General features: G+C 44.4%; 7 protein-coding genes and 2 long non-coding RNA genes across 19 annotated transcripts; 3 read left to right on the top strand and 6 right to left on the bottom strand.

Moving 5' to 3' along the window:
- Nucleotides 1-5148: 5148 nt before the first annotated feature.
- Nucleotides 5149-37107, top strand: PRICKLE3 (prickle planar cell polarity protein 3). Of its 2 annotated transcripts, XM_072991368.2 has the most exons (9): nucleotides 5149-5307; nucleotides 11802-11887; nucleotides 14033-14216; nucleotides 17552-17665; nucleotides 28721-28858; nucleotides 31873-32076; nucleotides 33007-33193; nucleotides 34852-35364; nucleotides 35476-37107. In XM_072991368.2, exons 1-9 carry the CDS (start codon nucleotides 5266-5268, stop codon nucleotides 36123-36125), a joined length of 2118 nt encoding a protein of 705 aa, XP_072847469.2. In that variant the 5' UTR covers nucleotides 5149-5265; the 3' UTR covers nucleotides 36126-37107. The 2 variants fall into 2 exon arrangements, with proteins under 2 accessions (XP_072847469.2, XP_072847470.2); XM_072991369.2 differs by lacking the exon at nucleotides 11802-11887 and having other exon boundaries at nucleotides 5201-5307.
- LOC144587102 (uncharacterized) lies at nucleotides 16702-20614 on the bottom strand. The gene is made up of 2 exons (XR_013542276.1): nucleotides 19338-20614; nucleotides 16702-18424 (listed from the first exon to the last, which is right to left on the bottom strand). It is a non-coding gene; the product is annotated as an uncharacterized LOC144587102 (long non-coding RNA).
- A 9465-nt stretch (nucleotides 37108-46572) lies between the features above and the next one.
- Nucleotides 46573-74730, bottom strand: PLP2 (proteolipid protein 2). Its single transcript, XM_020814306.3, has 5 exons — nucleotides 74467-74730; nucleotides 53892-54047; nucleotides 52617-52712; nucleotides 49481-49571; nucleotides 46573-48366 (listed from the first exon to the last, which is right to left on the bottom strand). The coding sequence occupies exons 1-5, from the start codon at nucleotides 74554-74556 to the stop codon at nucleotides 48347-48349; spliced, it is 453 nt and encodes a 150-aa protein (XP_020669965.2). The 5' UTR covers nucleotides 74557-74730; the 3' UTR covers nucleotides 46573-48346.
- A 24268-nt stretch (nucleotides 74731-98998) lies between these two features.
- On the bottom strand, nucleotides 98999-132562 carry LOC110090614 (uncharacterized). Of its 4 annotated transcripts, none has more exons than XM_020814308.3 (10): nucleotides 132367-132562; nucleotides 125493-125671; nucleotides 125287-125363; nucleotides 121762-122310; nucleotides 116344-116676; nucleotides 112887-113036; nucleotides 112436-112518; nucleotides 108147-108290; nucleotides 105245-105383; nucleotides 98999-102191 (listed from the first exon to the last, which is right to left on the bottom strand). In XM_020814308.3, the coding sequence occupies exons 2-10, from the start codon at nucleotides 125555-125557 to the stop codon at nucleotides 101683-101685; spliced, it is 2049 nt and encodes a 682-aa protein (XP_020669967.3). In that variant the 5' UTR covers nucleotides 125558-125671; nucleotides 132367-132562; the 3' UTR covers nucleotides 98999-101682. The 4 variants fall into 4 exon arrangements, with proteins under 4 accessions (XP_020669967.3, XP_020669966.3, XP_078242635.1 ...); XM_020814311.3 differs by lacking the exon at nucleotides 132367-132562 and adding an exon at nucleotides 104409-104523 and having other exon boundaries at nucleotides 102059-102191; nucleotides 125493-128305; XM_020814307.3 differs by lacking the exon at nucleotides 132367-132562 and having other exon boundaries at nucleotides 125493-128298.
- On the top strand, nucleotides 128522-134820 carry LOC144587101 (uncharacterized). Its single transcript, XR_013542275.1, has 2 exons — nucleotides 128522-131804; nucleotides 134607-134820. It is a non-coding gene; the product is annotated as an uncharacterized LOC144587101 (long non-coding RNA).
- A 14039-nt stretch (nucleotides 134821-148859) lies between these two features.
- Nucleotides 148860-168367, bottom strand: LOC110090606 (myoD family inhibitor domain-containing protein). Of its 3 annotated transcripts, none has more exons than XM_072991364.2 (5): nucleotides 168228-168367; nucleotides 164839-164938; nucleotides 160534-160659; nucleotides 159117-159380; nucleotides 149976-150562 (listed from the first exon to the last, which is right to left on the bottom strand). In XM_072991364.2, the coding sequence occupies exons 2-5, from the start codon at nucleotides 164936-164938 to the stop codon at nucleotides 150294-150296; spliced, it is 759 nt and encodes a 252-aa protein (XP_072847465.2). In that variant the 5' UTR covers nucleotides 168228-168367; the 3' UTR covers nucleotides 149976-150293. The 3 variants fall into 3 exon arrangements, with proteins under 3 accessions (XP_072847467.2, XP_072847465.2, XP_072847466.2); XM_072991365.2 differs by lacking the exon at nucleotides 149976-150562 and adding an exon at nucleotides 151317-151730; XM_072991366.2 differs by lacking the exon at nucleotides 160534-160659 and having other exon boundaries at nucleotides 148860-150562.
- Nucleotides 168368-178888: 10521 nt separating this feature from the next.
- PCSK1N (proprotein convertase subtilisin/kexin type 1 inhibitor) lies at nucleotides 178889-186796 on the top strand. Its single transcript, XM_020814322.3, has 3 exons — nucleotides 178889-179126; nucleotides 184058-184653; nucleotides 185937-186796. The coding sequence occupies exons 1-3, from the start codon at nucleotides 178890-178892 to the stop codon at nucleotides 186193-186195; spliced, it is 1092 nt and encodes a 363-aa protein (XP_020669981.3). The 5' UTR covers nucleotide 178889; the 3' UTR covers nucleotides 186196-186796.
- Nucleotides 186797-187234: 438 nt separating this feature from the next.
- On the bottom strand, nucleotides 187235-193281 carry LOC110090612 (LHFPL tetraspan subfamily member 5 protein). Its single transcript, XM_020814305.3, has 3 exons — nucleotides 192423-193281; nucleotides 189993-190235; nucleotides 187235-187375 (listed from the first exon to the last, which is right to left on the bottom strand). Exons 1-3 carry the CDS (start codon nucleotides 192853-192855, stop codon nucleotides 187347-187349), a joined length of 705 nt encoding a protein of 234 aa, XP_020669964.2. The 5' UTR covers nucleotides 192856-193281; the 3' UTR covers nucleotides 187235-187346.
- Nucleotides 193282-194895: 1614 nt separating this feature from the next.
- Nucleotides 194896-243985, bottom strand: HDAC6 (histone deacetylase 6). 5 transcript variants are annotated; one of them, XM_020814314.3, is made up of 29 exons: nucleotides 243825-243985; nucleotides 241285-241397; nucleotides 241000-241104; nucleotides 239747-239835; nucleotides 237104-237188; nucleotides 234966-235006; nucleotides 234749-234845; nucleotides 232263-232360; nucleotides 230682-230786; nucleotides 229092-229160; nucleotides 227848-227974; nucleotides 226468-226533; nucleotides 223282-223341; nucleotides 222121-222210; nucleotides 221884-221990; nucleotides 221721-221788; nucleotides 221144-221318; nucleotides 219114-219242; nucleotides 218788-218956; nucleotides 217685-217818; nucleotides 217394-217462; nucleotides 216644-216836; nucleotides 215588-215737; nucleotides 214859-215033; nucleotides 206656-207008; nucleotides 200289-200399; nucleotides 200000-200146; nucleotides 198901-199029; nucleotides 194896-196688 (listed from the first exon to the last, which is right to left on the bottom strand). In XM_020814314.3, exons 2-29 carry the CDS (start codon nucleotides 241357-241359, stop codon nucleotides 196620-196622), a joined length of 3285 nt encoding a protein of 1094 aa, XP_020669973.3. In that variant the 5' UTR covers nucleotides 241360-241397; nucleotides 243825-243985; the 3' UTR covers nucleotides 194896-196619. The 5 variants fall into 5 exon arrangements, with proteins under 5 accessions (XP_020669973.3, XP_020669972.3, XP_020669976.3 ...); XM_020814313.3 differs by having other exon boundaries at nucleotides 243622-243944; XM_020814317.3 differs by having other exon boundaries at nucleotides 243808-243944.
- Between the last annotated feature and the right edge of the window lie 2682 nt (nucleotides 243986-246667).

Here is a 246667-nt window from a genome sequence, read left to right as displayed (position 1 = left end):
GGATCGTTGTAATATGCTCTGTGTGAGGTTGCCTCTGGAAAGTGTTCGGAAACTTCAGTGGGTCCAAAACACAGCAGCCAGATTGCTGACAGGGTCACAGTGATCACATAACTCCCCTGTTATAGCAGCTCCACCGGATAGCCAGTCCATTTCCGGGCATAATTCAAAGTGATGGTTCTAACCTATAAAGCTCTAAACGGGTTGGGTCCAAGATATCTCAAGGAGTTACATCTCCCTTTATGAGCCTGCTCAGGTGTTAATATCCATTCTCTTTCCCTGCTCCTAGACTTTAGGGGTCCCTCCTACAAGAAGCCAGGCTGGCCCCATCTTTGCTGTCCCTCCGCAAGACAGAAACCTTTCTCTTCAGGCAAACTTTCCTTTAGCAACTGGCTGCCTGATTGGGTTTTTTAAAATTATTTTTAATGGATTGTTGCACCTTATTGCTTTGATTTTGTGTGTCTCTGCGTGTATCGTTTTTGTTTACCAGTTTTTGGTGTGCTATTTGTTTGATTCTTTTTAGTATTTGCAGACTCACCGTTTTTAGCTTTAAATGTGGTCTTTTAATGATGCAAGCTGCCTTGGGTCCTTTTTAAGGAGAAAGGCAGGACAAAATATTGTAAATAAAACCTACTAACTAATTCAGCAGGGCGATTATCTGGCAATAGATATACAGTATAATGATAAGAATTATGAAGGTAACGAGGAGGACCTGCAAAGTAAGGATGAAAAGTGAAGGGTTCTGCTCCACATTCCAAATAGCCAGGCATGACTTATTCAAGGTTACTCAGTTCCAGCACTCATCTCTTCATGTGTGCTCCTTATTTTGTTTGGGGAGTGATGTTTCCTTTCCCATCTTTTCCTCCTCTGACATTATGTTGTTTTTCTACACACCTTGGAATTTTCTGGAGGTGCCAATACCCCCATTTGGAGTGTGGTGGTGGCTCATTTGGGTTTAGAAATATGTGTGAGCAAACCCCTCTCTTCTGAAATAAAATATTAAATGTGTATCAGGTTTGGGAACATGTGGTGCCACAGAATGTTGCTGGGCTCCAATATCCATCACACCCAACCAGCCTGACCTATGACCAAACATCACGGAAGCTGTAGTGCACATTAGAATTTATGTTATGCTTGAGGTTTCATTTACCTGGCTGTTTTGATGTAAACCTCCCAGAACAGAGCTGTGCACTAATGAGACAGTATATAGGTATCACAAACAAACAAACTTCTGGAGGCTACATGCTTCCCCCCAAACATGGTTTACATCACCCAATCTGAACAATTGAAATGAATATGTGAATTTGCAATATTTTTTGCCATAATGGAAACTGCCGATACTGTCCTGTGGCTGCCCTATTGCTGGGAAAGACTGTGGTCTCTCTTCAAATGGCTTCACTGGTTACAGTCTTAGCAACATGTCATGCTGTGTCTGTTTTACCATCATGTTACAAACTGCACAGTGTGGACTTTAAATGGACTAGTTGCTTTATAGGTTGTTGTTGTTTAGTCTTGTCCGACTCTTCATGACCCCATGAACCAGAGCACGCCAGGCCCTCCTATCTTCCACTGCCTCCTGTAGTTCTGTCAATTTCATGTTGGTTGCTTCGCAGACACTGTCCAGCCATCTCATCCTCTGCCGTCCCCTTCTCCTCTTGCCTTCACACTTTCCCAACATCAAGGTCTTTTCCAAGGAGTCTTCTCTTCTCATCAGATGGCCAAAGTACTGGAGCCTCAGCTTCAGGATCTGTCCTTTCAGTGAGCACTCAGGGTTGATTTCCTTTAGAATTGATAGGTTTGTTCTCCTTGCAGTCCAGGGGACTCTCAAGAGCCTCCTTCAGCACCACAATTCAAAGGCATCAATTCTTCGGCGGTCAGTTTTCTTTATGGTCCAGTTCTCACTTCCGTACATCGCTACTGGAAAAACCATAGCTTTGACTATTCAGACTTTTGTTGGCAAGGTGATGGCTCTGCTTTTTAAGATGCTGTCGAGGTTTGTCTTTGCTTTCCTCCCAAGAAGCAGGCGTCTTTTAATTTTGTGGCTGCTGTCCTCGTCTGCAATGATCATGGAGCCCAAGAAGGTAAAATCTGTCACTGCCTCCATATCTTCCCCTTTTTGAAGTTTTTTTTGTTGTTGTTGAACTTCAGACCATTTTTGCACTCTCCTCTTTCACCCTCATTAGGAGGTTCTTTAATTCCTCCTCACTTTCTGCCATCATACTGGTATCATCCGCATATCTGAGGCTGTTGATATTTCTTCCGGCAATCTTAATTCCGGTTTGGGATTCCTCCAGTCCGGCCTTCCGCATGATGTATTCTGCATATAAGTTAAATAAGCCGGGGGGGGGGGGGAACGCCAATATACAACCTTGTCGTACTCCTTTCCCAGTTTTGAACCAATCAGTTGTTCCATATCCAGTTCTAACTGTTGCTTCCTGTCCTACGTATAGGTTTCTCAGGAGATAGATAAGGTGGTCAAGCACTCCCATTTCTTTAAGGACTTGCTGTAGTTTGCTGTGGTCCACACAGTCAAAGGCTTTTGTATAGTCAGTGAAGCAGAAGTATGGTAGATGTTTTTCTGGAACTCTCTGGCTTTCTCCATAATCCAGCTCATGTTAGCAATTTGGTCTCTAGTTCCTCTGCCCCTACAAAATCCAGCTTGTACTTCTGGGAGTTCTCGGTCCACATACTGCTGAAGCTTCCCTTGCAGGATTTTGAGCATAACCTTGCTAGTGTGTGAAATGAGTGAAATTGTATGTTAGTTGAGCATTCTTTGGCACTGCCCTTCTTTTGGATTGGAATGTAGACTGATCTTTTCCAGTCCTCTGGCCACTGCTGAGTTTTCCAAACTTGTTGGCATATTGAATGTAGCACCTTAACAGCATCGTCTTTTAAGATTTTAAATTGTTCAACTGGAATGTCATCACCTCCACTGGCCTTGTTGTTAGCCAGGCTTTTTAAGGCCCACTTGACTTCACTTTCCAGGATGTCTGGCTCAAGGTCAGCAACCACACTATCTGGGTTGTCCGGGATATCCAAATCTTTCTGATATAATTCCTCTGTGTATTCTTGCCACCTCTTCTTGATGTCTTCTGCTTCTGTTAGGTCCCTACCATTATTGTCCTTTATCATATCCATCTTTTCGCAAAAGGTTCCTTTAATAGCTCCAATTTTCTGAACTGATCTCTGGTTTTTCCTTTTCTATTATTTTCCTCTATTTCTTTGCATTGTTCATTTAAGAAGGCCCTCTTGTCTCTCCTTGCTATTATTTGGAAGTCTGCATTCAATTTTCTGTAACTTTCCTTATCTCCCTTGCATTTTGTTTCCCTTCTCTTCTCTGCTATTTGTAAAGCCTCTTTGGACAGCCACGTTGCTTTCTTGCATTTGCTTTTCTTTGGGATAGTTTTTGTTGTTGCTTCCTGTACAATGTTACAAGCCTCCATCCAAAGTTCTTCAGTCACTCTGTCCACCAAATCTAGTTCCTTAAATCTGTTCTTCACTTCCACTGTTTATTCATAAGGGATTTGGTTTAGAATAGATTATACCTGACTAGTCCAGTGGTTTTTCCTACTCTCTTCAGTTTAAACTTAAATTTTGCTATGAGAAGCTGATGATCAGAGCTGCAGTCTGCTCCAGGTCTTGTTTTTGCTGACTGTATAGAGCTTCTCCATCTTTGGCTGCAGAGAATGTAATCAATCTGATTTCTATATTGCCCATCTGGTGATTTCCATGTACTGTATAGAGTTGCCTCTTGCGTTGTTGGAAAAGAGTGTTTGTGATGACCAGCTTGTTCTCTTGACAAAACTCTTTGCCCTGCTTCGTTCTGAACTCCAAGGCCAAACTTTCCTGGTGTTCCTTTTATCTCTTGACTCCCTACTTCAGCATTCCAATGCCCTAGAATGAGAAGAACATCTTTCTTTGGTGTCAGTTCTAGAAGGTGTTGTTAGTTTATAAGTACTTATGGGCAAAAACGTGCACTTGTATATTCTAGAACACAGAGAGGAGTAGGAGTAAGCTTGTGCTTCTTGGTTTGGAGAACTGGGCAGTTACACCCAACTCAGGAAAGCCTAAGCTGTAACCATAAAAACAGCAACCAGTCTCCCGACTTATATCTAAGAGAGACATCTAAGAGAGTCATGCCTGGCCATTTCCACCTCGCCAAGAACTTTTTGGACTTCACACCCAAGAGCAAATTTGCAAAATCCATCATGCCATGAACATTTTGATGTTTAGGTTCTTCACAGTGGTACAAACCGGATGAAGTGGTGTTTTAATCTCGGAAAGCTTATGAACTCTATGATAAGTTTTTAGTGGTCTCTAAAGCTATCGCCTATTTTTGCATTTGTATTTTATTTTGTTTGGACCACAAAGCTAAGCATTACAGTACTTCGATGGTAGTACAGTAGCAGATTAAAAGACGACGATGATGAGAGGGAGAACAATTGTCCGAGGAGAGAGCGAAGGAAGTGGTATGTGTTGCGTGTGTGTATGTCTGCGTGTGATTGACTCGGACAGAGATGGGAGCGAAAGGAAAACCGGGCTAGCCTGCAAACCACTTTGATCGGAAGTGACAGCGGGCTTGGAAAAGATACATACGAAAAGGGAGCTTAATAGAGTGATGGATAAGAAGCGACACCCGGGCGGAACGTGGCACGGACCGGAGGGAGTGAGGAGAAAGCGGCTGGCGATCTCTTCTGGAAAGGGCAAAGCGACTTGCACACAAACACACACCCGCCCAACAGCTACCCGAAGGTCCAAGCCCGTGTTATGGGGATGATAGGAGCTTTGAGCTCTTTTCTTCCCGAGGGACACCATCTCACACACACACGCACGCGGGCAGCAGAAAGATCCGCCTTCTGGGGCGCCCCCTCTTTCGAGATCCCTCCCCAAACCTGCGTTGGGGCAGTGAACGGGAGAAGGCGGTGGGGGGGGGATGCCCAACCATGGCACGCACAACTGCAGGGGGCTGGCAACGCAGGAGGGAAGAGGAGGAGGACGGCGGAGGGGAGGGACCGGAGGAAGGAAGGAAGGAAGCGTGCGCGCCAAGAATGGGCGGGACTGGGTGGCTGGTTGGCGGCCGCAAGAGAGCCAAGGAGGGAGACCGGGATCCGGAGGCAGCTCCTCCCAGCGCTGGGATGGGAGGAGAAGCGCCGCGATAGCCCCTGCCGCGGCGGGGCGTAAGGGGGCGGGCCGGAGAGGGAGACCTGGAGCTGGTTGAGCCGCCTGGGCGCTGGAGCGGGCGGCGGCGGCGGCGGGGGGATCGGGGCCATGTTCCACCGCGGGTCACGGCGCCGGAGATCGACCCGAGCCGTGAGTCTCTGGGGCAAGGTGGTGGTGGGGCGAGAGTCGGTTTTGCAGGAAGCCTCTTCTTTGGAGACTAGACGGGGCCCTCTCGGCTTTGGCACAAGACGGGGAAGGGCCGGGAAGGGAGGGATTCGAACCCAGCACTGCGTTCTAGGGCAGCGCGATCGGGGCGGGACAGCCCATTACCCCCGTCCTTTCTCGTCTAAGAGGGCATGGTTTTTGAGGGAATCTGTACTGGGCTTGTTCCTCAGGGACGCCGGACCATAAAGAAGACTTTCCAAGAGGGACTGTGGGGTCCCTTTCCCCCTACCCCAAATAAAGAGGGTTTATGGGGCTCGGAGTGTCAGAAGCTGCTTAAGGAGGCAGAGGGGGCAGGGTGCTACGGCCTAAGGGGTTGGCGGCATGATGCACATGGAGAAAGGTGTGTTTTTATGGGCTCAGGAAGAGATGGCTGGCAGCCGAAGGTGCCGTAGGGACTAAGGGAGATAAGAGGGTTCGCTGGGCCCTGGGTTACATAGGGGATCAGAGGCTTGTCACGACTTGGTGGCCGGGAGGGAGGGGAGAGCCTCCAGCCTTGCTGTTATCTCTCTGGGGGTCAAGGGAAGGCGCCAAGCGAGGTCCGGGGACCTGAGATATAATTTAAGACGGACTACCTATAGGGCAGTAGGAACCCTTATGGGGCGCTGTGTTGAAAAACTAGCCTAAAAGAACTGTTGCTGCAGAACATGCCCTGGGGTGTTGTGCTGGATGGGCCATTAAGCTGTGGAAGGTGGCTAGTGAGAGTTCTGAGCAGAGAAGCCTTGGCTTTACTGGGCGATTGTAAGATCTGGAGGGATTGGTCTGAGCTGTTGATGTCCTCAGTTGGGCCCTGAATTGGGAATTATGGAACAGAGTCCCATAAAGCCAGGATGGATGTGAAGGAGAAAATGGAAACTGATGGCTAGGTGTTTGCAAGTGTTGGAGTACCATTCATGTCATCCTAATCAGGCCATCCATTGAGCAAAATGGCTGTGGATGGTAGGAAGGTGGACTTGCTCTCCTCAGCAAGGCCTTTCTGATGCTTTTGGAAAGTGTGCATTATGAGGGCTGGATTAGCTACACATTAACTGTGTTAATTTAACAGGTTTGAAAGAAGTCTCTGGACCATAATGATTCTCACAAAGGGAGGGGGAAGGTAATGCAAGAATTAAGTCAGGTCACTTTTAGTCAGTTTTCTAGAATGCAGATTATGTCCCTTCTGCATGAGTGAGATGAGAATCAGTGCAATGTCAGAGACAGAGTTTTGGACTAGGACTCAGGAGATCTGGGTTCAAATTCTCTCTCAGCCATGAAAACTCACAGGAGGAGAGCAGTGGTAAACCATTCCTTGAATATCTCATATGTCTTGAAAACCTTATTGGGGTTGCCATGAATCAGAAGCAAGTCAATGGCAAAAAAACTATGGCAAAACCAACAACTCCAAGCCTAGCTGTAAGGCAGTGTCTTCTGGATAAATTTTATTGCAGCTCTTGTTGCCTGCAAATAAGTGGGTGACAGGAACTGCACTCCACCAGCACATCTGTTGGAGCAGACTGGCCAAAGGTGCCATATTCCTATGTATGAAGAATTAGACTGTAATCCACAAAAGCCTCTCACTAATACAACTGTGAATCTGAAAGATGCTACAAAGGGCTTTGTCTGTTACACGCATCCGCATCTTTGTGTGCCACAGTGACTAACAATCAAGTGTGGATACTATCCGTGTGCTGAGTTCAAACAACATGATGCCCTTTTCTGTAGGCCTAGGAGGCAACTAAGTTATGAAAGTGTTTGCTCTAATAAACTTAAACTTGCTATGTATTACTGTCCTCTGAAGATGCCGGCCACAGAGACTGGCGAAACATTAGGAAGAACAACCTTCAGAACACGGCCAAAGAGCCCGAAAAACCCACAACAACCATTGCCTCAATTGTTTTATATCTGTTATATATTTATGTTCTTGATACTGTATATTGACATTAGGAACTCTCGAGTCTTTATGAGAAAGAATCTTGAAGACTCTAAGCAGAGCAGTGTGATGTACGCAGGTGCTAATAACTTTGCAAGCAGTAGAAGCTTACTAGGGAATTCAAGGCTTTGATGCCCTGGGGTCTGCTTCAGGGCTTGTGAAAGATTCTTTGGGTTCCCGATCTATAAAGTATAAATAATAAAACACCTGTGGCACCTTAAAGATTAATAATCATTCATGTGTTAAAAGTTCGAGGTCACTCATTTATAAGTTTTCCATACGCTGGGTGGCTTGATGGCATGTATCAACAACAAAACCTGTTGAAGACAGCTATGAATTATGTGGTCTTCGTACATTTGGCAAAATAGCTGGGGGTCAACACTCCCGATGGCAATGGAGGGACCTTACCCTGGGAAAATGACCTTCATGATCTTGGTATCTCCCCTGCTAGGTAAATGTGGGCTTTTATGGATTTCCTCATATACATGGAACATAAGAGATAGGCCACAAGTCAATAGACACAAGAGTAAAAGATTGTGGGATGGGGATGTGTAGGATGGGGAAAAAAGATAATGAACTTTCAAAGTGACACAGGCTTAGTAACTCCAGTAATAATCAAAGTGCTGATTACATAGAAGCTGTATTATCAGCAATCAAGTAGTTTTCAGAAAGTGTCCTGTGTTTAGAGGTATGTCAAGGAAAAGCACTTTTGGGGCATAGGTATACACAAGGATATGAACTGAACCAGAATACAGTGGTGCCTCGCTTAACGATTGCCTCGCTTAATGAGGAAATCACTGTACGATTAGGTTTTTGCGATCGCTTTTGCAATTGCAAAACGATGGTTTAAATGTGTTTTTTTCGTTTAACGATGATGGGTTCCCTGCTTCGGGAACCGATTTTTGCTTTACGATGATCAGCAAACAGCTGATCGTCGGGTTTCAAAGTGGCCACCGGCTGAAGAAAATGGCCCCCCGCTGTTTTCTAGGACGGATTCCTCGCTTTACAGGCACCGAAAATGGCCACCGTATGGAGGATCTTTGCTGGACGAGCAGGTATTCAGCCCATTGGAATGCATTGAATGGGTTTCAATGTGTTTCAATGGGTTTTTTATTTCGTTTGATAATTTCGCTGGAACGAATTAACATCGTCAAGCGAGGTACCACTGTACTAGTACTGTATATATACATGCTAGGAATTCTTGGTTCCTATTTAGTCTTTTTGATGTACATTGAAATACAGTCCACTTTTGCTAGTTGCTGCTGGACTTGAAGTAGGGAGAGAGAGAAGAGGGTTTCTCCCTAATTCCTGTTTCACTGAAGATATTTAGCACTCCCATGCACCTGACACTTAAAGCAGTGGTTGATGTTGGGTTTTGCAGGGACAGAAACAGTATGTGCTGTACCATATCATTTAGTATATGCTTAGTCAAATGCCACGGATGCTGATGGCACTAAATGAGTAAGAAGCAACATAATTATTTACTCAGGCCCTTACTTGGAGGAAAGTAGGATACAACTATTGACCTAAGGGATGCGCGTAGGGTGGGGTGGGGATGGAGAGACCTCAGAGGGAGGAGGCTAATATGGTATAAATGTACACATATTATTATGAGTACTGCGTCTTCCTTTTCATTGGGACCAAGGACTGAGGAGTTAATCCAATGGCTTAATAGAAGAGGAGGAGTTTGGAGGAACAGGGAGAGAGGTGGCAACAGGTGTTCTGGCAGTTCCCTGCCTAAGGGGCCCACAAGAGAGAGTGGGCAGTGGCATTTCAAAGAGCAACAGGTAACAGTTTGGCAGCACCGTGGTTGACGTGGAGGGAGCGAAGAGTACAGGCAAGAGTGTACCTGGGCATCAGAATAAGGTGGGACTGTCCTGTGGAGAGCATTAATGCTAAGGATGAGAAGCTTGTGACGATGCAATGTAAGGAACGAGAGAGAGTGGATAGACAGACAAACACTGTGGGGCCAAGCTTTCATGCCTGTCACTTGGGGTAAATGAGGATGTAGTTGTTAAGTCTCTGACTGTCCCAGTGGGCCTGATTTTCCCGTTGCAGGGCAATCCAAGTTAGGTCCGAACATTTTGTGTTTCTGTGAAGACTTGTGCTTGGCTGTCTATCCTGTCTCATCTCCTACATATTTTGTTTCTTCTTAAAGATGTGCAGCTTGGTGGTAGATTTTCATAGCTGGTGGGAATCTAAACTTCTGAAACAAAATAGGACAAGGATTAAGGAGGCAATGTGTGTGTGCAGAAAGTAAGCAAGAAATCACTAAGACTCTTTCTCCACAGGCCCTGATTCACGCTGGAGATGCAGTAATTGGGAATTTTATATACCCAAATCCTGTAGTAATGGATCAGCAGTAGTATTTTTCTTTCTGTTAACAGCAGGATTATTGAAGGCATTTCTAGGTCATGCTGGGCCATTGGGAAAGGGGGAGGATTGGCAGAAGGGATTCTAGATTAAGGAGGAGCTAGTGTGTGGGAGAAAGTGTAAGGGGCACATGTGGTGGGTCCCACGTATGAAATGGTGTTAAAGCGAGAGCATTACATCAGCTCCAGTGGATGTGATTTTTTTCAAAGCTGCATCTAATGAAATAGATGCTCCCACCCCACCTTACCCCAAATTCCTTCTCAGCTGCAGGTCGGAGGAAAGATACTTTTATCTAGCCACAGCAGCAGTTGGTGGATGTGAGGAAAAGGGAATCACAGTGCTTTGGACAGTGATTCTGTGCATTCTATCTAATGCCACATAATAAGTTTTGGATTCTGTTTTGTCTCTTTCAGTTAGGACATCCTGGAAAGTATAGCTAGTGGTAGTTGCTTCTCTCTGTGTGTATCACCTCTGATCATGTATGTCAGAGCACCTTTCCCTGAACAGTTTTTTTTTTAAAAAAAAATCATCCAGTGATAGTCTGAGGTTAGGTTGACTGTCTTTCTCTTCTGATGACAAATAACTTTTTAAAAGTTAATATAAGGACAGTGTCTTTGAGCATGTGCAGATTGTTTCCTTCTTTGAAGGACACAGTTTAAAAAAAAACAAAGAACAGGAATCTAGTAAAGCAAACTTTCAAGTACTGTACCCTTTTTTTTGTTTGCTTAATGTATTTGTTTTCTGGCAGTGAACCTGAAGGGCTAAATTCTCTCCTGGTCTTTGTTTGTTGATTTATTTTACTTGTTTTACACAGTCTTTACATTCCTGAACATAGCTTGGAATTTTTAAAATAAGCATAAACAAAATATAAAATTATGTTAATGCTGGCATTTTGATCTTTGATGAGGGAATAATTAATCTGTTAACTATGTCTGCACCTTCCATCTTGATTCATTAAATTTTATCTCTGTCATTTTGTTCGCCAGGTTTTTTAAGGGGGGGGGAATGACTCCTCCTTTTGCCCTGTTCTAGGAACTGCTTCAGTGATTTTTGCCTTTCGAGAAGTGGGAGCGGCTCCTGGCACCATCCGCTCCTCTTTCCTAGAATACTATCCCTTCTTCCTTTTTCTTAGCTGTTTGTAGGCAGGATGAAATCTCTGTAGAAGAGACAAAATGGATGAAAGGCTACAAAGAGGGAGAGATAGGGAAAGCTCCTGGTCTATGCGAAGTCACAACCGTCAGAGCACTTCTACTTTTCTTTCCTGTGCCCCTCCAAAATCTCGAACCAGACATTTTTTCCTGCCCACTTTTCTTAGCTACCAGTGGTGGCAGGAAGCCAACGTCTGGCTTACGTGTGCTGTGCTGAACTCAGCTGAGGCAGGTTGTGGCTTGCGGGTGGCTTCCAGCACCCGAATGAAGTTGTGGTTCTCCCACAATTCCTTCTCAGTACCAAACTAAAATTAATTTTCCTTAAATGTCTCTAAGCCTGTGGAAATCAGATTTTGCCCACAAATGGCTATAGACCTCTCGTTGTCATTATTGACCAGGGAAGCCACTGGGAGAGAATCTATATTGCTGCTGTACAAGCACCTGCCCATGTTGGAACAGGTACGTGTCGCTATGGCAACAGACCAGGGTCCTTGTAAAAATGTCTCCAAACTTAAGGGAGGTGCTGTCTCGGGTTTAGGAGCAGGCTTCAGGTCTGTTTTCCAAGAAGAGCCCCCTTTTGGATTTGTAAGCATTTATATTGCACTGTAACAGCCCTGTTTAAAGGTATTGGCAGTTGATGGCCAACAGGAACTGGTGAGCGATACTGTTCAATGGCTGTTGGGACTGGTCATACAGGATTCTTGACCAACAGGTGCAGGTGATGCTGTTGGCAATATTTTTGTGGACTGAGGTGCTGACAGTAGTTGCACGTTGATGGTAAGTGGGTTGGCAAAGTACTGAGGATAGTGTCTCGATTGAGCTGGCAAAGCCGGCGATACAGATCTGGAGAATGGGCGGGTGCCGGTGTAGTTCAGGAGCGTGCTGTGTAGGATGGGAGCAGGCTTGCCATATTGGTAATGTGGGGGAATTGTGAATGCCGGTGCTGCTGAAGTCTTTGGTGGCTGATTTCTTGCCTCTCTCTCCCTCACCAGCTACCTGAGGTGGAGGACCCTGACCGGGGCCAGCCGTGTCAGGCGTGTGGGGAGCAGTGTCCAGGCTTCCTAGTGCATGGATGGAGGTAGGAGAATGTGTTGACCTCTCCCTCACACCACCAAGTTTCCCTTCATCCTCTGTGTAATTATTCTTGCCACTACTCCCAATCCGTTTGGGCCCATATGACTTGCTGTATCCTGTATTTCTTTCTCCCTCTTTTCTCTCCCTCCCGTCCTCATCCCCTTTCTCTTTCTTTTTCTCTCTGAGGCTGTGGCCTGTTGAAGGTAGTGGGACTTGCCTCTGAGTCACCATGCATAGCATGGCATGGCCCGGCTCTCCCCACCCTCCTTCCCTTCCATTCATTCTGACTTCTTCCTCTTGTTGATTTTAATGCCTTGCGCTCCTTTTTTTCTTTTGATGATTCATGTCAGTTTTAGACATATTGTACTTAGTACCCTCTCCAATGCCCCTCCAGCACTCTGAAAAAGAAATCTATGTACAGTATATAAAATGTTAGCTCTAACCCTCTGCGTCTTTTCTCCTGTCATTTTAGATTCTCTTTGTATGCTTGTGTAGATTTTATTTGCTTCTTGCTTCTCTTTTCAAATTCTTCCCCCCTTTTTTTCTTGCTTTAAACGCATCCCTCCCAGATTCATCCCTTCCTCTCTTTCACATTCAGCCATGTTTCTAAATAGGCACTGCAGTAGAAAAGCAGTAGGGTGAAAGAGAATCTTTCCTTCCTGTCTCTTTCCATCATTTATTGCCTTCTCATCATCATCAGCCCCCACTCTGTGTGCCTCTGCATTTCCATGCGTGCGCACATACATTATGCCACTGCCTTATTAACCTTGCCTTTCTTTCTCTGTCTGCAACCCATAGATATGTAATGTATACAGGAAGGGGAGCTTGGGAGTCTCCCCCCCCCCTTCATCTTTAATGAGCCAGTGACTGCATCATGTTTGGGCAGCACAGGGCCTTGGGCTCTTCATCCTACACCTTCAGTCCCGATTGCTCAGTCTTGTGGGGTTGGAATGACTCTCGTGATGGACAAGTCAAGAGGGGTTGGGAAGAAGACATGGCCTGTTTCAAAATGCCTTTGCTTTCTCATGTTCAAGAAAAGTTGTAGTCCTGTCCTGGTCTCCAGCTGAGTAACCTTTGCATTGACTTATAGATATAGTGGAGACACCAAAAAAAAAAAAAAAAAAAAAAGCTGAGAGTTAGGACAGAGGATGATAAAGGATTAGAATTAATTAGCAGTGTTTCTTTTTAGCTGCCTCCTAGTTGCCATGTCTGAATACATTTAGGTAGCTTATTATGTCCACTTTCCCCTCTGCATTGCTTGTGTGCAGGTTAATTATCTTTTTCGGTGGTATGAACATCTACATCTAGGAGTGAATGTATTTATGTGCATGGTGGTGCATGTTAGGTATTTCTCATGTGCTACTAAATACCCATTGTTAATATCTTTTAGGACATGATAAATTGATTAGAAGTGTGGCACAACAGCGCTTGCTGTTGTGTTATAGCAGGAATGAGGACTGTACAACCCTCCAGAAATTTTTGGACTTCAGTTCCTGTCGTCCTCAATGTTGGCTGGTGCGGATTTGGCTGGAATTATTTGCAACTTTTGTATGCTGCCTTTAAGAGGTTTTGGCTGGGAGAGACCTTTCTTGGTTGGAATAACTGTCAGTCAGTCCAGCAGAAACCAATTGTTCTCTCTCTGTCTCAGATTTTGAAGAGAGTCATGTCTCTGTTTCAGTCTCTTTTTCAGTCAGGAGTCAGTGTCCAGTTAGAGCTACGTAATTAGTCAGTCATGTAGCTAGTTATGAAGCTATGAATTAGTTAAGCTCTATTTGGGTAACCAATTATTATTTTTCTACAATATGTGCTTTTTAAATTGATTCAGAACTGTGAGTAAATGGAAACCTTTTATTCTTACTCTTACCAGTATCTCTGAGTGAGTTATTGAGACAGTAAGTGCCAGTTAAGGAGGACTAAACAGTGTAACCTGCCATGGGGAGACTTGAAGCTAATTCTACTCTGTGGTCCTTTAACTTTCCATTGCATAGCTAGCAGGTTTTAACCCCAAAATTTCCCACTCTGCCAAGAGGTTTTGATCAAACAGGACTGCTTCTTGATCATTTGGAAATAATAGAGCTGTCCAAGGTGACTTGTTCATCAGTAGTTGTTTTAGGGATGACTCGCTGTAAGCATTTCCTTTCCTCTTCAGGAAGATCTGCCAACACTGCAAGTGTCCACGGGAGGAGCATGCGGTGCGCATGGTGCCTGTTGACTTGGAAAGGATGATGTGCCGCCTCATCTCTGACTTCCAGCGCCATTCCATCTCAGATGATGATTCGGGCTGTGCCTCGGAGGAGTATGCTTGGGTGCCCCCAGGACTCAAACCTGAGCAGGTGATGATGCCTATGGTGCCAGTGGCAAGGGCGAGTTGGGTTCTTCTGGTTCAATCTTGCAGAGGAAGGATTTTCCTAGTAAGAGAAGGAAGGGTTAAATTCTGCTTCCTCATCTGTTGCAATCCTTAGTATTATCATTAGCTCTCCCAACAGGTGCTTTTTTTGTATTTTTGAAGTTTTGTGCTAGTTTAAGTGCCATGGCTCCTCCACCCTCACCCCTTGGCAAATCTGGGAGTGTAGTTTGGAACATTTCTTGATCTTTATTAACCCCTACCAAACTACTGTTTCCATATTTCTTAGGGTCAGCAGATGACTGTTAAACCTGTTTATTTTTTCGAAATACAGGTTCACAGACTGAGGTTCAGAATCACAATTACACAGCATGTAGTTTTATCATTTGGAGGAAGTAACAGAGGAAAGAAAGCAAGTAGTTGATGGATTTCAGAATAGGGCAGGGAGCTGACAATAGAAATAGTATGTGGCTTGGGGCCCAGTAAGTCAAAAGGATGCCATTCCTATGAACCCCTCTGGGTCTTCCTGGCCCAGAAACACTGCTACACCCTCAGTCACAATGTGATCATCTAAGATTACAATAATAGCTTTTATGCTATTGTGCCACAAGCTGTTTTCTTTGTTTCTTAACATTGATTGTAAGCAGAGACAGGTGTCTGACTGTAATAAATAACTGAGATGCACACCCTGAACCTTCATGTCTGGAGCTCCATGTTTTCCCCAGGGACCTTCCAGCTCATGTTATTTTAAACCTTCACACAAAGAAGGAAGGAACTGCACAACAGAGGCAGCTCAACCCAATAGGTATTGCAGGGGCTGCTTTGGATGGCCGAACTCCAGGGCTATTCAGGGAGATCTTCTGGGGTAGGGGTCACAATGAGAGGCCCTCCAGATGTTGATGAACTCTGAGCAGCCCTTGTCATTGGCTGTGCTATCTAGGGCTGTTGGGAGATACTGTTCGGGGCTGGACCAAGGTCACCCAATAAACATTATAAGCCAAGTTGCAAACTGAACCTCAGTTCCTCTGCTTCTGCTTTGACCCTATAACTGGGGGAGAAGAGTAAGTTCCAGGGGTCTGGGGAGCACCTTAACCGATAGGCTCCACTCCCCCTCAAACCTGAAACCAGGAGTGCTTAATACAGTAGTTCACTTAGGATTCCACCCTCACCTCACCAGCCCCTTGACAAAGAAGATACGGAGGATACACCTTGTTTTAAAGGACAGCTGTGCTCCTTGAGGGCTTCCACCTCTTAATTGCCACCTTGAAAGCGAAACTGAGCAACAGAGTTACTGACTTGGGAGATTTTTAGCTGCCTGGGTGACTAGATACAGTGTTTGTCTTGATGCTTTAGCTCACACCTTAAGCCTGTTGATAGCAGTGGCCTTGTGGCATCTTCTACAGAAGGAACCCTTCATGTATGTAAGAGGATTCTCTTGGAAGAAGGTGCAGATATCCCTTGCCTGTACGAAGTTCTACCTCAGCTTTGCAATTGCTGAGTCATCCAGTCTTAGGGGTCAGAGAGAGACTCTCAAGGGGCTTCTGTAGCAAATAGTGTTGGCCCAGACAAGAAGGCATCTGCCCAGGAGCTGGACTTCTAGTTGACACTTACTCCAACACTGGCAGCAATCAGCTAGATTGCTTTCTGTATGATCCCTAGATGAGGAAAGTCATTTTTGGCATGGACTGTGTGTGTTAAGGGGGGCGTTGTACCTTGTAGAGAGTAAGAACTTTCAGTGGAGAGATCTTATTTGAAACTGCTGTATAAATGCTCCCCAAAAAGGTCAGATTTTCCTGTTGACGCAAACGTTTTCTCAGTTTCAAAATCTTGATTCTCTCCACATCCATTCCACTCATTAGAAGTGAATGGCAACAATTCCCACAGATATAACCCTTGAAACAGACAATGGTAATGGGCTGGATGCAGACAATTTACACGGTGGGACAGATTAGCCGTGATTTCAAATCCCATGGATTGTGATGAGAACTAAGTTATTGAGGTACCTCCCCCTTTTTATTTATTGAATCAACATCAAAGTTACTTTTTTCTACTACAACTCCCAGTTTGGGAGATTCTGGGTAACATATTCCAAAAAAGGACCTGAGTGCCGATTGAGTGCTTTACGTTCTGGAATTGAATTTTTTGAATTGTACAGAATTTCAGGCAGAAATGCTCAAAAGTACTGTTGTTTTTGAAATGCTATCTAATTATGTTGCTGATTGTAACTTTGATAGTTGGATATTCTCCAGAATAAAGAGACAGGAAGGCTTAAAATAGAGGACTCTGTTAATTTATTTATAAACCAGTTGGGATTCTCTCTCTCTCTGTATGTATTATGTAACCTGAGCACTTCAGCAAGGCCAGACTGCTTGTAATCTGATTAGCACAACTCTTGCTTTAAACTGATTACAGAGAAACAGTTCTTTAGCACTTTCAGTTGCTTTCTGTAGGACTTTTCATTGTACAAAGTGTTTACACTTCTTATCTTAAGGATTATCAGGAGAAGTCTGAGAGGGAGGGTAATTGGACCAAGAGAGCATGCATTTTTCTGAGGCTACACCAAGAGCCCCTAGTTGGGAGGAGTGATAGGGAGGCAGTTTCTATGCTGAAGAGCTCACATTGTTTTCCTTGGGGGGTCTGACAGCACCACTCTCCTCCCTCTTTGGACAGAGAGATTGGGGGTAGACTTAGAACTCTCCTTCTTCCTGCCTATTGTTATGCGCAGAAGATAAGACTTGAAATGGAGATTCTCTGAACACAGCAGGCAGCCTGTGTGATATATAGGGGACAAAGTGACAGGCTAGGACATAGGAGACTTGGGTTCAAATCCCTGCTTAACTGTGGAAACTGACTTGGGGATGTAATTGTAAAACCACTCCTTAAATATCTCACATACCTTGAAATCCTGGAAGAAGAGTGTTGGAAAGATCTAAAGTTTCTGGCAGGTTGAACTGTAGCTGGTCTGATCAAGGTCTTGTCTTTCTTGCTTGAGGCTTTCTTGTGTGCATGGCAGGGCTCTTCTAGAAAATTTGTAGGGAATGGATGGAAAAGCCTCTTGCCGGGCCACTGGTATAGCTTGGAAGAGTTCTTTTTTTTTTTTTTTTTTTTAAATGTCAGCTCCCAGAATCCTGCACTTCTGGTATGACCCCTGGCCATGTTTCCTCAGGGGTTCTGGAATCTGTTTTTAAAAAAAGAAAGAGAGAGAGAGAGAGGCATTTTTGTAGCTCTGACTGCTGAGCTTCTTGTCTAACCTCTGCAAGATTTGGTGTGCTGCACCTCCTCTTTTTTTCCTCCCCATTTATCAAAGTCTCTCCTGGCCCACAGGTGTATCAGTTCTTCAGCTGCCTCCCAGAGGACAAAGTCCCCTATGTCAACAGCCCTGGGGAAAGGTACCGCATCCGCCAGCTGCTGCACCAACTCCCCCCACATGACAGCGAGGTGAGGGGGAATTGTACTGTTATTGCATGGAGTGGGAAATGAGGATGGTGGGTCTGCAAGAGTCTCTCTGAAACCAACTGCTTGAAGAAGTTCTCTCTGTGGCTTGGGTTGCCAAATGCAAAAGAGGGCAGGGCTCTGCCTGCTTGACAATCACGCAGAAATGGGAATTTACGCAGTTCTCATATGTAGCGATCAGGCTGTTTAAATCGCCTCCTCCAGGCATCAATGAAAAGTGAAAGAACAGTGTCTTCTTTTGTGCTTGGCCACCCTAAACAGAGAGGGGTGTTTCTGTGCAGATTCTCTTGTGGAAATCACTGCATAGAATATGGTAATTTTGTAGCTCCTCTGCCGTGCCACAGAAAATTCTGGACCAAACTCCATCTACATTCTATAATTTGGACTTTACAGAATGCGGTAACCCCCAAAGAGGGTTGCAAAGCAGCAAAATTCTGCTTTTCGTTTATTCCAAACTTGGAACTTTGTTATTTTTGCTCCTTACAGCATAGTGTGGGGAAATGGGTTCATACAAGAGTGAGTTCATAGGTATGATACTGTGAAGGAGTGTAGTTGCATATATCATAACAAGTAGGCTTTTCACATGGCTAGCTGGATAGCTCAGTGAGTTAATTTTCTGGCTAGAAAGCCAAAGGTTGGGAGTTTAATTCCCAACTGTACTCCCTGTGAATGAAGCCAGCCTGTGTGGCCTTGGGTAACCTGGACAGTTCCAGGGTGCCATCAGAAGAAAGGAATGGTAAGTCACTACAGTGGTGCCTCGCATAACGATCGCTCCGTTTAGCGATGAAATTGCATTATGATGGACTAAAGTCCATCGCAAGAGCGATCGCTTTGCGATGGCCCCTAAGGGGACAACTCCCTTTGCGATGATCGCGGGGGAGCGCTCCCCCACGATCATGGCAAAGGCCCCGCTGGCCAGCTGTTCCAAAAAAATGGGCTTTGCGCTGCTCACGGGGAAGCACTTCCCCGGGAGCAGCCCAAAGGCTTGCTTTTTAGAACAGCTGACCGTCGGGCGTTTGGGCTGCTAGCAGAGAAGCGCTTCTCCGGGAGCAGCCCAAACGCCTGCCCCTCAGCTGTTCCAAAAGGTGTGGGTTTGGGCTGCTCTGGGAGAAGGGCTTCTGCCGGTGCAGCCCAAACCCCTGCCTTTTGGAACAGCTGAGGGGCGGTGGATTGAAGCCCAGACGCCCGCCCCTCAGCTGTTCCAGGGAGTCCCAGCATGGCTGGGATAGGCGGTTGGGGCGGCTCCCGGCGGCGGCGGGGGCAGGGGGATCTGGATGGCTTCCAGGCAAAGCATTGGAATCCATCCGGACCCCCCCCTCCCTTCCCCCGCTGCTGCTTGGAGCTGCCCTGCGCCCGGTTTCCCAACCATGCTCAGACTCCTGGAGTCGGGGAATCAGCTGTTTGGCGGTTCCAAAATGGCCGCTGGACACCTGAAATGGCCCTGCGCAGCATTTTCGCGCCCTGCCCTCGCTTACCGAGGGCGCGAAAATGGCTGCCACTATGGGGAAACATCGCAGAACGGTGAGTTTTGTGCCCATTAGGAACGCATTAAACGAAGTTTAATGTGTTCCAATGGGTTTCCCCGTTCCGTATAGCGATGTTTCCCCATAACGAAGGTTAATCCAGAACGGATTAACCTCGCTATGCGGGGCACCACTTACTGAGTATTCTTTACCCTGGAAAATCCTGAAAAGAGTCACCATAAGAGAATTGACTCAACAGCACACAACAACACAGATTTTCACAAGCTCCATTTTATATGGTGGCTGCAGTCAAAGACCTGTCCTTTGGCTTGTTACCTTTGGAAATTCGATGCACAAGCACTAATGGTGAGACATTTTTGAAAGAGGCACCACCATTGTGGAATTTATTTTCTAGGGGGATTAGACAGACTACTACTCTTCTTCTGTTGTTTTTTTAAAATGGGTTGGAAAGCTTTTCTTGAGACAGGTACAGTATTTGATGTGTGTGCTTCTGTGTTTCTTTCTGTTGTACTGCTGCTTTATTGTTTGTAGCTTCAAAACAATTTTAGTAGTCTGTACTGTACTGCTAGTCCCAAATAGAGTATACCTGTTCACTTTGTGGGATTTACAAAAGTATTGACTCGTCATTCAGCAGTTGTTTCAGTGAAGGCTGCTTGTAGTTGGGACTAACAATGTGTTACTGATAACTGGGTTTTGTTTTGTTTGTTTGTTTACATTGTTCTGAGTATATTTATATTTTAAAGAAGGTTAGGCAGGAGAGAACCCACTTGATCAAAGCTAGGCACAAGAGAATCAAGAACCTGTTTCTACCTATTTAAGATTTGGCCAGTTTTGCTCAGTATTTTGTAGAGCGAGCAGATGCAAAAGAGGACAGGGTTCTTCCACCTGTCATAGTGTAGTTTTGGTACCAAGGACATCTATTAAAGGTGCAGGAATTCCGTCCTCTTTTGTGTCTGGCCACTCTAGTATTTTATGATCACAGAAAGCAGCAATGCGTATGGATGTTTTAAATGACTGCCTCACCATTTCAGCACAGTGTCTTGCCTCCTGGCTTGGGTGGGTGATTGACTGAGAGAGCAGTAGCCCGGACGCAGTCTCTGCACTGGCATCCCATGATTGTCAGGACACATTTCTGTTCATTAGTCTTGGTTCATAAAGCCCTTGAGGGCTTGGAGCCTACATAGCTCGGAAACTGCCTGTGCTTCACTTGCTCGTGGCAGCCGGTCTGATCTCCTGAGAGCACCTCCTGATGTGTCACTGTCACCATCCAGGCACTTGGTATAAACGGCAGAGGCACCTACAAAGCTGTCCATGGTGCTAACTACAGAAAAACCTCCCCAGGGCCTGGTCTGAAGCCAAGCCTGAATGTCATTTATAAGAACTTTGTATGCAGTTTTCCCGACTGCCCTGGATTCCTCATCAAAAAAGAACAACCCTATGTATTCCTATGCGGTCTTTCCTTATTAAGGCTGTTCTGCAGGGGTTTGCTGAAGGTAGGTCAGGAGCTCTTGATAGGTCTCTGGGTTAACTGCAGTCTGTCAGGTGAAGGTGTGGGACTTTTCAGCCATCCAGAGACAGAAACAACTTAATGTCTCTTCCCCTCTCCTAAATCAAATTATTGAAACAAAGAAAAAAAATATCAGGTAACTAAGAATGAATTTTCCTGTGCAAAGACTTTGAAACCCAGTATTACTCTGGTCCTCCCAGCAGGTCGCTGGGCTCATAATTCAGTGAATGCCGCTTGGTCAAATTTGTTCCTTTGTATCTGTTTATTTGCCGAATGAGGAAAGCTGTGATATACAGTCAGCTTAAGTTGATGTAAATGGCTGTCCTTTCCCTACTTCATTTTCACAAGAACCCTGTGAAATAGGCTGAGAGAGAGTGGATTGGGCCCCCAAATCTAAGAGCTCTACTTTTTAAAGAAAAACAAACCAAAAAACTAGTAGATCCTAACAGCCTGCACATCTGTTGTTCTGTACATCTGTGAGGCCGAAGTAGAGAAGGGCGGAGTACCATCTCCTCCTAAGAAAATGACAGACATTACAACTGCGGAACTAAAAGAACTGATGGACAAAATGGGGAATGATGGTTTAAATGTCAAGATGTTAGAAAGTCTGGGGAAAAAAGCAACCGGAAGCAGGGCTGTTTTGGCAAAAGGAGAAGAACGTAAAAGGAGAGGAGAGGGGGGTGAAGCACCAGGAGGAGTAGAAGAAGAATGTTGGCTGTCAGAGGAAACAGTGGAAGAAGAGGACTGGGTACAAATCGTGAAGGAAGATCCATATTCCAGAGAGTGGGTGACCCTCAAGGTGCCAAAAGAGCTAGCACAGAGGGAGTGGAGAGAGAAGCTGGCAAGAGAACCTCCATATTGGATGGAAACAGGAAAGAGAGAGAGGGATTTGTTTATGAAACCAATACCCTGGAGAACAGGAGAAAATTATAGAAAATAGAAAATTCTCCTGGGAAGATCCAGCTTCCACGCAGTCTGCAAAGACCTGGGCTGACAGGTTTGGGAACCTGAGGTGGGATGGATTTCTCACAAGTAGATGTTGATGTGATTTTCACGCTGTTAGTTGGAAACCTGTTGTTGCCTGTCAGTTGCTTGGTTAAAAATGAAGAGACGGGTTCTGAGAGCGTTAAACAGGAACCATGGAACCCGAAAAGGGAAACTTTGAGTTTATATTTTATTGAAGAAAAGAAAGAACAAATGCATGGTGCAACTAATAAACCTTTTGGCATTAAAATGGAGTCTGTGCCTGATGATGTTAAAAGAAGGAAGGCTTCTGAGGAGGGAGGGGGGCTGGTTGGAACCACATAACTGCATTCTGGGCAGATGGGAGTCAGTAGGCATAATGTCTGTGTGGGTGCGGTCCACACCCCAGTGAATGCAGCGGTGTTGATTGCCGACTCCTTGAACTAGCCCCTGCCCCTGCCCTTTCACCACAGTTCCCTAGCCCCACTTTGGCAGCAGAATATGTCATTAACAGCAGGGCTCTGTAGGATGTACAAGACTTTCTGCCCAGAGTAAATCTGTATTATTTATTTATGTTCTACATTTATGTCCTGATTTTTCTCCAAAGAGCTCAAGGCAAGCAGGGCTCTCCTCTTCCCTAGTTTTATCTCCAAAACGACTCTGGGTGAGAGCCGGTGTGATTGGCTTTTGGTCATCTGGTGAGTTTCATGGCTGAGTGAGGATTTGCACCCAGGTCTCCCCAAGTCCATGACTAGCACTCTGTCCTCTGTACCTCGCCTGCTCTGTAGATCGGATAGCAGGGATGTTGGCAAGTCTTTGGGTCTGAGTCTTTGGTTCTTTTGGCCTGGTTGTTACCCCTTTCACTTCTTTTTTTCTTACTCCACTTTCTTGCTCGGCAGGCGTGACCTTCTAGGCGGCTCCTCCTTTCAACTCCTACTTGCAAAGTTCCTGCTGAGATTCTTGGAAGGAGAGAGAGAGAGAGAGAGAGAGAGAGAGAGAGAGAGAGAGAGACAGCTTCTCTCCCAGTGTCGATCCAACCACTTCCGTTCTCAGGCCTTTTGGGCCAGTCTGACCATATGTCCCTGTTTTTAGCTCCGGAGTATATTCCTCTGAGAAAACAGTCAGGGCCAGTAGTCAAGACAGTGAAAAGCTGGCCGGAGGGAGCAATGGAGCAGTTAAAGGACTGTTTTGAACAAACAAATTGGGAAATTTTTGACCATCCTAATCTGGAAGAACATACAGCTGCAGTGTTAGGGTATATGGCACACTGTATTGACACGGTCACAGTGGATAAACGTATCCGGGTTTATCCCAATCAAAAACCTTGGATGACCGGGAAGGTTAGACGCCTGTTGTATGCTAGAAATAAGGCTTTTAAGTCTGGGGATGATCTAGACTACAGTGCAGCAAGAACGAATTTGAGGAGAGGCATTAAGCAAGCTAAGGCCGAATACAAGAGGAGAATTGAAGACTGCTTTCTCAGCAATAACATGAGGCAAGTTTGGCAGGGGGTTCAACAACTAACAAACTACAAAGCAAAAAAGGTTTCCTCAGGCGGAGGTGTGGAGGTGGCTGAGGAGTTGAACAACTTTTTTGCTCGATTCGAGATCGATCAAACTGAAACTGTTCGTTTGCCATCATTTACTCAGCAGAGTCCCCCCTTCATTGTGAATGAGCAGGATGTGAGACAGACTATGAAAGTGGTTAACTCCAGAAAAGCAGCTGGACCCGACTTAATTCCTGGTCGGGTGGTAAAAGACTGTGCTGATCAGCTAGCCGGGATATGGACTGTAATTTTTAATAGATCCCTGACACTATGCGCAGTTCCCGTCTGTCTCAAGGCTTCCATCATCGTTCCACTGCCTAAAAAGTTGCCTACAAACAGTCCGAATGACTACAGGCCGGTGGCACTAACTTCAATCTTAATGAAGTGCTTTGAGCAGTTAGTTCGGAAATATATTATCTCCTGCCTTCCTCATCCCTTTGATGGGCTTCAGTTTGCTTATAAAGAAAATAGATCAACCGAGGATGCGATCAATACTGTGCTTTATATGGCTTTATCCCACTTGGAAACACAAGGGAATTATGTAAGAATGCTGTTCGCGGACTTTAGCTCTGCTTTTAACACCATTATACCCCACAGATTAATAGACAAACTTAAAGATCTTGATTTTCCAGATTCTATCTGTCTGTGGATTTTGGATTTTTTAACAAATCGTCCACAAAGGGTTAAACTGAATGACCACATCTCTACTGACAAGATACTCAGCACTGGCACTCCACAAGGCTGTGTCCTTAGTCCACTACTGTTCTCCATTTATTCATCGGATTGCACCAATAACCATCCCAGTAATAGGATTATCAAATTTGCAGACGATACTACACTAGTAGGACTTATCTCTGGGGATGATGAGTCTGCGTATCGGGACGAGGTATTACAGCTATCCCGCTGGTGCAAAAAAAACAATCTTTTATTTAACATCCAAAAAACCAAGGAATTCATAGTGGACTATAGGAAAAAAAGAGCAGACATTCAGCCACTGTATATAGATGGAGTTTGTGTGGAACAGGTGGTTGAATGTAAGTTTCTTGGGACTATCATAACAAATGACCTGACTTGGAGTGCAAACACCGCTGCGTTAATCAGGAAGGCACAACAACGGTTGTATTTTCTAAGGATTCTTAGAAAGCAACAATTGATTGAGAGTTTGTTAATCACCTTCTATCGGAGTTCGATTGAGAGCATATTATCCTACTGTCTCTGTGTATGGTTCACGAGCTGCACAGTGGCAGAGAAAAAGGCAATTCAAAGGGTGATTAAGACGGCCCAAAACATCATTGGCTGTTCACTCCCCTCTTTGGAAGAATTGTATAAGAACAGATGTAAGAGGAAGATATCTAACATACTGAAAGACTCCTCTCATCCGGGATATCAGCTCTTTAAACTATTACCATCAGGAAGGAGATTCAGGGTATTGAAAGCAAGGACAAGCAGATTCAGGAACAGTTTTTACCCAAGTGCAGTATTGAGTTTAAATGTGGGGCCATAGGTTTTTGGTGGATTTTAATTGCTGAGAGAAAACGGGGTATCTATATTTGGATGGTGAAAGTTGTGTATATTTTAACTTTTTTTTGTAGTGTTGTCCAGTTTTACCTTGGGGAAGAGCACCTCATTTCGTTGCACCCACTTGTGAGCGCAATGACAAATAAATTTCTTATGTCTTATGTCTTATGTCTTTTGTGTCTCTGGATGTTCTGTCCAGATTTTGAATTCTAAGGGGGTGAAAGACATTTTTGTCATCAGTGCCAGAAATGAATGTCCTGATGCTGGTTTATCTGGTGTAATCCCTCCCCCCTGGCGTTTTGTTAAGTTGAGGGTCTTTGCCTTTTCACCTGCTCAAGCTGCTGTCCTCTTGTCTTCAGTCCCCCGGGAGTGCATTCTGCTTGGTGTGCATATTGTGCAATCCTGTCATCCTTGTTTGCATCTGGGATAATTGAGGTTAATCTGTGTGTACATATGGCAGTGCTGATAATCACCATGGAAAGATGTCCATCATTCTTGCCACTTGCTATGCTGGCTATGTGAAATGCACAAAGGACTTTATTTATTCTGTGTTTGTCCGTTAATTTCCCCCCCTCCTCCTCAGCAGAATAGGGTGCATTCTGTAGTGCATAATTTTTTTTGTTTTTCCTGCTTTGGATTACTAACTTTGCTTTTGTTGCCTTAGAGGGCTGACTGACAAGGTTTATGTCATGCAGTAAATCTGCCTCATTCGCAGAATTGTGCAGGAGAGTCTAAATAATGGACTCTTCCATGTGTAATCCTCCTGTTTTTTTCTTGCTGCTTGTTCAGTCTTTTTTACTTAACAGGAAAATAAGTCTATTCTGGAGAAGAATGGAGTAGCTGCCCGATGCCTTCTAAGCGATGTTTCTTGGAACCATCTGCTTCAAATAAATCATAGATGGAGGAAGGAGGAAGGCTGAGCACTGAAACCTTGCCCCCTCAATTTGGCTTTTTCCTTAAGCATTGCTTAATAAGGGCTTGAAGCTTGCTTTTTCAAAAACAGAAATCATTAAGTCCTCAGAATATATCCTTGTACAGCATGGCAGAATGGAGGCCGTCTTAGCAGTGCATGTGTGTGTGGGGGGAACGAGGAACAGAAAGCTCACTTCCGTTCAGGATCAAATGAGATGAAGGTTTTTGTGTTAAGGGCTTTTGCCCATCCTTCTCAGTTTGTTGGCATATCTTACTCTCAGGGGGTTGGATTAATCATTAGGCTAAGTGCTCTTTAGAGATGAGGCTCAATCTGGTGCATTTTCCCAATTACTCCCTGGTATCACAAGTGTAGATAAATGGCTTCTCCTTCTGGGCTTCCTGAAAATTTGCTCTCTCAGGACAGGAAAATTGATATTATGTCAAGGCTACATAACATGCTAATAGCAAACTACCACCACTATCTCACACATACACTTTTGAGCAAAGGCTGATGAGTAACAGGAAGGCAAACTGATGTATACTCAGGATGCAGAAATGGCATTTATTAATGTAGCTCTTCCTTCCTTCCTTCCTTCCTTCCTTCCTTCCTTCCTTCCTTCCTTCCTTCCTTCCTTCCTTCCTTCCTTCCTTCCTTCCTTCCTTCCTTCCTTCCTTCCTTCCTTCCTTCCTCTCTCTATCCTTTGCTGCTTTGAGAGGGACAGATTGTTCCTGCAATAATAACATTATCTCCAGGCTTCAGAAATTGTACTTTGGGCTTCATGAAATTACGCTGAAGGCTGCATGGTTGCCCATTGTGTCGTAGGCTGCTGAATGACCTAGTGAATGGTTGGTGTTTTCTGTTTGTTACTGCTGATGCTTTTGTTGTTTTGGTCTTGTTAAGAGGTTGATTTAGACGTGTCTAGCTTCATCTCATGTCCTAAAAGCACTGAGATTTCTGTCATGTCCATAAAAATACAGTACAAATAATCCTGATTTACTGTTTATTGTTTTCTACAAGATGTCATGTTGTTCTGTCTCTTGGTGGTGAAATCCCTTGGTACCGTGCATTAGGAGTAGAAAACAAGTGCAGTTTCAGACGGGAAGTGCTAACAAGAACTGCATTTGTGATTCTACCTTTTCACTATGGTCTGCCTTCGCAAGTGGAGGGCTGGTCCCCCCATGTGAAAAAGAGAAACTACATCTGTGGAGGAGGGGCTTGTCAATGTCAGGAGTAATATGAGCAGGAATTGGGCAGTAAGGACTGGGGTTAGGGGTCATGATGCATTTGGTTACTACAGTTTGGTTCATGGAGATGATGCATATGGAACCCCAGAAATTGCCCTCAAGTCAAGCCGTGTATCTGTAAATGCCTTCTGGGCCCTGTCTCAGAAGCAAATGTCATCCGACTGGAAGATGCATAAAAATGGAGGGGGTCTGGAAGAGTGAGAGTGAGAGAAAGAGCATGTGTACGTACACAAGAGGAGATTGAAAAAAGATTAGGGCTCTTGACCTCCAAAAGAGGACTGGAAAAGAAGGATCAGATAAAGATCCTGATTAGTGTGGAGAAACCAGCTGTGGGACTGTAATTTATCCTTTCTTGTAATAAGAGAGCAGGAGACAGCTTGCTGAAATTAACAGGCCTGCTAGGAGGAATGTGGGAGTTTCCCCATGCAGGGCTCAATGAGATGGCGGAGCCCACTGCCAGGGGACAGTTTCTAGCCAGGAGTGTCAGACTGTCTCTTCCAGGAGAGCAGGGACTGCACATGCCACCAGTTTTCTCCTAAAGTGATCACATGACATAAACTTTTTAAAAAAAGACAATATATTAAGGCAGCACTGAATAATAGCCAGCAGTGGATTTGGCTGCTTGCCAAATCTGAGAGGAAGTTTTTAATTTTAATTTTATTTTTTTATACATGATATAGTGCATCAGCACTGCCCTAATACAGTATAATTTTTTTTTAAAATAGCAAGACTCAGTGAACTGACTACCTAATGCACATACCTAACAGGTAATTCACATACCTCATGCTGTTTTAAAAGTAATGCAGTGCATATTTGCTGCTCTAATACACACTTTTAAAAGAAGCCGAGGAGGTGTTTAATTTGCTAGTATCCTGAGGTGGCTGTCTTCTTAAGCCACTTTAGAATATGGGAAATTTAAAGAAGAAGAAGAAGCTGGCCCAAATAGGCTCGCTTGAGGTGCATATGCCATTTGGATGTGAAGATCAGACCAAATGGCACACTGTACTTTGACTCAACCTCTGACAATCCTATTTAGTCCATTCCAGCTGCTCCAAGGAACCCATGTAGACAAACCCTATATCAGTTTGTGTCCACTTTATGGATGCAAATCTTTGTCTGTAAAATAGCGGAGGAGAGCTTCTAGCCCCAGCTCCCCTCCCTGCCAGCAAGGAGACTTCTCTACGTGCAGCTGTCCTTCCCAGTTGGAAAGGCGAGAAACATGCCTGGGAATCCCTTTCACATCTCCATCCATTGACATTTCAGGGATCCCTTAATGCCCTCCAAAAGCTGCTGGTGTCCATTTCTTGTGATGTTTTGTATTTCGGTGTGGGAGCCACAGTGCCTTTAGTTGATTCTAAAACATGGAAAAGTTGTTCTTTGTTTCTGCAATCTGTGCTGCGCTTCTAAAAAAAGTTATTTTGTGTGTTTTTGTTCTGCTGAACATGTGGAGAAACCAGTAGGAGTGACACCCCTGGACCAATGGAAGTCTTAGGGCAAAATTAGATGATAGTATTAAATGTGTTTATGTATTTAATATGTTTTTTTTAAATAGCACCAACAGGAGGGAGGGTGCAAGGCCATCAGGCTTCACTCTTTAGTTTTTTCTCAGATCTAGTTGTCTCAGTTATGGGGCCACAATGAGAGTTATCTGGCCAAGTCTGGTTTCAGTTTAATTACACTGGATGTGTATTGGAACTTCTTTGTCTTTTCTGTTTGGGGACATACGCTGAATGCCCCTGGAACAGAAACAGTCCCCCCTGCCCCAGAGACATCTGTGCAAGAAATCATGACATAACTGCTTTTGGTATTTCCTGGTTGATCCTTTTCTTTTCTCTCCTCCACTGACCTGGAAATTATTTGTCCAGGCTCAATACTGCAGCTCCTTGGAAGAAGAAGAGGCAAAAGAGCTGAAGTTATTTTCTCAGCAGAGAAAGCGAGAGAACCTGGGTCGCGGGACAGTCCGTCTCTTCCCTGTCACCATAACCGGAGCAATTTGTGAACAGGTATCTGGGCTTCATTCTGTTTTTGTCTGAAGAAAAAGAAGCAACAGCACAGCTAAAGGAGAGCTGGTTTTAGCATGATTAGGGAACTGGAGAACTAAAAGAATGTAAAGAACATAGGACCAGCTTGATGCTTAGAATCCACTTTTTCCCCCTGAATGTCTGAAAAATAGAGGGAGGGAGGGAGAAGCAGCAGATGGGAGAAAGATGCTTACTTAACCTGGCTCCTGAAGGCCACACTCCTTTTCCTGCATTTCCCTGGGCATCCTTCCCCAGCTGAGATTCCTAGTCATGCAGTACCAGAGGTCAAAGGGAGAGGAAGGAGAAGAAGTGGCCATTTCTCCTCTCTACCTCATAGCCACCTTCTTTTCTGCCACTTTTTAGATGTCAGGTGGCACAATTCATTCCCAAACACTGGTCTTCTACCTTGCTGTGGTAGATTTCTGCAGTTCAGTCCACAATTTAAAGAGCAGAGAAGCCACTGCTTTCCTTTTAAACTTGGCCTTGAATATGAGATCTCACAATGAATTGATGTCATTAATGTCTCGGCATTTATCTTCCCTAATTGGTTTTCACCTTTGGGCTCCCTTCATGTGACACGGCAGCTGCTGAAAGTCTGGGTGCTCAGGATCTTTCTCTTGGTTCTGACACAGGAGATCTGTAGGCGGTTCTCTGGGTTCATGTAGTTACTTCCCCTCCCAGCAGCTTTGGTGTCACGGACAGATCTAGATAAGGCCAGGGACAGTTGAGGGGTGACCTCCCTAAGTTCCTCTTTGGAAGGAGAGGTTGTTTCACTGGTTCTTGAAACAGAGTTGTGATCTGTTGGCAAGGATAAGGATTATCAGGATGTTTCATGAACAGATTCTTGGTTTACTAATTTGGAGTATTCAGAGGGCGCTGGTCAGGAACGCCTGTCTCCACCTAGCTCTGCTGTGCATGACGTGGCTCCAGTCCACATCAAAGACTGCATGTGGTGAGAATCTGGATGACTGGAACAGTGAGCATTTCTGAGAGCTCCTGCAATCATCACCAACTGGCCATTAGTGCTTTTACTGCCCACCTTTCTGCAACATTACCTGGCTTCTTCTTGGACTCTTTGCGTTGCAGGGAGGATTCAAGAAGTCAAAGACATTCTCTTTGCTGATCTACATTGGAGAAATTAGGTATCACTGAAAATAGTGTGAGGTGGTTCTCTGGGTATGACTGACAGTGTAAAGAGGAGTTGCCAGAATTACGGAATGCTATTGCTACTTGGGGGTTCTGTATATTTTTGAGTCTCTTCATGGAGTCCCTACTTGGCCTTGATCTGCATCATTTACAGTGGTGCCTCGCATAACGAGCGCACCATTTAACAACGAATCTGCATAGCGATCTATTTTTTGGGATCGCTAATGCGATCGCATTGCGATGTTTTAATAGCCTAAACATTGCATTGCGATGATCGGTAAGTGTTTCGCTTACTAATCTTCGCATTGCGATGTTGGTGGAACAGCTGATCAGCGGTTCCAAAATGGCCGCCGGGTGCCCAAAATGGCCGCCGCAACCATTTTCGCACAATTTCCTCGCTTACCGAGGCGGCGAAAATGGCGGCGCTATGGAGGATCTTTGCATAACGGTGAGTTTTCGCCCCATAGGAACGCATTAAACAAAGTTTAATGCGTTTCTTTGGGGTTCCCCCCCCCCCGCATTGCGATGTTTCCGGATAGCGACGATTAATCCGGAACGGATTAATCGTCGCTATGCAGAGCACCACTGTATTTGAAGATGTGGGTGTTGACAGAAGGGTGAGTCAGGAACCCTCTGTCTCTGGGAGATCACAAACTGGTGAGGGGATAGAGAGGAACTTCAGTTATTAAAGATGAAGAGCTGGAGGATGCATAGGAGTTACACTTTTGGAAAAGACCAGGCTGTACAGAATTCAGTCTATATGTATCTGCTACCTCCAGAATTCTAATCATAATTCAGTTAGGGTTTAGATTAGTTGTGCCTCTGCTAAATTGAGTTGTTCTGCTCAGCTGTTATAAAAACAAATATAAGGGAGCAAAAGTGACATCTAGTGTTCAAAATGAGCACCTAGTTCTCTTGGCTTTCATCTGTAAATCCAGATAATTCTCTCTCACACATACACCTACATACCTTTACTCATCTGCTCTTCACTTCTTCATTATTTAAAATGAGATAAAATTCAAAATAAGTTGCACTGGGAACTATACAGAGAAACAAAGAGCAGCCACAGGCAAGGCCATTTCATAGCACATTTGCCCTTCTAACTTGTCTGAGAAAACCAAAAAATATCTGTGGGCAGCCTGATTGGTTACAGGTTATGTTTCCTTAGGGAAGGCAGTCTACAGTTAAATTGTTTGTGACTTGTGAGGAGACCCACGTCTTGAGCATTGCAAGGCCCCTTCCCCCCAAAAAATACTCCTTGTCAGCAGCCCTTCACTCCTCCACGCCCCTCAAAGAATATTTGAGCCAGATGGCCATCAGGAGAGGTGGAAGGACCCAACAGCAGCTTGTGTGACTGACTGCCAGTGAGTACATGTGGGGGAAGAATGGACATGCCCTGACTCAGCCCCCCTCCCCCGTCGTCCTGATCATGCTCTGCTGACCCCACAAGCACATTACAGCACAAGGTAACATTAGTGCCAAGCAGAGAGTAAACATTTTGCAGTAATTTTTAAAAGTTTTAGATATGGCAAGCAGATGCTTATCAACATAGGAATTTGAAGCATAGGGCAGAATCCTGTAGGTATTTCTGTAAGATCTGAGTAGCTTACTGTAACAAATTGATGACTCAGGACACACATCTGGTCATGTGCATGATTGTACAACCATGATGTGCCCCAGGGCCTAATCAGTTAGCCTTGGCAACTTGCACACATGTTTCTAACAATGCTGGTTTGACTTAAGGAACGGCTGCAGCTGTCACTGAGGTTAGCTGTCCACTGTGCCTTGGATCCTTTGCAAAAATGCTACATCTGTTCTGAGTGTTATTTGACTTGTCCTTCTGTTGGCAGTGCGGGAAGCAGATCTGTGGCGGAGACATTGCGGTCTTTGCCAGCCGAGCAGGGCATGGGGCTTGCTGGCATCCACAGTGCTTTGTTTGCACCACCTGCCGGGAGCTCCTTGTGGACCTCATCTACTTCTACCAGGAGGGAAAGATCTACTGTGGGCGGCACCACGCTGAGCGCCTCAAGCCGCGCTGTGAGGCCTGTGATGAGGTGAGGGGCTTGAATTGCCACCCATGGCAGGGTTTGGAACTGGAGGGGAAACCTTCTTTAAAGAAAATTTGTTTCATACTGCAAGATCTCTATAAACGAAAAGTCCTGCAGTTGGGATCCTTTGTGTCTTTTTTATCTATCTATCTATCTATCTATCTATCTATCTATCTATCTATCTATCTATCTATCTATCTATCTATCTATCTATCTATCTATCTATCTATCTATCTATCTATCTATCTATCTATCTATTTTTTCATTTCATTTCATTTCATTTCATTTCTCCCCTCCCCCCCCCCCAAAAATCTGGTCAACTGCGTCAGAAGGCCATTTTTTTTATATTGACAGCGACTCAAAAGATTTTGCAACACAGATTCAAGAAGCAAATGATGTTATGTTGGAAATAAATAATTTAGGAGGGCAGGTTGTAACTGGTTCTCAATATAAGAAAAATATAGCTATGAACTGTTTCACCACCTGATGGATGTCATTAGTGGTGATGATGATGATGATTGAAGCTGCAGAGGGCAAACGAAGAGGAGCATGTGTCCCTCTTTGAGTTATCCTTTGATATTATCTTCCCCTTGCCATTACAGGCCGATTTCCAAATTCTTTAAGTTGTATTGACCACAGCATTTTTATTTGTTTACTTATCTGCCTTGCCGAAGTTGCTAGTGGGGTGACGCCCAATGTAGGCTACATCACAAGGGAGATGAAGAGAGGGGAGAGCTGGGGAGAGCAAGAGCTGAACATGATCTGCTGGGGGCACAAGTCACCTGCCACTCGTGTGCAGGAGATAATAATAAGTAGCGTACGTGGCATGAGCTGCGAATAGGAGAAGAGGTGGATCTCTTTTGCAGAACTAAAGTTGTGGGCAGCCATTTTCTGTGGACTTCATGTTCTCCTTTCCCCACTGTTTCCCCTGCCCAGATTATCTTTGCAGATGAGTGCACAGAAGCTGAGGGCCGCCACTGGCACATGCGCCATTTCTGCTGCTTTGAGTGTGAAGAGGCTCTTGGTGGACAACGGTACATCATGCGCCAGAGCCGCCCCTACTGTTGCCGCTGCTATGAGAGCCTCTATGCAGAGTACTGTGATGCTTGCGGAGAACATATTGGTATGGAGAGCCAGTGCCTGCAGGGCGGGGGGGGGGGAGGAAGGGTGTTATTATTGGAGATTCGTGGGAATGGCAAACAAGGAGAGGTTCCTAGAGTCTTCTCAGATCAAGGTTTTCTCTAGTCGTAGGGAAGCTAAGAAAATGTGGACCTGATCCATGCCTGGAGTAGGGTGGAGGAGGCCTTTGGCCTACAGCTCTTATTGGTTCCACTCCGTATGACCAGGAGTCAGGGCTTACAGGAATTTTGGCCCAAAACACATCCCTGGCCCAGATGGAAAACCATTGGCTGCCCCACAGGAGCCATTTAGAAGAAACATCTACACATTCTGTCAGACATCCAGGGATAACAGTCTTGCATGGGTGGACCTCACAGTGCAGAGGGGGCGGACCAGGAGTTTCAGTGGAGGTGTGTGTGTGGTTTGTACATGCATGTGTCCTTGTTTCTTGCAGCTTTAATTCTGATTGCTGCCCTCCCAGAGGTGTTGTTAAAAATTAAGCTTAGAAAAGTTAACTACAACCATATGTTTAACAGAATATGCACTTTTGCCCCCTTTCTAAATTAAGTGTGGGATAGGTCTTTCCTCGTCTGAATATCTTCTGCCAAGTTTGGCTGCTCATCGGATGTGGCCGTCACAGACCTCCTTGTCTGCTGGTGTTGACACTTTGAGAGGCCTGGAAAGCATAGAAACCGGGCCTTCTCAGCAGTGGCGCCCTCTACTGGAAGAGTTACATCAGGCACCCTGCCTTTGCACTTTTAAAAAGCTGCTGAAAACAGCTTTTTAGGAAAGCTTTTGGGGAGATCCTCCCCCATCATTTGAGACCACAGGAAGAGGAAGGAGAGGCACATGATATGTCTAGTAACCTTTATGTTGCTGCCTGTCTTGTTTCGTTATTTGTAAGGATCATTTCAGTCTTTCTATAGTTAATTTTACAATGTTTTAAGGTCTTTTTTTTTAAAAAAAAATTCTGCCAAAACAGGATATTTGCCAGGCTTATACCTATCTGTGTTCTTCCCTGGGACACAACAAAGAGAACAACTGCAGCTTGTCTCATGTGGTTCAGAGCTCCCCCATTTCATTCCCACTGCCCAGGTCAAGAATTAGAAAGCAGAGATGAAATCCCTCCCAGCCCTGGCCAAAGCGAGAGGGGATATCTCAAAATCTCTTTTCAAATGATAGTTCAGGGTAGACTGCATGCATCCACCCCCTAAGGGGCAAAATCCAGGCTCCACATCCCTCCAAAAAACCTTTTTAAAACTTTTTTTTTTTTGGAAAAAAAATGAAGATGTAAAATTGCTCTTGGAGTATGAAGGGGTCAAGGCAAGGCTGTTCTCTGTAATGTGATTGTAGTGTTAGGGCTCAGAGTCTGAAAATGGTATGCTTTTGATTGATGTTACTTTTTAATAATTTAGAAAGTAAAATTCTGTTCCTGGTGAGCCATCACAGTCAGTTTGCACATATTTTGAGATGAAGCGGGGTGGGAGAAGGCGCCTGGGCCAGAAATGGCTTGTTTGCCTGGGGATTCTTTTGAACCCTGCAGCTGTGTCAAGTGTAGTGAATTTCCTGCACCCACAATAGAACTTGGATGACCTTCCACCATTGTGTTTTTTTTTTTGAAAGGAAGCACTCCGACAGTCTGGCTTTGTCCCTTCATTGCAGGTATCGACCAGGGCCAGATGACCTATGAGGGCCAGCACTGGCACGCCACCGATGCCTGTTTCAGCTGTTCCCGCTGCCATCAGCCTCTCCTCGGGAAGCCTTTCCTGCCCAAGCAGGGCCAGATCTTCTGCTCCCGGGCCTGCAGCCTGGGCGAAGACCCCAATGGCTCAGACTCCTGCGACTCCGCTTTCCAGAGCGCCCGTTCCCAGGATTCTCGACGGGCCAGCTGGCAGCAGCGCCGCATTCAGGCCCAGCGCTCCATGTCCTCTCAGGTTGCCCGTTCCGTTTCCTTTGGAGGGCAGCCGACGCTGTCTAACTCAGCTCCCAAAATCCGAAGGAGCTGGAGCGGATTGTCTGGTGCTGGGGAGGAGATGCCCACCGAAGCGGAGGAGCTTTCTGATCCAGATAGTAACGGTTCTGCCTGTAGCCATAGCTGTGAGGAACCTGTGAAATGTACTTCCAGGGGAACGTCCACTTGCCCACCTCCGGTCAATGACGGCGAACCAGGAACAGGTTTGGAAGAACCAATTAGAGCATCACTGTCACAAATATATGGGGTCAGTGGGGGGAGTCTTTTAAGTTTAGGGTGTGGGCCTCACTTTCTCTGTTTTGTTTGTTCCCCAGGTGCTGACACTCGGCCATGTTTCCAGCGTGCCTCTCCCTTGCGCCACTCCATGCCCGAGTTGGGTATCCCCACCTCTAAGCCCTCTGACTGGAGCAGCAGTTCTGCTTCCAAGCTTCAAGCACCTCCCCGTCTGCGACTCAGTGAGGGAGCGGAGCTGGGGACAGGGAGCTTTGCACGGGAAGGCGTCCCTCGAGTAAGCTTTCGGGACCCTTTAGTCTCAGGAGAGCCCAGCAACCCTCGTCCTGAGCAGGCATCCACCGATCCCAAGCTACTTCAGAACAGAGATGCCGGCAGGGGACACCCTCGCTCCACCTCAGACAACTCTCTCAACTTGGGGAACCCGGGCTGGAGGCCAAGGAAGGGCGTCAGGGAGGGGAGGAGAGGCCATCTCTCCTATTCAGCTTCTGAAGGTGCTTTTCCTTCCTGGCATCGACGTTACCCCCCTAGGGGATGGGACTTCAGCTCTTCCGATTCCTCAGATTCCTCCTCCGAGGAAGAAGGCTACTTTCTGGGGGAGCCTATACCCTTGCCACCCCACCTCCGAGGTGGAACCAACCCTGTAGAGACTGCACCATCCACTGACTCGACACTTAACAAGCAACGCCGAAGACTACGGGTTGTCCGGGACAAGAATTGTGTTGTAGCTTAACATTATCTTCTTCTCTCATGGACTTCTGGGCAGGATGATCAAGCTTGAAGTCAGGGTTTCTGGGTTTTCAGAACCTCATGTATTGAACATTTCCTGGTGTTTGTGTGTGTGTGTGTGGCGGGGAGGGGATGCCTCTGAAATTTGGCCTGGCAGCACTGCCTGTTGTGTCCTTCCACCATGACCTCTTTAACTTGTGGCCCTTAACCAGGGAATCTTCTCCACTGGATCTTCCTCATGAAGTGACCTCTTCATCACAACCATTGAAATCTTTTTAACTTTCCTCAGGGACACTTGAGCACTGGCTTTTCCATGGTGACCTTTGACGTTTTAGATGTGTGACCCTTCTGTGATGAATCTTGAACTCCAGTCTGTGGTGGTCTTGCAACTTTTGCCTGTTTTCTTTTCCACTGTGGCCTTTTGACCTCTCAACTGTGACCTCTTGAATGCTGATTTAACCTTTTCATCTTGAACCTTTTGAAAGAATGGTCTTCTAAACCTGTGCCCTGTGAGCTCCAAATTGTGCAACTTCACCTCTGAATTCTTGAACTCTGTTTTTGACCTTTCCACTGTGACCTCTACATTTTTGTCACCTTTCCTGTGGGTGAACTTTTTGACCCTTGATCGTTCAAGTTGCCATTATTAATGTAAGTGTGTAAAAGTTGTGTGGTGTCAGCTTTTGGGTGCATTTTCTCTATAATGAAGGTGTTTAATTATGTGTGTGCTGGGGTGGGTGGGGTTGAAAACTCCATTCCTTAGCTGCTATAGCGGTCTTACTCTGCTGAATATGGGCACAAGGTGTCGTTTATGGGGCAGAGCCCACAACAAATCGTCCTAATCTAACCGGAACTGCTGTTCTCCTTTCCTCCGTCCAGTTCCCCTTGCACTTTGTGTGTATCTTTCAAGTTCACAATTTTTAACGTTTTGTTTTTCTAATTAAGGGTTTTATTTAAGTGAAATTTAAATAAAAATCTATGAAAATGTTTTTTGTGCTGCACAAGATCATTACAGGGTGCTGGGATTTAATAAGCAAATCAAAGAAGTGGACTTGGAACATATGGAAAAAGCAGAGAAAAAGTGGCGTTGTGTTTCAGGACTTTATGGCAAGCAGTTCTTCAGGAGATGGTCTGCCACAGAATGCTGAGCTGTAGGAATAGTTTTCATCTTACAATAATGGCCCAGTAAAAAGAGTCATAGTGGCTTGTTGACAGCCATCTAGGAAAGTGGCTCCCAACCTTGGATCCCCAGATGTTCTTGGAATACATCTCCCAGAAATCCTGGCCAACACAGGTAGTGGTGAAGGCTTCTGGAAGTTTTAGTCCAAGAACATCTGGGGACCCAAGGTTGGAACCACTGATCTAGGACCAAGTAGTAAATATATAAAATATTGCAGTGTACTTGAGGACAAAACTCTTTACTAGCTTCATAACCAAACCATTAGAATGGGGTACATACCAATTTCTCATCTCCCTACGCCTCCAAAACCTACAGTGAGCAATACAGTTTATCACGTTTGGATGTGATCCTCCTACTAAAGGAACTTTATTCACCAGTGTACACTCTTGCAGGGGAAAGCAGGTGGATGGAGTTGAAAACATTTAAATAAATTGAAGCTCCAGTTCACAACACATTGCCTTTTTAGTTTGCTAGTTATATCAGGTCAGAACTGATATAGGGACCCTAATAGGCTTTCAAGGTAAGGGAGATATTTAAGGAGTGGCTTTACCAGTTTTGCTCCTCCAGTGAGTTTCCATGGCCAAATGGGGAGTCAAACCCTGGCGTCTAGAATCCCAGTCCATCGTTCTATCTACTTTACCACACTGAGGCTACTTTCTTAGGACACCTACAGAAAAGGAGAACAGCCTTAACTGCCCTGTGGCACTAACAGCACCTTGAAACGTCTTTCTGATTGCTCAGTTGTTCCATATAATGACTGGATAAAAACTAGAACCTCGGTAGGGATTTAGTGCATGGAGGAGCATTTGCTTTTATGAGCAATCAGCCAAAACCCATTTACGTGTGCAAGGGAAAGGAAAAAACAGGGCCATCTCCTGAGCTCATTCAAGCACACGGATGAAGCTCATTCCCATCAAGCTCTGTGGTACCTCTGGCTTCTTTTCTGAAAAGAATGTCTCCTCGTGATTAGTATCTGTTTTTACATAAATGAAAGATATAGACCAGCAATACACTTCTCCTTGGCATAGTTCAAGCCACAGATAAGACTTGAGTCATTGTCGTTTAGTCGTGTCCAACTCTTCATGACCCCATGGACCAGAGCACGCCAGGCCCTCCTGTCTTCCACTGCCTCCCAGAGTTGTGTCAAATTCATGTTGCTCGCTTCAATGACACTGTCCAACCACCTCATCCTCTGTCGTTCCCTTCTCTTGCCTTCACACTTTCCCAACATCAGGGTTTTTTCCAAGGACTCTTTTCTTCTTATGAGATGGCCAAAGTACTGGAGCCTCAGCTTCAGGATCTGTCCTTCCAGTGAGCACTCAGGGTTAATTTCCTTTAGAATTGATAGGTTTGTTCTCCTTGCAGTCCAGGGGACTCTAGCACCACAATTCAAAGGCATCAATTCTTCGGCGGTCAGCTTTCTTTATGGTCCAGCTCTCACTTCCATACATCACAACAGGAAAAACCATAGCTTTGACTATGTGGACTTTGTTGGCAAGGTGATGTCTCTGCTTTTTAAGATGCTGTCAAGGTTTGTTATCGCTTTCCTCCCAAGAAGCAGGCGTCTTTTAATTTCGTGGCTGCTGTCTCCATCTGCAGTGATCACGGAGCCCAAGAAAATAAAATCTGTCACTGCCTCCATGTCTTCCCCTTCTATTTCCCAGGAGGCGATGGGACCAGTGGTCATGATCTTAGTTTTTTTGATGTTGAGTTTCAGACTGCTTTTTGCACTCTCCTCTTTCACCCTCATTTCGAGGTTCTTTAATTCCTCCTCACTTTCTGCCATTAGACTGGTATCATCTGCATATCTGAGGCTGTTGATATTTCTCCCGGCAATCTTAATTCCGGTTTGGGATTCCTCCAGGCCTGCCTTCCGCATGATGTATTCTGCATATAAGTTAAATAAGCTGGGGGACAATATACAGCCTTGTCGTACTCCTTTCCCAGTTTTGAACCAATCCGTTGTTCCATATCCAGTTCTAACTGTTGTTTCCTGTCCCACATATAGGTTTCTCAGGAGATAGATAAGGTGGTCAGGCACTCCCATTTCTTTAAGGACTTGCCATAGTTTGCTGTGGTCCACACAGTCAAAGGCTTTTCCATAGTCAATGAAGCAGAAGTAAATATTTTTCTGGAACTCTCTGGCTTTCTCCATAATCCAGCGCATGTTAGTAATTTGGTCTCTAGTTCCTCTGCCCCTTCAGAATCCAGCTTGTACTTCTGGAAGTTCTTGGTCCACATACTGCTGAAGCCTACCTTGTAGGATTTTGAGTATAACCTTGCTAGCGTGTGAAATGAGTGCAATTGTACGGTACTTGGAGCATTCTTTGGCACTGCCCTTCTTTGAGATTGGGATGTAGACTGATCTTTTCCAGTCCTCTGGCCACTGTTGAGTTTTCCAAACTTGCTGGTGTATTGAATGTAGCACCTTAACAGCATCATCTTTTAAGATTTATATAGTTCAACTGGAATGCCATCACCTCCACTGGCCTTGTTGTTAGCCAGGCTTTCTAAGGCCCACTTGACTTCACTCTCCAGGATGTCTGGCTCAAGGTCAGCAACTACATTGTCCGGGTTGTCCGGGATATCCAAATCTTTCTGATATAATTCCTCTGTGTATTCTTGCCACCTCTTCTTGATGTCTTCTGCTTCTGTTAGGTCCCTTCCATTTTTGTCCTTTATCATGTCCATCTTTGCACAAAATGTTCCTCTAATATCTCCAATTTTCCTGAACAGATCTCTGGTTTTTCCTTTTCTGTTATTTTCCTCTATTTCTTTGCATTGTTCATTTAAGAAGGCCCTCTTCTCTCTCCTTGCTATTCTTTGGAAGTCTGCATTCAATTTTCTGTAACTTTCCTTATCTCCCCTGCATTTTGTTTCCCTTCTCCTCTCTGCTATTTCTAAGGCCTCGTTGGACAGCCACTTTGCTTTCTTGCATTTCCTTTTCTTTGGGATGGTTTTTGTTGCTGCCTCTGTACAATGTTTTGAGCCTCTATCCAAAGTTCTTCAGGCACTCTGTCCACCAAATCTAGTTCCTTAAATCTGTTCTTCACTTGAGTAGCTGGGCCAAAACGGACAGCCAACCATGAATGTAGAGCAGTAAAGCCACAGTAGGCTTAGCCCTTTCTGAATAAACAGAGCCTAAAAATGGAAGCTGCCATTGCAGATAATGAACAATACAATTTTGGCTTATAAAAATGCTTTGGGGAACAGACGTGCAAGGGGTACGAATGTGGTCCCTTCTAATGTGTTTTCAGACAGGCTTTTTTTTAAACACAGGGAATCCAGGTATCATGTCTGATTTAAAAATTATTGCTTGGCTATCTCTACTGAAGAGGAACATGCAGCCTTTCACATGGTGTTCAACTGCATATCCCACCAGTCCTAGGTAGTGTAGCTAGTGGTATGGGATTATGAGAACTGTAGTTCAACAGCATGTGAAAGGCCACATGCCTCCCAGAACTAGACTGGGAGAAAAACGGAGGAAGGAAGAATTAACATGAAACAAAATGAAGTGATGCTGTCTACTGCAGGGAGGAAGTGGATATCTGATTTCACATAAAAAGAGGTTACTTACCTGTAACCATAGTTCTTTGAGTGGTCCTATGTGAATTCACACATATGGGTATTGTCTGCGCCTGTGCTAACTCTCTCGGAAGATTCTAGAGCTAAAAGTAACAATTTTATGGTGTGATCCTCCACGAGGTATATGCTCCTCCCACCCATCATCTTTCCCAGTTCCTAAATTTTATCCGCCGGGTATGAAGGAAAGAATTAATTAATTACATAATTAACCCGTGACGGATAGAGGGGAAGGATGGGCGGGTTGTGTGAATTCACAGAGGACCACTCAAAGAACTATGGTTACAGGTAAGTAACCTCTTTTTCTTTTTCGTGGCTTCTGTGAATGCACACATATGGGTGACTAGCAAGCTGCACTTACCAGTTGGTGGGTCGTCACGGTAAGAAGGATGACAGGACAGCTCTGCCAAATGCAGCATCTTGGCGTGCTCTGACGTCCAGACGGTAGTGTTTGACAAACGTGGACGGTGTGGACCACGTAGCAGCACGACAGATGTCAGGAACCTCGGTGCCACGCTGAAAGGCGGTAGAGGTGGACAGCGCCCTGGTGGAGTGAGCTGTCAAATGTTCTGGAGGGGTTTTCCCCGACAAGCTATAAGCAAGGGAGATAGTCTGTACAATCCAACATGCTATGGATTGAGAGGAGGCTGGGGCCACTTTGTTTGGGCCGTGAAAGCAAAGAAAAAGTTTACTGGATTTTCTGAAAGTTTTTGTCAGTTCGACATAGAAGGTCAGGGCACATCTGACACTGAGGTTATGGAGCATATGTTCGAGGGATGAGGAAGGAGATTTGAAGAAGCATGGTAGAATGATGGGTTGGTTGAGGTGGAAGTCGGAGACCACCTTCGGGAGGAAAGAAACATCAAAGTAAAGAATCACTTTATTGGGATAAACTGGATAAAGGGAGGATCAGCTTGACGAGCGGCAACTTCACTAGCTCGTTTGGCTGACGTGATTGCAACAAGGAAGGCCGATTTAAGGGTTAAGAATTTGAGGTCGATGGACACCATTGGCTCGAATGGAGGTCGCATCAAGGCATTAAGAACCAGCTGCAGTGACCACTGAGGGGTGATACGCTCTTGGGGAGGGCAAATGTTGTTGAGCCCTTTGAGGAACTTCTTGACAGTTGGGTGAGAAACAACTTTGAGGAGGGAGATTCGTCCGGTTAATGAGCCATAATGGCCGAAAGGTAGACTTTTAGTGTGGACTGGGAAAGGCCACAGGTAAGCTAGTAGGGTCTTCAAAGAGACAGGTATAGCAGGTAAGTCATTGTCATGAGTATATTTTAGAAAGGACTTCCATTTATTCTCATATAGGAGGGTAGTGGAAGGTTTTCGGGCTCGAAGGAGAACATTCATGATGTCGGGAGTATCTTCCAAGCTGCAAGACTGAGAGAGGTGATGTCTGGGTGAAGAACGAGGCCGTGGTCGAGCGAGAGGAGATCTGGGTGGAGAGGGAGGTGGAGCATGTCCGACGACATCGAGACCAGGTGAGTGAACCATGGCTGGTGGGGCCAGTACAGGGCTATCAGGATCGCATTGGCCCTGTCCTGTCGGAGACAGATAATTACCCTCTGGATGAGAGGCAGAGGGGGAAATACGTAGAGGAGATCTTGGGACCAGTCCATCAGGAATGCGTCTCCCAGAGAGGAGCTGTCCCGTCCCGTTCTGGAGCAGAATCGGGGACATTTCTTGTTAGCATCGGATGCAAAAAGGTCTATTGAAGGCGTGCCCCATCGTCGGCACAGCCGCTGAAACATGACATCGTTCAGAGTCCATTCGTGCGTTCTCGTCGGTAGCCGACTGAGCCGGTCTGCCAAGGTGTTGTCGTCGGTGGAAATGTGGACGGCAATAGGGAAAACATGGTGGGAATAGCAACACTCTCAGAGGTCAACAGCTAGGTAGAGCAAGGAAGGGGAGTGGGTGCCCCCTTGCTTGTTGACATAGAAGAGTGCAGTGGTGTTGTCTGTTGCCAACTGCACTACCTGTCCTTGGATTAGGGGAAGAAAGGCATGGAACACTTTGATGATTGCCAACAGTTCTAGATGGTTTATGTGAAGGGGCGGTTCTTTTTTTGACCAGAGTCCATGGACTGTGTGTTGAAGGCAATCCCACGGGGCTGGCGTCGGTTGTGACCTGTATGGAAGGTCTCAGAGGGGAGAAGGGTCTGCCGATGAGGAGGTTGTCTGGGCAAGTCCACCAGTCGAGCTGGGAGGTTAGCTCCGGTGTCACCGGCAGTAGAGCAGATGGAGGATCTGTGATTGGATTGAATAGAAAAAGGAACCATGCCTGCAGGGCACTTTTCCTCTTGCACGGATGGAGTCTACCTCCATGCCTATGAACTTTGCCGTCTGTTTTGGGATCAAGTGCGACTTTTCGAGGTTGATCTTGAGACCGAGGCTTTGAAGTGTATGGAGGGTTGTGTCTCCTGCTTTTATGGCATTGAGGTACTATGTCGCCACTATCAACCAGTCATCGATGTAGGGATAAATGTTTATTGCCTGCAGCCGGAGGAAGGCAGCTACTGGTGCCATGCACTTGGTGAAACTCCAGGGGTTGAGGGAGTCCGAGTTAGGTACCGGAAGAATGGCGTGTTTTTGGAGAAGTTTGGTAACCTCATCCTGCAGAGCAGAGGAATAGGGGGTGTACCGAATAAACCCCAAGGGAGGTAGATTGGAAAATTCTATGAGGTAGCCAGACACTATGATGGACAGAACCCATTTATCTGATGTAATGGCTTGCCAACAATGGAAAAATGGGGCCAGTCTGGTACAGTTCAGTGGGCGAAGAGAAATGTCAGAAAAAAGAGGCAGAGGTAGTTGTCAACATTGCTTACCCTTTCGCTGTTCTTTACAAAAGGATTGACGTTGACAGGGTAGGCTTTGAGGCCGGTACGATGCCATCAGAGGTTGAGCGGCAGGTAGGGACCTGTCGGTTTGATGGGGGCGATACTGTCTTTAAGGCTGGAACCTTTGGTTCTGGTATTGCTTGGGGTGAAACTGGCCCGAGCGGTAGAAGGGTCGTTGATAGGAGGTAGATGGCTGAGCAGAATAAGAGCGCGCAGTCTTGTGCTTCTTATGGAAATCCTCCATGGTATCGTCGGTTGTAGAATTGAACAGGTCGGCACCATCAAAGGGCAAGTCCTCGATTCTTGACTTGGTGTCATCAGAGATCGTGGAGGATTTGAGCCAGGCATGGCGTCGAATAGAGATAGAGGTAACTAGAGTTCTAGAAGCAGCCTCAGCAGAGTGTCGCGCTGCAATCCTCTGGTACTTGGCCAAAGAAATGGCTTGTGAATGCATGTTGATGAGATCAGATCTCATGGGTTCAGGGACTGAGTCAATCAGAGGAAGCACTTGGTTCCAAAGATGACGCTGAAAGGCGCCCATAGTTGCCTGGTAGCTAATGCTTCTGAGCAAAAAGGCTTGTAGGGAGTAAACTCGTTTTGCCATTGTGTCAACTTTCCTGCCATCTTTATTGGCAAGGGTAGGTTTGGACCTGGCCTGGGTCCGAGCCTGACTGGACTCGACAATAATAGAGTTAAGCACTGGATACTTATTGAGGAATTCGGCATCGATGCCGTGGGTCCTATAGAGGCCATCGGTGTGGTGAGAGATCTGCATAGTGGAAGGAGGTTTTCCCCAAGTGTCCTTAATGAGTTGAAGGATAGACTTGTTAAAGGGAAGACTCAAAGGAACGGGACGCTCCTGGTTGATGTCGTCGAACACTGGCTCGGCATCAGCAGACAAGGGTTGTTCGGTGTCAAGATTCAGGGCTTGTGCCATTTGGAAAATAAGAGTCGAGTATGAGGAGAAGTCATCCGAAGAGGAAGATGCATGGCTGCCCCTCGTATCTGGGATTGGAGGGGGAAGCTCGGACTCATGGGAGGATTCAGAGTGTTGTGCCTCCGAAGATGCAGGGGAGTCTGGAGATGAAGGGTAGTCCAATGGACCGAAGCCCTCTGTCAAGGGAGCTTGGTGTCGTTAGGTCGGCAGGACCTCAAAAGGACCTTGAGATGTCATCCGGTCCGGCATCGAGGTGCAGGAATCAGGGGTAAAGCCGTGGGGGCCTTGTCTCACATTTGAAGTAGCGGAGTTGGCTTAGATGGGGCAGGAGGGCATATGGATGGAGCCAAGACTGCCGGGGCCAAAGTGGACGCGCGGAGACGGTTCGAGTCCATGAAGGGGATGGCATGAGGGAGTTCCGGCGTCATTCGGGGCCGTTTAGCCTGGTCAGGCTGGTACCTTTCGTATAGGGTTTGCCAGATGAAGGGGTCAAAATGGTATGGTACCATTGGAAAGGGACAGAAATCACCTTGCGATGCCACGGACCTCGGTGGGGAGAGGTGCTTTCCTTTTTCCATTCTCTTCCGTGGAGGAGAAGGGGGAACCTCCAGATCGGATGCTGAGCTTTCCGCTGCCCGCCATGAGTCAGAGTTTGAATGGGCTGAGGCTGGGCTGGACTGTGGCGCAGCTGCAATGAGGTCAATGCTCGAGTTTTGGGGCGGCATCGCGGGGGGGCTCAATATCATGGGCTTCATCTCCATCCGAGGCCAAGTCAGGAGCTTCTCTGGATGATTCCTCGAGAACAGGGGAGGGCAGAGAAGGCTGGGGGGGGCTCCATGCGGGGAAGCCTGTCCTTTCGAAGCCTCTTAGGGGCAGGTTTGGGTTTCTTCTTCGAGCTTGGGTCGTGCGCTCGAGACTTTTGAGAGGAGGGCAACTTGTGCTTACCAGACGATTTTGTTTTCTCAGTGTCCTTAGCTGGTAGCACAGAGGTAGAGTCAGAAGTAGACTGGCCCGCTGGAAGTCTATCGGCTGAGAGGACAGGAGATCTAGCTGCCTCTGAAGATGTAGTAGGAGGATTCATGTCTGTTTGCCAAAGGTAAGGCCGAAGTCTTTGGAGCCTCTGCATAAGTGCCGGCTTGGTTAGGCTCTTTACAAGCAGGGCATGAATGGGTTGGATGTTCCTCACCCAAGCAAAAAAGGCACTGGCTATGGCCGTCAGAAAGTGTGATTTTATTCGCACAAGTAGCACAACACTTGAAAGGAGACGGCGATGCCATAAGCAAAAGACTGGGGGAGGGGAAGGGAAGGGGGAGAGGGAAGGGAATAAGAACCACGGGAAGCCAATTAGGCAAACAAAAAGACGCGGAGGATCACTAAGTAGGTACTTAAGGTAAAGAAAAGCAAACAAAAGCTCAAAAGAGCCTAGAAAAATAGCCAAAAGGCAAGTAGCGAAGCGCTCTATCTTTCCTGAGAACCGTTCAGCTTGGCGGAAAAAAGGAACTGGGGAAGATGGTGGGTGGGAGGAGCATATACCTCGTGGAGGATCACACCATAAAATTGTTACTTTTAGCTCTAGAATCTTCCGAGAGAGTCAGCACAGGCGGACAATACCCATATGTGTGAATTCACAGAGGACCACTCAAAGAACTATGGTTACAGGTAAGTAACCTCTTTTTATGTGAAATCAGGCGCAGACAATACCCATATGTGTGCATTCACAGAGACCATGAAAAAGAACTGTCTCTTTCCATGAAGGCTTAGGCCCATGATTCAAAAAAGAAATTTCCTTGTGAGAAAAAATTGTTTCTCAAACATAGAAATATATGAAATGACTACACAAAACGCAGCCATCCAACTGCTGAAAACGTTTGCAGAGCCAGTCAAAGATTCAGTACCAATTCTGCCAAGTTTTATTTGAATTGTAATCCATTTATTTTTGTTTCCTTCAATGAGCAAAAACTATATATATTCAAGCTGCCTGAGGAACAACGAGAAGAAGTAGAAAGCGCAAGAAAGAATGGGACAGGATGGCAGTTTAGGAACACATACGTACTTCCTTTTTCCCTGTACCTCCTCCCAGTGAGTGGAAGATGCCTTTTAAACTTAATGTGCTGTAATAATTCCCCTGAAAGAAAAAAAGTCCCTTTCTCTGTGTCTCCTTCTATATCCACACCTATATATCACAGAGCCCATGCCCTCTATATACAACATGAAAATAATCCAAATATCTGCACCAAGGCAACCCAGATTCTCTGCTAGGAAAAAGTGAGTTGTTACCTTTATTTATATGGATTTGCATATATTAGCTGGTATCTTATTGCTTAGTCCTAGCCACAGTACACCTGTTGACTCAATGGGATTTACGTTGAGTACTAATCTACCATTAAAATGATTGATTCAATGGATCTACTATTAGGTGGGACTAGCAACAGAATATGGGCTATTGCTTCTAATCTAATCCAAACTGTTTACTTTTTTCATACAATTTATTCTGCAAGTGGGGGGAAGGGGGAGGAGTGAACTGTCCAGAGCCCTGTGAACCTATCTCAGAAAGTAGTTTTAGAAGAGGTAGCCGTGTTAGTCTGCACTAGCATGTCAGGCCAAAACAAAAATAAGAAAAACAAAAATGTTGTGGCGCCTTAAAGACTAGCAGCTGTAGTTTAATGTGAGCTTTTGTGGATCACGTCCACTTTTGTTTTTGCTTGATATAACCCATAAAGCTTCCCCCATCGTCTGCACAATTTTGGGCAGGTCTTGTGTGCCAATTTACAAGCATTTCTATATACCCATCTTTCTGTTTGGGCAGAATTGTGGCACACACAACCTTGCCCATAATGTTTGCCTATTGGGCAGCTGCCACCCCATGAAAAAGGGGGGTAGGTAGAGCAGATTTGCCATAAAAATATTTCCTAATGAGAAAAGGAAGATTATTATCGAATACAGTAGAAAGGACTGCAAAATATAACTTTTTGATTTTTGTTTTAAAGAAAAATTGCCAGTCACCTCTCATCATTAGTAACAATCAACTTAGCTTGATTATAAAAAAATTAAAACTTTCCTAATAAGGTTTGTAGGTAAATCTCTTCTCAGGTGTTATATTAAAAAAGGTTTCTTTTAAAAAAATCCTATTTATCGGATTCCTTCAAAACTGTGCCTCCTACCTAAAGACTTCAGCACGAGACAGGATTACAGATAAACTCCAGCCTCTGGTCCCCCATCTCCCCATTTTTTAAAAAAGGAGAAATTGGTACAAAAAGGGACAACACTCGATTTACAGAGCCTTCCTCACTTCTCCTCCCAGGTCTCCATTTCAAAAATGAGACAGGAAGATGGAGTCACTCCTCACCTCAACCGATCTGAAGCCTCCTACACACATAACCTCCACCCCATTCTTTGGAGTGGCCAGTATTTCCTCCTTCCTTAAAGGACATGAAGCTTCTTTCCCTTTCCACTGTTAGGACGGAGTCAGAAATGGGGACAGAGATTGTGGCAACAAGAAGAAAGGAATTATCTGGACTGTGGTCCATACAGAGACAGGTGAGGAAGAGAGAAAGAGACCACAAGGGTGCCATTTTGGCAGACAAGGGTTATCTTCCTTCGGGTGGCAGTTCCAGCAGAAGGTAACAGGAGATGGGTTCAATGTGTTGCTTTGTTGTAAAGGAAGAGGAGACAGGCAGTGTCTTCACACCCCGTCTGTAGATCCTGTAAAGGAGCAGACATGCCATAAGTGGGAGTGAGTGGGATTATTCTTGCAAGCTTCCCCCCCCCCAAAGAGAAGATGCCACCCCTTCCCACATCAGTGCTTTCCAAATGGTCCAATTGCAAAATTCCCAACACGCCCAGTCAACATAGCTATTGGAAAGTAGCAATAATGGGGAAGACAGAGACTGGGTTGCTTCACTGACCCCTTGTGAGTGAGCTTGGTAGCTATAGACATGGAAGTCTGGGGAAAGATAAGGAGTTACACCTTCACCAGGGCTTCAGAGAAATGAGTCCCTCATCTCCCCAGGCTTTGTGTTTCTATTCATGCCCCCTATTTTGTCAGTTCCCTTTAATGACTTGGCCACTTCTGCTTCTCAGGCATAGAGAAGTTCCTTTCTCAGTTACAGAGAAGTTTCCACTAAGGACACCTGCCTGGCATCTCTAGCAGTTACTGTTTTATCCTTTTCCCACTCAAACTATCTTCAGGCATGATCAGAAGGGGAAATAGTTCACATTCTGGACTGCCATTCAACAAAACAGTTCACCCAAATGCTTCTTACAGTCACAGCCCATTTGATTGCTTTCTGTTGACTCAGGTTAGAGAGCATCTCCTTTATCCATTTGATTAACCTCCCAAAATTGCCCCCACAAAAAGGTTTGGGGGGCAGGGAAAAGGTTAGCAAAATTACTGACTTCCCCTAATTTTATTCTTTTAAATCACAAAATAGCACTTTTCAGGAATATTACTGAAAACATTAAAAAGGAAAGAAAGTCATGGGGGAAAATGAGAGAAAGGCTGATGTTGCAACAATTTAAAGACTACTCAAGGAATAAATCAGAAGGTATTGTGAATCTCCTAGTTCCAGTCAATGGAGGGGCCATTTCTTGGCTTTTTGAATTGTGGGTATAGAAGCACAATATCCCACATTCATAAAGCAGAGGTTTCTTGAAGAATTGAATCTGTAGACAAATGAAATTATACTATCTCCAAGCAAGGTTTCTGACATCCATCTGACTCATTGCTCAATGAAAAGAGGGAAACACTCCTCAGGAGTCACCTGGAAGAGATCATAGATCACATCTGCCTGTTCCTTCAGCAAGAGGACTGACTCACCCGTAGGAGCTGCTGTATGTGTTTTCCTGAGCTTTGGAAAGATGGTGTAGGCATCATAGCCAAAGAGGATCGCTGCCAGAAGTCCAATCACCTGTTGAAGGGAAATGCAACTCTACTTGAGCTACGCTTTATTTTATACAGTACATTTCTTAACTAGAAATTCTATCATTTTTCCAAGGAAATGCAAACATAATAAAAGCCATATGAAGAATGAAAAACCCTGAAGAAATCAGTTTCAACAAAATATAATTTCGAAAAATCAACCTGTATCAAGAACAGGTGAGTTTTTTAAAATAAAAAAAAAAATCCTTAAAAGTAGACATAGATTGGGTCAGCTTTCCATTTCTTGGGAAGAAATCCCAAGGCACAGGAGCCACCACTGAGAAGGTCCCAGCTCTGCTACCCATTAATCCTGTTTCTACCCTGTTTCCCCGAAAATAAGACCTAACCTGAAAATAAGCCCTAGTGTGATTTTTCAGGATGCTCGTAATATAAGCCCTACCCCCAAAATAAGCCCCAGTTAATTGAAAGCCTGCCTTCCACCATTCTGCAGCAACCAGAAGAAGATGACATGAATGTATTTGAATAAATGTAGTGTTGTACATGAAAAAATAAAATAAAACATCCCCTGAAAATAAGCCCTAATTTGTTTTTTGGAGTAAAAATTAATATAAGACCCTCTCAGGGAAACATGGTATAAATGTACTTATATGGCTATGGTTATATTCCAATATGGCTATGGGAACTGAATTCTGGGGTTATCTACTGGGCACAGTTCAGAAGAAAAAAAGGTGGTGGTGAGAGAAACAGAAGACAAAAGTGTACAGCAGCCCTAGGAAAATTAACACAGTCTGGTCCAGACACAGTGGCTGAAATTTGTTGCTTAGCATAGAAAATTGCATTAAACTAGGGTAGGCAGATTCAGTCAGTGGGGATTTGGAGCCTCAACTCCGCAATAAGGTATGTTGATCCAAACAGACCTACTCTAGTGTGACTTACTAACACTAAGTGATAGGATTTCAACCAGTGACTTGTGTTTGGGCTGTTTAATAGGATTCCTGCAGGATTTTGTAGCCAGGCTTAGCTTTCATTATGTATCCTTCCAATAACTTGCTGGTCTTCATGGAACATGCAGCAATGGGAGCCTATCAATGGCTTCCAAAACATGGAGTAGGGACAGATAGAAATAAGAGTCAGAAATTACTGTCATATAGGAATTCAGTTTTTCCCCCCTCTCCTTAAAATACGTAGGAGCAAAATGGTTCTACTTTTCCAAGCACTTAAATTGATAGGTGGAGGGCTATGGTTAATAAAAAGTCTGAAAAGTGATCGGCATTTCAATTCTCCATTTGTTTCTCATGACTGAGAGAAACTGTGGAACAGGGGTCGTCCACCCCCCAGTCCGTGACCCGGCACCAGTCCGTGGCCTAGGTAGGACCGGTCCACGGACACAGATCTCCTGCCCCCCACAAGAGTGCCACGCCTCCTACGAGCAAGCGAGCCCCTGCTCACCCGCGAGGGTGGGGGGTGCCCACACACACACATGGACCCTGCCCCCCAACTGGTCTGCGGTTGGGAAAAGGTTGGGGACCACTGCTGTGGAAGGAAGCATGGAGGAACCACCAAGACACTGAAAAATGCCTTTGCACACCAGAAAAAAGCATAAAGGACTTGAGATACGTAATGCAGAGGCAAGAGTGGAGCAAAAAAGAGGGCGTCTCTTGAGAGCAAGAGGACTTGGAAAATGAGGAATTTGCAAGATGTGCGGGGGAGGGAAGTGTTCTCCTCAAGAGAAAAGGGTCTGGACTTTTAATCAGAGGAGATTGGCTCCTGCCAATTCTTTCTTGTAAAATCACTTCTTTCTTAAAATGTTTTTTTATTTCATCAGGTGTGTGTGTGTGTGTGTGTGTGTATGTGTGAGAAAGTGTGCACTCCCGTTCTACCATAGAAGATGAGCTAAAGTCTGTTTCCTACCCTGTTGTCTTGCCTGAGCAATTACTGCATGGAGAGGGTGTGGGTGAAGGCTACGATTTTAGCAAGCTGATTTTTTAAAACTGAACTAAGTCTAAATATTTTCGACAATACCGAAATATGTGGGAAACTAGACTTCCTGTTTGTTACATTGAGGACTATGAATAACCTTTTTCTTTCTTCCAAAAGCTGCACATTGCAAAATCTTGCACTATATAAAATATCAGAATTCATCAGTAATTATAGAAAGCTACCGTTGGTTTATTGCATCTATATACCTGCAGTTCTAAGATTATTTTTATTATCAAACCAACTTTATTGGTGGCTGAAGTGCAATCTTCCAGCTAAATCCAGTTTTCATTGCAAATAGTATCTTGGGAGGCAGTGAGCACTTCAGCACTGGAGGCATAGAAAGTTAGACAGCCACCTGTCAGATATATTATATTTTTAATTCCTGCACTGAGAAAAGGGTTGAACTTGATAGCCTTATAGGTCCCTTCCAATTCCAATATTCTATACGATTCTGGAATAAATTGAAATCAGCAGGAAATCAATGAATTGATGAAACCAGCTGCAATCTTAAACACCAATTTAATATTAACATTAACTTAAAACCTTGCCCCATCCAACTTAAATGTCAGTGAATTAAACCAGTCCACTAACTGTTAACTCTACATCTCTGGTACCGATTGCAGCAGGGTGTGAGGTGAGGTGCTGCCTAACTCTGCGCTTCCTCCGCTCCACACATGCATTTTTGCCCTTTTGTGTTAACTCCAAGGATAGTTCCCCTACCCCCACTCCCAAGTCATTCCTTGAGAGAAGTTCCTGCTAACACAGTCTTAATATATGGCTTTCCAAAGCTTTGGACTTAACAACAGCTCTTACCATACCCTGCAAGGCTAATAATGGTCAGGACACCTCAGAGTAGATGTTCAATCATCTGATGGACCAAAGGTTGAGAGGGCCTGTGTGCATTCCACCCAATGCTTTTCTAAGAAAACGCCTTCTGTACGGAATCCAGCTTTGATCTCTATAAAGTGCTCCCTGCTCGGAAATACTGAGCCTGCCTCTCCTTGATGACATCAGCATTCCTGGAATGTGCTGACATTCCTTGCCAAATCAACATTCCAACTTTCCTTCCCCCACTCTTCATAAAGGCATTTACCCCTGCAGCGATGCCAGCTCCATCGTGGTGCCCAATGAGGACGATCAGGGAAGTGATGAGAAAGGCGACAGCTCCGATAAGAGCCCTGATGAAATCCTAGAACGGGCCAGAGAAGGGAAGAAAGAGTTAATATCACACTACATCCAAATTTAAGCAGCCACCTGGTTCAATCCATGTTCAGGCTGGTCTAATCACAGCCTAATGCTCCACATATCTGCTCAGAAGCAAGACCATTGAGTTCAATGAGACTGATTGCCAGGCAGGCAGATATAGGATGGTAGCCTTAAAAGCAGAACTGGGCTGGTTTCTTCCATACTGATTAGCATTTTTCCATGGCTAGATAGATAAAGCGGACAGGTATACAAAAGTGATCAGAACTTAGAAGGGCATACTGGCTGGGGGATTCTGGGTGTTGTGGCCCAAAAAGTAACTCTTTCAAACTTTTAACATACATAACTTTATTTTCTTTTACCTTCCTGGAGGCAAACTCACCTTATTCTCTTAAGTGCAATGTTAGGCAGGTAGTTTTGGAATTTGTTGCATCCTCTAAAGAGCAACCATTACCCAGAAATAGATCAGAGTCCATATTTGGCCATGTGTCCAATCTTCGCCTCAGTCCCATCATTTCCATTCTAAAGTATTACATGAAGCAGAGGCAGGAAAGACCTCTGCCTTGGACCTCATTCAGAAGAGACAGTGGTGTGGTGGTCATGATGGTTAATGCATGGTACTCAGGCTTGGAAGATCAAGCTTATAAATCTCTGGGTAACTTTATGTCAGATCACTGGTGTTGGGGGTGGAGAGAGAACAAAGAGGTGAGGGGTGTTATTCAGACACCATGCTGGCTGCAGTATGTCAGTTCAGCCTTCCATCCTTCAGATGTTGAGTACCCAGCTTGATAGGGTGGTGGGGGTGGTTAATATCTACCCTGCATAATTAAATTGTAAACTGCCCAGAGACTGTTTTAAGCACTGTGGAGTGTACTTTACTTTGATTTCTGATTCTGAAAAGCATACATATTTATAGTAACATTTGAAGAGAAGAGCTTCTGTTTGCAGCTATCTTAAGCAAGTGTAAGAAGAACAGTCAAGTGGAATGGTTTTCAACAAATTACGAAACATAGCTCCTTTTTAAAAAAATCATTTTACTTACACACACACACACACTGTAACATATAAATGAATTCAGTGGAAAAAATATTTTCTTTCCCAGCACAGAGCCTCAGCTCTCTTTTCAACAGGCTGCATGAATCACCTACTCAGCCTCAATACTTACAGTCCATCCCCAGTGGATGAAACTCAGCTGGTTGTCCAGTTCACATGTGTAGATGATGAATATGACAATACAGTAAACCAACATGCAGACAGCCAGAGAGGTGTAGCCAAACGTAACTGAGGCTCCATAGCAGATTAGGATGATGATACATGCGATCTGGGAGGGGATAAAATAACATACAAACAGGTTCCATAAAGATAATTAAACTGAGTTTTAGTACACAATCCTCAATAATAATGATGACCAGGACGATGACTCTAAGAAAAAATTCCTAGTTTTAGAAACTAGTGCTGTCAGAAGATACAAGGTTAAAACAGCACTAGAGAAAGAATATATAAATCAGTAGCAAGGTAAATCCATAAATGAGGGGTTTTTGCCAAGACATCTTCATTGATCATTTGCATCAGCCTTAGACCTTACAGAAAAGCAAATGAACAGAGCAGTGGAAGATGATCTTCAGAGTATGGTCAGGAAGTACTTCTCTACACAGGAAGAGTACAGATAAGCTTACCGTATATGGTGAAGGCAAACCTTTAAACAACCAAACTTCTAAGAAGATTTTAAAGCCCATTCCAGGACTTTGAATCAAGCTCACAAATACACCAGGAATAATTGTAACACATCTGGCACCCTACTAGTATCTGGGCAGCCACATTCTGCTAGGGTTTGAATTTCAAAACTGTTTTCAAAGCCAGCCCCACATAATGGGCATTACAGTAATGCAGTCTAGATTATCATAATCATCATTTTAGAAATGCAGAGCTGAACAGGACCCTATGGATCACTGAGTCCAGTCCCTGTCAAGGAAGTGCAGTGGGGAATCGAACCCTCAACCCGCTTATGCACGCATAACCAAGAATAGACATGGTGGTGCTGGCCAGAACAGTCCTAGCTACCTGCATTTCTACAGACAGTATTGCACCCAGGAAAAAAAAACCCAGGCAGTGAGGATGGTTCTTCAAGGAAGAGACGGCCTGGTTCTCAAACTTTCTTCTTGGTTAGATGGTTTCCTCAACCTACAGGCCCTCCACCCTAAATAGACTTTTGGCTCCCCTCTCGACTCATTGCCAAACCCTTGTTCAAGACTTCCATAGCTTCCTGTGGATTTTCAGATGGAAAGGGCAGAAGTAGATTCGAGATGCCATCTTCACAGGGAAGGAATTCCAGCCCTACGTTTCAAAGAACTTCTCACAGTGGCTTCATGTAGATGCGAACCTGGGGACAAAGCCTACAGGCATCCTTAGGCTAGGGCTAGGGCACTCTTGGTCTGCCATATATTCCCCAGTTCCCATTTGATTAGCCAGTCTGGTTCATGGTGAGGTATGAACAGATCAGGATTTCACCAAAAGCTGGAGGTTTATAAGCCAAAGGTCTTGAGGCGGGCGGGCAGGGGATGGGGAAGGCCTCCAGCCTAGTCTTCTGAGATCCACAATCTAAGGAGGACCAGAGTCGCCAAAGCACCATGCCTCCTAGGCCCAATCCAAACAGGTGACCGAGAAGGATACCTTGGCAAAGAATAATGAAAGCAGCTGAGAGGTACAGGAGAACCAATAGGTTTGTGCTCTCAGTAATCCAGTCCACAGCGTAAGTCACCAACCAGGATGACCAAAACCATCCTCCACCTTGAAGCTAAGCTGAAAGACAGGTTGGAACGGATCCAAAACATCAGCATCTTCTAAAAACCACCTGGGAGTTGACACGACACACACACAAACGCACGAATGCACACCCTCTTTGGAACCTTGGTCAGAAAAAGTAGGTTTCAGACTGAACAAGATTACCCCAGGCCATCAGAACTAAACATCTTTGTTCCTTTTTAAAGTCAGTGGTCTAATCACATCCTTCCTACACCTGAAGAGAGGGAACTATGGCCTCTCTCACAGGGAAGTCTTCAACACCTCCAAGACTAAGCTCTGCAGAATCATTGTGGCAAATGCTAATATCTGTGAGGTTACAATTATTTATGAGGCTTCACATTTCCAAGCAGCTTATCTACATCTTCAGTCTGCACAGTCTGAAAAGCATCCAAAACAAACAGGATCATTGTGCCAGCCACACCCATCTCTGATACAGTTAAAAACCGTGACTTCCAACTCAGTGAACACTTCTGCAGCATTTTAGTCAATCTTAATAAAATCTGTTGCCCAACTATGTTGCCTAATCCAGTACACCAGTAATCCAGTACAGTCCAGGATTGTGATATTGAAGCTGTTTTTTTGAAAACTGTTTCTGGTGGGCGCCTTATAGGCATGCATGCATTCTTAAAAAGAAAGTGGTCCGGTAATTCACTAGGATCTCCCACTCTTGAATTAGAACCAGGAAGCACCTCCTAGTGAGCAACTTGTTAGCTTATCTCTTAATCCTGACAGGCCAAAGGCACAGAGGATGCAACAGAGGAAGTCACGATGCTCCGTGACAACTGTATGCTTCTATCTTTGCCAAGCATCCGGTTCATAAAGCCACCTTCTCAATCCACCCCCCCCCCACAAAAAAAATATGGTGTTTTCTCAGAGAGCTAAAGGCAGACTTTCACAGTGTGGGTTATCCACAGATAACTTTTCTGTCCTCACCAAATTTCTCTCACACACACACATACACAACTCTGCTTTTCTCTCCATAAATGGATAAAAATAACCTCACCACTCAGTGGATTTGGAGCTATGCAACCAGCAAACCTCTCCAGTCTCCTCATGACAGTCCCTTCTCCACATGTAACTGCTGGAGTGGCACCACGACCCGTATGTACAATTCCTCAAATGATTTTTTTTTTTTACTATAATGCATGTTAAGATTTAAAGGGTGATTTGCCTGGAAAATTAACACAGAAGCCAATACGTAATGTGAAATACTTCAAGGTCGTGGTGGGGAACAGCTCCCGGCACCTCACTTCCCTGGCACTCTCAAATATGTTTTTTTTTTTTTTTTAAAAATGTGTGAGGAATTTTGAAAAAAAAATTGGCTCAGAATTCCTTTTGAGTTCTTTAAAGAGGATTTTTTGCTTATGTTTTGAGGGACTCCCAAAGCCTCCATCCCCACACATCCCAAAATAAATTTTAAAAGGTCTTCTGGTCATGGGATGTTTCAGTGAAGTGTACTTTTTCAGCTAAACCCTCCGCTACTTTTGTAGGAAGAATATTTTTGGATAGAGGTAGCAGGGCAGGGCCTGGTGCAGGGATTACTAGTTTAGAGATTGCCCACCCCTTCTCCAAGTGCTGTCTAGGAGCCTGTCCAGATAATATGTTGTCTTTAGTCCTTCTGGGATTGCTCTGGGTCCTTCTGGTCATTTTTGTTACGGGTTTGTGTATCTTTTTTTTCTACATGGGGGAATATTTGTTGTTGGTTGTGCTGGGATGTACTGGGTCGTCCTGGTACCACCGATCCAGGAATTGTTTCCTGATGTCTCTGTCCCAACGCTAACCACTCTTCCTTCCTGCCTACCTTCCCTGTCTTCACTCCGCTCATCTTCGCTATCCTCTTTCTCCTCTTCTTTTATCCAGCCATTATAGCAAATTCCAGCAGGACAAACTACATCTGGTAGTCCTTGACCAATTTTTAAAGAACTGGCACAAACGGTGTGGTATTTTCCAGTGTAGTCACATCATAAATCCTACTGTAGAGGAAGCCTGGATCAGCCATCTAATGTTCCAAAATTCCATTTACAATCAGAGCTTCTAGACAAAATTAAACATCGAGGCCATGCCAACATATGTTGTCAACTGAGAAAGAGCTGCAAATGTCAGGCCCTATTCATGTCCTAAGTGCTAAACAGCAGACCAAGTTATTTTGGCACATCAGTCAGAAAATCCCAAAGCCCTTTTCCTCATCTGTGCAAATAAAAAATGCAGTAATGCTAAATTAAATAACTAATAATGTACTGCCTTTAAAAACAAACAGACCAATATCTCTAATCTGCTGCCTGAAGCAGCTGCCTCACTTTATTTCATGGTTGGACTGATCATGAAAAGCATGTTTTAAACTATGTTTAGGTTTGAAAAGAGAAGGATGAGAAGGGATATACCTTAGCTATCTATGTGAATGGCTGTTACATGAAAAACAGAGCATGGTTGTTTTCTGCAGCTTCAGAGCATTGTCCCCAAAGCAATGGACATAAATGGCAACAAGCATTTTTTTTGATTGAACATTAAGAACCTTCCCAACATTAAGAGCTGTTCAACAATGGAATCGGGTACTTCAGATGGTTTTGAGGTCTCCTTCATTGAAGGATTTTAAACAAAGCCTGGATGACCATCTGTCATGGGATGCTTTTGCTGTAGATTTCCTGCTTCTTCAGGGAATTGGACTTGATGGTGCTTAGGATCCCTTTCTAGCTCTGCAGTTCTAAGATTATTGTGAAGATGCAGAAATGACAGTCTTATGACACCTTAAAGTCTAACAAGTTTTACTCAGCACATTACTTTGTGGCTTGTACCCCATTTCTTCAGATAAGCAAAAAAAGTGCATTTGAAAAAGTGGGCTACATAGTTCAGAAAAGCTTATGCCAAACAAAACTTGTCAGTCCTTAAGAGCCACAAGACTATTGCTTTTATGTTTTCAAGCGGCAATCTCAGAATTGGCCAATATAAGAGAGAATGAGGGAGAATTTCCCTGTAGTTGTCTATTGTGTTGGTCCAAGGACACCAGCACCTGAGTTGCCCACGTGTGAAGGAGATCAGGAGGCTAGTGTACCGTCCTCAACATCAAGCACACCCAAAGAGGAAAAAAGTGTTGATCAGGAGGGGATAGAGTGTATGCCTAAATTGATAACAGAGGAGAAAAAGAACATAAGAGATCTATCTGGTAGAAGAGAGGAAAGGAAAGAAAGGGGAGGCGTTAAGGTTGTCAACATGAGAGGAGGATATAAAAGAGGAAGAAGAAAGGGGTTTTGGAACCATATTGAGGAGAGAAGAAAGAGAGGAAAGAGAACCAGTAAAAATTAGATCAAGGGGAACTAAAGTATAAGTGAGTACGGGATTTGCTGAAGAACTTCCCGAACCTAAAAGTGGGAGGAGGTCTGTTACCTGATCCAGAAATCGTGAAAGAGGGAGAAACAGTGTATGAAACCTTAGAATGGACAGTAATAGTATTTCCACACGGGCAAGGTCAAGGGAAGAAAGTGACACATCCTGGACCAATCTAAAACACTCCGCCGAAGGGAGGAGATTGGCAGGTCACCCATGCTGTGGAACAGTATGTGCGATGTGGAGTGCACCCCTGAGAAAAATCACTGACCGTGAACAATTCGGCCCTGCACCGCAGTGAGTGGAGCACCAGAAGAAGTGAAATCTTTATGGACTAGCTCTGGCCAGCTGCCTGATTTATCTTGTTTCAACCCTGTTGGTCTATTGTTAGAAACACCATGAGTTAATAAAGTTGAAGAAGAAAATATTGTAAAACAGTCTCAGCCTCTTTTTCCCGCCAAGTTGGAGGAACTGTCAGAACTTTCAAAAGAACCCAATCACAACAAGGTTGGGAACCATCGGCCTAGAGGAAAAGCTTCTCCCACGACACACCCTAGCCAATGGAGAGACAGGGCAGCTGCAGCAACATTACAGCTGCAGCAACTGGTAACCACATCTGGCAGCTAAATATACGAGGAGTGGCCCTGGAGACAAAAGCCCCATCTGTTCCTTACTGTTGCTGGATCTAGGCTAGGCCCTTCGGGGCGGGGCCATCACTGGGGCAACCACTAAACAAACAAGGTGCCTGGCAGTCAAGTATGCCAGGATTCAGAAGGAAGAGTTAAAGCAACAGACCAACCGTTCAGAGGCAGAAAGACTCCAGAGGAAGGAGAAACAGGAGAAAAGCATTGGAAAAGTGTGGGGGGGGGGGAAGAGGAAGATACGGCAAAATAGGTCCTAGAGAGTTAAAAGCAAACAACTTAAATGAGACGGCAAAATCAAAATGAGCAGCGGAGGAAAATTGCTGGGATAAAGCCACCAGAGCTGGAACCATTCATTTTGGCACCTGAGCAAGTGGCACAGTTCCCACTCCCCACTACTGCCATGAGGAAAGGCTGGGAACGCCCCCTCCATGAAAAAAGAAGAGAATACAGTACGATCCCACCCCCAGATAAAGTTTATGCTTTTCCAAAAACAGTTTGAGAGGCATTGTTTTTTTTATTTTCCAAACCCTTGCCTCACTTCCAGATTTTGGAGCTCCTCTCAGTCTTGCTGCCCTGAGGAAAAGCCCGAGTTGCTCCGCCCGAGTTACAGCACAGCCCATGTGAAGCTAAGATATTTTGGCTGGCTGAGGGTTTAAAGAGAGCAAAAGGCACCCTTTCTACTTATAGAAACAAGCTAGAGCACTAGCCGAGTCATACGTCAGCATTGTTGATGTGACAATGGCCTGTAACGGTTCTCCTACTAGTGGACGCAGAACAGCAGCACCCACAGCGCTGACTCTTCCGAAGACCTTAGAAATGTTCCTTTTTGGGATATCCATCCAGGAATTCCCTACCCACCCACCCCAGCCAGCACAGCCAAGGGAGGATTGCCGGGGACTGGAGTCCCCAAAAGGAAAACGTTTCAAACTCTGCCTCCTCGCTGCTGCTCACCATCATCTGCCACCTGAGGCGATTCGCTCCTTCTGCATAAAGAACAGGAAGGTGCTGACACTGGCTAAGAGCAGGTCTCACTCAGCAAAGCAGGTTCATTACAACAAGCATGCCCGTTATGACTATGAAGTGTAACTTGCATATCCCCTCAGACGCAATGCTGATATCTGAGCCAAACCCAGGGATATGAATCAGAGGAGCCTGATTTGAGTCAGGAAACATGAGTTAAGTCATGAATTCACTAGCTAGCTTTAGGTAAGCTACTCTTATCCTTTGTTTGCAACAGAAGGGTAACAACATGTATAGTCTTACCTTACAGGACTGCTGTTAAAAAAAGAGTTTCTGAGTTCATGTATGTCCGTTGCTTTGAACCAGAGGCAGGAAAAGCTATTTCCTTGATTTGTTGGCCAAAGGGCATGCAGTGAGTTGGTTGCCCCAGGGCTTCGGGAAGTTCCAGTCCAACAAAGTAACTTTTCCTGTCTTTGGTTTGAATGCTAAATTATTATTATTATTATTATTTATTTACTGGCCAGGTATGTAAACCATACCCGGAATTTAATATGGCTACCGGCCACACTTAAAAACAATACACACACACACACACACCATAAACAGAAAAATTCACAAGACAATTAAGAACAAATTCTACAAAAGCCAATTGCCTCAACTCCCAGTTGCGTCAGATGGTTACAAATTCAGCAGTTTGATGGCACAGGGAAAAAAGCTATTTTTGTGCCTCGATGTTTTAGTATACAGCGTCTTGTATCGCCGACCAGAGGGGAGAAGATTAAACAAGTTGTGACCAGGATGCCGTGGATCTGCCGCGATCTTTTCCGCTCTCTTTTTAACCCGTGCAGTGTACAACTCTTCCAATGATGGCAAATCAGCTCTGATTATTTTTCCAGCAGTTCTGACAGTCCTCTGAAGCCTGTTCTTGTCCAGTTTGGTTGCGGAACCGAACCAAACAGTTATGGAAGAGCAGAGGACAGATTCAATAATGCCTCTGTAAAATTGGACAAGCAGCTCCTGAGGCAGATTGAATTTCCGAAGTTGTCGTAGTAAATACAGACGCTGGTGAGCTTTTTTAATGATGCCATCGATGTTAATTGACCATTTCAGGTCCCGAGAGAGTACAGTGCCCAGGAACCTGAACGACTCTACTACAGAGACCGTGCTGCCTAAGACGGAAAGTGGGAGTATACAAGGGGGGTGTTTTCGAAAGTCCACTACCATCTCTATCTTTACTTAAAAGCCACACTGTAAATAACTAGTGCCAAAAGAAAAAGAAAAAAGAAAAAAAGGAGGAATGCCGTTTGTCCCCCAACTGTTGGAAAGAAATAGAGTTCCCCCAAAAATGTCTCAATAAGCTGTTACAAAACGATGTGGCGGGTCCAAGATTCCTATCCCTGATCTGGTATTTTTGCTGTGTCTGGAGGACAAGGATTGCCAAATGACCCGGACATGCAGAAGCGCCAGCCAGTCCATTTCACAGCAGAATTTAGCCTGTGAAATTTTTCACGGCACAGAGATGAGTATTAGTGTAACCCCTATGAAACACTGGTTCAGCCCAAAGGGGCAGGACTACAGAAGAGCAGAGCTGTAAATAAAAATGTGAATCCAGAAAAAACTGAAGAGCTGAAGAAACTGGAGCTGCTGTGGCCACTTAGACTGCTAGGGCCCTTGCCAACTTCATCTAGGGTTTTGAAGCCTCTGCATGTGGAGCTGATTCTTCTATGTTATGAATACCCAAGCCCAGCGGAAGAAGGAATCTTGGATTTCTGCCTGCATTTGAAATTCAAAAGGACACTTGAGCTTTGCAATTCTGGAAGCAACTTCTGTATTGCTACTGCCACCCCAGACATGGGAGCACACATTGTAGCATTTGGTGTTTGTTATAATTGGTCATGTTGTCTGTTATACACCTATGACTAAGAAGAGACTCATTTTTGTGAAATTGTGTTTGCAAGGTTGATCAATAGGTATCTAAGTAAACAAACAGTCCCACAGAACTTTAAAGTGTTCCATTAGCACTTGTTTTGCATCAAGATGCCCTCCAATATGCAGAACCATGGGCTAGTTAAAACCTGACAGCCTTTTATTAAGGCCTGGAGCTAGCTGATACACTAAAAATCAGCAACCAGTTATCATTGGTTGTTGTCTGTTTTTTATTTTAAAGAAGTATTTTAAGTGCTATGATAAAAAACGCTAACAAACTGAACACCTGGTCTGGATACCCTGCCCCTGCAGGTGTCACGAAATCATTATATATGATCTTGCAATTGTGAGATCATTCACCTGATATCTGGCACTGCATCCGACCCTCACTTTGATGTTGGACCTGGGGAAGTTATGTATTCTCCCACCTCTTGGTCCATTTGAATACTACAGAGCGAGCAGATGGGGTAGTTGCCCCTGACTCATCTCTAGATCGAAAGGACCGCGGGGGGGGGGGGGCTGGCCAATGAGAAAACCAAGGCTGGCTGTTATCTCAGTGTGACAGTTCCTGGGAGGCAATAGGCCTTTGATTTTGATTTTATTTTTTAATCCTGTTTAAACTGGAGAGCACTTGCTTGGTTCACATCCCCTCCTAGACCTTAAACTCACGGGATGACCTTGGACCAGTCATACTGTTGGCAGACCTACCTCAAAGGATTTTTCTGTAAATACAGTGAGGAGGAAGAGGGTCTTACACACACACACGTCTTGAGCCCACTTAAGGGGAAATGGGATATTTGAAACTAGGTAAAATTCCCAAAACTGGTATGTGATCCTCATGGTATGGTGGTGGATGAGATCCCATCACTAGTCCTGAAGTAATATCCATTTGTCGTCATTTTCTGTATGTGCACTAGGGGAAGAAGCACTACCTTGTCTTTTGCCTCAGGCAGCAAATTGCTTTGGCATCTATGCAACTATGATCCTGCTGCACTTCAAGCAATGCACAGGAGCATCAGGGCAAACAGCTATAGCTAACTCAAGACAGCCAGCCAAGCCACAATTATTCCCAAGCACACTGATATTGTTTACTGGAAGAGGCAGGATCTGAATCAGAACAATGAGAGAAATGATATCTGGACCTCACAGAATGTCCCTGTCTCCTTGATTTGTCTATTTTGGACACTGCCTCTGCCAACTTATCAATCTGTAGAGGTAGACTGATAAACTGATTATGTGGCTTGGCTCGCTTGAATTATCCACAGCTATTTGCTACTAAGTCTGAAAGGAAGGAAGAGTGAGTTCAAACAACCATTTGACTTTTAGTTTGTTAAGGAAAAGAGTGTCCTTTTAAATAAAGAATTTGTATCAAGCAATTACAGTACAGTACAAGTACTTTTGAACCTAAAGAGACACAATGACCCTTCTTAAGCAACCCAGTAGACTAGAAGCTCAGTGCTTGGATGAGACAGGAGTTAAACAGTGCCTGAGTCTAGCCAATAAATAATTACAGCTGATGAGCATTTTCCATGTTATCTCCCCTTAGAAACTAGCAGTGGAAACTACACCTTTTTAATTTTGTTAAACCTTTTAGTACAGCCAGTTCTGTCTCTCTATCCTGCCATTTTTAGACAGCTTGAAATTTTTACTTGTACATTTTACCCAAATGAAAAAGAGTGAACATTGTAGCTAAAATCCTCTGGCTTAAAATAGTAAATTGCATTAGAATAAGCCTATTGAATCAGTTCCTCTGTAAGTTCTGTTGATTTAATTGGGCCTATTCTAACTGTAAGTTACTACAATTAAGAAGGTCACACTAAGAGTTGGACCATTTGAATCAATGGAAGTGAAAGAGAAATTGACTCACCAGATCCCCAATGATTCAGTGGGCCTACTCTAGTGCAATTTATTATACTAAGCAACAGGATTTTGGCCTAGAAAGTAAAAACTGTAGTCTTCTATGGTTCCATCCCACCCCTGCATAGGCCTAGCTTTAGGTGGAACACATCTACTCCTGGATGTGTTTCCCAGGGAAAAATCTGAGCAGCACACCAATGGCAATATGCAGAACCCTGTCTCTTGGAAAGATGAGTCTGAAGAGCCTTTGTGGTTTCAATAGATAGTCTGAGGTTTAATGTTGCTGCCGACTGTTTGCTTTGTTATTTATTCAGTGGCTTTTGTACACATTAGGACCCCCATATCAGCTGGGGATTGGTTCCAAGCTCTCTGTTGATATTGAAAACTGTGGATAATAGTGAACACTATATATCTATTGCCGTGGTTCTCAAACCTGGATCGCCAGATATTCTTGGACTGCAAATCCCAGAAATCCTGGTCAGCACAGCAAGTGGTGAAAGCTTCTGGGAATTTCAGTCCAAGAACATCTGGAGATCCCAGTTTGAGAACCATTGATCTATAGAAGGCTTGTCCAACCTGTGGCCCGTGGGCCACATGCGGCCCAGGTCGGCTCGTAATGCGGCCCAGTGCAATTTTTTATTTTTAAAGAAATTCCAAAGTTTCAAGTTACACTGCTGGCACTTGCGGCCGGAATGTGGCCGGAGCATGTCACAATGGTAGGGGGGGGAGAGAGGGAAGGAAGGAGCGGAAGGGGAGGGGAGAGGGGGGCTGCGTGACTGCATTGCGCCATCCCCGTCAATAGGTGGACCACCTCCCGGCCCCACAAAGCCACCGGAGTCGAAGCTGGCAGCCTCGGCTGTCTGAGATCGCAGCTGCCGGCAAGCGCGCTTGGAGCGGGGCTGCGGAGGACAGCTAGGGCTGCCCCCCCATGCGGCCCAAACCAAATTTTCATCTTCTAATGTGGCCCAGGGAAGGTGAAAGGTTGGACACCCCTGATCTATAGCATGGTAAAAGGGAAAAGAACAGAATTTTTTTTCATGAATTACCAGAACTGGCCATGAGAGGGCACCAGAGACCTTCTTATGTATTCTTCACTAATACAGTATTCATAGCATGGTATCTGGCTCCCTCTATCAGCCAGTTCTGGTAATATATGTGAAAATAGTTTTTTTCTGCATTTTTTTTTCTTTTAATATTTTTTAATATTTTCAGACCGTGGATAAATGAAACTGCAGATACTGATCCCATGGATATGGGTGTCCTACTATATATAAAAGTTTGCTTTATCTGGTTTTTAAAATGTAGAAATATACTGTGCGTGTTTGTTCGTGTACACGTCTTTACTAAATGAATTAAGAGAAAAGACTATATATACGGTTATTTTTGATGGAAGACTGTGATAAAGGAAAGAGATTTAGGCCACAGATCATCCCCCACTCAAAACATTGGCATATTAATGCATCTTTTTACCTTCTACGTAAGTAAACATAAGCTGTAAGCTTCCTTGTAAATTCCTAAAGGAAGAAGCGTGAAGTTTTCTAGGACTAACTCCATTAAACCCAATGACCAGAATGTTATCAGTTGGTTAAACCAGTATAAGTGCAGTGGTGTAAATCATATTGGCCAACTGCCACTAGTTAACACGTCACCACTTGTATACCTCATCACAGACCAATGGTGTGAGTTAGTGCACAATGAGGAATACAACCATGAACTCACTAACCAGCAGCAATTCGCCACTGCACTACCACCTGCCTAACTAGCCAACAGGATTCTGGCCAGTGAGATTTCCATTTCCTTGCCTAAAATATGAATCAAGTGGACTAGGAAGAATTATATTGTATTACTGTGGGTTGGACTATGCCATAGATTTACTGTTAAAGCCAGAGTTTAATTTCAGCTACTCCACACCATTCATATTGTGGGGAGTGGTGTGGCAAGTAGAATTACACTATGATGTTTATTTGGGTTAGAAATCAAGGTATGAAAAGTTAAACAAATCAATATACTGTCCATACTGTGTCCAAGGGGATTAATCTGTGGCCTGGACTAGTTTGTGTTTGGTGGTAATTTTTTTTGTTTGAACTGCAGCTTTTTTTTCCTCTTTGGGGATTAAGAAATTTGCAAATCTCAATAGAATTTAAAAGCCATACTGACAAAAGGTGACAGAAGCTGCATTCCAATACATCTCAGAACTTTAATCTACATTTTAGGACTTTGTTTCAATAGGGATAAAAATGCATGCTCTTCAACTATTGCCTTATGTGACCCAGTCTGGCGTCTGCAATTCCATGCCAATATTTTCTTTAAAACTGATCTCTGGCTTTGCTAATTGAAAGGCTACAATGACTTTATTTTTTTGATGCCTCTTTTCGAAGTGAACAGTGAGTTCCCAAAAGTGCAAACTGAATGAAGATTGGTTTGTGGCCTCTCAAAGAAAGAGCAGCCCTTCCTTTTTCTTCTTTTTTTTCCTACTCCAAGACGTTTTGGCACAATCCCAGATCCTTTGCAGTGGGCACAGAACTAATTTAATTTGCCCACAAAAAACTTCCTGAATCATCATCCCACGGTGGCAGGCACAATACTTTTTGTATGTCCCCATCTCCCAAACATGTCCTTTCCTTCTTCCTTCAATTGCCTTCCCCATGATTCCCATTTAACATCAACGCAAGAGGAACATTTTTGAAAGCCAGCTCATCGTGTTGCTACTGCTGTTTCTAGAGGCAGTATCTGTAGCACTCTGTTGCAATCAGAAACAATCTTGTTAGTAGAGAGGTTGCTGCAATTGTTATTTTTCTTTTTTTTTTTCAGGCTGGGTTTTTCAATGCTGTCCCTTCCTGTGGTTTTTCTGCCCTCATGTATGACTCAACGTAGAGTTGGGAGGGTGTGTACACAATTAATGCATGAGAGAAATGAAAGCTATATTCAAACCTACGTTGAGACGTTAGGCCTTGCCTCTTAAGTCATACAGGACGTGCAGAGGGGAGTCTTCCCTCAGAAGCAACTGAGCACAGAGAAAGACACTTGTACTGTATTAGGAGCTATTTCTCCCACAATGCAACCCTCAAGGAAAAGACTCAAGCAGTATCTCAGAACCCATATTTGTATACTCACAGCCCATACAATGAAACAAGGGATGTGTTCAGATGACACCATCGGTGAAATTGGGTGTGTGTGTTAAATATATGAACCTATAGTCACTATAGTGACTATACTATAGCACAGTAGCTTGGTTCAGCTGATTTTGCCACCCTTTCACCACACATTCCTGTGGGTGAGGTAGAATTTTAATCTGAGGTAAAAACAGTGCTGCTTGAGATATTTTGCTGCCTGAGGCAAATTGTGTCTGCCTGCCTATCCACTCCTCCCTGTCTACTCCCCAAATAACATCAGGGTATGTAATATTCAAAACCAAATGGCACGCCACCCATCCCAAAACCTGGCTGGTAGTAAAATGACAAAGGCAACAAAGTAAATACCTAACCCTTTTCATGATAATGTAAAACCTGTTGCTTGAAAGGCAGCAGCCCCCTCACTCGGCCTCATGACAGGCCTGGCCCTGGACAGCAACTGCAGGTATTGATTGAGCAGCTGTGATTAATTGTTCCAGGTTAATCTTTCTAGAGTCTTTTTTTAAAAAATCCTTTGACATGCGAGTGTGAGAAATATCTTACAGTGGTACTTAGTTACAGAGAGCACCACTGCTTTGTTCATCCTGCAAATAATTAAACTGGACAGTTTCCTGTTTCCACTGCAGCAAGAGAAAAGTGCTACAGTGTTTGTGCCCTTCGTTTGTGGGCGAAAATGTAGAGAGACACAGTAGATGAGGCAGCATGGCACCGGCCTCCTTGGCCTAACAGAGTGTGCCACAGTACAAACAAGGGAGGAAGTTGCCTTCTTTCTTCCTAGGTCTAGTTGGAACCTGCAACCCTCACTATTATTTTGTTTTGTAAAGCAATCCCCGTGCTGATAGCATACTCCACCCTGCAGCCTTAAAGAAACATGCTTTGCTTTAAGATTAGGTCACAGGTCTCATGGCGCTGGAAGTAACAATCTTCTCCCTGGTTTCTGTAAGAGAGAACCCATGTTGTGGACTACAACTTGGGAGGAAAAAAGTTTAAGGTCTGCACTAAGCCAAAAAGCTGTACCAGACACTATCTCTCAGCCTGATCTGGCTCACAGGTTACTGCAAAGACAACGTTGTATGGGGCAGGGAGACCTGCTCAGGCCAACACAAGCCCCTTGCAGTAGAAGGCAGAACAGAAACCTCATAATTGCTCTGAACTTAGAAAAGAGCCTTAAAAGGTACATCCACCCTCACCCTCACTTAAGTTATGAAGCCGTGAAATCTGCAGAGACAGAATCATTGGACTGGCAATCAGGTTCCTCGGTTTACCTTGCCAATTTTCTACGTTCAAAGAGACGTCTGTTAATTATTAAAGAAGGTGGTAGACATTTATGGAGAGAGGTGGAAGAAGACAGAAGGAGGGGCAGGGAGGGACAGCTCACCTAACTCTTCAGGTGCAGAGGGCAAAGCAACAGCTGTCCCCTTGTAAATATCCTGCCCCACTCCTTTACCACAAGGCCAACAGTTTTTTTGTTGTTTGTTTTAACTCCATCTCCAATTGCCTTTTGCAAGGAGAAGGCTGAAACAAACACACTGTCATAAACATATAGGAATATCACATGAGATCTACAACACAATGTAGGGTGGAGTCTGCCATGCAGGGTTCTAGCTAGCTGTGCCCAAGAGGTCCATTCTATGCTGTCCGAAAAGAGGAGCGTGGAGAAGCTATGAGATCTTTGCAGGAGAAAGAATACTTGCTTTGGCCTGGGAAGAGATCTGATGGGCAACACATATATTTATTATTGGGGTTTTTTTTGCAATTAAGTGAATTCCTTTAAAAATTTTAAAAATCCTGAAATACTCGATGTGTCTCAAAGTTGCAATATTAACAAGGAAGTACATTGTAGAGTTGCTGTAAAGTATTCTCTCTCAGCACCAGCCTCCAAAACTTCCAAACTCCAGAAGAGGCAAGAGCATGAATTATGTTGGACAAGGGTAGTCCTCTGGTGAGAAAGTTAGCCTTCCCTTACCAGCTCCCACCAGCCCCAGTACTACCTCTGGTCAGGAATGCTGGGAGGTACAGTCCAACTCAAGCAAGGCTGTTGACAACTCAACCCTGCAATGTTAAATTAGAAACAGCAGATAACACAGAGTTTCATTCCCCTGTGCCATTTTACCCACAGTAACATAGGGTGGACACATTACCCAACCCCAGATACATTAAAATACATCTGGACCCCCATATCCGCGGGATCAGTATCCACTGATGTACTTATCCATGGTCTGAAAATATTAAAAATACCAAAAGAAAAATCATAGAAACATTTATAAAGATGAAGTCACCAAAACTGGCCATTAGAGGGAGCCAGAGGCCATGTTATGTATAGCAAGCACCATTAAAATACAGTAGCATTTGTTGTAATCTGGGTTTTTCAGCATCCACAGGCGAGGGAGGTGCTTGGAACTGATTCCCTGTAGATACAGGGGTCCTATTCAATTTCTACATCAATTTCTACAGTATGCTTTCACCCTAGGAAATCTTTTAAACAGCCTCTCAACACGAACCAAGAAGTGAGCTATTCAGACAGACAATTTGCATCTTTATCACTGTTCAAAGACAAGAGTGGGTGATGCCTTCACTAGAGCAATATCTGGCCACGGAGTCAGAGGGAGTTCCCTTCCCCACTGTGCACTCCAGGAGAAGAGCCAGTCTGTGTAGAGGCTTGAGCAAGCTGTATCATGGGTGTTCCTGGAAGAAGGGAATGGGAAACCACTTCCGGGCACACTCTGCCTAGAACATCCTGAGAAAGGTCACCCTAAGTTGGAATCAACTAGTCAGTACTGTATGTAATTATTGTTAATTATTAAACTATATCACAAGCAGAAACTAGCTTTCGACTCCTATTGAAGTCTTCATCAGGCTGGGCACCAACGAAAAAGTCAAAAGCTAGTTTCTGCTTGTGATACTGTACTTTAATGGTATAATAAAGGTTTCACCCATCCTTGTCCTGGGTGCAACACCATAGGTTTAAGTCCTTCTGAGCTCTGTATCTGTCCTTTATGCACTTCTCCTTTTCTAGACACTCTGCTCTATTCTTCCCAACCCCTTGGTTATCACTTTTATTTCCCTTCACGTTTCATGGCATTGAGTTACTATGGGGCTCTTCCAGTCCTCTGTCCCCATTCTTATGCAAGGGTCTCCCCATCTGCTAGAACTTCCATCTCATGTCTGGGTGATGTGGTTTTGGTCACGTGGCCTCACAAACTTCCCACAAAAGGAGAGAGATCAGGCATGTGCCCAGCCTTGAAATTTGCCCCTTCCCTTCCAGCAGCTTCGGAAAAGGTAACCACACCCTATATCCCTGCTACGGCTTCCCATAAATTGACATTATTCAGAGACACACCTTCCCTGCACAGGGAGGTTCCATTAAATTATTACACAGTTATAAAGCCTTGCCTTTGGATTATAGTTTGTAGGGCTGGTACAAGACATTTTGCTTCCTGAGGCAATGCAACAAATGCTTCCCACCATCACCACCACTACCACTGCCTCAGCCATCAAAGTCTATACTACTTAAGGGCAGCCAAATTGTTCTGACAAATAAGATAGAAGAGCCCATAAACACCTCTCCTCCATACTGATAGTAAACATGCAATAACAGTAACAACCAAATAAACAACCCAGCTTCCAGCCCTTTGATGATGCTCAATATCTGCTCCTGGAGACAAGACAGCCTGCCCCGTCTCTGGTGAGGTTGGTTTGTTCTCCCATGAGTTTATCTCAGCATTTCCCAACCTGAGGGTTTTGACCTCCAAGGTGTTTTCTGGGGGAGTCACGGGTCACCTTATATGTTTTGTGGAACTAATGAGAATTAACAAAATCCAGGAAGTAGTTTTAGAAGAGCTAGCCGTGTTAGTTTGTGCCAATATATCAGGCGAAAACCAAATAAACCTAAAAAATAAAGAAGACAAAAGTGTTGTGGCATCTTAAACACTAACTGCTATATCTTAATATGAGCTTTCATGGATAAGTCCACTTCTTTAGATATGAGTGGGACCTCCAGGAACACTCTCAAGATTGCTACACATTCTAGGATTGAACACTGGCATTGTCCACCTTATGCTAGCAGGACTATCTCATGTAGCGTTAGTTGGAGACACATCTCATTGTTGCTCAGTGTGATTTATTATTCTGAGATGAATGTGTGCATGATTTATTTTATTATTTATTACTTTGATTTGATTTATATACTGCTCCATTAGTGCCTAAACACTATTCTGGGCGGTTTAAAAGAAATTAAAACAAGCAGCACAATAAACAATACAAAATACAATACAAAATAAATAACAAAAACATCTAAAACCAAATAATCAATTATACAACCAGTCTTCAGAATGAAGCAAGACTGGAGGCAAGGTATTCCATTCGGGTGGAGGTGAAAGGCCTCCTTGCAAAGTAGTGTTTTTAACTGCCTCCTAAAAGAGTACAGGGAGAGGGCCAGGTGTAGCTCCTCTGAAAGTTGATTTCATAATGTTGGTGTCACCACCGAGAAGACCCTACCTCTAGTTGATGACTTTCGGGCCTCTCTCGGGATTGCAGCCAGAGGGATGAAAGTAAGAGGTTTCTCCTTCCCTCCCTGCAAGGCAGAACCTGACAACTTCTTTTTAAAAAGCATGACCCGAGGAGCATCCTCCTGCCTCTGCTTAGACCTGGACAGCAGCTTTAGCATGTCATTCTAGTCATTTCTGTTCAAAACAATGTTATAGTAGACGTTGTCTAGAGGGGCGGGGTAGAAATTGAATAAATAAATAAATAAAATAAATAAATAAATATAAGCTCTGCGTCAAAGATTTCTGGGCATCCATGCCAGCATGAAAAGCAGGCGTGCAACAAGTAAAGCCTTTCTTCACCTCTAGAAATACAGTACAGTGGGACGGAGGAAGCTTCACTGGGTAAGGCTGTGGCTGATCTCACCCACTGTGACCGACACACACAAACAAGAAAACCCTGGTTGGCAACCTGAGCTGAACCAGAACTGTCCAAGTGAACTGACTATATCATAGCTCACGTTGGCCTATGTGAGTTTGCAACCTGTCTGTTTTAAGGAGAAAGGCGGGGTATTTAAAATAAATAAATAAACAAATAAATATGCCGTGTGCCTATCGACCTCCTTCAGCAGTGGATTGTTTGGTAATTCTGCCGTCAAACCAAACCCACAGACACTCAGTTCCAATCAACCAGTCTGGCACCACCGCATACACACGCCCAGAGTCATATTGGCTGCCCATGTGGGCTGAGCCAGCCCAGCAGCAGCCCTGTGAGTCACTGCCAGGGATGTGTGAACCCATCCGGTAGTCAAGGAATGGCACACGCTCAGCCGCACCCAAAAACACCCTCCCCTTAGCAAAAAAAAAAAAAAAAGTGGATCAGGCGGGCAGGCAGGCAGATCTTCAGAACCGGTAGAAAAGCTTGCTTCATGAAAAAGAGAGGGCCAAAGGGCATGGCATACACAGCACCCTTTCCTTACCTCTTCGGTCTTGATCCTGCTTTCCTGAAACTGTTCTAAGAAACCCAGGGGAGAAATCCCGATTCTTGGCCTGCCCTGAGATCGGCCGCACCCCAGATGTAGTTCGGAGGCGGGTCTTTCCCCCAAGCAACAGCCATTTCTAATCGCTCTACTGCCTATGAGACGTGGAACTCCGGCTGGGTTTACTTGGGGAGGGGGGGAGAATGAAAATAAAGATCTCTCTAAAATAATGAACCAGAAAGAGAAAGTAAAATACACCAAACAATTCAGAGAGGCCAGGAAGGAGAAGTATATATATATATTTTTTTAAAAAAAGGTTAAAGAAAGCGAGGCGAGGAAACAGAGTAGCTGTCGCACCGGTAACGAGGCGTGGGGAACCAGCCGTTTCGACTCTGTCGCCTCGCCATCGGAAGTTCAAGATCCTCCCGCTGCTGCTTCTCCTTCCCATTCCTCCGTCCAGGATAGCAGCCTGCAAAGCGCGGCCGGCCGGCCAACCGGCCCCACTCGGAGCGGAGCGCCTTTCTTCCCCGGCGCGCCGGGCGTTTCCCCAGGACTCTCGTCCCGAGGCGCCACCGAGCGGGCCCAGGACGCCTGGGTCCCATGCCAGCTTCGGGGTGGAGTTGGGGGCTTTGGAAAGATTCGGAGAGGGACGGCCGGCCCGCCGGCCCCGGACTCCGCTCTCCTCTCCTTTCCAGTCCCAGAACTGTGTCAGAAGCCTTCAAGTCAGGACATCCTTTTTTTTTTTTTAACTGGAAAAACAGAGGGCCCGCCTTCTCTCCGTCCCCGGGTGTTGCAGTTTCGAGAGGCTTTCTGTGCAAAATCATTTCCACAGAGACAAACCGCGTTAAGCCTGTTGCTATTTAAAAAAAACACGCACACACATGTACACACAAACCACCCTCGCTGGCATTTTTTGAACTTCCACGTGTCCCACTTTTCGGGGCTTTCCCAGTTTCCCACACTCTAAGGGAGGGCTGAACTCCCCCCCCCCCGGAATTCCGTTTCGAGGGAACTTATTGTTGGGTTTCAGTCTCAGATCAGGCAGGGGCACAGCGAGCCAGTGGGGTGGAGTGGCGGCCGGTTCGAATCCCCGCTCAGGCAGGGAAACAACTCCCGGGCTGGTGGTGGTGCCAAGGCTAAAGCACGCTTTAAACATCCCGATCACATCGAATATATATGTATATACAGTATATATATATAATTTCAAAAAGCTGTCCCCATATATATATATATATGGGCATATATATCGGCGTGTGTGTGTGTGTGTGTGTGTGTGTGTGTGTGTGTGTGTGTGTGTGTGTGTGTGTGTGTGTGTGTGTGACTATATATATATATATATATATATATATATATATATATATATATATATATATATATATATATATATATATATATATATATATATATATATATATATATATATATATATATATATATATATATATATATATATATATATATATATATATATATATATATATATATATATATATAGGAGCAGCTTTCTAAAATTTTGCCAAGAAATAAAAGTGTTTCCCCTCCCAAGGGCAGTTACCCATCTGCCCCTCTCCTTCTGGGGGGTAACGGGGCGTCCACCCCGCTCCCGGGCTCCTTCCGCGCCTATTGCCCTCTTACTATTTCTGCGGCGAGAATCAGTCCTTTCTGGGTGCGGACGAAGGAGGAAAACTTCCCCATGCAGCCTTTGGAACTGCCGGACGAGTCCATGGCACCGGGAGACCCCCTTCGGGACGGGAGGGGAGAGACGACTTTTTTAAAAAGCCCCTCACGAGTACAGCTCTTTCTTCCTCCTGCTTGCTGTCAAGCGAGCGCGCTTTGGCCCCGGCGAGGCAAGTGGGAGCCGCCAGGGCGTGGTGCCGAGGGAGAGCGTGGTTGGCGCGCGGAGCCGAGCTGGGAGGCTGGCGGCGCGGCCCCTTTAAGGGCAGCCCCGAGGAGACGGGCAGGGCAGGCCCTCGCCAGACACCTAAAAAAGGCATCGAGGCAGGAAGGAGCGGGGAAGGGAAGCTGTTTTAAAGAGGCAGTGCGCTCTGGCGGAATGAAACTGACAAGAGGGCATTGCCACCCGCTCTTCAAGGCGACGACGCCTCTCCGCGCGCTTAACTTAAGAACTCAGCCCCATTGTCCGTGGTGGGACTCCCTTCCGAGTTAAGAGCCGAATAACCTGTCGGGGTGGCCAAAGGCTCTGGGTTGGTGCCCTCACCGCCGTTTCCACCTGTATACATTTAAAGAAACACCCAAGTTTAGGCTGGGCGTGAAGAGCGATGGGTCTTCCATCTACCCAAGGGGAGGGCAATGCCTTCAACACGGCAGAGCAAACTTCAGCCGCCTTGGTTAGAGACGCCCACATGGAGCCGCAATCACAACCGGGCATAGCCCTTTAACCCCAAGACTTATTTTCACTTTAGTCTTCTGATAAGTATGAAAGAAGTGTATTGGAGCAGCTATTTATTTATTTATTTATTTATTTATTTACTTATTTATTTATTTATTTAGCCGCACCATTACCAGTGGCTTCTGAACGGCGTACAACAAATATTAAAACTTAAAAATATTTAAAACATTTAAAAGACAATATAAAATATCCTATATTAAAACAATTCTTAAAACATTAATATTAGTAAGTCCCTTTTAACCCTTGGATGGGATCTGTACCTTTCATAGCTGTAGCAAGTAGTACTTGTGTCTGGGGTGAGCAATGCAGGGATGTAGAAGTTTGCTCCCACTCATTGGTGCTTGTTCTATTGCTGTGACATAGAACAGAGGCGTTTTACGGGAGGGGGGGGGGAAGCAGGAAGTTGGCAACCCTGCATGGATTCCATTTGTCCACTTTTTGATCACACTGCCACAGGTTCTATGCCCTAAGCCTTGGCATGACAGGCAGGACAGATCCAGGCTTCCTTTTTCCATGTCTCCACCTCTGTGCTAAGAAAAGTGTCATTTCTTTTTTTATTTGAACATTTATATACTGTATTGACTACACATTCAAGGGTGCTGACAGATGTCTGATCCTGCTGTAAAGCTACAATTCTATACACATTTGGGTTGTGTGTGTGTTTTAACTGCCATACAGGTTGCTGTGAATTTACTGTGGGAGGAGACTGTTATGTCCATGTGCTGCTTGCCAGTGGTACTTGCGTGGGCAAGGTGAGAACGCAGCACCCAATAGAAGAGAAGCTTTTCGTTTGTTCTAACACAGCTGTTCTCACCTTCTTAATTCTCCCTGCCCAATTGACTGTGAAAGATACAGAGTCTTTGTGCATTTCAAAAAGTCATTTTAACTGCAGCTCTATTTACATAGATCAGAATGAAGCCCCAGTGAACTCAGTAGGATTTACTTCTGAGTAAACATTAACAGCATTGCACATTTTAGTGGACATAAATGACCATACTATTTGTAAACAGATAAAGAGTTAAATATACTTATCACAGATATACCCAGATACAAGCCATTGAAAAGTGGCCAGCCCTGTTGGGTTCGTTTTAGCCAAATCTTATATACCTGGGAGGGAGAAAAGTGTTCTCTATTTCCCTCTTTCTCTTCAATAACATACAAAATTCCTTTTCAGTAATGGTCTGTTTTTTTTAGCTGAGAGGGTCTGTGGTTCTAAAGCCAGTCCTAGTCTTGACCAGGTGCTAGGATTTTGGGTGTTTCTGTGTGGGTGGGTGTGGTGTCAGCATTACCCTGGCCAGGAAGGCACGTAGCTTTTCAGTGTTTAGCCTTGTGGAATTTTTTGAAACTCCCCGGAGACGCTACTCGACTGGAGTGTTTCAGAGTAAAATGGATTCTATCATGCTCCAGCAAGCTCTTTCCTGAACTTAACTCACCTCAGGACAAAAAGGAGTGGCATGGAAGAGTGGCTATAAAAAAAAAGGGATCCTGGCCAGCTTCTGTGACATCTGTCTAGAGTGGTGCTGAGGAACCTTGAGGTACGGTTTTCAGATTTGGGCCTCTGGATGCTTTAAATCTACAGAAGACCCAGCCAGCATGCTCAATAGTAACAGCTTGTGGTGTCTTGTCACCCAAAATAACTGGTCATCCTGCAGCTTTCGGCTCCTGCCTTACATAATCTAGCATGCTGTTCCCCACATAGGCCCACCAGATAGATGCCTATGGGAAGCCCCAAAGCAGGTGCACTGCAGTTCAAAGTGCAGCAAAAGCCCACGTCACCCTACCACCAGGTGACAAATAAGACAAGAGAACTTGTCCTGTCCATGGAATGGAGAGAAACTGGGCAAAGGTGATTTATTGTTATTATTATTGGTAGGAACAGTTGCAGTAGATGAGGATGGCAAGAAAAGGTAGAGATGCATCCTGTGAAAAGATGGATGAGATAGGAGTTCAAATCCTTGCCTCTCTATGGGTGTTCTTGGGCCACTAAATGTTTCCCAGCTGAAACTACTTTATAGGTTTCTTATGTGTACAAGGTGAGAGGAGGGCCTAGTTGCAGTGCACAAATGCTAAGCCAGTCAAACACACACACACACACACACACACTTTTTTCCTCAACATGAGGCAGTCTTATCAAACTCTGTGGGTTGCGCCAACTGAAGAAAGAAGTACTTTTGATGAAATGCAATTCATGATGGAAAGAGAAAGTACAGGATTCTCTCTCCCCCCCCAAGATTATTGAAATCCCCCTAAAATGAACCAGGCTTCTACCACCATGTCAGATGTCTGTATATAAAGTTCTTGTCAGTACAATCAACATAAGGTGCCTATCAGTGTTTCCCACAGGTCTGAGTGGCAGAGAAATTGAAATCTAATCAAATGAGTATGGAAATGTTTGCATTTCACAAGTGGCTGATTCAGCTTCCTAGCCTCTGACAGGAAACTGAAAGCAGGGGTTGGCAATGGGTAGCCAGAGTGGCCAGAGAAATCTCTGTGACCACATTTTTACAAGAGACTAATTAATAAGGGGTTTTTAAAGTTATGATTTCTTTTTTGGTCTCTTTTTTCCCCTGAATCTTTTTTAGTTTTAAAAACATTTTTTAAAAGCACGAGAGTAAATGCACACACTCTGTGCATTTAAAACTTGGAAGTAAACCATGTTGCATTCCACAAACACTATCACTCAGGTAGGTGTATTTGAGTGCACTCTGAGGCCATCTAAAATACTGTAAAACCTTGCCGCCAATTGCAGAGCTCCTCCCTTTCCCCAGATTATAGCCAGACATGATCACAATGATGCACAGACTGAAGTGTGCATGAGGCCATTGGTTCTCATACTGGATTGTGGCCAAAGTGCTCAGCAGTACTTTCAAAAGTCAGCCAGAGGATCTTTGTGGAGTCGAGATATTTTGTGAAATATTGTCCCTCTCTGTGGGTTGTGCCGATGTGTGAGTACATGCATGCTTGTGCAAAGTGTGTACTTGTTAGTATGTGCTGTCAAGATGGAGTCAACTTTTATAGTGACCCTAACAGGGCTTTGAAGGCAAATGAGATTTTTAATGAGTGGCTTTACTAGTTCCATGCCTCTAGTCAGTTTCCATGACTGAGGAGGAATTTGAACCCAGGCCTCCAGAGTCCAAGTCTGTCTCTCTATTCATTTCACCACACTGGGCATCCCAAATCTTGTGGACCTCCATATATATGGATTCCTTCACTAGAAACCACCAAGCAATAAAGGGGAAACGTCACAAGTGACACTTCCCTATCATAGGCATAAATCTTCCCACCAACCAAAATCTGCACAAGTAACAAAACACAGTACTGTACTAAATGCACAGGTACAGTGGTTCTGTGTACAACGATGCCAGTCCTTCTGGAGAAGTGTTGGGCAAGTCGTCCTTGCCCTTTTGTGAGCTCTCCTTCATAAGATTTGAAGGAATTAAAGACTCATCCTTATATACACAGGAACCCTTAAGAAAACAGATTTAGCCACCTTTTAGTAGAATAAGGATGCGCTTCACACCATGTGATCCTAACTTTGGTCTGGACAGAATAAAAGTCTTCCTTCCCAATAGAGGGCAGCCATAGCAAACGCTTCTCTCTTGATCATGTCAAAATACTGTAAGCACAATTGATATCTCACTCACTGCCTTATAGCTGCTTTATATGTCACAGCTGAATGACATCCAGTCATTAATACACAAACATCTGAAATGTCTGCACATACCAATTCCACATCATATACGCAGAGAATAAACTGGTGGCTTGTCCTAATGCCTTGCTGCATAATTTAGAGCAGCTATTCTCAAACTTTTCTTGGCTGTGGCCCTTTTAGAACCACTTCTCAAGTCAAACAAAGAAAGCCTCCCACTCTGTGCAAACAAGAATACAAAATGAACAGATAAATCTGTGGCCCCCTTCAAATCTGCCAGGGCCCCCCCCAGGGGCCATATGGCCCCCATTGAGAATGGCTGATTTAGAGTGTACAAATAGTCACTTGCAATTAGTTACCTTCTCCACTAATGACAGTATAACTCTATTACGTTTGTAACACCAAGAAGGATATCTTCACTTCTGTTGTCATATAATTGTGTTTTTAGCTATCCTTACGGTTTTAGATGATGTATAGAAATCAAGGAAGTGAAAATATGGAATTTGGATATTGGGGACTTTGATGCTTTGTTACTGAGTGCTTGGGAAGTTGACCAGAGAGGCAGAGGTCAGCATGTAAAAAGATAATTCACACCTTCAAACTGACCTCATGTTATTGGAAACTTCAAAGAAAAGATTTCTGTGCTCATTTCAAAGGGCAGATAGAAGGGTGGACCCTTCCCTGCTTATCTTTTACCACTGTGCCTATTAAAACAGCCCCAAAAGGATTCTACCACTTTTATCTGTCACCCTTAACTTGACAGAAGCCAGTTCAATTCCTTTCCAGACAATCATGCAGATTTGTTGATGGGAATGAGAGCAGGTTAGGAAACTACCCTTTATTTTGACTGGACATGAAAGAAGTTAAGAGATTTTTGGTAACAGATGGCTAACGGCTCAATTACTTGTAGAAAAGAAAATTAGGAAAACTGGTTTGTTAGACTAGCTTATCTCTGAGGAGACAGAACTTTGCACCCCCTGAACTATGCCATCTCTCCACCAAGGATTATTAGCTAGAATAGCCTAGCTTTTATTATTTTCTAGCATGCTTTCTTCTTGGATGCTGTACGGAAGTCTGTCTCCACATTTGCTCCTTCATTTTTGAATAACTCTTTTTATAACTGATGGAGAATCCTTCCTTCCTTCCTTCCTTCCTTCCTTCCTTCCTTCCTTCCTTCCTTCCTTCCTTCCTTCCTTCCTTCCTTCCTTCCTTCCTTCCTTCCTTCCTTCCTAATAAACTTACATTTCTTTCAAGCAGTTGTCTGGATTTTGGCTTAGAGGCTTGGAATTCTAAAACCAGTCCTTGCCTTGAGCATCTAAGGGGATTCTTCAGGGTTTGGGTACGGGAGTGGTGGGCACCCTTCCTTTCCCAAGGAAGGCACCTCTCAGGGCTTAGCCTTGGGGATTCCTTTTTGCATTAGCAATATTCAGCTCTGATAGTCTTCCCCACACTTAACTCTTCCTTAGTCCTCCCACTCCAAGGTAAGCAAGGGTAGTGTGGCTAAGTGGCTATAGAGAGGGAATCCTGATCAAAAAACTGTGACATTGTGGCGGCCAGGTTTACTTTATACAGGTACTTGTAAGCATTTATACTAGCTACTTGTAAGCATTTGGAGCAACAGGCTATCATCTTATATGTTTTTTGGTGTTTTCCTGAAAAGTGTGTGTGCAAAACCCATATTTGTGGAGAATTGGTTACATGGATCTACCATGGATGCCTGAAACTGCAGATACAAGGGGACCCCTATATACACAACATACAAGGGGACAGGACAAAGGCCACAAGGGGATCCCTTGTATGCTGCATATGAGGTTGTGACAAACCATGAAGAAGTGAAACCACAGATACCGATCTTGCTGCTATAGGGTCTTACTGTACAAGTACTGTAGATATTTTATCACTTATGAATAAAGAGAAAAAGTGTTCCTCTTGAAAAACTCTAGTGATACAAGTAACATTACTTTGGGAGAGTTTGGCAGTATAACTGTAATTAATAAGTTTTAGAAGTCACTTTCCAAGCTCTGCTGAAAACATGTTGATATTCACATATTTGTGATTACTTCAGCACTTACGGTTTTCTTACACACTTAATCAATGAGCAACTTTTGCTACACAATGGCCAAAATCCTTTTGTTTAGCATAGTCAATTGCACTAAAGTGCTGTAAGTCCTTTGCATCAATCAAGAATTACTGAGACAACTTCTCTGTCAGTTTACTGGATTAAAATGATCCTAACTGAGACCATAGTAACTTGTAGTTACAGTAGGCCCATCTGAATCAACAGAACTTATGGAAGAGCTGACTCATCAAATCTCTGTTAATTCAGTTGGCCTATTCTAGTGCAATTTGCTGCCCTAAGCAACAGGATTTTGGGGAATGCCTAACGTTCTGTCATTGGGTGAATTTCCATCTCTTCTTCAGCTAGTTGCCCAATGCCTTGATGTATCTCTGCTGGAGTTCTCTAGGGCAGTGGTTCCCAACCTTGGGCCTCCAGATGTTCTTGGACTTCAACTTCCAGAAATCCTGGCCAGCAGAGGTGGTGGCGAAGGCTTCTGGGAGTTGTAGTCCAAGAACATCTGGAGGCCCAGGGTTGGGGACCAGTGCTCTAGGGTGTATGCTCAGGTGGCCAGAGGGACTCTGGGGATGTTCAAGTGACCAATTAGAACTGGGCATACCATATTATACCCACCACACTGGCATCCATCTTAGAGCACATCTATGGTGCTGTCATTTTTTTCCAGTTAATTAACCTGGGATAAGTGACACTTGTTCTCTCCAGCGCAATTGTCGTGCTAGCTGGCAGGCGTGAGTCCACCTCAGACAGCAGATATTGGATGTCCTGAAAGAGAAACAGACTGTTATTTAACAATATTGCTTCCAAATTTAGGGTGAGGTGGTTATAAGATTTTCTGCCCCATACAGCAAAAGAACCTGACTGACTCTGGACACTCAGTCCTGTGACATTCGTGAGGGCAGGGGTGCCACTTGCTGTTGAGCCTCAGGCAGCAGAATACCATGGGCCATCCCCGGGGATGATGGAAACTATCCACCAAACCCATCATGGGAAGGCTGCCAGCTTAAACAAGACAGGTTCAGAGTGACATTTTCAGCATGCTGCTTGGCAGGTGAGAGAGGCCTCATGGCTGTGAGAACACAATCAAGCATTACTGATAGCTGCAGTATTCCCTCATGGTTTTACACCTCTGACACATATCTGACCTCAGGCAGCTCATGACTTTCTCTTTCAGCAGGGGAGGGGGGTGATAAAGCACCGAAGAGATAAACAATCTGCCTTTAAGGCTTGGTGGTGTCAAGAAAACTTTGAAGCATTTTGTTTATAAACACAATGCTCTGCAATGAGATTTGAGATCGCCTGAGAGAGACCTCTTGGTTACAAAACAAAATTCTCTCCCTTAACTGCTGACAAGAACACACAAATGATGCTAACCTGGTTGCCAGAAGGGGCAGTTCAGGGGCCTTAGTCCTCCGGCCAGCCCTGGACCTGATCTCATGTCGTCCTTGGCCTAATTTCAAAAGCAGTAATCATTACCATGAATAAATACACTTTAAAAAATATATTTTACACTGCAATATAAAGGTGACAGTATTAAAATAATTCTTACACACTGCAACTAAGTAAAAATACAAATAGGCAGGCATGAAACACATAGATATTGGGTGTAGCACAGTCCCTCTCCTTGTTTCTGTGTCCCCCCTTCCAAAGGAAGGTATACTGCCTCCTATACAGTAGTTGCTCAGCCACAACTCTAAGACTGATACATCCTCCATGACCTTTCTGGGATAGAGTGACTAACTAACTAACTAACTAGCTAACTAACTAGCTAGCTAACTAACTAACTAACTAACTAACTAACTAACTAACTAACTAACTAACTAACTAACTAACTAACTAACTAACTAACTATCTATCTATCTATCTATCTATCTATCTATCTATCTATCTATCTATCTATCTATCTATCTATCTATCTATCTATCTATCTATCTATCTATCTATAATCATACAACACAGTATATATCTAATTATTTGCATGTTTAAATGTGTTTACTATGAAAGACCAAAATGTTGTATTTGCCTAGCCTAGGGCATGGTGAGAACGATGACAGCCACATGCCCCGTGCTGTGAGCAGGAAGTGGTCCAGACAGTTCTGTGGGGTGGATCCAAAGGGCCCGGCCATCTGTGGATCCCATCTCCCCTGGGAGACAAATACAAACACCTCATCTCTACATGAGACCCACCTCTGCAAGAAAAGAATTATGTGGTAATATAGCTCTGCCCTCAGACAGAGAAGGACCAGCGTAGCATTCACACAGCAAAGGCACATGGTGGCTTATGCCCCTCCATCATACAGTGTCAAATTTATACCCAGGCTAAATAAATTACAGTTTAAGGCCTCCAGTAATTACAGGCCTGTAAATGACACACACATGCATGCTTTACTAACTTTCAGGTTTTTACCAGTATCACTGTGGTGTTGTGGATGGAGTGTCAGACAAGGACTTAGGAGATCTGGGTTCAAATGCCATAGCCATGGAAACCGATTAAATCATACCACATACCTTGAAAATCACTTTGTTGGCACTTAATAGCCACAACAACAGAGCCTGTTACGCATGACAGAGTTCAGCATCTCTTCATCTCGCCTTGCCCACATGTGCCACTTAGGCAGCCACCTCAGTGGCCCTAATGCTGGCCCTGGCCCTGTTTTTACTGTGTTTCTTGTGCCCTACCTCTGTAAAGGGACAGACCAATAAAAGGACAAAAATTAACTAAGAGCAGAATTACCTATAATGCATACTTATTTTTTTTAAAAAAGACTGAACACAACATTAATGTCCCAGACTTGTCTCTTGTGAAAGCATGCCTCCCGTAGATGACTCAGGCTAGGAGCTTGTCCAATCCCATCGACCCTACCTTTTTGTTCTCACACCAGGTTAATAAAGAGGATTCCCTGTTCTTTTGCTTCTTGGCAAATGGGCCTGTTTTTTAGGCCTGGAGTGCAGATGGGTCCCAACATGCCTTTCTGATAGAGTGCTGGCTTAGGGCAGGGCCTTGGGGAGCATCATGTTGTTCCTTGCATGTACCGTCTTGTTTGTGGCAGAGGAAAAGGAAAACAGCACAACACAGGCAAAAGAATAGCACAGGGATAAAACAGCAAAGGGTGCCCTCTCACACTTGCAGAATCCAGATAGTAAGCCAGCCAGATAACTTTTGTACTTAGGACGAAGGAAGAATTGAATATGTGTTTCCTAGTCTTCAGAATAAAGAAATAAAAGAAAAGAAGAACACATTGACCTATCTCTCACACACACATATCATCAAAAATTAGCCATTGGAGGCAGTGCTACATTCTTCCCAATAGGAGGGGCAGTTCTGAGGGAAGTGCTATGTTTGTGCCTTGATTCTGAAGGGATCAACTCACACATTGAAACTGGCCAGGTAAAAATGCAAGTGGAGTAAAGCTGGTCAGAGCTGTGTAACATATATACAGTATTTTAAAGCCTGGTTGGTTTCCATTTTGACTAGAACCCAGCTGCCAGAAACTACCGTATTTTTCGCTCCATAAGACACACCTTTCCATAAGACGCACCAATTTTTTAGGAGAAGAAAACAGGAAAATATAATCTGTTTTCTTCGCTCCATAAGACGCACAGAATTTCCAACCCCCTGTTTTGTGGGAAAAAAGTTCGTCTTATGGTGCGAAAAATACATCTTCACACAGAGCAGGACACAAGGTTTTAGGGGTATTCCTTCTGTCGTTGCAGCAATATAGCATTCAATTTCAGATGAACATGCACTAATCATTTGTAGTATTCTGGCAATTTAGTGAAACTTCAATTGGGAATACCTAGCTGAGTTACCCATGGAGGGCTAATGTCAGCATTACAGTACATTTACAGACCCAATTTCACCAAAGGCAGTCTCCAGACCTGCCACGCTACAAGTGCCATTCTCCTCAGAATTGCACAACCATTGGTCATGGAAATTGGTGGAAGGCAGTGAGTTGCAGGAGGCTATTTGTGGGGCTCCAGTTAACAGGGATGGGGACTAGAGTTGCGGGACTTGATGTCAAGTCAGACTTAGTTGCACTGGTGACTCAATTCAGATTCAATTCAGGTATTCCCCCCCCCCCCATGGACAGACTCAACTCGGAGACTCAGTACAGAACCCACCACCCTTCCCTTTTTTCTGGGGAAAAAACTTATGGGAAAAAACAGGGACTCAGGATTGGTGCCAAAAACTCAGACTTGGGACTTGGGACTCAGCTGCAAAGACTTGCCAACCTTCCAGCTGGCGAAACTATCTTAGTAGGTTAGCACCCAACAGCTTAAGGTGATTCTTACTGCCAGTATGTTCTGCATTTTGTCTCCCTCTGACGTCCCTGTTTAACAGTGTGTACATACCTATTTCTGTCAACTGAGTATAGCATCTGATGAAGAAGACTGGGTCCATGAGAGATCATGCCTTAAATTTATTATTCTACAAATAATGGCCTGATATTTCTGGAAATGGAAAGCTTCATCCTGGAAGGTTTTCTGTGCTTTTCTTCTAAAGGTCCACTTGAAAGTCTACCCAGTGGATCGAGCTGTATTTATGCCTCTGTGTTCATAGCTTGGCTTGGCTTTTTACAAGGGGCAAATGGAACAGAGTTGGTAGGAGGAAACAACAGAGGGCAATGAAGTGGATTTTTGTTTGCTTTTCTTAATCGGCTGGCCACCAGACCCTTAAGAGAAAAGCAAACTAAAACATCCCTTGCCACCTCTGGACGTCCCCATGCTGCCACTGCTCCACTTGTAAAAAGCCAAGCCAAACAAGGTGCACATGTGCACCTAGATGCACAAACACAGAGAGAGCAAAATCACTCTTGACTGCTCTTCCAACTTAAAGGCTCCCAACCATGGAGTCAAGCCCTGAATCCATTAACTGTCAGGTTAGAAAGTAAGTAACTGTTTAATTATAATCCCTTACTAAGAGTAGGGTCACACTATTGAAAACAATTGGGAACTGGATCCTGTTTTTCGAAATGAGTTTACAGTCATGTAATAATCAAGTGGTTTCGGGGTTTGGGTGTGTGTCCTCTTGGGACAACTTTTAATCTATTTTTAAGCTGTGCTGTATTTCAGTTGAGTGGGATACACTAACTTTTAGACCATTTAAACAACTGTTTACAATCTACTGTTCATGGGCAAACTGCTCTAGAGGATGGTGACTTTTAAAATCGTTGCACTTGAGGCTTTCTCCTATGCCTGTCCATCCTCACGTTGGCATGTATGCTTGACTTATGGGGTTTGTCCATTATAATGGATGCCAGGATCATGAGGTTCAAGCTGCAGGGAAATCTTGCAGCCTGGTCCGTTATATTTCTTTTCTACCTGTAATACTGAACGACACTATCCTAGTTTAAAAGAAATTAAAAAAATTAAAAATAATATTGGAGACAGCAGCACATGTGGCTGTGTGAGGGAAAGCAGGTAGGCAGGCAGGCACTGCAAACATGTTGCATTTGAGACTTCATCCAGTGGCTGCTCCCCTCACACTGGCTGTCTCTCATAACCATGAATATTTAATATTTACATTTCATTTCTTTCAAACTGGGATACTGCTAGTTCAGACACACACACAGAGAGAGTATATGTGTGTCTCTGTATGTATGAGATCAGACTGCAATGTCCTTGCTGACCATAACTCATGATCCTGGCATCCATTCCTTAATAAACCCCACAGACACAATTTACTGCAACACAGGCAACCAGACACGCCAAAATGATTCAAAATAAACTGCATATCCAATCAATTTAAAATAAAGGACCCTGTCAAGGCCATTTAGAATACTTCACATCTTGAACAAATAAACATGCTTCCCAGCCAAAAATATTCATGCTCAGCTTGTACATCATGTAAAAATCAATTTCCAGCTTGCTCAACTCAGGAGTATTTTGACATGTAACTGCACCTTAAGAATACTTTGCCAAGATGAACTGGTATGATTAGAGCCCTTCCACATTTCCAATAGCAAAGCCACACTGACTGCTGCTAATGAATAAGGCGCTGCTTGAATTATGAAGCAGGCATCGGATTGTACACATAGGATCCTCCTGATGTGTCTCCTAGTAGAAGTTACAGATAAGAGCAGGATGTATCATTATAAAAGTTTGTTTCAAGGTAGGCCAGCAACAATTCAGAGGCCTAAACCCAATTGTTAGCTCAAACTAGAGTAGATACATAGAATCATTAGGAATCTGGTAAAGCAATACTGTACTTATGCAAATTCTATTGGTTCAGTGAGTCTGCTGCAGCCAGGATTAACAATTAGATTTAAAACAGATTATACGAGGAAGCTATTATTGTATTAGTAACTAGCTTTCCTTCAAGAAGCTTAAATTTGTGTATGGTGATCCATTGTGAACTTTCCTCACATCAGCCCAGTGAAGTACATTAGACCACTGGTTTTTAACCTTGGGTTACTCAGGAGTTTTGGACTGCAACTCCCAGAAGCCTTCACCACCAACTGTGCTGGTTGGGATTTCTGGGAGTTGCAGTTCAAAAACATCCGAGTAACAAAGGTTAAGAACCACTGCATTAGACTACCCTCTTTCCCTGAAAATAAAACCTAACCTGAAAATAAGGCCTAGAATGATTTTTCAGGATGCTCATAATATAAGCCCTACCCCAAAAATAAGCCCCAGTTAAGTGAACCTTCATTGTGCAGCAACCAGAAGATGACATGACTGTATTTGAAAAAATGTAGATTGTTGTACATTAAAAAAAAATCAAAACATCCCCTGAAAATAAGCCCTAATATGTTTTTGGAGCAAAAATTAATATACAGTATATCACAGAAGTGAGTATACCCCCTTACATTTCACAAATATTTTAGTATATCTTTTCATGTGATAATACTGAAGGAATGACACTTGGCTACAAAGTAAAGCAGTGAGTACTGTATACAGCTTGTATAACAGTGTGAATGTGCTGTCCCCTGAAAATAACGCAACACAGCCATTAATGTCTAACTCGCTGGCAAAAAAAGTGAGTACACCCCTAAGTGTCAATGTCCAAATTGGGCCCAAGTAGCTGTTTCCCCTCCCTGGTGTCATGAGACCCATTAGTGTCACAAGTCTCAGGTGTGAAGGGCGAGCAGGTGTTACCGCTCTCTCTCTCTCAGACTGGTCACTGGAAGTTCCACATGGCACCTCATGGTATTGAACTATCTGAGGATCTGAAAAAATGAATTGTCGCTCTACATGAAGATGGCCTAGGCTATAAGAAGATTGCCAAAACCCTGAAACTGAGCTGCAGCACTGTGGCCAAGACCATTCAGTGGTTTAGCAGGACAGGTTCCACTCAGAACAGGCTTCACCATGGTCAAACTAAGGAGCTGAGTGCCCGTGCTCAGCATCATATCCAGAGGTTGACTTTGGGAAACAGACATATGAGTGTTGCCAACATTGCTGCAGAGGTTGAAAGGGGGGGCGAGGTTTCAGCCTGTCAGTGCTCAGATCATGCACTACAGACTGCATCAAATTGGACTCCAGGGCTGTTGTCCCAGAAGGAAGCCTAAAGATGATGCAGAAGAAAGCCCGCATACAGTTTGCTGCAGACAAGCAGACTAAGAACATGGATTTCTGGAACCATGTCCTGTGGTCCAGTGAGACCAAGATAAACAACATATCTGGTTCAGATGGTGTCAAGCATGTGTGGCGGCAACCAGGTGAGGAGTACAGTACAAAGACAAGTGTGTCGTGTTTACAGTCAAGCACAGTGGTGGGAGTGTCATGGTCTGGGGCTGCATGAGTGCTGCTGCCACTGGGGAGCTACAATTCATTGAGGGAACCATGAATGCCAACATGTACTGTGACATACTGAAGCAGAGCATGATCCCCTCCCTTCAGAGACCGGGTCGCAGAGCAGTATTCCAACATGATAACAACCCCAAACACACCTCCAAAATTACCACTGCCTTGCTAAAGAAGCTGAGGGTAAAGGTGATGGACTGGCCAAGCATGTCTCCAGGGCTAAACCCTATTGAGCATCTGTGGGGCATCCTGAAATGGAAGGTGGAGGTGCACAAGGTCTCTAACATCCACCAGCTCTGTGATGTCATCATGGAGGAGTGGAAGAGGACTCAAGTGGCAACTTGTGAAGCCCTGGTGAACCCTCTATGCCCAGGAGGGTTAAGGCAATGCTGGAAAATAATGGTGACCACACAAAATATTGACACTTTGTGCCCAATTTGGACATTGTCACTTAGGGGTGTGCTCACTTTTGTTGCTAACAGTTTAGACATTAATGGCTGTGTGTTGCGTTATTTCGAGGGGACAGCACATTTACACTGTTAACACAAGCTGTATACTCACTGCTTCACATTGTAGCCAAGCGTCATTTCTTCGGTATTGTCACATGAAAAGATATTCTAAACTATTTATGAAATGTGAGGGGGGTGTACTCACTTCAGTGATACTGTATACTGTAACACCCTGTCTTATTTTTAGGGAAACATGGTACGAGAGAACAAAGTGCTCTCGCTCTCCCAAGAAGCTTCAAGGCTGGGTGGTGATCTGAACTCCACCTAAGATGAAACTCTAACCATGACACACACTAGGAGGATGTGTGGTTAGTTATTTGCAAAGGTGCTTTTTCAGTCCTCCAGTGAAGTACTTCAGACATTTACACCATCAGCTTCTTTTTAATAAACCCCAAACAGAGCAGTGTTCATTCCTTATGCAAAATCATTAGACAAACAGTAGCAGATGTCAATTCACAAGAAAACAAGGGTTTCTTTTTGCCACCCATTTTCCCTCTGACTGCTTTTACCAACAGAAGTGACAATTTTATTTAATAGTGGTTCTCCTCATTATTCCTTCCATTACTTAAGCAGTTTCTCAGAATGAATGGAGTTTCACAACACAAACACCTGGGAGGCAATAAAAGGGAATTTATATGTCCTTAGCCTTTTATAGCTGTCTGAAGTCAACTCTAAGTTGTTTTCATGAAACAAAAAGCATCTATATCATGAGATGGGCAAAATGGAACATGCTCTGATAGGAGAAGCGATTTTTTTAAAAAAAATCCTCTTTCTGTTTTTTAATCCTCCCCCCTCTTTTACCTGATTTAAAATGTCCATTAGATATTTTTTGACCTAGGGCGCAGTTACACTATGGAAATGAATCAGGAGATGGATCAGGGGTTTTGAAGTCAGTTTAAAGTCATGTGATAGTCATATAGTTTTTGGTTCAGTCTCTGCGTCCTCTTAAGAAAACATCTAATCTGTTTTTAAACTGTACTGTATATTGGTTGAGGGGGCTACATGGGTTTTTAGAATCGTTGCATTTGAGGCTTCACACACACACACACACACACACACACACACACACACACACACACACACACACACACACACACACACACACACACACACACACGGGGGGGGGGGGAGGGAGTGATAAATGGGCAACCAGGACTGGCAGGAGAGAAGGCATCTCATTGAGCAGCAAAGAGAACTTGACAAGACTGGAAGTTACAAAGGAGGTAGCATTTTCCTCCACTGAAGCTTTCTCTCTCTGATCGAACTGCAGCCTGAACCTTGTGATCCTGGCATCCATTACTTGGCAAACCCCATAGACACAATTTACACCAACAGAGGCATTCGTATATGTTGAAACTATTCAAAATAAATCGATTTCGCAGGTTATTTAAAATAAATTACTCGCAGCCAAGTAAAATACTTCACTTTCTGAAATAACGCTTCCTAAGCAATAAATAAATAAATTGATGCTTCTCTGTGCCTCATTTAGTCAGAATTTTGTAAATCAATTTCAAACATGCTAAACCCAATTAAAAACAGTTTTTTCTATTGTACCCCTAGAGAAGAATATTCACATGACAAGCCCCAATACTGAGATTTAGCTCAACAGTGTCCCCTAGAGCATCTGAGAAGTTCACTACTGCATATACTTCCAAATGCATACAAAACTTTAGCTGCTTTGAAAAACAATATTTGAGCTAGCTAGCTCTTTTTAGATGCAGCAGGGTGTCATACTACTTAACAAAATAACCTCAAATCAGTCCCTGCTTAAGGGTCTGATTTTTGAAACTAAACTCAGGTTCCCTTAAAAATGAGACTCTGTCTACTCCTTGTTTTCTGAAAATCTCTAATCAAGAGCCAAGATGAGACCACCCTTTCTGCAATGATTTCTGCCTTTCTGTGGAAAACATTTGCAACTGACTTGAGCTAAACTGCCTTTCAGTGCAATGGATGGGGACCAGAAGACAAGCAAATTCAACAACCCCACACCCAGAATTCCTAATGAAAGAGATAAAGGTTCCACATGAATACCATGTATTGTGTGCTGCTAAGTCACTTCTTGGCAGCACACAACTGATTTCAGGCTTTTCCAGGCAGAGAATACTCAGAAGTAGTTTACTCTTCCCTTTTTTCTGGGCGAGGGGTGTGTGTCCCGGGGCAGTGCAGCTTGCCCGAGGCCACACAGGCTGGCTGTCCTCACAGGAGGCACAGTGGGGACCTGAACTCCCAACCTCTGGCTTCATATCTCACTGAGCCGCCCAGCCAGCTACTATGTATTATGTACTTTATATTATTTTCTCTCTTGCTGAGGAAACAACAGCTTTGGGAGAAGGTGGGGTGGGAATTAAACTGGGGAAAAGGCCAGAAAGAATTACACCCATCTCCCTCAGCCCGTGATGCTGATATGATTTAAGGTGGAGTACAGAATGGTTTTAATATTTCAGAAAATGTGGTATTCTAAGCACAGATCCCTGACATCTCATATACTTGTGCCCTAATTGTTTGTCTGTTTAGCAACCATTTCCCCCCTTTGTCTCCTTCTTTCTCAGCTAGCTGCCCTCAGCTGCACAAAAACTTGGCAATTTAAACTGGTGAGGCATTTATTTCTTGGCGTTCCAAACCCTCCTGAAGCCAACAATAACAACTGGCTTTGCCCTTCATTTTCTTGAGCACCAAGCGGTTCCAAGGCAACACTTGTTTCCTTCAGCTAAGTGAACACAGGAGATTGACTGGGTCTCTGCAAGTACAGGCTTATTCACACAATTCCAATACGCAGTGTGTCTTGTTTTGGTTATGTGCCATCATGTTGCATCTGACTCATAAAGCTCCTTATGAGGTTTTCAAGGCACATGAGATATTTAAGGAATGGTTTTACCAATGCCACTACTCTCTGTGAGTTTTCCCTGGCCAAGCTGTGGATTTGAATCCCACATTCCACCACTCTGTCCATGGTGCCACGCTGGCTCTCAAACCTCACTTGATTTCCACATGTGGTGCCTATGGGAAGCAAATTGACACACTTGCAGCAGGCGACAGGTCTGCTCAACATTCCTTCGCTTTCTAGAAAGAGGGCCATGCTGCATTTCAAGGGACATCACTCTGGACCAATGGTACCCAATCTTTGGTAACTCAGGCATTTTTGGACTGCAGCTCTCAGAAGCCTTCACCGCTAGCTGCGCTGGCTGGGGTTTCTGGGAGTTGCAGTCCAAGAACACCTGGGTTAACCAAGATTGGGAACTACTGCTCTAGACCAACTCATGCCTCTGTTCTTTTCTCTTCCAGTTCAGACTGCAAAATTGGTTCCAAACTCTCACTCTCTCTCACTCCATCTCTCTTCCTCCCTTTAGCTTTGAACATTGTCACGTTTGTACTGGAAAAATTCGAGGCACTTTGTTGTTCTTTTGGTAAGTTCATGAGTGTCCAGCCCATACCCTCTAGGTGGGCTCTTTTCTTCAGATTGGGATCAAAGAGTTTGAGGACCTTGGAAGTCATATTGTGCTAACTGGTAGTTTTTGACCAGACAGAACCCCAATGGGCATATTTTATTTGAGTCCTGTTGAAGATAGAAAACCATTGATGCCTTAGAACATTTATTGTACAGATGGCTGACAGGGATCTAGCATGACACAGCATACCGCAGGCAGGCAGGCAAATGCCCTCACCGCTGGGGAGCCCTCCTGAGTGCAGCCAGGCATGGCCCTTGAGCCCAAGTGCCACATGGGGGGCCAATTGTCCATTGCAAGGAGGGGGGGCAGGTGCCACAACATGGGCAACCAAAACTATTCATAGCCTCAACTCTTCACATTGAAAGTGACAGGGAGGAGTGGAAGACACTGTTGCGGAGTTGTAAATGTTTAGTTAAAATTCCTCTAGCTGCATACCAGAAGTACAGAGATTCACAGAGCAGAATTAGTTTCAAGTTTCCCAGGGTAGTCCACCCCTTTTTACTCATCAGCTGACACTTAAAGTCTGAGTAGCTCACTGAGACATTTGAAGGAGAAACAGTAAAAGCCATTCTCTTTACTTGCAGTTGAATAGATCAAAGAGCAAACTGACAAAACATGGTTGCTGTGACCTTCAGCAATTGCCCTCAACTGATGCACTGATCTCCAGCAGACTACTGACAGGGAAAAAGATACAGAGCAGAGAAAGCCAGGGAAGGACCTCCTTCAGACTCCAACAGACAGTAGCTGCCACTCCCTCTAAGGAAGGAAAAATGTTACATGTTGAGCTGTGCAAACTCCTTCTCTGACCAGGTAAGGATGTTATCACCTTCATAAGAGAAACTCTTCGAACCGCAGGCTTGAAAATTCAGGATTCTACGTATAGTTTCTTTTCAAGCAGTGTATAAATTAGTTTTGTGTAACAAATCTGCCATCTAATACACAACTGTCCTGGTTTCTAGTCAGTACAGAATCTATAATGCTAAATACACATTCAGCATCCCCTGACAGATGGCCACTCACTCTTTATTCATATAACTCCAATCAAGTTATCATCCATCATTGGAAGAAATTATTTTCTTTCCAGTTTTCTGCAATATCCTTTCTTTGTATTTGTTTACAGTATTAGCACATATCCTGCATTTCCTTCAAGAGATGCAAAATGGGCTGTCCCTGGGTAGCCACTGATTTGGGCACTGTGGCGCATGGGCCATGGGCCATGTTTACAAGCTCCTGTTTGCTTTGGAGTTCCCCTTCAGGCTGACTTGGCAACAGTAGCCACAGAAAAAAGAGTTTTTCTCTTTAAAATGAGGCATGTGGGAGCACACACCTTATTTTCAAACCAAATTGTTCTCCTGGAAGGCTTCCAGAAGTATGATTTGGCTTAAAACAAGGCATATTTTCCCTTTGAGCCTTGTTTTAAAGGTAAATTGCTGGCAGGAGACACTTCTGTAGCCGCAGATTTATCAGGGAGGCTGTGCAGTAAGGTGTGGCCCTCAGTGGGTTCATTTTACTTTCCCAAGCCTTCTAAGTTGCTTGTTTTTGTACTAAGCACCAATCTGTTCAGCTCAAGGCATGGTTACACTTCACGTTTACCCCACAATATGCTATGTTCTAAATACAATTGATTTATAATCAAGCACGTGACAGTCATGTTGTATTTGAATTGCTCCCTGCATTTCATTTAGAACACACCAGATTTAAAGAGAGGTGTGTGGGGTTTTTTTTCCCTACTAACGTGATCAGGTTCGAAAGTAGTGTTGTTGCATTGTAGGCTGCCAGACTGTAGCTCAAGGAGGGAACATGGCTTGCAGATTTCTGCTTAGCACCCAGAATGTCCCAGCTTCAGCTTCTATGGAGCAATAGTCCAACTTGGTACAAGGTAGAATTTCTCTTTACATAATATACGCCAGGTATGGTAATGCAACAGGACCCAAAGAAGTGCAGATCACAAAGGCTCACTCTTAACTCTCAGCCTCATGGGTTAGAATATTTAATACTTGTTTAATTCTTCTTAAATATTTGTATACCGACTGTCTTTAGCTTCTACATGTTGTCTTTTTAATTATGTAAGCTGCCTGGGGTTCTTTTCAAGAAGAAAGGCGGGAAATAAATAAATAAATAAATAAATAAATAAATAAATAAATAAATAAATAAATAAATAAATAAATAAATAAATAAATAAATAAATGACTATCGCCAATTGAAACTGGTTTCCACAGATTATGGACAAATTCTTCAGATAATTCAAAGATACTGATTATACCAATTAAATAAAGCTTGTAACACTTATTTTTTGCAAAGAGCTCTATTTCTCTCCCCCCCCCCCAACAGACTTGAATGGAATTCAGGCAGGACAGGAAGGCTGTGTTTAATTAATCTGTGAAATTGTTTCTGTTGCATATGGCATAGTCTTTTAAAATAGTGGGCCCTTGTGGTCGTGGTGGAAATGCACAGAGCTGGGAGGAGTTTTTTCTTTTTTTACTACAATTCCCAGAATCCCACACCAACATGCCTGGAGAATTCAGGGAACTGCTATCCACAAATGAACCTTTCCAGTACAGTATTCCATAACAACCATTGCACTGAAAAGCTTCCAAGTAGAGCCTCAGTCCTCTTTCTGGGAATCCTCCTGGACGCAAGCATGTTTCTCAACTTAGGTCGACACCTATAAAGATTCATGCTAGATAAACCAGTTTATGATTTTTCATGTTTTTAATCATTCAGTGTATTTTAATCAGTTTGATAGTTTAATTATTTCTAATGCATAATTTAGAGGTGGGCATGGTTTGGTGTATCTGGTGTTGAGCAGGTGCTCGGGAATCTGTGCCCTGCCTCTTCCCGCAGGCACCCCATCAGAAGCAGCACTGTGGGCTTCCTCTGCCCCACCTCCTCTTCTGGGTGGGCATCTACGGGAGGAGGTGGGACGTAGAATCCATGGAACCCATGCAGCACCCATGGGCCCAATCCACCAAACCGCAATAAGTGTCTCATCTCTAGTATAATTTATTGTGGTTTTAATTCTATTCTTTTTAATAGTGTGAGTACTGTACTACCTTGAGTCCCTTGAATGGGAGAAATACGGCCTATAAATAAGATAAAGAACAAAAATGAATGAATGAATGATATTGAAAGCTAGATGTTTTGGTCTTAGAAACAGTTGCACCAGCAGGGAAGCGTTTTCTCCTGGGCTTTCGGAAGGGCAGGGGTGGATGCCTCTTTCACAACAGATATACGTTTGGCAACATGTGACAGTTTCCTCTTGGAAATGTTTACTTGTTTGATTGATTTCACAAAGCGGCAGGCATGTTGCAGAGGAAGCAAACAATGGCACAGGAGCAACATTTAATTTGTGGATTGAGCTGGCTGACCACATATCCCCCTTTATAAAAGAAGCCTGTCCACAGCTCTTTTTAAGACAATGAGAGAAATATGTCTGGGCTCAGAAGAGTGATAGAAGGCCTAGTTGTAGGTAACTATAGTTGTTGGGACACATGGCTCTCCCCCTTAACTGAAATATGGTGAGGACCTCTTAATCAGGGATCACACCCCACATGCGGTCATGCCTGTACCTGTTGTGGGTGAGCGTGTGAAGGTTGCAAGCGCCAAGGCTGAGGAAAGTCCAGGATAAAGTCCAGTAGCAAAGTCCCTTTTAGTCCATGGTCATAGCAGAGGAATATTTCTAGCCAAGCTGCCAAGGGAGAACAGGAACAAAGCACAGATGTAGAATCCAAGCAAGGAAACTGATAGCCATGTTGTTCCAAATCACCAAGGCTTCAAAGGGGAGATTTATGGTGCTTTCCCCCACACCTTTGATTTGTAATCATGACACTTTCAATGGCATGCTTGTGCTTGGTTCTGTTTTGTCTGCAATGCTGCCTGTGGCTTGGAGTCACCGTGCTCTCTTCATTCTCAGAGGGCAGAACACTCTCCTTGCTCTCGTAAGTATTTAGAGCTACCAGGATCTGACAGCATTTCCTTCAACCCTGGCTTCCTCTGCTGTAGGCTGGAGCTCCTGAAGCACCTCCTCCTTTTCAGAAGAGGATTCTGAGCACTCAGCTCGATGAGGCCAAACTGCACAAAACCAATGTCAAGGAACCTTTCCTGGGATCTACTAACCATTCTGGAACCTCATGTTGTCTGCAACGTTTTACAGGTATTTCCATTGTGGAAATATTCATCAGTGATCACCACCACCATCATCATCTTAGAACTGCAGAGCTGAGAGGGACCCCTGTGGATCATAGAGTCCGGCCCCTGTCATGGAAGGCCCAGTGGGGAATCAAACTCCTGTCCTCTGGCTCTGTAGCCAGAGACCTAGACCACTGAGCTGTCCAGCAAAAGCAAAAGCAAAGCGTGTTGCTTATATACCGCCCCATAGCGCTTCAAGCACTCTCTGGGCGGTTTACAATTTAATTATGCAGGCTACACATTGCCCCCCCCCCAGCGAGCTGGGTACTCATTTTACCGACCTCAGAAGGATAGAAGGCTGAGTCAACCGTGAGCCGGCTACCTGGGATTTGAACCCCAGGTCGTGAGCACAGTTTTAGCTGCAGTACAGCGATTTAACCACTGCGCCACGAGGCTCCTAAAGCAATTCACGCTTTTAAGATATCATTGAGACTAAAAGGAAGATCTGCAGCTCAAGGATAAGAACACATGTGTTCAAGGTAAAAAGTCTCAGATGTGACTCACTCAAGACCAGGAAATGTCTCCATCTGAAGCCCTGGAGAACCTTTGTCCATCAGTGTGGATAACACTGATGCAGATGGGCTTATGTGTTGACTCAAGACAAGCACCATCCTAGTTTCTTACTGCTTGAAGTCTGCTGACAATGTTTTCTTTTAAAGTAAGTATTGTACTGAAAATTCCTGTCAGTGGAAACACCTGGACTGTATGAAAACACTTCCAGAAATCTCTGTTGTGGGTGGCTAGCAATTTGTTGAGTTGCACCATTTAAAAACCAGCCTGCCCTGTATTGTTGCCACCACCTTTGTGGTTGCTTCATGACAGCCAGCATCTCTATGCTCTGCGTTATTGCTATTATGGTCTGGCTTGGGTTCCTTGTGTGTTTCACATACCACATGGCAAGGTTAGGTTGTGGAGTAAATTCCTGGCTTGCCTAGCACATACAGTCTACTGTAGTATAACTATAAACCCCACTTTGTTGTAATTAACAAGATACGGTATCATCACCCCTTTTTCAGTACAGACCACCTCAATAGAGGTAGGAACCAAGCTAGCTGCAAGATAAAACGTCAAGACAGTGTTGTTTCTTCCATTCAGAAAGATGGGGCAACCAAGACCATTTATTTCCCCTCATTCAGAACCAAACCCGCCATGAAGCAGAGGCTGCTGCCTTGGTGAGAGGTGCTGGGGAAAGAGCAATGGCAAACATGCAGTGGGAACTCCCATTTTTTGGCATTAACTAGAAATGTTGTACTGTGTTCCTCCCTTGGCATTAACTAGAAATTTTACGTTTCTCTTTTGACATAGACCAAATATTGTCACAGACTTAATTACTTATTTAAAATATTTTTACTCCGCCTTTCTCCTAAGAAAGGACTCAAGGCACCTTACATCATTACAGATCATCATCTTTGCAACCTTGAGAGCTGGAAATTTAAATTGAAGCGAAGACTCTCGGCTGTTGTATCTTCTATTAGAACCCACTGTAGAGGGGAAAATACACAACCCCACAGGTAGAATGGAGTCCTGCACTGTTGCTACAGCAGATGCAAATCTGGTAGTTAGGGCTGTCCCTCCAGTTAGGTAGAATGGAGCAACTTATCCAGGTGAGAGATGGGGGGGGGGGGGGACTGGTTGCCCCCTGGTGGTTTACATCAATCAGACAGCAGAACTGCATGCATCACGCACCCACCTGTCTTGCACTTCCTAATTTAGCCTGTTATTCTCAGGCGCAGTGGGGGACGCTGTTACATATGAGTACTGAAGTAATGATTTAACCCACCAGGCTAAACCTTTTGTTTAAGCAGCCTCGGGGAGGAGGTGCCATCTTTTCCTTTGTCTCTGAGAGTCTGGCCCAACCCTGCTGGAAGTGCACCTTCTCCACTTGCAGTGTAGCAACTTGCACCCAATGAGGATGACCTTTCTGGTCTTTTGCAAGGGAAAGGAGTTGGATGGGGAGGAAGACATTTCTCATTACCTGTACTTTATAACCCACTTCAGCTCACTTGATTTGATTCCAGGCAGCATACCAGAGCGAGCTCACTAGGAGAAGAGGCCGTTTCCCCACCCCCCCAGCCCCAACAAAATTCTCACAAATTCAGTCGTGAATTGTCAGGAGAGGAACAAAAGCAAGCAAACAGAAACCGCTTTTAAAAATCAGAATATTTTAATATATAGATTTTAAAAGATGTGTTTATTTACTTAAAAAATAATTTCCGTTAACTGCACTGCCGGGCAAGTCTAAAGCAATTTCTCATGCCACTGTATTTTCATCTCCTTAAAAGGCCCCAAGTGGCACCTGTCAAGTTATTCCAAATACAGGAGACCTTCTCCCTGTTGTGTTAGGCTAACCCTACAGCAGGTCATTTCCCCATCTAGAACAACAGAAGACCCAACAGTAGAAGTAGAAGGACCAACATCAGTACTGTACTTAATTTCCAGTGGGGCTCATCTACAGTGGGCTGTGGAGCATCCAAATCCCATGCCGTGCGCTACCTGGAAATGTGAGTGGGTTACAGGGGGCCTCTGAGCATGTGCAGAGTCTTTCCCCTCATCTCTGAAATGGCCAGCCTCTATAAATGTGCTGGAGAAGAGGCAGTTGGATACGAGGCAGATTTGCAACTCAGAACCCCTTTGCGCATTTAGACTGGGTGGCAGTAATGCATGGTAGCTAGCTTTGGAGGGGCTTGGTGCGGTGCACTGCAAGCAGGCTGGCTAAATACCAGGCCTTCTGAATGCTATTGGACTCAGCATCTTACGTAAACATGACATGGTCTTTGGCATGCATCTCCCCATGGGTTTCTCTTATATGGACCAATGGACGTGACCCCCTGCAAACTGTGTAAAGCACAAGCTCTGCCGAAGTGTTCATCGAAATGCATCCCGTGAACACATGCACATTTCATATCAGTTAATGTTTGCACAAAGCATACAATACTTAGGATTCTCCCCACCCACCTACCTACCCCCTGCTGAAAACTCAGACCAAAAGTGAGGGAACAAGGCACAACTTTTGCCTGTATTGCCCCAGGGTTGATCCACAGCCCTGCATATGCTGTGAAGTGTCTGCACAGATACTTCAGGGAAATAACTGAGAAGCAAAGCAGTAGGTAGGACATGAAGCAACCTTTTTCTTTCTTTCCGTAGTAGCAAGAAAATCAAAGAGTAACTTTCTCTTATGTTTATTACATGCACCGCCTGCTCAAGAAAAGTTGTTGGGGTGCTCATTTCCTTCTCCCATAATTCCTTGCAAACAATAATGCCTCATGGGCTATTTTCACCACTGAAGGAGTAAGGTAGGCCCAACTGTGCTCATTAGTAAGAGCATGTTGTGCCCGTGGGGGGCTGGGAAAAGTTTAATTTAATGGCCTGCCTGCCGGCCAAGAACAAGCTGTATTTTTTGTTATGAATAAAAAGTATCTGTGTAGTTTATCCATTTTCATGACCTAGGTTGGCATGTCTGGGTGCACATGGCACAAAAACACATGGCTCTTTGAACCATATGTGTCCCATACGGCATGCCAAGCCTATGTCACTGCACATGACAGCATTCATGCATGTGTGGTTGGCACTAGCAAAGCAGAGAAGACTCTTGTATTCTGGGGAGCTGCAGAAGAAATAAATAGAGAGAGAAAGAGAGAGAGAGAACACCAGCCTGTGTAGTTCCGTGGAATGGCTTGAGGCACTCGTGGAGAGGCAAGGTCCATGGTGAAGGAAGAGGATGAGCAGGTCTGCCGGGCGGATGTTTAGAAGCGGTTTGGGAGGGACACCTAGATGGTGTGGGGAATGGTAAGGGATGATGGGCACTGTAGTCCCATTGGAGGGCCACACATTACCTCATCCCTTCCCTAGGATATACCCCCAGAATCTTCTGCAACATGGAGAGGTCCTTGAGGAGAAGCTGAGGAGATCTATTCAGTAAATAAGTCAATGTGGAAAGAGTTGGTTTATTTATATTTTACATTTTCCAATCTCATCTTTCCTCCAAGGAGCTCCTGGCCATATGTACCATTCTTTAACCCCATCTCGTTATTCTTGCAACAATTCCCTGAGGTAGGTTTGTTTGAGAAAAGGTGCCTGGTCCAATTTCACCCACTAGGCCGCATGGCTGAGTAGGGATTTGAACCCGGGCCTTCCCAGACTTAGCTAACCGCTACAGCACATTGGCATTCAGCGAGTTCTTTAGAACTAGAGAGATCCACAGAGTGATCCTCTTCAAACTGCACAACTTCAGGGAGCTCTTTCTGCATTGATTGAAGTGTTGACAAAAACTTCCCAGGGAATTCCTGTAGGTTAGAGAGCATGCTGGACGTGTGAAAGGGGACCCTCTCTGTGGGTGTCAACAGCGGGCCGGCAGACCTACTGAATCTCACTCTGGCCTTGATAAAATCAAGAACGAAGCCTAGCACATCCCTCCCCCGCCACTCATCTCCTGCTGCCTTGCCTTGTAGAGGAAGACGGCCAACAAGGATCAAGCTGTGTTTTGAGGTAAGCGGACTTGTCATTTTACCCATCTTCTTGCTGGAGAGGCGTCTGATGAAATTTCTCACAAATTGGGTGGTGAGGGTGGGGGAGGACAGCAGCAGCAGAATGAACGGCTCTATTGCACAATTACAAGGAGGGTGGCCACAAGTAGACAGGGGGAGGTGAGTGTGAAAAGTACAATTTGCATAGTATGGATGTGAGCCATGTTTAGGGAACAGCAAAATGAAAGTTCCCATTGCATAGTATGAATGGCAGGGGGAAATGATACTGCATAGTCCAGATGGGGGTGGACAGTGCCATTGCCCCAGGCACTGAGATGTTCCCAATGTGGCTGCACGGAGGTGGTTCTAGCTCCGCCTCTTTACCTCCAAGCCCTTCCCTCTCCCTGGGTCACCCTTCTGCTCCTCCTCTTCCCCCTGGCCCATGCAGACTCCCCACAGAGCCCGGGACAGGCGCTCCTTACTGGGTACAAGCCAGGGACCCGGGACCAGATCTGAGCGCAATTTCCTGTTTGGCCTGGGCGAAAGGAGCTTGCAGCTCTCACCCCCGCCCTCTGTGTTCTTCCCTTGCTCCCGGGGTCTCCAGCCCGCGTCCCCCTCTTCTTCTTCCTCCCCCTGAACCTTGGTGGATCCATGGGGCAGCCGGCTAGAGTGGCGTGCTTTGGGGAGCTGCTGCTGTTGGTGCTGCTGCTGGTGCCTGCCATTAGGCGAGGGCTCCTGGCCGCCCCCATCACAGAGGTTCTGTCCCTGGTATTGGGGGCCCCCCGGTGGGTTGGATCTCCGGTGCCGGTGCCTGACTTTGTCCTCAGCCTCCGGAACCTGCAGCAACTTGGTGGGGCTCCGGCTATACTCACGATCTAGGAAAAAGAGAGGTGGGTAGAATGAGAGACATTAGGATTCCAGGACATCACAAAACAAGGGAATGGGGCATGGGGGGGGGGGAACGGCGTATGGCATAGATGAGTTCAAAAGCAGAACGCTTCCTCCTCAAACATTTCCATCTGCTAGTAGGATTTGCCCACTCTGGTTCCACCTGCCCAGCCTTGTCCAGAATACCATACTAGGTGCAGCTGCCAGTGTTCAGTGTCAGAAACACTGGTATTCTGGACAAGGCTGGGCAGGTGGAACCAGAGTGTACACATCCTGCGGGCAGATCCCTTCACCTCAAGAGGTTCTGGACATATTCCCTGCCCCTGATGCTTGGGGATGAAGGTAGGCAAAGTCTTTCTGTGGGCCTTGTTCGGCCCCCTGCATTCCTCCCCCTTATTTGTTTTGTTTTTTTCTAAGTAGTTTCAAAAGCCCACTTTGTGGCCTTTAAGGGGAGGGCAGGAGAGGCAATTTTGCCATCTCCTTTTTGGTCTCTTTTAAAATGGCCACTAAAGGAGGTGATTTTTTTTTCCCAGATTAAAAACAACTGAGAAAGAAAAGCAGTTCAGGTTGGGTGGGACCTTCTAAGATCTGGGAGTGGCTGTAGCTCTCAGACCTGTGGAAATTGCGTACACCTTGCCTTAAGATCCTCGGGGTCTTTGTTTACTCACGTCTAGTGTTATTCTGGGCTTCGGCATGGATGTGGTCCCTAGGGAGTCCCATCACTTAGTTCTCTTGTGACATCAGCTCTGGGTTCTGGACTATTTCCCTTCGAAAAGGTACTATTAAATTAGAGAGGTAACTCGGGTATATCATGATGTGTCTCCAGGGGTCCCGGGGGAGAGAGAGAGTACTAAATATCTTTGCAAACAGATCTTCTGTTCCCAAGCTTCCTTTGTGGCCATGGGATTTCCAGAGGGCTTGGGAGCAAGGGACTTATCCAGACTTCTCTTTTGCCTTGGGGAGGTAATGCAGGACAGGTTTCAAATCAGCCTTTGTGTTTTGAGCAGGTCTGGCCTAGCTGGCTTGGGAAGGAGGTTTCTAGGGGCTGGAGATGCTGAGGGGTTACAGCAAATTTCAGTGAGTATATAGGGAGTGGGAAAATCCAGCCCTACAAAACATGGGTCCGTAATGTTTCACAAGGTGCTAACATATGGAAAAGGGAATCCAAATAAACCAGGGAGAAATGGAAAAACGAGGAAGGGTGGCATGGTAACTGGCAAGGATGGTAGCTATGGGCAAGGCACAAAAATATCACAATTCTGCACCATGAAGATTATGTAAAACATGAATGTTTAGGTGGTGTAATTTATTCGGCTTCTGCTAGTCAATGATCTATTCCTGAAGGTACCTGAAGTCCCAGCCCCTTACAAAAGTCTATCCTCTGCAAATATGACTTTAATTAAGCATTGTTCGCATATTTTAATCCTTTAAAATATTTTAAACCTTTAAAGAGGCTGCTTTAAAATAACAGAAAGAGAAACCTAGGGATGAAGATAGGTTTACTATTAAAACATGATGAAGAATGGGTTCTTCAACTATTTGAACACACAATAGAGAAGATAAAAGTGCTTTGTGACATCACAGGAACTAGCCAATCAGCACTGACTATAGGTGGGTCCTGGTACAATACATGCAGAATTGGTCTTTTCAGAGCTCAGCCTTGGAAAGAGAAATTCTTTTTGGATTGAGTGTAATGAAATTGCTTCAAAACAGGGCTTGGGGAAGATAATTATTTGGACTCCTGACTCCCAGAATCATCCAAGCAGGCAGCTTGGCCAGAGGCAGTGCTAGGGAGAGATTCTGGGACTTCTGGTACAAAAAGTAAATGTATTGAAGATCTGATCCAAAAAGGCCACAATATAAAAATGCTATGTTTGTTTTCAGAATGAGCTCCTCAACCTAAGACTGAATCCTACTTCTTTCTTGGGTTTGTGCAGAATTGCAGGATGCACATAGCCTTGGCTATGGGAGAAGGATCAATGGGATGATGCTGGGGAAAAGGAGCAGGGAGACTAAGGAAGGGTATTAAATGGAGGGTAAGAGGAGAGTCAGGGGAAGGAGGGGTGGCTCCAGCAGGATCATCTCCTCCTAGAAAATGAGACACCTCCTACCACCTGCTGAAGATTTGGGAGAACAGTTTCCTTGGGGACTAAGGGAGAGAGGAAAACTAGGCTGAGTGGTTCTGTTGGGGGCTGGGCACCCACCATTTATGCTCGACCCGTCCCACGAGGCAGAAGCAGGGCTCCCCCCGGGGGGAGTTGGTCACGCAGAGAGCCAGACTGGCCAGCGGCTGCCCTGTGGGGCGGAGACAGATGGAGACTTGGGGGGGGAAGCAAAAGGGGAGTTACAAGGCCAGCACAGACCAGGAAGGGGTAGAGGAGGAAGCCACCACAGATCAGAAAGGTAAAGCAGACGAGGAAGGTTAAGACAAGGTTGCCACAGAGTAGGTGGTGAGAAAGGGGTGGGTGGGGAGGTCAGACAGCACCGCGGGTGGGTTGGCGTGGCATATGGAGGGTCAGACAGACGAAGGACGACAGGGCAGGAAAGAAAAGAGAAGAGGAGAGAGGGATGAATATTGAGGATTCAGAAGCTGCCTCTCTGCAGAGACCCTTCAAAGGGAAGAGGCTGCAGAGGGTCCATGTTTGAGGGAGATGTTTGTGACAAGGTCTATAAGCAGCACATTTTATGGATACATGTCACGCCACTTCCCCTGCAACAGGGCGCCTAATGATGGGTTGTTCCTCTCCCTCTGCGTTGAGAGTTGGGGAAGAGTTGCTGAGATGCGGCTTCAGGGGGCAAAACAAGTGCCGTCGGAAAGAGTGGTCCTGACCCAACCAGATAGGCGGGATATAAATAAAATAAATAAAAATAAATAAATAAAAGAAGTGGCTCTGGGCCATCCCACCCACACTGGGCTGCATTGTGAGCGTGTGTGTGTGTGTGCTGGATAAGTGGCAGGGTCGGCTTGAGTCTTCTCCTATTTCTGTCATGGAGAAAACAGAGGGAAAGGACTGAAAAGAGAGAAAAGGCTTGGGCATACCATAGTCGGGAACAAAGCCATTGCCCCTCTTCAGCATCAGGCGTATCCGGCTACCCCCGTTGCGAATGTGCTCCACAGCTTGTGCATGGGTCATTCCTGCCGTCGGCTCCCCGTTGATCTCTACCAGCTGGTCGCTCACCTGTTATCACCACAGTGTTTTCAGATGAATATCACCCACAAGAGGTTTTTGTTTGGGGGGGGGGGAGGGAAATGAAATTTGTACCATGTTTTCACAATATTTTCAAAATTTCCCATTCAACTGTAAGGACTAGAAACTTGCTTTTACATATATAAAAGGAGAAGAGTCCGTCTAGTGGGGATGTGAGGGAAGGCTTTCTAGCTGTCCTTCCCCACCCACACCCACCCCTACCCCACTTGCTTTTTGAATTGCCTAGCAAGAGGTTGGCTGCCTCTTCCACTGCCAGGCAAACAACTCTCTTTTTCAGAAAAGCCTTTAGCACGCAAACTGGTCTGTTACTGAAAGAAGTTCAATCTAGCTTTCTCTTTTATTGTTACACTTCTAATTTTTGTAAAAAAAACTCCTTTATGAGTTTTTATACAACAAAACACACATTATGTTACTTTTTTAAAAAGTAATTGACATATATGTCACTTCTTTTCATTATGTATTTTAGCAAAAGCTGCCTTGAGCACCTCTCTGGCAGTAAAGAGGGGATATAAAGCAAAGAGAGACATGTGCTTTGTAATACATGCAACACATATTTTTCCTGTACACCTGAGATTTACAGACCCTAAACAATTGCAAAAAAAAGGAGGGATTTGGGCAGATGCTGTTGCTCACATCACAATGCTGCTGGGAATTTAAGAAGCTATACAGAAGTTTAAATTCCTTCCTCTGCACAACACCTAAGGTTACCTTAAGGTAAGGATTACCTATTGCAAATGTATCACCAGACAATGTAGAGCTGGGGATGGAAACACAGCCCTCCAGATGTTTTTAGGTCTACAACCACTCCCCATTAGCCCTCGCCAGCACAGCCAATGGTAATATATATCTGATATATGTATATATATCAGAGTTGCAGCCCAGCAACATCTGGAGGGGCCTGGTTGCCAGTCTCTTATAAAGATGCGACATGGGTCGCTTCTGCTCTGTAGTCTGACAAGTTAGAGAATAAGAATAAAGGGTTAGCAAGTGAGCAGAGAAACATTCAACCCTCCTTACTGCCATGCCTTTGTTAGTTTGGCCTACAGGAAGTCGCAAATGAAGCTCTTCGTGCAGGGTGATGAATCATGACGGCTGTTAAATGACTGCAATTCTAGCTGCTAGGGGAGCTGGCTAAAAAAAAAACTGGCCATGTTAGAATCAGATGGCAGTTTCTAAAAAGTGTTGTATTTCTTAGGACCCCATTTCTAGCCATATACATGCACTCTGCAGAAAAGCATGATCCTGCCTGCTTACCTGACCACCTGCCCATTCACAGACATCAACATACACATCCAAACACCAGAAGTGTCCAGCAATTTCAAAGCAAACTGAAGCCTTGGAAAAGTAAAATAGTGATCTCCAAGCAGGGGATTGACTAAAAAGCTAGCACATTCACTTATAAGAGAACCTGTATGCTTCACAATTCTGTGACTTTCCAGGAGCTACAGAAAGCTGAGGATACAGAGAGAACAGCTTTTTAAAAAGTAACCTGTCTCACTGTCTGGAGAGGTTACTCCTGGGTCACACTGAGTGCCAGTTACAGAATTTCCTAACTCTGCTGCTGCGTTTTGTTTCAGGAAAACCAGAGGTACTATCATGGCTAAATTGAAATCCTGGAATACTATATAATCTCTTATTTCTTTTTACAAGCAGCTTTGATTTCTGCTCTAAGGAAGAAAATTAAAAAGGGTCTCATGAACTTTATTTAATGAACTAATTTATTTAAAATATTTTACCCCACTTTTCTTTGGCTAGATCGTGTGCCCATGAGAATTAAATCTAAAGCCTACCTATGGTTGGGCGGCAGGGCTGAAGGTGTCCGATGGAAAGTGATAGTGGAAACGGACAGGGTTGAAGGCATTGGCCTGCCCTCATTTCCAAGGTAGCTGCCCTCCAAGACTGTTGGGGGGGGGCAGCCCTTCCCTAGTCTCCTTTTGTCTTTCAGACAAAACAAATGAATTGCATGTTCCTGGAAGTCTCAAGGAGTGATGATTCACCTTTTAAATACGTTTTAGCATTTTCTCAGATTTTTCATCCATTTTTTCAAAAAATAGCAGTGAAGTTCTAGCCAACTATAATTTCATTTAGGTGGGCAGGCAATTTTAATGGTCTTGAGTGGCTCCCAGGGGGCTCTGGGACAGGAAAGTAACACCCCCCCCCCCAATCTGCCAAAGTTGTTCACCTTTGTTCTAAGGGTTTATAATACCTTAGAGCTGGTGTTAGTTGGGGAGGCCCTAAGAGGCTTTTAAAAAAACCCACTTTCTTTTACCAAATACTGGATGTAACAGCAATGAAGTGTTGAGCTTTGGAGCTGACAGACAGCCTGGATCTTGTGTCCTTTGGCACAGGGATTGGGAACGGGTGATCCCCCAGCTGTTGTTTGACTGGAAGTTCCAGTAAGCTTCCTTCTGCTGCTGGTCCTACTGGCTGAGCTGATGGGAAGCAGTTGGATAACAGCCAGAGGGCCACACATCCCACAGCCCTCCTTTTTAGAATTACACAACACAACAAAAGCAGTGTCTAAGAGTGTGAAAAATAAACCAATGCACTTTTTGCAATATTCTGCTTCTAGTCTGGCTAGAACCCAGAATCCACCTAAACATTTCCTTCACTCTCCTGCCTAGGGCCCCAAAGTGGTCTCCCATTCAAGGAGCCATTCAGGTCACCTCACTTCTAACTCGCAGCATCTGGTGGGTCCCATTCCAAGGCGAATTTCCTGGCAGCATCATGTACCTGGATCTTGCCACACTGCTCGGCTGGTCCACCCTCCATGAGAGCCAAGACGTAGATGTCCATATTGTATTCACTTCCTCCTCTCAGGCTAAAGCCGAAGCCATGAGGTCCTCGGACCAGCTCCACAGAATACTGATCTGGCTCCTGGGGAGAGAGACCACAAATTTGGGAATAAAGGATGTGTGGGGGTGGGGGTGGGGGGGTGGGGAGAATCCTCTTCATTTTCCAGGGGGGTAGAACCCAAAGAACTATCTAGTTCAGCAAATGCTCCCAAACACTGGAAGCCACTGACGCTTATGCTTTATGAGCAAAGCTAGATGGTAGTGGCCACTGATGATCATCTGCTGTGTGCATCTGGTGCTCAGAGATACCCTGCCCTAGATCACGAGGCTCCATTCAGTGTAGGGTAGAGGTGTTGTACTGGGACTTGGGAGGCCTCAGGTCCTTGCTAAGCCATCAAAAAACACTGGATGGCCTCTGGATGGCCACCCTTTCTTGGCCTCACTTACCTCACAGTGTTGTTGTAAGGACAGAGAGTGGGACAAGAAAAGGTATGGACTCCTTGGGAGAAAGGTGGCACGTAACTATAATGAAAAACTACATTTCCACATGGCACATGATAGCTCTTCCTTGAACAAATATTTTCATAAAGCCATCTTAGGAATCAGCCGACACCTTCACATATGTCACTAGATGAACCTCAGCTGAACATGTGAACCAAATACACTGGAAAGCACTGCCGTTGGAGAATGTCAGGTGATATGAAGGTTCTGTCCAAAGGAGATCTGCACTGGTGGACGGAGACAAGGAGCCTCATGGTGTTGTGGTGTTGTGGTTAAACGGCTGTACTGCAGCCAAACTCTGCTCACAACCTGGGGTTCAATCCCAGGTAGCTGACTCAAGCTTTGTGTAGCCTGCATAATTAACTTGTAAATCACTCGGAGAGTGCTTTAAGCACTATGGGGTGGTACAGTGGTGCCTCCCTTAACGGGCGCCCTGTTTAATGACGAATCCGCATAGCGATGCGGATTTTGCAGTCACAAAAGCGATCGCAGTGCGATGTTCCCTATGGGGAAAAATCACTTTGCATTTTTTCCCCATAGACCCCATTTCCCCCCAGTTGACCGGTGGGGGCTTTGGGAGGACCGCGGGGGAGCCGCCGCGTCAAGAAAATGGCCGCCCGCAGCGTTTTCGCGCTGATTCCTCGCTTACCGAGGCAGCGAAAATGGCGGCCCTATGGAGGATTCCCGCTTAGCGGTGAGTTTACCCCGCATAGGAATGCATTAAACTGAGTTTAATGCGTTCCTATGCGGTTTTTCTTTCCGTATAGCGATGTTTCCGGATAGTGACGTTTTTCCTGGAACGGATTAACGTCGCTATGTGGGGCACCACTGTATATAAGCAGCACACTTTGCTTTTACATTGGATGGACACAGGGAAGGTCACTGCCTGATTTAGTGTCCACGTGTGAAGCTCTCCTCCAGAATTTTCACCACATCTTTTGGTGATCCCAGATGCTCAGAGCTTAACCTGAGTTGTAGTGACATCCTCTATCATAAACCCAAATCTGACCCAAATGTGAAATTTACAGCGATCACTCCCTGTTTTGAAAGTAAAACAGGGCCAGTTTGCTACCCAAATACAAACCATGAAGCATAATTTAGGTCAGTGATTTCCAACTTCGGGACCTCAGATATTCTTAGACTTCAACTCCCAGAAATCCTGGCCAGCACAGCAAGAGGTGAAGGCTTCTGGGAGTTGCAATACAAGAATATCTGAGGTCCCAAGGTTGGGAACCACTGATTTAGACCCAATGGAAAGGTCTTATTCAGTCATGGTAATCAGCAGAGCTTAGAAAGTGAATACTGAAAGTGAAAACCTCTCCCAGATCTTTTTGGTTTTGTTTTTTTTTTTTGCAGGGGGGAGGCCATTTTTACATTTCCTTTTTTATATAAAAAAAGTAGGCTAACATTTGAAAAGAATCATTTCAAAATGTCCCCTAAAAGCACATGAGGAAAGTAACAAATGTAACAAAAAGTAACATTATTTGGCAATGGCAAAGAACGTAAGAAGAGCCGTGCTGGATCAGGTCAAGGGCCCATCTAGTCCAGCTCCCTGTATGTCCCCACCAGATCCCTCTGGGAACACACGAGACAACCAGATGTCTGTCTCCTGATACTCCTCCCCTGCATCAGGCATTTGGAGGTACCATCCTTTTAAGCCCGGAGATTATACATCCCCATCATCGCTTGTAATCTGCAATGGACTTTTCCTCCAGGAATCTGTCCAGTCCCCTTTTAAAGGCATCTAGGCCAGATGCCATTGCCACATCCTGTGACAAGGAGTTCCACAGACTAACAGCACACTGGGTAAGAAAATCTTTACTTTTGTCTGTTCTGACTCTCCCAGCACTCAATTTGAGTGGATGTCCTCTGATTCTGGTATCGCGTGAGAGGGAAACGAGCTTCCTTCTATCCACTTTATCCATCCCCTGCATAATTTTATACATCTCAATCCCATCCCCGCTAAGGTGCCTTTCCTCTAGACGAAAGAGCCCAAAACATTGTAACCTTTCCTCATAAGGGAGGTGCCCCAGCCCAGTAATCCTTTTAGTAGCTCTCTTCTGCACCTTTTCCAGTTCCATTATATGGGTGGGTGGAAGGGAGGGAGGGAAGGAAGGAAGGAAGGAAGGAAGGAAGGAAGGAAGGAAGGAAGGAAGGAAGGAAGGAAGGAAGGAAGGAAGGAAGGAAGGAAGGAAGGAAGGAAGGAAGTAGCCAATTGTTACTTTGTAGCAGAAGGAATCGCATTACACTCTCTTTACTCCTAGAAGCGGTATGTTATTGATAACTCCTTGTGATGCATCATTTTTAAGTAACAATGAATCTGTTGAGACCAAGAGATATATTCAGACTCCTGGTCCCAAATAAAGGGACAAGTATTCTCTGCAATTAGTTAGAAATCAAAACTAAAATGGTTGTTGTGGGTTTTCCGGGCTGTTGACACTTATCCATCACAGTGACAGATAATCTCTCCCCCTTATCACATCAATTACACCCACAACAAAAACATGATAATCACCATAATCACCCAATCTCCTGAAAAGGACAAAAGCAGATCCCACAACTATAAATATTCAACTATCCAACAAACTGCAACAGAGCACAGACAGAGTTCTGACTCCTGTCCTCCAGCTACGGAAACTGGCAAAATGTTAGAGAGAAAAACATTAAGAACACAGCCAGACAGCCTGGAAAACCCACAACAACCATCAGAACCCAGCTGTGAAAGCCTTCAAGAATACATCGAAACTAAAATCCAGGACCAGAAATTGGCCATGACTGATTGCAGAACTGGCTACGGTTCCTGCAACCATTTGCTGCTTTATTAGGAACAGATCCTTCATCAGTGTATATATCTGGATTTCTACCCCGCTTCCTCTGTATGACTGAATGACAGCTGCAAAATTCTATGTAGCAACACACAATAACACCAGACAAAATTCTCAAAACAGTTCACCCACGGGAAACATAATTTAACTGTTGAAAGCATCCCAGTTTTTTTTTAAAATCTTAACAATGCTTCAAAAAGATATTTTGGTGCCAGTGTTGCTACATCTCTAGGTGAAGACTGCACTGTACTCCACAATGAGTCAAACATTTAAAAAAAAAAACACCTTGCTCTTCAGATTTGAGTACTACCAGTCAGCACAAAACATATGCTTCTCACATCCTTGACTGAGAAATGTCTCTTACTTCATTGTCTTTCCCCCCCTTCTTTCCCCTGCTCTCTGACACCTAGCTTTTGGATCCACCATTCCCTGTTGGAAATATTTGTAGAGATTTTCCTGTCCAGAAATAATCTCCAAATTGTAGGCTCCAGCTCCACCAACCAAAACCTCATGAGGCCTTCTGGGCAGATGAGATGCTTCCCTTATACAGTATATTTCTCCTTCACTGAGGAGTTCCACAAGAGTGCCGCAGATACGAAGACAGGGAAGGTGGCGATCATTTTAGATGAGAGAAAATAAGATGTGCTGGAAACACTGGGTGAGTGGTGGTGGTGGTGGTGGTAGGTTGTCTGGCAGGTCTTGGGGCAGAAAAGGGGGAAAAAGAACGAAGCCTCAGGAATGGAGCAAACGAGGTGTACTCTGCTATCCCTTGGCTGGGGAGGAGCCCTGACTCACCCTTCCTTCCACCTCCATGGCCTGCTCTTGCTTAACACATCCATGCAGCTCTCCTCCTGTACCCCCTCCAAGATCTCCAACTGTCCCATTTTGGGAATTTCAATACCTGGGGCTGAGGGAGGCGGTAGGTGGGGCTCCGGGGACATTCGCCCACATCAATATCAGCCATGTTCAAATCGCTGGAAATGCCTGGAAGCAAATGGGGGGAGAGTCAGCCTGAGAAGGAGGGCCTCTCCCTTGCTCCCACCTTCTCTGTTTCTTCCCACAGTCCAGTCCCCCAGGGCCTGCCCTCCCTCCTCCCTCAGGCCTTTGGCTTCTACTTCCTTGTCCAGTATTATGAGCTTGGAAAAATAACCTGTTGGACTCTGGCTTCTTAAATCTTCCAGCCATCAGTGTTGTGGGGTGGGATTCTGGGCGTGGTCACCCAAAAGTAGGATACCCCATGCCTTGCCATTGCCTGCGATTTCCTTCACTCCCCACTCACTTGGGTTTCTTTGCTTCGCACACTTTGATGCCCCTACCCATCTTTTCCATGAAATGCTCCCATGGTCACTTACCTATATCCTTGCGATTCCGCACTCTCATTCGCACCCGGCTCCCTGCCTGCCGGAAGATGCCCCCAACATCAGTATGAGACAGCCTTGCTAAGAGCCCACCATCTTCCGGATGAGAAGGGCCCTCCTCCTGATGGGGCAACAGAGAGCTGGCTGGAAGGAGACAATGGGTAGCTTAATAGAATATTTCATCCCAGCATTTCAGAGGTTTCCATCCTTTCAGATCCAGGACTTGCTGCCAGTCCAGACTAGTCTACTTCTAACCTTTTGTCATTCACGCAGACAGCAAAATGCCTAGAGCCAGTCCTACTCCACAGAGCCTGAGCCTGAGGTGGTTCCACTTGCTTCTGTTGTCTCGGCTGAAAGCATCCTTTGCTGGCCCTCGCCCTGTGCTCTCAGCCTCACTAGAACAGAACACATGGTTTCTCCTCCTCAGGGATCTGGCCAGAAGTGGGAAACCCAAGCAGCAAGTACCATTCAGCAGAAGGTTCTCCTGAACAAACTCTACTGGGAAGGGTAAGGCCAGCATCACGTGCGCTTTCAAGCACTCTAATTATCATTCAGAAATCTCTTCCCACGTCAGTTAATGTGCGTTGCCAATCCTGCTTTTCTTTAAAAATCCCCACCACCCACCCACTCAAGCTTGCACAGAAAAAAAGGTGCTCCTTGAACTGTGTTTTCTGGATGCCGGCCCATAACCACATGTCCTGGGATTAAGCTCTATGCAACCTTCTTCTCCTCGTCTAATCTACCCCCACAATTTCCTTTGCTGTTTGACACTCTGCTCTCCTGTGAAATTGGGGAGGTGGATAGAAGGAATGCTCAGTTCTGTTGCTGTCTGAATACTCTCTTTGCACCTCTATCACTTGGGGCAGTTTGGGTCTTTTCTCTTTCCCCAGAATGCCAAGAACCTAAAAGGAAAACAAGCATATCCAAAAAAAAGGGGACTTCCTGGTCCCAGATAATGCAGGTGCCCCAGCAGTCAGGTGTATTTTCTGCCAGTCCACCTGGCAGAACTGAACTGTTAACTCAGCTGCGGCCCTGGATGGGAAGCGAACCTTCTCACACAACCACATGCCAACACAGGGTTCCATCTCACAAGCAGACACACACATATCCTTAGGTTGTACATGTGTATGAACACCCCATAGCATTCACTTATTCACCCGCTCCTTTTTTTAGTATATAACCCAACAAGATTCTCCAGAATAATTTCAACTATGTTTTCAACTGTACTGGCGACACTTTCAATAGTTTTCTAGCCCAGAAAACACTCTGCGTGAAAATTTTTAAATTGACATGTTAGAGACTTAAGTTTAAATCAAACCTATGGTCCACTCTGCAAAGTACATTTAATGTTCAGGTAGGTGTAATAAGAAATTCTACACAAATCACACAGTTCTAAGCCACACCTTCCAAACAGCTCTGGCCTGAAGAGCAAAATATTCTTTCTTCGGGGGGGGGGGTGTCCCCTAACACCTTTAACCCTTCTTCCACCCCCCACATAGTATTGAGGGGGGTGTACAAAATTCAAACATGCAAGATCTATTTTGTTTTGTTTTTCTTGAACACTAAGATCTAGCAACGGGAGTCAGGTGCAAGATGGGAGGGGTAGAAGAGAATTCTACGCTTAGAATCAAAGAACAGGGTGCCTTTTCAGCTCCTCTGCCCATTTCTCTCACATAAAAACCCACTCCTGATTTTCCTCATGTTAGCAGCCTAATTTTTTGGGGTGGGTGGGTGTTGGGTTGTTAATTTTTGTTTTTCCTACTAAGCAACCAGAAGCCCCTGGTGAGCGATAACAAACCACACAAGAGATTTACCACCAGATCCCAATTCACATTCCTCTCGTCTCCTGAAAGATATTTCAGCACCTTCACACTTTAAAACACTTTGTTCATCCATGTAACCTGCATAACCTCATTCCAACTCCCCAAATTTAAGTAGCCCAAACAAGAACAATCGCCATGCTTTCAAGCCACCTGAAGTAGCTGCCATTCTCTTTGCTGACAGGCATCACCTCTGCCTCCTGCACCTACCTTCCCAATTTAAACAAAACATGATGAAACTGGCACACAAAATCTGCCTTATAAACAAGTCCCTCTCCCCCCTAAGATCGCAATCTCACCCCTGATAACTAAGGAGATCCTTTGTTACCCGTTTGGAAGGAGAGGCATAACCCCCTTTCTTCCCTTTATTTCATGGTGAAACTCCTCCCCTCACCCCACAACCAACTCCAAAACAAAAGTACCAGGAGGTGGATATTTACGCTTGAAGTCCTGGATGTGGCGCAGAAAGGTCTGGACTTGTTCAAACATTTTCAGGGTGGATGGTAAGGCAAGGTAAAGAGGGACGGACTCCCTGCAAAGCCTGCTCCTGCTTTTCCAGCAATTCTTGCTGCTCTGGCTCTTGTTTCCTCTCTGTCCCCCCTTAGGAATTTTTTCCCTTAGCCTGATAAGCCAAGGACTTTCAGGGGAGGGGATGGAGTAGCTGATGTTTAACCTGTTCAGAGCCAGGAGGGACAAGTTGCTTGGTTTGTAAACACTGGCAGAAATTCTGGTTATTGCATTCTCAATAGGGAAACTATGGCTGAGGCACTTCCTGTTCTACTTCCCCAAAGACAAGGCAGCAGGTTGTGTGTGGTGTGTGTGTGTGTGTGTGTGTGCGTGCGTGTGTGTGCGTGTGTGTGTGTGTGTGAGAGAGAGAGAGATGGACAGACAGAGGTGCTTTTGCAAATGATCAGAAACTTACTTTTCCCCCCACCAAGAATTACAGAAGAGGGGAAAACTCTGCCCTCATTGGGGGCGAAAGACAAAGCATTGATCCAGACTACTTTTCTCAAAGAATTCTGGAAACTGTGATGAGGGTGACAGTGACACGTCTCTGCTATCCTTGAATCCCCACCACCAGCACGATCAAACAACTGTTGTTGCCAGAGTGAAAATTTTGGGACAAACCCTCTTTTGTAATTCTTCTTATATCTACAGTTAGACTGAAAAGAACAAGGAGCGAGACTTTTTCTGAAGTGGCAGCTACTTTATAACAAAGTTGTTCTGTTTTAAATTGCAACCTATTCCCCCCCCCAAAAAAAACCACCACAGTTCCTTTCAGTAGATATGTGAAGTGGGGAAGGGGAAGATGCTAAGACAGGTTGATTTTGATTTGGAAAAAATGGCAGTGCATCACTGGCTTTTTCATTTTCTTTAAAAAAGGGTTGGGGGTACTTCTCAGTGATTATGAACCATTTGGAAGATTCTGTAATTGCTTTAATTAAAAAAAAATTGAAGCAACTTGGATCTGTACAAAATCAATGATTCCAATGAACTACACATTAAGCCATGTTACTTAAAACATACAGAATCCATTTGAAGCTCATGACTCGGTGCAAAATTTAAAATGGGGGGGGGAGCAGGCAGTTTATTCCCATCCCTGAGCCTCTGCACTTTCGCCACCTCCTCACCTGCTTTCCCAGCAGCACCACCACCATCCGTTGCTATAGTGATGCCACGGCTGCCTCCTTGCTCTTCTTTGGGACCATCTATGCTTCCTCTGGGCTCCCCAGCCCCTCCTGCTGGCCGGGGCCTCCTCAGCCTCTGGGAACAACGAGCAGGACAGACAAGTACATCCCGGGGTTCAGGGCCCACAAAACTGGTCACGGCTAAAGTGTCACCTTGGGGATCTCCCCAAGAGTTAGGAGCATCTTGTGGAACTCCTTTATTGTAAGAGGAATCAGGCACGAGGTGTTCCCGTCTGAAAGAACAGTTTTCCTGGGGATGTCTTCGGGAGTGGTGACCTGCAGAAACAAGGGTAGGAGTATGGGAGAGCAAGATGGATTAGGGATGAACGAAACTGAATTTATTTCTTCAATCCAGGCCACCAAAAAAAACTGCCAAACCTCACTGAGTAACTATAGTGCTATCTATGAGGCAGGGCTAATTAATTCGTTTTGCTGCCTGACACAGAACACAAACTGCACCCAAAATAAGGCATGGTATTAAGTCACACGATGCAAGAAAATTCCATCTATGCCAAGCAGTGAAATAACCTAATAACTAACAACGTGCTGCCTGTTCATGGTACTAAGTCTGCTACTTGGAACAGCTGACTCCCTCTGCCCAATGTTAGGGCCAGCTCTGCTATAAGGATTGCATCTAATACTTGGAAGCACTTGATTCTCATGCTTGTATACTCAGCTCCAAATATTAAAATCACTCATATTTGTATTTCTGACGAAGTGCATTTGTATCCATCATAACTATAAGTTTGAGTTTGTTGTTAAATTCAGCAAATTGTTAGAAAGTGAAGCGCACTGCTGTAAACAATGGTCGAAGTCCAGCAGTAAATTGGAATTTAAGAGTTAGGCCCATTGAATCAGTGGGGATTTGGTGAGTCAACTCCTCCATAAGCTCCACTGATTCAATGGGCCTACTCTAACTGCAAGTTACTACTGGATTTCAGACAACATCTTAAACTTGGACTACAATTTGACAAGGGTAATTTCCCCCCCCCCCCTTATTTGTGCTAATTAAACCCTCCTAAATGAATAAAGAAACAAATGTAGCTGAGTTGCTTGAGAAGAGGGGGAAATTCCATAGCTGAGTCCAAAGATGGGCAGCCACCCGTCTCCATTCCTGGTTGTCGCTCAGCTTTCTCTCCACTGCCATGGGCAAACCACACAGGTTCTTAATGCTAATTCAGGAACCTTTGTATTTCACCCAAGGCGACAGACAGATCTCTGAGCTGCAGCCAGCCTTTGTGTTTTCAGAACTCGGGATTAACCATTAGTCCTTCCTCACAGTACTTATTGTTAGAGTGAAATCTGATACATGCATTCCGGCCAGAGATTCATTCTCTCTGCAACCTCTACCTTGACAGCGGGACTAACCACAGCCCTCATAACCGCAACATTTGCTGTACTGTTTTTTTTTTTTTGGTTTTTTTTTTGGTACCATCTGAGCCTGAGTAAAGTTGCTGGAACATTTGAAATGCTGCATATTTTTGTGGCATTTTTACTGAGCCCTGATAGAGTTAATGTTCAACAATGTGTTTTGCTTTGTTTTTTTTTTACCCAGGGGTAGGGTGTACTCTGAGAGGATTTTGTTTATTTTATTTAAATCCTTGCAATTCTTAAATACAACGTAAGGTGGCGTATATGTGATTCTCAAGTACGCTTCCCACCACAGCCGTTCAGAACATAGCCTCCTGCCAGCATGCTTGTTTGCTGAATATTTTATATTTCACATCAGTTTTCATCATCCAGTGATCTTTTCAGCAGCTGTCAGATTTACAGCACCAGTCAGCTTTTGACAGCACCTGGCAGCTCACATACCATTGCAGTCAATGATTTGGCAGCATCTTTATATGTAGCTATCCACATCTGACAGAAGACTGGTTTGGACATAAAGCTAAGCCAGATTCTCCCAGCTTGGTGCCCTCCAGTTTTGACTATGAAGTAGCTACTGTCATTCCTCACCAGCAATGTAAAAAAACATCTGGTGGGTAAAAGCTTGGGGAAGGTCACAGTTTAGTGCAGGAGTTGGAAACATCTGGCCCTCCAGATGTTGATGATCTGCGTGTCCTATAATCTTTTCACACTGACCGTTTTGGCTAGGGCTGAAGAGAGTTGCAATTCAACAACATCAAGAGAGACACAAGTTGCCCATCCCAGGTGAAGTGTCCTGGGAAAGAATTTCACATTTTCTCTGGCTTTCACAATTCCCATTTTTCCCTCCAGACAGTGATGGGGAAATGTCAGGAAGCTTTTGCTTCCATTTCATATCAACTACAGCTATAAGTGTGTTCAGAACCTGAACAAATTGTGGCTACTCATACCTATGGATAGCAGACACAAGCCAACTTCAAAACATTGTTTGTGAAGCTGGCTTAAGGTTAACCACACATTACAGTTTTTAAAGCAGGTGTAGGTAATTTGAAAGGGAAGCAGATAAAAATCTAAACATCCATTGAATGTTTTTAATTATTCTGTATTATTTTATGTCTCATCCAATAAGGGTTTTGTCCAACAATTCCACTGGCCTCTACAAATCTTCTGTCAAAGCAATAACTGGGGCCATCCCTCTTCCTCAGCACCCAAAATACCTTTGTAGGTGCACAGCTTCCCTTGCCTCAAATTGCTATTCAGTGCTATTGTGATTAGTGTGTAGAACAAAGTGGTGCAAGTGTCACAGGCAAGATGAATATTTATTTATTTTCAGCATGTATACCCCAGTTTTCCAACTTATGGAACACTGAATGATCAAACCAAGGTGGTTTGCAATCTTGGATCTACTGTAGTACGGGTAGCCGTGTTAGTCTGTGCAAAGCATTACAGGTGAAAACAAAATGTAAACAAGTAAAAAAAGACAAAAATATGGTGGCACTTTAAAAACTAACTTTTACCTTTTTTAATGTAAGATTTAGTGGACAAGTTCACTTTATCAGCTCTTATGTCTGATAAGTGGACTTGTCTACAAAAGCTCACATTAAAAAAATGTAAAAGTTAGTTTTTAAAGTGCCACCACGTTTGTCCTTTGACTTAAAAAAAAATGTTTTCACCTATAATTGGATCTATCGGATCTCATTCATAAATGTGACTTGCAGTGAATGACATGTGTGTTTACTAGTTTAGAGTAGCAAGACAAACATGAGACAGGTTTTGCTGTCCTTCCACAAGAAGAAAAAAACTCTCTCTTCAGACCAGGCTTTTTCTTAGTGATTGGCTATCTGAGAGGGGTTTTAAATAGAGTGCTATACCTTGCTGCTTTGAATCTGCCTTTGGTATTCATTTTGTTTACCATTTTTAGTGTGGTATTTGATCCTTTTTAATATTTGTACACTTACTGCTTTTAAATATTGTCTTTTAATGATGTAAGCCACTTCAGGCTCTTTTTAAGGAAAAAGGTGAGGTAAAAAATACTTTAAATAAACAAATAAATTCTGTTTTTCTGCATGCTGTAACACATCATGTGCTGCTACATGCATGCATGCCTGTGAGTATAAAACTTGTTTATACCACATTAAGGGTTAATACACATGCCATCTGTCCTCTCTGTAATCATTAAAACATTAACACAATACAGTATGATTCTTCTGTTGAAATGGATGGCTGAGGCTACGGTAATAATGGTTTGCCTAAAATCACTTAGAGTAGCTTGTTCCATTGTGTTTCTCGCTGCACCTACACCAAGTGTTAATCAAAATATAAGTATATTGGGGGGGGGTATTGTATGCCAGGGAGCCCCAATGAGGCCACAACTCCCAGGTGTGGGTAACATGACCTGTAAGTTACACGGAAGCCCAAAGGCAGTTTTATTTATTTTATTTATTTTATTTTATTTATTAAATTTATACCCCGCCCCTCTAAACCATGTCTACTCGGGGCGGCTTACAACATAAAATAAGACAATATAAAATGTAAATACTGTAATCATAAAATACAATTAATATATTAGTTAATACAGTTAGATTAAAATTAGCAGAATGGAATGAGATGAGAGAAAGAAAATAAAAGACTTAGCTGACTGGAGGGAAGGCCTGTTTAAATAGCCAAGTTTTAAAGTGTTTTTTAAAAACACCCAGTGAGGGTGCCAGCCGAATTTCTGCTGGAAGGGCATTCCACAGCCGAGGGGCCACTGCCGAGAAGGCCCGGTTTCTAGTTTTTTCCTTCCGAGCCTCTCTTGGTTGCCCCTGTTTGCTGCAAATGAAACCGTGTTGCTGCCACAGCCACCAACACAACCTACACTACCAAAAATCAGCACCAGCACAAAAGGCCTGTATGTTGCCCCCCCCCCTTCCCTTCCCAAGAGGAAGATGTTCAGCTCTGCAGATAAGCAGAGCTCTATGGTGCAAAAGAGCACTCTGGCATCTTCTGGACCATAGAGAGCCCCTTCAGCTGCCAAGTGGAGAAGCTGTGGGGAAATTCAGCCTCACCCCACTGAATTCCAGCTGATGGCTGTTCCTCTGAGTGAGTTCTGAGCCAGTGGGTTACCTTAACCCCAGGAAGCTGCCCACCTATTTTAACGAATTTGCCTGTCATTCCTATTTTCTTCACCTGCTGTACCCAGTGCCATGCAGAATTTGCAGCTACTCTGGATCTAGGACTAATATGACAAGCAAACTGGGAACTTCGTCTTGCAACTAATATTACAAACAGTAATTCCATAGGTAATAAATTACCAGTGCCAAGCTTACAGCCATGTTATGAACCATTAAGTATTAGTGTAACTCAATGTGATTATTTATTGGAATGACGTATTGGATCTCTGCAGAGGACCTCTGCTGTGGCAGAGAATTTGAAACCTAGCTAGTCACACCTGAAGCCACAACCTGCTGCCCTTGATTGCTTCACTCTGTGAGAGTCAAGCCTTGCCATAAACAGAAGCTAGCCGGTTGTCACCTGCTCTGTGCCAAAATTCCAGCGGCGTCGGCCTCGGCTAAGCAAAATGACTTGTGGGGAGAGCTGCTGTTTGTGTTTCTTGAAAAGGTGCTCAAACGCCTCTTAGTAGCGACTTGCCTGCCTGGATGCTTGGCGACAGCAGCTTCTGCTGCTGCATTTTAGGGGACATGACTCAGCACCTGCAGACTTGCCGCCCAGGGCAGAGATACCATTTTGTCAAGGGAAAAAAGAAGGAGAATTGGCAGACATTTGCAGAGGTTTATCACATGCTTTTGAACACTGCCCTTTGGTTTTGTTAGATAATATGCTGGAATTAAAAATCAAAGCAAGAAAAGAAACTCTTGGTTTACTTTTTTTAATGTGCCGTTATTATTGAGAAAGCTGATCTGCAGCACATGGAAAGATGGTCGGAGGGTAGCGGTGAAGGGATGCAGCAACATTTTAATCTATCTAGCTACGGCCCTGCCTCTTTTTGTCGCTCACCTTTCCTCTCCACCAGAAGGATCACATCTCCCGTTCGCGTATGCTCCTGCAAGACACTCTCCACTTCGCCGGGGCTCAGATCGCGCACATCCGCCCCATTCACTTTGGCGATGACATCCCCTTCCTCCAACAAAGGGCATCGCTGCTGGTCCCAGATCTTCACCACCCGAGCCCCTGGCCTGCCCCCACTGAGAGATCCCACTCCAAACCACGGCCCAGAGGGGCTGCGGGGCAAGGGCACTGGGGTGAGACGGCTGCAGGGTGGCCCCCGATGGAGGTGCCGTTCAGCATGTTCCTCTTCATCGCCCAGGCAGGCTTTGGTGCAACAGCGGACGCTGAGTCCACGGGTCCTGCTGCGGGACGGGGGTGGTCCAGCTTCTTGGCCGCAAGCCGGCCCACGGGGGAGAGTGGGGCTGGGGGGCACAGCACCATAAGTTGGTGGAGGGCGCCGGGGCAAGAGAGGCTCCCCATCCGAAAGGCAGGAGCAAGGTGACTGACGATGGGTATACTGGAGGATGCAGTTTCCGTCAACCACTACAACGACATTCACTGCAAGGGGGAAGGAAAACAGAGAGAGCTATCTTTGCCCATGAATGACAGACAGCAGCAATACAGTAGCCCCCTCTTAGAGTCAAGAGGAAGGGGCTGGAACAAATCGCATTTCCTGCCATTAAAAAAAAAAAAATCTCTTCCAGATTTATATGTCAAATATTCTCCAGATGACAATCATCTGCCAAATATTTGTCCAATATTTGATATATCTGCATTTGGCTTTCTAGGATATTTGACAGGCAAAATGGAATGGATTTAATAACTGGCATGCAACGGATTTTTTTTTGTATTTGATAGTAATTAAGAGTTAATAAGCAATGGGATTTAGTATCTGATGGGTGGCAAGCAATAATATTTAGTATCCGACTGCACTTGAATAAGTGTCATGTAATGGGATTTAGTATCAAACAGCAATTGACGGATGGCATGTTGTGGTATTTAGTATTTGAAAGCTGACAGGTTATGAGATTTTGTATTTGCTTATATTGTATCATTGATGTATATGACTGGTTTAAGTGGGGTATATACACATGTAAATAAACAAACAAACAAATAAATGCCTGCCAAAAGCACCAAGAGATGCCAGCACATCTAAAACCATTTCATTGGTGGCAAAAATGTCACATTCAAAATGCACATTTAAATGGTGAAATTGGAAATTTCAGTGAATTTCAAATACCCATTTTTCAGCTCTAGCCAAGATGAGGCACTGCTATGGAATGCAAGGCCATAAACTGGTTATAAACTAGCCATTCATACATTTAGAAGGACTAATATTCTGGAATCGTCTGCTTGGAGCAGTTGCAGGAGCCAAGAAACCCATTGACTGCAAAACAGAATTGGATACATTGGTAACAGGTATATTATGATTGCTAACAGTGCAATCCTATACATGTCTACTCAGAAGTAAGTCTTATTCGGCTCAATAGGGCTTACTCCCAGGAAAATGGGTGTAGGATTGCAACCTAAATCTGATAGATCAGATAGGGCCCTCTGGATATTAAGAACTTGACCCTTTGGCCAAAAGCTGTAGCAAATTTTACTCCCTTCACATGGAGCATCAGCGGTTACCACCACTAGGGATCACAAATTGGAAGGGAGGATATGACAAAAAAGGTCTGGATGACACCTTTAATGTCAAGGGTTCCATTTCCCTGAGGTTAATCTGTTAAGAGAGAGAAAAATTCTGCAGTGGGTGAGGCCAGGACCAAAGCCCTCCTCATTTTATTTCCATGGTTTTCCACCACCATCTTATTTCTGCACCTTCTTCTCTTCTTTTTTCTCTCCCTCCTTGTCCAGCAGAGTTTGGGGAAAGGAACAAGTCATTCTTGCCTGGGGTCTGAACAGACTATTTGAAGAGGATTTTTGAAAGTAGGCCGCAGGCCACCAGAAATGAGGCTCAAGGTCCCAGGTTCCTCCCCGCAGAAATAGAAGGTCTGTGTAATTTCCTCATAGAATATGTCTGAAGCAAAGCTTCACCATGATTACAATCTATTTCTGTATTTCAGGACATGAAACAGAACTTGGAAAACTTACATTTCTGGCTATGACTCCCTAAACCAGCAAAGCCTCTGGAGGATTCTTGGAGCGGCAGTCCAGAAAGTAACTTTTCCAAGCTCTGATGTGAAAAAAGTTAACCCTAAGTGATGCAGATCTTATGACTTACAATAAATTGGGATGATCTTTTTTGTTAGAGAAGAGATCCTAGAGATTTCTCTTTGATGAAAAAAAAAACAACACATCAGATTCTACTGCCCAGATTTTAAACCAAAATGTGTTGGATGTAATGCGATTTTTCTAATTTCCACACCACACACATACTTTCCCCAATTCACTATGAGTCTGAGGCTTGCTCCTCTATTCCTCTGTTTATGATAAAAATTTTGCAAGCCTGGTAGTGATACTAGGGAAGGGATATATATATCCCTTCCCTGGTATTACTACCAGGCTTGCAAAATTTCTATATATATAGCGAAGTGAGAGGAGGAGCAAAATACAGTTATAGTCCCAAAACAGACCCAGTAGTGAGTGCAGTGCACTCATGGTCTTACTGCAGTGCACCATTTTGCCCCCATGGGTGAAAAACGTAGCATTTTGGAACACAGTTAAACCCTACTATGGCTCTGTACACTAGTCCACAAAATATTTTCCTAGCATGCCCACGCACACCTGTCCTTTTTAATGTTTGACTTCAAAAGAAAGGCAGGGTAGAGAGGAGGAAAATCACATTTTCTTTCAACTGATTAGCATTTGCCAAAGGCAAATATTCTTTACACACCTATTAGTAAGATCTAATGGTGGCATATGCTCACACAATCTCATTAGTGGCTGGAATACGAGAGGCCAAACTGGGCCCTAAAGCTTTCCATCTCATCCCCAGCATAGATTTGAATCCTACCTCTCCCCACTATAATTCTGTACTTCCGCCATTTCTGTCCAGGCTAAGAATCCAGCCTAAATGGTTGCTAAGAGCCCTCTGTGGTAGTGTGGAGAGGCCTAGGCAGAGGCTTCCTTTGAAGCATATTGTCAAGGAGAAGCCAAGGGACGAGGAAGGGGTAATGAGCAGTACCTGAGCAGAGTTGGATGGCCAGTGGCCCTCCAGATACTTTTTGGACTACAACTCGCAGCAGGCCTAACCAGCATAGCCCGTGATGAGGAACGCTAGGAGCTGCAGGCCAACCAACCTCTGGAAGGCCACCCTTGGCTCACCTCTCGCCTCAAGGAAAGTCTCTGAGGCAACTCTTCATGTTATGTGGGAGAAGAGGGAGTAAAAAGCCCTTCATCTCCATCTTGGCTTGGGTGGGAGTTAATTAGAGCCCATTAGCAGTGGCCACTCAGAGCTTGCTCAGTTGAAAATATAACACACAGAGAGAGCTTCTACTAAACATCATTTTCTGTCCAGAATCTCACCCCAGCCCCATCCTTAAGCTGCCTTATCTTATCTGCATCTTCCCCAACTACTCCAGCACTCACCTCCTGCAGCTGGAGTAGTCTCTGTTGCAGGGATACGAGCCTCACAAGTCACCTGAGGACTTTGCCGGGTACTGCAGCTTTGGGAAAGGGAGCAACAAGGAGACACACGCATTAGGTGGGAAGGGTTCTCTCCCATCCTTCCCCCCCCCCTCCTCTTTTCCATTTACCGGCCGCTCTCAGGTTGAGGAACAGAGAGTTGGACTGACCTGATGCCACAGGGTTCTATCCGTTCGGATCCCCAATCATGAACGTGGGGGCCGGCACCCCCCATGACTCCCCCACAGTCAGCACAGCCAGGGATCTCACTTCGGGGGCCCAAGTTTAGCCCCCCACACCCAACCGGGGGGCTGCGCAGGGCCCCCAGAGGTTGCCTCACTTTGCCCTGCTGGAAGACACAAACATGGAAAGGATTCAAATTCGGAGGCACTTTGTGAGCAGATAACAGGGCTCCACAGGGACATTTTGGCCACCTGAGGCAGAACAGCACAGGACAACCCATCCCCGTTGTCAAGGTGTGTCAGGCCCACTGGCAGTCAAGTACATTTGACAGCTAAGTTAGTAAAAATGAAAATGAATTTCAAATAATTATAATTGCCATATTTTCTTGAGAGCCCAAACCACCTCCTGAAGTTGCTTACTCTTATCAGGACAACCCTGGTAGAATAGTGACTCCCACTATAAGGAATCGTGGGGAGCCATGAAAGGCTTCCAGATCCACTCTTGTGCTGGTCAAGTTTCAAATTATCTGAGAGGACATTTCTGGGAATGGAGACACTTTCTTCTTTCCTATACTCTGCCTACGCAGGTGGCCTGTTGGTTGCTTTACTATCAGCCTACCCCATTTGAAATGGCCAAGGCGTCATCAGGGTGCACAATGGCCACAATCCATCATTGCCAATACAATGGGTGACTATGCAACCAATCTCCATTCCACCCAGACATCCCATGGCCTTTTCTAAACTCCTCTATTCAGGCTAGCTCCTGTGGCTCCAAAACCTCATCACACAGTTGTTCAACGTGTGGAGACATCATGTCATGTGAACCCTAGGTAGGATGTGGAAAGTTACTAATTGTAGGCCACCATAGGACTGTCCTGTGGAAACCCTGTCTTTTCCATATGGACATCTGGTAAAGTTCTACTCCAGCTGCCTCCATTTTGAGGCGTTCAAGTTACTCTTTATTTACCAGGAAGATTCCTATTCTAGTTCAAAACCTGAACCACTCAATGTAGCCTCCAAACTCAGTTCAAAACAACAGCATTTCTAAACTCTATGTGCTTGGAGCAGAGCTTTCTTCATGGTGACACCGCAGTTATGAGACATATTATGTTTTTTTCTCCTTACTCTCTTACATGTCGACTAAGTAATCATAAGAGAAGGGAAATTCTGTGGTAAAGAAACTGCCTCTTCCTGAGCCTTGCTGAGTTGTGCTGAACAGGGATGAAGCAGCAGGGGCATTCATCCCCTGATTGACCCATGGATTAATTTTTTTAAAACAGAATCCCTCCCACTGACACTAATGAAAGAAGAAAGAAGAACACCAGCTCCAGGACTGGCATTTTCCTTCAGTGTTTCTGGGGCACATCTGAGGAACAATTAGGAAGGGAGTTTGGCTCTAGCAAATTCAAATGCTCTCCATGATATCTCCAGAGGCTGATTTTTGGCCTTACCACTTACAGAGCACCATGTGAGGTACATCAACAGAACTGGGACTTTCTGTTGCAGTGGAATATTTAACAACAAATCACCTTCCTCTTGGCATCCAGTTGCTCCCACCCCCCAACTATCCTAAGAGCACAGGGTTCCTCGTTTATGGATTGTTCCCGGCTCTTAAGGATAAAACCAACAGAAGGAACCACCAGAAGGAGATGAGAGGAATCTTATACAGTAATGGGATGAATATTCTATTCATACTGATCTTATGGATTCCTATTCTCTCTCTCTCTCTCTCAATGAGTGTATAACTACTCATTTCCACACCCAAATAATTAAATACATAACTGAGTACAAGCTGTGTTGGCAAGAATTTTGAAGAACTGCAATATGCTCTCCCTGCTCTCCACCAGGTGCTGTTTCTTCCTAGGCATAACTAGGGCCATAGGTCAGTGTTAGAACACACGCTTGGCACATGCAAAGCCCAAGATTTAATTTCCAGTTACAATCATCTCTATCTGGGGAGAGACTTTTAGCCTGAGATGATGAAAAATTGCTGTCAGTTGTAGCAGAACAGGTTGGGGGAGGCTGGAGTAGACAGTACTCAGCTACATCAAGATCCTAAGTCAATGGAGAGAGCTGATGGGACCTGTAGTCCAGCAATATTTTGGCCATGTTTTCTCCATTTGCAGGCTAAATGGAACAAAGAAGCTTCATGTGTTTTTAAACCCACTTTTAAACATTCTGAAGAATCGTTTCTTTGTTTCCAACTTGAGAGGTATCGTTGATTTTTTTGAAAATTATTTTAATTGTATATTTTATATAGTTTTAAAACTACCATGCTCAGTATTAAACTGGTTATTGGTTTAAGTAAAGAAAAAGCCACCCCTAGATAATATGAGAACAGACAATATTGATAACGTCACTATGATATTAAATAAATATTCTCTGCCTACACAGAATATCCTCAGCATCCCTCACAGACAGACACAGATGTAGATACTGTACATAAACATATACAGTGGTGCCCCGTATAGCGAGGTTAATCCGTTCCGGATTAACCCTCGCTATACGGAATCATCGCTAAACGGGTAGGGGAAAGGTATTGGAATGCATTAAACTTCGTTTAATGCGTTCCAATACCTTCGTTACTTACCCGTTCAGCGAGGATTCCAGGTGCCGGCAGCCATTTTCGCGCCTTCGCTAAGCGAGGGCAGGGCGCGAAAACGGCTGCCGGCAGCCATTTCCGGGCTTCCGGCAGCCATTTTGGAACCGCCGATCAGCTGTTCGGCGGCTCCAAAATGGCCGCCGCAATACCCGATCTTCGCAATGCGGGTTTTCCCCATTGCAAAGATCGGGTATGTTTCCGTATAGCGATCCCGAAAAAGGGATTGCTATACGGAAACATCGCTATACGGTGCACTCGTTAAGCGAGGCACCACTGTAAATACAGCTTGCTCTGCAAACATACCACCACACTCTTGCAGGAAGAGATAATATTATCCAGGCCATAGTGCTGGCTATACAGTGAAAAGTTGATTTGGATCTCAGAAAGCCAATATGGCATAATGATTTGAATGTTGGATTTCAGTCAGGAGACCCAGGTTCAAATCCACAGTTACCCATGAAAATCACTGACTGGCCCTTAGGTTACTTCGCCATATTTCAACTTTCTAGGGGGGCAAAGTCTGAAAATGAGGAGGAAAAAAGCAAAGTGTGCTGCTTATACACGGTCCCATAGCGCTTCAAGCACTCTCTGGGTGGTTTACAAGTTAATTATGCAGGCTACACATTCCCTTCCCCCAGGTGAGCTAGGTACTCATTTTACCGACCTCGGAAGGATAGAAGGCTGAGTCAACCTTGAGCCGCTACCTGGGATTGAACCCCAGGTCGTGAGCACAATTTTGGCTGCAGTACAGCAGTTTAACCACTGCGCCACGAGGCACAGTGGTTAAAAGCCACGTATGTCTTGGAGGGAAAGTGAGATAGAAAATGTCATAGATAAAAATAATGGCTTCCCTTTGTTCTGTGCGGGGCACAATTGGTCTGGAAGAACCAAACAAAACTGCTATTTACTCCAAGCCCTGAAATCAAGCATGATATTTGAGTGCTACTGTAAATATTCAAGGCAGTTTCAGTACAATGTAATTGCACTGTTTGGAAATCAGTCATGTAAACACAAATGAAACGAATACATTTTTGAATAAGAAAAGAAACAGCACCCTAGAAAGTTAAAATGACTTTGTGAACATTTGGGTATACAACGTAGATGGAGGTTACCATAGTATTTCCAGATTAACAGTAGACTTGCAGTTAGAAATTTCCTTCGAGATTCTGAATTTGAGGAGGATCATTTAGGGCTACTTCATAAACTCCTCTTAGACGTCACATGAACGTGTGGAGAGACCGAGCTGAGATTCTGTGTACCTAATTTTTCTACATCGATTGCATGCTTTGCAATCAATTCTCATGTGTAAAGCTGAATAAGTACAGCGCGCTTCCCATATATCTGGGATCCTTGAAAAGTAACTGGATGCACAGGGCTCTTTTCATACCTGGTTTTGAATGTGTATGGATCAGGTAATTGGCTTGCTCCTACTTTTCCTTTTCCACCAAGGCTGGCCCTACCATTAGGCAATTTAAGGCAATTGCACCGGGCAGCAGATGTTGTGAGCTAACAGTGGAAGCCTCCTGGACATTCCTCCTGGTCTCTGCAGCTGTTTCCATCTGCCAGAGGACAGCTCTGTGTACGCTGCACCATCTGTCCCATTAAACTAGCCTGCTGCTGGACGTTATGCCACAACAGTGTTCCAGTTAAGATGCAGCTGGCACTCCAGACAGCCTCTGTACATAGAATGGGGAAATGATGGCATCACATCCTTCTTCTTAGGCAGCAAAAAAGGTCTTGGGTTGGCTTCGTTCACTACACTGTCACACATCTGCAGGGACCTATAGAACTGATAGGAACAAAGGGTAATGGTGTTTTGGATCTGGACTGCTTCAGCCTGCAGAGGAAGGAGTTCTAACATTCAAATACTAGTAAACTAATAAAGCTTATGTCCCTTCATACTAAATGCTAGCTTTGTCAGGAGGGATAAGTTCCTAGCCATCCTTCCAGTGGACTAGTTTTCTGTCTGGGATGAGGACATTCAAAGCTGTACAATTTTATTTTATTTTATTTAAAATATTTATATGCTGCCTTTCTTTTCAAGGATCCAGGGCAGCTTACAAATTGGGGGGAAAACATTCTTTTATATGACACAATGACAGTATTTTCTATGTAAGTTATTACCCACTTCCAAATTACTCCTGACAGATAACCAACAATAAGTGATTTAACCTTTGGTTAGATCAACATTTGAGAAATCCAGTATATAGCATAGTCACTATAATGGCCATGGTAGTTATAACATGGAGCTACAGTACAGGAAACCCTTTGTCCAAGTATTGTGCTACTACCAATTGTGTACTTATGTTGACAAGACACTGATAAATAACATTGTCCTATCTTACAGGACTGTTCTGACAATTATTCAGACAACATTCGCAAAGTGCGTTGCACTACCAAAAAATAAAACAAAACACCACACTGCTTTATTTCATGTATAGGATTATGATCATTTTTCAGTTACAAAGACGCCTTCAAATTGGATGCTGTCACCCTAGCTAAGGCTGGACCCCAGATGCACAACATTTTGCTTGTTTTATATCACTGTAAATTGGACACGAATGGTTTCCCCACCCCCACCTCCCAGAATGCCTTACAAATAGGTTTGCATAAGAGTAAAGCCTGCATATAGTCAGTGTACTGATGACACAAAACAGGCACAAGAAATCCAGTAAGTTCATTCCTATCAAAACACACGATGAAACAAACCCACTCTTTTTCTATCTCTTGTTCCCTGAAAACAACATGAAAATAACTTTCTACTGTACACAGATTCCTCATTCCCTGGATCCACTCTAGGCTTTCGACAAATAGTACTGCAATACCTTGGAGGTTATCAGTGCTCCGGAAATTTCAAAGCCTCCTTCTTACTAGCTACTACAACGCTGGATTCTACAGGATGGATGTAACAGGATTGTCTTATTGCAGCACACATTCTCTTCTCACCTCTATGCTGTGTTTCATTCGCTATTTTACCAACCAGTTCCTGAGTGTGGAGAGAGACAGAGATAAATATCATCTCATGCTGGTCTTTGGATTTCATTATCTTGAGTCATATGCACACACATATATAAATGGGTGTCTGTATGCATATGACTCAAGAGAATCTCTCATCATCATCAGGAAGATCATTCCGTTCTGAGAAATGAAGGCATTGTCCGGGCAAGAGGAAAGGAGGGAAGGGTTTGTGGCTGGGCAGTGAGGGGAAAGAAGGGCGGCTTCTCCGAGCGAGCTCCGTTGGGTCCTAATGATCAGGGGAACACTCTATAAAACAGGCTGCTCCCCTTGAGACCAGAGGCTCCCAAAGGATCAAGGGGAGGGGGAGGGAAAAGACTCCCATTTCCCAGAACAGAGACTGACCAGCAGCACTTCTCTGCTCAGGCTGACCGTGCAGATGGGGAGCAAACTCTTTCCCACTGTCCTGCACAAGCATATCATCTCCTCTGCCTCCCACCCACCCGCCGGCATTCCTGCATCTGCAGTTTTTCTAGAAATCCTAAGGATGGGGCTGGGACCTCCCGCCATTCCTCGCTGTGTCCAGACCGCTGCTTCTTCCTTGGCAATCATGACTGAGCTAAAGCCACGCTGCCTGCTGGAGTATGGAGTATACAGGTCCATCCAGGTTAATCCCTCCCTGCACTCATGCCTTCAGCTGTCTGCCTGGTGGTAACCCCTTGTGGGTACCAGGGCTTGTGCAGGTAAGTAGGTAACCGGGAGGGAGGGAGGGAGGGGGGGCTGTGTGCATCCATTCCCCTGATGGGAAAAAGAAAAAGAGGCTCTGGGAAGGACTCAACACCCACCTACTATTCGTCCTTAACCCCCCCCCCCCCGCATCTCCCTGTCGGCCTTGTCACATCCTGTCCATCACTCTCCCCCCCCTCCACTCTCCCTTTGCTGGGCTGTCAAACCCCATTCCTTCTCTCCGCATCATCCCTTCACCTTTCTCCTTCTTATGCTGTCTGCCTCCCTCCCGCCCTCCCACCCGGCTGCCAACAGCCACCCCTCACAAAGAGCATCCCGGGCACCCCCCCCCGCCCTCCTCTCCGCCGCAACCCACTCCATTGCAACCCGGGATACTTAGCTGCTCTCGTCCTCCTGTTGCCCCGCTGCAGCCCCCCTGCAGAGTAGGCTGGGGAATCCAATTAGAAGGGCTCATCTCCCAGCCATCGCCATGGTGGGGAAGGAGAGGAGGCTTAGGGACGGGGGGGGGGGGGCAGACAGGGAGGGAGGGAGGGAGGGAGGGTATGGTTTCCTCCTTACCTCTGTGGATGCGCCCGCCGCCAGCGCGGTTGTGACTTTGCCCCAGTCCCCGAGGTCTGGGATTCCCTACCTCCTGAGAGTACCCCCTACGAAGAAGCCGCGGCAGCGAGCAAGCAGCTCACGAGAAGGGAGGGCGAGGATCATCCACCTTGGCGCCCGCGCGGAGCCTGCCCGAAATAGCTGCGGCAGCAGCGAGCAGGGGGAGGGACCACCGGGCGGTAGTCACGACAACGGGCATTGCTACCCTCTTTCTCCTCCTCCTGCCTCTCAAAAGTGATGCGGCAGGGAGAAGCAGACAGACAGGAGAGCGGGCCAATGGAAGAGCGCAGCTGCAGATAATCCGCAAGGCTGGGTGGGGGACATCCACCGCCAGCCCCCCCTCCACCGCTGCCACGCGGCTTTTATCCTCTAGAGGCCGCTGGCGCTCAGCAAGGACAGCCCCTACCAAGCTTGCAACACATTGCGATATAGGTAGTTATTTAGTTAGCATGAATTGGATTCCTGTTTTTAATGTTTTTCTTTTCTCAATTCGTATTTTTCTTTCTTAACAACAGCAACACCTTTGGTTTGGGAAACAATGCAATACACAAGCGCTCCCCAGTTCCGGTAATTTTGAACATGTGTCCCATCTAATCACTTATCCCCCTTTCCCCTTATTTATTTATCACACGGAGCCCAATCTTAGGTACTGTATACAGTATTTAATCAGAAGAAACCCACTGGCTCAATATGTGTGCATGTTATGCTCTGTCAAGTATCCACGGAGTTATTAACTCAATGCATTGTCCTTACTGTCTATTTTGATTATTCTTTATTGTTATATGATTGCAATTGCTTTATCGGTTTGTTAACTGCCCAGAATAGTGCTTCACATTAAATTGGGAAGTATAAAAGTGAAAGAAAGAAAGAAAGAAAGAAAGAAAGAAAGAAAGAAAGAAAGAAAGAAAGAAAGAAAGTGTGGGGTTCTCCATTATTATGTTAAATAGTCATGCATTATTCATGTTGTAGGCGGGGGTGGGCAATTAATTTCTATAGGGGGGGCACATAAAAAATCTGAACAGTGTTCAGGGACCGAACTAACTTTACTTAAAATGAAACAGTGATGCTATGATTCTTTTTATTTTAAACTTGTTAATCTTCACAAATACTAAAGAGGTTTTTTGTGGCATGTTATAGATAAGCAACTGACCAACTTTAGACAAAAAGCTATACAGTAAATGGTTTTGATGTTCAAAATTGTCCGCAGGGCGAACAGAAGCGGCTCGCGGGCTGTACGTGGCCCTCGGGCCGCACTTTGCCCAGGTCTGCTGTTAGGTCAAGTTGAGGGTTGAAGGTGACCTGTTTACAGCTATGGTGTCATCATGGATAGAGTGTCAGGCAGGAATTCATGAGGCCTTGAGTGAGGAACTTAGAGGAGTAAGCAGGAGCTTAAAAAATAATTTTATTCTGAAAGGTTTCAAGGCCCCCTTGTACTAATAGTCAACTACCCATTTTCTTTAAAGATACTCCTGAAATTATTCATACCTGAGTGTCAATTAAGCTATTGATAGGAAAAAATATGTCCTGTGACTGAGGATGTCACACTTCAGGTAACAAGTGATCCCCAGGATTTGGGATCTGTTTCTTTGATTTTCTAATGGAAGCAGGCTTTCAGGTCACGCTAAAGGTTTCTTTGGGTATTGTTACGAAGGCTGGTTGTGGAGCCAGAGGTTGGGAGTTGGATCTCCCACTGTGCCTTCAGGGAGGAAGAGCTGGCCTGTGTCGCCTTGGGCAAGCTCATGACATGACAAGCAGAGCTTGAGAAAGTTGCTTTCTTTGCAGCTCCCACAATTCTCCTAACCAGCCTAGCCATAGGTCAGAAACCTCCGATGTCAGAATGAGGTCACAATCTGGTCTGTATCTCTGCAAACTGAGAGGCAGTCAGGCTGAGCCTTCCTCGGGTCAGGATGCATCTTCCTGTAGGCCAATGTTGAGAAGCAGAGCCAAGAGAAGGGGGGGGGGGGGTAAAAAAAAAAAGCAGAGCCTGAGAGTGAGGAGTCAGTCAGAGTCAGGGAGAGAGATCAGAGTGGAGTGAGAGATAGAGTGATATTTGGGAGATCTGAGGTGTGATTAGTCAGAAGAGTGTATAATAACTGTAAGATCAAACAGAAGATTGTTATTGATGATTTATAAACCTGAAGAAGATACGTATAAATAATTATCAAAACATCTGTAATCAAGAAACCTGTTTTATTTAAAAGACAGGGATGAATGGACCTTCATCTTTCTTTAGAAAAGTATGTTGATTTAGTGATAACTGGTGGCAGTATGTGAAGAGGAGTTTGGTTTGCCTTCATGTGCTCAGTGGTTGGAAGATAACCAACAAAGGGGCAAACGCCACAAAAAGAAAGAAATTGTGGACAGGTAAGAAAAATATAAACAGAAATTATCTGTTTCTGGAAATATTTAGAACAGTAATATATTTAGAACAGCAATGCCCCCACCCCAAGTGAGTTCCCTTGGCCAAGCAGGGATTTGAACCCCCGTCTTCTAAGCCCATCACTGTGTCCACCACACCCTGTGAACTGTACATTTTTAATCATGCAAAAAACAAAAAAAAAACCAAGAACAGATCCCTTCCTGCTTAGATTTGGCAGGAAAATGGCATAAAGCCTAAAATTAAAAAAAAAATCAGTCAAAAAGCCTGGGTGAAATTTTATTTATTTATTTATTTATTTATTTATTTATTTATTTATTTATTTATTTGTTTGTTTGTTTGTTTGTTTGTTTATTTATTTATTTATTTATTTATTTATTTATTTATTTATTTATTTATTTATTTATTTATATGCCGCCCATCTAGACATAGTCTACTCTGGGCAGCTCACAACATACAAGATAAAAACAATTTAAAATATACACAGTTTTACATAAATAAAAACAAAGCGATATAAAATATAAATTTACAGATTTACAATTTTAACAATTAGTTTAAAGCAAACAGTCCCAAGATGGCATGAATCAAAAGAAAAGAAATAAGAAATAAGAGTCACTTAACTGACTGAAGGGAAGGCCTGCTTGAATAGCCAGGTTTTCAACTGGCTTTTGTAAATGCCCAGCGAGGGTGCCAGGCGAATTTCGGTAGGGAGGGTGTTCCACAGCCAAGGGGCCACCGCCGAGCAGGCCCAGTTTCTTGTTTTTTCCTTCCGGGCCTCCCTCGGCGTCAGACCTCTCGACCATCCCTACTGGCTATGTCGAGTGATTCGGGTAGATCTGGGTGGGAGAAGACTATCTGCCAGATATTGAGGTCCCAAATCGTTTAGGGCTTTATATGTAATCATTAACACTTTGAAGTCAACGCGGAAACGGGCGGGCAACCAGTGCAAAGTAGCCAGAGTGGGGTAGATATGCTGATATTTTCTCACCCCTCTAAGAAGCCTGGCTGCCGCATTCTGGACCATCTGAAGTTTCCGAGTCAGCCTCAAAGGTAGCCCCACGTAGAGTGCATTACAGTGGTCTAATCTCGAGGTTACGAGCGCGTGCACTAGAGAAGTGAGGGTCCCCCCATCAAGATAAGGTCGCAGCTGGGCAATCCACCATAGATGAAAATAGGCAGAGCGGACCACGGACGCCACCTGGGTTTCCATGGTAAGTGTCGGGTCCAGATGTACCCCCAAGCTGCGGACCTCACTCTTTGCGGCAAGAGTCATCACCCCCAAAAGAAAGGGAGTTACCTATACCGCTGATGGAAGGACCGCCCACCCTCAAGACCTCCGTCTTCTCCGGGTTCAGCCTCAACCCATTTGATTGCATCCATTCCAATACAGTCTCCAGGCAGCGCTGAAGGGACGGGACGGCATCCGCTGAGGTAGATGAAAAGGAGATGTAGAGCTGTGTGTCATCAGCATACTGGTGACATGATGCCCCACACCCCCACACCCCTAGCAGCCTCATATAGATGTTAAACAGCATTGGAGAGATGATCGACCCCTGTGGAACCCCACAGTTGAGACTCCACAGGGCCGAGACACACTCCCCAAGCTGAACTCTCTGGGGATGGTCCTCCAAGAAGGAACGGAGCCAGGCAAGCGCCAGGCCACCAATTCCCAACTCGGAGAGCCTCCCCAGGAGGATACCGTGGTCAACGGTATCAAAGGCCGCCAAGATGTTGAGGAGGACCAACAAGGATATATTGCCCCCATCGGCCTCCCTCAGCAGGTCATCCAACAGTGCGACCAGTGCCGTCTCTATACCGTAGCATGGCCTGAAGCCCAACTGGAATGGGTCCAGGGCATTGGTTTTGTCCAAGAGCGCCTGGAGCTGATCTGCCACCACCTTCTCAACCACTTTGCTAAGGAAAGAAACATTGGAGACGGGCCTATAATTGCCAATGTCGTCCGTCGCCAAATTTGGTTTCTTCCTAATGGGCCTAATGAGTGTCTCCTTTAGGGCAAGGTAAGCCCTAAAGGAGACACTCTCATGGTATCCTGAAGAGACCCATTAATTATTGCAGTGGCCCATTTGGTTGTTACGGGCCTGGCTGCTTTGATTAGCCACGCCGGGCAAGGGTCGAGAGAATAGGTGGTGGCCCGACAGCAATCAAGTGCCTTGTCCACCAAATCTGGTGTCACAGGCTGAAAGGAGCCAAGAATTACCGGGCAAGGCAGAGCGCTGGACATCTCTGCTTGATCCATTGTATTTAAAAAAGGAGAAAGGTCACAGCGGATGGCCTCTACTTTGGATTTTTAAAATGCTGCAAATTGGTCAGGTGAGATGCTAGTGGGAGGCCCTTCACCCAGACCAATTCCGGATAGATCGCGAACTATACGGAAAAGTTCTGCCTGCTGATTGGAAGCTTCGCTTATCTGGTCAGCGATGTAAGATCTTCTAGCAGCCTTTACCTTGGCTAGGTAATGGTTAGTTGCAATCTTGACAGCAGTCTTATTATAATCTGTCAGTTTCTTCCTCCAAATGCACTCTAGCTGTCTCCTTATTTGCTTCATCGCTCGTAGATCCTGATTATACCAGGGTCCTGGCCGAGCTCTGCTCCTGAGAGGGCATTTGGGTGCGATCGTGTCAACAGCCCTAGTAGCGGAAGAGAACCAGCCATCGACCAGGGCTTTGACAGGAGCGCCACACAGTTCTGCTGGAATCCCTCTCATGGTATCCTGGAAACCCATTGGATCCAGTAACCTTCGAGAGCGGACCATCAAAATAGATCCATGCTCCCTACGAGGAGAGAGCGCCATTGCGAGGTTACATTTTATTAGGTGATGGTCTGACCATGACAAGGGGACTGACACAAGGTCAGTCACCATCAGACCACGCTTACTACACTCGGTGGAAAAAACCAGGTCGAGCATGTGGCCACCCATGTGCGTGGGGCCGTTGACATGTTGGGATAAGTTCAAGGAAGCCATGGTTTCCAAGAACTCAAGAGCTGGACTGGATACCTCTGCTTCCGCATGGATGTTGAAGTCACCCAGGACCAAAAGTCTTGGGGACTCCAACAGTGCCGTGGAGACAAAGTCCGCCAGCTCCGGTAGGGAAGTGGCTGAGTTACGGGGGGTGTGGTAGCCCAGCAAGATCCCAATACCATCCCGGGCCCCAATCCGCACATGAAGGGCCTCCAAACCTGGCTTCATGACCGAGGAGCACCTAGTAACCGCTAGAGATTTTCTATAGACAATGGCAACTCCCCCCCACCCCTCCGGTCTGCCCTGGTGCTGGACTGCATAACCTGGAGGACAGGAAAGGGTCAGAGGAACCCCTCCTTCCCCACCCATCCAGGTCTCAGTTATGCACGCGAGGTCTGGATACTCCTCCAGAATAAGATCTTGAATAAGCTGGGATTTGTTGGATACAGACCTGGCGTTCAACAGGACCAGGTTCAGAGTAGAGGGCCAGCTAGGCTGCCTACTTCGATATTGGCAGTTGGTCACAGTGCCAGAACAGTGAACAGCCTTCAAACATCTGTTCACTGTTCTTCTAACATGAGTATGCACTGTGCCAGCGCCATATCTCCCTCTTCCCGTAATCACCGTGAAGTTAGAACCCTCGCTGGGCCGGCAGGCCTAACTCTCCATATCAGTCAAGAAAGTAGAAAGAAGGGGAAGAAGAAGAAGAAAAAACACCAAACAGTAATAAAAAATTACAAATACAGTCAAACAATAAACATTACTAACAATAAAGATTAACAATAAACAATAATTGTAACAATGAGCATAAACCAGATTAAATTAAATTAAAATAAATTAAATTACCCCTTCGTATAGTCCTATTCCACCTCACTCGGACATGGACCTTTTTCTGTCCTGGTGTTTCAACAGTACAGTAGATATTAAGGTTGTAGAGGGGAGAGTGCAGTTCTTATGCAACTGGCATGCTTCAGCAGGGAAGAGAGGGAAACATTGTAGCACGAAGGTTAAAGCTAGTAGAAGTGTTCCTGTTGCCCTTCTCTTCTCTCGGAGAACAGTTTTTACTAGTTCTAACAAGGTGACTCGCCGATACCACCAGCAGTAGTGGCCTAAGAGAGGCAGATGTCTCATTCCAGGGTGGATTTCCAGCTTCCACGGCCAGGTTCTGGGATCGCTGTCTGACAGAGCCCCGGGCATAGCAACCTACTTCGCGAGACCTTCTGGCATCCCCGAAGTTGCACAGTCGTCCCAACAGCCTCCAGCCGTGCCCCCTTATTCTGAACAGCATCCTTCCGAGCTCTGCTCGCCAACCAAGCTCCAGCCCCCGTATATCGAGCTCAGCGTCGGTCTTTCTTCTCCTGCACACAGTTGCCCCGCTGGTTGTCCTGCAGTACAGCCCCCTGTTGTAAGCACCGAAGCACCACCACTTCTTTGAAAACCCGCTCGCTTCCAACTCCCCTCACTTCTTCGAGGTCTCAGAGCTGGTGGGTGGGGGGTTTCTTCGAGCCTCGCAATGCAGACACCAGGCAAAACGGACCGAAGCCGTGGAGAAAAACGCTCCCGACCAGCTACCTGTCTGCCATCTTTATGGCTTTAAATACTCTTCAAAGTGCTTCAAACATAATCCAGTGGCTAAAGTTCATCAGTAACTTACCCATATAAGGCTGGCAATGTCACCAGCCATAGCAGTTTTTCAGAAATTGATTTAATTTAACCATTTCAAGTCACTAAAACTGCTGGATGGCTCAGTGGTGTAGTTACCCTGGTTGGGAGTTCGATTCCCCACTGTGCTAACTTCACAGGGATGGACTTGATGCTCCATAGGGTCCCTTCCAGTTCTGTTGTTCTAAGATATAGGACCACTAGGATGATTTTACCACCAGCAGCAATTTTCAAAAATTAAAGACTCCCTCCCCCCCCCGTTCTGTAGCCCCCCCTTTCAAGTTTCCCCAGGATGAAGAGCTTCAGGAGCTTCGGGGATGAGGATTATAAATTTTAAATTTTTTATTTAGTTTCTGAAAAACTGCCACAGCCGATGACGTCATCAGTTATGTTTGGTACTTTGAGCTCCTTAGAAGAAGATAAGAATATAATCATATGCCATCAAGTGAATTCTGACCTATGGTGACCCTATTCAGGGTTTTCCTTATAGAGAATACTCAGAAGTGGTTTCCCATTCCTTTCTTCTGGGGGTCATCCTGGGACTGTGGAACTTGCCCAGGGCCACACAGGCTGGCACGACTTGTAGGAGGCACCGTAGGGAACTCCTCACATCTGGCTCTGTAGCCAGTTACCTAAACCATTGAGCTATCCGGCCAGCTCCTTAAAAGAAGGGTAGGGTAATAAAAGTAAGGAATAAAGCTACTTGCAAGCAAGCTTATCTGCGAGTTAATTTGGCCTATGTCTGTCCCTTAGGTCTTGGATGTGCTAAGCACTTCAAAGCAGAGAAAAAGCAGAAGCTGGGCACTTCCACAGAAGCATATCAATGAACAGAGAATAAATATAAGTTCACATCAAAAATAACAATGTAATGTTGTCAGGAATTAGAAACAATAAACTACGCAGTGAAAGGAAATCCTCGGTTCACTGGCATGCCAATGACTTTACAGGGCTGTAATCTTCCCATGCACTTTAGCAATGATTATCATCATTACGAGGACGTCAATACAGTCTCTGAACTGCAAATACCCTCTTTGCGAGGTGGCGTGGGAGAAAATTCTTCAGACCGAATCCCACCCGTCAAATAGGACACATTGTGTGACTGTGCTGTCAGAGCCTCTCATTCTCCCTCCAGACACGCACGCAGAAAAAAAGGAGGCTGGAAGGAACCTTGGTGGCTTTCTTATGAATCTGAATCTGAAAGAGACACCTTGTCATGTTATATCACAGGATAAAACATGATACCTTGACTGCAGTACACTTCTGTGCATGCATATTCACCAGTAAGTCCTATTGACTTGGCAGGGCTTGCTCTCAGGTAAATAGGTTATAGAAGTGCAGTCTGGATTTCAGGAAAATATGACAACTCGGATCTGGACTATGGCCTGAAGTAGACATTATCAGTGTGGCATCCCTTTTCCTGTATCTCAAAAGATGCTGCTCCTTTTCTTTAAGGGTGATCACAGGGGACGAATACATTCATCCATTTAAAGAGGCTATCCCTAAAGAAAGGCGATGCATTGTGTTGGAAGATGGTGTTGGCAAGCTGTAACAAATAAAAGATTGGCCAGTGGGTAAAACTGGGCAAAATGGGATGGGAGGTTTCTAAAAAGCCACCCAAGAAGGGTTTCCTTTTATGAATGATCTTGTATCCATCAGTCAGTCAATAAATCCATTGTGTCAGTAGATCGACTACATCTTCAGTTAATTAATTGAGGGTAGATAAGATAGTGGGTTACAGTTCTTGAATCAATCTCTCTCTCTCTCTCTCTCTCTCTCTCTCTCTCTCTCTCTCTCTCTGTGTGTGTGTGTGTCTGTGTGTCTGTGTTTTGAATTAAAAAAATATTTCTGCAATTAGGGAACAAAGAAGCAAAAATTAAAGATGTCTTTTCCAGATTCAGAATACCTGGAAGACATCTGAAGAGAGATATTGATGAATATCAATCACAAGTGCAGTTTTGCAATGGAGATACATTGGGCAAAGGGTATATCAGTTTTCCTCCAACCTTATATGCTTCTGAGTTTTGGTCCTATGATTCCCATTAGCCCCAATTAACAGTCAGTGGTCACAGACTATCTAGTCCAAAGTTTATGAAAAGCATCTGGAGTGGTGAAGGTTGAGTCAAAAGATATGACAGAAACTGCACTATGCTGCCACAACTGCTCAGATGGTCTCCAGCTCAACAAGAAGCTGCATGTCTGTGAGGCCAGTGATTGTTATACAGACCGATTGCAGCTAGTGGTATTCTGTAAGTACTTAAAAATACAAGCATTGGATGGGTTGCTTGAATCTTTTTATCAAGCTGTGCATATGCTTAGCTTCATGAAGGGAAAACAAATTTGTACAGAAATGTTTTGCACAAAAAGGGAACACTGGATGAAAAATATGCATATTTTTTCTTCATGTGCTCCAAGTGAGAAATTGCAGAAGGCTTAGAAAATACTCGGTAGATTATGTTGACAAGGCAAGAAAATTAATGAGATTTGTTCATGTCACTTATCACTATTTAGAAGAAAGGTACACTGTGTTCATTGTGTCTTATTCCCAGGTTCATAACAAATCCTTAAGTCACAGACAAGGAACCTTTGGCTTTCCAAAAGTGCTTGATCAGAACTGCAACAATCTGTTATCGTTGACCATGATTTATGGAGTTGGTGGAGACTGTAAACCACAAATGTCCCCAAAAGATGACATGTCCCCAACGGAAAGTACAAATGTCCCCAAAAGATGACATTTCCCCAACGGAAAGTCTCAGGTAGTATAGGTCCATTAAATCAACTGCTGATAGTGAGTTCACACACACACACACACACACACACACACACAAACACACAAACACACACACACACACACACACACACACACACACACACACACACACACACAGACAGAGTGGTGCCTCGCATTACGACGTTAATTCGTTCCAGCGAAAATGCTGTAGAACGAAAACGTAATGTGAAATTAAAAAGCCCATAGAAACGCATTAAAACCCAATTATTGCGTTCCTATGGGCTTGAAACTCACCATCCAGCGAAGATCCTCCATAGTGCGGCCATTTTTGCTGCCCGTGCAGCGAGGAATCCGTCCCAGAAAGGAGCGGGGAGCCATTTTTTTAACCCGGCGGCCATTTTGAAACCGTCGATCAGCTGGCCGAAAATCGTCATTTTGCGAGAATCGGTTCCCGAAGCAGGGAACCGATCATTGCAAAGCAAAAAAAACCCATTTAAAACATCGTAAAAAAGTTCGTCGTGATGCAATTTCATCATTAAACGGGGCGCTCGTCTTGTGAGGCACCACTCTGTGTGTGTGTGTGTGTGTGTGTGTGTGTGTGTGTGTGTGTGTGTGTGTGTGTACAGTGGTGCCTCGCGTAGCGATGTTAATCCGTGCAGAAAAAATCACTGCTAAGCGATAACATCGCTACGCAAAAATAAAAAGCCCATAGAAACGCATTAAAACGTGATTAATGCATTCCTATGGGCTAAAAACTCCCCCTTAAGCGAAGATCCTCCATAGCGCCACCATTTTCGGTGCCTCTAAAGCAAGGTATCCATGCCTGAAAACAGTGGGCGGCCATTTTATTTACCTGGCAGCCATTTTGAAATTGCCGATCAGCTGGCTGAAAATGGGGGCTTTGCGATGATCGCTTCCCTGCGATCATTGCAAAGCGAATTTCCCCCATAGGGACCATCGCAAAGCGATCGCTTTTGTGATGGCAAAAAGTCCATCGCAAAGTGATTTTGACGCTATACGGAGCAATTCCTATGCAAGGCACTACTGTATGTATGTATGTATGTATGTATGTATGTATGTATGTATGTATGTATGTATGTATGTATGTATGTATGTAAACTATATATATAACTATATATACAACTATATATCTCACTGATTCAGTGAATCTACTCTCCATGGATCTACCAAATGGATTCAGGTCCGTGGCTCCTTAATCATGCACCTAATGAGACAGCCAAACAGAGAAAAGGAATGCAGAGCAGCTGACTTGTAGCCACTATGCTGTTGTAGCAGATCTCAGAAATGAATAGAAAGCCTACTTAGTTTGCCATCCTAGCAAAGGTCATTCTCTCTGAGGGTGGGAAGGGAAATGTGAATTCACTCTCACTGAGTTGCTGTGAAGTAACACTGAGGAATTCGGGTTTCCTTGGATCTCTTAATATTAACTGGCTGCATAGGCAGAGAGGAGAACCCCTTGTTTGCAGCTCTGTTTATAGCTCTGCAGCTGGCACAGTCAGAAGGGCACTGGCTAGTAAGCTGTAAACAAGGGTTTCCTTTGTTAATTTCCTCATCTTATCTTTTTTTTAAAAGAGGAAACGTACTGATGGAGAGAAGTTTTGTTCTCCATTCTTAACCCATTAAGAAAGAAAAAGAAAAAGAAGAAAAGAAAAGAGAAGCAGGCCCATAGAGAAAGACTGCTTGCTTGCTCAGCAGCTTTTCTACATCAGTTCCGGCAATCACATGCCTGAACTAATGCAAATGGATCTGGGGCTTCTTTAAAAGTAGTAGCCCTACAGTGGAGACAACAAGTACAGATGGGAGGGCACCCTCTGGGCTGATTCACCTTTCATTTTGCATCCTGTGCAGACCCTCAGCATTTTTCATCAGTGTGGCCACCCCTTGCGCACTGTATTCATGTGATGTGCTGCAGAATTGGAACATGTGCTTGTTTATTGTTAATTCCATTTAATGTCCTGGACAAGGGGGACCTTGTGAGTCTTCAGAGGCTGTGAGACCTCACTTCCCATTAGCCTCAAACATCATGTCCCATTGGCCGGAATAGTTGTTGTCCAATAATATCTAGCATGCCTGCCTCTGGTCTGATAGGTGGGTAGTTTTTCACAGCCTACCCTTTTAGAGGTGAGGTGAGTCTGTTTGGGAATATGCCCCAGCAGCATGTCATGCCCTCAGTCGCCCAGCAGGGGGTAGCAAAGCTCTTCTTTGTCATGAGAGTTAATGAGCGGTATACATTAGAAATCATACCAGGGGCTGTTTTGCAGAAGTAGTAAAGGAGAGTCATCTGTAGTCAATGTCGTACTTTTTGTATAGAACTGAGAAGACATTCTTACTTGTTTTATTTATTTGATTTGTTTTCTACGCCATCTTTCTCCAAGGGGAGGGATCTAAGGCAATGCGCTATTCATTAAAACAACGCACAGTTAAAAACACATTGGGATACAATATTAAAAACAGTTAATCAGATAATATTAAAAGTTGCCATTTAAAAATACTCAGAAAAATTCATTCATCAGATCGGTATACAGACATGCACCATCCCATTAGAATGCCTGTCTAAATCCAGGCAAAAATCCACTGGTGGCAGCGAGAAGAAAACGCAACGTGAGCCTTTGTGAGGGAAAGACTAGCAGGGGCCACAAGGGCAAACGCCACAGTATTATATAACACAGGGGTCCCCAACTCCCGGTCCACGGGCTGGTGTCGGTCTGTGGCCTTGACCAACTGGGCCACGGAGACATCTCTTCCGCCCCCACGCATGCACTCCCCCCATGCCCCACGCAAAGCACCTTCATGAATGCACGCAAGTGTGTGCGCCCCACAAGCGCCCCCACCCCTTCACGCATGCACATGAGTGCCTGTGTGCCCCCTACGCATTGATCCTGCCCCCCCAACCGGTCCATGGTGTCAAAAACGTTGGGGACCACTGATACAACAGATACAAATTTTAACCAAAAACCTAAGTATCTCTGAAATATCAGCGTAATATGCATGCTGTTCCTAATATTGCCGTTTTGCCCCGATGGTGTGATTTCTGAGAACTGCAACTGTTTATAGTACTGTATGACATTTCTTGATATTGTTCCCAAAGCCCCAATGACTACGGGGACCACTGAAGTGTGTTTCTTCCAGAGGTGAGATGTTTCGATTGCCAGGTCTCTGTACTTTGTTAGTTCTTCAAATTCTTTAGTTTCAAATCTGGCATCCCCTGGAATTGCAATGTTAATGATCCGGACATTTCTTCATTCTGTTACTACTATGTCTGGTGTGCCATGTTCAAGGTATCCGTTTGGATCTGGAAATCCCACAAAATCATGTCTCCCTCATTTTCTGACATATTCTCTATCTGATGTCCCCATGGATTTTTGGAGGCCAGCAAGTTATATTTTTTTGCATAATGACCAGTGCACTAACTTTGCCACCTTATCATGTCTAACTTTGTAATCTGTTTCTGTAATCTTTGGACGTTCACAGATGAGGTGTGACACAGTTTTTTTCTTGGCGGAGTTGACATTTGCTGTTACCAGTAATTTCTTGAATCTTAGCTTTCATCACGTTGGTTTGGAGTGTTTGTTCTTGTGCAGCAAAAAATCAAGTATTCGGTTTCTTTCTTAAGGGTTCCCAGTTTTAGCCATGTCCATGTTGAATTATGATCATGCTTTCCATCGATATTTCTCAGGTATTGTATATGTATTGGTTTATTTTTTTCAGCTGTTTAATTTCTTTTCAAATTGTTGTTTCTTATATTGAGCTTTTGTTTCTGTTGTTTTCAAAATATTCTCAATTTTGATTGCTTTCAGTAATTTTTCTCTGCTTGTACTGATATAATCACTTAGGCTTCTTTTTTCTTCCTTTACTACCTGCTGTGTTTGTAGTAATCCACGACCCCTGATTTTTTTGTGGTAAATATAATCTGTACACATCGCTTTTTGGATGTCGTGTATGATGCTTGTTCATTAGTTTCCATGTTTTCCTTTTTGGGGCCGCAGACTGGTTGGGGGGAGCGAGCTCCATGCGTGGGGGTGTGTCATGCTTGCGGTGGGCATGTTGCGCTCGTGCACATACGCGCAAGTGTGATATGCCCCCGCAGATGCGACATGGCCACTGCAAGCATGACACATACACTGCATAAGCACGACACCCCCCGAGCATGATACAGCCCTTGAGTATGACATGCCCATCGCACAAGCATGACAACCCTCTGTGAGTTGACACCCCCCTGTGAATGTGACAAGCCCACCTTGTGTGCATGCAGGGGGGGACAGAGATCTGTATCCGCAGCCCAGTTCCAGCAAGCCCATGGACCATCACCGGACCGTGAGCCGGCGGTTGACAACCCCTGGTGTAGAATAATCATTGGTTATTTCAAAATTGTGTGTTTTCTCTATATTGTTTCAAGCATTCATCATATCTTTCAATTTTCTTTGTTGCAGATGTTATCCATTGTTTTAATTCTTCCATAGTTTCAACAATTGTTTTCCTTTCTAGGTCATATATTTTGCATAGTCTGGCTTTTACTTTTTCCATTTTTAATTTTTCAGTATTTGAAGTGTTTCAAGTCGTTAATGTCTCCATGTAATTTATTTTTCTTTCCAGCTGAATTTTCCACTTTGGAATGCCATGCGTTTTCTGGGATTTTTGCAGCTTGTAATCAAGTTCCATGGTTATTATGGTAGCTGTGCTATACATGAGCCCGTTTGTTTCCTTTAGCGTGTTGGTTGGAATTGTTCTGATGACAACATTTTGCATCATTCATTAGATCTTTGACTGGTTTACTTTGTAATTGGTGCAAATTGGGGAGCCTTTGTCTTTCTGTGTTCTGCCTAATATTGAGTTACTATTTTTCCCCTCAGTGATGTTTGCCATTCTGTCAATTCATAATTTCTGGGTTGTTCCATGAGTTGTCCCTCTATTGATACATTTTCTTCCACTATTGTGTTCTGTGTTCATTTTGCCACCTTTTCTAGTTCTTGCAATTCCAGTTCTGAAAATAGTTTACTCCAGGGGATAAACCTTCTCTGGTCTATTAATCATTGTTCAGTTATGTCACAACTTGGGTGTTTTCTTTTCCAAATTTCCAACATTCTTTTTTGAAAACCACAGGCTGTTGGGTTTGCCTTATAATAACATTTCATAATTTCGTGATTTTTGGTGAGAGTCCAAGTTTTGCATTTACAGTAGCTTTGCAGCAGCCTATTTTGGCCCCTCAACAGGGTTTGCTGAGCCCTGTAGCTCATTTGTCACCAGATGCCCAGGGGCTATAGCATCTGATGTGGTCTTTGTTGACCCGGGCAATGACCGATCCAGTATGGATTTCTGTTTATTCCCTCTCATCATATTTGATGGTTGGTGGGCACAATTGGTCTGGCTTCTCAGCTGAGATCGGTCTGGCTTGGGAGACCCTTCAGCATAGCTCTCAACCTCACTCAAGCACGCAAGTCCCTTCGCCTCAACAAGGCCTGTGCCCATGGAGGGTTTGTTGGTTTTGTTGTTGCTGTCAAAATGAAATATGAAGCCATTAGGGAAGAAACCTCCAAAGAATTAATATTATGCATTATTCCTAATACTTTATTCCCAAATTCTATTTATTTCTTTGGCTTCACAGGAATCTACTATTTACTATTGTAAATAAGGTTAAGGCACACTCGCCATTTTCTTCTGATCCCATTCTCTTTCTCTAGGATGATAATGCTGGCTACTGGCAGGCTTCAAGGTATCAAAAGCCTCACTGCAGAGGTACAATTGGTGGGGCGGGGGTGGGTGGGTTTTCTCTTTCGCCCTTCCTCATGCCTTTGGATCGGTAGATGCAGTCTTCTTCTACGTTCCCTCATAATTCATTTTGCTCTCTAGTCAGAAACTTTTAAAAAAAAAATAATGTAAGGCCTGGAAATAACTGCAGCTGACAGTCTGAATTGTAGATAATTTTAATGAATTTTTTTTTTCTCATTCCACTTCTGCTGCTTGTTTGTGGGTTTTCTTCCGGAGAATGTCATTTAATTATGTATATTTTACCAACTGCATGCTGCTGTATGGGTGTTTTTTTGCAGTATTTGCAAATTTTATAGTTAGACAGATGTCTGCTTCTATGGAAGAGGGAAGAAAATGGGAGGTGTAGAAAATTCAGCAAGATGATAAGATGGAAATGGAAAGCTGACTCTGCAACCAGCTTCAAAAGACTGGGTGATGCGGTGTAGTCCAAAGCTTATCTGGGGCTGCTTATCTGTACTTCAGCTGCATATTTAGGCTGCTTCTGCAGATCAGCATCAAATGAAGTAGAAACTCAACATTAATAGGATCATGTGACTCCTGAGATATTTTACTATTTGAGGAAGAGCAGCAAACGCCTCCCCACCCTGCCCCACAAACACACCCACCCCAATGAAGACATTGAGGTCAGAAGGCCAGCCAAGTTATTTTCGCACATGAAATAGAAAATCCTCTGCTTCTCCCTAATAGTAAGAATATAGGAATAATTAATTAGGCAATACTTTGTTGTCCTTTCACAGCACCCCAAATCAGCAGCTTGAGGCAGCTGCCTCATTCTGCTTAATGGTAGGGCTGGCCTAGTGTGAGGAAATAGGTGGTTTGTCTATTTGAAGTAACCAAAGAAGTGACAACGTGTGGAAAGGAGGGGACACAAAAACAGTAGTGGGTGGACGTGGAAAACATTGCCAGCACAGAGACAGAACTGAAATAGCACAAGCCGGTTTCTATTCTTTTATTCCTTTAATTTAATTTACAGTTAGTCATTCTCAACACAATAATATATTTCCAGGCATCTGAACATAACCAGGCATGGGAAATGCCAACTCAGAGCATCTAGGATTAACAAATCTGAACCAGCCTTCCATAGTCTGGTGCCCTCCAGAAGGTACTGGGCTACAACTCCTATCATTCCGAAGAGGTATGCCCAATGGTTGTGCAGGCTGGAGTCACAGGAGTTGTAGTCTAACAGATCTGGCAGGCACTGGCTTGAAGAAGGCTGGTTTAAATCAAGACACACCCCCATCAGAACACAGAACAGGCATTTTGTAGCTCTGGAACATGGCGGTAGCAGGATCCTTAATTCTGCTACATCCAGTAACTTCATCACAGCATCAGTATAAGGTTTGCTTTCATCACAGTTTCTTTTTTAAATGAGAGGTTCCCATCTGTTACCATGACATGACAAGAGCCTTTTTTTGGTAACATCAGAGTAGTAAAGAAAAATTGCTGGAGCAGATGACATTTCAGGATGAAATTGGAATTTAGCATGTAAACAGCATGAAGATAGCTTATGGCATATCCAGAAGGACATCTTGTTTCCTGAAATGTACCTGATTTAGAGATAATCCCACCCCTCATCCACATGATGCAAGGTTTTCTTCAGTAAAAGTGACAAAATCCTTGACTTCCCATGCTTTTCCTTCTTCTGTCCTGAAGGCTAATTTCTTTTCGTTGCTAGTGTTGCAGGGACAGTTTAGCGCTATGGCACTTACATTACATTCATTTCCATAGTTACAGCTTCTCAATTGGGCACTCAAGTCTGCAATCAATTAGCAAAAGAAACATAAAAACAAAACAAAATCCCCAAAGAGACCAAAAACAAACAGAGCAAAAACAGGAGGGAATCTCCAGCAGGAGATTAATTTTCAAAACATTTTTTAAGAGGTAGAGAGAAATCGTTTCAAAACGAAGTTGCTTTTAAAATGGCAGGGTAGGCACAAAACCTGGTAAGTTCTGCACACTTTTGTGAGGAAACAGGACAAAGGCAGAAGGAAAATCCCTCCATTGCCCATGTGGAACAGAAATTAAATTTTCCCGTGGTGTCACACTGTCTTAAGGTAAATATCACATCATTGAAACAATTTGGTCTAGCCCTTGGTTCATTTAATACAAGCGATGACATCCGGCTCTGTGTTTTGGGTGTGCATGTGCACACAAGGATATGTTTTGCCTGCTATGATTTTTTTTATAAAGAGGGAGGAGCTTGTCTGAGGATGTTCTATTAGAGAGGGCTGGCTCAGAAGAGTCCACTGCCATGTGTTGTAGTCAGAAAGGAGATTCTTAAAGGGACCCACCCACCCACCCCCGTAATGCAGCCTGAAACAACAGAGGATGCCGTTGTAAGCCAGTCCTTGAATTCACGCTGGGAAACAGATAGAGCAACACTCTAGGCAGATCTCAAGGCAGTCGGAGGAGCTGCAGCAATCCTGGAGCATGCCGCAGCCTAATCCACACGGGCAGTTCCCCCCACCTGCTTCCCCACAGCAGGCCTCCGCCACAGAGTCCCCTCTGTCCCCGCCACAGCAGGCCTCCAGGCAGCCCCCACAGCCCCCACAATCCAGAGCAATAGAGCAGAGAGACAGGAACTCACAGAAGAGGCAGGCAAGGGCACAATGTGCGCAGCGGTCTGGAAGAGAAGAAAGGAGTGAACATAAGGATTGAGGAACACTCTCTGCTCCATGACCACATGTATGTCCCCGGACTTGTGCCATGCACACCCCGGCCCTTGTTAAAATTTCTTAGACCAAGGACAAGGAACCTCAGGCCTTGGGGCTGAATTCAGCCTTCCTGCTGAAGAAGTTAACCAACTGGAAAAGTTAACCAACTCCTGGGACAGATCAAAAGAGAATCATCTGCCACTAGCCTAATCTGTACACAGCAGGAAAGCTGATTTACCGATTGTTGAACTATAGCTTCTTGTGCTTTAGCCTACATTGGCATACAAATCATGGTTAAACTAACCAGCCAGAAGTTACATTTAGAAGTCATTGTTTGTTGTTGCCTTACAAACTCTACCTTATTTAAATCATGGCTTGCTTAAGTCAGGAGGACCCCAAACCAGGGTCACAAGGTGTTTGCCCAGCTGCCCACAATGAAACAGAAGGTGACAAAAGAGGTGGGGGATAAAAATGACGGGGGGAAAACAGGAATTTGCTTTGTCATCTGTGGGACAACGTGTGGCTAAAGCAGCAAACCACGGCTACCAGAAATGATAGCTTGGTAGCATCTGACTTTTTGGGAAGCCCCAAGCAAAAAGATTGTGCAAGAGGGTAGGATGTCCTTTTGTAGCCTCAAGGCTCTGGCAAATCTCCACCTCAGTCCTTCCCTCTAAGGCTGGCCCCACCATTCACTGACCTGGACTTGTGTCCACCTAGATGGGATGGGTATGTTGTATTTATCCCAGGGAATACAAAGATCAGAATATGCAAGGCAAACAGTGCACAAGACTATGGATGAAAACCGCTCTATCTGTTGCTCACCTGCCATGAAAATCCCATGAAAAGGTCAGAATTAGTAGAAAACCTCCTTAAGAGTCAGGGTTAGTTAATGATAGCACAGTTCAGACATTTCTAATGCAAGTTCTAGACAGTCACCCGTCTGGTAGCAAAACTCTAGGCCCTCAGGTCTGCAACAACAGCAGCAGCAGCCTTGAGGGTCACAGCAAAACCCCAGAAGCCGTGAGCTGCAGCTGACTGGCAGTGGAAAGCTGGAGCAGCAAAGGGATTCGGACAGAAGAGGCAGGATGTCAGAAGAACGGCAGAAGAGGCAAGCCAAGAGGAGAGTGGCACACAGCTCTGTAGAAAGGAAAGAAATAGACAGTTTATTTGTGTTTTTTTACACCAGCAGGGCCAATGTAGAAATACCTTTGCGGCTTTCAATTTGAGTCTATTTTTATTCTCCGGATCACACTCTTAAAAGTTTTGCTAGACATACTTGTAAGGGAAGCCGATTGGAGAACTTGGCTCAAATTGTTTTGGTACCTGAAAGACGACAACAGATTCTCACCCGCCAAACACCAAGGTGCATAGTACCCCTAGCTAGCCAAGTTATTTTGCACATGGCAGAAAATCCTGCAAACACCTTCCCTTATTTCTGGCAGGAAAAATGTAGTGGCTGAAATCCTGTTGTTTAATTACACATGCAGAAGCTAAATGGCATAATGTCCAGCCATTTCTACCTGTCAATTGATGAGTCCCGCTTGGGATTCTTGAGCTAATGCACTCCTGAAAATCCCTGCAGTGACTCATCAATTGCCTGCTAGAAGTGTGGCAAAATATGTGCCTGGGGCTACTGAGCCTTCTCCTTGCCAAGGAGGGGGAAAGCCTTGGCTAGCTCCTTTCAGCGTTCCAGTGTTTTTCTACATATGTTCCCTGCCACCATTCCCCTTCAGAATATCCAGTCAATCCAGTTTAATTACAGAATTATTTGCTTGTTATAAACCCTTTAGCACCTTGCACATGCTTTGGAGCAATCCAGATAGCTGGGACGAGTAGCTTGGCTTCTGGACTAGATTAACCAGTAAGCTCTGCAAGCAATAAGAGTTCCAACCAATGTACTGTATCTATTCTAAAAGCAAAAGCAAAAAGGTAAATGACAAAAGTAGTTAAAATGTCTTGTTTTGTTAAAAAACAAAGGTGAGGTATTTAATGGACTACAGTCCTGCCCTACTGGACGATTACCCCATTTAACGACGAATCCGCTTAATGTTGAAGTTTTTGCGATCGCAAAAGTGATCGCAAAATGATGTTTAGATTGGGTTTTTCTGCTTCACGTTGATCGGTTCCGTTTCGGGAACCGATTTTTTGCTTTACGACGATCAGCAAACAGCTGATCGTGGTTTCAAAATGGCCTCCGGCTTTCAAAATGCCCCCCCGCTGTTTTCTAGGACGGATTCCTCGCTATACAGGCACCGAAAATGGCTGCCTTATGGAGGATCTTCACTGGACGAGCAGGTATTCAGCCCATTGGAATGCATTGAACCGGTTTTCAATGCGTTTCAATGGGTTTTTTATTTTGCTTGACGATGTTTTCTCTCTACAGCAATTTCGCTGGAACGAATTAACATCGTCAAGCGAGGCACCACTATACAGAAGACATAAACTATAGCAAAGGTTCTTAACCTATGGTCTGTAGACCGCAATGTCCTCACAGGGGGTCAGAAAAGGCTTGAAGAAAAGTTATGATCTTTTGCAGTTAAAAGAGAATGAATGAATGAATGAATGAATGAATGAATGAATGAATGAATGAATGAAAGAAAGAAAGAAAGAAAGAAAGAAAGAAAGAAAGAAAGAAAGAAAGAAAGAAAGAAAGAAAGAAAGAAAGAAAGAAAGAAAGAAAGAAAGAAAGAAAGAAATGTAGAACAAAATCTCATTTTTCTCTTGCTTCTTTGTGTAAAATTTGGCTTTTCTAACCTATCGCCTCCATTAAAAACAAACAAAAGTAAAACTTGTTTATGAACATAAGTGTTTGTTAGCAAATAACTTTGTTATTTCTGCACAAGGTGAGAACATGCAAGTGAATAACTCTGAGTGGCTGAGAGACAGCACATGATATTTCTTGCTACTTCGCAGACAGTCAGAAACCGCGGGAAGAGAGTTGGAGTCAGTCAGTGTCAGTGTCAGTGTGAGTGAGGGTTCCGAGGGATTATGATTTTGTTTCAAATCAATTCATGATTATGCTTCTTCTTCAGTTTCTGCTAATAAAACCAGTTGTTTATTGTCAGGTAAAGTGACTTTTTGATGTTATTACAGCAAATTTCATAATAATACATTTTGACTAAGCCTCAGAATGGATTGCTGGCTGAATCTGAAATGTAAAAGAATTAATTATGTTGATGAGGGTGCATCCTGTTCAAAGCAAAATGAAGTCATTTTAAAGTGTTGCTGTTATAGGAAGGAATACCTGTTGACTGGCTTCACGTGTACAGTTCCCAAAGACAAGCAACTACTACAGTGTGTGTTGTGTTACACGATATTGTCCAACGAGGCCATGAAACTGTCAAAATTGTGAAGGCATTTTGACACTAAACATAGAGAACATGCCACAACGATGGCAAAATAAGGAGCATGAGATTCGAGAAAGAAAATGGTTAAAAAAAGACTGCAACTGGTTGAAATAAAGAGAATGCAGTGAGGGTCTCATTTGAAGTTTCTCAACTAATAGCAAAATTTGGAAAATCAAACACAATAGAAGAATTCATATTACCTCCTGCAAAAACAATGGTTTCTGCATTGATCAACAAGTAAACTGCCAAGGACTTTTCCTTAATACCGTACCTTTGTCAAATGACACAGTTTAGAAGCAAATGGATGGTTTGTCAGCCAATATCAAGGAACAATTATTCAAAAAAATTGCATGTCCATTTTTTTATAGTGCAGTTGGATAAAACACAGACGTAACAAAGTGACCTTACTGTGCTATGTTAGACATGAGCACAAGATAAATGTTTTTGAAGAAATATTGTTCATCTCATTGGTACATACTACAGCTGAAAAAGTATTTAACAACTTAAATGAGTTTATAGCATCTAATGACATGGATTGATTGAAAAGTGCTGTTATTAACACAGATGGGGTGCAAGCAATGTCTCGAAAGCTTACTAGACTTGTTGCACAGACTAAGGAAATCATACCATCAGTGACTTGGTACCATTGCTGCATACGCAGGGAAGCTCTAGTTGCTAAGAAGTTACCAGAAAAACTAAAGCAGACCTTAAATGAATTAATCAAAATTATAAATTTTCTAAAAAGTGTATAACTGAGTTCAAGACTTTTTCAGCAGCTTTGCAAAGATATGGGCAGTGAACACCACCAACTTTTGCTGCACTGTGAAGTTCGTTGGCTATCAGTTGATAATTTTTGCTTTGTTTTTTTGGGAATTGAGAGACGAGATAAGATTATTACTCATGGGGAAGCAATTTCACCTCAGCGATCGTTTGACAGATTTTTCCTAGTTAGCAGAAGTAGCATATTTGTCAGATATCTTCACCTATTTAAATATGCTCAACTTAAATCTTCAAGGAGAAAAGGTTTGGAAGTTGAAGACAAGATCAAAGCAATGATCAAAAAGTTGGAATTGTGGCATCATTGCCTATTGAACCCAAACTATGAGACGTTTTCAAACTTCAGAAATTTTCTTGGTTCCACCGACCAAGACATGTTTGAGAAGGACACATCATTTATCACACAATATTTGGAAGATTTGCAGCATAGTCTCTATGAATATTTTCCTATTCCTGATGCAAGCAAAAACTGGATTAGAGATCCATTTTCAGTTAATGTGTATGAACTAGAGGAGCTCCCAGCAGCAGAGAAAGACAGGCTCATAGAAATAGCCACAGATGGTGCTCTGAAATTGCAGCTCAAAGAACAGTCCCTTCCAAATTTTTGTGTTCACCTTCAAGCAGATTTTGCAGAACTATCAAAGAGGGCTATGAAAGTATTGATGTCTTTTGTAATGACATACTTGCGCGAAAAATCATTCTGTGCTCTTGTTTGTGTTAAAAAATAAGTATAGAATAGACATTTGAGCTATTAAGCCCAATATAACAAGGCTTGTAAGTGAAATGCAGAACCAGCCATCCCATTAATTATAATTCTATGAATATAATATGTTCCTTTTTTTCCCACCCAACTTGTCTTTAATAAGGTACAATTGTGTACAAATTATAGTTATGTCATTTTCTAGCTTTCATTTTCATGTGACATTTTGTATAGGTGTGTCATATTAGTGATTTTATGTGCTTGTAACTTCAGTTTCTCCAGCAAGAATTAAAAACTGTTATTATTACAATTATTCAAAAAACAGGCACAATCGACCAAAACTATAAAAACATTAACTGGTATTATATAACAGATACAAATTTTAACTAAAAACCTAAGTATCTGTTAAAATATTGGCGTAGTATGTATGCTGTTCCTAATGTTGCTGCTTTTTGTAGCTCTGATGGTGTTGTTTCTGAGATCTCCAACTGCTTATAATACTATGTGACATTTCTTGATATTGTTCCCAAAGCCCTAATGACTATGGGGACCACTGAAGTGTGTTTCTTCCAGAGGTGAGATGTTTCGATGGCTAGGTCTCTGTAATTTGTTAGTTTTTCCAATTCTTTAGTTTCAACTCTGGCATCCCCTGGAATTGCAATGTCAATTATAGAGACATTTCTTCATTCTACTAGTATTATGTCTTGTGTGTTATGTTCAAGGTGTCTATCAGTTTGGACCCAGAAATCCCACAAGATTTTGACTTCATCATTTTCTGACACTTTCTCTGCCTGATATTCCCTTGTGTTTTTGGAGACTGGCAAGTTATATAAATATATTTTGCATAATGATCAGTGCACTAATTTTGCCACTCTGTCATGTCTTATTTTGCAATCTGTGCAATCTTTGGACATACACAGATGGGATGTAACACAGTTTCATCTTTTTATAAAAGATAAGATTCTAGGAATTAGTGTTAACAGCAAGTGTCGACTCTACCAAGAAAAAGATGAAACTATATCACACCTCATCTGCGAATGTCCAATACTACTACCACTGTTATTTAAATTTTTATTATTATTTTAAATTTGTATGGAATCATCCCAATAAAAATGTTATAATAGGAGTGTGTGCATTAACTGATTAACTTATTTCTCCCTTCTCTCCAAATCTGAAGACCATTCATGAAAAATATTTAAACAAATATTTGGTGCGCTTTAAGGTTTTAAATCTGGAGTTAAGTCTTGGTGGTCCACGGTAACAAAAGACATTTAAAGGGGGTCCATGGTAAAGAAAAGCTTAAGAACTGCTAAGCTACACGATAAGAGCGCTGCTATTTCTCTAACTGGGATCTGGCAGTCACAAAATTCATCATGATGGTTCTATGTTTAACGTGAGAGTCTAAGTATGATCCGTTCCAAGATGGAGCCACTGCCTCCGCTACTCCTCTGCTTGGAGAGCCGCGCATCAGCTTCCATCTTCCTCTCTCTCCATCTCTCTCCTGCTCCCTTCTCATTCCCTTATTGAAGCTCCCTCTCTTTCTTAAGGGCTTGCCCCCTCCTTAACCTCAGGCATGTATATTCTGTGGGAATCTGGCTACACACAACTAAGGCTGGGTGCCTGGGAGAAAGTTGCCTTGAAGGCAGGACACAAACTGGCTTTTAGTGTATTTGCACTTCAGAGGAAGTGACCACCTGGAGAAATGACTCCGCTTCCCTTTGATATGCCAGATGGTAAGCTGCCCTGATTCTGGTTCCTATAACAATTTCATGCCACTTTTATGGCAGCACTGGCACCGGTGCCCTCCCAACAGGGTGCACCAAGGCCCATTCCTTTACAATCAGTGACTGAATGCTATGTTGTTTGCCCCCCATATGTGTAATGATGCAGCGGGGTTTCAACCAATAACACGTAAATAACTAAAATTTGCCGACACACAAAATATGCTGCCTGAGGAATCTGTCTCACTGCCTAATTATAATTGCCTTTCAGCGGTCGCCCCATCACTATAGAAGGCTCTTCCAGGCCCCCTCCCTCTGTATTTTTAGAAAACTTGTAGAGGTGAAACTCTACAAAGAACATACAGTATTCCCCTTCAGGGAATACTTTTATGACCTATATTCAGATGCGATGCCATGAGCTCTTTTTTGTTTCTTATATTGTGTTTATTAAATTATATTGTCGTTCATGAGAATGATAGTTTGGGGTTTTATCTTCTCTTTTCTGTGTTCACTGCCCCAGAGCAGTGAGTTGCCACTAAGTGGGGCAGTATAAAAAGTACACAAACAAACAATTGATTGGCCAGCACTCGTGATATCATACAGAGATCTCTCCTATTTCTGGGACAACTTGAAAACACCCCTTTGCGCTTTTTTTTAAGGTTAGTGAAGAAATAAAAAGACAGAAGAACCAGCTTTGAATGTATGACAAGAGATGAGACCAGCGGCTCATTTGGTATTCCAATATGTCTAGTGCACTTCTGTTCTTTTGAATGAGACATTGGGAAGAAGCCAGTTTCCTACTACAGCTGAGAGAGACCCTTTTTGAGTCCCCTGTCTATATTATGGCTCTCTCCATTTCCTCATCTTTATGGTGCAGATTATTAGGAATGTCTGGCTCAAGCCACTTAAGTTCATTAAACAGTAAACAACAGCACATTAACAACAGGCAGTCTTCCCTGACTCAACCCCATTGAAATGGTACCACTTAAGGCCACCAGCGGAAGACAACATGTTTAAACAGCATCCTGCTCTTTAAGATATACTGACATCGCACTTCCCACTCTGGGTTGGCTGGTCTTTTAAGAGCCTTTTGCTCCTCTTGGAGCGCAAAATAAGCAGCCAGTCTCTCTTCCTGCATACATTGGGGAGGAAGGTGTTAAAGCACCAGGGCCACCACTGGCCAGAATGAAGCCGTCTTTCAGGTGGCAGGCGTAGAGCCAATGGCAAGGTGTTGGGGGAAATAGCTCTGTGTGTCACACAAGGAGTAGCTGGAGGGGACTCTGCACTAGAAGTTATATGGTGATTATGATCTTGGCAAGACCCGATGCTGCAAAAGCGGACAGAAGGAAAGCACCTGTGAGACCAAGGGTTGCTTTATCCTATTCCTGGCTCCCATAGAGAGTCACTCCAAGGTATTTTGCTGCCTGAGGCCAAACAAACAAACAAATAAAAAAGGATAGTACAGTACCCACTCCCTCCCTGACACAAAAGCTGGCTGGGCTGGCAGCAGAATCTTTCTTCAGCCCTCTTGATGGGAAAGCAATCCTTTGTCACACCTGAAAGCAGAAGGCTGGCTGAGGGCGTATAGCAATAAGTGGCAGGACCGACTGCATCCCCCCTTAGAGCTTCCTTTCAGCATCTGCTCCCAAAAGTGACAACTATATACCTAATTGCAGTGCCGGCCCTGCTCTCTTCCCAATCCCGAGTGTACTGGTAGCTTGAGTTTCCCATTCTTCCTTCTAGGCAAGTGCTTCCCAGTCTTGGATCTTCAGAGGATGTTGGACTATAACTCCCAGAAATCCTGGCTAGCACTGCTAACAGCGAAGGCTTCTGGGAGTTTTAGTCCAAGAATATCTGGGGACTTAAGGTTGGGAACCACAGTTCCTAGGGTATATTCAGCCTCTTTCTCCCTATTTCCATCAGTGCTAATTCTTCTGTCTCCCCCCTCCTTTCTTCCACTTAACCCCCACATACTCACCATCCCCAGCCACCTCTTGGATCTGAGAAGCGGTAGACTTGCAGCTTGTCTTACTTGCCGTGGACTTGCGGCTCTTCTTACTGCTGTTGGTGCAGACAGAGGTGGTGGAGCCGATGCGCTGTTTCTTTGACACCTGTGGCTGCTGCCTCACCAGAGTGTGGGGAGCCCCACAGCCATTGACGTGGTAGGCATGGTGACAAGCGACCTCCCCCTGCTGAAATGGAGAGGCGGCGACAGTAGTGGTGGTGGAGGACAGAGGGAGGTCTGAAAAGATAGGTGGTAGAATTTGTTGCCTAGAGGTATAAAATGGACCTTTGGTAGACTGTGGGCTAAATTATTAGTGATCATTTGTAGTAATATGAGTGTTAGTGCGAGTATTACTACTGAAGGCTTATTTGTAAGCAGCGGGGAGAAGTCCCTGCAAGGTTTTTGCCTCAAGTCCCAAAATTATCTGGTTGGCTGTGAACGGAGATGGGGAGAAGTTGCTTTCTTCAACTGCAGTTCTTAGAATAACCCCACTATGCTGGCTGAGATCTTCTGGGAGTTGTAGTCCAAACCAGAGAGGTTTTCTACTGTCGGCCTTTGAATAGTATCCACCTTGAGTTTTGTGGGTGGTGCCTCCATTTGTGAAGCCATTTCAGAGGGGGGGGCGAAAGTAAACATGTGAACTGGGCCCTTCTCAACTAATCATACTACAATAATCTTGCTAGAAGAGGCATCTTTCCTGTGATAAAAGGGAGGATTTGGAGAGAAGCATTTTCTCAGCTCTTTGCCCGTGGATGGGGTGGTGGTGGTAGGTTAATCTCTCTCCATACATGACATGAACAGTGTCATAGTTCGGTGGTTTAGGCACTTGGCTGCAGAGCCAGAGGTTGGGAGTTTGATTCCCCACTGTGCCTCCTTGACAGGGGTTGGACTCAATGATACACAAGGTCCTTTTTAGCTTTGCAGTTCTAAGATTATAGATTATTATAATTTTCTCCTTACCCTGCCCTAGAGTGACCATTCTTGTACAGCAGCTAAATGATCTCATATTATTAATGTTCCTATGCAGTTAATGTAGCCCATTGACCAAGATGCCCGAGACTTTTTTGGAATCTTGCACAACCATTCTTAAAAGTGTATTGTGCAATCAATGGAGCTGGCAATACTGTCCCTTGGGTACAGAACTAAAGTGTGAAGCTTGAACATGGATAACCGCTGCACGCAGAGGCTGCTATGCATAAAGTCTGATCAATACGCGGAGGCTTCTAGTAAATAAATAATTGACCAGTATGGGGGAATTTACAGACCATTACAGTAACCTAATAAATCCAAGATCTCTATTGAGGATCTCAGTTATTAGATCATTACACTGCTTAACACCCTTTTTTTCTTTTTTTGTTTTAGCTGCCCACATTGCTCCGTTTGGCCTTACCATTTTCAGCTTTCTCTGCTAGCTGAGTGGAATAAACAAGTGACAAATCTTCACTGGACTTAATGGGGCCAGGCTTGTATCCATGTTTTTTGGAGGCGTGAATGCTTCTGAAAGATTCCGCGAACTCTGCCAGTGGAAAGAAGGAATTAAATAGAAAGAAGGATACCAGCTTGAACACACTGGGTCTTATCTGACTGTGGGAGCTAAGAAACCTTAGGCACATTTATCACTTGGATAGGAGATGAACAGAGGATATCGGGGACCTTTAAGCAGAACTAAGTAAGCTCCTGCATGAAACTCTGGCCAGCCAGTGCTGCCAGTTGATGTTGACGGTATTAGGCTAGGAAAACTAAGACTCTGACTCACGGTATGGTAGCGTCCCATGTTCCTATACTGTATATGCACACACCGATGTTCATCCCTCTTTTCTCATTCACGGGTGAATTGATCTGAAGAGAACCAGAGTCACAAAATGTGTGTTCTGTTGCAATTCTACATACTGGAGGTAAGCAACGCACAATCTGCAGGCTGCATGCAGCCTCTTATTTTGCAGCCCCACCTAGCAATCCTGCTGCCAAACTGATTGCAGTAGCAGTCACAAAAATGCTGTTCGGGTTTTTGTTGTTATCAGATGTAAGCTCCCCACACCTTGTTTACATGTAGGAAGGTGAGTTTGTTACCACTGCCCCAGCAGCAAATTCAGCAATAGTGTGGTAGAGATAAGGTAGCCCTGGAAGTTGCTCACCTTTGGTGTAGCACTTGCCTTGGAGTAAGTCCCACTGAATTCAATGGACTTTGTTTGTAAGTAGAGATGCATAAAAATGGACTGGCTGCATGCCGGCTCATCTTGTTTTCAAAGCTCTGAAAGAACCTTCCCTAACCACTGCACTGGACAACAATTCCACCACCCCAACAACCAGCAGGCCAAACTCAGCTGGCCCATACATGACTGCTATCAATTTTAAAGACAAAAGAAAACACACACAGACCCAGCGGACGCCCGAAGGAGCTTAATCCTTTATTTCTGCTATAGTCCTGATCAAAACTGGCAGATAAGCCCTGACAATTCACTATTACCACAGTTCTATTTCTTCTGTGTTGATCTCCATCAGTTTCCAACTGCACGTATTTCTTTTTTTTACCCAGCTGCATATTTTATGCCCAACCACACACTAAAAATACAAAAGAAAAAGAAAAAAAACACACCACACCCTGCTTAGAGCTGCCCATTAATAATTAGCTTCCGGACAGCTGGCAAAGCAGATGCAGAGGCCACTGAGTGGTCATGGCCGTTCTCAGTGCCATTTCTTCCAGAAGGACTGAAGCTTCTGTCACAGCTGGCCATGAGCCAGGCTGCCTAGCACTGATGATAACTGTAGTTCAAAATATCTGGAGGGGCACCAGGACTGGAATACGTGGCGAGATGCATTGTATTGCCCTTTAAATTACGACAATTATTTCTAAATGTCCTTTAAAGAGTGAGGAAGGTGGTACCTTAATTGAACCAAAAAGCTACTTTTTTTTGTTTGGAGTTTGGAATGGAAAATTCCTACCATGCTACAGTATAAGGGATGATGCCTGAAACCACACCTCCCAGCTGACTTGACAAGCAAAGTCTGAACTCACCTATTACAAACAGACTCAGCACAGACATCTGCCATGATTTTTGGGCATCTTGGTCTACAATTTTTCTGTACTATGTATGAAAGGGTGGTGTTCAACCTCACAAGGTGGGATTTAACCCATGAAAGCTTGCAATTTGTTTGATTTCTTAGTGGTTCAATAAAGGCATCACTGTATTCTTGCATTTGTGTAATCCTGAACCACATAGCCTTTTCCTAATTCTTTAAAGAGAAGTTTAGGAAGTGGGGACAAGAAAGAGATCCGTTTCGGCCATGCTTTCTCTAAGCATGGAATGCTCTCTCTAGCACTGGGACATGCTTGGCCCCAACATTGTAATCATTTTGGCTTATTTCTCTACTCTCAGGGAGTACCAGGATAGAATGTGATTGCCCATCTTTAAATATTAGCTTTAGGTGAATTAATCACTCTATAATTAGTTCTTGAATAGGGCGGGGTGGAAGGTATTTTCAGTATAGTATTAGCTGTATTATTGTCTTCCTAATAGCTCAGAGGTTTAGATACCTGGCTGCAGACCAAGAGGTTGGAAGTTCGATTCCCGACTGCCTTCTGGGAGAAAAGCTAGTCTGTATGGCTTTGGGCAATCTGCAGAGTCTCAGGGCACTCCCAGAAGAAGGGAACGGTAAACATGTATCGTCTAGCTGGAAAACCCTGGAATCTACTTGATGGCACACAATTATTCTTATCTTCTTATTTCTCAGCATTGCTGGTGCACAGGAATGGGATTTAAAGCTAGGCAGACCCACAAGGGACTTGGAGAATTGCCCTGAAAAATACCTCTTCTGATAAGATTATTATTACAGAGGAGCTCTCTAATATTGTTCTCCGTGAGTTTGTATCATAACACAAATCATCATCATCTTAGAACTGCAGACTATGCGTCCTTGAGTCCAGCCCCTGTCAAGGAAGCACAGTGGGAACTGAAACTCCCAACCTCTGGTTCCGCACCTAGATACCTAAACCACTCAGCTGTCCAGGAGACTAAAGCAATAATAAAGCAATAGTTCTGTGATCATTTTTGTAGATCCTCAAAAGGCAACAAGTGGGGCACATAGCCAAATGCCTTTTGGTAATCAATGTAAACAACAGATAAATTTCTGGAGTTCCTTCAAGCCTGACTGAATGTGAAGAACCGAACAATTATAACTGTAGAATTTCTTAATGCAACCGCTGCTGCTCTGTTAGGATAAGGCTGCATTCATGAAAACTGTGACTATTTTGGGAAATAACTGATGTAAACAGTTTGTAAATTGTGGGTAAATAAGTGACAGCATGGTAAGTTTTAGAACCAGATTAGCAGATTTATAAAAGAGATGGGTTATTGCTTGTATGAAGGATTTGAAATAAGGTCAAGGTTGCCAAGGCTGTCAGTAAAAACTCTCCTTTGTTCTATGTAATTCCACTCTCTGTTTTGAAATTCTCCATAGAAGATGAATGATTTTCCATTCCACATGCCACATATTTATGGAAATCATGCCTTCCTGAGAGTACATGAAAATGTAAAATAATAGCTTTTAGAATTTTAAATTAATAGTGCAAACATCTGATTCCTAAGCTCCTATTTATGGCACAACAAAAGCCATACTTTCAGTTAAAAACTGAATTAAAAGGCATTAATGGCCATCTAATCACCATTTCATATTAATTTTAATTATGATTTCAAGCTTATTAGTAGAGAGTTGTTGCTGCCTGTAAGACTCATCAAACAAAATCATGGTTTTAAATTCTTAAATGACTTACAATAGATGAGTCTCGCTGGCTTCAATAGCATTACCTCTAAGTAGTTTTAGCAGCCTACTGTCAGTGATACAATACAGAATCTGTGTTTTTCCCCAGAGGAGGAAACTATAACCATTAAATCCTTTTCATCTCCAGAAATTTCTGTTTCCGAGCAGCGAGCGTGCTAAATGTAGCTTCTGGGGATACAGTAATTCTTGCCTCTGTACACACAAATCTCCTATAATGTCTTACTATTATAGAGATGCCATTGACCAAGGATAACCTACTCAAGCCATTTTTCATTCCTGAGATATAAAATCCAAATAGTACCTCTCTTCTGTTGATCAACAAGGAGGCACAGCATGATTCGGAAGTTGTGGGGCTGGCCTAATACATTTTGCTCTCTGAGGTGTAACCTCTCAACCTATGTACACAAGCCAACAGGCCTTTTTTTTCAGCATGGGGAATGGGACAGTAAACCTCACCACCAGACTTGAAGGTGACAGGCTAGCTAGAGGGTGCAGAAGAGTCACATGGCACACCTTTCTGGTATCTCTACCTGAGATGTTATGTGCCATTTTCTGTCAGAGATGATTGCCTCATTTTGTCCACTGGGAGGGCTGGCACTGGGAAGACAGAAACCATTCTCCTGAGCAGTTCCTGTGCATATGGAGGGGATTTATGGAGTAGGCAGATTTATCTGATGCATTACATGCATCAGATCTACCTTTCTCCAGCTGTGGCTCTCTTAACAGCATTGACAATCTATCAATTAAGAAATCAAACTATTAAAAATATTAGAGAAGGAGAGAGAGAGAGAGAGAGAGAGAGAGAGAGAGAGAGAGAGAGAGAAAGAAAGAAAGAAAGAAAGAAAGAAAGAAAGTCTCTTAGGTTACCCTGTAACACAAAGGCATTTACACTGAACAAGGTCACTGAGTTTCTTACCTGAATCTGGAGTGGTGTTATTAGAATGTTCCCTGTCTGGTTTTGGTCCTGTATTTGTTCCATCAGTCCTTTCAGGTACCCCTGAGTGGATGGCAGACATCTAGAAACGTGTAGAGGAGAAGGGGGAACAAAATGGTCATAAAGAAGTGACTGCTATTCTTTATCCTCTGTCCACTCTGATGAAGAGATGCAGGGATGAAAGCTAGCTTATGTTTCTGATTTTTTTGAGTAGTCTTATAAAAGCACCACCCACCCTTGCCTTCTTTATACTCATTATTATTCGTTATTATCACAGTGCTTTCAGACAGGCTTCTCTAGTGCACTCATCCTGCCTCAGACACTGAGTTCTACAAGTGCAGTTGTAGAAGAGGTAGCCATGTTAGTCTGTGCAAGCGTTATAGGTGAAAAAGATTAAATTATTTTAAAAATTAAAAAAGAAAAAAAATGTGGTGGCACCTTAAAGATTGTTATATCTCACTGTGAGAAAAAGAGGTGCACCTTGGCATGAATTTCAGTTTGTAGCTGTATCAGGAATGGGCTGGGAGGGCAGAACTGGAGTGTCAAACTGGATCCTCTCCGTTTCCAGGATAGAATCCCAAGTTCTGAAACAGAACCTGGGAAACTTATTTCTTTTATACTACAACGTCCAGAATTCCTGAAGAAGCTTGGAATTGCAGTCCAAATAAACTCCCCATGCTCTGTGTGAAAAACTAGAAGGGAACCAAGTTTGCCTTTCAGGTTTCCAGTCCCCAAATCACCAGAGATTTGAAACTAGAAAATGAAGTTGCTAATACTAATGAGCAGCTTCATTAAGGCAGCAATCAATGGAAGGTATTTGGATTCATAACTAACGATGACCTAAATTGGAATCAACTTCTAAAGTACTGCATATTCTTCAGTTTAACTGAGTTACACAAGCTCAGATACAACTATGTCCTAGGAAATTTTGCGACTTGAGGTTAGGGAGCAAATCATCCTCCCCTCTTCACAGCCACCTCCCAAGTCAAAGTATGTGGTATTGGAAGTCAATCAAGTTACAGTATTTTTGGCACATGATGCAGAAAATCCCACAAGCACCTTTTCTTGTTGCTGGTAGTAGCAATACTACAACAGCCCCAGAAAGAACTCAACAGTTTTGCTTCCCTTTCATTGCACCTCATATCAACCGCCAGAGGCAACTGCCTGACTCTGCCTAATGGTAGGGTCAGGTCAGTCCCGGTTGCATTCGTGCAGCAGGGAGCAAGACTGACGCAAAGATGAAAGGCGCAAGGGGCTCAGAAAGGTGAGGCTGCTGCTAGTTTCGCAGTTTCCTGAGCTTTGCCCATCCTCTTATCCAGCCCTGTCAGTTCAAAGCTCTGGAAGGGGAGAAACAGGAAATAACAGATCCATTAACCTCCCACCCCACTGAGGCTAGAATAACAGGAGAAAGCAAAACAGCAGGAACAAAAGCATAGAAGCTGGGAGGGGGCCCAGAGTCCACGGGGGGGGGGGCATTCAGGCTGGGAGAATGGCATAGATTTTAGCTAGCTGGGTTGAGAAAGAGCTGGGAGGCCAGGCATGATACTGTTGCCAACTCTACCATCTGATAAGAGTTTCTGGGCCTCTAACAAATGCAGGTTAGGCTGAAGTTCAATAGCAGACTCCTTCCCTTCCACCACTCCCCCAGCACTGATATACAGAAATACAGAGATGAGAAAACATCACCAGCTAAATCTTTGCAGATCATGCCAATTTTAAAAGCGTGCAAGTTTAGAAGGATGTTACCCAGTGTGGCATAGTGGATAGTGATGGACTAAGGCTCAGAAGATGTGGGTTTGAATCCCTGGTCAGCCATGGGATAGGGGGTGTCTCTGGCAAAAAGACTTCTTAAATATCTCACTTGCCTCAAAAACCTTATTAGGGCTGCTGTAGGTCAGTTCTGACTTGCCAGCACAGAATACACACATTTAGAAGGAGGAGGGCAGAAAAAGTTTAGCAGCCTTACTTTTGTTGTTGTTTAGTCGTTAAGTCGCGTGGACTCTTCGTGACCCCATGGACCAGAGCATGCCAGGCCCTCCTGTCTTCCACAGCCTTACTTTAACATGGACTTAATTCTTCTGTGGAAGTCACTGAGACTTCAAAGTTCTTCACTTTGACCAGACTGTGCTTAGCATTTCCAGATCTGAATTGTGCTGCTCCATTGTTTTCCTTCTTGAACTTGTAGATACTACCTTTTCTTTTGTTGAGGATCGGCTTTACAAATGGCTCACCTTGTGGACGTGAGAAGGCCACCAAACATATGCCAGGACGAAGAATGTGAAATATTGAAGTTTCCAGTGATACTTGGCAGTGATGCTCATATCGCAGTCATACCATCAGTTTCTAAGGAGTTAGCCTTCCATTTTCCACATTATGGTCAATCTATCTCTCACCTTTCTATTGAAATGCCATCCAGATGCTGGCTGACAAGATGACATGTATACAATGCATAATGTATACACCTCATGTTGACGTCATAGTAACCGAGATTTGTTCTTAGGCACAGCCTATACTGGATTCTATTGTGGATTCTCCTTGACTTGCTATTCTAAGTCTCTCTGGAGGAAAACACAAGCCAGACCTTTACCTTTGTGAGGAGCTCCTGTGACAAAGAATAATATGCAGAAGGGGGAACCAGGGCCTCCCGTTTTTTCAATTACATCAATAAATCTTGGGCATGGGCATGAAGACTTCTTTTGCAGTCCACTGTTATAGTCTGTATTCTCCATACTTCCCACTCCGAAATAAATGTATACGTTTTGGAAAAATTATTTGTAGCAATACAGCAAAATCACAATAGTTCATCTGATAGCACTTTGAGGCCCCTGCAAACCATAGGCTACAAGTACACAGCATTGAAGAAGACTGTGCTGATTAGTAATGACACCAGTTTCCTCATTTTGCAGGAAGAAAAATTAACAGAATAAATGGCTGCACTCTAAAGTGAGAGAAATAATTTATTTTTTAAAGCTGAGCTATGCTTGGGTAGAAGACACTCTGTGCCTCTTCAAACAATAAACAGACTCTGATTATAGATACATTATGCTGCCAGAATATATTTTTAAAAGAATAATGTTATATATCTTTAAGAAGAAAGAAAAATCAGGATAAATATGAGGCACATGTTTCTCAGCAAATGTGCTAAATAGATATGTTTAAATGCCTACAAAAAGAGGACACATCACAACATGCAAAGTTCCAAACTCATGTAACAAAATAGAGGTAAATAAACATGGGAGCCTCTTAGAAACAATTGAAGAAATGAGGGCAGGAGGAATGTTAGAAACAAAGGTCAGGATGAAGTGTACCAAACGGGGTGTTAAGCAAAGCAAAATCTATTTAAGCTCCACTCCAAGGACGCCCTACTTTACCTGCGAGGTAGGCAGCTCAGAGCACAAGAACGGATACAGCGTACCCTTTTCACTCTTCCCTGATACTCAGCCGTGCTCTGGTATTGCAAGCTGTGTGCACTTGGCGTTTGTCATAGACTCTGCCCTGGCTCTTTTTCACCCTCGGTCCATTCCTGACTGGGCGATGCTGCTGTCATAACATCCTGATTTCAGCTCAGTGTCAAAGCTGTGGGGGGGCGGGCGGGCGGGGGAAACAAATATCATATCTCATAAAATAGCCACTCCCATTCCCCTCGCTTTGGTCCTGGACTGGGCTGAGGTCCAGAGAAAGGGGCGGGATAGGCTTAATTCAAGAGAGAGCCCTTTTATCTGTACAAAATTCCATCAGCCTAGAAGCAGCTCCACCCGAGAGGCGGCTGAATCTCCGAGCCTGGTATGAGGAGCAGCCGAATACAGAATAGGGAGCTGCACCTTGGGACTGTTTTGTTGCCCCCCCCCCCCGATGACGCATTGTTTGCTTTTTGCTCTAGGCAGCCCAGATGGAGGATTATGATTCTTTCCCAGGAAACCCCCTTTTCTGGTGTCGCAAATTACTTTATTGCTTTGTTACATGTTTATGCCTCTAAAGAGCACTGGGGAGCAGTCATGGTTCTCCCCAAAGTCTGGCCCAAGACTTTTGGCTGTCCGAAGTGAAGGAAAAGACCTTGCTCCTACAGAGCCAGGTATGGAAGCTCATGAGACTGACAGCTGATTCTTGCTTTAGCCATGGCAGTAGGTTAGCCTAGGGGGTACAAAGCTGGCCAAATGTCACACATAACTGCCCTCCAAGGTAAGGGGAGGCGGCCAGGGTTTCAGGAGGAATGACTAGGGATGGAGGGCTGTAAATGTTGTGATGCTTCCTGCATTCAAGCTGCTTTCTACTCCAGCTGCCGCCCTTTGCCAATTGGTAACCACTGGCTAGATAGTTCAGTGGTTTTAGTATCTGGCTGCAGAGTTGGGAGTTAAATTCCCCACTGTGGAGCCAACCTGTGTGGCCTTGGGGAAGCTGCATAGTCCCAAGGTGCCTCCAGAAGAAAGGAATGGTAAACCACTTCCGAGTCTTTTCTACCTGGAAAACCCTGCAAAAGGTCATCACAAGACAGAATTGAGTTGATGGCACATGATTATTAAGGCTCTTCTTGTCTAACTCTGACCCCACACTTTACCTTCACAGGCACCATGTGAGGTGGGCTTGGCTGAGAGATAGTGCTTGACCCAAGCTCGTCCAGTGAACTTCTCAGCTGAGTACCATTCTGAAACAGAGTTTCCTAATTTCTAATAGAGAACACTGACCATTGCACGACAAGAGAAAGGAGAAATTATTCTCAAATTACGAAAGCAAAGTTCATCTGCTCACTTGTACAGTATTGAATGAGAAAGAGTGGGGAAAAAGGATACCACCCTTGCCCTTATAAATGTTCTCAGAGGGAGAGCTTGTGGTCCTCCAAGATAATTTCCCAAAATAGCCTCTTGTTCCCAGAATTTTGCATTCTCTAGCTTTAGCTAATAATTTCCCTGTTCATAGTAATGCTTGCATCTTCTATAGCATAGAAAATGAAATCTTACCATAGAATCTTACCATAAACTTTCCAGGTACTCTTTGGCAAGGAATTATTTCTTTGGTCATCGGCATGGAAAGAATAATTTTTGCCTACTTTAGCGGACTGCTGTAATGTTTACTATTTGACATTACATGCTCACAGTACTTCAAAGAATGGGCAAATAAGGATATGCTCTTTTCATGTACAAACAATCAGCTACATAATGGATCCATTCATCACTGGAAAGATTTTAGACCATCCAAATGTTGTTCAATTGCCTATGGCTGGAAAGGTTATCTGGTCCACACTGGAACTAACCCTTTCAGGGATAAATGTCACTACAGACTAAATCTACTGAGGAATGTTATAAAGCTTTATAATGCCCTAAGGTCATTGTTTGAGTGTCATACCTTTGACCTTGACATTCCCATCAATCGTAGCCAGCATAGCCAGTGATGAGGGATGTTGGAGCTGCCTTTCTACTACAGCTGAGGATTCATCGGTCCCTTTTCCTTGGCCTAAGCAAAACAGCAATCTTGCTCACTCCAAAATGCACCACAGCACTGGAGAGTGGCTGTCTCAGAGTACAGAAGTAGTAGATTTTGATCAGTGACAGATCACACAGAAATAAACATTTTAAATCTTAAAAGTGTTACATCATGTTGCCTTTTTCTTTTGCCATCTTTCTCAATATAGCAACGTCTTCCCCATCCGAGAAGTACCTACATCAGTCACTGAACATAGATGAATTGCTGACAGCACACTGGACTAGCCACTGCTGAAGCTGAAGCTTAGGTTGGTGGGAAAGTGAGGCTGGGAGACAAAGGGGAGGGGGGCCATAGGGGAGTCCAAAAGACATGAGAGGTAATGGATTCAACCATAAGTAATTCATCCCATTTAGGAGAGTGTGAGAGCTTATCTCCCATGGGGGGTGGGCTGCATTTCCCAGAGCCCAGGGGCAGGCTAGGATTACTTACAGATTTCAAAAGAGCCATTAACGTGAGGGTGGAATGGGAGAGAGGCCAGGCCAGCTCAGCATCTCTTCACTTGCTTGGATGCCTGTAGGCAGCTGCAACAAAGGAGGGAGGGGTGGTAGTGAGATGGGGGGGGGAGCCAGCCATATAATGGTAAACTATAGGATTTCATAGGCTTTGACTTATGGGAGCTGTGATGCAGAGGTGCCCTAGCATGCCTCACACTGGCTTCCCAATCCCATCATGCCTCATACCGGCCTCCCACCATCCGTCCATCCTCTCTCTAATTCCTAAATGAGTCATTATGTCTCCATGGTGATGGATACTGCAGAAAAGCAGAATGGTAATCACTAGATGGAAGAAGAGTTGGGGAAAGGAGAGACTGTGTTTTTGTGCATGGACGGCTGGTGTGTGTGCGTGTGAGGTGATGAGGCATGATCTACCCATATATCTCCTTAGTGCTGTTTATTATGAAGAATCAGTCACCATCTTGGATCAATGTGGCAGCCCCTGTGTATTATGTGAGGTAGTGGTTGCCATGGATTTTTTTTTAAAGCAAGATATGTAAAACTAATGAGGAGAGATATTGGAAGCAAGCTATCCATCAAGCAGCAGAAAAGCATGTAAGAGAAGTATACGTACACATATGGATTATATACTCCCAGAGAAAATTTGTCATCAAAGGAAGCAGAAGACACAATTGTGTGAATTTGCTTTCAGAATAGCCATTAATCACAACGGTTGTATCTAAATTGCCTCTGCCTTGGAGGCTGAGACACAAAAATAAGATCAAATGTGAGGTGAATGTAGTGGCTGCAATTAATGTGTCTGGTTTTAAAAAGGACACTTTAAAGTCACAGCCCTGGCCTTTCCTCATAATAGGCTTGGGGGTCTGTGGAGGGGAGGTTAATCTTTTTGCCCACACAGTAGGCGAAGTGAAAAACAACTGGTGAAAATGCCTTCCCTTCAAGGAACGTTCTACCATCAGGTGGAATGAGACATCCACTTCTGATGGGTGGTATGTGGGCAGCCTGTTGCCAGCCATCCCACTCGAACACTCCCCCAGACATTCCCCTGTCTCTGGAAAATAAGGTTGTTATGATGTTGCACAAGCTGTCCTGCACCCTCAAAGCGGGCACAGTGCTTTAGGATTAGCTGGTATTTCCTGGCAATGTGCAGTGGCCTAATGCTGATCTGGTGACTACTGAATGGGAGTTATGAATTGGTACTAAGGAAGAAAAAGAAAGTGGTATTAAAGGTGTGTGTGTGTGTGTGTGTGTGTGTGTGGAGAAACATGCTGTTTATTACATTAGAAAATCCATTTATTGATACTGTAGGAGGAAGAAAGATTGCTAAACTGAATTAGAGAAGACCGTAAGGCTGCCATTTATATCTGCAGTCTGCTAACAACCATCTTCTGCCTCTCTCTGACAAGGGGGGGAAGAGGCAGTAAGAAGCACTTGAAATTGTCAAGGAGAGACAAGAAGCAAAAGTAAAAGGTGACAGAAGTAAGGTGAGAATCCTAAGTCCTTTCAGTGACTGTCACAAAGAAAGTGAACTATTGTAATGATCAATGCAAAGCAAAAGAGAACAGCAAAGGAGGAAAAACAAGAGAGCTCTTTTAGAAGATCCAAGAATTCAAAGGCAATTTTAAACGTATAGGGGTGCTGAAAGACCAACAGAGAAGCAGACTATCTGACCAGGAGAGATAAAAGGATGACAGATTCATCTGAAGAGGAATCCCATGATGAAGAACCAGCAATTCTAGAAAGTGAACTGAAAGCTGCTTTGAAAGTATTGGGAGGAAATAAATCGCCAGGAATAGCTGGGGTACTGATGGAATTATTTCAAGCCGCAGAGACTGAATTTGTCAAAATTCTAACAAGAATATCCCAACAAATATGGAAAATAAAACAATCACCTACAGACTTGAAACATTCAATATACTGTACATTCCAATCTCCAAGAAAGATGCCAAACAGTTTTGCAACTATAGGACCATATTGACCTGCAAGTATTTACCAGAGACAAAAAGAGACAGTTGTACCTCTCTCTTTTATGTCAGATTTTCCAGTGCAGTGACAAGATATTGAGGGAGACAGTTTTGTGTGCCATGTGGATTTCCCATGCTAGTTTAGTACCCTCTGGTGTGGTGGGAAATTTAGTCCTATCAGCACTATTGAACTAAGATGGGACTGATACTCTTACCAGCTTCTGTATGTGCTGGTAAGATTTGCCATTTAGCCCTTTGTGTCAAGCAGTAAAATATATCTTAAGCTGGCCCTGGTGTAGTACTGTAATGAGTTTTCCAAACAAACCTTTCTGGATATGAAAGATTCCTCCACCCTTACCTGCCTGATGCCAGATTCCTTACTTTTTTCCAAACAGGACAGCTTATGTGCCCTTTATGCACAATAATACATAGAGCCAAGAGATGTACTCAATTGGATCAATTCCAGTTTGCAATAGAACAGGCTCACTTTCATATTACACAGAGGTCAGCTAACCCAGACAGAAAGAAAAAGTAATCAAATTCAATCTCTTATTGCTTATTCTCTGTGACCAACATGACAATAACCATTTATATAACAAGCTCTTGAAAAAGGACTGCATGACTGAGAGGGCTGGGTGGGAATCAGTAAACACAGCTATCCCTCTTAGCCCGCATATCAAGCTTTTGCACCTGTATTCCAGATATATTCCACTTCTAGGGGTTCATTTACATGTGCCTTTTATGAGCTTTACATTGTCATTGGAACTGAGGAAAGACTACAGTTGATTGGTGTCTTAGGTTATCCTTAATTATGAAAACAGGGATCTGCATAATTTTTCAGCTTTCAGAATGACTGGGAGTTCATAAATGTTTGAACATTATATTGGGCAGGGTGTCATTTGCATGATCATTCTCTCTCAGTCTGACCTACCTGACAGGATTGTTATAAGGGTAACACAGGAAGGAGAGCAATATGCACTACCTTGAGCGCACTGGAGGAAGGGCAGGATATAAATATGATTAATAAATACATAAGTAAATTTGGAACAATAAATAAAAAACAAACAACACTTTCCATTCCTCCCTGAGGTCTCTTATATGAAGTACAAGAAAAGCTATTTTCTAGTACTTAATAAGTCACGAGGAAGTAATTGATACTTATTATTTTAAAATAATATCCACCAAAATTAATTTTCTTCCAGACATATGGTGTAGGTTTTCAGAACTGGGACACAGGACGGAAGCATAAGCTTCCCTCTTTTTCAGAAGTAGGTGGATCTAGATTTTCCAAATGTAAAATAAAAGTCCATCTATCATAAAAAACAATAAGCTCTGGAGCTGCCTAAATTGGAAGACATTATTATCTGAAAGGCTGGTATCGGATATTTGACCAACCAGGAAGCCAACAAGTAGTGGATTCGAGGGACTCTGGTGAGGGTAGATGGATGAAATGTAGAGAACAGTTATATTAGGGCTAAGAAACCTATCCTGTGAATGGGCACTTTTAAAGCTTTTCCCAGGGAGAAACAGCACTTTTTGCTTTAAGGGAAGCCCAGCTGACAAAAATAATTCACCACCACCACCACTAAGGAGGGCCTCATAGTGGGATCAGTGGTGTATATGGGTGTGGACTTCACCCCCAAAATGCCAGGGTGAGGTCTTTCTCTGCTTGAACTATGGGCCACATATGAAGAATGGGCCTTCTAAGCTAGGGAATGTGTGTGGCCCTCTATAAGTAGCTGGACCGCCATTCCTATCATCCTTGCTGTCACTGACAGTTCTGGCATGGGTTGATGGGAGTTGTTATCCGAATAATATTTAGAGGAGACACATTCCACATCCCAGAGTTATTCAGACCAGTTCATTGACAAAGACAGGTATCAGGCCTTCTAAATGGAGTTGCCTGGCCAACCACGTGGGACATACAGGGTTTCCTTGATTCAGTGTCTACACCTGTGGACCCAATGACGATGGAGCCTGTGGATTATTACCTCAAGTGCCAGAGACAGAAACTTTCAAATAGTAATCAGAGAGGGCCTTGGGCTTGCCTGAGGTAAATTGCTTGTGATGATTTTGCTTCAAGGATTCCACACACACCCCCTTTCCAATCTGTGAACAGGAAGGTAAACTTTTGATGAGTCAAGAGTCATATTTGCCTTCCTACAGATCCTGGAGAAGCCAGATTCCCTCTGGACTTTGCCTTTAAATGGAATCAGGGAAAAACGGCTCATCATCCTGTAAAAACCTCAGAGAGAAGACAATTTGCCATATTTATGTAATTTCCAGATGCACTGAATCTGTGTTAGGCCAGAAAATGCCTTGTTTATCTTCAAAACAAATTGTGGACAGCCAATTACCTCTGTTTTATTTTTAATATATTTTTTTCATCAAATAGAATAGGTGTGTTATATAAAAATGACAAATTAGACATCTCTGGTGATTGTGTTTTGCTATGGGGGCACCTTTGCTTTTTAGGGGACTCCATGGAATTTGGCATGCGGCCGAAGGTCTGCACTGTGCCCACTCCTTAACATGATTGTTGTTGTTGTTACTGCTGCTAAGATAGTTCAGAGTTTAGATCCCCCCCTCCTTCCTTCCAACCACAAAGCGGTTCTAGAAATGCAAGGGTTTTTTGCTTTGTTTTTGTTTTTACCACAAGGGGAAGATGAATCGATGGAGTAGTTATATAAGTGTAAGCCCTGTTGCAGTGGTTTTCTTTGAACTTTTTACTTTCAGGGAGAGTGTTTATAAAGGGCTTTCTACAGGGACAGGCCAAGACCGTGACTTATTTTGCTCATATATAAAAGCTGTCTAGTTGGCAGTTGACTTTCCTTCAGCACAGACAAGGGGCCACACTGTCCTCCCAGGCTATCATATGGCAAACAGCTCTCTTATTCCAACACCTATCTGCCTCAGTTGACTACCTCACTTTCCCTAACTGTAGAGCCATCCCTCCTTCTCCATTAAGGAAATCCAGAGAGTTGCAAAGGATTCTTGAGTATGCTCAAGGGTGAACAATCAGAGGCTGACTACATTGATATTTAGCCAGCTGTTTGGCCCTCTGCACTGATGGACTGGTTTGCTCCTTTAAAAAGGGGGATCAGATGATGTCTTGGCTGGAGCGAAACAGCCCACCCCCAGAGCAGACCTATCTGAACCTTTTTGGCCTCTGTTAGGGGCTTCTACTTCTCTTGGTGTGAATAAGATTGGGATGTTTTGGTCCGTTTCCAGTGCATGTGATCACTGCAAATGAGCCCCAAAAAGCTTTCCCCTTTTAATTTGCCAATACTGTGAAGAGAACCACTTTAGGATTTTGGCAAATTCAACTCTGCCATGGCTGTTTTTTAATTATTTTTTTAAAGAGCAACAAATCTGCATTGCATTATTTCAAAAGCAGCATTAGGTATGTGTATTACAAGCTAGTTATGTCCATTAAGTAGTCTGTTCACTCAGAACAGTACCTAGAACGTTTGAGTTGTGCTGTTCCATCACGTGAATTGTGCAGTCAGCCTGGATTACGCACACCCAGCAGTCTCTCAAAGCTGAAAGGGAACAGGGTGAGGGTTAACAGACAAGTATTGCATAGAAGTTAGAGCATTTTTAAAAAAATAATCAACAACTTATTATTCATTTTTTTAAAAATGTGATTAAGTAAAAAACAAAAACAAAAATGGACAAAAGGGTTGGGTGGGATACCCCCCCCCAAAAAACTTGAAACAGTCCTTCCCCCTTTTAAAGAGGGGGACAGAAACAGAAGAACACCACCACTTACAATTTCATATATAAATAAGAGAGTATGTGTTAGACTGTGAGCTCTATACCTGTCTCTATTCAGATGGGGAATGGACTGATTGATCTTGGGCCAATCATCGTCCCTCAGTCTATGCAACTTCACATAGGTTGTGGTGAGGAGGGAACCATCCATACACTGGTTTGAACTCCCTGAAGGAAAACTGTAGATGCAATACATTGTGGTGCACAAGCTGTCATTCAGGAGAGTTTTTCTTACTGATCTCTCTTAGGACCTCCTAATGAGCTTCCAATAAATGCTAATCCCTGGAATGAGTTAAACACCTGTGTGCTATGTAATTCTTGGTAACCACATTGTAAAGACAGCTCTTTGATGAAGGAACAGGGAGTGTGGGGGGTGGAGGAAAAAGGAGAGGAGGGGAAAGGCTTCTACAGTAGATGAGGCTTCTATCATGTTATCACCCTACTTTATTCATTGAATTTTACTGGGGCCTTCACCAAATGCTTTCTGTCTGTTATGTGCCATAAAGTCACTTCTGACTCTTGGCAGTCCTATGTGACCCCCTCCTATAAATTAGCAACCTCCAAAAACCAATCCATTCCTTAACAGCGTTGCTCCTGTCTTGCAAACTAAGAGCCATGGGTTCTGCAATTAAGTCTATCTCTCATTCAGTTTTCTACTTTTCTTGCTGCCTCAACTCATAAGCCTCCCTCCCTCCCTCCCTGCAACTCTTCCATCCAATTTCTTACAGGATTGGGTCTGGGGAAATCTATTAAGAAGACAGAGAATAATTGCCCTCTGCCTTTTAATTGTTGGCACAAGCAGACCTCCATCTAGAACTAGTCAGAGCTTTGTTTCTTCCATCTGTCCTTTGGATCAACAAGTACTGTGTACCTGGTGCTTCTGACAAAACTGAGATTTGTCTTGCCCTTGCTAAATCACAGGGTGCCCTGTTTTTGCCAAGAGGTATCAAGCAATGAGCCACACACCATGTGAATCATGCCAGGCAGGGCTTAACAGGGTCTACGGACCAAGAAAGAAAATACAGAGTGACACAGAGAAAGAAGTAAACAGATGGATAGAAGGACTGACAGAAGGAAGAGTTAAACTTTGAAAAAATTGCAGCTGGACTTAATTTTTTTTCATAAACACAAGACCAAATGTTTCCAGTATTCCTAAGAGCTGCTTACTCAAGGTAAAGCCTAAATCTGTTGGCTATTGTTTATAATAAATAAATGATATAGCACATAGCTGGAAATGTTAAGATAAACCATTTTTGTACAGACTAAAATTATATGTTCACACGTGTGTTTGTGCCAGCAATCGATATTAAAATAATCACCTGTGTCTTGGCTAAAACATGAAAGATCTTTTACTAATTACAAACATCTCTAAAATATAACGTAAATTATACTGCTTAGATATTTGGCATAACAGACGTATTTTCTTTTCTAAATAACTATCTCATCACAATACTGTTACATTTGTAAGTCTTATTTAGCCCTAGTACATATTAGTCAGTTACATCTTTATTCCTGTCTGAGGTACATATTGTCCTATGAGACCCTGTCTTAGTTTCATCTTTAACCCTGCCTGAGGTACCTATTGTCTGGGTTCCTATCAGTCCGTATCTATGAGACTTCTGACACCTGCCTTATATAGCAGCCTGGTTGACTACAGACTTTCTGATTGATTACAACAATCTGGTGGTAGCAAACACATTTAACATTTTTTCACATATACTGTACATTCTGTGCTACCTTTAGCCAATAAAGCCAATGGTGAGGGATGATGGCAATTACAGCCCAATTTTGGAAGGCCCCACACCTCTGGCTGAATGTCTGCAAGCAGACCCTACTCCCCTTTCTGGCTATCATGGAAATACCGAGACTTCGTCGTCAAATTAGGCCTTCCCATCTCATATTGAACTGCCTTTTGGAGCATCTTGCTTGATAAAGCCACCTGGAGCATACATTTTTGTGTTCGTCTGGTTGCGCGGGCACACACACACACACAGTGAGTTCTGGCTCAAGCAAACCCTCAAGGAGAAAAAAAGTGAAGGATTATGTCAACTGGGGGGGGCATAATGTGTTTTTATCCATAGTAATCCATAATCCTATCAAAGTGACAGATTTCCCCCCTCTAAGGTTCAGTTTCCACCACACCCTTCCACCCCAAGATGCTGGGTTGAAGGCAGGGCACTTTGAACGCGCTCAGAGGCACTGCTTTCTTTGTGACGTGGGATGTGCCAGGATGCTGAAATCGGGTTCTGAGGCTAGGATGCGGGTCGGCTTCCCTTTCTTTTCTTTCCCTTCCCTTCCCTTCCCCTCCCGCCTCGCCGTCCCTTCGCCTGCCCTTGACACCAGGATGCTGGAGAGGGGAGCCATGGTTGGGGTGGGGGAGGGGACGGGGGAGGAGCCAAGGCCGAGCCCGGAGGGGGCGGAGCTCCCGGTGTTGCCTGGCGTCGTTGGCGCTTCTGGTGCAGTCCGGGCTCGGATCCGTCGCTCGCTTGCTGTCGCCGCCGCCGCCGCCTGGGCAGCCTCTGTCTCCCGTCCGTCACCGAAGGGAGCGATGGGCCCGGCGCTGCTGCTCGCGCTGCTCTCGGGCCTCGGAGCCGCCAAGGTAGGGGATTCGATCCCAGAGCCGGAGCCCTAGCCTGGTGTAAAGACTGGCCGTGCGAAGGCGGCTCATCGCTCGGGCCGTATGCGGCTCGGCCAGGGGTGTGACCGCAAGGGTGGGTGAGGTGGGATTGATGGACTGCTTATTGACGGACTGTCCATCATCTGTCTAACTATCTGCCGGGATTATTGATGACTTGTGGTGCCTCCCCGGACACCCCCCCTCCTCCCTGCCCAGGATTAGCAGTGGTTTTGCTTTCTTGCTCGAATCACCGGGACTGAATATGCTTTGCAGGCCGCTTTCTATGGCGCACCTGTTTTCCTTCATCTGTAAGCCTTTGTCTGGATTGCATAGATTTCATCTTTCTGTACACGGATGCTAGTGAATGAATGGTCCCAGCTGGCAAAAGGAAAGTCCGGGTGCGCTGGGCTTTGTGCACTTTCAGACTCTGTGATTCAGGCGGTCATCAAAACACCCATTTAGAATTTAGAAAGGGTGTGAGTTGCAAAAAAATAAAAATAAAAATAAAAAAAATCCCAGCCTTTGGAAGGAAGGATGGCAATGTCGAAAGCAAGAAGAGCTTCTAAATAAAGTAAACAACAAAGGACCACTGACAGTCAGTACTTCTTCTTCTTCTCCCCTCTCTCTCTCTCTCTCTGTGAAATCAGAACACTGATTCATGTTTGCGTATTTTCCCCCCACCCACCTATTTGAGGAGGTTGCTGTCGTGTATGGTTCAGTGGATGTGGTTGTGACTCACTTGGGTGCCTACTGTGAGCAATTGTGCGTGCTTGATCAGTTTTACGTGAGGGCTCCTGGTGGGTGGGAAGGAAAGGCTCACATTAACAAATCGCGTATCTGCACATTGATACTGTGTGGCAGGTGTGTAAAAGAATTAGAGGGCACAGGAGGATAAGTGTGGGCATATGTGCAAATGGAAAGCAGGTCATTGGGTCCTGGAAGGTGGCCGTGTACAGCAAAGGCAAGATGGGGCCCAGCTATTCTGGAAGTGGTGTAATGTAGATATGAGATGCTTTGTGCATTAAAAAATTGCACTCTCTCTGTGTGTGTGCATGTATGTGCGCTCATGCAGTTCATCCTGTGGATTTATGGTGGATGGGTGTGTATCCTCAAAAAACTGCAAGAGAATTCCGTTGATTCAGTTCTTAGCATGTGTGTTGGGTGTACAGCGTGCCATGCCTTGGAATGCATGCCACTAGAGATTTGCATGTAGCCTGTGTGCGTTCTTTTGTCTCCTCAATTTCTTACTGCAAGAGATTGTACCCTTCACTGGCTTACTTGCCTGAACAGAAAAGTACCATGGAAAACAGAACCAGAGGCAGAATGGACTTTGAGGGCTTTGTGGCACATTTGTATGGGCTTGTAGGAGCCCAACAAGAGAAACCCCCCCCCCCAAAAAAGCATCTGAGGTCCCTGGTTAATTCATACAGCTTCTCAGTGTGCTCAGTCCAATTCCGCCCATGTTCTGTCTTCCTGGTGGTTGTTCCTTCATCCTGCAAAAAAACTGCAGAATCTCTTACAGGCACCTTCACAGATTTCTGTGTTGGTCCTCTGCAGAGATGGCCAGCCACAACCCTTGCCAGTCTGCTCCTCTTTCTGCAAAGCCTCTCTTCCTGGCATCTACCACCCTTCACCCATCCTTCCACTTCCTGAATACCAACAACAAGAACAACAACAACAGAGAAAGCAGTGTGGCCCTTACGCAATACGAATGTAGACAAGTTGATATCTTTATTTAGACCACTAAAAATAAAACATTCAGTGCTTTCAGTTCCTTTTCATTCCAGTGGTTTAATTAAATTTCTCCCTTCCGATGAAGGTTAGAGAGAACAGATTTTGAATCTGCTCCCCTAACTAGTGAGGAGAGGAGGGTCATTGTGGGCCAATTCCATTTGTTCCTCAGAAGATCTGGAGGGTATATTAAAAGCTTCCACCAAAGCCAGTCATAATAAGAAGGCATAATCAAAACCTGATTGTCGGAATGCTGCTTACATTAATATAACTTGTAATGTATGAAGACGTGCAACATTTTGCAGTAACCAAGAAGTTGACCAAATGAGAATTGACCTCTGTAGATCCCGTTAGAATATGTTGAACTGGAAGGTTGGGAAACGGAAAAGGATTTCCCTTGTCATCCCTTTCCCTGCACCCCTTGGGATGGCTGACAGACCAAACCTATGTATCTGCTTACGAATGCACACTGACAAATGAATATATGGGGGTTTATGTATATACTTATAGATGTACACACATAGACATCCATTGTAATTTTGTTCCTTTTCATGCCTATATGTATAAATAAATAATGAGTAAAACCCATTCTTCTTTTTAAAAAACCTCTTTAAAACATTGTTAAGGAAACTAATATGTTTGTGGATTGTGCCCTTTGATCTGTAATGCGATGGGGAGAGACAGAAGTATATGTACCCGCATCTATGAAGTGTCCCTGCAAATCTTACTTGATCCTTTAAAGAACAATTCAATTTTTGTGACAAGAGAATTTGTTTTCCGTGAATGCTTTTATGAATATCTACTCCAAATTCTGCAATATGCCATGCGATCCATATCATGCAGCCATGTTTTATTTGTGCTGTTATCCACAGCTACTCATCTGCCTGTCTGGAAGAAATTCAGGCTGAAAAGTGGAAAACCAGGAATGCATGTGATTTCTGTGGCCAGGGATAGATAAACCTCAGCTGTTGGAGGAGATGGAGAAAGAAGGCTATTTCTTGTGTGGTTACGGAGATTAATGGATATTTACTTATCGTAATTTGGATATTTACCTAGATTTCGCTCACCTAAAGAAGGGCCTATCTTTGCGGCTGCATTGATTTGACAGACCTTTGCTTCCTGTTGTTAATTTCAATAAAAGAATCTTTGCCAGGATACTTCCTGGGAGCCCTTGGGTGATGCCCCCCACAGAGTCTAATAGGGAGTGAGACTGGAACTCCCAGTGTTCTCCAGCCCCAGGAATTTAGTCACTCCTTCTGTCGGGTTGTTGGTTATGTGACAGCAGGGAGTGGCCTCCTGGGTGCAGAGGACTCGGAAAGTCATGGTTTTGCTTTATAGTGGGCGCCTCCCAAAAACTATGATTCCCAGGAAGCACTGTGGCAACTACCTCTTCCTTTAAAAAAGAATTACAACAGGAAGCAAAGGCCCAAGAAGCCAACAAAGATTTGGAATAGGCTGTTCTCTAGGTGAGTGACATGTAGGTATCTGTGGGTGCTTGTCTGGGGTTTGGAAGTCCCAGAATTCTTGGAGAATTCTGGAAATGGATTTTTTCCCTTAATTTAAAAAAAAGAGCACACCCTTAATATTTCCTGACCGTGGCCTTTTCCTGCATGATAGGTTGTTTTTTGAGGATAAAATGACCCTCAGAAAAAATGCCCTTGTGAGCTTCTTGGGGGTAAACTTGGGACAAAAATCTAAGAATTTATAAAATCACTGTGACTTTAGTGGAAAAGCAGAATGACTTCAGGCACAGCACCAAATCATCATCATCATCATCATCATCATCATCATCATCATCATTTGGTACTGTGCTGAGTACATTGGGCAGCAAGTGATCTCCCACAAACTCGATCATTGGCAGCATTTTCGGTATTCTCCCAAGGAATGTTAATGGTTTGGAGATCCTCCTTGAGTGTTTGATGGCTGGTTTTTCAAGGCCGGCCTCATTTTCTCTTTCCTCCAGGAGGTATCCACCGTAGTTCAGTTTTCAGCTGTGAACTTCGTGTGTGTGTGTGTGTGTGTGTGTGTGTGTGTGTGTGTGTGTGTGTGTGTGTAAAATATATGACTGTCAAATTGCATTCAGCATTTGTTCACAATTGTTGACAGATGTTTTTAATCTGATCTTCGTAGTATTCATTAGCGATACAATCACGAGATATGGAGGATTTTTCTAAGGCAATGTTGTTGGAAAACATTTAATCCTTTAGTCATCTTGGTCATGCATTTCCATGTTTTGCTTATATTGCTGCAGGTATAAACACTTAAAGAGCTTTATCTTTGTGGCGATACATATGGTTGCTGTTCACCATCTTGTGTGCATGCGCTGAAATATAGCAGATGCCATTCCAACTGAGCAGCTAATGTCCTTGTCTGTGCTTCCATCAACAGACATAATGCCGCCAAGACAAGTGAATTGTTGGACTTGCTTTATAGCTTGGCCTTGGGCAATAATAGGTGTGCTGTCTTGGATTCCTCCAATCTGCATAAACATGGTATTTTCTGTATTTATACGTAGGCCAATCTTGCTGGCTTCATATACAATGAAGCCAGCAAGATTGGCCTACGTATAAATAGGCTGCTGGTCATTTCTTGCAAGCATGCTCTCATTTCACTAAACAGTACAATGTCATCTGCAAAATCAAAATCTGTTAGGTGAAAATGCCCCCCCCCAAAAAAACACCACCCCTCCAAATCAAGAAATTTAGTAACCAAAGCTGACCAAGTCATTTTGGCATAAGAGGCAGAACATCACACAAGCACCTGTCCTCATCTCAAAAAAATAAAAAAGACGAAAAGCAAATAACTAAGACTTTTCTGCCTTTTCATGAAATGCAAATTCTCTGCCTAAGGTGAGTGTTTCACTTCACCTATAATGATGGGCTGGCCCTTGTTATGTATCTTCCTCTACCAAAATAAGTGGGAATTGGCAGGGATTTTCCTGTAAAGGCTTAAAGATTTTAATTCTATAAGAATTTTTGTAGCAGTTTAATTTTAAAAGTTTTGGGTGAACTGGAAAAACTAGATTTTATTTCTCAAATATTAAACTGCATGGATTCACTGACTGACAAACCCTAACTGAACATTTCAGTCCTGACAAACCTCTATGCAAAATATCTCACCACTAAGCTTTTTTTTTTTTAACAAATTAACTCCTGTGCAATCATCTCCCTTGTTTCCTACAGCCTCTTTCTGCCCCAGGGAGTTCTCGTGGAGGAGGGCTAACCCACAGCTTATCTGGGGGGACCCGGCGGGTTCGTCGTGAGCTTCAAGGAACACCCTATGAAGCTGTGGAGACGTTGGCTAATGAAGTGTACTATCCTGAGTTGGTTCGGCTGGCTGCACTGGAGAGAGCCTTGTCGTCCCCTGGTGGTCAGTTGCAGGAAGAGCACCTCGCCCAAGCCTTGGAGAGAGCTATGGCTTCCCCCAATAACCAGCTCCAGGACGACCGCTTAGCACAAGCGCTAGACAGGGCGGTGGCTCCACCAAGCAACCAGTTCCACCCAGATGAACGCCTGGCACTGGCTCTGCAGCGCCTCCTTCAGGATGGGCATCGCCGGGACCAGGAATCTGTCTATTTGGCAAACCTTTTAAGGCTTTGGGACGAAGCCAAGGGTGCCCCACTGTACCCGGAATACGACGAGACTGGCTTAGCAGGTGGCTCTTCTCCACCCAGATCTCTGCCAAATCGATACTGGGTTCCTGAAGGAGGTTTTGAACCCCAAGAAGAGCTAGGCGGAGAAGAGGAACCCGCCGGAGAAATGGACCCTGAAATGTTGAGGTAGCTGGAAATGGGATAGCTGTAGAGAAAACCCCAAGGAACCATTCTGAATGCTGTTTCTTAGCCACATAAAGTAGAAAGGAATAAAGGAAATAATACCTATGAGCATGTGCAGAGTTCTGACCACTCCTTCAATACCAAGTACACTCAGGCTGTCCATTTAATTTATTTTAATTTGAAAGAAAGTAAAAGGAAACAATGCAGGCCTTATACAGTGTGGTACTAAATAACAGTTTTGAAAAAGGAAATGGCTAATAAGAAATTTCGAGGTAGTTTATGTTTGCACTAGAATTAAATAGTATAGCGTTGTGCACTTCAGGCTACAAATATCGTTGTTTCTCTGTTTGATGTTTCCCCTACTTAAAAACAACTGCCACTCCTCTAGTGTGGAAAACTGGAAAGTCAGGGGTAAGGGCCCAGCTTAGTCTTCATTCTGACATGCAGCTTTTTTTCTCTTAAGGAGTTAGTTTTGCATGGGAAACTCATTCATATGCAGACTATCACCTGAAATGGTACCACTGTCATCAAAGGCCTACAGTATTTACCATTTAATTCTGTAGAATGTATAACCTGGCCTTTCAGATGCAAAACACAATGAAAAAGAATTGCCCAATTCAATAAGATTCAAGGTAGCAATTGGACAGTATGCTGCAAAGGATCCTGGGATATTTTTTCCAGGAAATGCATATGGAGAGACTGGACAGTCTCTGTTGCTGGGAAGCTTGTCTACTGTTATTGTTGAGAAATCTCTGATAGATTTCCAGGGCACCTCAAGAGGTCCACCACGCTATACATCTGTTGCTCTCCAGGGCCTTGAGTATGGAGGGTGGGAAAGAGCAAATGACAGGTGAGAAAAGAGAAGAAATCCAGGGATAGTCACGGGATTTCTTAAAGAGTGAGGTCAGAAGTTTCCTACACTCCCAACATCCTTGCCTGAGTGCTTCAGTCCTGGGGACATGAGGTGGCTTTTTGTGGTTCATAACCAGTATGGGGAGTGTGTTGGGGCACAACTCTTATCATAACTCACCACTGGCTACACGGGCCTGGACTGATGGGAACTGTAGTCCAGCAGGAACTGGTAGGCCACCCCTGCCATAGTCAGTAAGGTGTTTCTTTGTACACGAAGAATTCTATTTTCTTTTTCTAGCTTGCGGAGGGGAGGTGGGAGGTACGTTTAGGAGTCCAGGTCTGTTCCTGAATCCATCAAAAGGCTTGTGTGCTCTCTGAAATGATGAGTGGGCTAACTGATGGGCTCCTGAGTTCTCTTCTTCTTTTTTTTTCAGGTACCTGGTTGGTAGAATCCTGTCAGGGGTGGGCAACTCAGACCCCCAACGACTCCCAATGCCCCCCAGACGACTCCGGCGCGCCATCTTTGCTGGAGACCTCCCTGAGCCCCCCAACCTGCTACGCGTCAAGCGCCTAGGTGGGGAGGCTGTAGGGGAGACCCAGCTGCAACGAGTCAAGCGGACAGAAGGAGAAGGGGCTGGAGGGCGGAGGGGTGCGACTGGGGGGACCCAGAGACTCCGTTATGTCTCTGAATAGCAGGAATTTGTCTCCACAGGAAAAAAAAAATTGGGGAGCCCTCTCACCACTGCCCCCCTACCAGTCTCTGAATGTCAATGGACTGTAAGCAACACATAGTGTTTTTTTCTTGCCTCTGTTCTGCCTTGTGACCCCAAAATACTGGGAAGGGCAGTCGCCTTGGGCTAGGGTCCCCACCCCCATTCTATTGCCGTCATAGGGAAGGGAGCAGGAGTTTCTGTCAGAAGGCTCCAGGATAGCTGAACGAACACCTTTTAAAGGTGAGCAGCCCTCCCTGTTCTGAACCCAGAGCTGGGCTCTACCATGCTCTGTTTAAATTTCCTATCACCCTTGCTTTTTCAATGTGATTCAGATAAACTCCCAGTCTCTCTCCACTCCAAATCTTCCTTCTGCCTTAATATCCCCATTATGTTAACCCTGTCTTTTACCGCTCCCCCTAAGTTTCCACTTGCTTGTTTTTGTCTGGTTTGTAAGACCCCTTTGTGTTCAGTACACACCAGTACATATGCACCCCTGCTGATTTGTCGCCATGTTTGATCATGCTTGTGGCCAGAGTTTTGGTGTTGATGAATAAAAAAAAATTTAAAAATCCCTTCAGGTATTTTAATGTAGCTGTGACTTAACTGTGTCACCTTTTCATACCTTGTTCAAATTATGCCATACTGGTTGGTTGCTCTCGTTTACAGGCGTTGGTTCTTAATAAAAAGAAACAAATAAAAAGTTCTGGAGTGGAAGGTTCCCACTTCCCTCCCCATTCCGACTGCAAGGCTCTGCTGGACTCCATTGTGTTTTGCTAGGCAGATGTTGAACTGTGGAGCCTGAAAGAAAGATCCAGTGGCTACACCCATCATGAATTTTACTGGGTAGCTCTGGACAACTCATACATTTCCTCCCTCCCTCATTTTTACCTTACATTAAAACAGGAATTATTATGACTTGTCTTAGACGATTCTAAGGATGAAGAAGAATGATAAAAGATCTATTAAAGCCTATTCAAACAGCTACAGGAGTTACTTTATTAACCACATACACAATAGCATTAAAATTAAAAAATAAATTTATTGCAACGGCCAGCTAACAGAAAAGCCATGACCTTGTTCAGTAAATGAGAGTCCATGTCTGAAGAAAGCTCACTGAAGATCCGCAGCGAGTCAATCTGGAGTCAGTGCTGACGTGGCCCCTATGAGCAGACATTGAAGAGGGGAAAGGGTGTAATAATCACACAGTAAAGTGGCTTTCACTTGGTGTTTTATGACCCACTAGTGCTGCTGGCCCAGCCATCTTGCTGTCTGAAATGGAGCTGAAATCTGCTGCCACAACACTCACAAGGACCAATACTTAAATAAATCTTGATGAACTGCTCAGACACTGGTTTCTATTTCACCTGTCTCACTCGCTCCCCCCCCCCCATGGTTGTACTGTATGTTGAGCAGGTTACTTCACCTTGCTAGATGGCATGGTTGGTCTTGCCTGCAACTGACTCAAAACCGTATTATTATAGGAGAAAATGTCTATTTATAAACTTAAATCCAGTTATTCATCCTAGCTAGAGAAGACCTACTAGGCAGAATCCTACTGGTGTTCACATAAGATTTGTATAATATACAAGGTGCCAGTCAGGCATACGACCAGGCACATGACCAAGATGTGGCTCAGGACCTCATTATTAGCTGCAATTAGCTGCAGTAAGTTACATAAATATGAGTAGGATTCTGGCGAATGAATCAATTGCTAAATGGTGAATAAAGATTTTGGTAAATCCCATCAATACTATATCAACTGGATTCAGGCCACAGCTTAAAAAAAAGGTGCATCTTGAGGTTATAAGTGTAATGGAAGGTTCTTGACAAAGCAGTTCCCTCAGTTGCCCCAGAATGTTTTCTTTGCGTCTAATACAGAAGACAACTCTTATTTATAGATACGACATCACACTATTTGTGGGACAAGAATCTTGTGGATCTTCTTATACATAAATCAGAACGTGCCAGGCTCAACTGGGGAACCTTTGGCTGACTGGGGGTGTCCTGGCAATTAAAAGTGAAAAAACATATTGAGGCCCAAAGCCTCTCCCTGTTTTTTGTTCCCCAACAGAGGATTTTATCCACTGAAGATAAAAGAGAATTCTGAAAAGTACCATCTTTGCCTGACTTTTTTTGGAACTGGTTCTGAGTTAGCTTCTTTTAGATAAACTTTTGATCATAATTATCGAAGGACCTTCCTCTTGGAAGCATTATGTTTGGATTAGACAACCACATGACCTTCTTAGAGCAGCATACTGTATGTAGTTAGGTTTTTTTTCTTTCTGCGTTTGTCTTATTCTTTTCTTTTTTTAGTGTTTCATGGTTTTTTGTATGTCAGAAATTATCAATCAATAAAAAAAGAGCAGCATCTGTGCACAGGACTGTCTCCATATTTGTGGGGCCCATCAGCACAGTATCATCTGATAAGCTCCCTTTCACTTTGGGACATTCAAGTGGTGGCAGAAGCAACATCAGAAAGTACAGGAGGAGGTATCATTCTAATTTCCCACAATTGATCTGATGGAGTGTCATTCTAGAACACTTGCTGTGTTGTTATTTTGTTGTTTTTTATTTGCATTTATTGTTTTACTTGATGGTAAAACCACTCTGAGTAGTGCTTTTGCACTAATGGGGCAGTATATAAATTTAATAAATAAAAAATAGATCATTCTGGGAGATTAAAAAGGGATTGCTGGATGTCTGGGACTGATCAGAGTCCTATCCTGCGGGTTTTAATTTTTCAAAGGCGGTTGTGGGTAGGCATCAGTCCTGGATCACACTCTGGGGTGTTAAGCAGCTTGAAGACGATGTGTGGCACTGCCAAGTCTAGGATGCTGATACAAAACTTACATGAAGCTGGAGACCACACATGTCCTCTCAGATCAAATCAAGCTACATGTCAGGCTGGAAGCAAGACTGCAGCACTTAGTCTAACAGCTCAAGGAACTTATAAACAGGCTTGGGCGAGGATGTGAAAAACAGTACACATGATATAGGTCTTCCCCATTGAGTAAAGGTGCACTTTTTCTCACAATGCACCCCAGGAAATGCAAAACAGGTAAATTCTATGAAAATCTCAAAGTCACAGAAATTCCTTGCTATCTGTCCTAGCACTGGCAGATCCCTAATCCTGTTGACCCTTAGTCCCAGCCATATGTTTACATCTTTTAGTCATTTTAGGCTAGTAGGAAGTATACACAATAACCACAATATTTACTAATTTGCAACTTGGAGAATTTGGTGGAGATGCTCTCTTTGTATTCTTTGTGAACAAACTATTATTTGTGGAGGGAGGAGCTTAAAAAGTGCGACGGAGAGCATGCTCTTTCCTTCCATCTCTGTCTTAGGGAATTACTAACCTCCTTCACCACATAGGTGTGTCTCATTGTCCATCAAAGTGCTGCTTATATACCGCACCATAGTGCTTAAAGCACTCACTGCATGGTTTACAATTTAATTATGCAGGCTACACATTCTTGACACACACCCCCACTCGCGCTGTGAGATGAGTAACAAATTTACCAACCTGAGAAGGATGGAAGGCTGAGTTAACTTTGAGCCTGCTCCCTCAAACTCAGATCATGAGCAGAGTCTTGCTGCAGAACTGCAGTTTAACCACTGCACCATGGGGCTCCTGTATTACTGTGCAACAACTAATATTGTGGCCAGACCTGTTCCTAATGCAGCTGGTCAGAAGACACCATCATTCATTAGGTCCCATTATTGCCAAAATTCTGAGGTTGGGTCGGTGTAGGAGGGGAATGTGTAATTGCTTACCTCTTCCTCCAGTGGGCGGTGTATAGCCTGCTGGTAGCAGAGCATCTTGACGGTTTCCCAGGACGAAAGCAAGGGTGGCAAGCACCACAGCATCCACTATGCCCAACAAGGCAAGGGTAAAGGCCCAGTGTATTGTGCATGCACCCAGGGTATAGCTCCGAGCCCGAGGCCCACAAAGAGCTCTCACCTCTGGTGCTCCCCAGCCATCTGGGAAAACCAGGCAGCCAAGGGCCTGGCATGTTGCTACGAGAAAGAGACAGAGAGAGAAGCTGAGGGTTAATAAAAACTGGTCCCTAAGCAGCAACCCTCCCCTATATGCTCTAACACAAGATGTTTCCAGGAAGGTAGTCATGTTAGTCAGTTGCAACCAAGTGTTTTGTGGCATTTTAAAAGACTTTATTTTTGTCAAATAAAACTTGCTTCTCTTGAAAGTGCCACAAGATCCTGTATTTATTGTATTTTATTTTTTTGGTGGGTGGGGGACGAATCCTAAGACATTTTGTTGATTGAGACCAAGATTGATGGTCTCTGTCCAGTCCATATAGAAAAGTTGGACCGACATTTGGATCTTACTTGAACTTTGGCACTAAGAACAATCATTCACCACTCCTTGGGCAACATATGAGTGTAAAGGGGCACAGGACAGGTTGTGCAATAGACACAGTGGTTGTCTTACAGCAGAGAAGGATAGCTGAATAGTCCATAAGAACAGATAAGAGCTTGCCCCTTCTGTTCTCCAGCATCATCTTCCTGAAGAAGTTGTTTCACTCTGCTGAGTGGTAGGGCTAACCATCCTCACAAGATACTAGTTTACTTCTGACTTTCTGCCTCAGAGCATGGCAAAGATACATGGGTACCTGTCACATAAATATGGATTTTTGTCAGGACCATCTGAGAGCCTACAACCCTAACAACACTATTATTTCAGCTTCACAGAAGTATTCATGATGAGCAAACACAATCAAAAGGAGCTCTCCATTGGCTAATCCTGTTCAAAGTCTTCAAAATCTGCAGCTAGCATTATTCTTTCTCCTTGCTCCAGCCCTGGTGAAGGAGGAGAAAATACAATTCATGTGCTACAGCAATGTTTCCCTGTTTCCAGATGTGTTAAAAGACTATCTCCACCATCCCCAGGTAACATGCTGATTTGCCGTGCTAGTTGGGGACGACATGAATTTTAAGCCAACACGTCTGGGGGCTGTCAAGCCACCTAGGCTACTCTATAGGGTCAAAAGGACATTTTGATACCTAACAGTGGAAACCTGTGCCAACACACAAGGTGACTTTTAAAGAAGAATGAATAGAATGACATAGCTGAAGAAATCTTTAACTGAGCAGAAGTCCAATCCGAAGCATCATCCTACCGCTGGTCATGCTTATGGATGAGTTCAGCATGTCATTTTGCTGATTTTTTTAAAAGTATCTTTCTCCACTCTTCTGATACCATCTTCCAAGAGGGGCACAGTTCACCAGGAAGATCTGCTGCAGAGTCTTAATTAAAATAAATGAGACCTGCACAAGAGCGTTTTACTGTTCTAGGTTAGAGAACATGGTAGGCAGAAAGCAGGCAGGAAGAAAAACCTCTGCTTTTAAATCTCACCTCCACCAGGAACTCCTAAGCCAACTTCTCTGGGCCTTACACTTACATGTTCAGTATTAAATTGTTAAGAATCCTTTAAGTTTACAGGAGTGGTGCAAAAAAAAGAAAACAAAAAAGGCTTGAGCCATGTGCATTAAGAAACCCCTCTAGGTCAAACTCCTAGGTCAAAGCTGAGTTTTACGAAATAATAGCAAAATACCTGCCTTGATGAAGAGATTTACACCACAAGTTCCTCTAGCATGGAAAAGGAGTTCCGTCTCCTGTAGTGAAGCCCAGGTTGCCCTGAGGCATTCGTGTTTACTTTCAGTACAGTGAGCGCGGAATAATCAGGTTACTTAGGGCCAACATGAGAGATGGGCAGAAACAAGACCCTTCACTAGAAACAGAGTTAATTCCTAATAGTTGAGGCTGCCCAGGTATGACTCTTAGGCACCTGCCACCTAGAGGGAATCAAGTCCATTTTTGCCAGCACAGCTGCATCATAGACCGTGTTTCTTGGTCACACTGAAGTGCTAAATATATTGCTTCCAGGCAATTGTACTGAATGGCTTATGTGGGATTTGAGTCCTAAAAGCCCCTCTTTTTGCACATCGTTACCTGCAAAAAAAGGAAAGCAAATTTTCTTTTATTTTTTTAACCACATCTCCCAGAAATTTTGAATCTCTGTCCACAACCCCTTCAGATTTTCCTCTTTCTTGACATTTTCTTCCTTCTATTCTTCCTCTTTAAATAAGATGGCCCAAGTCTTCCTTTTCTAACTCACACCCACCCCTACCTTAGCATATTTGCCCTCCCCTTCTCTGACCTAAGGGCCACTTTTTTTCTCTCACCTGCTGAAAGTTGCTGCCAGGCACACACCTTGTAGACGGTCCCAGGACTGCAGACCCAGAAGAGCCCCAAGGAAGCCACGCTGCCCAGCACCAGCACCAGGGCCATCAGGACAAAGACGGCAGCCGCCTTGAAGGATGGGATGGGCGTCAGGGTGACCAGCGACCCCTCACACTGGAGGGCGCTGTCCCGCTCGGTGCAGACTTGGTAGAGGCCGAAAGAGCCCACGGCGCTCACACTGGGGTCAGACAGGACCCCCGAGGGGGGCAGCTGGTAGGTGAGGGGTGCCGTCTGCACCCAGGCCGGCTGAATCAGCACCACCACCTCGAGGATGCCAAAGCAGAGGGTGCAGCCGGCCCAGAGGGCGCCCACTGCCCTGGCATTGCGCACAAAATCTGTCTGGTAGAGGGCAGCGGCTTCTCGGGCTGCCAACATGCCCCCCCAGACTCTTCCCAGGGGTCTATGCCCTCCTCCACTCCACCAGGGAATAAGCTACCCTTGGCTCCTTCCCCACCACAGAAGGAAAGTCCTCTCACTCCAGAATCCAGCTGCTGTGCCCTTCCCTCTGGCGTGGGTAGCTTATAGCCCTCCTCTGCTTGCTATTTCTGCATTCCGCTACTCCAGCAGCTTCGATCCTCCTCCATTGGGGATCTTAAGTCACCCGCTCCTTCCTTCCTTCCTTCTTTCCTTCCAACCGCCCTCGTGGGGGTGATGGTTGCTAGGTTCCCGCCGTCTGCAATCTCTGCGTTGCTCTGCCGGGCTGTGCACGTATTTGAGTTTGGGGGCTGCTGCTGCTGCTGCTGCGTGCCCTTCTTCCTCTTCTTTGCGGGGGAGGAGGGGAAGGAAGGAGGGAACGGCTGCTTCTCTCTCCCCCCCCCGCCTCCTCCACCCCCCCCCCCCGTCTTCCTCAGGTTTGCTTGCCACAGACTGACTTTTCTGTTGTCCCTTTGCGCCGTTTTGTGGAGCGGCGGGGCGAGCAACGTCCCCTTGGCCCAGCGCCCAGGCTGGAAAGGCTCGCTCTTGTTCCCGCGCCGCGCTCGGGCGCCCGCGGTGGCCAGAGGACGGAGCGCGAAGCTCACTTTGCCCGGCTCGATGCACCTGCTTGCCCGCCGCCGCCGCCGCCTCCCCGCCTCAAACGTTGCGGAGGTTCAGCAGCTGCAGGGGCTAAATCATTCCTCGGCTGGGAGAACCAAGGAGAGGCGGGAAGAGGATCCTGGAGGAGTCGTTTTTTTCCCCCTTCCCTTCAAATTCGCTTCCCCGGGATGAGAGAACGGGAACGCCATTACATTACTCTTTCTCTCTCCTAGCTGGAGGGAAGATCTTAGGGTAATGTCGCCTCAGGCGGCGGCAGATTTATTATACTGCATATATAAACAAGTTTATTATTGACCAATTGACACAGCCTATTTATTGTGGGGCAAAACTGCCGCATCTACTGCTGGTTCGCTGAGGCGGCAGATCTCTGCGGAGGGCCGGCTGAAGACGTTTTGCTGGCTGGGTTGAGGAGCAAAATGGTGCCTCTGCAGTTCATGTGCAAAAGAAGTCGGCCTGGATGGTGGTCAGGGCACAGTGTTCTCTTCCACATGTCTTATTTTCAGGGAAACATGGTAGCTATCTAGTAGTAATCCCCATCAAACTGAATAGCATTCTGTGCCAACTAGAGAAGCAGGGGATCATGTTTTTAGCTAACCCAAACAGGATTCCCATCAGGTTGAGGAAACTACCTCCACATCAGTCCACAGGCATTGCCCCAGATAATGGAGAGCACCTTAAAACCTATGACCGCAAAAGAATAATAAATAAGTTGGAAGGGTCCTGCAAGGTTCTATGTGAGTGAAGATCACTGGCAGAAAGGGAGTTTACTACAGGCGAGGTGCTACTAGATATACCACTGGGATACAATCAGAAAGCTTCTGCAAGAAAACTAGACACAGAAGGAAAAAAAAAAGAGTTCTCAGGACTCCCTTTCTTCTCTCAACCACATAGCTTGGTAAAAGCTTGACGCAAAGGACTTCAAATTCTGCCAGAAGGCACAAGGGAGAGGAAGAAGGCTGCATCCATCTGTGGACCGAGGAGGCTCTCATCTTGGTGATTTTGGGCTCCAGAAGCCAAAGGAAAGGGAAGGCAGGCCATCATTGGCCAGATAGCCCAAGCTCCACCAGATACTCCAGGCCTCCATGACCCACAAAAGGAAGCCACTTCCTATGGCAAAAAGACACTGTTTTTCCTAGTGCTTTCAAACACATGGAGCCTTCATACAGTACATGTAAACGTATCTATGGAGCCTGAGGAAGTAGGGAGATAGCAGGCAGCAGAACAGTCAACACATAAAACAGGTGAGCTTATAAAGAGGGCAAGGTTATAGGATTGGTGATTGAGCCATTCCTCCGTTTCCAACTTAACATGGTCCAAAGTGATTTGAGCACCCTCCATCCAACTCTCTAAGGTCTGAAAAACTCTCACATACCAGCTCCATTCACAAAAACACTTTTATTTGAATAATTAGAAAGATTATAAAATTAAGCAAAGAAACATATGCAAATGATTTTTTAATTTTTTTTTTTTTGAAGAGAGGGGAAGGGCTATAATGAAACAACTGCCCTGATCCACTTTTATACCACGGTACAGGTTTAAGCCACAACAGCCACACAACCCAAACACTACCAAGGCCGGCCCTGGCAAAACGACACGTCCAGTGGGCAGATACAACTCACGCTGGGACCCTCTCCCATTGGCTCTTTTCAACTCATTCTCATCTACCTCTCTTACCCCTTAGGAAATTTTGGCATTTCCCCTTCCCCTGCTCATTCTCCCTTGAGCTGTTTTATTGGGCTCGAGACAGAATTGGGTAAAGATTAAACCTGTGGTGGTCTGGGAACAGTTGCTTTAGCCGAAGACATTTATCTAAGAACACCAAGACTTTCTTCTTCTTGAATCAATGCAGGAACCAGTAAAGAGAATTCTGTGGGAATACATAGGGGTTAACTTTTCTCCCCAATTATTTCCCAGGATAGGGCGCCCACTTGCCCTTTGGAAGAGTCAGGCTTGCTCTTTGCTCTTTGCCAAGATACATGGCCCCCTAAAACTTTAGTGGACAGTGTGCTTACAAAGCAGCTTCCATTATTGTTTTTATGGGTGTTGCTGTTTTAAATGGCTGTGTTCATCAGTGCCACTACCTGCAGAGGTGGTTCATATCAGGTTCAGTCAAATTGCTTTACTCACTCACTTGCTCATAGAGAAGCATACAAGCAGAGTTCTGAGTCTCTATTCAAGAGGGGTGGAGAATCTTTGGCCTTCTGAAATTTTGAACTTCAGTTCCGAGAAGCCTTACCCAACCTGACCAATGTTCCTCTACCTCCAATATATGTGGGAAATGTGGGAATTTGCCCTCAGATTCATGATTCCAAGTCCTTGTCAAGGTCAGAATGAGGGGACTACGACCATCTAGATCCCACCACTCCTTCTCCCAAGAATTCTGTCCATTGCCTACTACATATAGGAAAAAACAAACCAACCAACCATCCAATATATAATATGCATATAATTAGGCAAGCCCCCAAGGTTTGAGGACTTTGGACTCCCGGAAAGAGAGTCTGTATTCAAGGCCTTCCAGCTCTGAAACTTTTGTAGCTAAGGGATTACCTATACAAAACATGCACTCATCTCAGTTAGTTGCGAAACATTATTCATTTATGTTGGATGGAAAGGAACAACAAGAGGGAAATATCCTCCCCTCTTTAAAAATTCAATACAGGTCTCCTACCCATCCCCAGCTAAGCATGACACCCCTGCAACATAGAGGGTGGTGATTTGGTGAAATTATCTGGGGGCATGAAAGAAAACTGTGCTGTATATATTCAGACACTAGGCATTTGAGCAGATATAAGCATTTATCCACAAAACATGGCACTAGTACTTCCTCAGCACTGAAGAAAGTACCCTGCCCTGAAAGTGCCACCGGGTTTGGTTGTGTGCCCATTATGGAATGCATGAGAAAACAATGTTCTTTGTCCTAGTGGAAGCAGTGAGGTTGCTGGTGTTTGATTTATGGCTGGTGGTGGTATTGCATTGATGATTGCTGATCATTAATTTTTGGCACATCAAGAGCCCTTTAAGCATCAGGTTCAATTCCTTTGAGGTCAAAAGATACTAGATTGTGCTGCATTCATTTTAACCCCTCCATCTACAAAGCAATCACGTTAGGAAGGTACAGCCATGTCCACTCCGAACATCATCTTATGAGCCAGGCTCTTGGCTTCAAAGAGAGTCTGAAGAGAAACAGAGAAACACATGCCACATCAAATTCCCATTCCTAATCAAAATGCATAATCAAAACGCAGAACACCACTGCCTATCATCTGCCTTCTGATTTGTTTGACTAATATAGCAGAAGGAGCAGCAAACACTACCAAGATGGAAGTGGAAAAGCAGAGTTACGCATTGGTTAGAGTGCAGGACTCATGGAAAGATGGGAGCTCAAACAATGCTGTTTTACCATGATCCTAAGCTATGCCCTTTGCTCCCTATTAACTATTGGGTTTGCCTTTATTTGTTTTTCAGTAGAAATACTTCAAAGATAAGAAAACCTATTTGGTCTGAGGGCCACATTCCCCCATTAGAAACTTCTAACGGTCTGTATCATAGAGTCCTATACTTCTATTGTAGTTCGGGGTCAGATAGTGCTCACCCACCCACCCTCAAGTGAAATGTAATAATTTCCTGGTCCCTACTCATTCACAACCATGGCAATTATCTTGAAATTTTCTTTGGTGCTATGCATAAAAGCTTTTTTTGCAAGGTTGAGGATCTGTGCTGTTATTCACCTTACCCTCTGAGAGGGGAAGGTGTTAGTGAAGCTCCCAACAAGATTTAAACAAACTGCTTGAATCTGAGTAAATAATACATCAATGTGAATGGTGCTAAATGATTAAAGCTGTTTTACTATCTGGGCTCTTAATGATTTTAAGCATCAGAAGACAGCTGTCCTCTTTTTTAAAACTACGTGCCAGTTGTTTTGTCCTTGTGTGTGTCAAGGGAAAGGAGACTTGCTTTGTGCTGAGACAATTTGCTCTAATTACAGAGACACTGATGGGAAAAGAACAGTGCTCATTGTGTTCTTGCCTGTAGGTGAGGAAATTAGAGAGCCTGAAAGTTCATCATGCTGTCTTGTCAAACTGAGACAAGGTAATTGATGCAAGGAAAGAGCATGGCAACTTTTCTTTATATCCCTGTTGCCGGGCAGAGGAAGAGAGCAAATAGCAGATTTCTGTTGTGCAGTTCTTTGCCCTTTCTTCCCCTCTTTGTAGTGGCACATTTCAAAACAAGGCATAAACTTTGAAGTGGATTTCTACTAGCAAAGGTAGTTTAATAATCTCTCCTATCCAAAAGGGAAGAATCTGTAATATCATTATTACCATAATGGGACAGAACCTCCCCTGCCTCTAGATTCTCTGTTAGTGGAAAAACAATACTGCCTTATCAACAAATGATCTTTTAATACTAATGGAACATTCCACCCACCCACACACATACTTTCATCTTTAAAAATGTTCATCTCAAAAAAGATTAAAGTGACATGCAACTCTCATTTCCTGTTCCTGTTTGAAGGCTGTCACATGGATGGCCAAGGATGAAGATGGGAGGAGGGCTTTGCCTGCTATTGTGCCTCAGCCATGTAAATTGTCAGACAATGATCACAACCCAAATGGCAAACTTCAACAGAAAACAAGATGTGCTGATTAAAGCGCACTGCAACTGGAATCCTTTAGTGCTGACATTTCTCAGAACACTGAGGTGGGTTCCCCAAAGTATTATACACAGCTCCTCCCTCACCTAAGTCCATGTCTATTCCATGATGGCCACATTATAATTTATTGTTTGACATATTTAAAGGCCAGAGTATGTATGTGCATAAAGAAGAGAGAAAGAGAGTCATGTATGTCACTTTGAATCCAATGGAGGAAAGCTAAAATACAAACATAAATAATAAGTCATAAATACATGCTGTATTTTTCTGTGTATAAGACGCTCTCATGTATAACACACTCCCACTTTTCCAACCCAAAATTAAGAAGTCTTTACTTAGCTTTGAGTATTCAGTCTCTGGGCTCAGAACACTCGGACATTACGAGTCCCTGTTACATCTGTGCCTATAGGCTCCACCTTCAACGAGGTGTGTTCCAATTGGTGTTCAGTATCAGCTGACATCAGTTCTATAAGGCTTGTGATTGTAGGAAGCTAAACTTCGTGACTGAAGAAAGCCTGTTTACAGAGGCAAGTTATGGGCCATTTTGTTCTCTCCTTGGCTTATTTGGGAGTATAAGATGCCCCTCAATTTTTAGTGTAATGATTTTAGGAAAAAGTAGCATCTTTTACACGGAAATATACGGTAATCTTTAAAGACACATTCTGCTGTTTCAATATACAGAGTCTGAAAAAGGGCTGGCAGGAGAAAAAGCACCAAACCATTATACAACTTACTGGGTGGTGGACATAAGCTTGGCATTCATAGCACCAGGCAGAGAGGTCCGCAAAACTGAGCACCAGAGGGTGCCCAGATTCTGAGTTGTGCGCAACCATGTGCTGATTTATGTAGCGGCCACAGCAGACCTGAACAGGGAAAAACAAGTTAGCTTAGATGAAGACATGAAAAATAGTTCAGAGTGGGGAGGGGAGGCTTGGGAATGCAACAGATATTTGTCTGAAAAAAGGATCCAGAAAGTCATTTCAAGCTCAGTTTCTTTACACATAACCCCCGCCCATCCCCTGCATCCCACTCCAAAGGGAGAGCAAACCCAAATCAGCACTCTGGTGGCAAAAACTTCAGAGGAATCAAGGAAGTTAGATGATCACAGAGAAAATACAAGGCAATGCATTCCTACCCTGCCCTGAAAGTTTGCAGCAATACTGGCTGGAGGGAAATTGGTTTGCCTTGCAAGCCATGGGTACAGTGGCTTGAATCCAGACATACTTAGAGTAGACTCTGTGAAATCAATGGGATAAGTGTCTCATGACTAAGTTAATTCTCCTGGATATCAATGGGTCTCTTTTAAGGATGGTTCAGTCTGGTTCCAGATCAGGAATCCTTGGAGCTAGGATCAGAAGCCTTCAACTTCTTTCAAAGGAAATGTTCATGGGAGTACAAAGAGCTGGTGTGATGTAACAATAGGGTGTTGAACTAGGACTGGGACGAGCTCAAAGCCACAGTGATATCTGAAGCCCAGTCACTGTCCCTCAGTGAAATCTACTTCACAGAGTTTTTGTGATGATAAAGTGGAGGAGGAGCGAAAAGGAAGGGCATTATAAATTTAAAAATGCAGTAATAAAGCTCACCCCCAACTCCTACCATCTCTTGAAGCCATCTATTGCTGGTGCCTCAAAAGCACAAGTGTGGATAGCTTACTCACTGCTCTTCAGACATTGTTCAGACAAGAGATGTGTGTTCTAAGCCAAAATATTTCGCAAACCATACATTTCCCCACCCCTTCATTCATTAGCTGATATCCAGTGAGCAATCCAAAACCTGCATCTCCTGGATGCAACAATGCTATATTTCTGGACAACCACACTGCCTTCTTACCTTATAGCAAACCAGGCAGACCCAGTTCTCAGCCATGCTGCCACACTCTGCACAGGGCTCCAGCACATTCAAACCCCCAGGAGGCACCGGCAGCACTGAGCTGAGGTGGGGACACCATAGTAGGGGAGTCACAGCATAAAACATTCCCTAGAAAGAGACAGTAATTTCTTGCACCCTGGTATCTAGTAGGTCTAACCCATCCTTGGGTAAGTCCAAGAAATCTGACCACAGAGGTCCAAGCTCAAGGACTTCCCTTCCACATCTCTATACCCACCTACCCAATACTTACTGTGTCTGTCAGATCTCCTTCACGCACCTCACAGGTGATTGTATAACCACCTGTGGCTTCATCTAGTAGACCACTCTCAGTTGCTGTAGCGGGGAGTTGGAGCGGGCTCCCCTGGTTGGGGTAAGATGCAAGAAAAGAGAGAACAGAGGCAGAGTTTACACTTTCCCAGAAGTGTCAGGGCAATCTAAGATAGGTCTGTTTTATTCCACCAACAAGCTCACAGATCTATCATTCTCAAAAGGAGAGGCAACCCTGCCTCTGGTCCCTGATGGAAAGAAGACGTGGGGGAGCAAAAGATATAGGAATGCACCATTCCTCAGATCCCTCTATGGGGGGGGTATGTTCTGTGGAGCAACTAGATAGCAATCACCTCTGTTTCAATCACCGTTTGATTTCTGCACGCCTGTGATGTAGTGATAAGTGCAGATGGTCCTCACGTGAATCCCCATAGCCAACTGTTCTACAAGAGGTGAGTCCAAAGTGGTAGACAGTTGAACAGTTTTACAATAAATAAGGAGCAGGCACTGAGTAAAATTAATGGCTTTCACTTGCCCCACTCAAAACCAAATCACCCCACAAAGCTTTGCAATACAGCAGGGAGAGCTTCCAGTACTGTTCCTGGGGGAAACTCTGCACAGAAGATCTTTCTGCTGGAAGATCTACAACCACTTGAGAGTCTTGTCATGTAATAATTTTGCGGGGTTTTTTTGTTAGGTAATTGTATGATCGATAGATCAATAAAGTCTTTGTGTGTGAAAAGCCATTTGTCTTCCAGCTGCTGTGAGGATTGCAGCTGTGAACAGGGAGGTCTGAAGGATGGTGGGTGATGTCATAGCCACACCTAACAGTACTGGGCTTCATCCATGCAACTCCACTACACCTTTATAACCACCTAATGTAAATAAAGCAGGACCTCCGTAGAGGGTAGATCAGTTCCAAGCCCCCCATGGATGCTTAAAAAAGGAAGGTTACTTACCTGTAACCATGGTTCTTCGAGTGGTCCTCTGTGAATCCATACAAATGGGTTACGACTGTGCCGGCGCAGGACTCTTCAGAATATTCTAGAGCTTAAAAATGGCTTAAAACATGTGATTAGTAGCATGTTTTCCCATGGTGCACATGCTCTGCCCGCCCATAATACCTCAGTTCTGAAATGTCTGCCGTTGACAAGGCTCTGACTATAACAAGACTCAAGAACCAAAAGACGGACAGCAGGGAGGATGGGCGGGATGTGTGGATTCACAGAGGACCACTTGAAGAACCATGGTTACAGATAAGTAACCTTCCTTTCTTCTTCATGGCCTCTGTGAATGTACACAAATGGGTGACTAGCAAGCTGACTTACCGGAAGGAGGGCTGTCACAGTAGCAATGATGTTGGCACAGCCCTTCCAAAATTTGCTTCCTTCTTGGCCCTGAGGTCCAGATGGTAGTCGATGGCGTAGACCAAATGGTTGCTCGACAAATGTCAGAAACATCAATGCCATGCAATAAGGCAGTCAAAGTAGCCATAGCTCTCACAGAATGAGAGAATATCCAAGGAATGGAGCATGCGCTCAACGACCAAAAAAAGGATTCCCAGCCTGCAGGAAGTTCTCATTTTTCCCCCTTTATATCTATAAACCTTGCCTCTATTTCTACCCGGGACTTTCTATCCTTTCCCGCTCTCTTCAACCGTCAACCTTTGTAACTCCCTCTCCACAGGAGCAGGGTCTGTTTCTGTAGCCGCTGTCTTTTGGGAACAGGCCATAGGTGAAGTTTGTACTCCTTTCTCTGTAGAGAGGGGACGAGACAGCACTCCCGCGAGAACAGCTGGTTTCTTGCCTCCAGTCTCATAAAGTGGTGTTCCGAAACAAGACGATATGGACGAACCCCTCATAATGGAAAGAGGTGGAGAAGGCGCAAGACAATGACCTCTTGAAACATTGGCTGGAGCTCGAAAGGTCAATATTGAAGCGTCTGTTTTAGGCAGATGAGACATTTGTGAGAATGAAGCTTGATGAGTAGACCGAGTGTAGGATGTCCTTGGCTTTGATACAGAGGATGATGGTACCGAAGGGGCCTGAGACCTCTCTGACATGTGGACCGCTTGCTGAGGAATGTCTTGGTGCGATGAGTGGCGTTTAGCAGCTGACTTCGATGACGGAGGGTCGAGCTGATAATAAGCTTAATGTCGATGCCGAGGAGGAGAGGGCGATGGGGAGGAAGAAGAGGCATAGACGTAACACACTCTTTTGGGCCTCACATAATCACCAGCATCATAATAGGGATTGAGGTCAAAGTCATCCTCATGGTACCAATGGCGATCACCCCTTCGCTCAACTTTCACATACAAAGGCTCCTCATAATCCGAAAATGGCCAACATTTAGAGGGACGAGGAAGAACCACAACCTCTCGATGTTGAGGATACTGTCGGGCTGGAGAAATGTGCCAACATTTGGCTGTTTGTTTATGTGGAGGAGACTGCTGTGGTGACACCTCCAAATTTGATAGCCGAATTACTGTTGCCCGCCCAACAGACATAGGGCTCGAATGGGCCGAGGCCAGGCTGGAGATGACATCAGCCTCAAAACGGCCATGGCTAAGAGACAGACTCGGTATCAAAACCGACGCCTGAGCCTGTGGTGGTGGTACCAAGTCAAGCCCTTCAGAAAGGGAGTCCGGATCTGTCAGCTCTCGAGATGATTCCTCAAGTATGTGAGATGGAAGGGAAACTCGAACTGGAGGAAGTTCTCGAAGTTGAGTAGACTTGAAAGATTGTTTATCCTTCTCTTTACTGGCCACTTTCTTTTTCTTATGATCCTCTACAAATGGTGACTTCAACATTGATGTCAATGCCAAAGACTTCTTCTGCTTAGATGATTTAGAAGACGACCTCGGAGATGGGGTAGCAGGGACCGAAGAAGGAGCGGGCTCAGGACAAGGAGAAGGAACCGAGGCTGGCTCCATGGTTGCTGGGCTCAAAGGTGTAAGTTATTTTTCCCACAGATATGACTGAAGCCTTTGCAAGTGGAGCTTAAGAGCTGGTTTGGTTAACTTCTTGCACTGACATGAGTGAATTTGGTGTCTCACTCCCAAACAAAATAAACAGCAGTTGTCGCTGTCCGTGAAGGAGATCTTGTTGGCACATGATGTACACTGCTTAAATGGGCCTGACGAGGCCATAAAATTTGTCGGAAAGGGGGAGGGGGGTGGAAGGGGGAAAAGGAAAGGAAGACTTACGGGAAAACGTGAATGATTGTCCAATATCAAAACTAAAAATCAGAAGCCAAATAATTACAACAAAGTCCGCAATCCAAAAACAGAATTGGTAGGCAATCTGGAGGTCAAAATAGCCGAGAAAGATAAACAACAGCTAATCCAAAGTCCAATAACTGTATACCGTAGCCAGTCCAAGGTCAAAATTCTCCAGAGATATAGACGGATAATCAATAAGCCAGACCAGAATCAACACCAGGATAACAAAAACAAAACAAAACAAAAACCCCAGCTTTAGCCATGAAAGAGTTTGATCGCAGCAGCGCCAAAAAGGAACGGAGGTATTACGGGCAGGCGGAGCATGGTCACCACAGGGAAATGTACTACTAATCACATGTTTTAAGCTCCAGAATATTCCAAGGAATCCTGTGCAGGCGCAGTCTTAACCCATTTGTGTGCATTCACAGAGGCCACGAAGAGCGCAGATTATAGAAAACACTATACACAGTATGGTCTCTAGTTCCCTTCCTCTTTAAAAATATATATTTCTGGGATTTTTTTTCTTTTAATATTTTTAATATTTTCAGACCATGGACAAGTGAATCAGTGGATATTGATCCCATGCATAAAGGGGTCCTACTGTGCTATTTTGAGCAGCCCTTGTTTAAAAGAAGCTCTCATGTGCTGGTACCTCAGTCTTTTTATTATCATCATCATTTACTATACTGATTTACATGCCATTCTTCTCTCCGAAGACACCCAGAACAATATACATCAGACTTCAAACAAGCATTAAACACTAGACATGGACTATAAGTATTCACATTTCTGGGGATATGAATCATGGCCCCACAGCTGCCACGGAAGCCCATTCCTTCCCTCCAGAACTGGCCAGTCCACTCACTGGCTGGCACACAGTGGTGGGTCCTTCGTCATTATGCCAATTCAGGAAGGAGCCTGGCCAGTGCTTCCCCACCACCCTGCCCAGTTCATCCGCTGAGTGGGGAGACGTTGGAGTGTTGGCTGTGCAGAGTGTTGGGGAAGCGCCGGCTGGGCTCCTTCCCAGCTTAGCGTGATGACGACAACAAAGGACTCCAGAACTTCAAAGTGACCGATGAGTGGGCCAGCTGGCTCTGGAGGGAGGGGATGGGCCTCTGTGGCACCTCTGGTGCCGTGATTTGTATTTGTGTCCCCAGGGATACGAATACAGATAGCCCATGTCTATATCAAACATATAATCTAACAACGAAATATTGAGAAACATTTAAATGACAAAAAACAAACAAAGATCAGCAACACCAAAAGCCCACCAAACAATTTTATCTCCTGCACATTACTACATAATTTTGCAACACATAAGTAATGGAACAGTAGTTTACTAAGGTCCAAAGGCCCACTGAAATAATTCTACATTAATCCCCTTCTGAATTGCACTAGAGATATATCTTTACAGGAACCCCAGAGGAGAAATTCTAAAGCATGGGTGAAACAACATATATTTTCCTGACAATATATTTTCCTGACACAGTCAACTGAGCAGCATTAACAACTGGCACTTTCAGAAGGGGAGTTCAATTAGCATAAAAACTTGTATGGAAAGAGGTGGGCATGACAGACTGAGCCCCAAAGGAGGGAGCGCTTCACTCTAAATCAGTGGTCCCCAACCTTGGGCCTCCAGATGTTCTTGGACTTCAACTCCCAGAAATCTTGGCCAGCAGAGGTTGTGGTGAAGGGCTTCTGGGAGTTGTAGTCCAAGAACAACTGGAGGCCCAAGGTTGGGGACCACTGCTCTAAATGGACCTTTCCCTTCCACTGTTTTCATTTTCATAACCCACTGTTCCTCCAAATAAATAGGGAAGCTCCCCTAATTTACCTCTTAGAATTTTTAAAAAATGGTTCAAAATGTTGCTTTATGCAAACATTATGCAAACATCAAAATATTGCTTTATGCTAGGAGGCACAGGAAATAATTTTGTTACATTTTTAGGCCTCCCAGGTAACCCTGCCCCACCAACAGTCCCCTTAATTTAAAAGATTTTCAGTTTAAAAACCCAATTTTTATAATTAAAAAGTATGGGAGGGGGTTTCAGGACTGAGACAGCCCTCAAAAACCGAGGGATGAGCGTGTACAAACCTCAGATAATACATTTGATATCTCTGGAGGTTGCACAAATAAAGGGACTCAAGAGGGCCTACACAAAATTTAGTTAAAAGTTTTAAAGATATAGCTAAAAATGGCTGATAAATTACAGGATTATAAACAGAGTTGAACATATTATTGTCTTAACATTGATGAATAAAAAACAATGTAACACAGTTTTAAAACACATTTTAAAATGGTGAAAATGTACATCTCCTATTTAAGTTCCTTCCTTGGTACCTAGCAGTTCCCAAATGCCCACCCAAACAGAAGGGTTATTATTATTATTATTATTATTTATTTAATTTATATCCCGCCTATCTAGTCGTTATTACCTTTAGCTTTTCTTTCAAATAAAATGATTTTTTAAAAGCTTCTAAGGTGTGGGGAATAAGAGGGAAGATGGACAAATGGGAAAAATTAAAATTAAAAAATCAGCAGAAAAGTCAAATCCAGCCCTGAAGATTAGGAGGTGGATTTTACTCCTCCTCTCCGAGATTGTGGATTTAGAGCATTGTTTTTTCAGAATTGTTCTGGTGTTTCCTGTAATCATGGGCGCCTCAAAAAAAAGAAAGGAAGGAAGGAAGGAAAGAAGGAAGGAAGAACATGATGGATAGAAAGAAAGAAAGAAAGAAAGAAAGAAAGAAAGAAAGAAAGAAAGAAAGAAAGAAAGAAAGAAAGAAAGAAAGAAAGAAAGAAAGAAAGAAAGAAGAAAGGAAGGAAACAGAGGGTCAGCTTTCTAAACAGCCTGTAAATCTTCCCCTATACCAGGTGTGCTGAACCTGGTCTTCCAGATGCTGTTGACAATTCTGACCATGGCCCACACTGACCAAGACTTACGAGAGCTGGAATTCAACCGCATTTGAAGGGCACAGGTTCCTCACCCCTGTTCTGTAACATGAAGCCACCATGGAGCATTGAATGCAGGGGGATGCAGGGGGAAAGCAAGACGGAATGCAGACTTTCAAACATGCCACCGAATCGCCTGCAACAATGTCACTTCCTTAGAGAGGAATGTATGGCACTTACTTCTGCTTCTTTTTCATGAGACTCCACTTCACCAGAGGAGCTCTCTCTTGACATGCCTTCTCTCTGGATGTCCTCTGCTGACTCTTCAGAGGAGCCCCCAACCTTGGACTGAGCTTCCTCGCCCATGGAACTGGAGTCAGGAGAGAGCGAGCTTGAAGCCGTCTCTCCCTCTTCCACAAGGTTGTCTTCTAGTTGGAGGGAATCCAAAGCCATGGCTGCAGCATCGACAGGCTCCACAGACTGAACTACAGGGCTTTGAGGCAGCTTCTGGCAGGAATTTACAGGAGCTTCATCTGCAGGGAAAGTGCCCTTTCCAGCCCTAGTCCTGGGCTTTTCACAAACAAGAGCAGATACTGGGGAGGGGTGGGAAACAAACAGTGGTGGGATTCAAATAAATTAACAACAGGTTCTGTAGCAGAATGCAAAAGGGTGACGTCATTCCTGCCTGTCCATCACAGAAGCTCAAGGGGGAGTAGCCAAGGACAGGGCAGGAAGGGCAGAGTCAGAGAGCCAGGGAGTTAGAGAGAGACGGTTGGAGATGTGGAAAGAGAGTTAGGGTTTTAGCAGTAAGAAGAGGAGAGTTAGGGATTTGAGCTGAGAGTCTTAGGAGAGGGAATTGAGATAAACGAAATTGAACAAGCAGGAATGAAGTTGCACATACTATAAGAGAGATATTGATTACAAGTACATAGTAGATTGAAATAAAAGTGATTGCATACATAATCAAATTCATGTTAAGACCTGATACAGTTCCTACTTGATTTACCTTTGTAAATCAATAAAAGAATCTTTGTTAATTCGACCTCTGTCCTAAGTTCAATAACCCTTAGTGTTGGCAGCACACAAGTATAATATAATTGGTATTAGGAAAATACCTGGTGGCAGCGTGAAAGGAAAGGGCGTGATCTCTTGTGAGGGCCAAAATAAACAGAGGCAACAAAGTAGATCGCCACAGGTTCTATGTCCTAATGACTATTTTAAGTACAGTATACCAAAAGATATACCGAAAGGTAGTTTAATAATTCACGCATTAAATACTGCAATAAGAACAGTAAAAGAGGTGCAGACAACTAGATTATGTTTAAAGAAAGATTTTTTATATTTCATTTTTTTCCTTAGAGAAGCTCGTTGCACCACTCTGTTTTTCCCTGATGCCGCAATCTGAAAACCTTTCCACTCTTCTGATGCATGAACACTTTTCTCTTTTATAAAATCATATTTTGCACAATACTCACAACCTAATTTTTTGTTAGAAATTCCCAGTCCTTCATATTTTTCTTTAAAATTTTTATATTGTTGCACTGAACAGCATTCAGGAATACTATTTACAATACTGGAGTTTTTGAGATTTTCTATTTCTACCATAACAAAAAAACAACAAAGCCTATCTGAAAAACATCTAAGATTGCCATAACAATTTAGTCACCAACTAGATTAAATGGTTGAAATTCCAGTTGATTTCACCAGAAGAGATCTGAGCACACACTTTACTACACACCCTTATCAAAATAAAATAGGCTGGAAAGTTTCTGATATTCCAGCTACCTGCAATGGCATTAGTAAATATTCATCCTGGCTTTCTTTCCTCCTCTTCTCTCTTCCACAGTCTCTAGCTAGAATTACATTTAGCACTTCACACATATTATCCTAATGCAGATGAGAATTCGTCGTCGTTTAGTCGTGTCCGACTCTTCGTGACCCCATGGACCAGAGCACGCCAGGCCCTCCTATCTTCCACTGTCTCCCGGAGTTGTGTCAAATTCATGTTGGTGGTTGCTTTAATGACACTGTCCAACCATCTCATCCTCTGTCGTCCCCTTCTCCTCTTGCTTTCACACTTTCCCAACATGAAGGTCTTTTCCAAGGAGTCTTCTCTTCTCATGAGATGGCCAAAGTATTGGAGCTTCAGCTTCAGGATCTGTCCTTGCAGTGAGCACTCAATTTTGATTTCCTTTAGAATTGATAGGTTTGTTCTCCTTGCAGTCCAGGGGACTCTCAAGAGCCTCCTCCAGCACCACAATGCAAAGGCATTTGGTCTCTAGTTCCTCTGCCCCTTCGGAATCCAGTTTGAACTTCTGGGAGTTCTCGATCCACATACTGCTGAAGCCTACCTTGTAGGATTTTGAGCATAATCTTGCTAGCGTATGAAATGAGTGCAATTGTACGGTAGTTGGAACATTCTTTGGCACTGCCCTTCTTTGGGATTGGGATGTAGACTGATCTTTTCCAGTCCTCTGGCCACAGCTGAGTTTTCCAAACTTGCTGGCATATTGAATGTAGCACCTTAACAGCATCATCTTTTAAGGTTTTAAATAGTTCCACTGGAATGCCATCACCTCCACTGGCCTTGTTGTTAGCCAGGCTTTCTAAGGCCCACTTGACTTCACTTTCCAGGATGTCTGTCTCAAGTTCAGCAACCACATTATCTGGGTTGTCCAGGATATCCAAATCTTTCTGATATAATTCCTCTGTGTATTCTTGCCACCTCTTCTTGATGTCTTCTGCTTCTGCTAGATCCTTCCCATTTTTTTTCTTTATCATGTCCATCTTTGCACAAAACGTTCCTCTAATATCTCCAATTTTCCTGAACAGATCGCTGGTTTTTCCTTTTTTATTATTTTCCTCTATTTCTTTGCATTGTTCATTTAAGAAGGCCCTCTTGTCTCTCCTTGCTATTCTTTGGAAGTCTGCATTCAATTTTCTGTAACTTTCCCTATCTCCCTTGCATTTTGTTTCCCTTCTTTTCTCTGCTATTTCTAAGGCCTCGTTGGATAGCCACTTTGCTTTCTTGCATTTCCTTTTCTTTGGGATGGTTTTTGTTGCTGCCTCCTGTACAATGTTACGAGCCTCCATCCAAAGTCCTTCAGGCACTCTGTCCACCAAATTGAGTTCCTTAAATCTGTTCTTCACTTCCATTGTGTATTCATAAGGGGTTTGGTTTAGATTATACCTGAGTAGCCCAGTGGTTTTTCCTACTCTCTTAAGTTTAAGCTTGAATTTTGCTATGAGAAGCTGATGATCAGAGCCACAATCAGCTCCAGGTCTTGTTTTTGCTGACTCTATAGAGCTTCTCCATCTTTGGCTGCAGAGAATATAATCAATCTGATTTCAATATTGCCCATCTGGTGATATCCATGTGTAGAGTCGCCTCTTGTGTTGTTGGAAAAGAGTGTTTGTGATGACCAGCTTGTTCTCTTGACAAAACTCGTATTAGCCTTTGCCCTGCTTCATTCTGAACTCCAAGGCCAAACTTTCTTGTTGTTCCTTTTATCTCTTGACTCCCTACTTTAGCATTCCAATCCGGTAAAATGAGAAGAACATCTTTCTTTGGTGTCAGTTTTAGAAGTTGTTGTAAGTCTTCATAGAATTGGTCAACTTCCATCTCCTCAGCACTGGTTTGTTTCTGATCATGGTGTGTTCTTGGCAAAGATACTGGAGTGGCATTGCCAATTCCTACTCCAGGTGGACTGCATTTAGTCGGAATTCTCCATTATGACCTGTCCATATTGGGTGTCTCTGCACGGCACAGCCCATAACTTCTCTGGGTTACTCAAGCCCCTTCTCCACGACAAGGAAGCAATCCATGAAAGGGAGATGAGAATTACAGTTCCAATAGATGGAGGAACTGAGGTCCAGAGTAGCTGAATCCTCGGCAGAATCTGTGCCGCATGGAGGGTTCATAACTTACATCTTGCTGCTGATGCTGCAGGACAAAGCGTCAGGACAAAGGACATTCAGGACAAGGCCCTGGGGTTGTAGCACCCACACCAAGAAAGAAGGGGAACCCAGTAAGGTACACACCTGTATCCAGTTTAATATGGCTAATCTTCACAGAGAAGGACCAATATTTTTGACTTAGGGCAGCTGACAAAGGATTATATAGCTGGCAACAGATACAAAAATAACCATGAATGAGTAAAGCGATTGAATGAATGAATAAAATCATCACTGATGACTTGGTTTGGTGGGAGTTATCACATCACTTAACTTTTTCCAAGCAGGACTATATGTTTTAGTTTGCTCCCCAGCAGAGGATAGACCTTATCAGGGCTGTTTTGACTTCCGACCTAGTAGCTTCAAACTACAATGTTGCTTTTAGCTGACAGTACCTTTCCCATTTATTTTCAGCTTGCATGATCAGCTGTAACAATCCAGATTTCCCCCTTCACCTCAGCTGAGGGGAACATTCTAGTTTTCGCATTACACACATTTTTATTATTTCTTGCTCTTTATTCATTGGCCTTCGTCCTTCTTCATTGGCCAGCCGCTCCCTCCCCATCCCAGCCAGCTAGCAACGTCATCTCAAGTGAGGGTTTCCCATTGATAATTACTGCACTCCTAACTCTACCATCTTAGAAGTGGGCCCCTGTTCTAAGGATCTCACTCAGGACTGGGAGGAATTTGCCATCATACGGGGTGGTTGCTATTTTCACCAAACTTCCTCGAACCTGCTCAGAGGTATCCTTTCTTTCCTTCCTCGGAGCTTCCCTTCCTCCCCCGCTTACCCACTCCCACTGCCTCTCCAGGCTTGAAGGAATTACAGGGGGGAAAATAGCTTTTGGAAACTCGATGCTGCCGTTGCGCAATACAGTGTTTAAAAAAAAAAAAGCGAGGAGAGGCGGAGGGTGTGTGTGCCTGGGTAGGGCAGCAGTGCTGTGCTGGTTGGAAGGCCGGCTGGTAGGCGAGGGAACTGGAAGGAGGGGGAAGACAGCCAGCAGAGGCACGGAGGGAGGGAGGGCAGGAGCAAGGGAGGAGCAGAGATGGAGGTTCACTCGGGTTGGCCGGTGGGCCGGAGGAGAGGGAAGGCGCCAGGGCCAGAGCAGCAGTCTCCCCGCACGCCCCCATTAAGCCCCATGGCATCCAGCACCCACACCGCCACCGGAGAAGGGGAGCGCAGGCGAGGCGCACGTAGACAGTCCAGCTGCCCGCCGATCTCTTTCCTCCTTCGCCTCACCCTCTGCCCATTCCATCCCCTTGGAAGAGGTTTTTTAAAGAAGGTACAGTACTTGTGGTACAGTGGTGGAATTCAGGCCAGCAAACGGTTCTGCAGAACTGATACTGCATTAGGTACCGGTTCTGTAGATCCAGTGCGAACCGGCTGAATCCCACCACTGGAAACACACACACACACACACACACCATACTCGCTCTTCCTACTTGAGATGTCCACAAGAGTGTGGAAATGTACAAGAGCTAAGTCATACTGAGTGGGCTACTGAGTGGCAGTTTCAATTTCTCTTCCTGGCCAACTCTTGTCAAAGTTTCCTCTTGTGCAGCCTCCTCCTTCTCACTGGCAGCTACTTCCCTGCTCTCTCCATCTTGTCCCTGTCTCCTCATTCTTACCTCAGACTCTTCCTGCATCCCTTTCCACATCCTTCCTCAGTCCTATATTCTGCTGCAGTCCAACCTTGTGGCAGTATGATATACAGAAAAGAAAGCTCTTTTGTGATGTCAGCAGCTGATCTGCCAATCCCCCCCTTTGCTCTTTTCCTGAGGTGTTACTGGTTGCTAGGTGCACAAGCTGAAAACTAAGGGACTGATGTAGTGCCTGCTGACTTCCCTTGTGACCTCCCTCCTTCCCACAAGAAAAGAGAAAGAAAATGTCCCATTTTCCTATGTGATTTTTGGAGACGCTTGAGCTTATCCAAAGAAGAAAGATTGTCTGTTGCCCGACACACATATTCCATTACATTGGTCGTCTTTCTCAGATTTGAGATGGTGTCACTGCACAAGAAGTTGAGAATATACAGTATGTGGAAAGATACTGTAGCTAAAATAAGCATGGAGGTGCCAACCCAAATTTCAAAGGCAAGCTGAGGCCTGGATTTTTTTCCTCCTCTCACTGCCATGAGAAGTGAGACACACATTCTGTTTGTGGATGTGGGTTCCAAGAGCTTTTGATTCAAAACCACAGTGGGGAAAGTTTATTTTCCAGACATTTTATCCTACAACTCGGGTAAGGCTCATCCAACATAAGCAATGGTAAGGGATGATGGGACATGTAATCCAGAGTACCTGGGAGGCCATAGATTCCCCACCCTTGTTTTAAGAGCAGCAGTGGAAATCACCTGATGCTTCGAAGCCACTTATCAGTATGATATGAGTAGAACAGGAACGTCTCATTTGGGTTCTCTGGCAATTAGCATACGGAGGAATAAGCCTCCGATGCTGGAATGGGCTTGACTTGTTGCCACTTGCAGCCTTCTACCACGCATGGTTTGCAGTCATCGTTACACACGGTGTCTCCGAATTTTCACATTAGTTCATTGCCTTAGTTCTGCCCTTCCTGCATGCCTCTGCTTCCAGCTTCTTTGCAGTCATACTCAGTTGCTTCTTATCCTTTTGGCTAACACAGGAAGATGGACAAATAACCTTTGAATGGGTACTGAAATATAACCAACATACAGAGGCAGGCTGTATCTCCTTGGGAGAGTGGCAGCTCAAATATTCTTTCTGAATCAACTTTTCCTTTCCTCAGTCTTGGTGTTGACTCCTTTCAGCTTTAACCCTTTTCTGTTGGTTGCTCCTCAAACCTTTTCCAGCTGCCTAGAAGCCCAAACTGGTGCAAATAACATATACAGTGGTGCCTCGCTTAACGATTGCTTCGTACAACGAAAAATTCACTTAACGATGGCTTTTTTGGAGTGATCTTGTGCTTCACTTAAGCAAAAATCACCCATAGGGAAAATCGTTAACGATTTCGGGACCATGCTTCACTTAACGATGACAGTTTTAGGTCCCCTTGTTTCGCTTAACTTTTTTTTTTGCAGCCCCGTTTTTGCTATTTTCAAAATATTCTAAAATGTTTAAAAATGTTTTAAATGCTTGGAATCGTTAGTGCACCTAATAAAACCTTCGTTAACTTAATTTGGCTTTGTTCTGAGTCTTTTTGAATTTTTTGTGAATTTTTTTCCCCCATTGAAATAGGCTTCAATGCATTTCAATGGGTTTCGCTTAACATTTTTTCCTATGGGGATTTTTGCTTAAGGATGGTAATCCGTTTCAATTGGAACGTATTATCCGGTTTTCAATGCATTTCTACGGGAAATGGTGTTTCGCTTAACGATGTTTTCACATAGCGATTTTTTTTGAACCAATTAAAATCGTTAAGCGAGGCACCACTGTATCTTATTAGCAGCAGAGATCCACTTTGAGGCTGGAACTCAGAAGGTCAACAATAAGGATTGGTCAACCAATCTGTGATGACACACTGCACTTGTGACATTTTGTCAGGTTGTCTGTCTGTAAACCTGCCCTAATAAAGTTCTTACAAAGGTGGGATATTCAGGGAACTGTCGATTTTTATTTAATTATATCTTAAAGTTATTCCATTTGTCTATCCAGGACCTAAAAGTGGCAAATTTCTCTCTCTCTCCACACCATTTTATTCTTACAATTTCCCCCATGATTATGCTACAAGAGAATGACTAGGCCAAGGTCTCCACATTATGATGATTTGAACCCATGTATCTTCAAGACCTAGTCACACAACACCACAGTGGCTGTCTCCATGTAGCAAGCCTGAGTCCTTTTATCTAATACCAATATCACATTCTCAACGCTCTCTTGCCTATAACGCTGGTGATGGAATCTGGAGGAGGGCACAACTGTGTGCAGATACCTTGAACATTACGAGTAAAACTGAAAGTGGAGATCCAGTTTGCAATGGGAGGCTGGATCCCAACTTTTGTGACCTCGGTGAGCCAGACGATAGATATCATGGGCTATTGGCCATGCCCCAGGATATCACAGCTTCCTGTTTATTTTCTCCATGTAGGGAAGACAAAGGGAGAAGAAAGCAGTGAAGGCTCAATCGTCACTTCAGGAACCAGAGAACTCAGGATCCAGCCAACCTCTGCAGCACTGCTGACTGTGTTTTGGTCCACAGCCATGGAGTTTCCTGGGTTCTGTCTTGTTTCTGAAGGCCACAATGGAGATCTTAGTGGGTCAGACTGGGTGATATAATGCTTCCCACATATTACTAATCACTGCAGCAATGTAGTAGCCTTAGCCTCTATTTGGTTCAGGGGTGGAGTGGAGAGATAAAGCTGAGAAATATTGATTTTGACCACTAAGTGAATTTACAGCAATGGCAAGGGACAAACTGGAGGCTTCCCAGCCTGCAGCTGACACCCGGCATAGCTACACCACAAATGTTCACCTGCCGGAGGACACAGAAGCTGTTGGATGGCAGACTACTCACCTTCCAGGCGGAGGCTTGCCCAGTACTTGCGGTGCACAGCAGCCACTTGGGCCAAAGACTGTAGGGCACTAGGGTGGGGGGCCTTGAGGCGTCCCAAGGGGGGTGGCGGATCCCCCAGCAAGCTGCGTGTACACATGGTCATGGATTCCGAGATCGACTCCAGGTTGTAGCCACCCTAAACGTAGGGAAGGAAAACTGTGTGAGAGAGGCAGCCTGCCAGGGGCCATGAGACGGCTGTGGTCTATGGGCAAGTCAGGTGGGCGAGTTCCACATGTCCATTATGCAGGGGCGGAATCTGGTAACCAAAGAACCTCTGCTATTATTTAAAACATCAAAAGTAACCCTGAAGCGCTCATGACTCCTGATGGACATCAGCTGCTTTGCCTGCTCTCTTCCCCCACCACTGCCTTGACTCACACTGCATTACAGACCCATGTTTGGGGCAAGTCCATAAATCCTAGTTCATTCCCACCACGCTCACTGCAGATGCCAGCCCCCAATTTCATTTCTTTTCTCTTCCAACCCTCTCCATTCCTTCTGAAAAGCCGGGTGCTCCCGTTCCCCCTTTTTCTTGGATGACAGCTTCCATCATCTTCCCCAGGCAGCACGGCCACTGGCCCTGCCGGTCAGTTGATTACACGAGTTCTAATTCAAAAAGTAATTTCCCCACTGCTGCTCTTCTCCAGAGCTGGTTCATAGGTCCCATTAAAAAAAAAATTCCTGGCTTACCTCCAACACAAGCACCACTTTGCCTCCTGCCAGACCCAAGAGCAGATGGGTCATGTGTGCATAGCATTCAGGGGTCACGAGGCATCCACCGAGAGGGTCCCCTCGAGCAGCATCAAAACCAGCAGAAACCAGGACCAGTTCTGGATTGAACTACAAGACAAAGTACAAATATGAGCACACGCTCCTCGGGTTAGCTTGCTTTGCCTCCCCCTGCCATGCCAGAGAGACAATGCAGAAGGGCTGCGATATGCACCATGCCACTCTGTCTAAAGTTCTTCAGGTCTGGCGGGCATGTGTCTTTGTCTCTCTCTAGATCAAGGGTACCAGATCTTTTTGTTGCCTTTCAGCTGCCCTCAAAGAGTGGGATGAAGATGTTTATCAGGGCCTCATGCGATGTCATTGGGTCCCTGACAGGATAAAGTCTGGACTTCAAGAAATGCTAGATGGCAATCCTGGGAAAGGGGTAGGAGGCACATTCGCTTAACTACTTTCCAGTCAACAGCACAGGTAGTTAAATCTTTGGGATTTCACAAGGGTCAGGCTATAGCTCCCCAAATCCCTTATCATTGGTCATCTGGGGTGAGACTGACAAGAGCTGTAAACTAAGACATCTGGAAGGCCAAAGAATTCCTAACCCACTCTTAAATCATTGTCATCTTAGAACTGCAGAGCTGGAAGGGACCCTACAGATCATCGAGTCCAACCCCTGTCAGGGAGGCCCAGTGGGGGATTCGAACTCTCAACCTCTGGCTCCACGGCCAGAGACCTCAACCACTGAGTTATCCAAGAGCTCAGAGCCCACCCTTGCCACAGGTTTTAAACTAGGCTCTGTTAACAAAACCGAAGATCCATGAAATGCAGCAGCCATCGGGAATTGTCCAAAAACCTCATGCACTGGTCTCACCTAATTACAATTACCAGGACTCTGGGCGAGAAGCCATAGTATTTAAGGCAATATAAAGCTGCTCGATGTTTGTAGCACATGAAGGGCCTAAGAGTGTTACTAGCCAGCAGAGCGTGCACGGTGCTCTTCCCGACGCAAGTGGCATGGCCTACCTCATAGCTGACAGGCATGACGATCTGGTGGAAGGCAGCCATGTACTCGGGGTCTCCCATGCGAGGGCAGTTCCAAGGCACGTTCAGGGTGTACCCCTTGCCAGGCCCCAAACCCACCCGGTCATAGTCAGCATCCTCAGAGGTGGGGAAGAAAAGGCCATTGTCATAACGGTGGAGCGAGACGTACAGGACGCTAGATGGGAAGCAGAAGGTGATCAGAGAAGGTGGCAACAAACACCACCCAATTCCCTTGCAGGATGTTAAGAAACTATATGGCCATCATCATCTAGAATACAGTTGCAAGTCATTCTTGCTTCCCGGAGACAATCTATTTTCTAAAGGATCAAGGGCCAGAGGGAGGCCTCCACTTATGACAGCAGGAGCTGGAACTGTGGGTGCCTACAGAGTGCATGAATGCCTAATTTCTTTGGGCGGCCTCTCCTTCCATTTTATAAAAGTCTGGCCTACGAATGGCCAATTGTGCTCTAACGGATTCCCCAAAGGTTTGTGACTGGCCATTTAAAGCCAATTCCAGCCCACCATCACAACTTTCAATCTCTCTTGAGGGCTCAAACAGACCTTTTTTTTAAAAGATGCATTCATCATGGAAAATTAATTAATACTGGCCATCTAAAGACTGAAGCTGATCCTCAGCTCAGAAGGCCGGGACGAGGAAGCAATGGTTCCAATTCCAAAGAAGATTAGTGTCAAGAGTTCCTTCCAAAATGGAAACAAGTTCAAGTCCTGTACCTGGGATCATCTTCAAACATGTGCTGTGTCCCATTGCCATGGTGCACATCCCAATCGAGTATCATCACCCTGAGGGGGGAAAAAACAGATAGGTGCCTAAGTGGACACAATAAATCCCATTACAGTGAGTTAAACTGGCACGGTATCCCACTCAGGAGCTACTTGTTCTGCCAGGTGGACAAAACTGCAAGCCCCTGGACTGCTGCTGGAGAGCAAGTCCTAGAAGCTAAACCTGCCCATGTTTTCAGAGGCAAATGGGCTCTGCAAATCCTGGTGCTGGTGCCTCCTTACCTCATAGGCCGCTCAGCCAAGCGCTGGGCATACCGTGCTGCCAAGGCCACAGAATTGAAGAAACAGAAGCCACAAGCGGTGTCTGATTCTGCGTGGTGCCCAGGTGGCCGGACGATTGCCACTGCATTTCGGACCTGATGCCCCCAAAAAAGAGAAGGCATTTGGATAGACGGCAGCTCCCAGTAAGAAATCCCCTCCCTCCATACCAATAACTAAAAACTTATCTGTTTGAATTTTCCTGATCATTAGTTTTGCTGGTTTATTGCTTTATAATATTTTAGACCAATCTGATTTAAGAAAAACAGCGTTTAAAAATGTCTCGAACAGGCATGAGCATGAACCTCAGTTCGGAGGCTTGTGCCAGTTTGTCGGCACAGCATCACAGGTGTCACACATTTCCTTCTGCCCCACCCCACCCCTGGCCGGTCCCCCGCTCACCAGCTGAGGCGCACTGCTTTTCTCCTGCTCTTGCATGATCATCCAGTCACAGTAGAAGCAGACTTCCCTTCTTCACCTCCTCCAACAGCTGCCCATCCAAAACCAGCACAGCAGAAATCCCTGCCCCGCCCCCTCATCTGAGTGGGCAGCTGCTGGAGGAGGCAGAGAAGGGAAGTCCATGCTCCTGTTGTGACTGGACGATTGCATAAAGAGCAGGAGAAAAGCAGCGTGCACCATTTGGTGAGTTAGGGAGCTGGCTGGGGGGGGGGAGGGAATCAAGTAGCACCTGTGATGCCACTCTAACAAATTGGCATGAACCTCTGAACTGAGGTTCTTGCCCCTCTCTAGTCTCAAATAAATAATAATTCGAAATTTACTAAGCAACGGCTAAGCCACCCAGGAAGCTCTGTGACCCTAAGTTCAAGGACAATGCGATCATTACGGAGCTGGGGCCCAAAGAGATCTCATGTCACTATTGCTTCCAGAACGTGACCTGAGCCGTCCTCAAAATCTACAACCCTGCCTTACAGAACGGTCAAGCAGACAGACACATCTAACATATTTAAACTGGAAAAAGGGATTTCTCCAGTCCTTCTTTCACATCCCCACAGCAGTCAGGACCAACTCGGAAAAGCCTGCCACTCCTTGCCTCTCAAAGGGCTCACCTGCCCAGAGAGCACAGCCTCCACTGCACTGAAGGCAGAACCAGCTGCCAGCCTGGCGCATTCGTAGGAGCTGGCACAGATGTAGATAGAATTGTACTGGTCACCCTGGCGATGCAAGTCACGTGGCTTCATGGTGGCCGTCGACTTCACTGTCTCCACATAGGCCAAGCTGGAGAGAGGAGGAGAGATACTAATGGAGTCCAGCTGCCTCTGTGGCAGGAACCACAAAGAATAAGAGTATACCACCGACACCCAATCTTCCTAGAAGCCTCCCATCCCCCTCTGAGAAAGTGCCAAGACTCTTATCAAGAGAAACTCATTGCAACCTGTGGCACATCCGCAACTCTTCTTCTGAGGCAAGCCGGGCTGGGAGCCGGCAGCACCTCTCTGTGAGACGCAGCTCTCCATGGCGCTGGAAGATCCGGGAGACTCTTTGAGGCAACTCTGGATGCTGGCTGGAGAAGAGAGAGGACACTAAGTGCAGCAGAGAACCAAGACTCTGATGCTGAAACTCAGGAAGCTTCAGCACCCTACCCTCAATTTTCGTAAGAGGTGGGGAGACTTTTTCCAATCCATTTAGAAAACCTCTAGGGAAGTGGCTCCCAACCTTGGGTAACCAGGTGTTCTTGAACTGCAATGTCCAGAAACTTCAGCCAGCACAGCTGGTGGTGAAGGCTTCTGGAAACTGCAGTCCGAGAACACCTGGGTTACTCAACGTTGAGAACCACTGCTCTAGGAGAACATTTCTGCCTCCCTGCTCAGCTTTAAAGAAGATGCACCAAGTCTCAAGGGTGTCAAGAAGGTGTTATCTTCCACAGTCTGAATTTCAGGTTTTATTTCATCCTGTTGGAAGCTAATTTGAGAGCCTCTCCCATTGGTTGGATATAAACTATGCCTCATGCTGTGCCTAACCTGAGAAGCAGGAAAAGCAACTACAGTGACTTAAGTGCCCAGACTAGTTCTCTGCATATGCTCAGAGGCACTGTTTGCCTGCTGGCCCACCAGTGTTGAGGAATACAGTATTAAATAATAAACAGCACGAGTAATGCTCTGTCCCTGGAACTGCTTTCTGAAGCAGACAGCAAACCAGGGAAATGAGGGCATTGATCTTGTTCTATTTAAAGAAAAAGAAGTGATCCAAAACCTGCCTTGGAAAGTTATTTCATGTACAGTGGTGCCTCGCACAACGGGTGCCTCACACAACGATGAATTCACACAACGATGCCTTTTTCTGTTAAATTTGCCGCCTCACACAGCGATGTTTCCTATGGGGGATTTTCACACAACGATGTCTCCTTTTTGTTCCTGTAAAAGTATCTTACAATGTTTGGAAGCCATTTTAAATGCTTGCAATGGTTAGCCCACCTCCTGAACCCTATGCAAACTGATTTTGGTGTTGTTCTGACACTTCGTTAATTTATGATGATTTTTTGTTTTCTCCATTGGAAACCATTAGACAGACCATTCAATGGTTTTCAATGGAGAAAACAAAAAATTACCATAAATTAACGAAGTGTTAGAACAACACCAAAATCAGTTTGCATAGGTTTCAGGAGGTGGGCTAACCATTGCAAGCATTTAAAACAGCTTCCAAACATTGTAAGACACTTTTACAGGAGCGAAAAAGGACTTCGCAAAGCCATTGAAATATATTGAGTCGGCTTCAATACATTCCAATGGAGGAAACATTGTTTCACACAGCGATGTTTCCTATGGGGATTTTCACTCAGCGATGGCAATCCGTTCCCATTGGAACGGATTAACCGGTTTTCAATGCATTCCTATGGGAAATGGTGTTTCACAGAACGATGTTTCACACAACGTTGATTTTTTTGGAACCAATTAACATCGTTGTGTGAGGCACCACTGTACTTCTTTTGAACAGATTGTCTCAAAAGCAATCAATCAAGCATTCCTTGTCACCTCACAATTCCCAATTCAGAACAGAGCCCTCTTTAATAAATCTAAAATGACCTTCTGTCCACACATTTAGTAGCATGAAAGCAAATTACAAGAAAAAGCTTGTGAAGGGCAAAGGAGTCAATGAGTATCACACAAAGATGATACTCCGCATAGAACATACAGTCTGGATTCAAATAAATCATTGAGGAGTATTTCTACAGCACTTCGAAGTATGCAAAGGCACTTATCTCAACAGGAAGGGCAGGGAACCTTTGGCCCTCACATGCTTTAGCTAAACCCACCACGAAAGTGAAAAACAGGCAAGTCTAATCATTTCCATTATTGCAGATACAGAAAAGATGCATCTCTCAAGGCCATGCCCAAGGTGAGATCTCAACTGGGGACATCTTGGCTTGCATCCTATAAAACTCACTTCACATGTGCATGGAATTACCTGTCCCACATGTTGTAATGCTCTGTCATCTTCTCATCATAGACCAGCCCTGTGCAGGAAGGGGGATGAGGTCGCAACAGTTCAGCTGCTGACTTGGACAGGATCTCAGAGACTGGCAGGGGGTCGGCCACTGACAAGGCGATTTCTCCTCCATCTTCCTGGGGTACATCTGAACCTGCATTGCACATTAGTCGATTTATATCCCATCTTTCCTCCAATGGAGCTCAAGATGGCATACAGTACGTGCTTCTCTGCCTCCCCACTTCTTCACCGCCATCTTCTCAGGGAGGTCAGGCTAACAGGCAGAGGAGATGGGCCAGGATGACCCCCCCCCAAGCTTCATGGATCTGTAGGAACTTGAAACTCCCAAGTTCAATCTAGACCAATACTCTGTCCCACTCTTTACAGGGAGAGGTAAAGAAGAATTCAGGGTGGATCCAAAATCATCAAATTTAGGGCATCCAATATTTACTCAAAGGAATCGCTGCTCACAAGGCCAGGGAGGGATGGGGGGAACAAAGATCTCCAGGTTTGGTTATTGCTCAAGGAAGGGGGGAAACAAAGTGAAGACACTCACTGATCCTCCGCAAGTTCTTCCAATATTTGCTGTGAACCGCTAGAGTCTGGGACACTGAATGGAGGGCACTGCCAGGAGGGAAACACGCAGAAAGTGGCAAGTCAGCAAGAGCTGAGACCCTCTGCGTGTTTGGGGGATCAGGGGAGAAAGCGTCCTCTCTCACCTGCTGCAAGGTGCAAGAGGTGATTCCAGCAGAGGACAGGGATCTCCGAGAAGAGCCTTGAGCACTGAGCAGGTTCCTTCTGCCAAGGACTGGTGATTGTACCCACCCTGGGGAAGAAGGAGGAGAAGAAGAGAAGCAAGAATGACCCCACCCACCAGACAGAGAGCGGCTGTATCCCTATGGGATCCATTTTTCTAAAAAGCATCTTCCCCAAGATGGAAGGAGTAAGTCACTCACCTCCAGGGACAGAACAAGCTTGCCTCCAGACAGTGGCATCAGCAAGTGTGTCAGGTGAGCAAAGCATGCTGGGGTGGCAGCCATTTCCCCCTGTGGGTGCAAAGGAGAGACCATTTCATTATCTTATCTTACTCTTGAGCTGGCTGGATAGCTTGTGGTTTAAGCTTCTGGCTGCAGAGCCAGAGATTGGGAATTTGTTTTCCCACCGTGCCTCCTGCAAGCAGAGCCAGCTTGTACGGCCTTGGGCAAACTGCAGAGTCCCGGAGTGCCTCCAGAAGAAGGGAATGGGAAATGACTTCTGAGTATTCTCTACTTGGAAGACTCTGAAAAGGGTCCCCATAAGTCAGAATTGACTTGAGGGCACATAATTATGACTATTTTTATTATCTTACTCTTGAGGCTTGGGCAAGGCAGAAGTGGGGGAGGTGATAGGATAGGGGAAAGGGAAAGAAATGGTGGAGTCTACTGCAAGGGATTTCTTTTTTCAAATGAGGAGAAAATAAGGAATTATCTAGAGGGTTAGCTACTTCCACTGCAGCAAGCTCAAAGGCTGAAACATGGATGCTTCAGGCAGCTCATGGTGTTGAAACTCTGAGAATACATTTTCAGTCCTCTCATCTGAGAGAGCTAGCTCCAAATGTTCTGGTTAGTGTTCAGGCAGATCTCAAGAACTGGGGGAATTTTTTGGAACTGTCATCCAAGGAGTACGGTCACTTTTCTGAGACTGAGGCAAGCAGCAACACTTGGGTTACAGAATGAGGGAGGAAGAGAGGGCTCTTTGCTTCCTCACAACCCTGTTTAGCCCTTTAGCTCAAATCAAATTCCTTCCATCATTGTGAAGACAAGAATTCAGGCCCAGCCCCTCATTCTGGGTCTACCAACTGTCTTCAATGAAGAGCTGAGACGTGGTTGTAAAGAGGAGAGAACGTTTTCCTTCCTCAACTCAGCCTAATCCAGTCGCTCTTCCTACAAGCTGCTACCACCCTGCCACTGGAATGACAGCAAGGTTTCCGTGTTTGCTGTGTACCTCCTCCATGTCTCTTCCAAAACCACCCCAGCTTATATATTGCTGAGAGGATGATAACAGATCATGCGGGAAGGGCTTCCTTCAGAGAGGTCTGATAACCTCTGAGGACTGCTCAACAAGAAACATATTCATACCTTGGGGTCACCAACCACAGAGTCAAAACCAGCAGCGACCAGGACCAGCTGGGGCTGGAACTAAAAACAAAAACAAAAACATTGTCATAAAAGCAGCAGCCAGAAGATCTCAATGGTCACCACTACGCCTTCTTCCTGACCCAGTGCTGATGATATCAAAACCTCCTAAAAGGGGTCCTGAACTAGACAAGTTTCTCCGGCTAAGAGGTCACCGCAGCCTGAAAGGATATTACCTGGTCAGGGAACAAATGATGGGTATCCCAAACAATGAAGCTGATTTATATATATTTTTATTGAAGTCCAGGAACAAGATCAGGGACCAAGGGCTGTTTGTCACATGATACACAGAGGTCCAATGGTATAAGACTACAGATGCCTCTCACACCACTTTATGTATAAGTATGTGAGAAGCCGGGGACGTGGAGGCGCTGTGGGCTAAAGTGCAGAAGCCTCTGTGCTGCAGGGTCAGAAGACCCGCAATCGTAAGATCGAATCCACGCGACGGAGTGAGCACCCGTCGCTTGTCCCAGCTCCCACCAACCTAGCGGTTCGAAAGCATGCAAATGCAAGTAGATCAATAGGGACCACCTCGGTGGGAAGGTAACAGCGTTCCGTGTCTAAGTCGCACTGGCCATGTGACCACGGAAGATTGTCTTCGGACAAAACGCTGGCTCTATGGGTTGGAAACGGGGATGAGCACCGCCCCCTAGAGTCGAACACGACTGGACAAAAATTGTCAAGGGGAACCTTTACCTTTACCTTTATGTGAGAAGCCACTCTATATAACATGATGAGTCATAGCATTCATGTTACTGGTACTTCAAAAAGTGTCAGCCTTTTACAATACTAGCTATCTGTAAAACTGATTTATGCTGAATAGTTCAGTGGTTTCGGTCTCCGGTTGCAGATCCGGAGGTTGGGAGTTTGATTCCCCACTGGGTCTCCTTCACAGGGACTGGACTCCATGATCAATTTATAATACATATTTTATTTCTAAGTTGATCTTAGGCTTTCAATGATCAAATATTAATTTGCATTCTATTTCTAAGCCAATCATAAAATTTATGCCAACAATCTTCATGATTCATCTTTCTTCTTGAGTCTACCCTTTCTGATAGTTTGTCCATTTCCGCTGTATCCAGAATTTTTAATATTAAGTCATCTTGAGATGGATTCTCCAGGTCCTTTCAATGTTTAGCAAAAAGAATTCTTGCAGCTGTCAGGATATAGATAACTAAATATTTTTTCATTGGGTCTATTGAATCCGGGATTATATTTAGAAGAAAAAATTCAAGGGTTACAGTTATTGAAATCTCTAAAAGCCCTTGCAAAAGCATTTCAACCCTTTTCCAATACAGTGGTACCTTGCAAGACGAATGCCTCGGGCAATGAAAAACTCACAAGACGGAAGTGTCTTGCGAGTTTTTAGGTGCCCCACAAGACAAAGATATTTTCATCTTGTGAGGTACGTTTTCCCACAGGAATGCATTGAATGTAATTAATGCGTTCCTATGGGCCAAAAAAACTCTGAAAAAGTCACTTACCAGGTAGGGAGCTGGAGAAGCACCATCGGAGAACTGGCAGGGCTCGCCCGCGACCGCCACTTTCTGAGGTCCCTTGGCAGTCCTCTGATGGTGCTGGGGAAGTCTTCAGAGGCTTCTGAAGCCAGTGATAGCAGTTGCAGGGGACCCCCGCCAGTCCTCCGATGGTGCTGGGGGGGCTGGGGGGGGACGAAAGCGGCGCTGGCTCCCCACCCCCGCCTCTCAGCTGTTCGGCACTGCGTCTCAGAGGCTTCCCGGGGCTTGCTCAACATGGAAAAAGGCAGGGGAAAGGGGTGGGAAATTCAAAAATGGTGCTTTTCCCCTGCCTTTTTCTCTGCTGGGCAAGCCCCGGGAAGCCTCTGAAAGCAGCGCTGAACAGCTGAGAGGCAGGGGAGGGGGAGGGGAGCCAGCACCGCTTTCAGGGGTCCCCCGCCAGGTTTCTCACCCATAGGAACTCATTAATTAATTTTCAATGCATTCCTATGGGAAACTGCACCTTGCACGACGAAAATTTCGCAAGAAGACATAACTCGACGAACGAATTAATTTCGTCTTGTGAAGCATCACTGTATTTTTGGGCTTTCCCACATAACCACCACATATGATAAAAAGAACCTTTTTGTTTACAACTCCAACAACGATTTGAAATTTGAACATCCATTTTGGCTAGTTTTGTGGAAGTTATATACCACCTTTAAAACATTTTATATATGTTTTCTTTAAAAGCTACTGACAGTGAGTTTTATATTATTTTTCCATATTTGTTCCCACTGATCCAAACTTAGATTGTGCCCAATATTCTGTGCCCACCTTATCATGCATTCTTTAACCATCTCCTCCTGGGTTTCAAAATCTAATAAAAAGATATATCACACCTTACTATGCTTGTCTTTGGTATCCAGGAGGATTCTATCGAAAGGATATTATCCACATAAAAACCTTGCTGCTTATCTTTAACCATATCTTGAAATCAACTAAGAATGTGACCACTAGTCTATATCAAATCCCTGCGTCGTTAGTTCATCTTTGTTTTTCAATGTTCCATCTGGTTTTAGTGCTTCTCTGTACCTTAAGATTTTCTTGTTTTCTCTCAGGTTTATTTGTTGTTTTGACCATACATGCCAGTCTCTGCTCCTTTATGGGCATAATCCAGATCTCAGCTAAAAGGAAGGAGCTCAAACAAACAAGATAGCTGGATTTGGATACTAAGCATTATGTGCCCAACAATCAGGAAATATCACAAGAGCTCACAACCTCTCCAGATGAATTGCCTAAGATGAGGGGTTATGGGAGCTGAAATCTGGAGGGGCACAGTTACCCGCTGCACCTTAGGAGAAAATAAGAATCACAAGCCATCAACAATAAGAGTCACAACCTATCAACAGCTGTCTGCAATGAAAATAAGAATCACAACCCATCCACAGCTGTCTGCAGCTGAGAAAGCACGGAGGAATGAAGCCCACTGTTCCCCAGACTGATATGGGGGAACAAACCAGTTTACGAATCAGCATAAGCTCAAATTAGACTCATGTAGAAACAGCTAGACCTCCTTTTCCATGGTCCTGTACCACTAGACAACCAGATCACCAGTGAAACAAGAAGGTCTCCCCATCCCTTGGCAATGACACTGTGGTGCATTTCTTACCTCCAAGGCCACAGGCAGCAGGATATGCAAAAAGGCAGAGAGGTAGTCAGCATCCCGCATTCCTATCTATACAGACAGAGAACATTAAATTATTGCAGAAGAATCCAAAAATGCAATTTTAAACACAGAAAAAAATGTACACACATAAATGGATGTCTCATTTCAAAGGCAAAACATGAAATCTAAGGAAATTCTTCAACTTCCGAGGCTTTGTCTTGTACAAACAAAATTGAACTTTTTTTTTCCTTTAGACCAACAGGATCTGAGCTCCACTCCCTGAAGAACCCTGGGTCAGCTAAACCAATGCCACCAGACTGTTGAGAGACTGTAGTGGGACCATCTCTCACACCCTAAGCGCTCTACCTAAAGCTATCTGAAGTAAAGATGACGTAAAAATGTGGTAAATAATTACCATCAGTACACAAGAGATAATTCACCCTCCAGCATCTTCGAGTCTACTCTCCTTAGCATCATCCATGTGGTATTATCTACACAGCCAGAGCTTGCCTACAATCAGAGTCAAATCAAGACATTTTGCTTGCCTAAAAGGACATACAGGTGTTTGTTACACTGATGGTTAAAATATCAACTTTTGAGCTGGGATAGTATTATGAAATATATCTAAGGTAGCAGGCTCATTTAGGGCAATCAAGGACGGTTGTGGGGCATATACACTGTTTTGTCCTCCAAAACAGATAAATACCCGGAAAGCTATCACCACTGCTACTCCCTTGCATCTGCTGCTTGAGGCAATGATCTCACTCTGCCCGACAGTACAGCTGGCCCAAGGTAATGGGTTCACCCACTTAAGGTAGGGACAGTTCATCAGTTAACCTCCAATCACCTGTGGTGGTTGGTATCTATCAGCAGTGCAAGCTAGCTCCATCCTGAAATACAACATGGATGGCTACGAGTGGAGCACCTACAGCCTCTCAAAGCATCAGGAGACCCTACAGGAGCAATCAGTGCCAGGAATGGACAAGGCAGAGCCGGCATGCCAAAAAACACCTGCTGTGACTGTTCCAGAAGCACCCAACATTGTAGCATAGCTTATCAATACAAATGGGAGTCTGCTGAAACTCCCATATGAAAAAAGCAAGATAAGAAAACAAAAAATATGTAAAATTTGAATAGAACTTATTGGCAAAGAACACTTGGTGGATTGAGATGGTAGCCCATTCCATTAATGTTTTAACATGCCGGACATTTATGTTTTCACATACTGCTTGAAATCCTGTTGTGCAGCTTTACGTGTGCAATTGTGACTATTTCATCATTAGCTGCCAGGGGCCATAGGCAATGCTTACTGTGTCCTGAAACACTGACAAGCTGAGTTCTAAAGTTCTAAATCCCTGTACAAGTAACTTCCTTTTTCCCCACCTGGTTCCAGGGCACATTGATGTTGTAGCCCTCTCCCCGGCCTCTGCCCACAGCATGACTGTCCGATTCGGGAAGATGGGGCCAAAACCTGCCCCCTTCATAGCGATGAATGGAGAAGTAAAGGACACTAGGAAAAGAAACAATAATGAGAGTCAACACGATTCCTGTTCCTCCAAAAGGACAATCATGAGAGTCAGGCAAGTGTCTCTCCTTAAGATCATCTACCCTGAGCCACTCAATGCGCCCAGGCTTTGTGGAAAGGTCTGGAAATATTCCACTGGCTTTCTTGATGGCCATAATGTTACATAATGTGTTGCGTGTTGATGTCTGCCAGCCTTCCTGACCTTCAGGGAATGTGTGAAGGCTGAGCTCTTTAAAGAGGCCTTTGGTAACATCCACTCCCTATGACATTCCTGCAGGTCCACATTTTAATCTGAGCTTTGTTTGCTGCTGCTAAGTGTTCTTTTAATTGCGTTTTTAAAATTATTCTTGGGTTTATGCTGTGTGAGGATTATTATGTTTATTATTATTACTCTTTTATTATTGCTGTTACCTGCCCAGAGTAGTGCTCTGTTACTAGAAGGGTGGCATACAAATGAAAAAAAAATCAAGCAATCAATCAATTAATCCATAAAATAGAGCCTTAACCTTCTTAATCTGGTTTGGCTGCAGACCACGTGTAAGCCAAAACTAGACCGCCCTCACAGTGGTGAACAATCAGCAGTCAATAGAAGAGATGAGCTGTTGTGTCACACATCGTTGGGGACACAGAAGAAATGTGTTCAGATTAATTCTGCTGTAGAATGGTACATACCTAAAGCTGCTTGTCATGAAGACACAGTCAGCCACTTGAACTATTTTTAGATTAGTTCTCTTAATTTTTCTTATTAAGAAAATAATCAGCCTTCTGGTCAAGTCAAGGAGTTTGCTAGCGTTCAGCACCTACTGCCCCAAGGGAAGGTATCCTGCTTCATTGTGAGTGTCCATCTAGAAGCTTGCCAGGACATGCTTTATTATGCTTGAATTATCATTTTTCTGTATCGACTAAACAGCGTTACTTTCAATAGGCACTTTAAAAAAATTATGCACAAAGATTTGTCTCTTTCTCAGCAATCTGTGAACCTAAATTTATAAAGTTCTATACCTCCAAATTAATACAGTCCCAACCTCCGACAATTCCTGTTCCTCCAAAAGGAACAACCCCTCAGTCATCCCAATTCAAGACCACCCTTTTTATTCAGCACCTGGGATTGTCCTCAAAAAGGTACTGGATGCCTTGTCCGTGATGCACATCCCAATCGACGATAAGCACCCTGGAAGGGAAAGAAATGCACATGTGATCAATGAAAAAGACATGTTACAATCAATTCTCATATCAAGGTTTAAAACCTTACACGTTTAAGAGTGTTAACATGATTGTGCAAACTGCAGGAAAGAATTGCTTTAAAAATAAAAATACTTTTAAAAAGTGTTGCTTGAATGTCATCGTTTTCAAACCAATCCATCATTTTTCAGAACAGGAAGCCAGCTCTGGCAAAGCAAGGCCAATGAAGTATAAACGATCTCAGCAAAACTGAATGAATGTTTTGGCAAGGATTTGTAAACACAGAGATGAGATTATCGTAAATAACAAATGAGTGAATGGAAAGGAGCTATTGCAAGCTTATAACAGCATCTTTTGGAATATGCAAATCCAGAAAGTATAGGTACTGTACTTGTGGGGGGGGGAGGCAGGATTCTGGAATTAGCAGAGCTAGGATGACACTCAGCATTAGCAATGTAACTCTGGGAGCTGTAATTCCAAGTGGGCTGAGATCCTGAGTAGAACTTCCTCAGCTGTTCACCCTATACAACAGTTGCTAAGATTCCTTGAAATGGGATGGTTGGTCTTGATGTTCTCTTTACTGAGGGCTGTGCCCCTCCAGATGTTGCTAGACTCTAGCTCCTATCAACCCTAGCCAGCACTGCCAATTGTGAAGGAAACTGCAGTTCAACAACACGCATTCTCTAACCCTGTCATAGAGGAAGATGCAGGGACAATAATTAAACACAACTGGTCACTTACTAATCCTTTACACTGAAATTTTAAAGGACTGTAGCGGAAAACTGAATTACAGTAGGCAGGTGTTCCGAGACAAAATGGGCATCTAGTCACTTGAATATGCAACATCTGCAACTAAACAACCAAATGGCCCATTTTCAGCATTTATTCAACAACCTTCAAGCATACAGAGTTATGTCACGCCTGCAAATGATTTAACAGTCCTGCAGGCTAGACCAATACTATGATAACCATAGTGCAGATGAAAGAGCTGAAGATGAGGGAATACTGGATTCCCTTAGGCCACCTCATGGGTTTGTGGCAAAGGTAAATCATGTCCATAGGACCAGGGATTTGCCCATTCAATGCCTGAGCTGTGGGAAGGACCCTACAGTTAGGCAAAGGAGGACAATTAGTCAGGCAACAAATGTCTAGAGGCCGGGGTCAAGTGTTGGGAGGAGAGGGCCCATGCACTGTGTGGCCTGCCCCGTGTGTCCCAGGCTGAATTACTACATTTTGGCACAATGGAATAAGCTATCTTGGTGTTAAAAGATTCAACAGTTCACCAGCCCATTAGCAGTTCCAAGGACACCATCTTGTTTTTTTGCTTCAGGCAGCAAAATCTGGAAAGTAATCTGAGGGGGCGCCCTCTTTCTTGGCTTGAGCCTCCAGCAACAGAACAGTCAGGAACTGGGATTATTCCATGACAAACGTCAGAAAATCCTTCAGCAAAAAACTTCCTATCAGTTGAATGCAGGAGACCTGTCTCTCTGATTTTGGTCCCATTACTCACCGCTCAAACCCCAATTTCTGTCGCACATATTGGGCTGCAATGCCTACAGTGTTGAACATGCAGTAGCCCTCCATGTTGTTGTACTGAGCATGGTGTCCAGGGGGTCTGAAACCAAGAGAAACACTGGCTAGCCACAGAAGTGGAAAAGGACGCACTGGCCATTGGGAAGCCCAAAAGATACAAAGCAGCCAGAAGCCAATGCTGTATTGCCATAAACACCTGCTCTTATTAACCATCAGCTCAGATGCACAGATAAACTAGTTCAGTATAGATAACACAAAACAAAATCCTAAGGAGAAAAGTCTTTTACATTATCAACACTGTGATGAATGCGTCCACCACCTGTTAACAGTAATTATTTTCCCAAGGCAAACTTGAGATTTGTTGTTCCCAAAGAGGGGGAAACAAATCTCCACCAATACTACAGCACTTCAAAACAAAAAAATATTCCTGCATAAGCTAATGTGATCATTTATGGAAACATACTCAGCACCAAATTATGATAATTATTTAAAGTGGCATTAAAACAAGTTTGTGGAGCAGCTATGCCCTCTGTATCAATAGCACAGGAGCCATATAAGAGTTGGACACCAAACACCAGCAGACAATAGTATCATTGTACTGGGTCCATAAGCATAGGTTAAACCAAGCTCCTTCATGTTCCATGTCAGAGCGATATAAACCAAATCCCAAATGCATGATAAAATGGGCTTCCCCTGGTGATGTAATCTTTCTACAGGACAGAAATGGATGCAACGCAGTGAATATGGGACCGTTATATGCGCTGCAAACACCTCATGTCGACTGCACTGTCCATGCACATGTTTGCAAGGGAGATAATACCAAGGATGAGGGGGTTCCTAATTCTTCCTTGCGTGCCAGCATATTATTATTTACATCCTAGCTGCACTATGACAGAAAAAAGCTGGAGGGAAAATGCCATAAGAGGAAAGGGTTGTATACGTGAATGGGACAAGGCTTACAGAGAAACATACACATATGCCTATGATGTAATAACACAGTAGGAATTCTATCTTTACAACATAATGTCTGAAATCCAGTAGAAAGTCACAACTAGAGTAGGGCCATTGAAACAAGGGTAGTTGTGAAGAGGCTGATTCACCAAATCCCAAGTGATTCAGTAGGCCTATTGTAGTTGCACCTTCCAAGTTAAAGCTCGGGAAAATCTTCTAAACATCATCTTGAATCAGCATTCCTTTATCTTTAGTGGACTGGGAAAAACCAAGCTTGAAAAAGTTACTTTTTGGATCACAACTGCCATCACAGATACTGGCTATCTTAGCTGGGGGATTCTGAGAGCTGTAGTCCAAAAATGTCACATTTCCAAGATTAGAAAGCCTTTCATCTCTTGGCTGATCAAAAGGAGGAGAAAATACAGCAACACATGCCTCTTCCATACAGATAATACTCTCAGAGAGTATCTGTCCATCCCCCCTCAACTCATTTAGTAACCTGTAAGAAAGAGCGGTGTCCATGCATGCTCTTGATACCACTCTGGGATCACATGTCGGATGAGACTTTTAGAGAAAATCAAAAACCATATTCTGGTCTTCATCCTACCTGACGACAGCAAGCCCATTCCGAAGCTCCCCAGCCAACACTTTCTCTACGAGTTGAAGAACAGAACCAACAGCACGGCAGGCACAGCGGTAGGAATTCTTGGGTAGAGAAGGCAATCACGTTAGAGGCTTGGTAGTCCCTTCTCCTAGAACCCGTACTCTCCCACACCAGAAGATGAAATGAAAGCTACCGAGCCAAAACAGTAAATTTAGGGATCATTTGTAGATCATCCATTTAGCTCTTAGGTCATGCTGCTAGTGCAAGGGCAGGCAAATGCAACCTTCTATACATCTGTTGGCCTACCATCAGATCGACCATCACCATCCATAGCTAATGGTGAAGGTTTAAGAAAGTTGGAGTCCAACAACATCTGAAGGGTCAAAATTGTCTTCTGTACTAACACAAAGTGTCTATTAACCATTTAATTCCATGCTGTCAAGTCGATTTTGACTCACGGTGACCCTTTCCAGGTTTTCTAAGTAGAGAATACACAGAAGTGGTTTACCATTTCCTTCTTCTGGGGCCATCCTGGGACTGTGCAGCATGTCCAAGGCCACACAGGCTGGGTCTTCTCCCAGGAGCCCCAATGGATAATTGAACTCCCAAACTCTAGCTCCACAAGCTAAACCACTGAGCTATTTAGCCAGCTCCTACCAACCAGAGAAACCCTATTTTCACTCTTGCAGAACATAACAAAGCATTAGATTCCACTTGCACAATATGTTTTAGAACCTTTATGACTTTAGTTGTTCTCCTAGCACTTGGTTTGTAACTTATACCAGAACCATGGAAATCCTTAATATTTTTTTCCAAACTTTCTATTGGATATAACCTTAGCCATGTCACTTACTCAGGCTCTCTCTGTTTCAGCCACTGAGAACCCTAGTGTGAAGGAATTGTGACAGGAGACGAGAAAGAAAAGAATGAGCCGTCCCTTCAAGTCACGGAAACAGAGACAAAAGAGGGGGTAGGACCAGGCTAGAGGAGGAAAAGGGTTGAGTGTTGAAGGGGAGAAGGAGGCGGAACCAAGGAGATAGAGATTTGTCTGGTGGAAGAGAGGGACGAGGGAAAGAAGGAGAAGGAGCGGCTGTCAGTCTGGGAAGAGGAAGGAGATGGAGGGAAAAGTAGAGTGTTCATGGTACCCACAAAACTAGGTTGGGACAAGTATAAAGTGGAAAAGGAGAGAAAAGGAGAAGGGGATGCATATGGTAAAGCGTGTGAACTACTAGAGCAGGGGTTGTCAACCCCCGGTCCTTGGGCTTGCCAGAACTGGGCCGCGGATACAGATCTCCACCCCCCACAGGCATGGCATGCCCCCCTGCAGGTGCAACACCACCCCCTGCAGGTGTGAAACATCCACCGTGCAAGTGCGGGGGTGGCCCCACCCTACCCCCCTCGCATGGAGCTCACTCCCCCCCCAGCCAGTCCACAGCCCCAAAAAGGTTGGGGATCACTGTACAGTGGTGCCTCGTTTAACAAGCGCCTTGTTTAATGACGAATCCGCATAGCGACAGATTTTTTGTGATCGTTTATGCGATCGCATAACGATGTTTCCAATGGTAAAAAATCGCTTTGCGATGATCAGTAAGCTGTTTCGCTTACCGATTTCCGCATAGCGATGTTTTACAAACAGCTGATCGGCGGTTCCAAAATGGCCGCCGGAAAAAAATGGCCGCCCACTATGTTTTTGCGCTGATTCCTCGCATACCGGGCAGCAAAAATGGCGGCCGTATGGAGGATTTTCCCTTAAAGGTGAGTTTTAAGCCCATAGGAAGTTTAAAGGTGAGTTTTAAGCCCATTCCTATGGCCTTTTTCTTTTCCCATAGCGACGAATCCGGATAGCGACGATTTTTCCGGAACGGATTATTGTCGCTATGCGGGGCACCACTGTACTAGAGGACTCCCCAAACTTGAGAGTAGGAGGACTGTTGCCAGACCCACCAAAGACAAGATGAGAGGAATCTTGATCCCTTAGAGTGGACAATTGTGGTTTTCCTGCAGGGACAAGGTCCCTTGAAGGTGATCAAGCCCAGAGTTAGTCACAACAGTCCTTGCCCGGAGAGGGATTGGGCACGGCACCCCTGCTATGGAACTATCTGCGCAGTCCAGAGTGCTCCTTTGAGGAAGCCCAGTGACAGACAGCGGTTTGGGCCAGTCCCACAATAAACCAAGGAGGACTAAATCAAGAGTTAACGTTCTCAAAAAGTGAGCAGTTACAAGATGTTAATTTGTTGGAACCTATAGAGGTAGTTGTTGATTCTCCTAATGTTAATGGCAATAAAAAGTTAAATGTTCATGAAGAGACTGCTGTCATTTCCTGCCAAAAAAGAGGAACAGCTGCAGATATTTAACAAACCCAATCACACCTAGTCACTTTGCGCTCTCTCTTTTTTCAGCTGAAACATTTATAGTCCTGATAATGCTAAACAGGGTTTCCTTAGCTACCAAATTCCACGCAGAATACATAAAATTCTGGAGCTACTCACTGGGTGCAGATAGACTGAATCATACTTTTCTGATAAAGATTTCAGCTCAGCCTCGCTCATCGTTTCAGTTGATTTCATCAGTGTGAGAAAATCCTGACTGTGAAAAAAAATATACAATATGTATCAGAAAAGCTAGACAATCAGATATACCTTGATTTCTGCCTCTCTCTCAAAATATATGGCCCAGTCCTCACCCAAATCCAAGCCCTGCTTTCACCTGTGAGCCAACAGGATCTCTTCCTCAGAAGCTTCTCGGGTCTATAGGGAGAGAAAAGAATGTGAATAGCTGCAGAAGGAAATCAATATTCATTCGTTCGTTCGTTCGTTCGTTCGTTCGTTCGTTCGTTCGTTCGTTCGTTCGTTCGTTCGTTCGTTCGTTCGTTCGTTCGTTCGTTCGTTCGTTCGTTCGTTCGTTCGTTCGTTCGTTCGTTCGTTCGTTCGTTCGTTCGTTCGTTCGTTCGTTCGTTCGTTCGTTCGTTTATTTATTCGATTTTTACCCCACCCCTCTAGACAACGTCTACTCGGGGTGGCTTACATAAATTCTTAACCCCACATTATTATTAAATGTTATTTATCACCATCACAGAGCAACATAAATTGTCCCTTTCTCTTCCTATTTTATCCTAAAAATGCTGTGAAGTAGGGCACCTTTTAAGCAAAGAGAGAGAGAGAGAGAGAGTCTGACTGAATGAGGGAGCTGTCTAAACTAAGTTCTCCTCAGTGAGAAGTCAATACTCCCTAGTCTTAACCCAACAACACGACGCCACATTGGCTCTTGATGGCAAAGTTGAGAATTACAGTGGACCCTTGACTTACAGACGGCTTGACTTACAGACTTTTTGAGTTACAGACTTCTCTGGCCGCAAAATTTAGGTTTGACTTGCAGACTGAGATTTGACTTACAGACCAGAAAAAAACCAAAATGGAACAAAAACGGTCTGTTATGGGATTAATCGGTTTTCAATGCACTGTAGGTTAATGGAGACTTGACTTACAGACTTTTTGACTTGAGAACCGCCTTCCAATATGGATTAAGTTCTCAAGTCAAGACCCCACTGTAATGGCTAGAAACCCTACTGTGGATTTACAAATAAATAAATGCATGCATAAACTGATACTAGTGTTAAGTATAATGGCATAAATCATGGCAGTGAATTGCCACTAATTAATGAGTTGCTGCTTGCATTCCCAGTTGTGGGCCATGGCATGGCTTGGCACACAACTAGGAATCTGGATGGCAATATGTTAATTAGTGACAATTCACTGCTGAAATTTAAGGCATTAAACTTATGCTGGTATAAATCCACAACAGAAGTTTAGCCTATGCACTAAAATTCATTTTACTTTTTTTTGTACTACAGCAACATTTTTTTCCATTTAACTTTGAAGGAATCCAGACCTGGGTTTTTATTGTATCACTCTTCTGCAATATTCCGAAAGGATTTATTCCAGCCAGCTTTAGTTCCTGCATCCAAACGTGCATAAACTTCACGTCTCAATCATCCCTCTTCCTTTTACAGTTCTTTCATCTGCAATCCACATATGGCTGCTACCTGCTATTTCTTGCAGAGAAGCTATGCCTTGAAGGACTTTTTGGTCTTATTTTACAGGTGGTTAAGCAAGAACAACTGGAGAAAACTATAGTGAGAAAGGAGGGAGTCTGATGATTAACAACCATCCTTCTCACTGCCCAAACATGAAACATAGCAGTAGGGAAATTCACAAGGGAAAAGGATACTTTAAAAATCCAAAAGCAATGCCACATAAAGGATTTTCTCAGGAGTCTATGAACACAGAAACTGTGCTTATTAGTGGTAAATAAAGTGGAAAGGAGTACACATCTTTTGAACGACTTAACTCACACAAGCCTCTGTACAAGCAAACCTCCTAGATTGTGATACAACACCTATATGGATTCCTCCAGTGACACTACCTCATTGCGGTTTGGGTATAATCAATAAAACACGTTATTTCAAAAGCATTTTTAAGAGACATTTGGTGCCATTCAATTAAAAAAAACACAATGTTTTAAATTGTGTTTTTACAATATTCACAACACACGCCCCCCAAAAAACAACTAACACCAATATGTTTGTTTATTTATTATTTATTACTTTAATTTATATACCAACCCCATTAGTGCCAAAGCACTACTGTTAAACATTTCTATCTAATGTGTTCGACATTTTAAAAAAAATAACAATGAACAGTTAAAGTGTTAGCCATTTTCATTCATGTTCCCAAGCTCTGCTCAACTGCCAGAACCCTCCTGGCCACAAAGCCTCCATCCATCTGTGTGTTTGCAGTGAGCCTTTGGAAACACAAACACACACACACACACACACACACGCTCACCGCCACTGGGATGCAGCGCTCCAGGAGTCCACACTGCAGCAGTTTCTCATGTATGGCCATCAGTCGCTCTGGGCATTCTGGAAAGCTGGAGAAAAGGGAATCCGTGGGTATGTGGTGGGGACGGAAACAGATCAAAAGCACATTCATCTGGAGGAGGGGGTAAGGAGGTTGAGATGGTTTTCGGGAAACCAATGAACAGAGGAAGGGGAGCAATTCCCATCCTGAGGACCAGACAACATTCATCCCAAGCAAAATACACATGGACACAACCAACACTGCTTCAACCAAGGCAGGATCTGAGGGTGTGATTAGAGGCAGGTTGGTAATCTTTACAGGGACCCCACTCCTTTAATCTGACAGATTCAAGATTACAAGAAAACAAGTAGGTTCAGGTGAGAAGACAGGGAAGATAGTTGCAATGGGAACAGATTGGACTTTTAAAACACACATCAAAACTGCTACGATCGTGGACCAAGAAACAGGATATAAAAAGGAGGGGATGCAGGAAGAACTGGAATTGAATGGAGAGGAACTGCAAGTCTTAGCCAGTGCCTGCCCTACCATTTGGCAGAGAGAAGCAGGTGCTCCAGGGGGCAACTGCAGGGCAGTGGCAGCTTCCTGAGTGTTTTCCCTGTCCGACTACAATGATTTGTGTGTCGAAGAAAAAGGCCTTAGACCACTTCCTCCAAAAGCAAGCCTGTCATTTTTTTTGGGGGGGGGGTGGCGCCTATTCTACCACAAGTGACAGAAATGTTGTACTGAATGATATTCTCACTTTTGCTAGGTGTGGATATAAAGAGGTTTTTGCCTTTTGGTCTGATGCATTTTTCTCTAGACAAATCTATTTTCCTTTGTATTTTAATAAATTTACTTCCTTTGAAACACTGGGTGTCCTGGTCATCCCATACAACTTAACTGGATACCTGTACTTCGCCTGTCTTATGGCACATGGTCAGGTTTTGCCCAAGATTCAAGGGAACAGTGAAACGTCTTGCCACCTCATCCCCTTCAACTCTAGTGGATGCTTGGTGAGGTCTGGAAGTTCCCTGACCCAGATGCACTTGACAGAAAGGTTGGCAATAAATACATCCACGCCGCAGCTGCCTCTCTCTGCTGAGGCACAGAACTATGCTGTGCAGGCCTGGAATCTCCTGAGCTGACATGTAGAGAATGGAGCTATGGCCTCATGTGCTGCGTGGGAATATGTTCAAACTGTTGAGAATCATCTCTGGCCTCGGCCACCCTGCTTCAGCTTTGGTTATTCTTTTCTTGCCCCTCACCCACAGCTGGAATAGGCTCCAGGTGCCACTCCCAAATGGTGTCCAATTTGGTGTTGGTAGTGGTGGCCATGAACAAAATTCAATGGCAGGGCCATTCTGTGTACTGTTTCCTCAGGAAGTTAAGTTCTGCTATGATCAAAAGGGGTTACTTCCAGGCAAGGATAGATCTAGACCTAGACCTAAAGCTGAAATGTATAAAAACTGCAAGCATTTCTCGACATTTCAGAAGCACTGCAATAGATCTATGAAGGCTGTTTCAGAAGGAGGACATTTCCAAAGGAGCAGAAGGCAAGGAGACAGGGGGAGGGAGGCAGCGTATGTCTCGATATCCAGATCGGTAGGAGGATTCAAAACAAGGAAGAGAAAAGGGATAGTCATCACCGAAAGAAAGATGTATGGTGGGATTGTGTGGAGACTACACTGGAAGAGTGAGCCAAGTGGGATAAATTGAAAAAAACAACAACCATAGATTTACAGGCAATACAAAGGGGTGTAAGATCAGGATTATATATTTACCCACATCCAAACCAAGGGTACTTTTCCCCCTCTGCCAGGAAAAAAATAATCAATGGTTTTGGGATTAGGAAACATACAACAGACCTTTATGCTACCTACAGCAGAGTGCATAATGGGAAACGACGTTCAGCAGGGCCTATGGATTACGATTAGCACGTGCATCTTCCGAACAATGACTCCCCCCACTTCCCCATTTCATTCTCTTTACAGCGTTCAAACACTGAGAGAAGCAATTGCAGCAAGGAGCCAACAGAGATGGGTCTAAAAACTGGAGAGGACAGTGTGAGAGAGCCATCACAAGCTTAGCACCTCAAGCATGCAACTGTCCATCCACGACTGAGGCTCTCCTGTTGGGCGGGATTGCTTGGTACACATCTTCAGTGTAAGACAACAGCTCAATGAGATGATTAGACCATACTTGTTGTCATCACCGATCTACTTTCCCCAATGGCAGTTTTTTAACTTAAAAAAGAAAGCCTCAACTCAAACAAGGGGCCATATGGATTTTTAAAAACAAATATACAAGCAACCTTTTGACTCCATCTTAAGCACAAGATGTATTAGTGCACATCATAGCATTTGAAAGGACCTCAAAGAACATTAGAACCTCGCTTGCTGAGGCTTGTAATCCTTTAGAGGAATCTCTATTATGAGTGAGTCCTCCAGATTTCAGTGGGCACTGTTCCCAGGTGAGCGCAGGCAGGACTTTAAGCCAGTGTGTGAACAGAACACAAGAATATATTTCATTCAATGGGGGCAGGGGAGGATCACCCAAACATAAAAAGCCTAAATCGTTTCCAGTGTCAACGGGGCACTCTATCCAAAGGCCAAGCCAGCTCAGCAGTACCTCTCATCCCATGTGCAATGAAACTGTGTCATCCGCTCATCCCAAACCAGGCCTGTTCCCACTGGTGCTGTGCATTCGGTGGTAAGGTCCTGGTTAGGAAGAACAAACATGAACAGGAGGTGTTAAGCAGGAAAAGAATCTGTTTTAGCCCAAACCTTCCTCCTCTAACATTGGCTTCATTGTCTTCCACAGAGGACCATATTTATTTCCCCAACAAATAATTGGAGAACAATCCTATACACGAACATGTCCTCTGAGTGTTAATGTGCAGTCAAAAAGCATAGTTCATCAGCAGGATTAGGCCGGTGCCAAGATTTGCTGAATAATAGAGAAACTATGAGGTGGAGGGGAGGGACCACCAAAGTACAAGAGGCATGGAAAAGATCAAGTGAAGATTGAAAGTATCAGTGGCCATAAAATGTTGACTGATTGGACACAAAGCTATAAGGAGGGGAGAACGGCATATCCTGAGACAGGGCATAGCTGCTGGCTTGTGGGCTGTAATTCTGAAGAGAAGCACTCCATGTGACAGTATTTTCTTTTGAAGTTCCATTACACAAAGGCATTCCTCTACACTTATACTGTGCACATATGGATTCTCTTTTCATCTTAACTGAGCAAAAATGGTTTCCAACACCTACCTTGACAATGTCACCCCCCAATTGGCTGGAGGCTTTTGAAAGTGCCACATATATTCCTACTCTCCTACCATTAATAAAACCTACTTGCCATTAGAAATATTACATTTTCAGACTATACTTACTAAGTGTGTGATCAGATGGCTGCAAAAGCAGCCATCTGATCACACTGGAAAGGGTTGCTTTAAGGCGAATGATCACCCTTAAAGTGACCCTTCCACCCTACCCATCCCCCAAAAGTAGAAGCTCTCCAGCTGGACCCAAAAGGTTCGGCTTGGGCATGGATTGTAGCCATGCTGGAACACAATGCCCTGTGTTTCATCTGATCACTGGGAAATAGATCACACCAGATCACTCCACAAGAGGTCCAAAATGTGATCTATTTGCCTGTGTGATCACACCATGACTATTTAGTCAGGCTGACCAGGGGAATAGCACAAAGTGTTTGGCAGTGTGTGCAGGCCAAAAAGGAACTTTTCTAGCCTTGGCATTCCACTCACTTCCACTTGAAAACACAGAGGTGTTCACATCCACCCTTCCCTCTCTTATGCCCCAATGAAAAGCCTGCCACTGCTTTCCCAGACCAGAGTCTAAGCGTTCCGGCTTTCAGCTCACCAAACGCTGCATGCCCGAGAGCAGTTCCTCTGCATCTTTGTTCAGCCGCTTGGCCCGTCCTTTCCGCTTGGCCTCTGGCAATCCACCTTTTCTGTTAGCTTTTTTCTGCAGAAGACAAGGAAGAGCAGAGAATGTCCACTCTATACAAGTCCAGCCAACAGAGACACCAATCCTTTTCTTCCTTCTGTGGGCTAGGGAGGACAGGGGAGTCTTTCATCCACCCTGCTTTACAAGGAACTAAGTACAGTCCTTCACTCTTGCTACTACAATAATGGATTACATTACCAGTGGTGCCTGAGTCTTCAGAGACAGCAAAGACGGAAGATCTAAAACAGCGGCATCTCCTAAATCTGAAGCCATTATGGAGGCACAGGTTGCCCCCTTCCCCAACTCCAGTTCTGCAGAACAGTAGGACAAAAATATCTCATGTTATCACAAGATTCTGAAGCTGACAAAGATGTTCAATTTGTATGAAGCTCGTATAAAAATCAGGACAAGGTTTGTATAGCGGAAACAATACAAATGAAGGAACAGGTGGTACCTTTAATTAACCATGAAGAATAAAAAAAATAAACAGTGAACTTTCAATGATAAAGCATCTTCTTCAAGGCTGTGCATCAAGTTCTTATGGGTAGTTCCAAACTTATATGTTGTTATTAATGTGAATTTGGGAGATTAAAAATAGCATATAAGGTTGGAGCTACTGACAAGAACTTGATGCACAGCCTTGAAGAAGATGATTTATCGCTGAAAGGCTGCTGTTTGTTTTTTGTTTTATATTCTTAATGATCAATTAAAGCTATCAACTGCTCCTGCATTTGCATTGTATGAAGCTGACATTTTAAATTCAAACACTCAACTGCCCTCATATCAGGGACAACTGATAGAGAAATGGGGATCCAGGTTTAAGTCCTCACCCTACCATGGAATTCACTGGGTAACCTTTGACCTTTGTCTTATCTACCCCATGGTGTTGCTGTGAAGAGGAGGAGAGCCATGCATGCTTCCTTGGGATCACGGAAGGAAAGAGGGTGACACTGCAAACAATTAAAACACAAAATAAAAAGAGATTGCATGTGCTAAGAGAGTATCAAGAGCACATTCGTGATCTCTCTATCCCAGACAGAAATAACCCAGTCTCAGTTTTAAGATTATCATGGCATCAAGGCCCGAAGGAGAGGAATTTCTTTCATGGAATTTGTCATTTCTTATTATCTGAGGCCTCTAACGGCACTTGTTAAGGTAAGTGTCAGGATAGAAAATGCCTTAGAGTTTTAGTTAATAAAGGAAATAACGCAATAGGACTGATTGGAGGGAGGCACATCCCACAAAGAAATTAGGATGCTACCGAATACTGTATGAACAGAGCCAAGGGGGAGAAGAGAAGGAATAATGCTGACAGTTATTAATCAGAAGGAAATGCACACATATCCATTCATAAGGTACTGTAGATAAAAGAGCCCAATTGCCAAATCCAGGAATCATTATTTGAAAGAGTACCCTGTGACCAAACTAACTCCCACCAGACACTTGAAGCAGTTTATAACATTAGGAAAAACCCTAATTTGGCATAAATTAACATATATTAATTTGCTTCGGTACACATATGTAAAATCAACAGCTAATACAAGCAGCAGGAAATTGAAACCCAGAATTTTAAACAGGAAAGCTTTTGAATCTTGTTAATGTTTGAACAAAATCAGCCAGGGAAAACTCTTTGGGAAGTAATTCCAGGGATGGAGAGCCACAGCAGATGAGGCCCTGCAGAGCAAGTACGGCACAGAGAGCAGCAAGCGACAACCTTCATCCCTTAACATGCTGGCTTTTCAATTTTCGTTGTACAATCTGAATGATACAATTTGACACAGGCAGCAATGCTATATGGTCTTAGGCTCAGGAGCAAACTTAATTGGAAACTATGAGACTTATTTCTTAATCGAAATGGGTAGAAGGCACTACAAATACAATGCAGCACCTTTTCTGACAATCACATGACATAGATTCAGATTTTTTGAAAAATTAAAAACCACAACTCCTAAGTACCCGGGGTCTGCGGAAGGAAACAGCAGACAAAGGACACCAAATATGCATCCAGAATCATAACTGTTATGAGGGCTAGAAGTCTGAACTGCAATCCAGTTCCTGACACAGCTATAATGAACATTCCAAATCTCAGAACAAACAGATTTAGTGCAACAGATTTTTTTTTTTTACACATGCACACCAACAGACAAAAGAAAGACTCTAAATGTGTTTCGAGTGGCAGGTTTAATCGGGCAGAGCCTCTTACCAACATTTAGCAGTGGTTCTATGAAAGCCGTGGTTTTCCTTCCACTACCAGCTTCCTCTGGCTTGGATATTCACACTTATCCTCCCTTGCAATAGCCAAAAGCATTGCCTTTATTGCCTGCTGCCCATTTTTGCCTTCTCCACCCATTCAGCTCCCCTTTTCACCAACCAGTAACGCAGGCTGCAATCCTCTGCCGCCCTCGCCCACCTATTGCCCAGACCTGAAGATCCCATTGCAGTCCCCACCGAGCTCAAGTTCAAAGGAACCCAAGCCAGAAGCGACAGATTCCCCCCCCCCAGGCTTGAAGACGCAGCTGAACACGCTTCACTCACCCCTTCCAGCACCAGCTGCGGATTATCTGCCAAAGGAAGGCGGGATGGAATCGGAGGGAGAGCAAGGGACCCCGGAGGAGGCTGCTGCTGCTACGGGTCAATCAGTCATCCGGGGTGCAAACCGCACCCTTTCTTCTCCCCTTCCCCCCCTCCAGCTACATATGGGGGCGTGTCTCCTGGCCTTACCTGAAACCCGGACTTACCCAACGGCTTCCCCCTCCGACTCTCAGACCCTTGGTCTCTCCCAGGGCGCGGCCTGATGCTGTCACCCGTCACCGCGGTTGCTCCCAGATGGAAACCATTGGCCGCACCCGGAAGAAAGTGGGCGGGATCATCCCGTGCAGGGGCGGAGTCGGCGGGGCCTGACTCTTGGGCGAGGCTTTCCTAGGGAGACGGACAGAAAGCGGTCAGTGTGGAAAAGGAGGAGGAGGACTTGGGCGAGACCATTTACCCTTACGGGGAGGAGGAATGCATTTCCAGGAGGTGCTTCTGATCCGCAAGCATTTATTCTCGGTGTGTCGGATTTGCTGAAATTAGAAACATAGATTCCAGCTTGTTTCAACCCGTCTCTTCAAATTACAGTACAGCTAATGCGGAACTGCATAAATCTTTTGAGAATAAACTCGGAGCAGGGCTTTGGAGACTCGCCTGTTGGGGAGAGGGAAATGGAAAAACAATGAGTTAGGATAGTAGGTGTATTGATTTGATGATGCGGCGGTGATCATCAGGGACAGCTTGCTCCAAAGACCTTGGGGTGGTGGCGGTTAGTAGCAGCCTTTCCATTTTAATTTCCCACAGTAATGCTATACTTAGGCATTGTGGGAAATTAAAATCACACTCAAATTGGCGCTAATGTTTACAAGCTGTGGCAGCTGCTGTCTTTCTCATAAAGGAGGCATGCTGATTTTCTATGGGAGTGCTGGTAACAGTCCGGTGCTGGAGCTAAAAGGGGGGGCCCTCTGACTTTACTTCTGGTTAGCCTGAAGCCACGACTCATTATTTATTTATTTATTTTATTTATTGGACTTATATACCGCCCCATAGCGCTACAAGCACTCTCCGGGCGGTTTACAATTTTAATTATAAAGGCTACACATTGCCCCCCCAGCAAGCTGGGTACTCATTTTACCGACCTCGGAAGGATGGAAGGCTGAGTCAACCTTGAGCCGGCTACCTGGGATTTGAACCCCAGGTCATGAGCACAGTTTTAGCTGCAGTACAGCGTTTTAACCACTGCGCCACGAGGCGTGTACGTGTTTGAACTCTGCCACCCTTCTGCCACCCTTTGCCTAAAAGTACTCATACGGTTGAGGTACAAGCCCTTCCACTACAGACTTGAGACCTTACCCGTGCCCTCATATTGGCCCAGGGCCGGGAAAATAAATTTTTACAGACTCCCATTGTGCTTTTAGGATGTTGCCTGCTTTGGGGGAATTTTGGAGAAATAGGGACTTCAGGACAGTAGAAGGAGAAGAAAGACAGCTACGTTGGCGGTGATGCAGGTGCAGAGTTTTGGGAAGGAAGAGGATTTGAAGATAGGAGAAAGGAATAGGTTAGGTTAGTAGATAAGATATAGCAAGCAGAATTGCCGGGAACACAAAGGTAGGAAAAGTTACATTTCTGGACCATGATTTCCTCCCAGAATGCACTACTCTGCAGTGTTCATAGTGGCTTTCTGTACAGCCAAGGTCATATACAAGTACTGTGTAGACCAAGTTCCTATGGCCAAAAGTAGGGAATCGAAACCAATTTTATTGGAACATCTGACATAATCAGCTAATCAATTTGTGATCCTAAACCTTCTGACCTATCAAGCCCATTAACTTTTATGTCCTTTCTTATTAGCCCTGTAGGGGTCTGCCACAATGCAGTGAAACCCATGACTGGGCTTGGAGCCCAAGAGGAGGGGAGGAAGGACAGCCAATCTTTTCTCTTCCTGTCTTCTGCAGCCTTTGAAACCTTGTTCCCAGTACCCGTGCCAGCCATTTAGCTAAGAGGGCTGGGGACTGCGTGGGGAGCAATGATCTCATTGTGCTGGCCTCCAAGAGATACAACTTGATGGGCCAGATAAAGTCCCCACTGGGTCCTTTGATGGCTTTAGAGAAGGATGTGGGAAAAGGAGAGGGAGAGATGCCGGGTGATACAGCCCCCGCCATCTCTACATCAAGAAAGTCCAAAACGGGCCACCCGAGGAGGGATTCTCCTCTATTCTGCTAACAGCTCTGGGAAAGAAATAACACTGTGTGTGACGAGGCGAGGGCATGTTGAGAATCAAGCTGTATCTCCCCCTCCCTGCGCCAATTGGGCAGAGGACGTTCTTTTTTATAAGGAGCTATGTGACAAAGAGATGGCAAAAGCACTGGCGTAAACTATCTCTACCACTTTTAGCTGCCTTCTCTCATATCTCCTTTGGTTCTCTTAATATCTGGAACTCTGTCTCAAAATACCCATTGGCTACTAACACATTCTCTTGTCTTCTTTGAACAGCTTCATGAATTTCCCCTTCAGGCTGAAAAAAGGCTTAAGGACCTATAACTACATTATGTGCATCTATTCTCTGCTATCTGCATATCTTCCTTGCTTCCCATCTGCTTCTGCCTCCACTCTTAAAAATGTGTATTGTAAGATTCCTGGGCCAGGGACCTGACCTTTTTGCTTATGTTATCCTATAAAGTACCACATACAATTGATAGTGTAATTAATAGAAGAATTATGATTGTGGTGGTAGTGGTAGTGGTTCAAACCTCTGGGAGCTGATGGTTGTGATGGTCCAAATTTCTGAGAGCTTTTAAGTACTCATACTTCATTTGGATAGAGGTTACTTACCTGTAACGTGGTTCTTTGAGTGGTACTCTGTGAATCCACACAAATGGGTTAAACTCTGCCTGCGCAGAACTCTTGCTTTAAAATGACAAATGAAATGTCTCTTGTATCGCGCATGCTCCGCCTGCCTGCGGTACCCGAGTTCCTTTTTGCCGCCATTGCAATAGGACTGCTTTGTATCGCCTGGAACTTATTCTTCGTTAAAATGTCTTTGGTTTGATCT

This window comes from Pogona vitticeps, chromosome 2, assembly GCF_051106095.1.
Source record: "Pogona vitticeps strain Pit_001003342236 chromosome 2, PviZW2.1, whole genome shotgun sequence".
In the NCBI taxonomy this organism is placed as follows: Eukaryota; Metazoa; Chordata; class Lepidosauria; order Squamata; family Agamidae; genus Pogona; species Pogona vitticeps.
This window is presented reverse-complemented; position numbering and strand designations above follow the sequence as displayed.

Coding starts and splice junctions, on each gene's coding strand:
- PRICKLE3 (XM_072991368.2), top strand. CDS start 5,266: ATGTTCCACCGCGGGTCACGGCGCCGGAGATCGACCCGAGCC. Junction 17,666..28,720: donor TCCCCCCACATGACAGCGAG/GTGAGGGGGAAT, acceptor TTATTTGTCCAG/GCTCAATACTGCAGCTCCTT. Junction 33,194..34,851: donor TGCTTGCGGAGAACATATTG/GTATGGAGAGCC, acceptor CCTTCATTGCAG/GTATCGACCAGGGCCAGATG.
- PLP2 (XM_020814306.3), bottom strand. CDS start 74,556: ATGGACTCGTCCGGCAGTTCCAAAGGCTGCATGGGGAAGTTTTCCTCC. Junction 54,048..74,466: donor TGATTCTCGCCGCAGAAATA/GTAAGAGGGCAA, acceptor ATCCCCTCCCAG/ATCGCATGTATCATCATCCT. Junction 48,367..49,480: donor ACATACAGCAGCTCCTACGG/GTGAGTCAGTCC, acceptor GCTCCTTTACAG/GATCTACAGACGGGGTGTGA.
- LOC110090614 (XM_020814307.3), bottom strand. CDS start 125,785: ATGGGTTGTCCTGTGCTGTTCTGCCTCAGGTGGCCAAAATGTCCCTGT. Junction 125,364..125,492: donor ATAGAACCCTGTGGCATCAG/GTCAGTCCAACT, acceptor CCTTTCCCAAAG/CTGCAGTACCCGGCAAAGTC. Junction 108,291..112,435: donor ACCGCCTCCCTCAGCCCCAG/GTATTGAAATTC, acceptor CTCTCTCCCCAG/GAGCCAGATCAGTATTCTGT.
- LOC110090606 (XM_072991364.2), bottom strand. CDS start 164,938: ATGTCTGCCATCCACTCAGGGGTACCTGAAAGGACTGATGGAACAAAT. Junction 159,381..160,533: donor AGCAGAGAAAGCTGAAAATG/GTAAGGCCAAAC, acceptor CTATCTTTTCAG/ACCTCCCTCTGTCCTCCACC. Junction 150,563..159,116: donor CCAAGAGGTGGCTGGGGATG/GTGAGTATGTGG, acceptor CTTCTCTTCCAG/ACCGCTGCGCACATTGTGCC.
- PCSK1N (XM_020814322.3), top strand. CDS start 178,890: ATGGTTGGGGTGGGGGAGGGGACGGGGGAGGAGCCAAGGCCGAGCCCG. Junction 179,127..184,057: donor CGGGCCTCGGAGCCGCCAAG/GTAGGGGATTCG, acceptor TGTTTCCTACAG/CCTCTTTCTGCCCCAGGGAG. Junction 184,654..185,936: donor ATGGACCCTGAAATGTTGAG/GTAGCTGGAAAT, acceptor TTTTTTTTTCAG/GTACCTGGTTGGTAGAATCC.
- LOC110090612 (XM_020814305.3), bottom strand. CDS start 192,855: ATGTTGGCAGCCCGAGAAGCCGCTGCCCTCTACCAGACAGATTTTGTG. Junction 190,236..192,422: donor CTGGCAGCAACTTTCAGCAG/GTGAGAGAAAAA, acceptor TCTTTCTCGTAG/CAACATGCCAGGCCCTTGGC. Junction 187,376..189,992: donor ACCGCCCACTGGAGGAAGAG/GTAAGCAATTAC, acceptor GTCTGCTCATAG/GGGCCACGTCAGCACTGACT.
- HDAC6 (XM_020814314.3), bottom strand. CDS start 241,359: ATGGCTTCAGATTTAGGAGATGCCGCTGTTTTAGATCTTCCGTCTTTG. Junction 221,319..221,720: donor GAAGAACTTGCGGAGGATCA/GTGAGTGTCTTC, acceptor TGTGCAATGCAG/GTTCAGATGTACCCCAGGAA. Junction 200,147..200,288: donor AAGGAGATCTGACAGACACA/GTAAGTATTGGG, acceptor GTCTCTTTCTAG/GGAATGTTTTATGCTGTGAC.